Below are 244593 nucleotides of genomic sequence, written 5' to 3'. Positions count from 1 at the left end.
CAAATATTTCTTGAGTAGTGGTGTCCAAGACAAGACAGGGTTTTTCCAGTAGTGTCCTGACCAAAACGATTTAATGCAAGCACTCGCAAGAAATCATGATGTGTGTGTGTGTGTGCGTGCGCGTGGGGGGGTATAGGCAATTTTAAGATGTATTTAGTTAACTATTTTGAGTTGTCAAATTAATAAAATAATGCCCTTTGTTTAGTTAATGCAATCTCGTGTAAAGAAAATGTGCCCACGATTAAGAATATGCTGAGCAGCCATCTGCTATGCTCACGGCTCACTTTACATATGTGTTCATAATTTTATCTATAAAATCTTTGGTCCTCAATATAAGCACTGTATCTGATTAAGATGGATTTCCTCCAATGTCCGTGAGGGGGAAAAAATACACTTTTGTGACTTTAAAAAGGGACAACTCAATTATTATGTTAATAGTATAATATTTATGTATTTTACATTAGCCTTAAATGAGTGTATTTACAGCCAAACATAAATTTCAACATAACACATTGTTCTTACATCAAACTGTCAGACAGTGGTGCTGGATTTAATACTGCTCCGTGCTCGAGATCACAATAGAAATTGGCTTAAATCCAATGACAGAATCACACATAACTGAGACACATCTCACATTTTGGCAAGCTTCACCCTACAGGTGCAAATACCACACAACTGTCTGCATAGTGATGTGCAAAATGTTCTGTATTAAATCCTCCCTACATGCACATAACTCTGAATACTGCGCTTGGTGAATAATCTAGTGAAAAATATCAGCATGGTAGTTGAATAAGTGTGTGATTCCTAAATATATGTATATAACAATATAATAAAATTATTTTAAAGGTAGTAAATATAAGAATTAAACAGGTATAAGAATTGTCATTTCTAAACCTACCCTAATTATTATAAAATCTCACTGGAGTGGATAAAGCATTTTTGTCAGTAACAAGGTATTCAGGATTCTCATGTCCTAATGGAAAATTTTCATTATGTTGTTAATGGTCCTTGCCAATCACGCTTTCTATCATCAGCAGTGGTTTTGGTATTGGAACCCGACTGCCTTAAGAAAGGAAGCAGAAGCAGATGTTTCCCATGTAAACATTGAGTGCGGAACAAGCTGAGAATTCTTTGTCTGACTTCCCTTATCTCAGAAGGAATGAGTGCAATTCACATTATCTTTGCTTATACACGAGCGAGAACATGGGATGCGGAGATTGATTCCAGATAATGGATCTGTCTCAAGGTCCCCTCACAAGGCACCAGGTCCACAATTAAATTAAATTGTGTAATAGCAGCTATAAAAACAATCATATCTATTCCACTTCAAGGCAGTTCACATTCACTGATGTCAATAGTTTGTAAACTGTGTGTATTGTTCCCTGTATTGGAAAGTTGTACTTGAAAAAGCTTTTGGTCTATTGGTGTATGCACATATCATAGAAGATGAGCATTGAGTTGTATATTGGTGTTTGGGGGAAAAATGGAGTACATCTCCGCAAGAATTTCACTATTAAAGAGATCTGCTAGGTAAAGCCATTAAACTGCTCACTGTTTTTTTTTTTAAACAGACATTCACAGTCTAATTCCATCCTTTGTACGGTAGCTGAAGACAGCAACTAATGTTTGAGATTTAGGTTGATCTCCCCAGAAATTCTACCATGTATCTGTGCAAGACAATGTGCAGTACATATTGAATTATAAAATTATATATGTAGTATTATTCTTTTAAACCACCAACCATTCTTTTAAACCACTTCACAGCTTGTCACCAGAAAGGAGGACTGTTCTGCTTATGTAATAATATTAAGATTCCATTGACAGTTAGTGCTTGTCTCCATGCTTCTTTAACGTATAAATCATGTTATGTACGAGTCATTATGGTATACAGGTGATATTATTCAAGAGAAGTGTCCAAATTTGGGATTATATCGGGCAGCAGGTGTGCACACAGAGCTTGACAGACAAGAATATGACAGCAAGAAAAGAGCTAGAAGGTAACACAGATATACAGTCACCCTGGGACATAAAGCGGCCCACCACTACACTGTCAACACACCTGGGTGATCATCTCAGACTGCTGGAGGGGAAGCAGGGGGGGCTGGTTGGTTGGGATGACATCTTTTTGTTTAGTAAATGACTAGTAAAGCCATTTTTCTGTACCAAGATCAAATGTTATTAATGTAATTTTTTTAATTTAAATAAGATTTTTTTTAAAGGGTTTCCAAACCTAGAGTTCAAAAAGTATTAAAAGATACTTAAAGATATAGATAAAATGGGACTACTAAGAACAACTAGAAGACCACCAAGACTGCCACCATCAGATAAACAATACTGAAAGCTATAATCTTTGAGAATGGAAAGAATGGAAGCTGTAATAAAGACAAACACATTAAACACTGAAAAAAATCCTACACACCCCTGTTAAAAATGCAGGCTAAAGGATAAATTATGTTAGATCTTTTTCAACCTTTAATGTGATATAGCAACCAACAATATTCAAGAAAAACAAAGAGAAATTTTAGGGGGGGGGGGGGGGGACTTTTATAATGGGGCATGACTGTGCTCAGAATTATTACATTCAAGCTCATTTTCAAATGTAAATATCATGCACCTGTCCTGAGCCTTTGAGACTTTTTGTGAAGGTAGAGCAGACAGTTGAGAAGATGGTGACCCAATAGCAAGGCTGGATTATCCATACATATATATAGTATATAACGCAATGAAAGGAAAAACCTGGCCTACTCCTCTTTAGACTGTGCATGAAAACACTAAATTAAAAATAAAAATCAGAAATGAATAAGAAATATGAAATAAATATATGTACAGGAATGTGCAAAAATGGATGTATGCAGTATGTGCGTGTAGTAAAAATACAATACAAAGTGCAGTGTGCGGAGTTTCGGTGCAGTGCAAAGTGAACTGTAGAGTCCTTATAGAGTCCTAAAGGATCTTTATGGATGACATATCTGTGTTGAGGAGTCTGATGGCCTGAGGGAAGAAGCTCCTCCTGAGCCTCTCAGTTTTATCCATTACACTATGGAAGTTCTTGCCTGATTGAAGCAGGCTGAACAGACCGTTTTCAGTGTGGGTGGAGTCTCTGATGATTTTAGCAGCTCTTGTACTGCAATGCTTGGTGTAAATGTTGTGCAGAGAGTGGAGAGCAGACCCAGAGATGTGCTCAGCTAAGTGCACCACTTTCTGCAGGGCTTTGCAATCCTGGTCACAGTCATGTGTGTAGAGAGAGTAGAGGGCTCAGGACACGACTGAGGGGCTCCGGTGCTCTAGGTGATGGTGTTAGAGGTAAACTGGCGCACTCTCATTACCTGGGGTCTGCCTGTGAGGAAATCAATGACCCAGTCACAGAGGGGAGCATTAAGGCCAAGGTCTCTGAGCTTGGAGGCCAGCCTGTGTGAGACTATAGTGTTAAAGGCTGAGCTATAGTGTATAAACAGCAGCCTCACATAGTCCACGGCTGGAAATGCCTTCAGGGCCGGCCATTTTCCTGATGTCCACATGCTTTGGAGCCCTCCGAACCTCATCCTCTGAGATGGTGATCATGCTCTCATCACTAACAGAGCTGCTTTCTTTTATAGCACTAGTCAGCAGGCTAGTGCTAGCAGCCTCGAAGCATGCATAGAAAGTATTCAGCTCATCGGCCAGAGAAGAATCAGCTCTCACTGTGGCCGTGGAATTGCCTCTGAAGGTGCTGATTGTCCTCAGTCCCTGCCACATGCATTGTGAGTCAATGAGCTGGAAATCAGCCTCCACCTGCTCCGTGTACCGCAGTTTAACAGCTTTCACTGTGTGTTGGAGAGTGTAGCACACCGTTTGTGTACTCTTTTCATATTCCCTGACATGAGCTCTGAGGATAATGGTGGCATGGTCCAATTTACCAAAAGCTAGCAGCAAGTTAGCTTTGTAGCCATTCCTAAACTGATACACAGTATTCAGGAGCAGTGGTCCAGTGTGTTTACACCTCTAGTTGGACAGGAGACGTGTTGATAAAACATGGCCTGCCTGAGGTCAGTTTTATTAAAGTCCCCAGCCTCAATGTAGGCAGCATTCGGATGTTTCTTTTGGTTAACACTGAGCACATCATGAAGCTTAGACAGAGCCATGCTTGTGTCCGCCTGAGGGGGGATGTACACAGCAGTGGCAATGACTGATGTAAACTCACGGGGCAGGTAGAATGGATGGCACGTCATAGTCAGATGTTCCAGGTGAGGCGAGCAGGAACATGATAGAGTGGTAATGTTCCTGGAGTCACACCATTTGTTGTTCACTATGAAACAAATGCTTCCACCTCTGGATTTACTGGCCTCCGCAGTTCTGTCCATCCGTGGTATGGAGAAGTTAATAGACAGTGTTACAGCCTGGTCCACTACCGAGGGGGTATTCCATGTTTCAGACAGACAGAGTATGTTACAGTTTCTGATGTCCTGTTGGAATCTTATCCTGGCTCTGAGATTTTCCATCACTCTCGTGAGACTGGAAATTACGGAGCAGAATACTAGGCAGGGGAGGACTGTTTGTCTTTTTCCCCGGTCTGTTTGAAAACAGCATGTTTTCCTCTGTGTTTCTTCCTCTGGGGAGCTTTCTCGTGCCCTCTGTGCTGCATAGTATCTTGGATGGCTACGATCTTATCCTGGCTGTGAGATCATATATCATTCTCGAGAGACTGGACATTAGTGAGCAGAATACTGGCAGGGGAGGACTGTGTGCATTGTACCTCAACCCGTTGCAAAAGTACTGAACGCATCAACATATTTTTCAGTAAATATATTTCCAATTAAGTTTTGACATGAAATTTTCACCAGACTTTGGTATTAACTCAGGAAATCCACACATATAAAGAAATCCAAACATTAAAGTCCATAAATTAAGTTAAGTGTAATAAAGCAGAATGAAGGGAAAAAGTCATGAACATGCTAACTGAAATTTATTTAATACTTAGTGGAGAAGCCTTTGTTTGTAATGACAGCTTCAAGACGCTTCCTGTATGAAGAAATTAATCGGCCACAGAATTCAGGTTTGATTTTGGCCCATTCTTCTAAACATAATGTCTTTAAATCTTGTTCAGTTGGATTCAAATCAGGTGATTGACTGGGCCATCCTAACACCTTGATTTTTTTCTCTGAATCCAGTTGAGAGTTTTCTTTGCTGTATGATTTTGGATCGTTGTCCTGCTTGAAGGTCCACCCACATCCCATCTTCATCATCCTGGTGGATGGCAGCAGATTCTTCTCAAGAATCTCCTTGTAAAAGGCTCCATTCATCGCTCCTTCAATTATATGAAATCTGCCAGTACCATGCAATGAAAAACAGCCCCACACCATGACGTTTCCACCTCCAAACTTCAATGTTGGTATAGTGTTTTAAGGGTGATGTGCAGTGCCATTTCTTCTCCAAACATGGTGTGTAGTATGACAGCCAAAAAGTTAAATGTTGCTCTTGTCTGACCAGACTACACTCTCCCAGTATTTTATAGACTTGTCCAAATGAGTTGTAGCAAACTTTAAATGAGCTTCGACATGTCTTTTCTTTAATAATGGAGTCTTGTGGGGTGAGAATGCATAGAGGCCATGGCAGTGGAGTGCATTGCTTATTGTTTTCTCTGTGATGATGGTACCTGCTGCCTCCAAGTGTTTCTGGAGCTCTTTCCGAGTGGTCCTTGGCTCTTGGGCTACTCTTTTGACTATTGTTCTAACGCCTTGGTCAGAAATCTTACGAGGAGCTCCTGTGCGTGGCCATTTGATGATGGAGTGATGTTGCTTTCACTTGCGGATAATGGCCCCAGTGGTGCTTATTGGAAGATTCAGATGTTTTGAAATATGTCTGTATCCGATTCCATCAATATATTTCTCAATAAGGTTACAAAGGTCTTGGGAGAGCTCTTTGCTTTTACCCATCATGAGATGTTTCTTGTGTGATGCCTTGGTAATGAAAAGCCTTTTTATAGACAATCAATTTACTAAACCAGCTGATATTAATTTGCACAGATAGGTGGTATAATTACTTTCTAACTGCTTACAGATTTCAGTGTGTTCAATACTTTTTTCCTGTGTCATTCCACTTTATTACACATAACTTTATTTATGGACTTGAATGACGTGAATGTTGTGAATTGTGGATTTCTTGAGTTTATACTGATGTCTGATGAAAATTTAATGGGAATAACGTCATTGGAAATAAATTTTTGAAGACAATGTTGATGTGTTCAATACTTATTTCCCCCACTATACACACACACACACACACACACACACACACACACACACACACATACATACATATATATATATATATATATATATATATATATATGTGTGTGTGTGTGTGTGTGTGTGTGTGTGTGTGTGTGTGTGTGCAAATATATAAACAGTACATATATTCAAATATATACAAACATTTTAAAGGTCTACTCATTATCTTAATTATTTCCCTTGTGTGTCCTATCCTATGTACAGTATTTGTGTATGTGACAAATACAATCTTGATTCTTGAATCTCTCAGAAATTCAGCTCACCAGCACTGTATAGTGAAGGAGTAAATAAGGGGGACAGGGGCATTAGCTGGACTATTACTCATCCTTGGCTGAGTCCAGATCCTTTCTTCTCCTTCAAAAAAGTTTTTAAATCCTACATCTAAACAGACTGTTTCTATGCATTTTTTTTTCTTGCATGTGAGGCTAATTGTTTAAAAATGTGAAAATTGGACAAAATGTTATCACTGTTTGTTGGACTACCAGACAGATAAAATATCAAACTTTTTGGCTATCTAACACGAGACGAGGCTAGTTTGGTGATTATCATTGTATGGGTTTAGCTGCTACAGTGCCATGCAAAGAATATTAGCTGTCCTCATGCTCATATCATGTTCATGTAACTTGGAACTCGTATGGACATATACATACCTTGTTTTCTATGCACTGTAGGGAGTGTTCGGTCACCAGGGTGAAGTGTTGGCCTGCCAGTTAATACTTATAAAATAAAAAATAATAGTTCCTCTGTTGCCCACTTTATTGCGAGGGCTTCTCATTTCACGGCGGCATACTTCTGTTCAGCTGGGGTCAGTTGTCGGCTGATGTACAGGACTGGGCGTTTTTCACCGTTGAAGGTTTGGGACAGGACAGCCCTCAGTCCTGTCTCAAAAGCATCTGTATGCATGGTGAAGGGTAGCGAGAAGTCAGGGTTCTGGAGGACAGGTGAGCGGGTGAGGGCTTGTTTGAGGGCCTGGAATGCCTTTCTTAAGTCTGAGAGGGGGGAACCTACAGTGGAGAAGTTAAGGATGAACCTTCTATAGTACCCAGCCAGCCCCAGAAAGGCACATACCTGCTTCATTGATGTGGGCCGGGGGTACCCTCTCATTGCCTCCAGCTTCTTTTCTTGTGGTTTCAGTAGGCTCCAGCCGATGCCAGGTACTGTGCCTCTGTCAACCCTAGGTGGCACTTCTTCAGATATGCGCCTTGAGATATGTGATGCGACTGGCTGGCCTGCATTATCATCCAGACAGAACGCCTCTTCAACCCCTGTCCTTAATAGGAGACAGCCTTGGACAGCTGCTAAATGGAGAGTTAACAATAAACCTTCCCAACAACTGTCTGTGCAACTGGAGAACAGATTTGCACCACTGCTACAGGACCCTGGATCTTCGTCTGTTCCCACGCTCACACGGCAGGGTAAGGACTGAGAGTAAATCAGAAAGTAAAAGGCTACAGGGAAAGCTAACGACTGGGCCTCAAACTCTGATTGTGGGTGACTTTGCTATAAGTGATGTAAGAAACATGTGGGATAAGAAAATCAAAATACTCTGCTTCCTGAAGGGAAGTCTCTGACTTAGCAGAAAGAATCTTGCATATCGTGGCTGCACATCTAACTGTGAAAAATATCATTCTGCACATAGGGACAGATGACATTGTGAAGCAACAGTCTGAAGTATTGAAAAAGGACTTTAGTGATCTGTTGAACACAGTGAGCTCTCTGAAGGCTAAGGTTTTTTTAGTGGTCCTGTAACACCCGTTGGAAGAGGAAGTGAGAGATTCAGCGAATTCCTGTCTTGATAGGTAAGAGAAAAAGAACAGTGAATCTGCTGAGAAAGAGAAAGCGCTCCACAGATTCTGCAAATTTACCATCAATTCCTCGTCAGCCACTGATCTTGCTCTCTCTGATCCTTCCTGTGTTTTCTTTGAGAGTGCTATCTCTGTGCATACTAAAGTTTGAACAGAGGTAATCAGAAAATGGCAAATCACTGAGAAATAGAAATGAGAGAGTGTCGGAAAGCTGAACGCAGGTGGCGAAAAACAAATCTCCAGATTCACTATGATATCTTTAAAGAGAGACTTCACATTTATAATTTGGAACTGAGAAATGCAAGGTGGTCCTTTTTCTCTGACATCATCTCCAAAAACAACAATAATGCACATCTTGTTTGCTACTGTCGACAGGCTAACCAACCCTCCTATGTCAGTAGCCTCTGACCTTCTATCCACCAGGGCCTGCAATTACTTTGTCTCTTTCTTTTCTGACAAAATTCAAAGAATTAGACAAGCAATCAGTGTTTCCATGTCAGGTACAGTATATGTGTTGTCCCTGTGTCCACCTAAAAACAATTCAATTAACATGATACAATTTCATCCTATCAATCATAAAAACCTGGGGGACATTATACAACACCTGAAATCCTCCTCCTGCTGCCTGGATATTCTGCCAACAGGCATTTACAAAAAGGTTTCTAATTCCTCAGAAATTCTAGAAATTGTCAACACATCTCTTCTCTCAGGTGCCTTCCCACAGGCCCTCAAAACTGCAGTCATCAAGCCACTCCTAAAAAAGAACAATCTAGACACGTCACAAATGAACAATTATAGGTCCATATCAAACCTCCCGTTCTGAAGTAAAATTATGGAAAAAGGTGTTTTTCAACAGCTGAACAATTACTTAGAACTAAACGACTGTTTTGATGTCTTCCAGTCAGGGTTCTGATCAAATCACAGCACTGAGACTGCTCAGTTAAAGTCTTCAATGACATCCATTTAAACACAGACAGTGGCAGAATTTCAGTCTTAGTATTTTTGGATCTCAGTGCTGCATTCGACACGGTCGACCACAACATATTACTAGACCAACTGAAAAACTGGATGGGACTTTCTGGCACTGTACTAAACTGGTTTGAATCCTACTCAAAGGACAGGGAGTACTTCGTGTCTATTGGCATTTATACATCTGACATGACAAAAATGACTTGTGGAGTTCCCCAAGGCTCCATTTTGGGGCGTCTTTTGTTTGACATCTACATGCTTCCACTGGCTCAAATTATGAAAAACAACAAAATATGTTACCATAGTTATGCAGGTGACACACAGATTTACCAAACCATTTCGCCAGGGAAAAATGATCCCATACAGGCACTGAGGAACTGCATTGACCATATCATTGAATGGATGTGCCAAAATTTTCTCCAATTAAACAAAGAGAAAACTGATGTTATTGTTTCAGACACCAGCAGAGCCCCAGGGGATGGTCCCTCCGCTCACTACTGCTGATGCTCAGTGTGCTGCATTCGAGGGCTTTCACCATCTCCCTTGGGCCCCTGGCATTCCTCATCCCCACTGCTTTCCACTCTTTGGGCGGCAGAGCTTGCAGGAAGCAATCCATCATGATCTTCTCCACTACTTAGCTGGCATTGTGTCGTTCAGGTTGGAGTCACCTACTGGTGATGCAGAGCAGGGTCCATTTGGGTCTGTGGGGTGGCACTGGGTTGGTAGGACCAGCTGTGGAAATCCGCCGCGTTAATTGGGGATAAGCTGCAGTGGCTCAGGATCTTCACCTTTAGCACTGGATAAAGGACGGGTTGGTCAGGTGGAAGGGCAGTGTGTGCCTGCTGAGCCTCATCCAACAGTAAAGGAAAGTCTCTAAAAGGTGCTGCAACATGGGTTCCTGTGCTCCAATACCCGCATTCACCACCAGTGTGGCCACTCAGGGCTGGGATGGCAGAACACAGACACTTGAAGAGCAGAAGTGGTGCAAAATAAGGGATGTTTATTTAGGCTTAGGTGAAAAAGTGCAGGTGGGGAAGTGCGACGCGTGGACGTGTGGGTCACTGTGTTCCTAGAGCGGGGCACAACGAATGGGCTGGAGCTGCCGTGAGGCGGGACCCATGAAGCCTGGTGAAGATTGAGGGAGCAGGCGAGAGGTGCTACAAAGCCAGAGAGTTTCCCTTTGGAGATCTTTGTCGTAGTCATTGTCTGCGTCTGCAAAGAGAGAGTGAGAGGGATAAATTACTGCCTTTGCACATGGAGAATGAACTCACCATGCCGTCTCTGTTGTGCCCTTTTATAGCTGCTCCTCTTCTCTCAGGTGGTGAGAAGAAGCTGCTCCAATTATCCGGTGCCAGCCATGTGCACTCTTGCTGTCCAAAACAACCAGGGTGATGAAAGAGCACTGTCCAGCATCAGCAAAAGACTATATCTGCCTAGTGCCAGCAATCTTATTCACACTAGCGAAAGGAATGAGTACAATTGAACTGCAGTCTTCAGATGGGAGACTTGTGATTTGGTGAATGCCTCTCCATCAAGAGTCTTGATGCATGCCTTCCTTGTACCCTGAGAGATGGTGGGACCAGTTGACCAGTGCTAGAGGATTAGAGAGAGTGTGCAGTGTTGGTTATGATAAGTGCTTTAAGGTAGGTGGGTGCTGGTCCATTTTTGGCTTTGTAGGCAAGCATCAGTGTTTTAAATCTGATGTGGGCAGCTACAGGAAGCCACTGGAGGTAGCATAGCAATGGGGTGGTAAAGGAGAGCTTAAGAAGATTGAAAACAAGTCATGAACCTGCATTCTGGATCAGTTGCAGATGCTGCCAGGACTGAGTTGCAGTACTCCAGTATTGAAATGACAAGGGACTGAACAAGCACCTGAGTGGCCTGTGTGGATAAATCTTTCTGATGTTGTAAAGAAGAAATCGGCATGAGCTTGTCAGATTAGCAACGTGAGAGGAAAATGACAGTTGATTGTCCATGATTACTCCAAGGTTGCATGCAGAAGGTGAGATCTGAGAGCAGTCTTCCTGGGAGATCACAAGATCCTTATATGGGAATGAATCACCTTGGATGTATAGCAATTCAGTTTTGCTGGGATAAAGTTTCAGCTGATAAGCTGCCATCCATGATGAGATGTCTGCCAGATATTCTGAGATCTGAGCAGAAACATGAGTGTCTGAGGGAGGAAAGGAGAGGATAAGTTGAGTGTCATCCACATAGCAGTGGTATGAAAACCCATGTGAGGATATGACCTCACCAAGCAATCAAATATAGAGGGAGAACAGAAGAGGGCCAAGTACTGATCCTTGTGGGACACCAATGGAGAGTCTGCATGAAGCAGATGTGGATCCCCTCCATGTCACCTGATATGACCAATCCTCCAGACAGGAAGCAAATCATAGTAATGCTGAGCCACGAATTCCAAGACTCATTGTGATCTCAATTGATTCACAGTATCAAATGTTGCTGAAAGATCGAGGAGGATGAGGACTGACGACAGCTTGGCTGATGTAGCGGCATGGAGCTTCTCACCCAGCCAACACACCCATGTGGGGACCAAAGGATTTGCATCTATGCTGATATTTTGGGCCCACCTGGGCTACCCAACTGGGGCCCAGCCAATTTTGTCCTCAGTTTCCATGAAGGTCCCACATGAGTTAGCCCAGATGGGTTGATGATGGGCTGTTGATGGGCTCTATATAGGGCCTATATGGGTAACCCAGGTTTCTCCCATTTGGACCCTACAGGAGTCTGCCTACATGGGATGATCTAGTGTTTTTATGTGCCATAACAGGTATGTATATGGGCTACCATATATATCTGCTTGCGTTACCTTATTTTACAGTAAACCCTTAAATGCACATATTACATTTAACCCACTAAAATGTAAAATATATTGCTTCAATAAAGAGAGAACAGTAGTTCATGCTTTACTTTATTACACAAGGTTTTAGTAGGAATAATGTGTACATAACTATAATAACTTGTAAATAACCTTTGAAAACTTGTACAGTATTCCGAAAAAAGAAAAATGCAGTGAAGCTTCTGCCAGAGTTTAACTTGTACTGTTAATATCGGCATATCTGAAAACTCTAAAATTAAGTATTCCAAAAACAAAACAAAGCATGTTCGCCTCACACCTCCAGGGTCCCTGGGATAGGCTCCAGGTTCCCCGTGACCCTGAAAAGGAGTAAGCAGTAGAAGATGGATGGATGGATGGATGGAAAAACAAAACAAAAAAATGCAGTGCAGCTCCTCTCTCCCAATGGCCCTTTAAAAAGAGAAAATAAATTAATCAACCATTTTCCCACTCTTTTTTATTCCCTTTTTCACAGTAAAAACAGATGCATTAATGACAAAGAACTGTACAGATGCAGATGTCATGACAATCTATCAGTAAATTCTCATGTGTAAAATATAGCATCTGTGGATGAGAGGGGAGTTGACTGCTGCAAGCCAAAGACGTCGTATATAAGTTTATGTTCTGCTTGTTACAGTTGTTTGATAAATTGTTATTAAACACATTCAGGCAGATTTGAATTGCTAGTTTTATTCTCAGTTTTTATAATTTTGGTTATGGGGCGCCATATATTCAGGAAAATGGTATACTGTCTTCTAAAGAAGCCAAATTAATGTTTTGGTTAACATTATGTTATGAAAACAATGTATTTCTAATACATTTCAGTTTTTATACAATAATGTAATTCTTACCTTGGGTACACTGATTGACAGTAAAGTCACCTCTGGACAATTGACAGCACAATTGCAGTGACGCGAATGGAAAAGTCAGGGGTGGGGAATGGGGATTTCTGTGCGAGATCCTGAGAGATCCCGCAAGAGCATACAATTGGGGAAAAATTGCATGAATGTTGGCATTTTTAGATTTTGATTAGATTGGATTAGATTAGATTGATTAGAAGTAGCTTAACTTACCAATTATAACATTTGAGCAAAAGTCCAAATGTCAATACAATAACAACAACAATATATATAAAAAAAATACTGTGGATATTTGTGTTCTATCTTGGACCCATGTAATCAGCCTATATGGGATTGATTGTCTAACCCATTTGATAAACCAAAATGGGCCCCATTTGTGTTGCCCATTTTGGTTTATCAAATGGGTTAGACAATCAATCCCATATAGGCTGATTACATGGGTCCAAGATAACCCAATCTAACTCATTTGATAAACCAAAATGGGCCCCATTTGTGTTGCCCATTTTGAGCCCATGCACTCATTTCCCATCAGTAACCCACCTAGGAGCCACATAGGGAGCCCACCAAGGTTCGCCCATGTGGGACCTACTTAGTTGACCCAAGTGAGCCCCAGATAAGATGCCTATTTTGGGCCCATGCCCAATTGGTACCCCTGTAGCCCAAGTGTAACCCAAATAACACAACACACTACAACTAATATCTTAACTGTAACATAATCATCCTACATTACATAGATCGCTAACACAAATAAAGATATCAATGAGATTACTACAGAGAAACAGAGCACTTCTTACCTTCCCAAAGGAAATACAAATTTGTTGCCTAGCAACAGCTTCAGCACTCTAATGAAGGGCTCAGTATGAACAATGAGGAACAAAAACTACAGCTCCCCCTAGTGGGTGGAGGCCTTATAACATCCCTACATCCTTCACTTATTTAAATTACGGCATCCCAGTCATCAGGCAGTTCCAGACTGCAACACTGTCTTATGCCAGCACTTTATCCACCATCTATGGTCCTTAAGTCCTCTTATTCTCCATTAGAAGCAATAGATTCTACTTCACAATTTTCTTCCACATCAGGCTCCTCGAGGGTATGCTGTGTTGTATATGAAAAACACAAGAAATAAACACGAGGGAGACCAAGGATAAGTAGTAAGTAACTTTATTGGGAATTTACAGGGCTGACTTTATTGAGAATTCACTGGGCTCGTGGGTAGGTAATCCAAGAGCGGGAGAGAGCGGTAGGGAGAAAACGGATGGCAGAATGGGGTGCACCCAGGGGATGTGAGATAGCCAGCTGAGGTGTACGGGGGAGAGTACTCAGGACTGGCAGGTGAGAAGGGGGGAGAGTGATCAGAGCCCGGGTCGGAGAAGGCAACGTCATCATCAGTCTGGTAGCTGGAGGAAGGTTCAGGCAGAGGGTCTGTCTGTGTAAAGGCGTCAATACACACATTCGTGGGGCGGATTCTGTATCTGAGAGGTGCGGGGAACCCTGCATGTCCAGAGGGGGTGCGAAGAACATCGAGTAGCATAGTGATGTCAGCAGTGAGATGTGCGAGCTGATAGCGAGTGTTCAGATCTATATCCAGCCCCTCCAGTAAAGGAGATAAGGAAAAGTGACGGACACCTAGGACACATAGAAGAGAATGAACTGTATTAGGCGGTGATATTGATGAGTTGGACTCACACTTTAAGATTAACATTATGATTTATTATTCACAGAGAAATCTAGGAGCTGGGGAGTGCAGGCAGAGAGATACACACACACATATACACAGACAAGGTCAGGCATGCATACACACACACACACACGGATACAGAAGCACACACACACACAGAGAGGCCTATGCAGCAACGCACACACACACAGAAGGAATGAAGAATATTATAAGGATAATGAAAGGAGAATAAGGATATTATAAGGATAATAAAAGGAGTATAAGGATTATAAGGATATTATAAGGATATTATGAGGTATGGAGTACAGTGAAGGGGGTAAAATACTTGCAAGCATTATAAAATAGAAATGTAGAACAAATATATAAGAAAAAGCATTATAAAACAGAAATGCAGAACAAATATGAAAGAAACTTACCCATAATGCGCGTGAAGGTGTGGAGAATCCTCTTCTCACAAGAAACAAGTCAGGGGTGACACAGACGAAGGCCTTAATTTTTAAGAGAGAATCAAGACGGGCCGTTTATAATATATTTGAGCCGTGCTAGAGCGGCGAGATAACGGTTGATGGGAATGGCTAGTGCAGCAGATAACGGTCGATGGGAACGGCTAGGGCGGCAGATAACGGTCGATGGGAACGGCTAGAGCCGCACAATAACTGTCGATGGGAACGGCTAGAGCCACAAGATAACTGTCTATGGGAACAGCGGACCCCGTGAGTACAAGGTCTCTCAAAAATGTTGAGTCGTGTACGTAATGGTATTATGGGAAAGCTTTTTCTAAACATATTGGTGTTTGGGTTTAGAAAACTGTATAAATAAGGGCGCTTCAGCTCCGGATGTTAGATCACTTTTGAGACTCTCAACGGTGTGGATCTCGTGTGGTGGAACGGAAGGAATAAACTTGGACCCTTGCTTCTTCTCACTCACGGCTGGTGTCTTATTTTTCTTTCTCTAATTGAATATGTGAGTATCTGTTTCTATGTTAAATATAAAGTGTCTTCGGGTAATAGGCAAAATTTGAGCCTGCAGCTGCTTGCATTGAACAGGTAAAAACATACATTGTGACAGAAGATTGTGGTGGACAAATCTCTCTTGTACACCATCTTCTGAGCAGACCACGTACACTGGAATTCCTGGCTGCTTCATGTATGGATGTGGCTCCCACGAATCAGCCAGCTTCTGTTTTCCTTCAACATGGCACACTTTCAGCATCAACCTGTCACCAGGCTGGAATGTGTGACATTTTGTTTTCTGGTCATAGTGCTTTTTACTTGAAATCTTTAGCATACCTTGACATTCTATTCGTATGATCATAAGCACAGGTCGAGCAGAGTCCGGACATATTCACTATACTCACATGGTTCCTCGGTAGTGGACAAGCCAAAGATGGGCTTCGCAGGGAGTCTGGGGTGTCTGCCATACATCAGGAAGTATGGAGAGTAACCAGTGGAATCATGTTGAGTAAAATTATAAACAATGATTGGGATTCAGAGTGCCCAGTGTATTCATCAGAGTTTTGTTGAATATCTCTGTGGTCCCTTTGCCCTGTGGGTGGTAGCAGCTGAGATGGATCCTGGTGATTCCAGCTAGCTTGCACAGCTCTTTCATGACTGCACTCTCGAAATTGCAGCCCTAGTTGGCATGATCTGGCTGGGAAACCAAATCCACAGAAGAAATTCTTCCACAGTACATTTGCCACAGTGACAGCCCTCTTTCACTTGTCTATACAGGATTCCATCCTTGACCACTAATCTACTCCATTCTTTTAAGAGAAGGTTTACATGTTTCCCTTTCTCCAATCTTTCACCTTATCTGGGCTTGATGTTGAGCATCTTATAGTGAAGAACTGGCCCAATGACACAGTACTCTTTTTGACTTTTTCTGATCTCTTGTCACTGCAGGGAGAGCATTGGTGCTTGTCACACAGTTTCAGAGATTCTCCATCTTGACCTGCAACAGGTCTCTCTACAGGATGACTAACTTCAGGTTCCTGTCTCGCAGATTAATTTTCACTAGACTGGTCTCACTGAGGGGAGGAGGTCCACTGTGGGAATGACTGAAGGGCTTGTGTCACTTCTTGTCTAGACATTCTTGACAGTGCATCAGCATTAGAATTAATTTTTTCTTGCCTATACCCAATCTCAAAGTCAAACACTGCAAGCTGTGATAGCTTCCGCTGGCCTGTACCATCCAATTTGGCTGTGCTCATCACATACTTCTGTGGATTGCCATCAGTCAGAACAGAGAATTTGTGGCCATAATGGTGGTCCTATAATTTCTTGGTAACAGCCCACTTCAGAGTCCTGAACTTTAAGTTCCGTTTCAGGTGGACCCAGACTCCGACTTGCATAGACAATCACTCATTCAAAACAATCTTGAGTTTGGGCAAGGACAGCATCAGGACTCTCCCTGGACACATTAATTTGCAACATAAATGGAATGCTGTAGTTGGGGTAACCAAATATTGGAGCACTTATGAGGCTCTCTTTCAGGGTTTCAAATGTTGTCTCACATTCATCTAACTACACAAATGGTTTTGCAGGACCAGATGTTCCTTTTACTCCAATTTTTTTCTCCTAGTATCTCCAGAGGTTGGTCTGTACAGGGGTGCAGCCAATGTTGCATATCCTTCAATGAATCATCAGTAGTACCAAAAGAAGCCAAGAAACTTTAGCACCTTTGCATTTAATGGCCGTTTCCAGCCTTTGACTTTGCTTTTATTTTATCTGGATTGGTCTGGGTCTGTATACCCTCTGACAATACCACAGGGCCCAGGTATTGCAATTCTTTTCTCAGTAGACTGCACTTTTGATGTTTTAGCTTCAAGTCATGTTGGCGGAGCTGATCGAACACCAATTGCAGCTGCTCAAGGTGCTCATCAAAGGTCTCATAGAAGATAATTATGTTATCAAGGTAGATCAGGAGTGTCTCAAGTTCAGGTCCCCAAACCAACAGGTCATCAATCTTTGGCAGGTTGAGGGGGCATTTTTCAACTCAAAGGGCATCCTATTAGCCTCATATAGCTCCATTGGAGAGATGAAAGCAGTTTTATGCTTGTCTTGTTCAGCCATCTCAAATTCTATGGTCAAGTATCTTACTGTAAGGGAGGTGGATAGATCTAGGGCAGGGGTGGGCAGTCTTATCCGGAAAGGGCCGGTGTGGGTGCAGGTTTTCATTCCAACCAAGCAGAAGCCACACCTGAATCATAAAAAAAAAAAAAAAAAAAAAATTGCACTTACACCTCTACTCTGTGCACTTTGCTTCTCCTGGAACTCAATTAATGGATCTTGTATGGTAGCACTACTTGTATTGTTCTCTGCTTGATATATCGCTTTGCTTGTATTTTTCTTATTTGTAAGTTGCTTTGGATAAAAGCGTCTGCTAAGTGAATAAATGTAATGTAATGTAAATGTAAACTATTGAAAGCCAAGATCAACTGATTAAATAGGTGGAATCAGGTGCGCCTTGGTTGGAATGAAAACCTGCACCCACACCAGCCCTTTCCGGATAATCTTGCCCATCCTGATCTAGGGTATACCAGAGGTATCATGTAGCACAATGGTGGTATGTCCATAGTCCAGGGAGTGCTGGAAGAAGACGTCAGCATTTCTCCTTATTAAATCCTTGAGTAGTGAAAGCTTCTCCTCACATTCCACTGTTGCAGCACTGTGATCCACTCCACATGTTATATCACTTTAAGCTGAAATGCTAGTAACATGTTAACTTTGGCATGATCCAGACACTGTGCTTTCTCCAAACTCCAAACACTGGGCAATTGGCATTCACCTCCCTTTATAACAACACTCTATATTAGAAAAGCATCAGTAAGGTAGGTTCTTGGCTTGACAACAACCTATTTTTCAGAGGAATTCAACAGATAAACAGGAAGACACCCCTTTTTCACATTAGCAAGCAACCTAGCAACCACAAGGTCCTCTGGAATCCTTTTGGGGAATTGGATCTCCACAAGTACTGTGCAAAGTGTTGGCTTTGGCCCACCCATGACCCTGCAGGTAGCATCCAGCTCTTTACCAGCTGGTACTCTTATTCTGTGGCTAGCATATTGTACATGACCCACTTTGCCCGCAACCCCAACAGGTTCATTTTTGCTTATTTCCAGCAGGGCAAAATGGCACTCTGGATTAGTCAGCTTAATTGTGGCAAGATATTGTCTGCCATATGAAGCTTGGAGGTGGTTTCTCAATGAACAGTGGAATACTGGAATAATACTCTTATAGGGACAATAAAGACAGCAACATTTGTATACACCCCTCCCAAAAACTTGAGTTTGGTATAGCGCACACCAACTTGAGATACAGTTTGGCCAGTGCTACCTTCAATGGGCATGTCAGAAGGCTGTGGTTTCTGGGAGCATAGGACAGAGTCTCTGTGCCAGAAATCATCAGTAATTGTGGTTACATTAGTGCCAGAATCAAAGATAGCCTTACACACATCTCCATTTACTTTGAACACACCTTCATTACAAGGACCTACCTGGGGTGTATCAGCTGGTTTGGACTTGCTTGTTTTGTGTTGCTGGGGATCCTGTTGTATGGGGCAACCACATGCCTCAAGCATTTAAAGATGGCCCTGTCTCTCCTCTACTTTCAGCATTTGCTGCATCATCTGCCTGAACCCTGTCCTGCAGAGATGAGCAATATGCCAAGGCTTACCAAAGCAATAGTACACTACACCTCGGACAGCATTTTTAAAACATCAGTAGTTTGCTATCTCTGTCTGGAAAAGGTTGGCCTCCATACTGGGACTCTTCTTCTGAATGTAAAGTGGCTTCCAGAGCTATGTATATGAACATATTGACTCACCAGGAGTCACTATACTCACTATATTCAGATCGCAGTTCCTCAAAAGCTCTTCCTGGATTCTGCTCATGAGAAGGTAGATAAATTCCCAGTTCTAATAATCTTTTCTCTCCCTCTCATCTTCTGCCGAGCCACACACGATTTTGTGAAGATACTAGAGATCCTGATCCTTTCTGATCTCCGGACCCGCCTGATCTCCGGATCCTGCCTCTAGATGGAGCTCTAATCTACTCCAATTCCGACTGCTGGGACTACGGCTGCTTCTAAGGCCATACAGACTTCATATAAGTCAATAATGAACTTTTTCACAATATCCGTTGTTACCCAGATGAGGATGGGTTCCCTTCTGAGTCTGGTTCCTCTCAAGATTTCTTCCTCTTAAAACATCTTAGGGAGTATTTCCTTGCTACTGTCGCCACTCAGTGGCTTGCTCAGTTGGGATAAATTCGCACCTTTAATATCTGTATACCGTGTTGATATTTCTGTAAAGCTGCTTTGAGACAATATCAATTGTAAAAAAGCGCTATACAAATAAAATTGAATTGAATTGAATTGAAGTACCAGCTTTCTGGCTCCACCACTCAAGTGTTGCAATACTGTTGCAAAACACAGATTTGTGTTCATCCCACCAGCATCCAGGAGATACTGCATATCCCTTATCCAGTCACCAATAAGTACCTTACAGTCTGGACCACTATTGAAGACTTGTACATTTCTTCCTTGATGTGTCTGTGTAAAGCTGGTTTGTGGCATGTTTGGCCAAACAGCTGCATGCAAAGGTACAGATTGAGGGTGTTGCACAGGTGGAGGCCTGTTCAGCATACATATGTGGACCAGGCAGTGTTGGGGAGTAGATAACTAAAAGTAGTGATGTTACTAACTTCAGTACATTTTTCAGTAGCGTGACAGTAGCTCCGCTACATTAAAAATAGTGTAGCTTTTCCAGTAACAACTTATTTTTTTTAAGCGAGTAGCAATGTAGCATGACCAATCGTTACTTTTTTTGTCCAGTTATAATTGTGCACTTTGTTGCATATCTGTGGTGCCCACTTGCTTAACGGGAATTAAGAGCCTCATTGTAGCTCAAATAGACAGAAAGAGACTGTCTGATAGTCATGTAAAATGACCAGCCATAGTTTTTATGTGATGTATGGGGCAAGTAAATAATTATACCATAATAAATTAATACTGGCATTTATTCTCTGATACAGAGAATATTACTGGCACTTTGTTGTTAGTAGGCAACAACAAAGGCACAATGTCACAATGTTTACATTTATTTATAAATAAAATAAAATAAAATAATTCAATAAGTGTATTAGTGCATGTGTCACGAAATGGAGGCTGAGATGGAAGCAAGTGCAGGTATGGCAGTTTAATCAAACAAAGTCCAAAGAGTAGGCAGAAATCAATAGTCAAAGACATGCAGAGGTCAGGCAATCAGGCAAACAAGCAAAACTAGGTAGGGAAGAAGATCGAGGTCAACAGAGTAAACAAAGGTCAAAGATCAGATAAGCAAACACGAAACAAGGCTTGGAAATACAACAGAGACTAGGCAGCTGAACGTAATACTTCACAAAGTCCTGGTGTTTGAACGGTCTTTTATATACTGTGGTTGTGCGTGTGTGTGTGTGAGATTGGATGCAGGTGTGTGTGACTAGAACTCCAGAGAAGGCGAACAGGTGTGTGTGCGGGAAGTGTAGTCGTCTTCGGCCATGTTTGTAGTTCGTGGTGCTTCCTGGGAAATGGAGTTGCTGGTTTGCTGTTAAATGACAGCATGCCAAGGGATTTATTTTATTTTCTGACTACAACAGTCAGATTGTATTGCTCAGTATCTTGTTTAAGGAAGCAGCAAGAGAAAAAGTTCCTAACTTAACTAAGTTAATATTTATTATTATTTATATAATTAATTAATTAATCAGTGGTTAAAAAATAACAATAATGTATTGTTGCATGTATTATTATTGGCCCATTGGCAGTATTGATTATTCAAGTTCGACCTTCTCATTCTTATTATCCATGATGGAGCGAGAGATGGCGACTGATTCCAATAATGAGAAAACCAAATACCTGTGGCCTTATTTGTTGACGTTCATGTGCCTTAAGAAATCAAACATAAAATCTTACACCTTTATATTTAATCTTTGCAAACCAATGATTAAAATACTGCCAACGTCCAAGAGTTCAAGTATAAATTTAAGGATGCATAGAGGTGAGTGCAATTGTCATTTTAAATTTATAAGTAGCTTATAATGTGCAACTTATTTAAAATTAGTAGTCTATATTTCTGGATTTAATTACATTATGTTGTTATTATTGTTATTACTAGTAGTATTATTAATATTATTCATATTGGATTATTATTATTATTATTATTATTATTGTCATGTTATTCACATAATGGAGGTTAGGACAGATGCAAGTGCAGATAAGAGCTTTTATTAAAGAGAGGCAGGCAGACAAATCCAAATCATGAGACAATAGTGTGGTCAAAAAACAGGCAATGGGTCAGGCGATTGGCAAACAGGCACAAACTAGGCAAAACAGGAATTGAGAACAAGGGCGAAAACAATAACACATGAACTGAGAAACAAACGCTTGGTATACGGAAACTCACGTAATACTTCGCAAGGTGCAAAGAGACACGAGGGGTTTAAATGACAAATGTAATCAGGGGTGAAACACAAGACAGCTGAGAACAATGATGCCACACATACGGGAAGCAACCAATGAAAATACAGGGGAGGAGACAGGACATAAACCATGACAAATGCATGGGTAGACAGTAAACAAAGTCAGTGTCACTGAAAACCCAAAAGCGTGCGCTCACACTTTGAACTTACGCTTCGAGCTCATGTTTCGAACTCGTGCGTCGGTTTTCTGAGCAGACTGCGTGCTACTGTGCTAGCTTGAGGGGAAATCGTGACAATTATTAATATACAGTTTGAGTATTAATTGTATCTTTGAATGGTCTATAAATAAAACAAGACCCTATAAATTCATAATTGTTCTATATTATCTTTTGTGACTTTTGTATTTGTTATTCTTTTTCTGTATTATGTGTACTTGCAGTAGCAAATAGATACTATGTAAGGTCATGCCATGTAGATTAGCACAGAATGTTTCTTGTCTCTCTTCTGAGGGAGACAAACATGTTTTTGTCTTGAGTGTCTGCACATCAGCTAAGACCTTGAAACCACCAAACCGGTTCAAACCACCCAGAACTCCCTTTTCGAGACTCGCAGATGTCCAGCATTCTTTATCTTAATCTTATATAGTGCATGTGAGAGACAAGTGCTTCAGAGAGCTCTCATCTTCTATTCTGTATTCATTGCTCTGTAATAGTTGGTCCACTGTCTTTATTTGTTGATGTCTCTGCTCTAGAGACTCAAAGTAAGATGAGGAACCATGGAGTAATTTTTGATACCAGCCTTACATTTCATTCTTTTGTTCAGAGCACTGTTAAAGCATCCCTTTTTCACCTTAGAAATATAGCAAGACTGCACCCTATGCTAAAAATTCTCTGTAGCTGAAAAGCTGATTAACTCATTTGTCTTCACTCGGCTAGATTACTGTAACGCCATTTTAGCCGGAGTGTCTAAATCCACAATCAGTAACCTGCAATATGTGCAAAACTCTGCTGCCAGGATCCTGACTGGGACCAGGAAATGCAATCATATTACTCCTGTTCTGGAGTCCTTGCACTGGCTCCCGGTCAGGTTCCGTGTCGATTTTAAAATTATGATGCTGACATACAAACCATTACATGGCTTGGCTCCTCATTACATACTGTATATGCTTTATTAATTCCTTACACCCCAAATCGCAGACTGCGCTCCTCACAGTGTAATCTGTTAACTGTTCCACAAACCCGTTTTAAATCTATGGGTGACAGGGCTTTTTCTGTCTATGCTCCTTCCCTTTGGAACTCTCTTCCTCTTGAACTTAGGGAAGCTCAGACCTTTGGCATTTTTAAAGCGCAACTCAAGACATACTTTTTTAAACTTGTATTTGACTGTTGATGTCTGTCACGAGTCGTGGTCGAGCCAGAAGCAGGTGCAGATAATGACTTTTATTGAAGCAAACATACTAAGAAACTAAGACAACTTGAAACAACACTGTGGCATGAAACAAAACATTGAGACATAAACAACATGAGTCTAAGACAACTTAACATAATACTGTGGCAAAACTAAACATAAACTAACAAGATCAAGAAACATGGAACACAGCGGTCTAAGACAACAAAAGACAAACACATAGTGCAGACCAGGACTATATATACACATGAGTGCTCATTAACCAAAACGTGAATCAGGTGCAGGTGGTCATGTGACAACTAGAGCAGTGCAGTGGCTGATGGGAAGTGGAGTCCAGAGTTTCTTGATACGTGACAATGTCTACTTTTATTATTATTATTATTATTATTATTATTATTATTATTAACTTTTATTTAAAAAAATCTGTGTACTGCTTAATTTGTGTACAGTGCTTTGAGAAGCTGCTTTTAAAGGCACTTTATAAAATAAAGTTTATTATTATTATTATAAACCTTCTTCACCTGAGAAGACGAGTCTACGAGTGTTGTTTTATTTTCATGACAATTTGGCGTCCCTTGGGTCGGCCTCACGCGTCTTCTAGTTTCTTCTGATCATCAAAGCAAATCGGAGGACGCCCGTAAATTTATTTCACCCCAAGCACACCACTCACTGGTGGGAATCATCAAGAAACAGCCTTAATGCAAATTAGAATTTTATAAAGTCATTGTGTATTTCTGTCTTTATGGAAGGGAATCAATGAAATAAGAAATGCGTGTATTCCATTGAGTGATTTCTTATAAGAAGTTCCAGGAACTTCACCCTCTGCGACGGTCGAGGTATTGGTGTTGCTTAGTTGTATAGATAATAACGGTAGAGATATTTGCTGGTGGTGAAAAAAAGTCAGTTATGAGCAGCAAACACAGAAGGTCTTTGTTACAGAGCGCACGAGGAGCAGTATCTTTGCGATGTGTTTTTATCAGAGAAAGTGGCATGTCTCATTGACTCAATCCATCATATAAGCAGTACATGATAAATTTGCCAAATTTAATGTACAAGTAAAGTTTGCTAGATAAATTGAAAAAGGGAAGAGAAACTGTAAGTCCTACCAAATTGCTGTATGTGGACTTGGCCTCACAGGTAAATTCCTCTCACATTCTTAAGATTTATTCTCTTGATTTTATATTTTGTATGATTGAATGTCTGGAGTACCTGAATTTTACCCATTCACAACCAGAGTGTTTTATTTTAATAAAGTTTTTTTTTAATGGTCATCATTCTGTCAATCATTTTGGGGAACTGTGTATGTTTGAATACAGGTGAGGGTGTGTGCATGAGAGCACATATTCATTGGCTTTTTCTAGTGTATTAAATTGATTAAAATTCTAAAGTTATAGAAAGTGTAAAAATGGGTAAAGCAAGTAGCAAGGAACATCCTGTACTGCATGCTATGGTATGTACGGGTTGTTCATATGTTAGTCCAAATATCACGTTTATGGGAGTAAAAAAGTGTGGCTTAAAGAATGTAATTTTCCAGAAAAAGGGAGTTTCAGCCTCAGACAGTTAGAACAATTAAAACTTAACCTGGAACCAAAGGAGAGAGAGATCCCTAAAACAAAGAAAGAAGCTAAATTTTTTAGCAGACTGGAAGGCATTTGGCGAATGGCACGCTGAGGCACACAAAAGAGAGAAAAAATGTCAGGCAAGACAAGACAATTGCAGTCTCCTCACCGGTGGCATCGCGCACGAGGTCCCACATGAAGGTGCCACTAGTACTGCAGCCAGAGAGGTTCAGCCCAACAAAGGCAGATGGAAAAGGAACAGTGCACGCTGTGATAAGTGCCCCAATAGAAGTGGCTGGTGAGGGAGACTCAATGCTAGTACACAGACCGTGGACATTGGAGGACATTTGCAGCAGCATGACACATCTGCCAATGCTTCGCAATGTAGGAAGATGAAAATTTGGGGATGAACTTCTAATCTTTTGCAGAGAGTTCAGACCCACCACTCATGAACTGCGCTGCCTGCTCATGTCAAAATTAGGGGTAGACTGGCCCAAGATTTCATGTGGGTTCCCTGAAGGTGATGTCCGCCTGGTTAACCCGCAGTGGGATGATGCAGTTAGGCATTCTAGCAGAGGCTGATGGACACTTTCCTTGTGCATATGGACATGACAAAAATAGCGATGTGTAAACAACAAGACTCAGAGACTGTGTCACAGTATCTGTCCAGACTCACCGAACTCCATGATGCAAACTCAGGCCTGGTAGATGGACAGGCAGCCATCACAGCATGGGAAGCACACCTCAGAAACAGCTTTATGACCAGCTTTATAACTTGGGACACTGGAAATCTCACACAAGTCGAGAGGTATGCGATTCATGCAGCGAAGCTCCTATGAGCCACAAAAGACAGAAAGGCCAAGAAAAGGGGAAAAGACCTCCACACAGCCACTCTCACCATGATGCAAGCTGTCAATATGCAGCCTCAGCAGACACAACAACCAGGAGGCAGAGGAACCGGAGTGGCCTGGAGAGGATAACCGAAAGGCCGTGGGCAAGGAAGACCTGGCAGTCAGGGCTGTGGACTTGGTTTCATATACTACAACTATGGAAACCCTGGACATTTTGCAAGAAACTGTCCAGAGCAGAGCCACGATGCAGAAGCCAACTGACAGGTGAAGGACAGGGAAGTAGAGGTGTTTGAGAGCAGAGGAGGTAACACATGACACCCAAAGTATCAGTTAGCTCACAGAGAACAGGCATTCATACATACATCTACATCCAACATTAGTCAGACTGACGATTTACAAATGCCTGAGCCAGTCATAACTCTTAACCTCTTAGAGTATAATGCCTCCTCTTTTACACAATTACCATGCATATCTCTTATAATTAATGCATATCTCTTATAATTAATTAATATTTAATAATTAATTAAATAATTAAAGTGTTACATTTCTAGTAGACTCTGGAGCAACATATTCGGTGATAAAGCACGATGAATTAAAAGAGTCCCCAAAAATGAGTTTACGGTTACTGTGCTCCATGGGTGTAATGGGGCATTCAGTACTAGAGCGGTTCTCTGAACCGCTAGCTTGTGAAAGTGAAAATGGGAAAAATGTAACCCATCAATTTTTAATCTTGTCTTCATGCCCAGTCAATCTACTGGGGCGAGACTTAATGTGTGCCTTACACCTAAATTTGTTCTCCTCACCCCAAGGCATGATAGTGACTGATGAATCATAAGTGGGAACTACATTTATTAAGAATGAAGAATTCTGTGTTTACCAAAGGTCCATGTGCAATGAAGCTAGTATCTGTGTCCGGATGTTGATGTCAGCTCAGGATAAAATGATGAATACAACTGCTGATTTTATGCTATTCTCTGACCTCCATGGCAAGGTGCGTGTGCATGAAGGAAGAGACTTTGATTTTGAGAAGGAATGGTTTGTAGATGTCCCAGAAGGTGAAGAGCTGTACCTAAAAGAATTATATTGGTGTGACAAATTCTGTACTCAGTTAAATTAAGTCATTTGCAGTTGCGTGCATTCTCTGTCCCAGAATCAGTGCCCCACATCTCCCTAGCTAAGCCAAAGAACAAAAATTGGGAAGACATAGGTCCGTGGGTCAGATCATTTGGCAGTGGAAAAATCAGAATTTGGAATCAGAAACCCACCTCTAACATATGGCCCAATGCTAGGAGTCTATAAACAATTCTTTCAAGAAACATGCAAGGTTATCCGGGAGGTGATGTGTCATGACAAAGAAATGTTTCTGGGCCTTGGGACAAGCCCCACACCTCTGGAGACACACCCAAGACAGAGGGAAGTACCTCAGCTGTGGGCCCGAGGGAAACACAATGTAGGCTTAATTAAAAGCATGCAGCCAGTTGTGATCACACCATAATCTGACTTTAGGCCCAAACAATCTCAATATCCTCTCAAACCTGAAGCCATTAAGGTCATTAGACCAGTATTCAATTCATTACTGAAGTCCGGGGTTATTGTCCCCTGCCCCTGCGCACCCCAATATTTCTGGTAAAAACGGCAAGAAAGCCCACACATCCTGATGATTGGAGATTTGTACAAGATTTGCAAGCAGTTAATGCAGCAGTAAAGCAAAGAGCTACAGATGTGCCAAATCCTTACACTATATTAATTCAACCTCCAGCAAATAGTGAATGGTTTTCAGTAGTAGATCTAGCCAGTGCATTCTTCAGTATTCTTCTGGACAAAGATAGCCAGTTTTGGTTTGCATTCATGTTTGACGGTCATCCTTACACCTTCACCTGTCTATGTCAAGGGTATTGTGAGTCACCAATGATTTAAAACCAAGTGTTAAAGGATAGATTAGTACCTTTAGTGCTGTGGTAATAAATTTAAGACACAGGAAAACACAAGGGTAACAGAGTATGTAGTTTATTCAGAATCACTATCATACACATCATACACTGGGGAGGGAACAGGAATTGTTGGAGAATAATCAGTAGGTGATGGGTAATAATATGGTGTGTTTGTAGCAAAGTTACTATCATCATCAGAGGAAAGAATAAACGGGCCCTCCACAGAGGTTATGGGAAACAGTTGAGCCTCAGTTTGAGTAGAAGCATGTGCATAGGTCACTGATGGAATGATATGATAAGCAGGAGGGTGAGGAAACCCTAGAGGTACAGATGAAGAGCAGAGACATTCCAGAAGAGCTGTAACATCCACTGCCAAATGTGCCAGCTGATGACGTATATATTCACCCAGGCCTGTGAGATTGAGAAGTTGCGAGAGAGAAGGACCAGTTGAAGGAGAGTGTTGCTCAGCTGAACAGAGATCAGGGAGAATGGACAAAAATGAGATAAAACAGTAGTGGTAATACTTAAAATATATCCACATATATACATGTACAAACACATGCAAAGAATGTAAGAAACAGGTGTCAATACACTGCATGGAAAGAGCATAAAGTTGAAAACACACACACACACACACAATCACAAAATGTGAAAGACACACACACACACACACACACACACACACACACACATTTACTCCCAGAATGTTTAAGAAGCACCAAAACAAGCTTAGGATTAGAGAAGAAATATGTGTAACAATATGCAATAATAAAAAAATATCTCACCCATAATGAAGAAGTGGTAAAATATCCAAATTTTCCAGGACAACAGTACGGTGAGAGGCACACAGCTTGGTTACTGGAAGTGGGTATGCCAGTGAGGGACTTGGAATTTTTTTTAAATACCAGAAACAAAAACATGGCGATAAGGGGATATCCAGTGACTGAAAATGGGCTTTAAAGGGATTCCAAAGTGAGAAAAGTTGATTCTAATGGTATTTAAAAATGAGAAGAGTAGAGTTTAAGGGGAAATCAAAAAAGACATTATTAAAGCATATTGGGTTTTCAAAAGAATGAGATAATTGAGCGTAACCTAAAGATAAGACTGTATAAATAGGGCATTGAGTCTGTGCTTAAATTCAGATCACTTTTGGACGTCTCACTGATTGGACCTCATGTTGTTTTTTGAACAACAAACTGGATTTTTGCTTCTCTCATCCAATGTGTTCTAGATTTTTACTTTCAATTGTGTTTTTATGATCAAGGTATGATCACTTATGGAAAAAGGTAATTAGCACCACTAGTCATTTTTGACATGACAGTGCTTTCGCCAGGTTATGGCTTGCTTCAGTACGTTGATGATCTGATGATTTGCACCCCCCACCCCCACCCCAGGGCACAGTGTGAAACTGACTCCATTAAATTACTGCAACACCTTGCTAAAAAGGGACACAAAGATAGTCTCTCAAAATTACCATTTGTACAGCGAAAAGTGAGATTCTTGGGTCATGACATTTCCGCAAAAAGAAAGAAACTCTCAGCTGACAGAGTATCTGCAATTCAGAAGATTCCCAAGTTCTGACAAAGAAACAGCTTATATCTTTTTTAGGCATGTGCTCCTACTGTAGAACTTTTATTCCAAATTACTCCATTCTTGAGGCACCCATCAGAGTTATTGTACACGCATCGGGGTTGATGGCTCACTCACAGGTAAGCTGGATGCCAGAAGCAGAGATAGCCTTTGTAGAACTAAAACAGGCTCTGCAAACAACTCCAACCTTGGGGCTTCCGGACCCCACCAAACCTTTTGTGCAGACTGTGTATGAGAAATCTGGCTGTATAACCTCAGTTTTGTTACAGAAACATGGAGATAAAATGCCTCTCCTTGTGTGTGAGCAGTTGCAGCGGCCGAGAAAGCTGTATTGGCATCCAGAGACCTGGTAGGTTACTCAGAATTGACCCTTCTCGTTGCACATGAAGTGTCATTACTCCTGCTTGAAGAGAAAACCTCACACCTGTCCACCCAGTGGGGGCTGCGCTATAACACTTTACTACTAGATATGCCAAATGTCATAATAAAACAATGTACTGTCCTTAACTCTGCTATTCTTCTTCCAACAGAGGGAGACGGGGAACCACATGACTGTGTTGTACTGACAAACGAACTCTGCTCTCCTAGAGTTGACCTGAAGGATGTTCCATTGGAGCCACTGTAGGAAAGTGCCAGAGCCGAGCACTGAGCTGGAGAAGATGGGACTTCGACAGGAGGACTAGAAAGTGATTCTCTATGAAGAGGCCTCTAGGAGGACCAACACTCACGAGCGATGACCTGCATACACACATCCGCACACGACACACTGCACTTGGGTACATATTATCACACAAGTCCCACGAGACTATACAACTGAAAATATCAGTTGGTATTTGGTAGCCTGCACTATCACTAATTTAAGTGGACAGTTAACAGGCCTCCCACTACCGCAGTGGTGGAGGGATATAAGGGAGACTAGCACGGGTTATGAGTGGGTGGTGAGGGTGTTAGAAATAACCCAGGACACCTGGTTTTCACGGAGGATGTTTATGACGGCAACATATGGTGGTTAAATGGATTAAATTTTGTCAGTGCATATTATCTAGCGACGTGGCCAGGAGAGAGGGGGCAACTTAGACGACGAGAGTTTGTTACTTCACATAGCCGACCTGAGAGCTCCCTTACTGTCTATTGTTGTAGATTAGACACAAATCAATAAACCTTGGCACATGCCCAGATATTGGCTGCCTCTTAAATAATTCTGCGTTGCCTTTGGTCATGAGAATCTTTGGCAACGGTGTTTTCCTAATAACATGATGCACCCACCATTGAACAAACCCATAATGGTTATTCTACACTGTCTAACCATCCTCGCACTGCTTCAGGTGGGCACGGGAATTCACCTATATTCTCATAACACCTTTTGGCAGTAAGCTAACCTCACTGCCTGGTAGCATAACGTCTCGAGACACTGTTATGTATGCATTATTCTACCGTCCTCAGTAGAGAACCCCTTCTCCCTTGGGCCTCTCAAACACGTGATTAATACGACCCTCACTCAGATGGCATGTGTCAACCTCAATAGGTGGAGACCAGGGCATTTTGAAAATAACTGTGGCTTGTCAGCCAACCACTCATCATTCTTCATCATGCCACTGGAATATACCGATAATATCGAAGAATCGCGTTCCCGTTACTTTGGATGCCCTTTAGCCTATATTACAGTAAGCAAACCACAAAAACTCTACCCAATCTGTTTCAATTGCACAGGGATAACGCTCTTGGGAGCTCTCCCTGACTCATCATGTCGAACCATATTTAATGAATATAACCGTAACTGCTCATGCTATTCACCACCCTGCTCCTTCCTTCACCCCAGAAGGCTGGGGACATGATTTATGCCTGACTGGTATTGGATATGTGGGTCACAAGCCTATTTCTACCTTCCTTCTAATTGGAACCCCTCACCTTGGTGCATGCCACACAGGTGACGTGAAGCAGGTGCTCGTTGAAATCTGAGGAAAGTTTCCCACCCCCAGAACATCAGCTAAAAGACAAATGGGCTAAGTTCTGGGATGCGTTCTTTCCTCAGTATGGCATCACTCAACTTTGGAATCAAATTGAAGTGACCCGCTATAGCCTGGCTACATTCGCCAATGCCACTACATTGGCCATCAGCGGCATCAAGGAAGAACTAACAGCCATTCGTCTCGCCACTGTACAGAACCGTATGGCTCTAGATATACTTCTAGCTAAAGAAGGAGGTGTTTGCACTATGGTAGGAGATCAGTGTTGCACCTACGTTCCACAAATGATGAGGCTTTTGGTAATATCTCTATGGCTCTAGACCAAATGAAACAGGTTATCCATCAGTTATACACCAATGAGCTTAGAAGAGGGTCATGGGGTCCACTATATAACCTGCTGGCCTTGTATGCGACCATGGTGGTGGCAGTGATAGTAGTCTTATTACTTCTGTTCATGTGTTTCCCAGGTGTTCTTTCTCTGCTCCAACACTATCTTGCCCGATCGGTAAGAGCAGTGACTCATAACCAAATGCTGACGCTTGTTAAACCGCTATGGTGCTGAAAAGACAGCTCCGTTACAGCACCACCAATGTTTAGGACAGCCGGAGAGCACGTGGCTGCGCGTCAAGGCTGCCGACACACACACTGCTGGCGGCTCATAATCAGCGCAGCCGCTCTCCATTGTCTAGCAGCCGCCAGGAGAGTATAAAAGAGCCATCCTCCGCTAACCAAGGGAGAGAGGGTTCCCGAGGTATGTGTAATAATTTGTTGTATGTTTCTTTCAGAAGATTTGGACACGACAGAGGATTTCGCCCCCTGGCTGCACCCACGGAGGTCCCTGACTGCGGAACGGGATCTCAGCCACTCTGGAAGCCCCCAGCATGCCCTCTGCAGTCCTGCAGACGACACCAACGCATGAGCACTTCATGCACTGCACCTCTTTTGCACCCTCACACTCACAGAACTAAAAAATAAACTCTCCACGTTTGCCATGTAAACGGCCCCTTGAGTGTCTGTGCTCAGCTCACAGTTGTCTAAGCTAGCTACAAACCATAAAATGATTCTGAACTTCTGATATTTATGCAGCATGATAATTTCTTTCCTTATTTTGTTATCATTTTAATATGATGAAAGAGGGGAAATGTGAGAGAATTTGTTATTCTTTCTCTGTATTATGTGTAGTTGCAGTAGCAGATATATATTATGTAAGGTCATGCCATGTAGATTAGCACAGAATGTTTCTCGTCTCTCTTCTGTGGGAGACAAACATGTTTTTGTCTTTGAGTGTCTGCACATCGGCTAAGACCTTGAAACCACCAAACCGGTTCAAACCACCTAGAACCACCTTTTTGAGACTTGCAGATGTCCAGCACTCCTCATCTTAATCTGACATAGTGCATGTGAGAGACAAGTGCTTCAGAGTGCTCTCGTCTTCTATCCTGTATTCATCTCTCTGTAATAAACCTTCTTCACCTGAGAGGACAAGTCTGCGAGTGTTGTCTAATTTCCATGACACTTTAAATTGTGTTTAATTTCTTTACACACAATTATGCACAATTATTCATAAGCTGATTTAAAATCATGACATGTTGCCTATTTAAGTAGCTTCAATGTTGTTTGTAGTAGCTTGTAGTAGCTAACTACTTTTTTAAAAGGGTAGCTTGAATGTAGCTTAACTACTTCAAATTATAAATAGCTTGTAGCTTGAAAAGCTACAGTTTCAAAGTAGCTTCCCCAACTCTGGGACCAGGATACATTGCCATATAAGCATATGCAGAAGTTGATAAAGAAACATGGTTTGAATGGTTGGGTGTTGTCAATTATTAATTGAGACAGGTGGAGCTTGGATGTGGTTTTGAGGGGGTCTGTGAGCAATTTTGGTATCAGATGACACAGTGGATAATGGAGGCAGGTGTGTGCCAGGTACAGTGGTGCACTGGGATAGCATAGGAGGAGGAGCTTGAATGGCTGCTGGATGATTAGGAAGGCTGTTATGGGGTGAAACAGCAGAAGGGTGGGGAGTAGATGGAGATGCATTCATGGCAGTTGGTAACCCATCAAAGAAGGTTAGTAGTGGGGCACGAATTGGGGCTGAATAAATAGGTAGGTAGCTTTTGCAAGATACAGTGGCTGCTGACGGTGGGTGTGAGTCAGCATGAGTGGCGTACATGTCAGTTGGCAGTCCACTGACAAAGGCTGGCAAAAGGCTGAGATGAAACTGTCAATACATTAGGTGTGTGTCGGCTCGGCAGAGAGGGGTGTATGACAGTTGGTAGCCTGTAGGGGGGATTTATTAATGCTTATCCATGGGGTGAGGGCTGATGTTGCATGGGAGGGGTGGGGGTGGTGCCCATTTGGTGGCAACTCACTACTGAGCGTGGCGCAGACTGTCTATCTGTCATTAGCTGGATGAACTTTGGCCAACAGACTGTTGTAGAGGTAGCTTGTGATCGGGCTTCGTCACAGATTCTTTATTCAGGTCAGCAGTAATGCTTACTTCATACTATGGAAGTTTGGCATGGTCTGATGGTAACCATGGAGTGGCCTGGAAAGGCTGCCTTAGAAGGGATGGGGCAGAGTAGAGTTGGTTGATGAGGAGTGTCTTTATGAGAGCACTGTATTTTTCCACTTCTTTTATTATTCTTCTTGCCTGTGCAACACACAATATTTCAGTAGTGTACTTTGTAATGGCTATGGTTGCTAGCTTGATTTTTCTTTTGCTACTGCAAACTGCTAAGTGGTGCTATAGAATTTCTATAGGTGGGAGCTGAACGCATCAAAGCCTATTCTGTAAGTGGCAGTTTGATTTAAAGAGGTTGTTTTACCTAAACAATGTCAGAAAATGCCCTCTGTAAGCAAGTACTGAATGTTCCACTGAAGTTAATATACCTCTCATTATACTGCACAACATGGCCCGTAACAACCCATGAATTGGCAATTAACTTATTTATTGTACAATTAAATAACTAATAAATAAACTGGGTGTATGGTGTTTGAAAGGTATTTATATTTGTGCATGTATTATTTATCTTAGAAATTATGCATTTTAATATTTATTAATATGAAATTTGTTTATGCAAATTACTATGAACCTCCTCTTAATGAATTATGTACACAGGATAGATTTATGCCATCTTTTGTGGTTATCTACACTCCCAACAATCATGTTTTAATGAATGAGTATAACAAAATGAATCCAACATGATTCCTCAACTTCAATGACCAGCAGAGCATAACAAATATGTAACATAATGTACACCTTTAATCCAACAAGTTGGTTGGAGTCAAACACTGAAAGTTAATAATTGTATTACAAGCTTTTGTATAGGGCACTCAATTATTGAAGGTTTTGTGTGGCTTCCTTGTTCTTTTGCAGGTTTGTGGTCTGCCAATCGCACCTTTACATGACGAACTAAACCATCACTTTCCTTTATCACCTCAACTACTCATCCTAGCTGCCATTAATTTATTGGAAGAGTGTCTTCCTTGACTATGACTATGTAATCTATCTTGCGTTTGTGTCTAGGTTTGTGCCATTTTTGCCTAATTACAATGTTTAGGAGATCTTCCCTTTTCCAGCAATCCCAAAACTGTTCAATAAGGTACTTTTTGTAGCATACATATCTTCCCTTACAGTGAGGGAAAGAAGTATTTGATCCCCTGCTGATTTTGTACGTTTGCCCACTGACAAAGAAATGATCAGTCTATAATTTTAATGGTAGGTTTATTTGAACAGTGAGAGACAGAATAACAACAAGAAAATCCAGAAAAACGCATGTCAAAAATGTTATAAATGGATTTGCATTTTAATGAGGGAAATAAGTATTTGACCCCCTCTCAATCAGAAAGATTTCTGGCTCCCAGGTGTCTTTTATACAGGTAACGAGCTGAGATTAGGAGCACACTCTTAAAGGGAGTGCTCCTAATCTCAGCTTGTTACCTGTATAAAAGACACCTGTCCACAGAAGCAATCAATCAATCAGATTCCAAACTCTCCACCATGGCCAAGACCAAAGAGCTCTCCAAGGATGTCAGGGACAAGACTGTAGACCTACACAAGTCTGGAATGGGCTACAAGACCATTGCCAAGCAGCTTGGTGAGAAGGTGACAACAGTTGGTGCGATTATTCGCAAATGGAAGAAACACAAAAGAACTGTCAATCTCCCTCGGCCTGGGGCTCCATGCAAGATCTCACCTCGTGGAGTTGCAATGATCATGAGAACAGTGAGGAATCAGCCCAGAACTACACGGGAGGATCTTGTCAATGATCTCAAGGCAGCTGGGACCATAGTCACCAAGAAAACAATTGGTAACACACTACGCTGTGAAGGACTGAAATCCTGCAGTCCCCCTGCTCAAGAAAGCACATATACATGCCCGTCTGAAGTTTGCCAATGAACATCTGAATGATTCAGAGGACAACTGGGTGAAAGTGTTGTGGTCAGATGAGACTAAAATGGAGCTCTTTGGCATCAACTCAACTCGCCGTGTTTGGAGGAGGAGGAATGCTGCCTATGACCCCAAGAACACCATCCCCACCGTCAAACATGGAGGTGGAAACATTATGCTTTGGGGGTGTTTTTCTGCTAAGGGGACAGGACAACTTCACCGCATCAAAGGGACGATGGACGGGGCCATGTACCGTCAAATCTTGGGTGAGAACCTCCTTCCCTCAGCCAGGGCATTGAAAATGGGTCGTGGATGGGTATTCCAGCATGACAATGACCCAAAACACACGGCCAAGGCAACAAAGGAGTGGCTCAAGAAGAAGCACATTAAGGTCCTGGAGTGGCCTAGCCAGTCTCCAGACCTTAATCCCATAGAAAATCTGTGGAGGGAGCTGAAGGTTCGAGTTGCCAAACGTCAGCCTCGAAACCTTAATGACTTGGAGAAGATCTGCAAAGAGGAGTGGGACAAAATCCCTCCTGAGATGTGTGCAAACCTGGTGGCCAACTACAACAAACGTCTGACCTCTGTGATTGCCAACAAGGGTTTTGCCACCAAGTACTAAGTCATGTTTTGCAGAGGGGTCAAATACATATTTCCCTCATTAAAATGCAAATCAATTTATAACATTTTTGACATGCGTTTTTCTGTTGTTTTTATTTGTTGTTATTCTGTCTCTCACTGTTCAAATAAATCTACCATTAAAATTATAGAATGATCATTTCTTTGTCAGTGGGCAAACGTACAAAATCAGCAGGGGATCAAATACTTTTTTCCCTCACTGTATGAACCTTTCTAAAAGTGGGAGCACTACCTTAGATTTCATCAAGATAAGATGGTTTGGGGTCAAGGCTTCTACTGTATTAGGGTTACTGATTCGATCCACTGTTAGTGGTCTGCTATTAACATTGGCCATGTCTTCATAAAACAATGTACAAAGGGAAGTATCATCAAGCCGGCTAGGGAACTGGGCTAGTGTGGCATTCAGCACATTACAAATGGTACATATTTGATGTTCCTACACACAAACCAGCATGGCTTGCAGAAGGGGCATTGAAGAGGAATTCACACTGGTTTTCAGCTTGAAAGACTTTAAGGGACTTGACAACATTGCTTGAACTCATTTCTGGCTCCCATAAAGGTTGAACATTTGTTGTAGTATAGCTGGTGAACAGTTCCTCTGATGCTGATGAAGCACCTCAAAGCATTGATGAATGCATCGGTAGATAAGTCTTTAAGCATATCAATATGGTCAGCTCTTGGAGAAAAGGCAGATTAGTAGGAGACCATATCTTTTGTATTCTTTGCTACCTGTTTTGATTAGGAAGGGACCAAAACTATCCATACTGCAGTATGAAAATGGTGGTGAAACCTCAAGGTGTTCTTTAGGGAATTCAGCCATTTATTGCTTTTCTGCTGGCCATCTTCTGCATTGCACATAGATATGACTTAATTTAGCAACAGATTTTCTTCCTCCAATTATCCAGAACTCATTTGCTCTCAGCTCCATTTGAGTTTAACATTGGACTTGGTGGTGAATCTTTGCATGGTAGTGGGACAAGATCAGCTTGATGATGTAGGAATTTTTTGGCAGAATGACTGGATGTTTCACTTCTTGACTGAGAAAGGAGTTTCTCAGACTTCCACTAACATGAAGAAGACCATTCTTCAAAATGGGGTTCAAGATGAAGAGAGTACTTCAATTTGGGAGACAGTTTAATCTCTTCAGAAAAGGTTTGCTGCTGAATAAATTTAATTACAAGTTCAGTAGCTCTTTGGTATTCAATGATGGTCTTTGACCCTTGCCTTAAGCCCAAAGTATACTTCATTTTATGCGCCCAGTTGTACACATTGCCTTTCAGAGTATATTCCATTTGACATGTATGTGCACACAGGCGGTCGACGCATGCGCATTACGACAACTTGCACTACCCCTCCTGGCCTACAGGAGTCAGTACAGGGCAATAAATTAGGTCTTCTGGGGTGAAGGACGATAACAAAGAAGAAACACAACAACATGACCAATGGAAGAGAAAGACATGCTCCTTCACTTGTTACTAAAGGAAGACTAAGTTTTTTTTTTTAAAAAGAGAAAGAGAATATGGTGTGTGACCACTCAACCAGAAAAGAGTGAGGAATGGCAAATTCAGTCTGAATTCAGTCTCCTGTTTATTCTGTGTTTTTCTTCAACTACCTTGAGAATCAAGGCCCTGGGTCACTGTTGCCACCTTGTGTAACAACTAAATAGTGCAAAATAATTAAATGCACATGTGCAACCTGCGCATACGTAGTACTTGTGGTTACAAAAATCTAGCGGCGCATGTATAGTACACGCGTACTCTGCTGATGACAAAATTTGCATCCCGCGTACGGTATGCTGTTCCTAGCATATGCGTAAAAAATGAAGTATACGCTGGGCTTTAAGATTCTTGCTACTACTGTGATAAACACTATCTAGGAGGAAAATCTTTTCAAGCGATCAAGGATATCTGCAGGTCCACTTGTTCTAATAGTGAATACCTGGGATGATTTAACTTCAGGGTCACCAATGAGCAACTTTGTTGTAAGATTAGGAACGGGACAAACTTCCTGCTGCCACAGAAATTTGGGTACTTTTAGCCAATTTGAACAAAGGATGTCCATTGGATGAAGGCCTCTTGAGGCATAGTAAGTGGGATTATCTGCAGTGTCAATATAATCTCCTAATTGTCATCACTGTTAATTAGTTAAAATTACCAAATCTAAGAAGAAATAACCCATGAACTTTTATACAAAATATTTCTTGGATTGAAAATTGCATGAAGGCAAGAGCAACTGTGTGAGTGTTAATGAATGACAGGGCACTGTGTTTGTGTGTGTCCCTGTCTGTGCCTCTGTCTATGTTTGTGTATGCCTGTGTTTGTTTTTATTACATTGTGGGGACCATAATACAACATTACCTTACACTCATGCTGGGGACCACAATTTTGGCCCCCACATTTGAATTTGCTAATTTTAGCTCAGGAGATGATGCTGATATGTGTGGTGTAAAAATTTATATGGCCTCTACCATCCACATAAACCTTACATCTGTGTGTCCATGTGTGTCTCACATTTGCTCACTAACCCCACATAGCCTGGAACTGGTATAACACCATGGATGGGAGAACACACACACACGACACTCACTTAACATGACGAGATGGCCTCCCTAGCCATGTTCATGCCAGAGGCCAGCAATGTAGCCTCCGAAACCTGTTTCTGCCTAAGAGCCCTAGCAATCATGTCACAGCCCAGCCATTTCACCCCAGCGAATTTGTTGCCTGTGTGGCGATATCCCAATATGAAGGGAAAACGTCTACCCTGCCGACCACACCAGAATGTGGCAATATTCCCAATTGGAGGGAGAGATTTATCCCAAATTCAGTGAATCCAACTACACCACCCTGGGGGAGAACCAGGGAAGTACTCCCAAACAAAAGGCACACAGATAAGTTTCACCAATTGGGGCAAGGAACATAAGTACAAATATAAAAAATTATATTTTATTATGACACTTCAGCATCATTTAAAACTTTACATGAAAATATAAAATCGTTTTCCCATGAAGCACAATAAGGGTTTTAAAACTAAGGACTTCTCCAGGCCCAAGCTTGGCAGGGACAAGGCAGGCCAGCTACAACTCGGGAGGTCATCCAAACCCACTGCAAGTCACACCAAAAGTCACACTACCTGCACCATAAGGAAGTTGTGTTGGCACACTGAGCACGCTGTGAAGCACACCACTGACTAAATGCAGCTAGCCTCCCCTGTCCCACCAAGACTCACTGGCTCCTGGAGAGAAAGAAGACACCAGTTAACCCAAAATTATACAAACACTAAACAACAAGACACAGAAAAACAAATATTACAAACACTGTGGTATGGTAGCTATAACACACAGGCCCACTGACACCATCACAAGAAATGGAGGCAGTTGACAACACCCAAGCAGAACCAGAATTATGGCAAACAGTACAAATGACAATTATGGCCACTATAGCATGGAGACAGTAAGGCTCAACATACACCCTCTCAGTAGTAAAGTGGTTAGATGGAATAACAAACCCGAAACAGGTTTGAGGCTAGGAAACACTAATTTTACCACTCTCAGACTGCTCACTCTTACTATGTGGTTACAAGACAAACCAGACATACATCCCAAACTAAAGTAAAACAAGATACATAAAACCATGAAGCAAAAACAATACATAAAGCAATATAAAGCATAAATACAATAAATCAAACGGAGAACATGACTGTTAAACAAAAACCAGGTAAAGCAAAACAATTGCTGAAGCAAAACAACCCACTAAGCAAAACAGTTATTGAAGCAATAAAGCAAAACAGTTGTTGATGCACTAAAGCAAAACAGCAGCGACGTCACATGTAGCGTCTTCGGCTAGGGGTTTGTCTTAGAGAAGACTTAGCTCAACTTCCCACTCTCACCTTAACACAAAGATCAGAGTATCAACCTAAATCTACCAAGCCCCAATGTGAAAAAGGGAGAGGTACGATTACCCTTAGATTGAACAAACACCAGACACGAAGTTGTATAATTACTCACAGGCACCGCGGCTCGACATACATATTCATCATTCAGCCACCGGCGCGTGCATTGTGGCGAATTGGGGCCAGAGATCGTGTAAAGTGATCGCAACATTTAGCCGGTGGCTTCAATGTTATTGAAGAATTGGGTACAGGTAACACTGTACAATCACCAGTTCTTACTTACAGTCTAAGGTACCTTAGGGGTTATATATATCAGTCAGGGTTTATTCAGGTTTAGTCAGGGTGAATTTCAACTGACACTTTCTCTTAAAAAAGACCTAATGTCAGGTCTTACTCAAACACATCTCTTGTAATACCGTGGGGACCACGCCTGGGTAATACTAATTACTAAATTAATGGGTACAGGTAACAATGTACGATCACCTGAAGTGTTGTGTTAGTCAGAGTTCAAGCTGACCCTTTCTCTTAAAAAGGTCATAACATACCCTACTTATACACACGTGTATTGTAACATTGTGGGTACCACACATGGATAATAATACTTAATAAAGTGTGGACATGGGTAACTGTGTAGAATATCCAGTTCGTAACTACAGCCTAAGATACCTTAGGGGTCATACCAGTCAAGATTTAATCTGAATTTCAACTGATATTTGCGCTTTAAAAAATAAAAAAATAAAATAAAAAATAAAACATTGACAGGTTCATTGTGGCTACCATGTTGGGTCATATTGTACATTATCCTGTTGTACAGTAATCTATTTTAGTGGATTCAACTCAACTTCTCAGTAATAGTGAAATCAGACAAGGACACGTAAAGGTTGGATAGTACCTTAATTGCCTAGTTGGGTTCTAGACAGAAGGCAGTGAAAAACAAAACAAAACCCCTTTGAGTCATTTGAGCATCACTGGACACATGACTCTATTTTCCCCTAGTGTTATTCACTGTCACTTTCATTAAAAAAAATATTGTGATTAAAATCATAAGAAAATTACAATTACTTTTGTTAAAGGATATTATTAGAAAATATGAATACAAACAATTTTATATTTGGCTTATACAATACATTTTTGCTCAGGTAATCGGCATAGACCTTGTATGATTACATTTAGTTGCTGCTATACTTTACTGTACAACATTTTGTCAACGTTTTGTGTTGGGTTTAATCTTTGTATGATGTGTCCCTCAGTGTATTTCCCTTTATCTGCAATCTTAGATCATCACTCCCCATGTAGTTTGATCTCACTAAACCACAAAACAAGTGCACGTATGAGGGAATGAAGTATAGATTAGTTTGGCTAGACAACTGATAATGCACCCCACTTAATACACTATATGTCCAGTACTGAGATTATTCTCCCTCCTTCATATTAAAGTGCACTATATTACACAGGGTAAAGACTCCTCTGTGCTGCGTAGTGCACTACACCACACCTATTAAATCATATTTTCTATACCTGCGTATGGACTGTATATATCTAATGTAGAAAAATAAAATTAGAGATTAAAGTGTAGTGAAATTATGCACCCTATACCCTAATTAGTGCACTATAATCTGAGGTATATATCACACACTGTGTACTGCACTAGATGTCTAAAAGGGAGTGTGTGTGTGTGTGTGTGTGTGTGTGTGTGTGAATAAGGATAAGTGTTTGAGCTGTCAGTATTTATGTTTATATTTACATTTCCTCGTGCTGCCATAAAAGTGTTGGTTTAACATGTTTATTTCTTTTAGCATAGTTTTGTGTTTAAACTGCATTATGATCAAATGACTGTTAATGTATTAATAAGAAACTGAAAATACTGTAGAATATGAGCAGAGGTAAATGATGTTTGTAAGTAAAAAAGGTAAAACAAAAAAAAAATACAGTCTGGAAACCAACTAAACCTCATCAGAGTGTATTTATTACACTGTACACCCGCTTTTATATTTTAAATCAATAAAATATTGATTTAAAAATATTGATTTTTTTGGGTTCGTTCTTTTTCCTACTAAGCTGCGTGTGGGCGGGGCTTAGGAACTCAGGACATGCCCATTCAGGAAGTGTCCAGGTTGCTAAGCAATGCACAGGCTGAGTTAGTCTGTTGTATCTTCAATATCAATCAAACTACTACATATGCGCTCCTCACAGTGTAATCTGTTAACTGTTCCACAAACACACCTAAAATCTATGGGTGACAGGGCTTTTTCTGTCTATGCTCCTTCACTCTGGAACTCTCTTCCTCCTGAACTCAGGGAAGCCCAGACTTTTGGCATTTTTAAAGCTCTTCTCAAGACTCACTTTTTTAAACTTGCATTCGACTCCTGATGTCTTTTTAGATTGTTTTATAATTATTTTTATTATTAATGTTGTTGTTTTTGTTCTTATTAACTTTTATTTGTTTTATTTTTCTGTGGACTGTGATTCTATGTACAGCGCTTTGAGAAGCTGCTTTAAAGGTGCTTTATAAAATAAAGTTTATTATTATTATTATTATTATTATTATTATTATTATTATAAGTTGAGTTGAAGTTGACACTTTACTTTCTGTTTGCAGACATCACAGCAACAGACATCAGCACAACATGCCTCCTGCATGGGACATCATCTTTCCAGGTGAGAACTCAACTCTTGAAATACCAACAACGACAGCTAGTGGTTACTCCAGGATACTACATCCCTTCCTTCTTAAGCTATCAATTGGTTTGCCTTTTTCTTTACTTAGGTGTCTTTTTCACTTTTTTTTTTGTTTGTTTGTTATTATTATTACATAACCAAAATCGACAATTTGTCGATGCTGGGGAAATGTGAGAGCTAGGTTGGATTAATGCACTCTCCTCGCATACAGTTGACAAAAGTCCTTTATTTTCTTGGCAGTAACAAAATGATGAATGAAAACTTATTCAGAATTAAACCTTGCTATTAAATTTAACGTAAAATTACTTGTTCTGAGTTGGCCTGCATGAGCATGGTCAAAAAAGGTGTGCATCCCAGCTCTCCATTTCCGTCCACCCTGTCGGAAGGTTAACCTACGTTATATATACTCCTCCCTCACCACACGTGACCCATGACCCAGGAGCAAACACACCACCAAAGCTCACAAAATGTAACACAATCCCAAATAACAGATTACGCTAGCTCGCTGCCACACCAAACAACCCCAATTTCCAACTCTACAATAAAAATGGCAAAATGGCAGTAACAACTAAATACCAATAAAATTACTTACGGTGTATAACACTGTATATCAACATCACTTTTTTTTTTTTTTTGCAGAGAACTCAACATCTATATCAATTATATTACATTGATTGTCTCTTACTGACTCAACTTATGCAACATAATCTTTCAAGTGAGCCGGAGAATGTCTCTCTCGTAGGCCTTCTCAGGTTTGTAGGTTGTTTTATCTCTTTTTCAATAACAGTCAATTCTAGTGATTGTCCTTTCTTGGTAAAGCAGAAGTGTCACCATACTGTTCCTTCTCGAAAATCCCATCTGTTCTGCAAGCTATTATTTGGTCCACATGTCTTTTCACAGTTTGTCCATGCCCTACAGTGGTCTTGTATGAAAAAGGTCCTGTACAACTTTCCACTACTGCAGGAATCCATTTGGGTCTGCCACTGTAGTTCCTCATGTACACTGAATCTCCAACTTCAAAACTTCTCAATGAAAGTAAATCCCACACACTGCTTTCCTTTCTTCCAGAAGTGCATGTCAAAATATCAGGCTTCTGGGGAAAACCATGCATAAGCCGTATTTATAACCTCACGATGTCGGATTATTCGGCCAATGGTGAAGGTGCTGAAGGTGGAGGAAGCGCTTGTGAGCTACCTCTCTCCATCGATGGCAGGTAATTTAGGGGGGCCAGCTTTACCATCCAAGCCACCGTGGAAGGCCTCCGTGGCATTGGTGAGCAAGGCCTATGCAGTAGTAGTCTTGCTTGTGGGTCACTGCAGATAATGACAGTGTTGCAGGCCTACCAAGCAGACCTGCTGAGTGAGCTCGACATATGGTGGCATTCAGCCAGTTCCTTCCCTGTAGTGTCGAGTTCAGCGCTAGTGCACGGGAGACACTGAAGGCAAGTATGGCAGCCCGCTAACCCCCACAGACAGCCAGGAGAACCGGGTGGCCACAGTCACGACCTGCTATTAGTCCTGATCTGAGAATGGTTTTAAAGGCCAAGCAGAGAAAGAAGAGCGGTAATGAGGGGCCGTGGATAGATGTATCAGGGGACATGAGATTGTTAGGGTAGTTAGCCCCCAGTGCTACTGTAGGGCCTCCCCTAGCCAAGGTTGTCCCAAGTTTTCAGTGTTCTCTGGTCAGCGAGCTGTCACAGGGCAACAGAAATCTGATGCTGTCCCTCCAATAGAATGTGGAATAGTTAATGTCACTAAAAGACCGTCTGGCAGTGTGGAAACTACTGCCAAATGTGTCTCCATGGGTTCTGTCTACCATAGAAAAGGGTTACTGGGTACAGTTTAGAGCTCAACCCCCCCGGTTCAGAGGTGTGCTCATCACAGTAGTCAGCACAGACCAGAGCCCAACGTTAGTGCAGGAAGTAAGATCCCTCTTGGACAAAGGGGCCATAGAACATGTACCCCATTCACTGAGGGAGGGAGGTTTTTTACAGCTGTTATTTCCTGGTCTGCAAAAAATAGAGGAGTATGTGAGCAATTTTAGATCTGCATCATCTGAACTGTACTCTTCGGACATACAGGTTCAAGATACTGACACCCAAACTTATTGTTCCACAGATTCAGTTTGAGGACTGGTTTGTGACAATAGATCTAAAAGGAGCATATTTCCACATAGCCAAGATCAGGTTCTTCCCTTCAGGCTAGCTTTATCCCCTCACACCTTCACAAAGTGCATGGATGTCATTCTGGCTCCATTGTGACTCCAGGGCATCCATGTACTAAACCACCTGGATGACTGATTAATTCTAGCACGATCCAAGGAACTGGTGGTTCAACATCGAGATGTTGTTGTCACCCACATGAAGAGCTTGGGGCTCAGGTTGAACCTCTGAAAAGTATGCTTTCTCCAGTGCAGTGGACAACTTTTTTAGGGGTTATAAGGATTCTACTATAATGAGGGTGTTTCTATCCCCAACATGCATAGGGTCAATCCTATCAACATTGAGCAAGATAAAGCTGAATCTTGGCATCCCCTCCAGTCTCTTTGGGAGACTATTGGAGCTTATGGCAGCAGCAGCCAACGTCAATTGAGAGGTCACCATGTGTTTACAGAGAAACACAGCGGTGGTCTAATATATTGACCACCAGGGAGGATTATGTCCGTGCCCCCTGTTCAGGCAGGCGCATCTAATTCTTCTCTGGGCAGATGGAAAGTTTTGGTGGTGAGTGCAATGTACATTCTGGGCAACTGTAATGTGGGGGCAGACATCCTGTTGTCCCAGGGATTGGTCGCTCCATACACAAGTGGTGGTGTCCATATGGCGGAGGTTTGGCCAAGCGGGACTGCATGTGTTCGCCTCCGAGGAGACAACACACTGCCCGCTGTGGTTTGCCCTCATTCCTCCTGCACAGTTAGGGCTGGACGCCATGGTGCACATGTGGCCGAGGTCACATCTGTATGCTTTCCCCCAATCGCTCTGCTCCCATAAGTTCCAGCGAGAGTTTGCCAAGACAGTCTGTGTCTGCTGCTAGTAGCACCTTATTGGCCAGCTCGAATATGGTTCTCAGAGATAATATCCCTGCTAGATGGCACTCCTTGGGAGATTCCCATCCGCAGGGATCTACTGTCTCAAGCCGGAGGGCTGATTTATCACCCTTGGCTGGAAATATGGAAACTGTGGGTCTGGCCGTTGAGGGGCACCAGCTCAAAGATTCTGGTCTCACAACTAAGGTTGTAGAGACCATGTTAACCCTAGAGCACCATCCACGAGGAAATTGTACACGCTCAAATGGCAGCTTTTTGTCTTGTGGTGTGAGGTACGCCAGCTAGACCCAGTGAACTGCGTAATAGCTACAGTCCTCGAGTTCTTACAAGGATGTTTCTCAGTGGGGTGGGCTCATTCTACAATCAGGGTTTACGTGGTCGCCATTTCGGCCAGCCACACTCCTGTTGATGGAGCCTCTGTGGGGCAACATCCTCTAACTTCGAGGTGTATGCGTGGTGTCAGGTGGCTGAGGCCCATCTGCAGGTCGCACATACCTTTCTGAGACCTTTCTGAGGTCTTGAAAGGTCTGTCAGGTGCCTGAACCACTCTCTCAATATCTTGATCCATACCAGGCCACCACATGTATGATTGGGCATTCTTGACATCCAGAATGGGAATGATGTAACTTTTCAATACAGAAGCTAGACCTTGTGATGGTATGATGATTCTCACTCCCCAAGTCACACATCCATCTTTGACACTCTGTCCAGTTATGGCTCTACTTTCTTAGGCCAACCCTTTAATATGTACTCATGTACCTTGGAGAGTGTTATGTTGTGTGATGTCCACTTCCACATTTGTGCTGCAGTTACAGGTGAGTATATCCATTAACTCCATCATCAGCACTTGATAATTAGTGTCATCAGGTTCTCCCTCACCATGCACTGGGAGTCTACTCAGCACATTTTGGTGGTATTTTCCTGGCTTGTACACAACTTTGTACTGATACACTTGTAACATCACAGCCCACCTTTGCACTCTGGGTGATCCCATTTGAGGAACTGCCTTAGTTTTACTGAACAAATTGATCAAGGGCTTACGATCAGTGCAAATTGTGAATGCATGACCATACAAGTACTTGTGAAATCTTTTGATGCGAAAAATCACAGCTAAGCCTTCTTTGTGCAACTGTGAATAACGCTTCTCTGAAGGCATTAGAGTTCTTGTCATGAACCCAAGGGGTTTCTCCACATTCTCTCCTTTTCTGTGCGGCAAGAGCACTGCACCAACCCCATAGGGTGAGGCATTACAAGGAAGAACCAGTTGTGAATCTGATTAATAATGCACTAGCACATCTGCTGATCTTAGTAAGGCTTTAGATTCCCTAAAAGATTCTTCTTGTGGCTTTTTCCAAATCCACTGAACATCTTTTCTCAGCTGCAGATGTAGGGGGTTAGTAGTATTGCCTGGTTAGGAAGGAACTTATTACAATAGTTCAGCAACCCCAGGTATGCTTTAAGCTCTGTGACAATCCTTGATTAAGGTGCTTCTCCAACGGCCTTCAATTTAGTTCCCGTAGGATGTAAACCCTGTGCATCTACTATGTGGCCTAAATATTCCACCTCTTCTGCCAGGAACATGTATTTTCCCCGTTTCAGCCGCAAACCAGCTTCTTTCAATTTTGATAACACATCATCAAGTGTCTTCAAGTGACTTTCCTGGTTTACTCCAGTCAGTAATATATCATCCAGATAAACAACTACTCCAGGAATACCTTGCAACGATCCCGCCTTTGTTCTCTGGAAGATGGCAGGGGCTGAAGCAATTCCGAAGGGCAGACTGTATTCAACATCAAGTATTTCTTGGAGTTCTCATCCATGATTATTTGTTGGTATGCGTGTCCAGTTTTGTGAACTGCTTTCCTCCATCCAAAAGAGCAAAATGATCTTCCACTCTTGGTATCAGATTCTGTTCCAATGTTGACACTCTGTTGACTGAATTTGTAGTCACTACATAATGTGATACTGCCATCTGGTTTCAAGATAGGAATAACAGGAACTCCACCTTTGTTTTCAGGGCATACAGTGCATCCAGAAAGTATTCACAGCGCTTCACTTTTTCCACATTTTGTTATGTTACAGCCTTATTCCAATATGGATTAAACTCATTATTTTCCTCAAAATTCTACAAACAATACCCCATGATGACAACATGAAAGAAGTTTGTTTGAAATCTTTGCAAATTTATTAAAAATAAAAAACAAAAAAAGCACATGTACATAAGTATTCACAGCCTTTGCCATGACACGCAAAATTGAGCTCAGGTGCATCCTGTTTTCACTGATCATCCTTGAGATGTTTCTACAACTTGATTGGAGTCCACCTGTGGTAAATGCAGTTGATTGGACATGATTTGGAAAGGCACACACCTGTCTATATAAGGTCCCTGGCTGCTACTGAAATAACTGATATGTGCATATTTGGTATAAGCTTATCTGTTGAATACTAAGTCATAGTATATTATGTTTACATTTACACCATTTTAAAATTATATTGTTACTCTTTGGCACCTATTTGTTGCTCTAGCTACTTGTTTTATTGGACACTTCCACACTAAATCTGTGTGCTGGTCAGTGCTACACTGTCACTTACTGTGCCTATTGTCCTGTTTTAGCAGTAACGTACTGTCTTGTGTTGTTAGTACACGTTTACATGTGCACTTTATGTAGAATGTGTAGGTCTTATTCAATTCTGTGTCATCTCATGTGGTTAGTGTGTTGTTTTATGTAGCACCATTCTCCTGGAGGAATGTTGTTTCATTTCACTGTGTACTGTACCTGCTGTATATGGTTGAAATGACAATAAAGCCACTTGACACTTGATAAGAGCAAAGGAGACAGAACACATCCCTGAGGAGCACCAGTGCTGACAGTGAGGGTCCCAGATGTGAGACTCACTCGCTGTTGTCTGTCTGTGAGGAAGCTGGTGATCCACTGACAGATAGGGTTGGACACAGAGAGTTGGGTGAGTTTGGTTGAGAGCAGTTCAGGCATGATGGTGTTGAAAGCCGAACTGAAGTCCACAAATAGGATCCTTGAAAAGGTATTGTCGAGGTCTGTCGAGGTATTGCAGGATATAATGCAGTCCCATGTTGACTGTATCATCCACAGACCTGTTTTCTCTGTAAGCAAACTGAAAGGGGTCAAGTGATGTCCTTCAGGTGGGCCCATACCTGTCTTTCAAATGATTTCATGACCACAGACATGAGGGAGACAGGTCTGTAGTCATTCAGACCAGTGATTTTTTTTTTTTCCCTGAACGGCAGGTCTGTAGGGGTGGTGAGGGGGGGTAACCCTATCGAGTGTATCAGCTGGTCAATCTGGCTCCTTTGTGTCTGGGGGTGTTGTGGAGAGGTGTGGTGGGGAATAGCCCCCCTCCCAACAAAAGGTGTTTATGTTAATGAGTTTGGTTTTTGGTGGGGTGAAATACGTCTGAAAAGAAATAATATTTTTAATATGGGGATATGTTTGTGTTACTGTGTGGCGTTATTTCGTTTGTGTAAACACATTGTTAGAAAAGCATGTTGTTTGAATGTGTACATATATGAGTAGAATATTTGTTTTGTGAAATAAATGAAAACAATTGTTGATTATGTTTTTAGGGATCCCGGTTTACCTTTGAATAAAAAGTTTAGGAGTTAAAGCGTTTTTTTTTAAAAAAAAGAATCTGTTTAAAAGAATCGTTTGCATTACATACATTCTAAACACAAACGTTTAGGATGTAAAAATGATTAAAAGAGCTGTTTAAAAAGAATCCGTATTACTAGGCTTCCAAAAACACAAAAACTTTAGGAGGTAAAAATGGTTAAAAGAGCTGTTTAAAAAGAATAGCGCATATTACATGACTTCTAAACAAAGATCCTTACGAGGTAAAAATGTTATAGTGCTGGTTAAAAGAATCGCCGTAATGTTTAAACTAGGATACAAGTTTTTTCCAGAGATGTCTTCCATTCGCTGTGTTAAGCATTAATGAAGTTAAACTGAAACGCCTCACTCTCGCTAAACCCCGCCCACACATACATGTTTTCAGACACGCCTCTCTCTCTCTCTCCCTCTCTCTCTCTCTCTCTCTAAACACACCTATACACGTGTTTTCATCGTAGCCAGTACGTTCTGTCAAAATGTCAATCATGGCGGTAGAACTAGAGGGCTAATTTATGGCCTCGTCCTTGTCAGGCCTGCGTTTCTCTAGGAGTGCTTAATTTATGGCCCTTTGTTTGTTCCTGACCAAGAGTTTTTATGACCAGGGGGGTCGTGGTGTGATCCTACAGATTGTTTATGATAATGAGTGTCTGTGGGAGTGTTAATGGCTTTACGACACACCCTACAATAGGTATGCTTTAGTTTAAAAGTAGGGTCAGTTACGCAGAAGTCTCTAAGATCTCGGCTGTATATCAGAGCGCTGTGTAATTTTAGGCGAATCGTCGATTCTCGTTTTAACTCACTGCTAAAGCTTTATATTTTATTTTGAAGAATACTTCAAAGAGGAGATGGCCATCTATCGTAACAGTAAGTGTTTTGGTTTATTTTATTATTATTATTATTATTATTACACATTGTTAAGAATGTTTTTATTTATAAACGAATTTATGGATTTATTGTGGTGGATAAAACAGGTATCTAACGCTACAGGTGATGCTGACATTGTGTCTATCCCGGACATCGTAGACAAAATACATTTTCTGAACAAGGCAAGCGGTACGTACGTTGTTATTCTTTATAAGTATATGATCCTATGTATGATGTATTGTGTATGTGTTTAATGATTTTACTTTATTTTACACAAAGGGTCGAACACAGAAGTCCCGCGAGTCAGGTTAGAAAACCCTGTGTTGGGTAAGATCTGTAATAATGAGATATTTAGCTGTTATGTTTAAAAGCAGTTTAAGATGTTTTCTTATGTATTGTGTCCGTTTGTTTATTGTTCAAGGCTTGTCAAATCTTGTAAACAAGATCGCTGCACCCGAGTTCAAAAATAGTGCAGCGGTTTCTACTGAACGCTGTATACCAACGAGCTCTGGAAAGGCCAAGTGTAAAACAGTCGCTCAGGTCCACAGCGTGGGTGTCGCGACGTCTAAACGTAAACGATCAAGATCTCCCCCACGTTCGACAGACAGTATGTAGCATGTATTTATTATTATTATTTTATTATTTTATTTTTTTTTAAAAAAAGAGTGTTTCATCATCCTAATTCGTGCCGGTATCCTAAGCAATGTTTTGTGTTTTTTTTTTTTCCAACAGAGTCATTTGATTTAAAAAAAGAGCTCGCCATGTACGGCAAGAACGATGTCGTTTTGCTCAATGAGGCATGCATGAAGTACCATGACGAATTCATACAATGTACCAAACTCACCCATTCAGATACACCACTTTAACAGCGTGCTGCATGGCCGTGTATAAAACCCACTACCTACCAAAAGACACACTAGCTCTGACCCATAACAATGCATACACAAATCAGAACAAGACATACTCAGCCGTTTCCATCGAATGGCTTGAATATGTCAAAACAACACGCGGCGTGAACATTCAGCACGCTTTAAATCATGGAGAGATGGTGATTGGAAAATATCATTTCGATGGTTATTATGAAAAGGATAGTGTCAAATACGGTTTCGAATTCAACGGATGCATGTTTCATGGGCTTGAATGTCGTTATAACCCAAACCATTTACATCCGTTATCAAAAGTGCCTTACGGTTTGCTCAGAAGACAGTTTGATGATAAGGTCGAAATTTTGGAGAAGGCATATGGTCTCGATGTTGAGGTGATGTGGGAATGTGATTGGAATAACGCTAAACAGAACGATGTCGCTGTAATGGCTTTTATGTCCACTTACACACATCCTGAATGATTGAAACCGCGCAACGCACTATTTGGTGGTCGTACTAACGCGTACAAATTGTATCACAAAGCCGACAATAGTGAAAAAATACGATATGTCGACTTTACAAGTTTGTACCCCTTTTGACAGGCCAAAAAATGTTACCCCATAGGACATCCACAAATAATTTTCAAGGATTTTGAACCTCTTGAAAATTATTATGGGTTTGTCAAGGCTACAGTACTGCCACCACGAAAACTGTTCCACCCCGTCCTTCCCTATAGGACCGGGGGTAAGCTTATGTTTCCACTTTGTCGTACATGCGCCGAACATCAGAATCAGACAGACCCGCGTGGTCATACTGATGAGGAAAGAGCTATTTCAGGATGTTGGGTCAGCATAGAGCTGTTGAAAGGTGTGGAAAAGGGTTATATTGTGACGAACTTGGACGAGGTGTGGCATTTTCCAAAACGGTCAGAAACTTTGTTTTGTGATTATGTTAAAACATTTTTACAATATAAACAAGAGGCCAGCGGTTTCCCCGCACACGTTATGACAGATGCAGACAAGGAATCCTACATCTCAGACTACTTTGAGAAAGAGGGGATTAAGATGGACGCCGGTAAGATAAGTTGCAACCCAGCACGGCGTTCTATTAACAAACTTCTGCTGAACTCACTTTGGGGTCGTTTCTCCATGCGTGAAAACTTGCCGTGTACAGAGTTAATTTCGGACCTGGAACAATTTACACAGCACATATTCAGTGACGGTTATGATGTTAAACACTTTTCCTTCATTTCAGACAGCGTGGCTCTAATTCAGTGGTGTTATGCAGATGGGAAAGGGGGGCAGACTCGCGACATCAACATCTTTCTTGGGGCTTTCACAACAGCTCATGCCCGTCTAGAACTTTACGAATTAATGGACAAATTGGGTGGCAGGCTGTTTTACAGTGACACAGACAGTGTGATCTTTACATCTAGAGAGGGCGACTGGGAACCTCCATTGGGCCCCTATCTCGGTAATTTAACTGACGAGGTTGGAACTGGTGATCATATTGTAGAATTTTGTTCAGGCGGACCAAAAACATACGGCTACCGCACTGCAAAGGGTAAGGTATGCATGAAAGCCAAAGGTGTCACGCTCAACGCAGTAAATTCAGAAGCCATTAGATTAGACACCCTGATTGGACTTGTCGATCACTACGTCATGGGGGCGGATAATAGTTGTCATATACTGGCATACACAGATACCATTGTACGTAATAAAAAACAATTCACACTACACAACAGGTCAGTTGTTAAAAAGTTTAAGGTTGTGTACAACAAACGTGTACTGCTCCCAGATTTCACAACTCCCATATGGCTTCTGACAATCTTTTTGGACATGGGGTGTGCGAGACACACAGTGGTTTGATTTCAGAGTACATCACCCTTTTTTCATGTATGATAAGCGGACCTTCAAATTCGGGGAAGTCATATTTTGTAAAAATTTTGTTGCAAAATGCTGTACATTTGATTTCTAAAAAAGTTGAAAATATTGTGTATATTTATGATTGTTGGCAACCGTTGTATGATGAATTGTTGAAAATGTACAAAATAAAATTTGTTGAAGGATTACCACAGACTCTGAATGATGATGCTCTGTTTCTGGCCAACACGGTTAATTTGTTAATCCTCGATGATCTGATGAAAGAGGCCAGCAGGAGCAACGGTGGAGAAGGTCTTTACTCAATATGTACATCATAGAAATCTTAGCGCTATTTATATTGTACTGAATTTATTTTGCCAAGGGAAAGCCAGTAGGACCATCAGTTTAAACACAGATTATCTAATGTTTAAAAATCCCCGAGATGCTAATCAAGTCAGTGTTCTAGGAAAACAAATGTATCCCGGCAACACAAATTTTTTTATGGAATGTTATCAAGACGCAACCAGCAAGCCTTTCGGGTATCTGCTGATTGATTATAAAACAAAAACTCCCGAACACTATCGGCTCAGAACAGATTTACTTGTGCCAAACCCTGTGGTATATCTCCAGAAAAGGAGATAGCGAAATGTCTGCCAGACTTTGTAGAAACCTGCCACTTTTAAAAATATTATTAAAAGCATCACCCAAAGAAAGACAGATTATTTTACAAACTGCCACAGATGAGCTCATTGCAACATTGTGTGAAGTAGCTCTTAATGTTCTCTATGGCGATATACCTCTCACATCTCAACAATACCAGAAACTCAGAAAAAGGAAAAGCGTAATCAAATTTGTAGCGGATAAGACTGTTGGTGTTAAAAGAAAGAGATGTGTAATAAATCAACAGGGTGGCTTTCTTCTACCGCTCTTAAGCGTGGCTATTCCTTTCATCTCCAGCCTGATTGCATCTAGATAACATATAAATGGAGTATGCAGAGAAAATGTTTTTAGTCCCGCAGCACCAGTTGGACAAACTAAAGACCGGGACAGCACGCGAATCTATTCAGCAAATTGTGGAGAATGTTTTGGACATAGCTATAAGAAATATCTTGCACCGCTCTAACTTGGACAGTTATGAAAAAGCGAAGCTGTTCACAAACGTTTTACAGCGCTTTTTAACAGTTGCTAAACAAGGGGACTGTGAAAACAGTACATTAACACTGACACCTATGCAGACTGAGCATCCTGAAAAAAGAAAAGCCATCTGCGCCGCCCGGCGTAAACAACCACAACGGTATTCCGCAGAGGAGTGTAAAAAACGCTCACTACATTTTAGATAAAATGTCTAAAATGAAAGATGTCACATCTTGGGACGATTCAGGAGAGTTTGTGTTTAATGGTAGAACTATTCCTGGTTCACATATGCTCGATTTAGTTAAAGGCATCACGGCTCCGCAAAAGATTTCTGATGCCCGAAGACCTGTCGGCTGGCTCGAATTTCTGGAGGCTTTTGCCACTTTAAACATACCATACTCAACGGTGCCAAACCATTATGTCAGACACGCAATTAACTCTTTCAAAACCAGATCGACTTCGCCTATAACCAACTCGTCTAAGAAGTGTAAAAAACAGAAAATACTTCCGAGCACACCATCAGCACAATCAAATTATTCAGATGGCCCTGTATTCAAATCACCCACTCTTGACACGAGTCAGTGGCTACAAGTTTTCTATTGTTTATAATCTTGTTATTATCTGTATTGCTGTATGTGGTGTATGTATAACAATAATAATATTAATGTTAATAATAATAAAGAGTCAAAAGAAGAAGAAATCTCTTTGTTTTTATTGAAAAAATCTAGTGTTAGACATAAACATTTCACCTGTCTGAACACAATGAATACATTTGAAAACATTTTCATTACAAAGACCTTTTTTTAGTTTTAGTTTTTTCATAAATGCTGACACCATCTTGTCATTTTTAATAAAATCGCTGGTATACATCTTCAACACAAGGTCATAATCATGCCCCTTTACCATGTGATAGAGAAAAAACACACAATGCTGCCCGCAGGTCTCTGCCGAAAAATCTTGGACTTGTACTGCTGAATGTTGAATCACTCTAGAATTGCGGTTTAGAAAGTTTTTGATATTCAGTGGAAAACAATTGTCATCTGGTTTATTACCAGTGCTGTCAAAAAAACAACCCACGCCGACCTCGTTCATGTAGCTGGCTAGCCAGTGTTCACCCGGGAGTCCTGAAGGATGCGTGTTGATTATCACCACTGATTGTAATTTTCTTAAGGGGGCTTTTGGTAGGTAGTCACACGGTAGTATGCCGAGAAAATGGGTATTAAACGAGATCTTATCCATTATAGCCATAAGCTGGATGGTGTCCATTTTGCCTATTAATAGTAATCAACCAGGATCTGTCTGCGATTTGACACTTCGATGATGCTGTCAAATATGGCATAAACAATTAAGTTGATCGTTCGGGGTAGAGGTTGTCTAAAACGTGCTTCTAGCCTAATGTTCCCAGACTTGATAAGCGACACGTGTTGACTGCAGTCTTCGTCCAGCGTGAGATTAAACGCATAAAGGGTATACCCATGCAGAAAAATCTCCCTATCAAAAGCTAGAGGTTGATTTTTAAGATGCTTTCCAGAAGCCAGCGCTAATTGGTAAAATTCGTGTACTGCAGAGCCACTTCCATATTCAGGCTGTAGAGGTTTAGCGGGGTGCTGTTGGCTGTCCAGATAAACTGCCAAAAATTCTAGGTCATAGTTTTTAAACGGATTTTTATTATACGAGCCAGTAAACGTGTCATTATCAACCATAGCCAGAACAACGGATTTTGGTAGAGTTCCTAAGAACAAGTTTTCTTGATTACAAACACGTGAGCCTACAGGGATTAAGAAGTTTTTCACACATACCCTGTCGATGGGGTATTTGGCTGGCGTCGAAAGCAATGCTTGTGCGTGCCCCAATCTCACACCTGGTGATACCGACACTTTTTTCACAAACAGTGAAGCTGACATGATGTTTAGTTTATAAGCCACAGCGTCGCTCCTCATCAAACAGAATTCATCTTTTGCCCTCGTCATGCGAATTTTAATGTCCACATCGTTAAGCATTAGTTTTTCTTGAAAGAATATGTCACTGTAAATGGGGGCCAGTAGTTCAACAACGTTGCTGGCGTTGGTAAATGCAGCTCGTTTGGTCAAACCTCTATTACCGCCAGCGGGGTCCGTTACGTCCATGTGACCGGCAGTGTCTTTGTAAAAGAGCCCCGCTGAGAACAGCATTTCAAGAGCGTTTTTACCATAATTGGTGAGACACTCTATTATGCATCGATAAGGATATGTGTTGGAACTTTGTGATATGAGACGGTCTCCAAGCGACACGTCCACTTGTGAAAATATTGTAGATCCGGCATAGTTAATAAGTTCCACGGGGGCTCCGTCTGCTATGTCTGTGCCGTCTGCATTAGTGATTTTGAGATGCAAAAAAACAAGGGTGTTGTTTAGGTCCACATAATCCTCTCCAGTCCACGCTATAAAAAACTCCAGAGGCGATGTTTCTGATATTGCTGACAACGGTGGTACTTCTATATATGTATTTTTTTCAATAACGGTTTGTGTTAATGGTACTGTGAATAGGTCCAGTTCGGTTTTTAAGCATTCTTCTGACATATTGTGTAGTAAAGACATGGTCTAAAATATTGTTTTAACACAGGTCTTTGGTCTTTTTGCTGTAGAGCTGGTTGGTGTCTTCTTGTGCTTGCGTTTTACAACTGACGTTTTCTTGGTGTTATGTTTTCTTTTCTTCATCGTTTGGCCACTCCTCCGAGCCCCTGGTGGTTTAGATGCTCTTCTGCAAGCCATCACCATTAGTCCGGATCCATCTTGAGTGTTATCATTGTTGTTATTATTAAACGTATGCGATAATGTATTGCTAACAACATCGCTTAGTATGTTTTTTGCTGCTGATTTAAGATGTGGTTTGGCTATGCTAAAACCGCGTTTTAGCAAAGGAATGGCCATTCTGAAAGAGACCTCTAAACACACCCCCTAACCCGGCTCCATACATAACTCCGCCCCCTGCATAACCGGGAAGCCCATTCCCCGCTTGATTCTGGTAATATTGGACATAACGCAGAGGGTCTGTGTGGTGATTGTTGAAATATCACATTATTATTATTATTATTTTTTAAACAAATTGTTTCACAGGCCTAAAATGCAGCTTGGCACACACCTTCCCGTAACTGAAGCGCACGTCTCGATTTTGATCGTCTTTCACCTGTATGGTTATCTCACTGACGGACGATTTATTAACCGATACGTAGTGTGGGGTGTCGTATCTAACACTAACATTCTTGTGGTTCTCCCCCTCTATATGTACACATCTCAGTAGCGGCACGTAGAAATCCCCCACGGTCTGGTATTCTATGATATCGGTATAAATATGCATACTGTAAAACCCCGCATTAATGTCAGCCTGAAAAGGCGCATAAGTCATGCCAGATCTTTCAAGAGCATTGTCTGTACTTTCAATAGCAACCCCCGGTTTTAATCCTAAAATATTGGCCACCTTTCCATAAAATGTCAGCGTTGTCTTCTGAGGGCCTTTGAGAAAATTTTTATTTTTAACATGGTCATAGCCGAGACTCGCACGTTGTGTCAGGGACGCGTTGATCTCCTTGATCAAAAAAAGGACGTTGTCATAATATCCAGTCTTTAACCTGTAAGATGCGTTTGATATACTGCCTTCAATATTATATTCGGTGACCCGATTCTCAGTCTTCGTTGTTTCACCATAGTTGAAAATGAACGTAGCATCTTCCTCATTAAATGTGTACCACGACAGCGGATATTCAAATTCGATTAACCCGACTTGCCATTCTCCTTTTAGATTGATAGTTTTCGATAATCGAGTTGTGTAACACGAGATACTATTTTCCGGATAAACAGTCCTTGAGACATTACAGGGAAGCGTTACATAAAAACCACCCGCAGTCATGGTTGGTTTTTTACATGAATGTGTGCCATCTACGAGGTTTCGTCTGTTTTTATGGGGTTCTGTACATCGACCAATTCTTTCTGGTCGATCCACGATGCGAATTTTGAGGGCCATCCGAGCCATCTAACCAAAACCATTGTTTTTCGACCTTGTTTCTTCTTGTCTAAAATTTTTTCCACTTTAAATGCTTTGTTTTTGTTCACAAATATTTTTTGTAATTCCTCTTCATAAAAAACACCATCGATAACATCGCCGTCATAATCACACAATCTATAGACGGGACGTTCGCGTGATATGCATTCTGTTATAGTGAAAAACTCGTGCGTATAGGTTTCTTTATAACCTTTTCTGAATGGACCTCTTACTTTAGAAATTCTAACAATGTCGCCAGCTTTATATTTAAATTTAGGGGTTACGCCGGGCCGTCTTTAGATCCATATAGGTTTTTATACACGGCAGATTCATTTTCTTTGGACACATCAATAGGTCTCATCTTAATGCTCCTGTGATAGCTGGCATTGTATCCATCCGTGATGTCTTGTAGAATATCGATATAGTGTTTGGAGTTTGTAGCAGTTAAGTATCTCCATATCCGCCCTTTTAAGGTTCTATTAAACCGCTCGACGATGCATGCTTTTAAATCGATGGCTGTTGCAAAATGTTGTATGTTGTACTTTTTTGTCATGCTTTGAAAATGTTTATTAAAAAATTCTTTCCCATTATCTGTCTGTAGTTTACGGGGCACCCTGCCCTCAACCAGTATAGATTGGAATGCTTTAGACACCTCGACGCCGGATTTATTTTTTAAAAACCGAGTCCATGCGTATTTACTAAACATGTCTATACATGTCAACAGAAAATGAACGTTGTCGTTTTCCTTGGCATATGCAGACATATCGACCAGATCTGCCTGAAACTGTATAGCAATACCATAAACAAAAACACGATTTCTTTTGTATTTTAACGGAGCAGTTCTGTGTTGCGTGTAAGCATCCTCGCCGGCGAGCCAATCCGAAACTTGTTTATGTGTTAAACAAACCCCTGTTTCTTTTAAATGCCGTCTTTTAAACGTTTTTTTTTTTTACCACCAAAAGACCCCGCATTTGAAGGAGTGTAATAGACTTTTTTCAGGTCTGCTGTCATGTCTCCTGACATGTCGACACTTTAACAATCACAAAAGAATAACACAGATGGTCTTAAACGTCTTGGTATTTATTTCAGTAAAAGATCATAAACATTATCATACATCATCATTGAGGGAGTGTAGGAATTTTATACACATCACAGTGTTTTTGTCAACCACATACACTATAAATGCGTCGACTATTTCACAGACATCTGTCTGGTCATTTCTGGACAGCAGAATTTCACACACATCATACACATATGTACACATACATAAAATGTCTGCAATTCTAATACGTCTGCCACATTCAGTCACAAGATCTAGTATTTTTGTGATAGAAACCAAAATCGGTTTGCATGCGTTAATACACATATGTACCAAAGCAGTCCAATCACACACCGTACCTCGCACAAGACACATCTGATTCACGAGATCTGTTAGACATCTCGGGTCAACATCGTATCCGTTTACAGCTACGGATACACCAACACAGTCCGTAAGGCATTTGTACAACAGGCTGGACATCTCGCACCTAATACGGCATTTAAGCAGACTCTTAGCTAATCCTGTAGCGCTACACACATTCCCCAACTCAAACGGCTGGTGTGATCCCCTTCCAGCTGTCCACGGCGTCATAGACGATCTGCTCGCTGCTGACATCCACAAGTTTCTCTCTGACCTCGTTAAGCCTTTGCACGATGTACACTTCGTCCCGCAGCTCGTGTAGAACGGCATCCACCGATTCTTGAATTCTCTGAAGGTTAACCCTCAAACCAAACCGACTCAAGGCTTGAGCGCTGAAATGTTTAAGTCCAGGTTTGAGCAGATCACGCGATAGCTCCTCAAAGTATTTGTCAAAGAAATACGCATCAGGTTCGAACAGACAGGAGTGTCTAAGCTGACTCGGATGATCCACTTCGCAACCCAAACAGAGATCTTTCAGTTTTTTATTGATAACATGCTCCAGAAGGACCACGACTGTCGCTTTTATAATCTTGAACGCAACAGATCGAATACAGCCGTCTGTGTCATCAACACCGATGTAGGCAGAGGCGCCAGTTAAAGAGCCGCTGATTCCGTACGGAGCTGTGAGGAAACTTAGGTTGTGATATCCTAATTCCTTGCAGAAATTATCCAACCACTTGTTGTCGTATGTTTGCGGCGGGGATTCTAGCGTTGTCGCGTTGTCGTCAGGCAGAGCCGGCGCTGTCTCCGGGGTGTTGCTGTAGCAGGCGTATGTAGAATCTTGAGACATCTTCATAATATGTGTTTCACTGTGACACAGGCCACCCCATTTTTAATCATCACAGCATGAGGGCGGTCTTAAGAGAGGATCTCCGGAGTTGGTAACGCCCTGCTCGGGGTTAAACAACAGCTCCTTTACAAGCTCATCACCCACACGAAGAATTTTTGACAAACTTATACATTGTTGTTTTTTTCTTGGAGCAAAAGTTAACTCCTCAATCTTTTCATCAGAGCCTCTTATAGGCGTGATGCATAATCGTCTTCTAGAGATATTAGGAGTTCTCGGTGTAGCCATTGTAGCAGTTAGTTGCAGACTGTCTTCTGTGTTTAACCATAATGTCTTAACAAGCTATTTAGACTTCTGCGTAACTGACCCTACTTTTAAACATAAAGCATACCTATTGTAGGGTGTGTCGTAAAGCCATTAACACCCCCACAGACACTCATTATCATAAACAATCTGTAGGATCACACCATGACCCCCCCGTCATAAAAACTCTTGGTCAGGAAGAAACAAAGGGCCACAAATTAAGCACTCCTAGAGAAACGCAGGCCTGACAAGGACGAGGCCATAAATTAGCCCTCTAATTCTACCGCCATGATTGACATTTTGACAGAACGTACTGGCTACGATGAAAACACGTGTATGGGTGTGTATAGAGAGAGAGAGAGAGAGAGAGAGAGAGAGAGAACGAGAGAGGCGTGTCTGAAAACACGTATGTGTGGGCGGGGTTTAGCGAGAGAGAGAGGTGTTTTAGTTTAACTTCATTAATGCTTAACACAGTGAATGGAAAACATCACTGGAAAAAAAACTTATCTCCTAGTTTAAACATTACGGCGATTCTTTTAACCAGCACTTTAACATTTTTACCTCATAAGGATCTTTGTTTAGAAGTCATGAAATAGGCGTTATTCTTTTTAAACAGCTCTTTTAACCATTTTTACCTCCTAAAGTTTTTATGTGTTTTTTGGAAGCCTAGTAATACGGATTCTTTTTAAACAGCTCTTTTAATCATTTTTACATCCTAAACGTTTGTGTTTAGAATGTATGTAATACAAACGATTCTTTTAAACAGATTCTTTTTTTAAAAAGACGCCTTGCCTCCTAAACTTTTTATTCAAAGGTAAACCGGGATCCCTAAAAACATAATCAACAATTGTTTTCATTTATTTCACAAAACAAATATTCTACTCATATATGTACACATTCAAACATCATGCTTTTCTAACAATGTGTTTACACAAACGAAATAACGCCACACAGTAACACAAACATATCCCCATATTAAAAACATTATTTCTTTTCAGACGTATTTCACCCCACCAAAAACCAAACCCATTAACATAAACACCTTTTGTTGGGAGGGGGGGGCTATTCCCCCCACACACACCTCTCCACAACACCCCCAGACACAAAGGAGCCAGAATGACCAGCTGATACACTCGATAGGGTTACCCCCCTCACCACCCCTACAGACCTGCCAGTCAGGGAAGCACAGAGGGTCATAAATTATCAAACACACTACTTTGATTGACAGTTTGACAGAAAGTGTATGATATAACTACTTGCATCCTTTACTGTGGTGTAGCAGTCATCCAGTATATTTGTTACGATTCCTTGGTGGAGACAAACACGGACTGGCAATCTGGAGTATGTGGGGCAGACGACAGACGGAACACGGAACGAAATCAAGGTCAGAATAATCGGGCAATCGAGTTACACGGGGTGTAGGCAGAAGTGTAATCAAAAGACAAGTGAATATCGAAACCAGGTAAACGGATATGAAATTAAGGCTTGGTGCACGAACAGAGATGAGGCTGCTGAGCCCCCCTCCAAAGGGCTCACTCCGGGAGCCAAATCCCTCTGAGGCCTCCCTCTCCTCCGGGGACCTGGTTTGTCTGGATGAGCCGCATGGAAGTCTCTACATAGATTTGTGTCCAGAATGTCTTGGGCTGGGACCCAGCACTGCTCCTCTGGTCCATACCCCTCCCAGTCTACCAGATACTCTAGTCTTCCTCTTCTACATATGGAGTTCAGAATGTCGTGGACGCAGTAGGCTGGGCGGCCTTCAATCTCCAACAGTTCCGGTGGGGAGTCTTCCGGCACTGCTGTGGTATAGGGGCCCGGTATCACAGGTTTGAGGAGCGAGACATGGAAAGACGGGGTGATGTGACTGTGTTTTGGTAGGTTCAGGCGATACGTGACCTCGTTAATCTGTCTCAGGACTCGGAAGGGCCTGATATATTTAGGTTGAAGCTTTTTGCCTTGGCCGGGTGACTTTAAATCTCTTGTGGAGAGCCACACCCTGTCCCCGGGTCGATAAATGGGGTGATCCCTCCGACGCCAGTCGGCCTTTCGCTTGGAGGTGTGGGACGCCTGCACCAGCTGTTGATGGGTGGGTTCCCAGACACTGTTCGCTCCGGCGGAACCACTCATCTACTGCTGGTGAGTCCATGTGGGAGGCGTTCCAGGGGAACAATGGTGGCTGGTAACCCAAGACACACTGAAATGGGGTGAGCTGGGTGGCGGAATGCCGTAGCGAGTTCTGAGCATATTCCGCCCACGGTAGGAAGTGGCTCCAGTCCCCTGGGTTGGTGGAACAGAAGGTCTGAAGGAACCATATGACCTCTTGGTTGGCCCATTCTGCCTGTCCATTGGCCTGGGGGTGGTACCCGGAAGTGAGGTTAATGGTGACCCCCATCTTCTCCATGAAGCTGGCCCAAACACGAGATGTGAACTGTGGACCCCTGTCAGTCACAATCTCCTTGGGGATGGCGAAGTACCGAAACACATGTTTGAAAAGGAGTTCCGCCGTGGTAAAGGTGGATGGGATGGCCGGTAGAGGAATTAGGCGCAGAGATTTCGAAAACCGATCGACGACCACCAATATCACGGTAGTTCCTTGCGACTGCGGCAAGTCCGTTATGAAATCTAGGGCCAGGTGGGACCACGGGCGTTCAGGTATGGGTAGAGGCACCAACCTCCCGGCAGGTAGAGCACGTGGTCCCTTCGACTGAGCGCAAGTGGAAAATGAGGATACGATGCGCTGAACCTCCCTAGGCATGTTGGGCCACCAGTATTTTTCGGCCAGCTGTTGGTACGTAGGGCAGGCTCCAGAGTGACCCATCGCCAATGTCGTGTGGGCCCAGGTGATGAGTTCTAGACGATACCGTTTCAGTACAAACTGTTTACCGGGAGGACATGCTGCCGGGATTCGTGACCTGGGGATACGGGCTAAGGTTTGGTCTAGGGAACACTCCAAGGCACCCACTATGCAGGAGGGAGGCACGATATAACTTTCCTGGTCCGCCTGACCCTCTGGGAAGTGGATACGAGACAGTGCATCGGCTTTTGTGTTCTTTGAGTGGGGCCTATAGAACAGGGTGAATTGGAACCTGGAAAAGAATAGGGACCAGCGAGCCTGGCGAGGCTTGAGGCATTTGGAGGTTCTCAGATACTCCAAGTTCTTGTAGTCCATGTAAATAACAAATGGGTGTGCGGCTCCTTCCAGCCAGTGTCTCCACTCCTCTAGGGCTAGCTTAACAGCCAGGAGTTCTTGGTTCCCCACATCATAGTTGCATTCCGCTGGCGACAACTTCCGGGAAAAGAACGCCACGGGGTGCGACTTGGGTCTATCTCCAAATCTTTGAGACAGGATAGCCCCCACTCCTGCTTCAGAAGCATCAACTTCCACAATAAATGGCCTGGAGGGATCTGGGTGTCTGAGGATGGGGGTTATGGTAAAGGCCCGTTTAAGCTTCTCCAGAGCCTCCTGGGCGATTGGGGTCCAAAGGAGTTGCCGGGGCTTACCTTTCAGGAGGGATGTCAGGGGTTGCGCCACCTTACTAAAGTCTTGAATGAATCGCCGATAGAAGTTGGCGAAACCAAAGAAACGCTGCAACTCCCTGATGTTTCGAGGAGCGGGCCATTCCACGACCGCTTGAATCTTGCGCTGGTCCATGGCGACTCCCCTTGGGCTAATGACATACCCTAGGAATGAGATCTTGTGGTGGTGGAACTCGCATTTCTCTGCCTTTACGTAAAGCTGATATCGCAACAGGCAAAGCAATACTTGCCGGACATGCACAATGTGCTCCTCTAGGGATGTCGAATATACCAAAATATCGTCGATGTAGGCGACGATGTACCTCCCCAGCATGTCCCTCAGGGCGTCATTGATTAGGTTCTGGAACACTGAGGGGGCGTTAGCGAGCCCATACGGCATAACCAAGTACTCATAGTGTCCTGAGGTAGTGCTGAAGGCCATTTTCCACTCATCCCCCTCCCTAATGCGATCAAGTTATATGCGCTGTGTAGGTCAAGCTTTGTAAAGATGGTTGCGGACCCTAGCTGTTCCAGGGCTGAGGGAACGAGAGGCAGGGGATACCGGTACTTTACGGTTACTTGGTTGAGGCCTCGATAATCAATGCCTGGCCGGAGGCCCCCTCCTTTCTTCTCTACAAAGAAGAAACCGGCAGACGCAGGGGACGTGGAGGGTCGAATATACCCCTGCTGGAGAGCTTCCTGGATGTACTCCTCCATGGCCCGCTGTTCAGCTTGGGAGAGCGGGTACACATGGCTCTGAGGTGGGCTGGCCCCGGGTAGGAGGTTGATGGCACAGTCATAGGGTCTGTGAGTTGGTAGACTACTTGCTCTCTCCTTGCTGAACACCTCGTGGAGGTCACGGTATTCTGGGGGGATCTTGATCGAGACATGGGACAGGGGACTTTCCATAGTCATGGTGGCCAAAGGGACTGCGGGACCCCTCAGACAATTTTGCAAACAATACAAGGACCATTGGGTGAGTTGTTTGTCCGTCCAGGAGAGTTGGGGATTGTGCCGTTCTAGCCAGGGTAGTCCGAGTATGACGGGATGTCTGGTGGAGACCGTGATGTATAGGACCATGGACTCATGGTGGAGGGCACTAACTTGAATAGCGTATCTCTCTGGTGTAGGCAGAGGCGGGTTGTGTGCAGCCGGCGTGGTCGGAATGTGCGCAGCAAGCATTGGCTGAACATACTCTGAGGTGGCTGGTGGTGGATGCATCGTGAGGGCCGAGGGCGTTGCAGTCGGAGACGCGGAAGCACTGAAACGTGAGACCTCCGCGCGTAACGCAGATATTTTGTCCCAATACATCACTAGCGTGCGGTTCTGGTCCAGGATGTAGCGTTGCCACTCCGGGGTGTCCGCTGCCTCCATTGCGCGGCGAAGTAATCTGTTACAATTCCTTGGCGGAGACAAACGCGGACAGGCAATCTAGAGAACGTGGGGCAGACGACAGACGGAACACAGAACAAAATCAAGGTCAGAATAATCGGGCAATCGAGTTATACGAGGCGTAGGCAGAAGCATAATCAAAAGACAAGCGAATATCGAAACCAGGTAAACGGATATGAAATTAAAGCTTGGTGCATGAACAGAGATGAAGCTGCTGAGCGTAACAATATTACTGTCTCAAGTGGGACATGTAACATGCTGTCTGTATTTTGACAGCTCACGGGAGAGATTTGCTTCATTAAAATCCAAAATAATAATTATAACAGAATCCAGGTGTTGTTGCTCTGTGTCTGTGATCTGATCAACCAGCTGTTGCAGCATTATGTTCACACACGCATTTGGAGGGATGTAAACATTCACTAGAATGAATGGGGAAAACTCCCATGGCGAGTAGAAAGGCATACAGTTTATGAAGAGCACCTCTAAATTATGACAGCACATCTTCAGGGTTGTTATTTCTGTACACCACCTTTTGTTTATGTAAAAGCATAATCCACCACCTTTCGTTTACCCCGTTAACTCTGTAATGGAGTCCGCTGTGAACAACTGAAAGCCTGGCAGATGTAATGCATTGGCTGGAATAGCTTCACTTAGCCAGGTTTCAGTGAAACACAATGCAGCAGAGTTTAAAAAGTCCTTGTTTGTGCAGGTGAGGAGAGGAAGTGTATCCATTTTGTTAGGAAGGTATCAGAGATTCGATAATGGAGATTTGCTAGATTTATACGATTTCCCCCCTGTCCCAAATGGCACACTTCATGTGGACTTGCGGTCTTCTGAGCTCTTGCGAGTGCCCCTTATGCGCCCTCGCTGCAGTCTTCATCGAAGCCCGCACTGCTGCAGGCTCACGACAGTCTGATACCCAACAGTCCTTGCGACAGACCAATCAGAAATCAGAGGAGGAGTTTCGATTGCAGGTTTTAGCCAACATGACAGAGAAAATGATTTTTAAGTGTACATTTTTGTTTATATAATTAATGTGAACTCAGAGGATGGCCATTTGGAACAGGGGGTTTGAAGCCGGGTTCATTTAACCAGTGTACGGGCTTCCCTCATTTGCGTCTGAGTGCGTATTTGAACAGCACCGCTGCTCCTCTGACTAGAATGTCTAACATTTTCAGAGTAGTCAAAATCGGGAAAATGTTGTCTGGTGTGTGTTCAGAAGTTCGTCTCTAGTAAAACTCATAGGGAAATAAATACTAAACACAGAACAAACAAACAAAAACAGTAAAAGAATTGGAGTGCTACACACCAAGGCGGCCATCCCGCGGCACCATCTTGTTTCTTATAGACAACCTATATATAAGTATATATATAAGTATATAAGGTGTAAAATAAACTTCTGTGTATATTACACTGTAGGTCCGTTAATGCTCACTACATCCCTCATAGTTCACTTTATCTCCATCCGCATCCGCATCCGCATTCAAATAAGATAAAACTTTTATTAATCTCTCATGTGGAAAGCAGTGAGAATATAAGATGTGAAATGGTAGATAAATATAAATATAAAAATAAATAGCGTCAATGTGACAAGAATATATACTGTAGTGCAGTAAACAGCTCTAACACAACAGTGTACAAAATACCGAAGCATCGATGAAGTGTATCACAGCAACACAATTACATAAAAACAGATCTGTGTGTGGGTGTGTGAGTGTGAGTGTGTGTGTGTGTGTGTGTGTGTGTGTGTGTGTGTGTGTGTGTGTAAGGTGCTGAAGCACCTTTTGTTCTGTTGAGAGCAACCAGACCAGGCCTGCTGACTGACGGGGTCGCCACAGTAACACACACACACACACACACACACACACACACACACACACACACACATACACGATGGTAATGTGTTCAGTAATGATGCTCCTCGTCCACAGAATTAAGGTCACTCATTTTGCCCTGCCCCCTGTCAATCATCACACCCCGTCATGCCCCGCCCCTATGTACTGTCATTATCTTGTCAGTAAAAATGCATTTGCTTGTTGGTGTGTATATTTGGGGTGAATGTGGTGTGTGTGTGTGTGTGTGTGTTTGTGTGTTGAGCAGAACCTGTGTGTGTTGGAGAACCGGTTAGTAAAAGCACAACTGAAATGTCAGGAGGCCGAACACATCATGAAGAGCTACCAAAAACTAAAGCACAAACACACACACACACATGCGCGCGCACACACACACACACACACACACACACACACACACACACACACTCACACACATGTAAAGACATACCATATGGTGTGTGTGTGTTAGGAGTAGAGTATGACATTCCAGTCTCAGTTAGATGAGTTAGAGAGTGAGATTATTTGACAGAAACAGGAGCTCAGAGATCTGCAGCTAAGGTACACACACACACACACACACACACACACACACACACACACACACAGTGTATGTACTCTGCTGTTTTCAGGAATGTTGGTGTATAATGGGTGATTTAAACAGTGCCTCTTCCTAGTCATGACTTATTGTGTGTGTGTGTGTGTGTGTGTGTGTGTGTGTGTGTGTGTGTGTGTGGGTGGGTGGAGCTACAGCATCAAGATTTGATTGTGTACAGTGAGAGGAGCGAGACCTCACTTGCCCTGAACCGTTACAAAAAACACACAGAAGAACAAAAAGCACAAACTGACTGGGGGAACACAGAGTGAGTCACAACTACACACAACTAAACACAACTATGCACAACTAAACTACATACCAAAACTACATATATCTTAGAATAAACAGAACGATACTGTGCGTTTGTGTGGACACTAATATAGTTATTGCTATAGTTATCTTTATAATTATCATTCTTGGTGTGAACGGGCCTTTACAAAGGCAGTGTTATTCATAAATTACTTACAGCCAAAGCCTAGTGCAAGTCAAGGTGCAAAAGAACAAGAACCAGATCATAGAGGAAGAAATCCACTGTTTTTGTCCATTTCTTCTCTGCTGTATGGCCTGCAAAATATCCATCAAAACTAAGAAATTTTGGGAAGGAAAATGTGCTCAAACAGGAGACTTTAAGGCTTTCCTGCAGATAGTTGCTCCTCTTCATTAGCAGAGACAAATGGAAGTTGATAACCTTGAGAACATAAGAGTAAAATATATACTTTTATTTTTATCTTTCATTTTATTTATTCATATTCATGTGATTCATATTCATGTGATTCATTTACTGATTTGCTTCTCTTTAAATCCAGTTTTAGACTGTGATATTTCAAAGGTCTTTCCAGATTATTACTTGTCACACTGTATGAGATAACCCCAGTAAAATTGCCTGAATTCTATAATATAATTTGTTCACCATATTAGGTTTAAATCCTCTAAAAACAGATTTGCAATTGATTAACATTACTCCATTCCAGTTCACATCCTTCAAAGCATTGGCATGTTTTGTTTACTCTCATAATCCCCCAAACACACACAGAGTAAAATATATACTTGATACATAATATATCCATGACAGCCAATATTAGAGTTTTTTAAAATGATCAGATTAATTATAGATTATTATAGATATAATGATAGATCACTTATACAAATATTTAAAGAAATCAGAGATTATTTTGTCCAATTCAGCTGTTCACAGTACATCAACTTAATTTTTACTGTACAGTGCATCTGGAAAGTATTCACAGCGCTTCACTTTTTCCACATTTTGTTATGTTACAGCCTTATTCCAATATGGATTAAATTCATTATTTTCCTCAAAATTCTACAAACAATACCCCATAATGACAACATGAAAGAAGTTTGTTTGAAATCTTTGCAAATTTATTAAAAATAAAAAACAAAAAAAGCACATGTACATAAGTATTCACAGCCTTTGCCATTACACTCAAAATTGAGCTCAGGTGCATCCTGTTTCCACTGATCATCCTTGAGATGTTTCTACAACTTGATTGGAGTCCACCTGTGGTAAATTCATTTGATTGGACATGATTTGGAAAGGTGCACACCTGTTTATATAAGGTCCCACAGTTAATAATGCATGTCAGAGCACAAACCAAGCCATGAAGTCCAAGGAATTGTCTGTAGACCTCCGAGACAGGATTGTATCGAGGCACAGATCTGGGGAAGGGTACAGAAACATTTTTGCAGCATTGAAGGTTCCAATGAGCACAGTGGCCTCCATCATCCGTAAATGGAAGAAGTTTGGAACCACCAGTACTCTTCCTAGAGCTGGCCACACGGCCAAACTGAGTGATCGGGGGAGAAGGGCCTTAGTCAGGGAGGTGACCAAAAACCTGATGGTCACCTTGACAGAGCTCCAGCGTGTCTCTGTGGAGAGAGGAGAACCTTCCAGAAGAACAACCATCTCTGCAGCACTCCACCAATCAGGTCTGTATGGTAGATTGGCCAGACAGATGCCACTCCTCAGTAAAAGGCACATGACAGCCTGCCTGGAGGACTCTCAGACCATGAGAAACAAAATTCTCTGGTCTGATGAAACAAAAATTTAACTCTTTGGCCTGAATGGCAAGCATCACGGCAGGAACTGGGAGACTAGTCAGGATCAAGGGAAAGATGAATGCAGCAATGTACAAAGACATCCTTGATAAAAACCTGCTACAGAGCGCTCTGGACCTCAGACTGGGGCAAAGGTTCATCTTCCAACAGGACAATGACCCTAAGCACACAGCCAAGATAACAAAGGAGTGGCTACAGGACAACTCTGTGAATGTCCCTGAGTGGCCCAGCCAGAGCCCAGACTTGAACCCGATTGAACATCTCTGGAGAGATCTGAAAATGGCTGTGCACTGACGCTTCCCATCCAACCTAATGGAGCTTGAGAGGTCTTGCAAAGAAGAATGGGAGAAACTGCCCAAAAATAGGTGTGCCAAGCTTGTAGCATCATACTCAAAAAGACTTGAGGCAGTAATTGGTGCCAAAGGTGCTTCAACAAAGTATTGAGCAAAGGCTGTGAATACTTATGTACATGTGCTTTTTTGTTTTTTATTTTTAATAAATTTGCAAAGACTTCAAACAAACTTCTTTCAAGTTGTCATTATGGGGTATTGTTTGTAGAATTTTGAGGAAAATAATGAATTTAATCCATTTTGGAATAAGGCTGTAACATAACAAAATGTGGAGAAAGTGAAGCACTGTGAATACTTTCCGGTGCACTGTACCTTTAGAGTCAGAACCTTCTCTGAGGCTGACTCTAAGGGCTCAAATGGGGCACCTGACAGACCTTCCAGGACCACAGAAAAGTCCCAGGAAGGTATGAGTGGTCTGCAGATGGCCCTCAGCTGCCTGACACCATGCATAAACCCGATGTTAGAGGATGTTGCCCCACAGAGGCTCCATCAATAAAGGCGTGGCTGGCCAAAATTGAAGCCATATAGACCCTGACTGTAGAAGGAGCCAACCCTGCTAAGAAATGTCCTTGTAAGAACTCCAGGACTGTAGCTATTGCACAGTTTACTGGGTCTAGCTGACATTCCTCACAACATGGGTCAAAAAAGTCACCACTTGAGTGCATACCTCATGGATGGTCCTCTAGCATTCAACATGGTCTATCTACAACCTCAGTTGCGAGACAACCTCCTTGATGGTTATCTACAATTTAAGTTGTGTGTCCAGAATCTATGAGTTGGTGCACCTCAGGGGCCAGAACCACAGTTTCTATAGTTCCGGCCAAAGGTGATAAATTAGCCCTATGGCTTGAGACAGTAGATAACTGCGGACAGGAATCTTCCAAGGAGTGCCATCCAGCTGGGATATTATCTCTGAGAACCATATTCGAGCTGGCCTAGATTTTGTTTTTCAACTGCCTTAGTAATCACTTCAAGCAGCTCTTTATATGCTTGAGAGCTGCTCTCAATTTTTGATGCAATGGAACCCCCTTGTGGCTCCTTGGCAAGCCGGACACGGAAGACAGAGCAATACGTAGAGCAGAATTTGTCTCTGGCTCCTCTTCCAGATCCATCCAAGATCCCCAGGACCTGAGATTTGCGAGGCTCTGAAACCGAACTCTCTTCAGCCGGTAAGAGAGCGAGCCGCGAGCAGAGCTCCCTAATTGTAAAGCATTCAAAATGCACACAGTCAGACCTCTCGAGGGCTTTCCACTGCAAAGATGATCAGCTCTCCTTCCTGTCTCCCTGTAGCACTGTCTTAGGTGTCATACAAACATTGCAGTTTATTGCTCTGGCCATATTTGTAGTCCTCATGCCTCCCTGCAGGAAGCCTATGGCATGTTCATGCAGGTGAGAAGGCACCCTAGGCATCTTTCTTCTGGTGGTTTTCAGAGTTAGTAGAAAGGCCTCTTTGGTGTTCTATGTTATTGTAACTGTGACCTTAATTGCCTGCCACCTGTAAACTGTTAGTGGCTTAAGGACTGTTCCACAGGTGCATGTGCAATAATTGTTTATGGTTCATTGAACAAGCATTAAAAACATTGTTTAACCTCTTTCCAATTAAGATCTGTAAAGCTTATTTGGATTTTACAAAATTATCTTTAAAATACAGTCTCCTGAAAAGGGACATTTCTTTTTTTGCTGAGTATATATACATACATACATGGTTTTCCCAAGTGTTTTTTTTTTATTATTATTTATTTATTTTATTTTTTTTTTTTGAGCACCTTAAGACAAATAAAAGTAAAAAAGGAATTTAGGTGACATATCAGAACGAATGTAAAATGTGAGAGTTTAATGCACTAACAAGAAAAAATGGAGAGGTTGCTTCATCTCAAACGGAAAAGTAAGCTGGCAACAGGAATGAGTGATCAGTGTTTGGATGTGTGTTTGTGTGATTGGTGTGTGACAGATGCTCATTGGCAAACTTTTCAAACAGCTGATGGGATAGACTCTGTATGGTCACCTTGGGATGATAGTTACAGCCATCGACTTGGATAGGTAAGTTGCAACCCATCATTAAGGTAAACCTCAACAAAGAATAAATGAAGCGTAAACATTTTTGTTAGGGAGTAATTCTTGTAGATGTGATAGCTGATATATATATATATATATATATATATATATATATATATATATATATATATATATATATATATATATATATATAGCAGATGTTATAATATAACTAAGGAAATTCATGTACTGAATTAAGTTACATTAGCCAGCGAAGCTAGTTAGTTGATGTTAGATAAATATACCTCGACTGAACTAATCTTAGTATCTAATGTGGTTTGGTAGTTAAACAAAGTTAGGCTGTGTTCATACGTAGCATCTTTTTCTGATGAAAACCGCTGGTCAAAGTGTTAAAAAAACACTAGGATAAATATTTTAATGGGTCCACATATATTGTGCACCTAAGCTGTCTGAAACCCTAGGGAAAACCCTGTATTGTGGAGTTGTGGGTGTCACTAATGCAAATCAGCTGTACCATTAAGCTTATGTATAACATACAGGGCTCCAAGGGAGAGCTCAGATCCATGTGCAAAAAATTTTAATACAGATCTCAGCTAATTGAGTTGACACAATTCAAAATCAAGGTTAACAAGCAGGCAAGGGTCAGAAACACTGTTGATAGCACGAACTAAGCCAAAGGATACTCCAAAGATTAAATCAAAATGATATATGGTAAGGCACTCAGAAATAATCAAGGCTTGGAACTTCACAATAAATAAAATGAGCAGCTAAAACAGAAGTGCTAACCATTGCTATCAGTAGAAGTGATGGCAGAGGTTGGCAGGGAGCAGAAATATAGCTTTAATGAGCTTATTTACAATGCCAACACATAGCATGACATATTGTGTTTACTTAATACTGCTGGTTGCTTGAGCCCATATTTCACTATAAATATTTGCTTAAGCCTAAGGTTCGAATCATGCATAATTGAGACTGCGTTTTCAAATCCTGCATCTCTCTGAGTCTAAATTCTGAAACTTAGAATCCTCAGATCATTTATTAAAGTCTGGATATTATATGGCCAATTTTATGTCCCACAAATAATATAGAATAATTTTAATAATCCATTTAGATAATTTGCTTGTAATGCTAATAAGAAATCAGCCTATTTTTTTTAAACTTTCTTTTATTGTTTTATTGTCCTAAATGATAACATTGACTTTTTCCTGTATGTTAGTGCCCTCATCTGCATGTTTAGCCTGATTAAATGATTTTTTTTATTTATTATTTTTTTTAAGCTGGCAGAAATATTAAATCAAAGGGCATGTTATAAAATCTGAAGAATAAAATGGAGTGTGTATTATAACAGTACTGTATGATAACGTCTACATGATTTTAGATGGATTTAAATACATGGATTATTTTTTAAAAAAAACTTTAAATAAAATAAGTGAAGGACAAAATGGCTCAAATTAATCAGGAAGAAAAAAAATGAAAGACATAAAAGGAAAATCTATGCACATTAATACTGATTAACCAAGGACAGAGTTTCAAATAAGGAAGTATAATATGGGGAGGGCAAAGGTTGAAAACCTTGGATATTCCCAGCAGCATTAAAAAGATAAGTGCCATGAAAACAAGATATGATAAGTCATTGAGTCCTGGGCGGGAGAGAAAGGGTGTGTGCCCACAAAAAGAAACCAACAACAAGCTTGGAAGTAGTTTTCTATTAATCAAGCACAATAACTGTTGTGCTAAAACTGAAGCAGAAGGTGACTGTTAGACTGTAGTGTTTCAGCAGAGAGTCCCATTAAGCTTTCTGCACTGTTTGAGGTGGTTTCATCATGGGACGAATTGTGGTGTTGCTGTCTCTGTGTCACTTGGTGGCTCTTGTGTGGGTAAGTCAGTCTTGGTTTGCACTGGACAGAGATATAAAAATGTATGATTATGCACAAAGAAATTTAGATAACATTTACATCTCATATACTAGAGTATATGTTTTCGTTGTACAGTTTAAGAGGAAAAACAACTTTCATATCCTCTCAAGAGTAATGCCAGTTAACTGTTAGACTCAGTTAATTTTCTTTTTCGTTCATCATAATCATCAAGGAAATTACCCTGAACTATAGACCTTTTTATGGCATATATTGTAGAAAACCATAAACAGCAGCTTGGCTGTTTACATAGTTTCAAACCTTTAAATATATATATATATATATATATATATATATATATATATATATATATATATATATGCGCATGCAGAAAATCTAATTCAAAATGATATAATTCCATCACAATTCCAAGTTCTGTAGTGAATTGTGAGAGTTGAATTCAGCCATTGTTTGGTGTTACGGTTTGCTTAGGCTTTGTAAACTAATTTATTTTAAAAATTTTTTACAATATAAGAATATTTTTGTTTCTGTTGAATAATGATGAAATATAAATGTTTGTAGTGTTTAGTAATAATACATTTATGGATATTATATTGTTTAGTTCCTGAGGTGACAGCCATTTAGAGTGATCCACACTGAAAATACTAATATATACTAAATTCAGACCTAGCATATTAAATTATTATATCACATTAACATGAATCATTATCTATGATCTGATCTATGCCTAAATCATTTGCATGTTTCAGCATGCCGAATATGTAAAACCCGACTGCAGCCCTGGGTTTAAAGCCTATGGATTCTGAATGATATGAGTAGTGCAAAGATAGCCTGATCAAATGTGATTAGATGTTAAAAATAAAATTCCACTTTGATTAATTACATATACACTTAAATGTCAGAGATAATCTAACAACCATTCTGGTAATTTTAACCATATTGCTCTTTAAATGTTTTAAGCCACTTTTCCTATGCAAAAAAATCTAAATAAAGAATCAACTAATTTTATTTTCCAGTATGAATCATGTATTTGTGTCGCTTATATCCCAGAGAGTGTACACAAGATGCAGATATATACAGTGAATCATGAAACTTGGCCTATACAATGCAGGCAGACTAATGAGGAAACAGCAATATAAAGTTGGATTACTGGAAGATAATAGTATAATTTTATATATTTGCCATAATAAAAAGACAACCATTCTCTGCCAAACTGCAAAGCTTGGTGGTCATTGTGTTTGTTGACGTTAATGATGATGTTTATTCTTTGGCTCCTACCTCAATACTCTACTCAATCATTTCAGCACAAGATGTATTTTCTACACCCTCTAGGTGCCATGGAAGTAGATAAACTTATTAATCCTCTGCATTGATAAATGAATTATGAAGTAATTATATCCTTGTGAACAAATACATCTGGATCTTTATTTAGCCATCTACAGTTAAGACCAAAATACACCTCAGCTAAAGACATTCACACTCAATTTTCACAACTCTATAGATTTTTAATGTTTCCATACATTTCTTATGGCTAGTCAGTTAGGGCATGTGCTTTGTTCATATCAGAAGTACAGTCCCCTCTGAAACTATTTGAATGGCAAGGCCAATTCATTTCATTCTGCTATAAACCAAAGACATTTGGGTTTGAGATCAAAAGATGGATATGAGACTAGATTTTAGGATTTCAGCTTTTATTTCATGGTATTTACATGTAGTTAAACAATTAAAAAAAAAAAAAAAAAACCTTTTGTATTAGACCACCTAAATTTTAGGTGAGCAAAACTACAGGAGCTTCAGTAGGTGCAAATGTATGGCCAACTGGATTAAGGTCTAGTAATTGACTTGGTCAGTCTAAAAGCACCCACTTTTTCTTTGTCCTTTGTTGAGTTGGCAGTGTGTTTTGGATCATTGTCTTGCTGCATTATAAAACCTCCCAATTATTTTGGATGCATTTATATGTAAATTGTCAGACAGTTCCTGTAACCTTCTGAATTCATTCTGCTGCTATCATCATGAGTTACATCATCAATAAAGATTAATGAGCCTGTTTGTCACGATCTTGCTGGCAGAGGTCGCTGTGGAAACAACGTGCACGAGCATCGGGAAAGCGCATGCACGTGCTCGAAGTGCGCATGGACACTAAGACTGTTTCCTATGGACACGTGCCTTTTGTTTTGGTATGGTTCTCTTCCAGTTCAGGTATTGGTTGATATTCAAGGGTGTGTCATGATTGGTCCCAGCTGTCTGTATTCAGGGGTAATTGTGACTGGTTATTTAAACCCCTCGCGTTGCTGCGTATGTGGTGCAGTATTAGAGCAGAGACCAATACATTTACATTTACATTTATTCACTTAGCAGACGCTTTTATCCAAAGTGACTTACAAATGAGAAAAATACAAGCAAAGCGATATATCAAGCAGAGAACAATACAAGTAGTGCTACCATACAAGATCCATTAATTGAGTTCCAGAAGAAGCAAAGTGCACAGAGTAGAGGTGTAAGTGCAAATTTTTAAAAAAATTTTTTTTTATGAGTTGGTTAGGTGTTCACGGAAGAGGTGGGTCTTTAGCTGTTTTTTGAAGATGGTGAGAGATTCTGCGATCCGGATTGAGATTGGAAGTTCATTCCACCACTGAGGAACAGTTAGCATGAAGGTTCTGGAAAGGGACCTTGCGCCATGCTGAGTGGGAACTACTAAACGTCGGTCGCTAATCGATCGCAGATTGCGAGAGGGAACGTAGGCCTTCAGGAGAGAGTTGAGGTAGGAGGGTGCTGTTCCTGACAAGGTCTTGTAGGTGAGTATCAAGGCCTTGAATTTGATGCAGGCAGCTACAGGAAGCCAGTGGAGGGAGATGAAGAGGGGTGTGACATGGGTTCTCTTGGGCTGGTTGAAGACGAGGTGCACTGCAGCATTCTGAATCATCTGAAATGGTTTGATGGAGCTGGCTGGGAGGCCTGAAAGCAGTGAGTTGTAGTAGTCCAGTTTAAAGATAACAAGAGCCTGGACTACTATCTGTGTAGCCTGTTCGGTGAGGTAGGGTCGGAATTTCTTGATGTTGTACAGGATGAACCAACCATGAACCTTGCAGTTGCTGAGATATGGTCTGTAAAAGTCAAGCTGTCATCAAGAATCACCCCAAGGTTCCTGGCCATCCTGGTTGGCATAAGTGTGAGTGAGCTGAGCTGTACAGTGAGGTTATGGTTGATTGAGGGAGAGGCTGGGATGACGAGAAGCTCAGAATTTGCCAGGTTAAGCTTAAGATGGTGTTCCCTCATCCAGACCGAGATGTCTGACAAGCAAGCAAAGATCCGTGCAGAGACGGATGGATCATCAGGCTGGAAGGACAAATAGAGCTGGGTGTCATCAGCATCTCATATGAGATTGAGTCTCATATGAGAAGCCATGAGACTCAATCACCTGCCCTAGAGATGTAGTGTAGATAGAAAAGAGGAGTGGACCCAGAACTGACCCCTGTGGAACGCCAGTTGTGAGTTGCTGAGTTTCAGAAATACCTCCCCTCCATGATACCTTGAAGGATCTGTCAGAGAGATAGGATTCCACCCAGCGCAAAACCGTTCCAGTGATGCCCAGGCTATAGAGAATTGACAGGAGGATCTGATGGTTCATAGTGTCGAAAGCAGCAGAGAGGTCAAGTAGGATGAGGACAGACGATCTAGAGGTTGCTCTTGCTAGTTGTAAGGCTTCAGTGACGGAAAGCAGAGCAGTCTCCGTGGAGTGGTTGCTCTTGAAGCCAGACTGCTTGGTGTCCAGGAGGTTGTTCTGTGTGAGAAAATTGGAGAGTTGATTAAAAACGTCTCTTTCAAGAGTTTTGGAAAGAAAAAGGGAGGAGGGAAACAGATCTGTAGTTGTCAACTACAGCAGGGTTAAGTGATGTTTTTTTTAAGCAGTGGGGTAACCCGGGCTTGCTTAAATGAGGTAGGGTATGTGCCAGTAGAGAGGGATGTGTCAAAGATATGTGTGAGTGCAGGTAATAGTGTGGGAGAGATGGACTGAAGAAGGTGAGAAGGGATAGGGTCAAGAGGACAGGTTGTGGGACGGCTAGAGAGGAGGAGTTTAGAGACATCAGTCTCTGAGAGGGGAGAGAAGGAAGTCAGTTGGGAGTTACATGGAGGAGGAGCCGGTCTATGCATGTCTGGGGTTGAGAACTGGTTCCTGATTGATGTAATCTTGTTGGAAAAGAAAGTGGTAAAGTCATCTGCAGTGAGAGAGGTAGGGGAAGGGGGAGGAGCGGGACAGAGAAGAGAGGAAAAGGTTTTGAAGAGAATGCGGGTGTTGGGAGAACTACCAATCTTCTCTTGGTAGTATGTGGCTTTAGCAATGGAAATGCTATTGGAAAAAGAGGAGAGAAGTGTCTGGTAATTGGTTAGGTCATTTGGGTTGTTTGATTTGCGCCATTTCCTTTCAGATGCTCTTAGTTTGGCCCGGTTGTTACACAGAGCTTCTGAGAGCCAAGGGCTAGAGGGTGATGTGTGAGCAGGTCTGGAGGTTAGGGGGCATATGCTGTCAAGAGAAGATGTTAGGGTGGAACATAGCATATCTGTTGCAGTGTTTAAGTCAAGTGAGGAAAGGTGGCTATCGGAGGGAAGTAAGGTTGTGACAACGGAGGAGAAATGTGAGGGGGATAGGGAGTGAAGATTGTGACAAAAAGAGATAGAGGGAGGAGACAGTGAAGGGGGTGAAGGGAGAGAAATAGAGAACTGGATAAAGAAATGATCAGAGGTGTGGAGAGGAGTAATGAGAAGATTATGTGTGGTGCAATTACGTGTGAGGATGAGGTCAAGCTGTCTGCCGTCTTTGTGGGTTGCTGGTGTGGTGAACTGCTTGAGGTCAAATGTGGGAAGGAGAGCAAGAAAGTCAGCTGCATGTGGCTTGTCTAGATGAATGTTGAAATCACCAAGGACCAGAAGAGGAGTTCCATCATCTGGGATGGTGGACAGTAGCATGTCAAATTCATCGATGAACTTCCCCAGTTGACCTGGAGGACGGTAAACAACAAGAAAGTGCATTTTGGCAGGGTCAGTAACTGTAACAGCATGAAATTCAAAGGAATTGTATGAGCAAGAGGGAGAAAGACAGGTAAATTTCCATGTTTTGGAGAGAAGCAAACCTGTACCACCCCCTCGTCTATTGGGGCGTGAGGTATGGGAGAAGTTGAAGTTGGAGGCCAGGGCAGCAGGTGTGGCAGTGTTAGCATGGATCCAGGTCTCAGTCAGAGCCAGCACACTGAGGTTGGAGTGGGTTGCAAAGGCAAGAATGAAATCTGCCTTGTTGACAGCAGATTGGCAGTTCCAAAGTCCGATTGAGAATGAGAGGGAACCTGCAGAGGCCACATTCAGAGAGCGTAGGTTGTCCAAGTTGCGTATGTTTCTGGGAGAATGCCATGGTCTGCGCCTGTGGCAAATAACAGGGATAAACTGATGACACATGTTAGTGTGTGTAAACAGGTAACAGCAAGAGGAATAAAGGGAGAAAAGCAGCACGTGTGGTGTCTTGTCGGTGTCCTTGCTTGGTGGACTCGCGCAGGTAGACTCGCAGGTCTTTACACGAGCTCGGTCTTCACACGACAAGGGCTGACGCTTCCGCCTCCGCCTCAGCGTTTCTTAATTAATAAATACTGATGTGTTTCAGCTGAGCATACCTCAATAATTAGCAAAACAAAGAGTAGTCGCATGAATGAGCGACTCCCGACCGAAACCGAATCTGAACACCGGAATTTGCTTTAACCTCTGGGCCACTGTCTGAGGTCAACTTGGCGATCTCAGAGCTCCAGCTAGCGACCTGCGGGGAGGTCTCAGCGCCGACGCTCCAGCCCGAGGTCAACTTGGCAACCTCAAAGCTCCAGCCAGAGACCCACACGGAGGTCTCTGCCACCGAGAAAGCTGTCCCGCTGTCCAGCTCCGCTGAGGACGTCTCCCAGTGTCCAGCCACGCTGAGGACGTCGCCCTGCGTTCCAGTCCCGCTGAGGACGTCGCCCCAAGCTCCAGCCCCACGGTGGATGGCGCCCAATGCCCCAGCCCTGCTGGGGGCGGTGCTCCGCCTGTCTGCTGCCCGGCGGAGACCGCCCTGTTTTCTGATACATCAAAGGACAGATTACACAGGGGCCCAGGACCACCTTTGGAGGGGGGTTCTGTGACGATCTCACCGGCAGAGGTCGCTGTGGAGACAATGTGCACGAGCACCGCAAAAGCGGGTACACGTGCTCGAAGTGTGCATGGACGCTAAGACTGTTTCCTACGGATACGTGCCTTTTGTTTTGGTATGGTTCTCTTCCAGTTCAGGTTTTGGCTGATATTCGACGGTGTGTCATGATTAGTCCCAGCTGTCTGTATTCAGGGGTAATTGTGACTGGTTATTTAAACCCCCCGCATTGCTGCGCAAGTGGCGCAGTATTAGAGCAGAGACCAATAGAAACTGATGGGTGTAATGGCACCATGCGGTAATATTCCATGTCCTGTCTTGTTCCTTAGTTCATGCCATGGTTAAATGAGAGTTTGATGCCATAATTAAATGAGAGTTTAATGCTCTAGTTAGATGAGTGTTTCCTGCCATCGTTAGATGAGTGTTTCCTGCCATGTTTAGAGGAGTGTTTCCAGCCATAGTTAGAGGAGTGTTTCCTGCCTAAGTTAAATGAGTGTTCATGCCTGAGTTAAATGAATGTTTCATGCCTTAGTTGAACGAGTGTATCAAGTCATAGTCTGGTTCTAAGTTTTGTGCTTCATGCTTCAGTTCTAGTTTTATGTTTAGACCTTGTTTCCCACCTCCTCAGGTGTTGCTTTAAGTCTAAATAAAGACATTACTCCTGCGCTTACTTCCTGTCCAAGTCTCGTTTCGTAACAGTTACAGAAGCAGCGATGCAAGCCCAAGCCATGACACTCCTTCCACCATGTTTCACAAATAAGCTTGTTTGTTTTGGATCATGAGCAGATCCTTTCTTTCTCCATGCTTTGGCCTTTCCATCACTTTGGTAGAGCATAATCTTGGTTCCAGGACATTTGTGGCTCATCTTTATATTTCTTTGCAAATTCCAGTCTTGTTTTCCAATTCTTAATGCTGATGAGAGGTTTGTGTCTTGTTGTATGGCCTCTATATTGCTGCTTTTTTTGAAGACTTCTTCAAATGGGGAACCTTCACCCTGCCCTGTGGAGGATGTTGGTGATGTCACTGACTGTTTTTTGGGGGGGGTTTTCTTCATAGCTCTCACAATGTTTCTGTCATCAGCCTTTGTTGTTTTCCTTGGGTGACCCATTCAGTGTTTGTTACTCAGTACACCAGTGGTTTCTTTCTTTTTTGAGGACTTTCCAAATTGTTGTATTGGCCAATGTTTTGTAATGCCTCTGATTGATTTTCCCTCTTTTCTCAGCTTCACAATGGCTTGCTTTTGAAGTACAATCCTCATTAGTGAAACTGAAGACTAAAGCCAATAGTAAATCTTCAGAGCTATTTATTGTTTGAACAATCTAACAGGAGACACCTGGGCAACAAGAAACACCTATCAGTCACATGTTCCAATATTTCTGCTTGCCTAAAAACTGGGTGGTCTGATACAAAATGTGCTATAGTCTATGACATTTAACACATCTACATATAAATACAGGAAATAAAAGCTGAAATTGTAAACTCTCTTCTCATATTCATCTTTTGATCTCCAACCCAAATATTTTCATTCTACAGCAAAAAAAAAATTTAATTGGCCTTGCATTTCCAATACTTTCGGAGGGGACTGTAATTTTAAAACAACTGATTAGACTGTCAGGACGTAGAACAACTGTCATGACGTAGGTTTCAGGCATGAGCATAACTTGATTGGTTGTGACGTTGTTTTCAGGTATAAGAAGAACTTGGTTGGTCGTGTCAACTGACTCTGGCATGAGCAGAACCTGGTTGGTCATGACGTCGGTTTCAAGCATGAACAGAACCTGGTTGGTCGTGACGTCGGTTTTAGGCATGTGGAGTACTTGGTTGGTCGTGTCAACAGACTCAGGCGTGAGCATAACTCATGACGTCGTGACGTCGGTTTCAGGCATTAGGAGAACTTGGTTGATTGTGTCAACAGACTCGGGTGTGAGCAGAACGTGGTTGTCCGTGTCAGCAGACTCGGGTGTGATCAGAACTTGGTTGTTCGTGACGTTGGCTTCAGGCGTGAGTAGAACCTGGTTGGTCGTGATGTCGGCTTCAGGCGTGAGCAGAGTCTGGTTGATCATGACATTGGTTTCAGAGTAGAACTTGGCATGGAAGGTCATATCGTCGATTTCAGATTGGATGTTTGAGTGGAAGGTCACATCATCGACCTTTAGCTGGAACTTGGCGTGGGAGGTCGCCTCGTCGACCTTTAGCTGGAATTTGGTGTGGGGGGTCACCTCGTTGACCTCAGACAGGAACATGGCTTGGGAGGTCGTCTCTTCAACCTCGTACAGAAACTTGGCTTGAGAGGCCCTCTTTTCGACCTCAGACAGGAACTTGGCTTGAGAGGTCGTCTCTTCAACCTCAGACAGGAATATGGCATGGGAGGTCACCTTATTGACCTCGTATGGGCATTTTTGTATATGTATAGCTAATAAACCAAAGTACTACATTTCAACAATTGTCACGTATATACATGTAATGAAGGTTAGGACGGATGCGTAAATAAAGAGTTTATTTAGAGAGAGACAGGCAAAGAATTCCAAAACAGAAGACAATGGCGAGGTCAAGAAACGCAATGGGTCAGGCAATTGGCAATCAGACATAAACTATGCAAGGCTAGAATCAAGAACGAGAAACGAGAAACAAGGTCAAAGAACATGAAACTAAACGAGGAACAGAGTACTAATGCTTGGTACGGTGAATAACACTCAATACTACACAAAGTCATGGTGTTCAAAACGTCTCTTTTATAGCGTGGAGTGAGGATTGGGTTTAGCAACAAAGAAATTATTTGTGTTTTTGAAGAGGATGAATCCTGCACCTTTTTAAGCGGTTATTTATTGATGCGTGGATCTCCCCTTCCCCCCAACTATTATCACCTCTCAGCAGCACTTCTCTTTGAGTAAAATGATTTTTGCCTCCACTGCGATGTCATAGACTGCAAATACGTACAAATAACTTGACCTGGATAGAATTTATATGACTCTCCAAGTTTTATGCTTCTGCTCCTCCCATTCAATTTGATGATCACAAGATGATAAGATTAATAAGCAATTGTCATCTTCAAGTAATCACCCAGGACATTTGCATGTGAATCCAAAGCTATTCAAGCTACAGTGAGCATATGCATTTTACTCCCTGGATTGCCTACAATACAATGCCACGTTAATTTAAATACTATAGTTATTGTACCTGGGATACGAGATTCGATCATGCTCACTTTATATATTACATAATCCTGTAATTAGAAATTTATTTAAATTAGGTTTATCATAAGTTTTGATGAGTAACGTAATATTTTTGCATAACATATGCATTTTTATTGTACTGCGTTCAACTACAATACTTTGCTCCATGTACCACCTGGTGGTTATTGTGTGAAGCAAAACAAATGAATTTAAATTCTTAGAATTGTGCCTGCAGTATACACGTGACGAATCGTGTGATACAGTGTGAAAAAACACGCATTCTTAAAGGCCACATCTGTATTTTAAAGATAATTTTGTAAAATCCAAATAAGCTCTACAGATCTTTATTGGAAAGGGTTTAAACAATGTTTTTCATGCTTGTTCAATGAACCATTAACAATTATTACACATGCACCTGTGGAACAGTCTTTAAGACACTAACAGTTTACATGCAATAGGCAATTATGGTCACAGTTACAATGACTTAGGACACTAAAGAGACGTGATTGAAAACGTGATTGACGTGCAAATGCCTTGGTGGAAGAGTGGGGTATCATCTCACAGCAAGAACTGACAAATCTGGTGCAGTCCATGAGGATGAGATGCACTGTAATACTTAAAGCAGCTGGTGGACACACCAGATACTGACTGTTACTTTTGATAGTGACCCCCCTTTTTTCATGGACTCATTATTCCATTTATGTTTGTCAAATGTCTGTGAAACTTGTTCAGTTTATGTCTAAGTTGTTGACTGTCTTTATGTTAATACAAATATTTACACTTTAAGAAATTTGCTGGAAATTAAAGCAGTTGAATGTGAGACGACGTTTCTTTTTTTTTGCTGAGTATATATACATGATTTTGTGTTTATTGTTAATTTACTTATTTATATTTTATATTTATTTTAAAAATTTGAAATTGCATTAACATTGGATGAAAGGGTAGAGATAGTGCTTCCTGGAACTTCTTGGTACTCTCACTGGTTCCTGACTTTTCAGACACCCTGTAGATTCATACACCCACAGGGACGCTCCAATAGTGGTGTGTGTGCAGTATAACGTAGCAATTACTCTGGAAAACCCTAACAGGTTACAGATTGATTATTAAACAGATAACAGATTAACAAACACCAGTCCCTTAAGTCAGCTATCTGCTATTTAATATAAAAACTATGAAAATAAAAATAAACTACACAAACTGTATAATAATTGGAAAATTCCAACAGATTCTTTCTCCTCTAAAAAACAAACCGTAGCCATCCTTTCATGATATGAGCCCAGAGCTCTTTAGGAAATTAATAAAATGGTTTCTTGTTCTTGGTAAATTGTTTTAACTAACACACCACTTTCTTAATTTTAAGAAATATTTTTCATTTTAGCGTGTTTGGCTTCAGAGTTTAATTTTGCAAACTACACACAATAGATAATTCAGCAAAATCTGATTCTGTATATATCGCTTATTACAAAACCCTTCATTTATTTGATTCTGGATTTGATTTGAGCAATTTTTGTCACACAGCCTTGTACCAGCTTTGACTAGTTTTCAGATTAGCATTTTAAACATATTGGAGCTTTTTTGTAAACTCTGATTTAAGTCCAGTATGTTAGAGAAACTAAAATACTAAATCATTGGGCATTGTAGGGGCAATTTAGGGCCAGGATTGAGGCAGGACTACTGTTAAAGCCAGGGATCACTCTACTTGTCAGCTGCAAAACTCACTACTCACTAGCTCGTAGCCCTTCTAAGGTGTCATGGGCTCATATCAATGAAAAATCAGAGAGAAACGATGTCCATTTGAAAACCTGAAGAAGCCACAAAGGTCTGATGTGTAGATAGGTTTGTGTGCTGTTAGGAGAAATCCATACGGAACCAGTGTCATTAAGCATGCATTAATGGTGCCAGTGGGGCTTGCTACAGCCATAGTCACTCTGGAGGCTTGTATGGTTTTGCTTGTTTTGGATGGATATGTTTGTGATGGGCTTAAATTGGTGAAATACTGGTGAGGAAGGGTGCAAATTGAAAATCAGAACAAGCCAAAGGCCAGATGTACAACGCTCCATGGAAGGGAATGCCAGGAGAGAGAAAGTGGAGCAATCATAGTGCCAACTGGTTCACAGAAGTTATATCTTATTTACACTCTGAAATACAGCTGCAGTGAACATTAGGAATGCAATCTCTAGGTGATTTCATGTATAGAATAGAAAATGCACTTGTGGGGGGTCCTGTGATGCTCTCATGGTGAGTGGCACATTTTCGCGGAGCTCGCGCTACCATTCTTCAATTTTTTGAGTTTTACCAAACTAAGTGGACTCCTAACTTCTAACTCTAACCTTACCTGTAAACTCCTGACAATGTCTGGTACTGGGCATGCGGCATCCCAGCAAAGAGGGGTCAGGCATTGGTGAAAGGACATTCAGCTGCTAATCAAGGTAGCAAAGACAGCTACACATAATATACATAATACATAATATACACTTACATAATACATAATATATACTCTGAAATACAGCTGCAGTGAACATTAGGAATGCGATCTCTAGGTGATTTCATGTATTGAATAGAAAATGCACTTGTGGGGGGTCATGTGATGCTCTCATGGTGAGTGGCACATTTTTGTGGAGCTCCCGCTACCATTCTACAAGTTTTTGAGTTTTACCAAACTAAGTGGACTTCTGACTTCTAACTCTAACCTTACCTGTAAACTTCTGACAATGTCTGGTGCTGGGCATGTGGCATCCCAGCAAAGAGGGGTCAGGCATTGGTGAAAGGACAATCAGCTGCTAATCAAGGTAGCAAAGACAGCTACACATAAACTGAGCAGGCTAGCATAGCACAGATTAGCATAGCACAGATTGTCACTGATAATTTAAGTGCTTCATTAGAAATTTGCATACTTTGAGACGACCCTGGACTTCATTTCAACTAGACTTGAGAATATACAAAACGCATCACTGAGACGGAGAACCTTGTTTCAAAGACAGAGGGCAAAATGGTGGACCTCAATGACAGGATAATGATGCTCAAAATAATTGTGCCGTCCCTGACCAAGAGAGCTGAGGACATTAAAAACCGTAGCCAGAGGGATAACATTTGGGTCCTCTGAAGGCGTGGAGGGTCGCCAATCTGTTAAATTCTTTCAGACATGGCTGCATACTTCACGGGGCCTGAAAACCAAACATGGCACAATAAAACTCGACTGAGCACACAGGATACTTGGCCTGCCCAGGGGCAATTGTCTGTAGTCTGTGTTAATCAAGCTCCATAACTGTGGAGAAAATCGCAAAATCTTCATGTCATCTGCTAAAGAAAAGGGCCTTATCTACAAGGGATGTGCCATCTCCATCATGCAAGATCTCTTGGTCAAGGTCAATTCCAATAAAGTCCCATTTTGCTTGTATTTCTACTTGCTAACATGTATTATAAGGTGTTTAGTCTACATATATTAACGTTATCTACCTAACAAGCTTGGATGTTAGCTAAGTCATGTCGGGTGTAACTGACTACATCAGGTTCTGTAAGGAGAACATTGTCCCCACCAAGAAGATCCGCTGCTTCCCCAACAACAAGCCTTGAATCAACAGGGACGTCAAAGCCCTACTAAACAGGAAGAAGAGAGCCTTCATGACAGGTGATAATGATGATACCAAGAAGGGAATACAGAAGGAGCTGAGGAGGGCTAATAACTGCTATAAGAACATGAATGAGGGGAAGCTGCAACAGAACAATCCAAGAGATGTGTGGGGGGGAGTGATGAGCATTACTGGCATGACAAGGCCAGAATAAACAGTTCAGGGGACAAAGGGTCACCCCAATGGGTGAAATTAGTTTTTCAACAGGTTTGCCTCACCAATGCAGGCCGAAATTCCCTCCACTTGGGGATTGGGGCACGATAGCCACAGCCCAACTCTTCTCACCATCAGACAATGTAAAGACAGAGAATGACATCCCCACTCCCACCATATCCCCAACCACTCCAGTCGTTATGATCACGGCCAACCAGGTGAGATGAAAGCTCAATAAGACCCGGATTAACAAGGCCAGAGGACATGACAGTATCAACCCGAGGGTGCTTAAAGTGTGTGCGAAGCAGCTGGCAGAAGTGTTTTGGCATCTTCTTTACCTGTCCCTGAGGCTGAAAAAGGTGCCTAAGGTCTGGAAGACATCCTGCATAGTCCCTTTGCCCAAGAAAGGATTTCCCAGTGCTCAGACCCATTTAATGTGAATGCCTGGATCTGCTGCAGTTTGTGTACCAGGCTAACATTGGTGTGGAGGATGCCAACATCTACCTGCTTCACAAAGCTTACACACCTGGAGAGGCCACAAAGTACTATGTTCTTTGATTTCTCTAGTGCTTTTAACATGGTCCAGCGACTCCAGCTGGCTGAGAAGCTCTCTGTGAAGCAGGTGGACCAGGACCTCATGGCTGGGATTACCTCACTGACAGGCCGCAGTATGTCAGGCTGCAAGGATGCTTGTCAGACTTTGTGACTAGTTTTGTGGAATCTTCTTCAAGTCTCTCGGTTTTGGTGCCAGAAAGTAGACTTTACTGCCAAAGCAATAGAGCCGAGATGTCTGCAGAGAATCTGACTCCAAGACTCCATCTTGATACATTATTTTATAAACTTTCAAAGACCCTCTATAGCTCACATCTCTGTTATGTCATAAGAGCATGCTAAGGAATAACAAAAACCAAGCTAGCATAAAGATACAGAGGACAAGCTCAATTGTATTAAAAACTACAAACTAGGAGTGAGAAATGTGTGTTCAAGTGATTTCCCACAAGCTAGAGTTACAACCCCAATTCCAAAAAAGTTGGGATGCTGTGTAAAATGTAAATAAAACTAAATAAAAACAGAATGCAATGATTTGCAAATCTCATAAACTCATATGTTATTCACAATAGAACATAGAAAACATATCAAATGTTTAAACTGAGTAAATGAACCATTTTAAGAAAAAAAATAAGGTAATTTTGAATTTGACGGCCACAAAATCTCAAAAAAAGTTAAAAGGCAATAAAAGGCTGGAATATTAAGTGTTACTAAAAAGAAACAGCTGGAGGTTAATTGGCAACAGGTCAGTAACATGAGAATCTTGTATCTTAGAGAGGCAGAGGCTCTCAGAAGTAAAGATGGGCAGAGGTTCACCATGATTAGGTTAACCTAATTTGTTGCAATTAGTTAATTAGTTACAAAGTGTTCCTCCAGCTGTTTCTTTTTAGTAACACTCTCCTTTCCAGCCTTTTGTTGCCCCGTCCCAACTTTTTTGAGACAGGTTGTGACCATCAAATTCAAAATTAACTTTTTTTCCCGTTAAAATGTTACATTTCCTCATCTTAAATATTTGATATGTTTTCTGTGTTCTATTGTGAATAGCATATGGGTTTATGATATTTGCAACTTTTTTGGTACATCAATTTCTCCTAGTTTCCTTGATCAACATGCATGAATACTCTCTCATATTTTATACATTGATTATAGATGATTATATTTTTATTGCTTAAGACTGATTAAAATATTCCATATTTTATCCCCTTGGAACTAAGTCCCACCTACGCCAAGAGAACAATCTCACAATTCAGTCCCTTCAGTTTATACTAGCTAGTGATCAATCCTGATCACTTAGTCTTTTTATCAATGACCAAATCCTGAAACCACGCTCTTGCGGAGTAGTAACATGGAGTCTCTCATCATTGTCACAATGATGTTATTCTTCAACCCAGACACTTTGCATATCGTAGAGAGTCACTCCTGCGGAGAGGTTAGGCTCACACTTGCAGCCAGGGCATGGCTCATCAAGCTTCTTCTTCATCCTCATTTGAGGAGCTGGTATCCTCTTCTTCTGATGAATCAGAGGCCCAGTTCAATCTGGAAAACATATGGGTCCAGTTTAAATTCAATCTGCAACACTGACTATGTTAACATGGACAGCAGTAATCTAATTATTGACCTTAATCTGAGTAAGATAATAATGTGATTAAGGTGTTTACATGAGTCACTTTTAGAATACTCCTGTCATGTTCCCGTTTTACATGTTTTAGAACACAATTAGATTAACAGCCCGTGTCATTACGTCACCGTGCCACGCCGTCCGACGTCCCTCCAGAATTTCACGTATCAACATACAATTCGTCTTCGTTATGGTACCGTACACAGTTTTGGGTGTTTTTATTTATTTTTTTAAAGAAAGCTTTAAGTGCAGTTAATTATTTGTCATGCTATACGTGCTAATAGACAACTAGATGAAGCAGTGGGTGTGTCCCAAATCGCGTAGTTACTGTCTATATAGTAGCCGAGATACATGTATTTTTCCCCACTACAGGCCTATAGTAGGAAAGTATGCGATTTGGGACACAGCCGAACTCTCTTGTTCGCCGTAAAACTGCCGTGTGTGATCGTGTCCTGTCGCAAAATGCGGTGAAAGCTCCCACACGACGTTCATAATGTGATTAAGGGGTTTACATGTCACTACTACACGTCCATAATGCGACTAATACAGGAGTACTCCACCTGTCTTAATTAGATTATTGCTTACTTCGATTATGATCTTAATTAGATTAAGGTAAGTAAAAATTGCTGTTTACATGGTAGTTTCTTAATTAGAGTATAGTCTTAATCGGATTAAGAGTGGATTATTGTTGTCCATGTAAACGCAGCTACTGACTCATTACCCTTGGATATTCCATATTGCAGTAACATTTGTTTAACTGTTGCATGAATCACAAGCAATCTGAAGATCTCTATCTGCATTTTCTGTAACCTCTTGCCTTAAGTTCTTTAGTTTATTCATGGCTTCAGTGAAAGTTCCATCAGGTGCAGTTTGTTAGGGATATAAGTGCCACACTGATCTACAAATAAGACACACACACATCTCATTTTTCTCCAAATAAGCAATTTAGAGCCTGACTGATTTGCCATGTCATTTTACTTGTAGTATCTACCTGTTCTCCTAATACAGACAAAGGATCATCAGTATAATTAATAAACCTCTGCTGATTATAGTAAATCTAATTAATCCATTCCACATTTTTGTTGGGTGTTAATCCAGATCAGTATAGACTCAAATCCTGAATTCACCTCATATCTAGCTTTGTATTCATTAGGCATACCTCTTTGTTGTCCTAGTGAGTCTATATATACCTTAGGGTCTGGTAACCTTTTTCACTCTATGATTCCCCTTTGAGCTTTGCTTATGAGGCTGTCCTTAATTCCAGCTCACCACTGTTATCTCACTGGATCATTCGCACCCTAGTATGTATTCCAATCTAGCCTCTTGGTAATATGGCCTACAAACGCTTTCCTACACAAAACCATAAAAAATCTGCCACTGCTACCATTTGACCTTCATATGGGAATATGAACATAAATGCCAAAGTGTGGTTTGCGCATTCCTTTATTTCTTTATGTCCAGTACTGTCACTGTTGCATAAATTACGGTCAAGGGAACATCCTGAATCTCAGGATGTCTTTATCAAGAGATATACTGAAAAAACACATTAGCTAAATCTACGACTGAAAACCATTCGCTATTTGCTGGAACCTGGCTTAATATAGTGTAAGAATTTGGCACGTCTGGAGCTCTCTGTTTGACTGCTGCATTAACCGCTTGCAAATCTTGTACAAATCTCCATTCATCAGGTTGCAGGTTATTTTTTTGTTTGTTTGTTTTTTTTGCTTCTCTCACTGGAACTATTGGAGTGCGCACTGACGAATCAGGACAGGGAACAATGACCCCTGCCTTCAATAATGAATTGAAATCTGGTCCAATGCCTTCAATAGCTTCTGCTTTAAGAGGGTATTGAGATTGTCTGGGCCTAAAGTCAGATTTGGGCATGATCACGACTGGTGGTGCACTTCTAATCAGGCCTCTGTCATCTTTCCCTTGGGCCCACAACCCGAGAGGCACCTTCTTCAATTGTGATTGTATCTCTAGGGGTGTGGGGCTTGTCCCAAATTTCAGAAACATTCCCTTGTCATGACAAATAACATCCCGGTTAACCTTACACATTTCCAGAAAGAAATTTTTATAAACTCCCAGTGTCGGGCTGTACGACATGTTGGAGAATGGTTTCTGTTCCCAATCTGTAATTTTCCCACTCTCACATAATCTGACCCACAGTCTTTCTACTGTTTGTTCTTTATTTTGGTTAATGAGACATGGGGCACTGATTCTGGGACAAAAATACATGCAACTGTGTGTCACTCAATTTGACTGAACATGCACAAAATTTGTCACACCAATATAGGTTTGCTTGTATTTTCTCATTTGTTAGTTGCTTTGGATAAAAGCGTCTGCTAAATGAATAAATGTAACTGTAAATGTACGTACAGCTCTTCACTTTCTGGGATATCCATAAACAATTCTTTCTCAAAATTAAATTCTCTTCCTTCATGCACTTGCGGTGTGCAATGAAGGGCAGAAGACAGCATGAAATCAACATAGTTGTCCTTCATCTTATCATGTGCCAATGTCAACAAACGAGCACAGGCTCTAGGCTTGCTATGCATGGACCATTGATAAACACAGAGCTCTGTTTCTTTAACAAATGGTGTTCCCAAAGATGAGTCATCAGTTATTGTTACTCCCTGACGTGAGGACATAAAATTTAAGTGTAAAACACACATTAAGTCCCTGCCCAGTAGATTGACTGGACATGAAGACGAAATTAGGCACATTCACAAACTAACGGTTCAGAGAAACGTTCTAATACTGAATGTCCTACCCATGGAATGCAGTGACCGTGAACTCATTTTTGGGGATTCTTTTAATTCGCAGTGTGTTATTACTGAATACGTTGCTCCTGTATCTACTAAAAATGTGACACTTTGCCCATTAATTACAAGAGGTATACATGGTAACCGTGTAAAAGGAGAGGCATTATACTTTAAAATGTTAAGGGTCATGACTGGTTCAGACATTTGTGAATTATCAGTCTGACTAATGTTGGATGTGGGTGTGTGCATATATTCCTGTTCTTTGTGAGCTAACTGATAATTTGGGTGTCTGATGTCACCTCTTCTGTTCCCAGGTGCCTCACCCTTCCATTAGCTCCGCCCGTCAGTTTACATCAGCTTTGGACAGTCTCTTGCAAAATGTCCAACTTTTCCGCAGTTTAATCCTGGTCCACAGCCCTGATGGCTGGGTCTTCCTCATCTGTGTGCTTTTGGTCTTCCTCTCCTCTCCATCTTTCTTTCCTTTGCCTCTTGTAGGAGCTTCTCCGCATGGATTGCATACCTTTCCACTTGTGTGAGGTTTCTGGGCGTCCCAGGTGATACATTGTTGTTTGACTATAGCGACAATTTGTGGTTTAATGCCATTTATAAAGCTGTTTCTGAGATGTGCCTCCCATGCTGTGACGGCTGCCTGCCCATCTGCCAGAGCATTGGGTTTCTCCAAGCCTGATTTTGCGTCATGGATCTTAGTGAGCCTGGACAGGTACTGTGATACAGTCTCTGAGTCTTATTGTTTACACTTTTATATTTTTGTCATGTCCAGTCGCACAAGAAAGATGTTCATCAGCCTCTGCTGGAGCGCCGTGATTTGTGCTGTGTACCTTGCTTTGACTTCATCATCCTACTGTGGGTTGATCAAGCAGACATCATCCTCTGGAAATTCACGTGAAACCTTGACCCAGTCCGTGTCAAGTTTTGCCATGAGCAGTCGTCGTAGTTCATGAGTGGTGGGTCTGAATTCTCTGCAGAATATCTGAAATTCATCCCCAAACTTTTGTCCTCCTACTTCGCGGAGAGCCGGCAGATACATCATGCTGCTCCTGATGTCTTCCAATGTCCAGGGTCTGTGAATTAGCATAGGGCCTCCTTCTCCGGCCACTTCTAGCATTGGGGCATTTAATACGATGTGCACTGTCCCTTCTCTGTCCGATTTTGTTGGTCTGAAGCCCTCAGGCAGCAACGTTGTTGGTCCCTTCACTTGGGATCTCGTGTGTAACGCCACTGGTGAGGATAGGACGGCTGGAGTGTAGTTCGGTGGGGGTTGGTGGCTCAGTTCTGACAGGTTCAGATAGAGTGGCGGAGTCCAGGTCGGGATCGGCTTTCTGCAATTTAGCACACTGAGAAACAAGTGAGGGCCCTGCCAGACATTTTTTCTCTCTTTTATGTGCCTCACTCTGCCATTCAGCAAATGCCTTCCAGTCAGCCAAAAACTGCACTTCGCTCTTTGTTTTAGAGGTCTCTCTCTCCTTTGTCTCTAAATTAAGTTTCAGTTGTTCTAACTGTCTGAGGCTAAAACTACCTTTTTCAGGAAAAGCACATTCTTTAACCCATACATCATATTGATTCAAACATCGTTCCCCATAATTCACACGTATAAATGTGATATTAGGATCAACATATGGTTGCTCTCTGGCCGTCCAAAACATTTGGTGGCGCTGAAGCGGAACTGTCTCTTCTGCACCACTGTGGCAGTCACGGGAGGAGCGACCTTTGTTTCCTGTGTGCCGGCTACCGGCCTGTCACCACAGTTCCCCCCCCTCAGCTCTGAGCCTACTGCCGCCGTGTGTCGGGCCCACAGGGTGTCTCGTCTTGAGAGGCCATCTGCATTTCCATGTTGGGTCCCTGCCCGGTGCTGAACCTGGAATGAGAAATCTTGTAGGGAGAGGAACCACCGAGTCACCCGGGCGTTAGTGTCCTTGGCCTTGGGGCGTGGTCTGTCACCAGGACGAAGTTCCGCCCAGCCAGGTAGTACCGTAATTCCTCGATGGCCCACTTTATTGCTAGGCCCTCCCTCTCCACGGCCACATACTTCCTCTCTGCTGGGGACAACTTTCAGCTAATGTAGAGGACCGGGTGCTCCTCCTCGTCAAAGGTCTGTGAGAGGACCATGCCCAGCCCGGTTTCTGACACATCTGTGTGCACGGTGAACGGGAGGGCTAAGTCCGGGTTATGTAGTACGGGGGCGCTGGTGAGGGCTTCCTTCAGGTCCTGGAATGCCTGCTCTGCGTCTGTAGACCATTTCACCCGGTCCGGCTGGCCCTTCTTTGTGAGATCTGAGAGGGGAGAGGCTAGAGAGGAGAAGTTAGGTACAAACCTTCGGTAGTACCCCGCCAACACCAAGAAGGCTCGTACCTGTTTTTTTGTCGAAGGTCGGGGATAACCCTTTACTGCCTCAATTTTCTTTGCCTGTGGCTTGAGTAAGCCCCGGCCAATACGGTACCCGAGGTACTGTGCCTCGGTCAGCCCCAGGTGGCACTTTTTGGGGTTGGCTGTCAGCCCGGCCTTCCGGAACTCCTTCAGGACTTCCCCCAGGTGGAACAGATGGTCCGACATGGTGGAGGAGTGAATGACCACATCGTCCAGGTAGGCGGCTGCGAAGGCACGATGGGGTCGCAGGACAATGTCCATAAGCCTCTGGAACATCGCGGGAGCTCCATGTAGCCCAAAGGGGAGGACCCGGTATTGCCAGTGGCCATTCGCCGTGCCGAAGGCCATCTGCGGTTTCGCCTCTGGGGCCAGAGCCACTTGCCAGTACCCCTTTGTTAAGTCCAGGATGGAGATGAAACGAGCCCTCCCCAATCGCTCCACTAGGTCGTCCACCCGGGGAAGGGGATAGCTGTCAAACTCCGAGACCTGGTTTAGCTTCCGAAAGTCATTGCAGAGGCGCATACTTCCATCGGGCTTTGGTACGACTACGATAGGGCTGGACCAGGGGCTGTTGGACTCCTCTATGCAGCATCCGGCTGACCTCCTCCTCGATAGCCCTACGGCGGGCCTCTGGGACCCAATAGGGCCACTGCCGCACCACCACTTCCGGCTGAGTCTTGATTTCATACTGTATCAACTGCGCCATGCCTGAGGAGGTAGAAAAAACATCGGTATATTGCCCCACTAACTCTGTCAGCTCTTGCTTCTGGGCGGGGGTGAGTTCTTCGCCCAGTTGGACTAAGGTGTCCTGGTCGTGATCTATGTCTAGGGCTGCAAACGCAGACAGTACCGGTTCTGGCTCTATCCACCTTTTCAGCAGGTTTATGTGGTATGTTTGTGTGTCTGCTCGCTTACCGGGCTGCTGCAGGCGATAGTTCACGGGACCTCTCCTCTCGAGGACTGTATATGGGCCCTGCCACCGAGCTAGGAATTTGCAGGAGCTGCTGGGCACTAGCAGGAGTACCCAATCACCAGGTTGGAACTCGCAGGGCTGTGCTGGGCGGTTGTACACTCGTTTCTGTTCCTCCTGGGTGGCTTTCATATGTTCCTGGACGATCGGGGCCACTCAGTCGATCTTCTCCTGCATCTCCTGTACATACTCGATGACCGAGCGGAACGGGGAAGGCTGTTCAATTCAATTCAATTCAATTTTATTTGTATAGCGCTTTTTACAATAGACAGTGTCTCAAAGCAGCTTTACAGAAATATCAACATGGTATACAGATATTAAAGGTGCGAATTTATCCCAACTGAGCGAGCCACTGAGTGTTCTTCCCAGGCTTCCCGTGCCACGTCCAGCAGTCCACGCGGCCGCCGTCCGAAGAGGAGCTCAAAGGGAGTGAAGCCTGTGGATGCCTGGGGGCACTCTCGGACGGCGAAGAGGACGTATGGCAGGAGGAGGTCCCAGTTCCTCCCTTCCTCGTCTACCACCCGGCGCAACATCTGCTTTAAGGTCCGGTTGAACCGTTCGACCAGCCCATCCGTTTGTGGGTGGTAGACCAATGCCTTTAGGTGTTTCACCTGCAACAGCTGACACAGATCAGACATAAGCTTTGACACAAACGGGGTACCTTGGTCAGTTAGGATGTCTTTTGGGATCCCCACACGGCTGAACAGGAGCACCAGTTCTTTGGCGATGTTCTGGGAGGTGGCTTTACACAGTGGTACCGCCTTGGGGTATCTGGTGGCATTGTCCACGATTACCAATATGTACTCGTGCCCTCGGGCGGATCTTGGGAGCGGCCCGACAAAGTCCATGCCGATCCTCTCAAACGGGATGCCTATGATGGGAAGCGGGATGAGTGGTGCTGGCGGGGCTTCCTTGGGGCCATGCGTTGGCACTGGGGGCATTGTTGGCAGAAGTGCCGGACCTCTGCGTCCATGCCTGGCAGACAAAATGGTCCTTTAGCATCTCCAGGGTGTTTCTCGCCCCCAGGTGGCCCCCGAGCGGATGGGCATGGGCCAGATGCATCAGGGCCTGTGTTCTGGCTTTGGGCACGACCAAGAGGTCCACGGTGTCCCCTCGGCGGTTGGTCCGGTGGTACAGTAAGCCTCCTTTGACCAGAAAGTAAGAGAAGGGGAGTCTCTGGTTCGGGCTCTGGTCGAGCCCTTCGATCTGGCACACCTGGGCCCAGCAATACTTCAGGTGGCTGTCCTCTTTCTGCTCTTGGCCAAAGTTCCCCTGCTGGTTTACCTGCTAGAACACAGACGAGAGAGGGTTAGAATGTATGTGCAGCTTACCTTCTGTCCTGGCGTCCACCTCGCCTCGGGCCAGGTAGGCCTGTTGCACTCGTGCTTCCTTTGCTCGCTGGGGCGGTTTTGGCAGATCCAGCATGGGGAGGACACGTCCTGCCAGCCAGGTTTTCTGGGTCTTCTTCGGTGTCCCATGGTCTGGCTCAGTCGGGCTGGGCTCATCCTTGGGCGTCCCGTAGTCCGGGCGGCCTTGCTGGTGCTGTCCCTCTTTGCCGAGTGCCAGAGTGGTCAGGGTGTGTTCCAGGGCAGTCAATAGTTCCCTGGATGTCCCAGGGGCTCGCATCCCCATGGCCTGGCGTTCTGTGGGTGGCAAGGTCCTCAGGAACCGGTCCACAGCCACCCTCTCTACAACCTCAGTGGCAGAGTGCATGTCAGGCTGGAGCCACCTCTTGGTGAGGCGCAGTAGGGTGTCCATCTGTCCACGTGGCTTGGCTCCCGGCCTGTAGCGCCACCGGTGGAACTCCACCGTTGCCTGGAGCAGGTTTCGCCCACACCACGCCAGGATCTCACTCTTTACCTCTCCATAGTCAGCTGCTTCTTCTGGAGAGAGTGAGTAATAGGCCGTGCGCGCCTCCCCGGAAAGCAGCGGGCGGAGGATGCGTGGCCACTCAATGCGGTCCCACTCTTCGCGGCGGGTGACGCCATCAAAGGTCTCGAGGTAGGCCTCGATGTCATCTTCGGGGTTTAGAGGGGGAAGCAGGCGTCGGACCTCACGGCCAGGATCAGGGAGGGGCGTAGCAGCTGCGGGAGTCGCTGTCCTCAGGGTCACTAGTTCTTGTGTCACAGCTTGTAGGCTATGGGCAAGCTGTTGTGTCACCGTTCGCTGCTGAATACTGGCCTCCAGAAGGTGCTGCAGCGTGGGATCCATGTTTATGAACAACCCCCAAGGAGGAGAGGGAAAATGGGGGGGGGGGGGGACAACCCTTTTTTTTTTTTTTTTTTTAGATGAGTGGGTCTGTGCTCATGCCAGCATCCTCCACCAGCGTAGGGATTTTAGCCAGCGGTGGGCGGAGCACAGATACACAGGAGGCTGTTTCAGTGTTATGGGAGATTTATTCAAGACCATCGGTGAGCGGGGGGGTGTGTGTGTGTGTGTGTGGGTTGAAGGGCGATCGGGCAGTGAGGGTCTCAGCCATCGGCGGTTACAGCCAAGGGGGCAGGGCAGAGCCGTCACTCGCGTCGGAGTCACCTGAAGCCCAGAAAAAACACACAACTGCGATTAGCAGACATGCACGCGTCGGCAAAACTGCATAAAACACGCCAGAGATTCGTGCACTCTTTCGGAGATACTTCTCTCTCTCTCTACGAGTGGAATATCGCCCTTTTATACTCTCCCCTCGCTGATGGATGGTGGAATTCTTCCGCACGGTGCACCATTCATGAGCCGTGGGTGTGTCGGCGGCCCCGCCCCGCCGCCACGTGCTCTCTGGCCGTCCAAAACATTTGGTGGCGCTGAAGAGGAACTGTCTCTTCTTTGCCACTGCGGCAGTCACGGGAGGAGCGATCTTTGTTTCCTGTGCTCCGGCTACTGGCCTGTCGCCACACTAAGAAACACCAATATCTCTGCCGTCGCAGAGGTGAAGTTCCTCAAACTTCTTATAAGAAATCTCAATGTAATACACGCATTTCTTATATCATTGACTCCCTTCCATACAGACAGCAATACACAATGACTTTATAAAATTAAAATTTACCTTTAGGCTGTTTTTTTTGATGGTTTCTACCATGGTTAGTGGTAAGACTGCGTCGGTCTTTCGCTCTGCAGAACAAAGGGCAAACTGCCTGTATCAACATGGGCTTTAGGGTGAAAACTTTTCCACGGGCGTCCTCCGGTTTGCTTGTTGTCCAGAAAAGCTGAAAAGACTCATACAGCCCAGCCAGGAGATGCCAAATGGTCGTGTTAATTAGACAACACTCACAGACTCGTCCTCTGAAGGTAAAAAGGTTTGTTACAGAAAGATGGTTCATACAGGATAGAATAAAGCAGGATAGAATAATGAGAGCGCTCTGAAGCCCTTGTACTAAACCACTACTATATATGTGAAACACAGAGCATGACATAATTCTGTGTACCAATAAGAAGCAGTTTGAGGCAGTTCAAACAGGCTTTGTTTTAGGATCTTGGAAAATGTTCAGACAAACCTTGAACAGAAGAACATGTTTGTGGCTCTGTAAGCAGATAAACATTCTGCACTGATCTCAGTGACATGACATGGCCTTCTTAGGCGTTATCCTCACATGAGAATGAAACCGAACAAGAACAAACTTATTACAAAGTAAAAATGAGTAATTTCCCTCTCAGGAACTTGGCTTGAGAGGCCGAGTCTTCGACCTCAGACAGGAACATGGCTAGGGAGGTCACCTCATTGACCTCTAGCAGGAACTTGACTTTATGCTGGAGCTCTGAGAATGAGACCGCCATGTTGACCTCGGCTGGAGCTCGGCAGGGGAGACCACCTCGTGAGTCTGAGGTTGGGGCTCTGGGGAGGAGGTCATCTTGTAATAGGTGGTGAACGGCCTTGCATGTTCATTCATGAGCCTGTCCCTCCCCAAAAACTCATCCAGGTTGGGGGTGACTCTGGACTTCCAAACTCCTTTATCAGTAGTCCCACAAACCGAGTTACATTATGAAGACCCATGGATTCTGGATGGCCCAGACGCTCTGCCCACTGGCGTGCTTGGCCCATGAGCCGGGACAGTAGGAACCCCAGCCACTGCCTCTGGTCACGCTTGGGGTGCGCCAGGCTCAAAAAATGTAATTGGCAGTCGAAAAAAAAAATACTCAGGGTAGACGAATAATCCATCATATGGCTCTAGGGGATCTGTGGCAACACATTGAGGAAACTTGACAGAGTAGTCTTGGTAGGGTGTTCCTTATTACCTTGGCATGATGTCTCCTCCTTTTTCCTGCTGCATCCATGATGAGGCATAGCATTCTGTCTAGTGATGGTTAGGACGGATACAAGTGCAGATAAGAGCTTTTAATAAAGAGAGACATGTAGACGAATCCAAATCATAAGACAATAGCGTGGTCAAAAACAGACAATGGGTCATGCGATCAGTAAACAGGCATAAACGAGGCAATGCAAGAATTGAGAACGAGAAACCAGAAACAAGTTCAAAGAACATGAATCAAAACGAGGAACACGTTTCAAACGCTTGGTATGGTGATAACACTCAATACTACGCAAAGTCATTGTGTTCAAACAGTCTCTTTATACTGTGGTTGTGAGGGCATGTGAGATGCAGGTGTACGTGATTAGAATGAATGAGTGTTCTAGGAATTGCAGTCTATGGCGGCCATGTTTTTAGGCCGCAGTGCAGGATGGGAAAGGTAGTCACTGGTTTGCTGTAACATGACAACAAGACTTTTTTAATTTTCTTGAAATAGTTTTTTTTTGCATTCAATTCTGTATTCTGTGTATTCAGTTCTCAGCATATACCACAACACCAGATGACTTTGGTCAAAAGTAGTGACATCCAAATCTGTAGAACCTACAGCTCTTGGTAGGCATGCCATCATGAAGATCTCTTAAATCATTGCTCAGCCCATAATCTTAGTGAGGAGTCCCTGAATGTCTCCTATATTGAGCAGCTTGCCCATAGTTTCGTCTTCGAACACCTTTATCCATTTCCCAGGCCCCTCATGAATGTCAGGGAGGTGAGTGACCAGCCCATCAAGATGCTGTATGGCCCAGGGCACATATTGTCCTTGCTTTCCTTTAATTAAAATAGGAAGCTCTGTAACCAGTTGCCTAATCCTTCCATTTTCTCTTTCAATTTCACATGACAAATTATACAACCCATCGTCTATTTCCATGTCTGTCTCTTTCTTGCCTTCTCTCCAGCAGCGTATTCCTTTGACTTACCAACTTATCTGTGCCATCCTTTCATCTATATCTGTATCTAGCTTTCACACTTTTTATCTCAATAATCATCTTCCCCATCTATTTAATCTAGTACAACCCATTCCTGGCTTCCTTTTCGATACTCATATTAGTGTTTCTCGCACATGTTTATAGCAATCTAATGATGAGCCATCTAGCTTCTCCTTATCTTGCTCTCTGTGTTTCTTTACCTTTGTTTCTTCCCTACATTCTCCTAGCCTTTCAGTTTCTATGATCTCCAAGTCTCCCTTCATTCCATTTCATTCACCAGAGCAATGTGTGGTGCTGACTGCTGGACAGACCACAGGCGACTGATATCCAAGATGAACCTTAGAATTCAACCTCCCAGATGCCCACAGGGAATTAGAGTCCCAAAACGCCTCAACGTCTCCAGGCTGAAAGACTGCAACATTGAGCAAGCTCTGTCTGACGCTCTGACAAGCAAGCTAGAAACTACATATTCTGATACCAATGACATAGAGCAATGTTGGACTGCCTTTAAACAGCTGGTGTATTCTACTGCATCTGAAACTATTGGCGTCACTGCGCGAAAGCACCAAGACTGGTTTGATGAGAACTGTGAAGAAATACAGTCCATGCTAGAGGACAAGCACCATCTGCAGTGTGCGGTCAGCATCGACCCCAAGTCCGCAGCAAAGAAAGATGCTTTCAGCAGAGTCGGCCAAGCGGTGCAGAAAAAACTGCGCGAGATGCAGGACACATGTCTGAGCCGAAAGGCTGATGATATACAGTCTGCTGCCGACAGACATGATAAGAAACATTTCTATAGTGCTCTTCGTGATGTCTATGGCCCAGTAACATCAGGCATTGCCGCACACTTGAGCTCTGACGGCAGCACTCTCATAACGGATAAGGAGAAGATACTGGAGCGCTGGGCTGAACACTTTGTCGGTGTCCTAAACAGACCCTCTTCCATCAATGATGAAGCTATCAACAGCCTACCCAAGGTGGAGATAAACGAGAGATTGGCTGACCTTCCGTCAGTGCTGGAAACTCACAAGGCCATTGAGCTCCTGTCTAGTGGGAAAGCTCTGGGAGCAGACTCCATTCCAGGGGAAATCTACAAGTGTGGTGGGCCTAAGCTAGTGGAAAGACTAATAGAGATGTTTTGTGGGATGTGGAAGCAGAAACGTATACCCCAGGAATTCAAAGATGCATCTATCATCCACATTTACAAACGCAAAGGAAATCGCCAATCCTGCGACAACCATAGAGGAATCTCTCTACTATGTATCGCAGGAAAGGTCCTTGCCAGGATTCTGCTGAATAGACTCACAGAGCACCTTGATCATGGCCTACTGCCAGAAAGTCAGTGTGGTTTCAGAAAGAAGAGAAGCACCATTGACATGATCTTTGCTGCCAGGCAGATGCAAGAAAAGTGTCAGGAACAAAATGTCCAGCTATACATCACCTTCGTAGACCTAACAAAGGCGTTCGACACCGTCAGCCGGGAAGGCCTTTGGAAAATCATGGCCAAATTTGGATGTCCGGAAGTCTTCATTGAAATGGTGAAACAATTTCATGATGGCATGCTTGCTAGAGTCCAGGACCAGGGTAACTATTCCATACCCTTTGAGGTTACGAATGGTGTGAAACAAGGATGCGTCTTAGCCCCCACCCTCTTCAGCCTCATGTTCTCTGCCATGCTTATGGACGCTTTCAAGGACAGTGATGTGGGAGTCGGTCTCCGATACCGTCTGGATGGGAAGTTGTTTAACCTGAGGAGGCTTCAAGCCAAGACCAAAGTCCAAGTTGAATACATTCGGGACTTTTTGTTTGCAGATGACTGTGCCCTCAACTCCAGTACAGAGGCAGGCATGCAATATAGCTTGGACCTCTTTTCCACAGCGTGCACCAACTTCGGACTAACCATCTCCACCAACAAGACCAAGGTTCTGCATCAGCCAGCTCCAGGAAAAGACTATCTGGAACCATCCATCACTGTCAGTGGCCAAAAGCTCAAAAATGTGGACAGATTCACATACCTTGGCAGCACCCTATCACAAGCCGTCCACATAGACGATGAGGTCAACTCCAGGATTGCTAAAGCCAGTGTAGCATTTGGCAAACTCCGCTCAAATGTTTGGGATAGGAGAGGCATTAAGCTTGCTACCAAACTCAAAGTCTACTCAGCGGTAGTTCTACCCACCCTTCTCTATGCTTGTGAGACATGGACTGTGTATAGCCGCCATGTTAAAAAACTCAACCACTTCCACATGAGCTCCCTGAGAAAACTGCTGAAGATCAGTTGGCAGGACAAGGTACCGAACACAGTGGTGCTCAGTCAGGCTTGCATGACAAGCATCCACACCATGCTGTGCAAGGCACAGCCCCGATGGGCTGGCCATGTTGTCCACATGCCGGAAGAACGCCTACCCAAGAAGATGTTCTATGGAGAGCTACAGCAAGGCAAGAGATCTCATGGTGGTCAATATAAGAGGTTCAAGGACACCCTTAAGGCCTCACAGAAGAAATTTGGCATTGACCCTGGCAGTTGGGAGAGTGTCGCTGCTGATAGATCTGCTTGGCACAGTCAAATCAATGCTCAGTGCGGCAGCCTTCGAGCAGAAAAGGCTGGCAGACGCAGCTGAAAAATGTGCTCTGCGCAAATTCAGGAATAGCAGTTACACATCTCCCAGTCAGCAACCTGCTTATCCTTGTCCTCACTGCAACAGACTCTTCCGGGCCCGGATTGGACTGATCAGCAATCTCCGGACCCACCTCCCAAGTGAATAGATGACATAAATGGTCCTCATCGACACCGATGGACGAACATCATCATTCCATTTCTCCTTTTACGTCCAAAACCCCTTTTACCACTGGGAACTGATCACCTGGGGTCACATAAGGAGGCAGATTGGCAAGCACCTTATTCATTTTTATCTTGGTTTTCTTATCATCATTCTTTAGTATATTCCTACTCTGTTTCATGCTTTTCCACAAATCATCTCCTTTCTTTTTAAACATTAACAGCAGCTCTCGTTCCTTTTCTCTTTTTACTTCCCTCTTTTTCTCTTATCTTTGACTTTGTAGTTTTTTATTAGTGTTTCTATTTCTTCACACAACGCTACATCAAATTTCCCTCCTTCAGGCCATTTTGTGTTCATGTCTTTTGTATTGTTTTTTTTCCTCCCCCATTTCTTTGAGAGCTTATCTATAAATTCTCTGAATAGTGGGTGTCTGGACTCCAACAGTTCTACAGGAGTGGATGTCATGATTGCTACTTGTATTCAGGGATCCTTAAAGCTGGCCTGAGCAACACCTGATACTCGTCTCTATTTGGTATAACAGTCAACACTAATCCTCTTAAGGTGGTGTGTTCCTCTACGGGCTTTCATTTAATATGTTTCTCTTGTCCAAGGAATAACACCTCTCATGAATGTGATTCTCAGTTTACCAAAATGAGCTCTAGCCTGATGTCCGCAAAAATATAACTTCAGGTGGAAAAGATACATTTTCCCCCCTTTCTGAATCACTTTTCTTAATCTCCTTGTTGCGAAAGGAAAAAATTCCTCTACTCTAGGATTATTTGTAGTGTACACTAACCTAATGGGACTAAATCCCAGTGGTACTAAATCGTGATAATTCCAGTAATGCGGAACTGAAAAATAGAGTATATGGGGTTGGAACCTAGACATACTGTATATTTACAGTTCCTTATTCTCTTTCCTGAAATTACACTCAGTTAACTCTGCTTCCTGAAGTTTACTTTCATCTGCCTGACATTAATTCAAAATGGCTTACCATACTTATGGTCTCATTGCTTGTCCAAATAATGTAGTCTCCCAAATGAAATTCAATTATTTTAAATTATTTGGTAACCAATTTCTGCTTTCAATCTTCTGCTATCACATGTGCTTTAGATCGAATTACTATTATTACGCATAGATGTGCAGACTCCCTATAAAAAGTTAAATGGAGGTGTATTTTAAAATCTGGACTAGGTATGCAAAAAATATTATATAGAGACGTCAACTACTCTTTTCTAGTTGATCTAGTTGATCTACATTTTTGTTTCATTTTATTTCATTTAAAACCCCAAAATCGAACTATTTTTCAACCCGTCTAGATCAGACACTCATTCAAGTGAAAGGATGATGAATATTTAATTTAGGGGATAAAAGTGTGCACGTCGTACTCCTTTTATTCTAATGCCTGTTAATAGTTTTTGATATGTTATGCAAATATGCCTGTATTCAGTATCTCTATGCCTGCTTGGAGTGACAGATATTGCAACACACCCAGGATGTCTTTTGAGCATTTTTGTCTTTCTCAGCATATGTATCGGTAAGTGATTCAATGAGTCCGGTCTCAATCATTATTGGGCGCTTAAAAACTGGTCCAAACAAACTTTTTCCATTTACTACATACAATTTATTGGGCACTACAACAAGAGTTGTGTCTGTCTGTTTAGATCACAATGACTACAATTAGGAGAATGTCCAAAAAGTCTACAAAACCAATGTTTCAGGATGTTTGTAGTACCAACCATGGTATCTTGTCCCTTCATAGAGTTCTAAAAGCTCAAAGACCTATTCTATTCACACACTCATGCACACCTACACAATACACACAAACCAGCATCTCTCTCTCTCTCTCACACACACACAGACACACACACACACAAGTAGGACCCGTTATTCACTCTCATACACTCACACAGTCGCTCATGTTTTCATGCAACATTCAAACAAACTCACAACAAGCACATCACAGTGACAAACGCAAGGCCTTTAATGCCGGCAATATGAATTCTGACCACTCAGTGAAACCCATATACAGCCTTTCCTGGAGCAAACATCTACCTTCTAAAAAAAGAAAAGAGAACAAGAAAGTAAACAGTGCCCTCTACTGGGCCTGCTGTAACATCACTGAGCAGGAAATACAGAGCTCTGTTCACACCAGGATATTTTCTAAATGCTTCTCCTACCCAGCTTTCAGCACAATGTTTAGTATAGGGTGCAATACTCTGCATCTCACCTAATATCAGGAGGGTAAAAATAGGTCTAAATGGGCATCCACTCCTATATACAGCATACAGGTTCATGGATTGCTCAACAAGGATTGGATATGACAATTAGAAGAATGACCAAACAATCTGCAAATCCAATATCTTGGAATGTTTTTAGTTAAAATATGACTCACATGAATAACACTTTTCCAACTTTCCATAAATAATTTTCACTTTTATCTAAAAGGCATGGACATATTTTAATTGCTCATTCATGCACATACACACAGATACACACACAGACACCTAGCCACAGGAATACACACATGTACATTCCCACTGTCCCTTTATTGGCTGGAGAGACAACCGTGTGCCTCAATCTAATCCTAGGGCTCATATACCACACATTCACTTATTTTTCTTCAACACACACAAATTTTTCTTTAACACACACTTATTTTTCTTCTGTGAAAGTTAGTTATGTACGCCAATGTAGCACTCCAGGCATGTTGCCCCCACCCACATGGAACCTGTCAAGCAAGGACAACTCACCGGTGCACTCCCACTTATCCAACTGGGAAGACCCCAACCCACCATACACTGCAATACCAAGCATCACGAGAATGAAATCTTTAACACAAAAGGACAACACTCAAGATGGACAAAAGGACAAAAGGACAACACTCAAGCCAGTGCCCAACGAGTGGCACACTGACCCCGCAAATTGGAGAGTCCAATTTCTGGATCAATGTGGTGCTTCGATACACTGAGCTGGCGATAGGTACAGATACAGATACAGAGATACAGAGTACCTCAAAGCAGGCATCGTGAGCAATTTGGGGTCAGGTAGGCCAAGCCACCAGGAAAGAAACGACCATCCCACAGCCCCAAAACTAGGGACAACAGCAAGGAAATGAAGGGAAAATAATAAAGTAGAGACAATCTTTAAAGAAGCAAACAGAATAGACTTATTTGAACACAGTCTCACAGACTTACACTCACACACCTTTGCTACAGTGCCAACCTTTTGCAGTTTCACAGACTTACACACAGTCACACTCCTTTGGCACAGTGCCAACTGCTCGCTTCTGTCTAGCTGATCCCCCTTTGCGCTAATAAAGCAGGATGCAGGCTAACTGTTTACCAAAATACACAAACACTTATTTTTCTACTCTATTCTTCTCCTGAGTGAACTTGACAATTCAGCCGTTCCCCAACACGGTCAAAAGCTGTATCCACAGGATTTTCGTATACCCATTGAGCCCTCTGCTGATTCACATCCTAGACACAACAGAGCAGTACCCGCAGGACTTATCACTTATTCCCTATCTTTTTTTTATCTGTATAATTTACTGCTATCCATCAAGGCCCACTTAACAGCAAAAACAGATCATTGCATGCTATTATTTCTTTACTGAGATCAAAACCCCTTCTTCTTAATTTGGAGAAAACTTTTAAAAGTGTTCTCACAGCCCCAGACTGACCTTTAGCGAACCACATAAACAAAATTGTTTACCTTTTTCAGTGGCCATGGTTTGTGCGGCTCGCTTCTGCCAGCCTGACACGACTTCTACTTTCCAATCCTGTCGACTATGCCAGTTTGTATGTCATGGAATCTTCTTCAACAAAAATAAAAACTTATGAGTCTCTGGGTGTTGATGACAGAAAGTAGATTTTACTGCCAAAGCAATAAAGCTGAGATGTCTGCAGAGCATCTGACAGATTCAATCTTGATACACTCTTTTACAAAACATTACAAAAAACTCTTTTATAAAATATTACTCCTGTTTTGGAGTCCTTGCACTGGCTACTGGTCAAGTTCTGTGTCGATTTTAAAATTATGATGCTAACATACAAAGCATTACATGACTTGGCTCCTCATTACATATCTGCTTTATTAATTCCTTACACCCCAAATCGCAGACTGCACTCCTCACAGTGTAATCTCTTAACTGTTCCACAAACATGCTTAAAATCTATGGGTGACAGGGCTTTTTCTGTCTATGGTCCTTCCCTTTGGAACTCTCTTCCTATCGAACTTCGGGAAGCTCAGACCTTTGGAATGATTAAAGCTCAACTCAAGACATATTTTTTTAAACTTGCATTTGACTGTTGATGTCTACTTTTATTATTATTATTATTATTATTATTATTATTATTATTGTTGTTGTTGTTATTCTTATTAACTTTTATTAAAAAAAATTCTGTGTACAGTGCTTTGAGAAGCTGCTTTTAAAAGTGCTTAATAAAATAAAGTTTAATATTATTATTATTATTATTATTATTATTATTATTATTATTATTATTATTATTATTATTATTATAAACTTTCAAAACAAAGACTCTCTAAAGCTCATCTCTCTGTTATGCAACAAGAGTATAAAGGAAGTCTATTAGCAAGCTAACATACACACATGTCCTTGAACATTGGTGCTTCTCTTCTAATGAGCACCTTGCTGCACAGTTGGCCTTATCAGTCCTTTGTGTACATACATATTTTGTGGGGGTTTTTTAGCTTCTGCAGTTCAAACAATAAAACACTCATAAGTCTTGGCAATAATAGTGGATACATGCTAAGGAATAACAGATTCCAAGCTAGCAAAAAGATACAAACTAGGAGTAAGAAATGTGCTCAGTGATTTCCCCCAAGCTAGAGTGACATTAATTGTTTCCTTGATCAACAAGCATGAATACTCTCTCATATCTCATGCATTGATTATACATGATTGGATTATACTTTCATTGATTAAGACTGATTAACTGATTGATTAAAAATTTTCATACTAGCAACACTAGTGCACCCCAGGGAACTGTACTTTCTGCTTCAATTCGGGAACGTGCCACCTACAGAAGTTCTCAGATGACTCCTTCAAGAATTGTTGGCTGTAATAGAGATGATAAGGAGGAGGAGTACAGAGACCTTATCGAAAGCTTCCTTAGATGATGCAACAACAACTACCTCCAGCTCAACATCTGGAAAACCAAGGAGCTGATTGTGGACTTCCAGCATAGCAAGAGGCCCCCCACCCTTGTTCTCATAAGGGGGAGCGAATGGAGCTAGTGGACAGGTACAAGTTCTTAGGGGTGCAGCTAAATAACACACTGGACTGGTCAGAAACACTGAGGCACTCTATAAAAAAGGACAGTGGAGGATGTACTTTCTGAGGAGGCTTTAATGTGTGCACTAGGCTGCTGCAGGTGTTTTACTAGTCTGTAGCGGCCAGTGCTATCTTCTTTGCTGTGGTGTGCTGGGGAGGTGGCATTAGGACTTGAGTGAGCAACAAAATGAGCAAGCTAGTGAGGAAGGCCATCTCTCTTTTGGGGATGGAACTGGACAGTGTGGAGGAAGTGACTAAGAAGAGGGTGATAGGGAAGCTGAAAGCTATTATGAACAATCCTTCTAATCCTCTTTATGCTTAGCTGAGCCTGCTCAGGAGCTTATTCAGCCACAGATTCATTCAGCCTCGTACGTCAATATGTGTGTGTGTGTGTGGGGGGGGGCTCCTTCATGCCATCAGCCATCAGACTCCACAGTGCAATACCCAGTACCTCCTACTCCACTGAGTCTCACAGGATCACACACTCTACGGTTAATTGTCATTTCACAGATATTGCACATGTACATATATAATATAGTTCTCTAACATATGTACATATACACAGATCTATTTTATTGTTTCTTTTATTTCTATTGTATAGGTATTTATGGAAATTCTTTTCTTTCTTTGATGTTACTCCTCCTACTTGTACTGCTGTGTCAATTTGAATTTCCCCTACAGGGGATTAATAAAGGTATATCTTATCTTATTGATTAAAAGTATATACCTTATTAGAGATTTTGGAAAATATAAAGTAAATTATGCATACCCAAATGGTTTCCAGGTCCTCGAAGTATGGACACTGCACACTGTCTGAGCCACTTCTTCTGTTGTGTTTAATGCACTTTCTGTATTTTCTTTTTAGGTAGTCGATTCATTCTTGACATTTAGTCCAGTCACCAAATGCCACTTTGACAGAGGGACATTTATCACAAACTTCCTGAAAATTCTCCTCCCAACCTGAATGATTATGCACTATTTGTTCAAATAGTGTTTGATAACGTCAGTCTCCTCAAACTGAAATTAAACATAAATTTTCAGCTCTAAGCCAGTTGTGGCTTTCTTTTTTCTTGTTCCATGTTACATTATCAAACAATGAGGTGTAGCACCATACTGCGTATGACACTGGTGCTGTGATGGGCCATCAGCATGTAAATGATGAAGGTGTGCCCATTTCAGCAATTTCAACAGAATCCCATACGAATTAACGATAAATATCACAGACATCTGCAGTAACAATTACGTTACAGACATATGTCCTGAAAAATAATCCCATCCAAATAGGGCTTTACGCTGCTGACCACGCTGCTGTTTGTAGCTGCCTCTCTCAGGTTAAGTTTATTATCATTATTACCTATTTTACTTATTTATTTATTTATTTATTTATTTATCTATCCCTGCATTGAGTAAGGGAGTTTGCATTTAACACAGCTACATCATATGGTCATATAAGTTTATAGTCATCTACTTTTTTTTGTTTGTATTTAGCAAAGGTGTGCACATTGAACCAGTAGTGAAGTCCTAAAAAAAGGTGTTATTACCCAGTTAACCTCCCCCATCCCTCACACCCCCAAACAGCAGGAGAACATTGACAGAAGATAAGTCGGTGTTTGATTGGTCTAACTATGTATCATTAGCCTGACTAATGTCTTGAAAAGCATTTATGATATAATTTGTCATCTTTTTCATCTCTGTCAGTGCTTGAAGTTGGAAAAAAATAGGTGTCGCATGTTGCCAATGTATAGCCTAAATATATTAGGGCCGGGTATTGTTGTCTACCTCATATACTGTATGTATTATGATATCACATTATAGCACAAAACATCATATTCTTTTCACATATTACATCAAGATTGTTATTGCTCAATACAAATTCTGAAAGTTTTACTTATGATGATGATGATGATGATGAATATTATTATTATTATTATTATTATTATTATTATTATTATTATTATTATTATTATTATTATTATATTAAGTAAACAATTAATTAATTCTATTAACAGGGAAACTCAACTTCAATGAAATTGGTTTCAACATCTATCACTACCACAAAAACCACAGGACTACCCACTCCACGATGTAAGGTTTTTTCTTCTCCATCTACTTCTTCGTTTTCTTTATGTTCTTTTTATTATTATTATTATTATTATTATTATTATTATTATTATTAATATTATTATATGGGTTAGTAAAGGATGACCTCATATCTTTGGCCATGTAAGACACCTTGCTAACTAGCTGTCAGAGTAAAGTTAAAAAAGTTATACAGTTTGAAAGTATCGGCACAGCCACTTCTTTTATTTTTGCTATGCAGAAGACATTTGGATTTGAGATCAAAAGATGAATGTGATTCTATAGCCCACTAACATCATCAAACTTTAGCATTTTTCTTTTCCAGGTTTGCACTGCAGCTTCTTTCAGTTGTTGTTCGCTTTGAGGGGTTTCTCAGTCTCTTCACCATGTGAAATACATGCTCAATTGGGTTAAGGTCTGGTAATTGACTTGGCCAGTCTAAAACCTTCCACTTCTTTCCCATGATGAAGTCCTTTATTGTGTTGACAGTATGTTTTGGGTCATTGCATGATGAAGTTCCTCCCAATTAAGTTTATTTATTTTACTTCATTCATATTTCTGGATTTGTTGCATTTAAGGATTAGAATGGGTGAGTGGTAAGTATAGGATGTAACAGACAGGACAGTCAATGAGACAAAACAATAGACTAGACAAGAGAAGATAGCATGGACATGGGCATGGCAATTATTAGGATGGTAGGTTGGGGGGTATGGGGGAAGGTATGGGGGTGTGCGAACCGTAATAGTTGGAATGTGGATTGAGTTCATTAATATGTATAACATCAATTTTGGTTGCATGTGTTTGTGAGCATTATGTTTGAGATGTGTGGTATGGCTTTGATTATGTGGTTTGTCTGTAGGTACTGTATTGTCTGCTATTGTGAAGTGATTCCCTGGTTTATGTAAGTGTTGAGTGGTGTCCAAATATAGTTAAATTTGGTAGTTTTATTTTTGATTAAGGCAGAAAGTTTTCCCATTGTTATGTAGTCAAATATTAGGTTATTGCAATGTGTGATATTAAAGTTATTCGTTGATTTCCACTTATGGTGGAAGTATGAGTGTAATTGATTGTTGTCTGTGTTGTGTTTTCTTTTAACCAAATAAACTAGACGGATGGCAACTGGGTCAACTCTTTATTTACTCTCTGACAAAGAGATAACACTCATTCATTGTGTCTTTTCGCCCTCAACATTTCTCTCCCATGCAAACACAGTACGGAAAGGGGGAAGAGAGGAGGTGCAAAGGAATAAAATCAATAAAATAAAGATTTAACATAAATGACAAAAAACATACCTGACAAAGCGATAACACAATCTCATACAGTGTGTGCGTTAACCCTCAACATTTCTGTAAAATAAATTTCAAGTTCACTGCAATTAACACATGCTTCAAGATCACGGATGATGCAAAAAAAACCTAATCATAACCTTAATTAAAGTGAAAACATGAAAATAATAAATCATACATGGGAAATAATATCATAAATACAATTTAAAAAAAGAATGCTAGTTTAAAAGTGATTTTTAAGGCAAAGATGAAATTGGATTAATCAGAACTTAAAATCCTAATTAAAATCCTACCTCTCCCATGCAAACACAGTGCGGAAAACGAAGAGGAGGTGCAAAGACAGGAAGCTAACATTTACACGCTGCAGTCAGAAAATTAAAGGGGAAGATGCACACATACAGACAGTCACTTCAGGTATACATTTTTTTTGTAATTCTATATATTAAATGTATAGAATACTTTCCATACCCATTACATTTAGGACATCATCCCATTTTTTGCATGGTATGGTAATTGAGCTGGATTTGGATGGTATTTTATATATTTTGGAAAGGACTTTAGTTGGTATTGCGTATAGTTCTGACACTAATAGGGTCTAATATGTTGTTGTTTAGGTTGAATTTTGAGCATATTATGTCTCTGAGTTGTAGAAATTCAAAGAAATGTTTATTTTCTAGTCCACGCTTCTCAACTAGATATAGTAGTGATGTAAAGGTGTTGTTTTGACATACTGTATGTGTTTAAGGTATGTAATGCCTTTTTCTACCCATGTGGAGATGTTTGTTATCTTCACGGTGTTTGTGAATTCGGGGTTGTGTCATATGGGAGTTTGTTTGGTTAGTTGGGGTGGTAAATTTATAGTTTCTCAAATTTGCATCAAACATCAAACTGTTAAAACCGCTGTAATTGTTGGGCTATTGAAGCAGGGGTGGCATTTGATAGCTGTGCTGATGAATGGTAGATTTACGCTAAGATTCCGATTTCTTTGCTTAGTGCTTGTTCAGTATCTAGCCATATCTCATTTGTCTGACTGGGTTTTATCCATTTGATTATATATTGGAGTTAGTTAGTGAAGCAATATTGTTCAAAGTTTGGGGCATTGATTCCTCTATGCTATGGGTCTGCGTAAGGTAGTTAATTTGATTTTGGGAGGTTTGTTTTTTCAATAAAATTTAGTTCAATTCAATTCAATTCAATTCAATTTTATTTGTATAGCGCTTTTTACAATAGACATTGTCTTGAAAATTGTTTAGTGATGCAGGAATTGAGTGATTTGAACCAGGAAGGGGGAGGTTGAGCAGGGATCACTGAAAATAAGTAATTTAGTTTTGGTAGTATCATCATTTTTATGGATGCTCTTCTACATCCATAAAAGTTGCGAGAGAGGGGAAAGTTTATCCAGTATTGGAGCTCATTATTTATGCTGTTCAGTAATAGGTTAAAATTGAGTTTATGCAAGTCTGACAACTTGGCACCAAAATACTGTAAGTAATGTCATCTGTGCTTATGGGGATAAGTAGAGATTGTACTGTAGTATCGGGGTGTTTAATGTTGAGAGCAAGCATAGTGGACTTAGTCCAGTTAATTGAGAAATTGGAAAGTTGGGAATATTCTTTTATTGTGTGGATAGTCTGGCCTTCTGATTCTTACTGCTGATGAGTGGTTTACATCTTGTGGTATGGCCACTATATTTCTGCTTTGAAACAGTAGATTGTGATACCTTCACCCCTGCACTGTGGAGGTTATTGTTGATGTCAATGACTATTGTTTTTGGATTTTTCTTCACAGCTCTCACTATGTTTCTATCATCAATTGTGACTGTTTTCATTGGGCAAACTGGTTGTTAATACACTAGTGGCTTCTTTCTTTTTCAGGACATTCCAAATTGTTGCACTGGCTATGCCCAGTCCTTATGCAATGGCTCTGAATGATATTCATTCTTTTCTCAGCTTCAAAATGGCTTAGACAGATCTCTGACCTTCCTGTTGGCTTATACTTTTTAACAAATGCAGGCTTTACAGGCAAAATCCTGGGCTCAAACTAAGAGTAGACATTTATAGCTATTAATTGTTTAAACTATCAATGTAACAGGGCACACCTGGGTAACAAGAAACACCTGTCAGTTAAATGTTCCCATATTTTTGATCACTTGAAAAATGGGTGGGTTCAAACAAATAATATAAGGAAATGAAAATGTAAGGAAATAAATATAAGGAAATGAAAGCTGAAATTCTGATCTATTTTCTCATGTTCATATTTTCATCTCAAACCCAAATGTATTCAGTGTACAGCAAATTGGCCTTGCCATTCCAATACTTTTGGAACGGGCTGCATTAGCTGCCTTGTATAGATGGAGTTGTTAACTACATTTAAAAAATGGTTTTATGAACACTTGACTGCATATATTACTTTCTTGCCTTCATTGTTACAGCATAGTTTCAAGGACTCAAATTGTGCCACATTTAGAATGCTCAATTGCACACTACATGGCAAAAGTATGTGGACATCTTACCATTACAGCCATATGTGTTTGTTGATTAACCCGTTACAAAAGCATGGGTATTATTATAGAGTTGATCCCCTCTTTCTTGCTATAACAACCTCCAATCTGCTGGGAAGGCTTACCACTACATTTTGAAACATGAGGATTAGTGTTCATTTAGCCACAAAAGCATTAGTGAGGTTTGGCACTTATGTCAGCTGAGAATGCCTGGCACAAAGCTAATGTTCCAATTCCTCCCAAAGGTGTTCAGTGGGGGTTGGCCTCTGTGCAGGCCACTCAGGTTCTTCCAATCCAACTTTGGCAAATCATATCTTTATGCAGCTCATTATGTGCCCAGGACGGTGGCTTAGTGGTTAGCACGTTCGCCTCACACCTGGGGAAGGGTCTGGGGTTCGATTCCCGCTGGGGCCATGTGTGTGCGTGGAGTTTGCATGTTCTCCCCGTGCTGCGGGGGTTTCCTCTGGGTGCTCCGGTTTCCTCCCCCAGTCCAAAGACATGCATGGTAGGCTGATTGGCGTGTCTAAAGTGTCCGTAGTGTATGAATGGGTGTGTGAGTGTGTATGTGATGGACTGGCACCCTGTCCAGGGTGTACCCTGCCTTGTGCCAGATGCTTCCTGGGATAGGCTCCAGGTTCCCCCGTGACCCTGAAAAGGAGTAAGCGGTTGAAAATGGATGGATTATGTGTCCAGGGGCATTGTCATGGTGGAACAGGTTTGGACCCTTGGATCCCACGAAGGGAAAACTTATCACCATGTTCATGTTTTAATAAACAGTACTATGCAAAACTCTTATGTACTTGGGTACATAGTCTCATAGTCCAAACATTGCATGCTACCATACTTTTTTGCAAGTGAATTAGGGCATCTACTTTGTCCAAAATCAGGAGTAATTATAAAACAATCAATTAAGAGAGATTTATTTCACTTTAATTCACTATATCAGAATTCGACTGTGTCATATCACAGCAAATCAGTGACTACAATTCCCATCCTGCACTGCGGCCTACAAACATGGCATGGACTGCAATTCCCAGATCACTCACCATCATTCTAATCATGCACACCTGCATCGAATTCACAGCACAATCACAACCACAGTTTAAAAGGACCTTCTATGCATTCACTCTTTATGAAGTAAATGCTCAGTTGCCTTCTGTTTCTGTCATTACAAGCCTTGAGACCATGTTTGTTTATTCTGGTTTTGACCTTGTTCGTGTTTATGACCTTGTCTCTTTGACTTGCCCAGTTTGGACTGTTTGCCTGATCAATTGACCCTTGCCTGACTATGTACCTTGATTTCTGCCTGATCCATTTAACGTATTAGACTTGTTTTTGTTTCATTAAACTGCCATACCTGCATTTGCTTCTGTCTGTGCCTCCATTATGCGACTGAATACTTCGCCAATAACATGGAAGCAGCAGGAAGGCAAAGGAGACCTCATGCCAAGGTAATAAGGAACACCCTACCGAGACTCAACTCTATCAAGCTTCCTCAATGGGTTGCCATGGATCTCCCAGAGCCATACGATGGATTTTTCGGCTACCCTGAATATTTTTTGTTCAACTGCCAATTACATTTTTTGAGCCTGGCGCACCCCAAGCCTGACCAGAGGACGTGGCTGGGTTCATACTGTACCGGCTTGTGGGCCAAGCACACCAGTGGGCGGAGCGTCTGGCCTGTACAGATTCAAAGGGTCTTCATAATGTAACTCAGTTTGTGGGACTATTGATAAAGGAGTTTGGAGGTCCAGAATACATCCACAACCTGGATGAGTTTTTGGGGAGGGCCAGTCTCATGAATGAACCCCCGAGGCTGTTCACGACCTACTACAAGGTGCCCTCCTCCCCAGAGCTCCAACCTGGGACCCACAAGGTTGTCTCACCTGCCAAGCTCCAGCTGGAGGTCAACATGGCGACCTCCTCTCCAAAGCCCCAGCCGGAGGTCAATGTGGTGACCTCTGCTCCAGAGCTACAGCCTGAGATCCATGAGGTGGTTTCCACTGCAGAGCCCCAGTTGGAGGTCAACATGGCGACCTCCTCCTCAGAGCTTCAGCACAAGACCCATGAGGTTGTCTCATTTCCAGAGCTCCAGCATAAAGTCAAGTTCCTGCTAGAGGTGAACTAGGCGAACTCCCAAGCCAAGTTCCTGCTAGAGGTGAACTAGGCGAACTCCCAAGCCACGTTCCTGTCCGAGGTTTACGAGGCGGACTCCCAAGCCGTGTTCCTGTCCGAGGTCGAAGAGCTGGCTTCCCACGATGCATTCCTGACCGAGGTTGACGAGGCGGCCTCCCGAGACGGGTTCGCGTTCCTGAGCGAGACTGACGACACGGCCAACGGAGTTCTGCTCACGCCCGAGATTGACGACGCGGCCAACCGAGTTCTGCTTTGTGAAGTAAATGCTCAGTCGCCTTCCGTTTCTGTCATTACCACGCCTTGATACCATGTTTGTTTATTATGGTTTTGACCATGTTCATGTTTATGACCTTGTCTTGCCTAGTTTGGACTGTTTGCCTGAACAATTGACCCTTGCCTGCCTATGTACCTTGAGTTCTACCTGATCTTTTGAACTTATTGGATTTGTTGCTGTTTCATTAAACTGCCATACCTGCATTTGCTTCTGTCTGTGCCTCCATTACATGACACACTGGGTCAATTGTTTATATACACCAAGTTTACTGTCTCTGTATGAATACAGAAATGGATTTAATGACTTTTAGATGCTTTTGATTGTCCAATTTTTATAATTAAGAGTTAATTGGGAGTGCACCGATGCTGTATTTGAGGACCTACCTTTAGGTGCTTTTTGCCCTTGATACTACTGGAAAATACAAGCAACTCAGCCAAGACCTCAGAAGAATAACTATGGACTATCACAAGTTCTGTCCTCCTTAGAAGCAATTTCCAAATATCTGGTACCACGAGCATCTCTGTATGCAAATATAAAAATCTTGGGACCACACAAACACTGCATCATTCAGGGAGAAGGCACAAATGAACTCCCAGGGATGAGCAAACTTTGGTACAGAAGGTTCAGTTGAAGGACAAGTTTCTCTTGTCCACAAGACAAGAGCAAAGGAACCAAAGTATGCACAGCCACCATAAAGAGAACCCTACATCACTGTGTCCTGAAAAGGCTGTCATGGAAAAAAAAAGCCCATACTCCAACATCGACATAAAAAAGAAAGACTGAAGTTTGCCAGTGATCACCAAAACTGGCTTTTTTATATATATTGGAGTGGTACTTTCAAAGCAGTTACCTGAATCCCACTGAAAATTGTGAAGTGATATAACATGTCTGAGAGAGGAGGCCCACATGTTCTTTGTGAAGTAAACACTCAGTTCGTACATCGTCTGATCCAGGCCTGTGTTTTGACCTTGTTTTTTGCCTGATGTTTTGGATTACTCTGCTTTACCCTCATTAAAGTGTAATGAAATAAAATGCAATTGGATCCATCTCTACTCATCATTTGAGACAGTGGGTTGTGAAAATTGAGTTTGAATGACTTTAGCCTAGGTGTATGTAAGCTTTTGGCCTCAACTGTATTTGTGATAGTCACACTCAAATATACATAGTTTTTACCATTTTTTGACCATAATTCTTCAAATTCTTTCTCTCTGTTAGCTCTTAGTGATGTTGACAGCATCTCTGTAATAAATCGCACTGAGACAACACTAACATTGCAATGGAATAAAGTAAACAACAACAGCAATTACAATTACACACTGAGCTACAATAGTCAGAACATCAGCATCAGTGGCTCAGAAGAAGGTTCTGCAGTGACATACACAGTCCTAGATCTTACTGCTGGAACTGAGTACAACTTCATTCTCTACACTGTATCTGAAGGAATTCAGAGCACTGGATTCAACTGTCATGCTGTCACTAGTAAGTGTGATCTCTCTTCAGTTAAACTTAAGTTTAAATAACTTTAAATTAAATGTTGCAGTACAAACAGGATAACGTTTTTTTAAATTGATTTCTTTTAATATTTCCGAAAAAGAAGGAACAAAATTCTACATATTTAAAAAATAATTCATATATTTAAATTAAAAAAACAATAATATGAAAGAATAGTTCATTGATGTAGCTACCGATTAGAAATGGGTTTTAAATTTAAATTCATCCTGTGTCATGTCTGTAGACTTCTCTAACTAATCTATTCTGTTGTACTTTTACGTAACCATAATTCTCATGTAAAATGTCTTTTCAAGAACAGTTTGACATTTGTCTATTTAAAATTGTTCTTAAGATATGCTTTCCTGAATTAAACAAATATCCAATTAGGTAGCAATATTTGTCAAATTATAAGGATAGTGAAATGTCTTATGCTGCAGTTTTGAATAGATGATTTATCTATAGTCCTTAATATTGTCTCGACTTTCTAAAAAAGAAACTGGGTCACTGCAGTGTGTCATGACATTTGTATTTCACAATACTTTTGATTTAATAGGATTTGGAAAATATTTTAACCTATTTTAGATTGTGAACTTTGTAGAAGCATGGAAAATGATTATACAGTTGTTGATTAATTATGCTGCTTTATTTTCTGTTTTTGACTATTTGCATTTCAGAATGATTGTCACATGCCAAAAGCAATGACCAAGTTCTCATTCTGAATTTTACAACTCTTTGTTTCTCACAGCTCCCTATGGCGTTGGCAACATTACTATAAAGAATCGCAATGAGACTACATTAATATTGGAATGGAATAAAGTAAACAACAACAGCAATTACAATTACACACTGAGCTACAATAGTCAGAACACCAGCATCAGTGGCTCAGAAGAAGGTTATGCAGTGACATACACAGTCCTAGATCTTATTGCTGGGACTGAATATATCTTCATTCTCTACACAGTTTTTAAAGGAGTTCAGAGTGTGGGGCACAGTTTAACCACTGTCACTAGTAAGTGTGAACTCTCTTAGTAAAACTTACATTTAAATAACATTAAATGAAACTGTTGCAGTACAAACAGTTCTTTCAATAATTTCTTTTAATATTTTATGGAAAAAGGAACAAAATTCTTCATTTAAAAAAATATATCTCATATATTTAAATTAAAGATCAATTAAAAAAACTAGTAGTAAATGTGTTTGTACAGTTGTTGATTAATTATGCTGGTTTATTTTCTGTTTTTTGAATATTTGGAGATCAGAATGATTAAGTGACACAGGACAATAGCAATTACCAAGTTCTCATTCTGAATTTTACAACTCTTTGTTTCTCACAGCTCCCTATGGCGTTGGCAACATTACTATAAAGAATCGCAATGAGACTACATTAATATTGGAATGGGATAAAGTAAATAACAACAGCAATTACAATTACACACTGAGCTACAATAGTCAGAACACCAGCATCAGTGGCTCAGAAGAAGGTTCTGCAGTGACGTACACAGTCCAAGATCTTACTGCTGGGACTGAATACATCTTCATTCTCTACACTGTATTTAAAGGAGTTCAGAGTGTGGGGCACAGTTTAACCACTGTCACTAGTAAGTGTGAACTCTCTTCAGTAAAACTTACATTTAAATAACTGTAAACGAAACTTTTGCATAACAAACAGTTCTTTTAATAATTTCTTTTAATACTTTAGGGGAAAAAAGGAACAAAATTCTTCACATTTAAAAATAGAATTAATATATTTAAATTAAAGATCAATAGAGAAAGAACAAGTAGTTCATGTGTGTGTGCAGTTATTGATGAATTTGCTGCTTTATTTTTTGTTTTTTTGTTTTTTTTGTGTGTGTTTTTTTTTGTTTGTTTGTTTGTTTGTTTTTTAAATATTTGGAGATCAGAATGATTACGTGACACAGGGAAATAGCCATGACCAAGTTCTCATACTGAATTTTACAACTCTTTGTTTCTCACAGCTCCCTATGGCGTTGGCAACATTACTATAAAGAATCGCAATGAGACTGCATTAATATTGGAATGGAATAAAGTAAACAACAACAGCAATTACAATTACACACTGAGCTACAATAGTCAGAACACCAGCATCAGTGGCTCAGAAGAAGGTTCTTCAGTGACATACGCAGTCCTAGATCTTACTGCTGGGACTGAATACATCTTCATTCTCTACACTGTATTTAAAGGAGTTCAGAGTGTGGGGCACAGTTTAACCACTGTCACTAGTAAGTGTGAACTCTCTTCAGTAAAACTTACATTTAAATAACTGTAAACGAAACTTTTGCATAACAAACAGTTCTTTTAATAATTTCTTTTAATACTTTAGGGGAAAAAAGGAACAAAATTCTTCACATTTAAAAATAGAATTAATATATTTAAATTAAAGATCAATAGAGAAAGAACAAGTAGTTCATGTGTGTGTGCAGTTATTGATGAATTTGCTGCTTTATTTTTTGTTTTTTTGTTTTTTTTTGTGTGTGTTTTTTTTTGTTTGTTTGTTTGTTTGTTTTTTAAATATTTGGAGATCAGAATGATTACGTGACACAGGGAAATAGCCATGACCAAGTTCTCATACTGAATTTTACAACTCTTTGTTTCTCACAGCTCCCTATGGCGTTGGCAACATTACTATAAAGAATCGCAATGAGACTGCATTAATATTGGAATGGAATAAAGTAAACAACAACAGCAATTACAATTACACACTGAGCTACAATAGTCAGAACACCAGCATCAGTGGCTCAGAAGAAGGTTCTGCAGTGACATACGCAGTCCTAGATCTTACTGCTGGGACTGAATACATCTTCATTCTCTACACTGTATTTAAAGGAGTTCAGAGTGTGGGGCACAGTTTAACCACTGTCACTAGTAAGTGTGAACTCTCTTCAGTAAAACTTACATTTAAGTAACTGTAAATGAAACTTTTGCAGTACAAACAATTCTTTTAATCATTTTTTTTTATATTTTAATAAAAAAGGAACAAAATTCTTCATATTTAAAAATATAATTAATATATTTACATTAAAGATCAATCAAATGAATGAATAGGTCATGTAGTTCATGTATTTGTACAGTTGTTGATGAATTGTGCTGTTTTATTTACTGTTTTTTTTTTTTTTTTTTTTTTTTTTTTAAATATTTGGAGATCAGAATGATTAAGTGACACAGGGAAATAACCCTGACCAAGTTCTCATTCTGAATTTTACAACTCTTTGTTTCTCACAGCTCCCTATGGCGTTGGCAACATTATTATAAAGAATCGCAATGAATCTGCATTAATATTGGAATGGAATAAAGTAAATAACGACAGCAATTACAATTACACACTGAGCTACAATAGTCAGAACACCAGCATCAGTGGATCAGAAGAAGGTTCTGCAGTGACATACACAGTCCAAGATCTTACTGCTGGGACTGAATACATCTTCATTCTCTACACAGTTTTTAAAGGAGTTCAGAGTGTGGGGCACAGTTTAACCACTGTCACTAGTAAGTGTGAACTCTCTTCAGTAAAACTTACATTTAAATAACTGTAAATGAAACTTTTGCAGTACAAACAGTTCTTTTAATCATTTCTTTTAATATTTTAGGGAAAAAGGAACAAAATTCTTCATTTTTAAAAATATAATTCGTATATTTAAATTAAAGATCAATCAAATGAACGAATAGGTCATGTAGTTCATGTATTTGTACAGTTGTTTATTGTTGAGATGCTGCTTTATTTTCTGTTTTTTGACTATTTGGAGATCAGAATGATTAAGTGACACAGGACAATAGCAATTACCAAGTTCACATTCTGAATTTTCAACTCTTTGTTTCTCACAGCTCCCTATGGCGTTGGCAACATTACTATAAAGAATCGCAATGAGACTACATTAATATTGGAATGGGATAAAGTAAATAACAACAGCAATTACAATTACACACTGAGCTACAATAGTCAGAACACCAGCATCAGTGGCTCAGAAGAAGGTTCTGCAGTGACATACACAGTCCAAGATCTTACTGCTGGGACTGAATACATCTTCATTCTCTACACTGTATTTAAAGGAGTTCAGAGTGTGGGGCACAGTTTAACTACTGTCACTAGTAAGTGTGAACTCTCTTTTTTTACTTCTCCTGTACAAATAGGGGGGGGGGGGGAAACGTTTTTAAAATGAAGTTTCTCTAAAATTATATATATATATATATATATATATATATATATATATATATATATATATATATATATATATATATATATATAAATTTAGAAAAAGAAGAAACCAAAATTCTTCACATTTAAAAATATAATTAATATATTTAAATTAAAAAGCAATCAAATGAAAGAATAGTTAATAGTGATACTACCAATTAGAAATATTTTGAAAACACATGGTGCTTCCAAGTTCATTTCATCATGTGCCCTGTTTGTAGGCTCCTCTAATTAATCTATTCTGTTGCACATTTACTTAACTGTGATTTTGATGTACCCTGTTTTGTGGAGAACAAGAAGTGGTCTGTGTAAAGAGGATGTACTATGAAGTTTGATAATTGAGTTATTAGAGAAGATGATGTCAAGGGTGTGGTTTGCTTTGTACGTTGGTGGTGAGTGCATTGATTCAGATTGAAGGATATTAGATTGTGCATAATGATTACCTGCTAGTTTGGAGATTTAATTTTCAAAGCAGGACCAAAGGGGTGCCATCCTCTGGAAATACAGAAAGAAGAGAATTAATCTATTGCTAAGAGGTTGCCAAGAGGACCAGGAGGACAACAGACCTTAATGATATGAAGTTTGCAGTTTCCAAATAGTAACAATGTAAAATTCTGTGGGTTGATGTAGCAGCCATTTCACAATGTTGCAGTTATCCTTTTTATTATTAATTAATTGGTGTATATAAATTAACAATGTGGAAGAAATATGTTAATAATGAACATGATGAGTACTTATTACAATTCTTATTTGGATTAATTTTGTTTAAAATATTAATTGGTAATTAACACTTCCACATTGCCTTGCCCATTTTAAATTAATGACAAGAAGGGGCTTCATCAGGGCCGGACTTAGGGAGATGGGGGCGACTAGACTTTAGTCATTTTCGGGCCCCACCTCCTCTTCAAATGACTTTAACACAAACACATAGAACAACATGCATCTGTTGTCCCCCTATCTATATAGAGGAGAAATAAGCCACAAACATGACGGTCGGTGTTACTTCCACGAGGGCTTTACTCGAATGGAAAAAAAAAAAACGCATTTTCCTCCAGGTATGTGGGCGGAGACTAAAGTAATCCATCCCAGAGTGCAGGGATGAGACCATCCTAATGGATGACTGATCAGCGTTATACTTGCTTGAATAAATGCATCAATACATCAAAATGGAACAACAGCAAAAAATAAATACTCTTAACTCTCTTTTTAACACTGAACTATTTAACTTGTTACACATCATACATAAGCCCAGTCAAAAACGGAATCATTTATTTATATGACAACTGATTGAAGCTTGAAAAACCTTTTTCAATAAATAAATAAATGGAGGAATAAGTGAATAAATAAAAGTTCAAAGTGATCATGACTTTTGTGCATTGCAATAAACAACTGTTTATTGGGCAGAATAATGAAAAAAATAATTGACATAAAAAATATTGAAAGACACTAAGACCTTTTAGGTAAGGTTGCAGTCATAACAAAGAATTTCTATAACATATAAACAGCAAAGTCTATACGGAGTGCACGGATCTTTAAAAATAACTGTTCTTGATAAGTACTGACATTTTTTAGATTGTATACAAAGTGTTAGGCTGACTCACACCAATATATGACTACATCCCATCACATGCAATTTTTGAGTATAATCTATAACAGAAAAGTAAATGACCACTTCCTCTCTCATTATCATGGCATTTTAAAGATCATTAGTGTTGGTACCTACAGCTGTTTGTTTACTCTAGCAAACGAATTTTTTTTTATATGTAACATGCCTATCTTAGTTAACATTTTATGGTTAATATTAGATTATTTAGCTTATTAGAAATTATAATACAATATAATACAGGAAGTGCTCTCAGTTGCAAGAAGATATCAAAATAACACACTGAAAAAAAGTGCAAGATAAAGAATGAGAGTGATTGGGTGTGTGTGTGTGTGTGTGTGTGTGTGTGTGTGTGTGTGTGTGTGTGTAAGGATACAGAGGCTGATCATTTCAAACAACAACATGCTAAAGAGAAATAGGTAATCAAGTTTTGACTTCATGTATGTACTGTCTGTCATCTCATCATGTGGCATACTTGTTAGAAGTGGCGTTTTCTGGATTTCTTTGCAGGATATCTTTGATAAAATCAGTAAAATTCACTTTTCATAGAATGTCACTCTCAATTGACATCAGAGTGAGATGATTTATTTGTACTGCACTGTTATGGATCTCAGTTTATTTTTTACTAGTCCCATTTTGGAGAAACTGTGCTCCCTACTTGCATTCATGACTGGTAATGTCAGGTAAAGTCTGAGAGCAACATCCACATTTTGGAAGATGGTCTGTAGTTTTCTTTTTCTAATGCAAAATAAAAGTTCCCTTGTAGATGATGGCTATTCATATCAGATGAAGTCTTTAAACTAGATGATTTCTTCACAAAATTTCTTCACAGGTCAGTGTGGTATCTCCTTTGTAGATATGCATATTTTTACACAGATGTTCTGCAGAGAGGGTAGATATGTTGTTTAGGAAACTAAATGCTGAAAATGCTGTTGAGGTCATCATAGGACTGAAAATGGTAATCATCACAACCAGAAACACACCAGATGAGAACTTTTCTCTTCCTGACAAGTCAACATCAGGTGTTGCAGACTCACCCACATGAGTCTTGTGTTTGCTTTGTCATTGTGGGTCTTGTTTGTATGTTGCTGAAACTCTGGGAGACATTGTTTTTGGGCCTCAAACACATCAAATTAATCACTCAAACCAACAATATATTCCTATATTCCTGCAGTGACCTCACCAAATTGGCAGCATTGCACAGGTCCAGCTCCACAGCTTGTCATGTAACACTTGTCCCCTGAAAGCAATTGAGAACTTGATTCCACATAGTGCAAAGAAAAGCAGGCTCAAGTTTGTCCATTTTTTTAATGCAGTGACCTTACATCATTTTGTGATGTCAGGTTCTGTTGTCTTCTGCAATGTTCATCATTGATTCTTGAATATTGTCATCATTTCTGCAGAGTGCCTTGGTGGCCTGTGCATGTGCAGCCCACCTGGTGTCAGAGAGAAATTTAAATGCGGTGGTTTTCATTAGACTGCAATCCTGCTGTTACCACCTTCCATCTAGCTGTGGATTTGGAGCAGAAGTTAAACAAAGTTTGTATGATGTAAAAAAAAATTCTGCAGTGTCTGCGCAGCAGTTTACACTATTAATTCCAACCAGATTCAGTGTGTGCACGGCACACAGCACCCATACTACTAATGGATTAATGTCTTTGATGTGAGCTTGCAGTCCGTTGTACGCTCCTGATATGTTTGCAGCTTTATCCTAGCACTATACAAGGCAGTTACTGATGCTTATGTCTATCTTATGTAAAACTGTGAGCACTGCATCACACAGTGCCTTCCCTGTGTGGCTAGCTATAGGGAGGAATTTTAAGAATCGCTCTTCAACAAGGCCCTCGGGTGAAATATACCTTATGTTAAATGTAAGCTGGTCGATGTGCGTCATGCCGGGAGTTGAATCAATGATAATAGAAAAGTACTTTGCCACTTTCACTTTGGCAGTGATTTCAGAAAGCACTCTATCACCCATTACCTTGATAAATTGTTGTAACTAACATTGCCTTTCGATGACTATCACTATTCCTGTGCTTGGCAAAGCGTCTGATTCAGTCATTAAAAAGTGATTGACCATCACCCTCGGCGAAAAGGCAGCGAGCAAAACAAAATTCACAATCGGTGGAAGGTGAGTATAGCAGCCATTCTCTGCCAAGTATTCACCATTCAAATGCTTGCGTTTGAAATGAGTTTGGGAAAACAATCTCTGATGTTTGTAGTGATGTAATTCCAGACTGCTGGGACTACGGCTGCTCCTAAGGCCATACAGACTTAATATAAATCCATAATGAACTTTTTCACACTATCTGCTGTTACCCAGATGAGGATGGGTTCCCTTCGGTGTCGGGTTCCTTTCAAGGTTTCTTCCTCTTAAAACATCTTAGGGAGTTTTTCCTTGCCACCGTCACCACTCAGTGGCTTGCTCAGTTGGGATAAATTCACACTTTTAATATCTGTATATCATGTTGATATTTCTGTAAAGCTGCTTTGAGACAATGTCTATTGTAAAAAGCGCTATACAAATAAAATTGAAATTGAAATTGAAATGTTCAGAGGCTTTGACATTCGCATCATTATTTTTTACAGGACTCTGGATATTTCCGCACCCAGTAAGCTCACACACTCATCAATTTTACCCCAGCAAGCTGGGTTGGTTGCTAAAGAATCTGTAGGAGTTGTAGGCCTATCTGGTTCAGTCACTGAAAAAGTTGTCATTTCTTCCAATGAGCTAACGGCTTCTGACTGAAGAGATGATGATCCATAAATGGACTGTCCTGCTTGTGAAGTCAAATCAGCTCCAGCGGTTTCTTCCAGCAGGTTGTTTTCTGCTTGCACATCAGGCTGTGGTGTCACAGATGTGAAAAATCCAGTGATCATTTACATTTTACTGAGTGCTTCCTTTTCGCCTTTTTGTCTCTCATTTTTTAGATTTCTTTTAAGCGCGCCACTTTGATACTACTTGTCCGCTATTATAACAGTGACTAATACAGACAGATTTCAACAGCAATGCATCGTCGTCACCACAAATAACCAATCAGCACACATCAAGATGGCTGACGTATAAGTTAACTAATTAAATGCCATCATTCCTTACACAGGCCAGGGCTCGGCAACCATGCTAAACCAGTCAACAAACTTTAAAAGTACGTTTACACGACAACGATGTACTAAAAACTCAAAAGTTTTTCCTTTGCATTTTTGAAAAGTTTTGCGTATAAATGAAAATTTTGTCAAAAAGATCCCCGTTCACACAGATCCTCAAAAAACAACTAAATATGCTGCATGCCAGGCCAGTAGTTGGCGATGTCACTTTGTAAAGAAACACTATTTTTGAGAGATTTTCTATAACCTCTTTGCACAAGGGGTGTCTAGTCCCCGACAACGCTACAGGTGTGGATGTCATGATTGGCCCTTTTTATTCTAGGGCTTCCTTCTCCTAACCTTCTAGGAGATGGCTCGTTGTCACAATCATGAATAAAAGTCACTAAAATCCTGTTCAATGTCAGTCCTATTATGTCTGGTCTTTTTGGTCTTTTCACCGGATGCCAATACCACTGAGACTTCAATTTCAGGATTATTTAACTGTTTTCCAGTTACTCCTTTACCACTCTCAAATCCTTGTTGCGCTCCCAAATCTAGGTAAATATCTACCAATAAGCCTACTGGTACTACTACCCAATGTAATTGATCTTACTCTGCTAGTTCCACAATTGTCACCCAGAATGGATGCCTTCCAGTTTCTACCCACTATTCCTTCCCAGTTTATGTATGGCCACTCCTCTCTTACTTTCTCTAAATTTGTAAGCTGTGTTATGCTTCTTAACAGTGCATTTATCATTTCCTCAGTTAGGGAATGCCTTCTCCCTAATAAATCTTCATACCAGGTTTTTCTTCCAGAAATGTGTTCTTATCCCTTTTGTTTCTTGTAATATGCATACTCGTCTTTGTTCCCTGTTTTCTTCCTGAATTTCCATTCAATTTTCAGGGTAAAAATGTATGCAACTCACACCCCTTAATTTATTCTCCCCAAATCCTAGGACTGTTTAATGCTGTCCAAAGCAACCCCTTATACTTGTCACTTTTTGGTATAATAGTTACTACTAGTCTTCTTATGGTGATGTTCTCCTCCAATGTTAATTCTCCTTCTGCCGTTCTCTTTTGCCTTATCCTTACCTTTTTAATGCTGGAGATACTTCAGTCTCAGGACTGCTTATAACTTTGCCTGTTTCTCCTCTTCCTTGCTCATAACCTCTTTCTTCACCTATTCTTAGATAAGGTGCGACCAGCCGATCAATAGGCAGACTAACAGACTAATAGGCAGACTAACTTTTACATATGACCACTTGTTTTCCACATCTCTTATGTTTAATATTCTGGTTAACCATACCAAATACTCTTTCTATTTCTGCTCTGTCAGTGGATGCTTTATTCTCCTTCTATCTACACAAGACCTCTCTTTCCAAAAATGGAAATATTACTTGATTCATTCTCTTATTCTTTAACTTTTGTTCTTAATTTAATGTGCTTCTGTAATCAAAGGAATTACACCTCATAGACTTGTTTTATTCTATACTCATATATGCTCAGTTATCCAAAATGGGCTCTAGCCTGATGTCTGCAAAAATAAAACTTCAGGCAGTAAAAATGAATCTTTCCTCCTTTCTGAATTGTTTTTCTTATTATCCTTGTTTTGAAAGAAGAGAATTCCTCTACTCTAGGACTTTCTATAGTGTATGCTAATCTAAACCCGTCAAATTCTAGCAGTATTACTGAATGATCCCAATAATGTGGAACTGAAGAATAGAGTATATGAGGTTAAGATCTAGACTAGACTTGTATTCATTCACAGATGTATTCATTCACAACAAGGATCGGGTCTCTTCATCAGGGTCACAATGACACCAGTTAGGAGAATGTCCAAACAATCTACAAAAACAATTTCTAGATTTTTAGTTCTAATTACACACTAAGAATCAACAATCTCCTGAATATTTTGAGCCTTAGCAAAACTCACACACACATACACAAACTTGCACACTCCCAGGCTTACCCACAGACACAAGGCCACACACCCAATCATGCATACCTTTAGTAGGATAAGTCTACAAAACAATTATTTAGAATGTCTCAATAGCACATAAAAATTAAGTCCCTCTTTTTAAATAGCTCTTTCTTATTCTCATTTAGTCTTTATTTTCTGTTTTCTTTTACTCTGTAGTCTTCACTGTGCCCTTTTTATATTTCACTGTTATACATCAAGGCCCTGTTAACAGCAAAATATATTCTGCATGCAGTTTACACTTTTTTGAGATTGAGACCCCTCTCTCAATTTACGTCTTTAATTTGGAGAAGCCTATGAATGTTCTTACTGCCCCAGGATGACCCACAGCAGATCACACAAACAACTTAATTAAAAGCAAAATTGCTTACCTTCTTTAGCCGGCTTGTTTGTCTGGTCAGCCCAATGCGACCTCCCCCTCCTCTTTGGCTCCATTCCAATCCAATTTTATATGGTGGATAATCTCCTTAACCAACACCCCCCCCCCCCATCCCGCCCCAAAAAAAATTCTCAAAGTCAAGGAGATGCCAAAAATCAGACTGTATTGAACAATAAAAAGCAGAGATGTCTGCCAAATTCAATCAAGGCTCATGCTTTTATATAATACCAAAACAATGAACATATTAGGTGGGGTTTTCCCATTTTATTATTTTAATCACACTTCTGACTTCTTGCCACAATTGTTAGTTTCTTCATACCTTATCTATAATTGTGGCGTGAATTCAGCCAGCATAAAAAAAAAAAAAAAAAGTTTTTAATTTACTGATTAACCTAATAGATTTCAACAGTACATCTTAAAAAATCACCAACATCAGATTGGCAAAAAGATACAGACTTAAAAAATATACAGAGAACAGACTCAATGTGTCATAACAGGTACAAGGGGTTTTTAAAGAGGGTTTTTACAGAGTTTTTACTGAGTAATAACAGAGCAAGCCTAGAAGAAAAGGATATACTGCATAAGTGAGGAATGTGTATTCAGTGATTTTTCACAATTTAGAGTCACATTAGTTTGTCTTTCTTTGATTTTAGTTTCTTTATTTAATGTACTGATTACTCTCATATCTTATACATTGGTTATACATGATTGGATCTCACCTTGATTACTTTACCATTTACTTAAAAATATACCATAGCATCTGTAAACAATACATAGGATATGAAATTTAGTAGTGCACACAGGGAAACAACCTAACACTTTTTTTTTTCTCAAGTTTGTGGAAAAGTACTTAGGGTTCAAAGCCTTTTTCTTTTTTTACATTAATTTTACGAATGTCTGGTACAAATATTTGGTCTTGCGTTATGAATAAAACTTTTTTCATTATTTAACTGGAAAGAAGAGAAGTGAAATGTTAGAACGTGCTCCATAGGTGGGGCACATTGTAAAATGTGAGGGATACGTTGTAACATGACCATATGACAGTTTAAAATCCCCCTCTAAGAATTTAATCTGATTGAATTAAAAAACATCCAAGATAAACTATGATATTATGTCAGTAAAAACATTTCTTAACTTATAAAATCATGGTCATATGAAATTTTCAATTTACATACAACAAATGTTAATGTTTGTTGAACAAAGAACAAAGACAAAGCAAAAGCTACACACACACACACACACACACACACACACACACACACACACACACAGGTACACCCAAGTCTATCTTCCTTGGCCTGTTTCTCATGCTGCAGTAAATAAAATCATAAAAGGGAATTTACATGGCTAACTGCATGGACTCCCAAGAACAATTCAGTGGGCCTAAGCATGTATGTTACAGTGACCGTTCAATGACAGTGACTCACGCTTTGAATGACAAGATTAATCCCGTTCCATAGTAGTTTGTTCTAATGTTTTCTTATAGCTTAATTATTGTTGATGGTTATTGGCTAGTCATCAACAGTCATTTGTTATTCTCATTGTTGATATTAGGTGACATTAGGTAAGCACAGTGTATTATCCATTTCACCTCCTGTTTACCAGACCAATACTGATTTTTATTTATCTTGTGTTAGAAATTTCTTTTCAGCTTTGCAGCCTAGGCTAGGTCTACTGGTGAAAGCTGCATGTGAGTTATTGTGGACCAGACATTATGAATTTGTCAGGATAGATGGCTGATGTTCACATTTTGTTGCATATCTGTGGCAAAATGGTTGACAGTGTAATTATACAATCCCTGCTTGGTTGAAATGAAAACCTGCACCCACACTGGCCCTTTGCAGATAAGATTGGACACCCCTGGCCTAGAACAAGGCACCTTTTGTCTGAACCCAACAATTTTTCAAGTTATCTACTGGAACAAGTAACTGACAGGAGTTTCTTGTTGCCCTGTTTCATTGACTGTTAAAAAATTAATAGCTCTGAATGTCTACTCTAGGTTTGTGCCTTGGGTTTCACCTGTGAATACTGCATTTGTTCTTAAAAAGGATAAACTAACATGGAGACCATAGATCTAGCTATGGGAGCAAAGCAAGTCATTATGAAGCTGAGAAAAGAGGGAATATCAATCAGAGCCACTGCACAAGCATTGAGCAGAGCCAATTTGGAATGTCCTGAAAAAGAAACAGACCAATGGTGTACTAACAACCAGACATCATTACAGGTCAGCCAAGGAAAACAACAGCAGTTGATGACATATATTGTGAGAGCTGTGAAGAAAAACCAAAAAAGAAGTCATTGCCATCACCAAGAGCCTCCATAGGGCAAGGCTGAAGGTATAACAATTGGAAGACAACTTCAAGAGCAGAAATACAGAGGCCATACCACAAGATGCAAACCATTCATCAACAGTAATAATCTGCTTCTGGAACAGGTTCACTAACTATTATTGATGATGTAACTCATGATGATAACAGCAGAAAGAATTCAGAAGTCTACTGAAACATTCTGTCTGCCAATTTACAGAAAAATGCATCCAATCTAATTGGGAAAAACTTCATCATGCAGCATGACAATGACCCAAAACACACTGCCAACACAATGAAGGACTTCATCAGGAGAAAAAAGGTGAAGGTTTTAGACTGGACAAGTCAATCGCCATACCATAACCCAATTGTAAATGCATTTCACCTCCTGAAGAAGAGAGTGAAGGGAGAAACACCCTAAAATCAAACAACAACTGAAAGAAGCTGCAGTACAAGCCTGGAAAAGCAAGATAAAAGAGAAATGCAACAGGTGATGTCAGTTATTGTAAGCAAGGGATATGGAACCAAATATTAAGATTAATTACATGGGTAGATGTTGAGCTGCTATGGCATTACTGCTTCTCACACCTCCACCAGTGCCCATAGGATTCCCGTTCTTCCTTCAGCTTTCTCAACCTTTTGTAACCAAAACCATATAGGCCCCACTGGCATCATTAATGCATGCTCAGTACCACTGGTTCCATGTGGCACAGGTCAGCTGCAGGGTTGTCAGCCGGTACCACCACTCAACAACATTTCGCTCTTTTAAACCTGGAATGTCTCTTGGTGGAGAAGCAGTTGCATGGACTTCTCCCTGCCACCCCTTGCAAGTAGACCTCTGGTTCTCCTTTCCCCTCACACAGAGCCAAAAGCTGCTATTCTCTGACTCTTCAGCCAGGTCTTTCAGGGCCTTCCACTGGTTTACTCCAGTTACTCCCATATCCCTCAGGAGGCAAACAGCTGATATTCTAACAAAGCCAAGACATCCTACTTATACTAGATGGTTCTCCAGCCAGCCTCCTTACACTCAACAGTAAGATTTTTGTAATTCCTCTCAAAGCAGCTTCTCTTCCTTCCTCCCATGGGACAGTTGGCTTGATGAGGAGCATGGTCTTGGCACCACTGTACCACATCTCTATATAAGGGTGGAGACTTGTGTTGGTGATCTCACTAGGAAGCTGGAGCTTCCTGCCAAGATCAACTCTCATTCTTTAGTCCTAGGTGAAATCCTTGATGGAACTCTTGGCATGACACGTGTGTTTCCCCCACCTTCTCTGACATATTGGATGTGCTGACACACTGGCGGACGATGACCTCTACTTATGACCTGTCTATGACCCTTCAAGCCCTTTGCCAATCTGCTCAGGACTTGATCATTTTACCACCTGTACCACTCTTGGGAGAGCTCAACCTTGCAACTTGACAAGATGTGCTGGAGACTTGCATTTGGACTGCTACAGAGGAGGCAGCATTCTTCCGGGCCAATCCTGATAAGGATCCTGTTATTATCTATTCTAATACTTTTGCTCACTTAAAAATTGGGTGGTCTGCCACCAAAGGTGCCATGCTCTAAGTTGTTTAACACTTCTAGATGTACATATGAAAATAAAATGAAAACTGAAATTTCTGTAAAGCTGCTTTGGGACAATGTCCATTGTTATGCGCTATACAAACACAACTGAATTGAATTGAAATTCTGCTCAATAGTCTCATTCATCTTTTGATCTCAAACCCAAATGTTGTCAGTGTATAGCAAAAACAAAAGTATTGGCTTTGCCTTGTTTATTTACCTGATTTTTCACTAAGTTTGTTTGTTTTGAATTGTACTTATTCTCTTATTTAAAAGAGTGGAAAGTAGAGGTTACAACATTCAAAGTGTCACTAGTCAGTATGTCTTCTGTTGCTTAAAAAAATGCTATACTATACTGTATATTGCAATCAGTTGGTGAAATACCCCATGGTAATCAGGGCATCCCTGTGTGTGCTGAACACTTAAGTACAGTATTTCTCTGATATCTTGAAATATAAATTAACAGTTTTGGATACTACCAATTATGAATACATAACATACTGTTCTGTATGGGTACTAGACGAATCGCATCATGCACAAATAGGCTACACATCCTGCAAAAATAAATAAATAAATAAATAAAATAAATAAATAAACCATGTACCCGTATACATCTGACCAGCAAAATTCCTAACAGCTATTGTTCATGACACTTGCGATACAGTGTGCAATTTAATACTTATTTAACCCATTTGAATTTTTTTTTTTTTAATGTGAACCCAAAATGTCCTCAATGAGAGCTTTCATTTTTCCATTTTGGAAGAGGTGCTAAAGCCATGTGTAGCAAGAAATTGTTATTCATTATAAACAATGGTAGAAAAAAACAGCATAATTGACCAGTTCAATACAGTGCCACCCTGTGACAGAACAGTGCTGGGTTTTAAGGGTAATTTGGGCTAAAATAAAACACCATAAGAACCTTTTTTAATTCACATTTTGACATTTATTATTATTATTGTTTACTAATATTTTCATGAATATTCATTAAAAAATTCATGAAAATTCATTGACTAATACCATAACATGTTCTAAGGTTGTTAGGGACTCCCTTCTAAACCAATTTTTGATTTTCTGGGCTCAAACAGGTTAATTAGGCCAGTATTTTACACACTGATTGCAATATTTATTTATTTTTTATTAATTTTGTATGGACTCTGTATTTACTGTGACTCTTTCTTACCTAGTTCCAAATAGTGTTACTGGATTACACTGTCGATATTCATCAGGAGGCTATGGACTAACTCTTGTTTGGGATCGTCCAAATGGAGGTAGGACGGCTGTACAGGTCAACATGAGCAGCAAAACTTTTAGTCACACAGGGGAAAGACTGTATATCGATGGACTGCTGCCTGCCCAGTGGTACACCCTTACTGTGTCTGCACTCTCTGGGCCTATGCAGAGTGTCCCAGTTTCAATTACCTGTCAGACTGACCCAAGAGGTAAGAGAGACTGAGCATGTGGGTGTTTTATACAAAAATCCTAAAGAAACATAAAGACAGGTGACACATTAAAGGAAAAACAGTGGTTCTGTGCCTACACTACAATCATTAAAAGAACAATTTTGGGAATATCTTTTGGAAGAATTGTGTACAGTAAATCTCTCCAGTACAGTTCCAGAGACTTGTAAAATATATTCTATGGCATTTAAGCTGTACTGATGAGTCATGTTGGCGCAACATGTAATGGTGACTTGTCCTTTAATTTGTCACCTATTTGTAACTCCAAACTATTTATAGCTAACTGTAAACACATATTTTACAGGAGTCATAGCAGGTGTTCTAACATCCCTTCTGCTGGCCATTCTCATCCTCTGTATTGGTATCTTTATATGGCATCACAAGCCAGAGCTATCCAGGTGGGTGTTACTATTGGTTTTAAGAGAGAATCTGTGGTCTCAATTGCCACACATGGTAACAATTAATAGGTTTTCCAACATGATTCATTTCAGTGCATTTTCATTTACTGAAACAGCATTAATGGCATTTAAGTAAGGAATAAAACAAAATGGTGTTTGCTGTTATAGGAAAATAATCCCTGTTGAGATGTTGTGATATGGCCTGGGGCATGCTATTTCCTATAACACACATGATCCAAAGTATACCACAGTGATTTACCAATGATTGCAGTGTTTCATTTATTGATTAACACACACACACACACACACACACACACACACACACACACACACACACACACACACACACACACATATATATAATTGTTAATGGTTCATTGAACAAGCATGAAAAACATCATTTAAATCCTTTTTGATATTTGGATTGCTAAATTATCTTTAAAATACAGTCTCCTGAAAAAGGTATGTTTATTTTTTTTTCTGATATATATATATATATATATATATATATATATATATATATATATATATATATATATATATGTTCAAAGTCACCTACATCACAACATGTTGTTTGGAAGGGTTTCAAGAAAAAAGCCTCTACTCCAGCATCTTCAGTTTGCCAGACACTACTGGAATGTCAAGTGGGATCCGGTTCTATGGTCCGATTAAATCAAAATAGAGCTTTTTGGCAATAAACACCAGAAGTGGTTTTGGCACACACAGACAGGAATCCATATGGAAAAGTACCTCATGCCCACGGTTAAATATGGTGGTGGCTCTTTAATCATTTGGAGCTGTTTTTTTTCTGACAGAGGACCTGGACATTGTTAGGATTCATGACATCATGGACTCAGATATCAACAGATATTAAATGAAAACCTTTTATCTCCCTCCTCTGGCTTCCTGTAGCTGCCTGCATCAAATTCAAGGCCTTGATGCTCACATACATGACTTTGTCTGGAACAGCACCTCCCTACCTCACCACGCTCCGTGAGGTTTATGTTCCCTTGGAACAAGGTCCTTTTCCAGAACCTTCAAATTCACCGTCCCTCAATGGTGGAATGAACTTCCCACATCAATCCGGACACGATCTTCCAAAAAACGGCTAAAGACCCACCTCTTCTGTGAATACTTATCTCACTCCTAAGTTGCCCCCCCCTCCCCCCCCCCCCCCCAAATATATATAGCTTAGAATGGGCCATGATAGCTTAAAATAGATAAGCTTAAGATAGCTTAAAATGGGCCATGGTTGGATCTTCTAGCAGGACAGTAATCCAAAACATACAGTAAAATCAACACAAAAATGTTTACTGCCCTGGCCATCCCAGTCCCCTGACTTGAAACCCATAGAAAACCTGTCGGGTGAACTGAAAAGTGTCCATCAGCGTGGACCTCAAAATTTAGAGGATCAGGAGAGATTCTATTCTGTATGGAGGAATGGTCTCAGATCCCTTTCTATGTATTTTCCAACCTCATAAGGCATTATAGGACACGACTCAGAGCTGTTATTTTGGCAAAGTGAGGTAGCACAAAGTATTGACCAAAAGGGTGCCAATAATTGTTACACACCTATATTTAAGAAAGATATTTTTTGATAAACCTGTGCTTTGTTTGCAATTGTTTGATATCCATGAGAGCAAAGTATTTTTGTGATTTTTTTTTTATTTAACAGAAGATCAAAAGGTTAAACAATAAAGACAATTTTTCACAGAATTCTTTGCTCATACACACACACAATGCAATAATTGTTTATGGTTCACTGAACAAGCATGAAAAACATTCTTTAAACCCTTTCCAATAAAAATCTGTAAAACTTATTTGGATTTTACAAAATTGTCTGTAAAATACAGTCTCCTGAAAATGGGAAATTTCTTTTTTTGCTGATTGTGTGTGTGTATGTGTGTCTATGTGTGTGTGCGTACACACTGATCAGTCATAACATTAAAACCACTGACAAGTAAAATGAATGGCACCTTTCAAGGTGTGGGATATATTAGACAGCAAGTAAACAGTCAATTCTCTAACGATGTGTTCTTGAGTAAAAATTGCCAAGCGTAAGGATCTGAGCAACTTTGACAAGGGCCAAATTGTGATGGCTAGATGACTGGCTCAAAGCATATCTGTGACAGAGCTCTGTCACGATTGTGGCAGCACTACACTTACACACACATATAATCCACTATCCACCCGTTTTCCAGTTTTCCCTACCATTGGGTGCGCTCTAGGGCAGATTAACGCACCAGTTGCATACATAATGACACCACCTATGACGAGGCATGATGGAAAAATGGTCCCACACAAGAAAATTGATGGCAAGGCCGCAATAGCACTTTTGTGCAAAGGTGTTTTATTGACAGTGATCCTATTTACAGTCCACCAAATGTACATATTTTTGTGCACATTTGGTGGACTGTAAATAAGAGCACTGTCAATAAAACACCTATGCACAAAAGTGCCTCGTCACAATATCCCAATCATATACAGTATGCACACACACACCATCCACTTTAATAACAACACCTGTACACCTGCACATTCATGTAGTTATCTAATCAGCCAATCATGTGGCAATGTAGCAGCACAATGCATAAAATTGTTGTGCATAATATCAAAAGAGCTTTAGTTAGTGTTCACAGCAAACATCAGAATGAAGAAGAGTGTGATCTCTGTGACTTTGATCGTGGCATAGATGTTGATATCAAAAGGACTGGTTTGAGTATTTCATAAACTGCTGGGATCTCCACATACAGAGTTTACAAGAGTTTACACAAACTGGTGCAAAAAACAGGCTGAAACAACTTGTTGATGAGAGATCAGAGGACAATGACCAGACTGGTCTGAGGTGACAGGAAGTCTATAAATAAATAAGCACGCTGAGGCTCAGAAACCTGAGGCTATCATGGGTACAGACTGACCAAAACTGCACAGTTGAAGACTGGAAAAAGACAGGGTGTTTTTTCTTCTAATCTTCAACTGTCCAGTTTCTGTCAGCCTGTGCCGATGATAGCCTCAGATTCTTGTTCTTGGCTGACAGGAGTGGTGAAGCTGTGTGTATTTGGTCCTCTGCTTTTGTAGCCCAGACACCTCATGGTGTGATATTTTGTGCATGCTGAGATGCTTTTCTGCTCCCCACTGGTGTAAAGAGTGATTGAGTTACTATAACCTTCCTGGCAGCACAAACCAATCTGGCCATTTTCCTCTGACATCTTTTATTAACAAGGTGTTTACACCCACAGAACTGTCACTTACCTATGTTTTATTTTTTGTTTTTCACACCGTTCTGTGTAAGCTGTACAGATTGTTGAGTGTGAAAGTCCCAGGAGATCAGCAGTTTTTGAAATGCAGCCTGTCTGGCACCAACAACCATGCCATGATCAAAGTCACAGAGATCACACTTTATCGCCATTTTGATGTTTGTTGTGAATATTAAGTGAAGCTCTTGATCTGTACTGCATCTGCATGAATGAGTAGGTGTACAGGTCTTCCTTTTAAAGTGACTGGTAAGTGTATATTGCTAGTAAAATGATTCAATTAAAATAAATGCATTAGGATCACCTGTCCATTACACTGTTGGTAGACTTTCTATATACAATTTGTTCAACATTGCCTAAATCAGATTTTTCCCATTTGCTTTATTCGTGTTTTTAGCAAGTTTAAATCCTCTGAGACCAAACTATCCAGTAATAAGTACAAGTAAGTAGGATTCACTACATATTTTATATTTACACATATTATATTAATGTGGAAGGTCTGCTTACTGAGATTTTTAACCCCCCCCCCAGATCAATTGCCCTGAAGATGTTTCCAATGCACTTTAGCTCCATGAGTTGTGATCAGAACCGTGGTTTCTGTGAGGAATATGAGGTACAGAAACACAGCTTTTCTGTATATTCCTGTTCATTCTAAAGTGTCTCGGTTTAATGTGCTCATTAAGATCTGTAATTGTTAAGCACTAAATGAGCTTGGATAAATAATGTAATCTTTTTCACATGATGTTTACAGGATTTAAGTACAGTGGGTACAGATCAGAGTTGTACAGTTGCTACACTTCCTGAAAACAAGAGCAAGAACCGATATACCAATGTTCTAGCCTGTGAGTATTAAGCACAAATAAACAGACTTGCAACATTTAGTGAAAACCTGTGTCTCATTGACTTTGTGTTTATTTTATGGTTTGTGGTTATTCAATTAAAGGTTGTTAAAATATTCGTATTATTTTTACTCTCCAGATGATTCATCTCGTGTGACGCTTGCTGCACAGACTGGCTCTGATTCGGACTACATCAATGCTAATTACATTCATGTAAGTCTTTCAGCAACACACAGTGTAGGACACATCTGGTAATATAGCCAGGCAATAAAAGAACTTATGCTAAAATGTAACTGACATATTAGCAGTACTGTTAAGGACATCATAGAAGTTAAATTATTAAATTGACTAAATCTAAGAGAACAATGTTTTATGGTGAGTGTCTGTCTGTTAGGGTTATGGCAAGAAAAACAAGCAATACATTGCTGCTCAGGGTCCTCTCCCCTCCACTGTCAATGACTTCTGGAGAATGGTGTGGGAGCAGAAGTCCTCAGCCATTGTCATGCTGACCAACTGTACTGAGGGAGGAAGGGTATGCTTGTGAGAATGTTGAACAAAATTTCCACCTAAATACAATTTTTAAATGTTCCCCAGGGAATTAATAATACCTTTATATGGTAGTGATGAGACCTGTTTTTCAGGCTTTTGTCCATTCTGAAGTGATTATGACTATGAACTGCATTTTATGAAGGCTTCCTACTACAGTCACAAACCTGAAATGTCTTATTCTGTAGGGGAACCATTTGGAACTTGCTAGAACTTGCTACATGAGTCAGATAATTTTTCAAACTGGAGCGAGTGCTCTATCATCACACAATTAGTTATAAATTTAGAGATGCAAATAAATACAAATACACAGCCTATGGGCTATTACTTTAGGTAGTGATAAAACATATCAAAAACATTAGTTGCCACGGCAAAACTTTCAGATGATTTGTTACTTTTAGTTGCTTAATGTAAAACAGTTTGAACCTTTGAAGTGCTCTATATAGGTTTCATCAATTCAGAATGGATTGCACCGTCAGATTCACTGGCCCCTCATTTTTCTTTCTCTGCAGATTAAATGTGAGCATTATTGGCCAATGGACAACATGCCCTGCCTCTATGGAAACTTGCGGGTCTCTGTCCAGTCAGAGCAGAAAGAGAGTAACTGGACTCGACGAGAATTTGTTGTCAAAAATGTGAGCCCTATGATCAAACTAAAAACACAGCATAAGCTTTTACGCTAAGGAGTATGAGACAGTCCCCTCTGGAACTATGGGAGATAGACATATTCCATTGCTAAACTCTTTAGATTTTAATAACCCTGTTATAGATCATGCTTCACTGTTGCCAATACAATTGTATGTCAATCATAAAAATAATTACCGTAAAATACTGTTAATTTTTTTTTGTTATGCTTATATTATATATGATCATTTCTCAAAATGCATAAATAAAGTAGACTTTTCCCCAGATTTCTACTAATCTTAGCTCTGTAACCAGTGGAATCTCAAACTCAATTTTTTTTTACAGCAGAATGCTACTATAGAGGAGTTATTTCTGTGAAAAATTTCAGGTTTGTATCTGATCCCCCACCAGAGATATTCAGCCTGAAAGGACTTTGACTTGGCCATTCCAAAACATAAATGAATTCTTCTTTAACCATTCTTTAGTAGAACAACTGCTTAATGTCGTTGTCTTGCACTTTCTCTTGAGATTCAGTTTACAGACAGATGTCCTGACATTTTACTTTAGAATTTGATAGTATAATTCAGAATTAATTGTTCCATCAATGAAGGCAAGCCATCTTGGCCCAGATGCAGCAAAACAGGCCCGACCCATGATACTAACACCACCATGTTTCACAGATGGGATAAGGTTCTTGTGCTGAAATGCTTTCCTTTCTCCAAACATAACGCTTCTCATTTAAACCAAAAATTCTATTTTAGTTTCAACCATAGCCTTCTGGCTTTTCCACATTATTGTTAGCAAACTGCATAGGGCAGCAATGTTCTTTTTGGAGAGTAGTGGCTTTCTCCTTGCAACCCTGCCATGCACACCATTTTTGTTCAGTGTTCTCCTAACGGTCTACTCATGAACTCATTATCTTAGAAGTTAACCTGAGTTCCTTTGTGACCTCGTGGACTATTGCTCTTGGAGTGATCTTTGTTGGTCGACCACTCCTGCCGAGGGTGACAATGGTCTTGAATTTCCTCCATGGCAGTCGTGGCATGACGGTTAAGGCTCTGGGTTACTGATCGGAAGGTCGGGTGTTCAAGCCTCAGCACTGCCAAGTTGCCACTGTTGGGCCCTTGAGCAAGGCCCTTAATGCTCTCTGCTCCAGGGGTGCTGTATCATGGCTGACCCCAGCTTCCTGACATGCTGGTGTATGTGAAGAAAAGAATTTATTGTCAATCAAGAATTAATTGATATGTGATCAATAAAGACTCATTATCATTTATACATTTTTCTGATAATTGATTGGTGGAGTCCAAACTCTTTAGAGATAGTTTTGTGACCTTTTCCATGCTGATGAGCATCAACAACTTTTTTTCTGTGGTGCCATGATACACTTCCACAAACATGTGCTGTGAAGATCAGACTCTGATAGATCTCTGTTATTTAAATAAAAATACCTGAGTCTAATTTCACCTTCAAATTAACTGCTAATCCTAGAGGTTTACATACATTTGCAACTCACAGATATGTAATCTTTAATCATTTTAATAAATAAATGGCCAAGACTCATTTGAAAATCTGAAAGTTTGAAAGTCGTATTTATGCACATAGATGGAAAATTCTAAAGGGCTCACAAACTTCCAAGCACCACTGTTAATTTTATGTTCCCATCTTTTGATCTCAAACCTTTTGGTGTATAGCAGGAGGGGACTGTGTATATATGTGTGTATGTGTGTGTATATACATATATATATATATATATATATATATATATATATATATATATATATATATATATATATATACACACACACACACACACACACACACACACACACACAAAGAACACGTTGTATATACTATATACTTTCTCTCTCTTTCTGGTATGTGTGTAGGAGTCTGCCTCCGAGGAGCATGCAGTAACACACTTCCATTTCACAGCATGGCCTGATCATGGAGTTCCTCTAGGAACAGACGAGTTGATTCAATTTCGTTGGATTGTTCGTCAGCACATTGAGACCTTCCCGTTTAGTGGACCTACAGTGGTACACTGCAGGTAAACAAATCACTTGATATGTACACTGCATGTATGCACTTCATCACCACAGTTCAATTCTGCTAAACACATCACAACTCCAGTCAGTCAGGAATAAAAACATGCATTTTTTTTTTCCACAATCTACTAAAACACTTCCTAAAGTTTTACTTAGTTTTGTACATGTCTCTCTGCAGTGCTGGAGTGGGTAGGACAGGTACTCTAATCGCCCTTGATTTGTTACTACAGCAAGTGGACAAAGAGGAAGTGGTCAGCATTGCTGATTGTGTACGTCTCATGAGGCTTAACCGGCCTCTCATGGTACAGACTCAGGTAGGGCTCATTATAAGGACTGCACAATAAGGATAATTATCAGTATTCTCGTGGGCCTGGGAAACTTTTAATACTGTTCAAGAAAGCTTAACTCCTGGTCAATTTATAATTGCCTGATGAATTTAATTAAGTGTGTTAGGTGTGTGTGTGAATTGTGAATTATGTGTAAGCAGAGAAACACAAACATTAAAGGGGCAGTGTTAATGGGTTGTTATCACATCAGAACCCCATTCATGTTTGACTTGCCACATTATGAATTACACCAGATCAAAAACCACGGTGAGTTATCAGTTGTAGCACAATGCTATCATTATTCATTTAATATACTATTTGACGTTGTAAACAATATTATTTCACTAATAGACTTTATTGTTTTCTTCTTTATTTATTTATTGTGCACATATAAGGAGTTATATAATTAAAATTCTGTTGTAAAGGTGTTGTTAAAGATTCTTTATTTGTTAAAGATAAAGTTCAACATGTCACTTATACTGTAAATAAGACTTTTTCAAGGCTATATTAAAGAAATGTACATATAGTGATGATACTAGTTAAACATTGCAAAACTCCATTTTTTGCTATGTCAAAAATTTGTAGTCCTGAAGCCAGGACATGACCTCTGCTCTAAAGATAAACTCCATCTGACAAATTATGTCACAGTGCATTAAACCAATGACTGTAAATGTGGACATCATAACGGGTTCAAAAGTGAGACCATAACGTCGCTGAAACCCTCTAGTAGCTGGTTGCAGTACAATTTTTAACCCTGCCCATTGTCATGTTAGTGAATCGGAAATGACTCAAACTTACATTTTAATCTTCACGAATTACTTTTGTGAATAGTGTTCTGTCATTCTGTCCTTTTTAAACAAACTCCACCAATAGAATGACCAAAGCATAAAAAATGTTTATAGCAATTTTTGATGAATTACTTTTATGCAGACAAAAATGCACACTGTTTTGCACTGTTTAGTTTATAATTCAGAAATAAAAAGGACTCTTTTCAAATTTTGTTCAAAATATTCAGAATAATGTATCTGCGATACACACGCCGCTCATCCAGAGTATTCCTGAACAGTCACTGCTCAATTCCTGGAACGATCCCATGCATCTGGTCTAACAACAGGGCCCAGCATAAGTCCAAGTCCCCATCTACTGACTGCAGCACGCGCCAATCGCTGATATCTTAACTGCGATGTACAGTGGTATAACTCACCGATCAACCCCAATGCTTCACACAGTCATTTTGCTCTTCATAACTGCTGTTCCATTTCTGACAAGTACCTCAACTAAATATTCACGGGCAAAACCGTCTATGTTACTGTTCGTTGAAGCCTGACAAGTATCCAGTGATTACTTGCAACTCAACCTACTTCCACAAGATGGATATAGACACCTATCCAGACCATGGCTACATGGCAAAGGGGTTGAACTTGCTGTCATCTTTTGAAATGATTTGCGTCTTGCCCAACTTGATTTTCACAACACTAATACATTCAAAGATATGGTACTGAAGGCTGATTTTCTTTGTCCCCTCACAATTATTCTACTATATCATCCTCCTAAGGCTCCATCTGACTTTTTTCCAAACTCAGTGAACTGCTAACTCTGCGCTTCGTCATCACATGTCCTCCTGCTTGGTGACTTTAATATTCATGTGGATACAGTGTGCTCTAACTCATCCTACTGTTGTGACTCATCCCACTCAACATGTGACTTTTTCTACTCATACCCATGGTCATACTCTTGATTTAATCTGTACATCTGGGTTTTATATTGATTCAGTCTCCTCTTTTGACACCTGCATCTCTGATCATAAAATCATTGAATTTAGTCTCAGTCTACCTGCTCAAAAGAAATCCAGTAACATAATGATATCCTATCGGGACCTTAAATCTGTTGATGTCACATTACTCTCTGCAGTGGTGGGGGGCAGTGGTGGCTTGGTGGTTAAGGCTCTGGGTTACTGATCGGAAGGTTGGGGGTTCAAGCCCCAGTACTGCTAAGCTGCCACTGTTGGGCCCTTGAGGAAGGCCCTTAACCCTCTCTGCTCCAGGCTGGAACAGGTGCTGATCATGGCTGACCCTGCGCTCTGACACCAGCTTCCTACTAGCTTGGGGTATTCAAAAGAAAGAATTTCACTGTGCATATCTATATGTGATCAATAAAGACTCATTATCATTATCACCTCAACACATACAAAACTGCTCTGAATTCTGGGTGATCAATAAAGCAAGTAATAGGCCTAAGGTTTTTTTTTGACACAATCAATAAGCTCACCCAACCCCCAGCTCATGATGTTCACACATCAGGAGAGTTCTGTTGCTCTTTTCTAAATTATTACTAGGAAAAGTTGAATGCTGTCTGCCAGTGCTTTATAGGCAAGGCCTCAGAATTTATTTTTCTGCCTGACCACTCTTATCAACAATTGTCTAGCTTTACTCCTACGAACCCCTGTTCTATCTTGCCACCTTGATCCTGCTCCAACATTTCTCCTCAAACACTGCCATTCTGCCCTCTCTGCACCTGAGAAATAGGTGTAATAAACAGATCTTTAGCTTCTGCGTCTCTCCTGCTACCACTTAAAGCAGTGACTCCAGTTCTTAAAAAACCTAACTTGGACCATACTGTTCTTTCTAATTTTTGCCCTATCTCTAACTTACGATACTGGAAAGTACTGTTGCCTCCCAGCTCCAATCTTTCATTGCTCAAAATAATCTCTTTGACCCCTTTCAATCTGGCTTTTGTCCTCTTCATAGTACCAAAACTGCCCTCGTAAGGGTTGTCAGTGACTCCGCTTCTCTTTCTATTCTCCTATTACTCAACCTTAGTTCCACTTTTGATACTGTCTGTCATGACTTACTTCTCTCCGCTTCTCAGATATTGGGGTCACGGGTGCTGCTCTTTCCTGGCTTACTTCTTATCTCACAGACAGTTTTACATCTCCAAACAGGATTATAAGTCACCTACTGTACCTTTTAAAAATAGGTGTCCCTTAGGGATTGGTTCTTGGACCTCTACTTACTACTCAGTATACAGTGGGGGAAATAAGTATTGAACATGTCTACATTTTTTTCAGTAAATATATTTCCAATGAGGCTAATGAGGCTATCACTTCATGGTTTGGCACCGTTCTATCTTAGTGAACTGCTTCTCCCCTACAACCCGACCTGCTCTCTCAGGTCGTCTAGGCTCGGACTTCTCTTTTCTCTCTACCATGGGTGGCAGGTCTTTCAGTGTAGCTGCACCCAGATTCTGGAATTCACTCCCTCTGACTCTTCGCAGCATCACATCCATCTCCGAGTTCAAATCCCTAATTAAAAACATATGTTTTCTCAATGTTATCTGTCTTAATCTGTTGCTATGCATTTGTCGTGGAAATTAGACAACACTCGCAGACTCGTCCTCTGAAGGTAAAAAGGTTTATTACAGAAAGATGGTTAATACAGGATGGAATAAAGCAGGATAGAATAATGAGAGCGCTCTGAAGCCCTTGTACTAAACCACTACTATATATATATGAAACGCAGAGCATGACATAATTCTGTGTACCGATAAGAAGCAGTTCAAACAGGCTTTGTTTTAGGAACCTGGAAGATGTTTAGACGAGCCTTGAACAGAACATGTTTCTGTCTCTGTAAGCAGATAAACATTCTGTACTGATCTCAGTGACATGACATGGCCTTCTTAGGCGTTATCCTCTGATGAGAAAGAAATAGAACAAGAACAAAACTATTACAAAGTAAAAATGAGTAATTTCCCCTCACATTTCCCCCATTTTTATCATTACAAAATATGATAACTAAGATTAACAGAGAAGTTACTATGCAGTGAATACATCAGAACTTCAGAATCCTTTCACAGTTCAACTGAATTCAACATGATACAGACATAATGAAGGCGCTAAGGCTGTTTTTGCGGATATAAAGTATCCTGTTGTCAAGCAAGCTTATTTTAGGGTGAAATGAGAATCATCATGGTCAAAGAAATATTTACAATAGGTGTGAAATGGATGTCAATCGATCGTCATCGTCAGTGTTGCTGGGAGAATCTGATACCCAGTCAGGTTTCGGATACAAGTCAGGTTGGTCATCATAGGGATAGTAATCAGTCTTTGTCAACATCAGCGTTTGGTCATTAGTGATTTCAACGAGCATGAGCGACTGCTCCGAACGAGAAAAACAATACAAGGCAAAATGAGCAAGAGAAGAAGAATTATTGAACCTATTGGTAGACAGACGGTTAACATCCATGAGCCCCATCCCCCGAGTACTGAGTTCAGCCAAACAAACCCCATCTTGCTAGTCTGTGGAGGGTTGCATATCGCAGACCGCATATGTTCAATGATTATTCTATCATTATGTGTCTGCATGACAAGGGGACGTGTGATGTTGTGTGGGTAGCACTGTTGGCAATGATTCTTATGATGAAAGGCGGTACAGAATGGTTTACAGAGGCGGCCAATATCTTGGCATATGGGCTTATAACTACTAATTGTCATCCAATCTGCAGCAATAGTCTACTAAAGAACTTTGTGGGCTTATGTGGGACCTATAGAAATCACGTCGCCTTAGGCACTTAGTCCCGTCACCACGATCAGCTAAATACCAAATTTGTGTAAAAGTGTGTGCGTCGTGCCCTCTTTCTGCTGCAACAATGTGATTGGCGTGATTGATCAATAAGTCTTCCACCCAATAAACTTCAATATCACGCTTTGGTTTATCTTTTCAGCTTAAGGGTCTACCCCCGGACCCCCAGTGTTGTCGGGAAAGGTCCCAGTGATTTGTGAGTTTATTTCTATGATAGGGCTTACTAACATATACCACCTATACCAGGAGATGGATGCACGATTGGGAATAGGTTTGTATGTATGAGCGGATGTGCAGGTCGACATCTAATGATTTGTGTCTAGTCTGCAACAGTAGTCTGTGGTCAGGGAGCTTTGGGGCGTAAGAGGTGCGTCACGTCGTCTAACCTCTGTCCTGGTCACGTGGCTATATAGTATGCACTAATGAAGTTCAGTCCTCCTAAGAGTACAGTTTCCGTCGTCAACATATTCTCCAATAAGTACATGTCTGATTTCGCAGGCTACTAGATACCACTTAAGACCGTCTATCGTGGAGTCACGTGGGATTGGTGTGTTGATGTGTCGGGGTGTAGTGCGTCATGTGTGTGGGTGTGTATATGCAGATCATTGCTCGTGAGCGTAGGTCCTCTAGGAGGCCTCTTGATAGAGAATTACGGTCTAGTTCTCCTATTGCAGTCTGTCTTCTCCAGCTCAGTGCTCGGCTCTGGCACACTCCTGCAGTGGCTCGCATGCATCCACATGGCTCTCTGGCTGGCCTTTACCATGGGGTGAGTGATGAAAAGGATCTAGAATGGCCCAGACCACCGTGGCTTGTTCCACCTGGTCCTGCGGAAGTCCATGATCACGATCCACACTCAGATCATGCAGCGGAACCGTGGCTAGAGCTGGAAATGCTGCCTTTACCTGCTTCTGGATAGAGTGCAGAGCAGAGGACAGGGTTGCACAGTAATTTAACATTGCATCACCACATGCTGCAGCTTCGGGAAGAGGAGCTGTCACAGGTCCAATTCCTGTGTGTGGAGGTCTCCCAAACAGTCTGTTTTTTAGTGTCCCATTTTCTCTCTCTACCACCCCACCACTAGCTGGATGATATGCACAGTGCTGCTTTAAGTCAATACCTAAATATTCACCCACCTACTAAAGGGCATGGCTCACAAAAGGTGTGCCATTATCACCGGAGATTATCATTATCACTACCGCGTCTGAGTCTTGTTTGGATGTAGGGACGTGGCCTTCTCTACCTTCAAACCTCAACCCATGTTATGAGTTGCGCAAACAGTGTAAACAAAATTATTATTTTTTTTTTTTTTTCAGAGTAATTAGAGAAACCAGTGCTTTATCACAGATATCCTCCCCCCTTTTTGACGCATGGTCCCTGCCATCTGTTAGTGTGTGCATGACATTTGCATACTGCAATAGTTTCGGGGAGTAGGATTGCATCCAGCAGCTCAGAGACTAGTTTGTGGTGGGCTATGTGTGTTCCTGAACTTGTCAGGAAGTTCCTGTGTTTCCAAATTGTCCCCAAATCATGTACCACCTCAAAGGCATATCTACTGTCAGTGTAGATATTTACTGACTGTCCCTCAGCATGTCTTCATGCCTGTATGAGGGCATATAGTTCAGCCACTTGTGCTGAAAGGTTTGAGGGGAGACTTCCTGACAGACCGTCTCGTGTGCGGTCACTACTGCATAGCCCACTCGATTTTTACCTGTCTCTGGGTCACGTGACGCTGACCCATCCACAAAGAGGATCAGATCTGAGTTTTCCAATAGAACATCTTTCAGGTCGACTCTAGGAGAGCAGAGTTCGTTAATCAGTACAACACAATCAGGTGGTTCCCCGTCTCCCTCTGTTGGAAGAAGAGTAGCAGGGTTAAGGACAGTACATTGTTTTATAGTGACATTCGGCATAGTAGTATAGTGTTATGGTGCAGCCCCATTGGGTGGACAGGTGTGAGGTTTTCTGTTCAAGTAGGAGTAACAACACCTCATGTGGAACCAAGAGGATCAATTCTGAGTAACCTACCAGGTCTCTGGATGCCGCCACAGCTTTCTCAGCTGCTGCTACTGCACATACACACGGGAAACTCTGCAGCGACTGGATCCAACTTACCTGAGAATGAGCTGTCCAACCTGTTGCATATGCCATCTCTCTGAGTGGTGCTTCTAGTTTAGAATGAAAGATCTTCGATACGAACACATACCTAGGATAGAGAGAACTTGTTTCTTCATCAGAGGCTTGGGAATCTTCTGGATTGCAGATACTCTTTCAGCAGAGAGTTTCTTTCCCTTTGCAGAAATGTCATGACCCAAAAAAATCTCACTTCTTGTTGTACATACTGTAATTTGGAGAGACTGGCTTTGTGTCCCTCTTTGGCAAGATGCTGCAACAATTTAATGGTGTCAGTTTCACACTGTGCCCTGGAGAAAGTGGTAGAGGTGCTAAGCTATATCCCTAATATCCCTAACACAAGTGAGTGAAAGTGTAAGGACATCCGTCAAATATGAATGCAAACCAAAACTGATCGTCTTTATCAAGAGATATACTGAAAAAACGCATTAGCTAAATCTATGACTGAAAACCATTCGCTATTTGCTGGAACCTGGCTTAATATAGTGCAAGAATTTGGCACGTCTGGAGCTCCCTGTTTGACTGCTGCATTAACCGCTTGAAAATCATGTACAAATCACCATTCATCAGGTTGCAGGTTTTTTTTTGCGCTGTGCAATGAAGGGCAGAGGACAGCATAAAATCAACATAGTTGTCCTTCATCTTATCATGTGCCAATGTCAACAAACGAGCACAGGCTCTAGGCTTGTTATGCATGGACCATTGATAAACACAGAGCTCTGTTTCTCTAACAAGCGGAGTTCCCAAAGATGAGTCATCAGTTAGTGTTACTCCCTGAGGTGAGGACATAAAATTTAAGTGTAAAACACACATTAAGTCCCTGCCCAGTAGATTGACTGATTGAAGATGAAATTAGGAATCGGTGGGTTACTCTTTTCCCATTTTCACATTCACAGACTAACAGTTCAGAGAAACGTTCTAATACTGAAAGTCGTTCCCATGGAGTGCACCGTGAACTCATTTTTGGGGATTCTTTTAATTTGCATTGTTTTATTACTGTATACATTGATCCTTGATCTACCAAAAATGTGATACTTTGTAAATTAACTACAAGAGATATACATGGTAACTGTGTAAAAGGAGAGGCATTATACTTTAAAAGGTTAAGGGTCATGACTGGTTCAGACATTTGTGAATTGTCAGTCTGACTAATGTTGGATGTGGGTGTGTGCATATATTCCTGTTCTTTGTGAGCTAACTGATAGTTTGGGTGTCTGATGTCACCTCTTCTGTTCCCAGGTGCCTCACCCTTCCCTTAGCTCTGCCAGTCAGTTCGCTTCTGCTCTGGACCGTCTCTTGCAAAATGTCCAACTTTTCCACAGTTGTAACAGTTTAATCCTGGTCCATAGCCCTGACAGCCGGGTCTTCCTCGTCTGCATGCTTTTGGTCTTCCTCTCCTCTCCATCTTTCTTTCCTTTGTCTCTCGTAGGAGCTTCTCCGCATGGATTGCATACCATTCCACTTGTGTGAGGTTTCTGGTGTCCCAGGTGATACATTGTTGTTTGACTATAGTGGCAATTTGTGGTTTAATGCCATTCATAAAACTGTTTCTGAGATGTGCCTCCCATGCTGTGACGGCCGGCTGCCCATCTGCTAGAACGTCGGGTTTCTCCAAGCCTGAGTTTGCATCATGGATCTCAGTTAGCCTGGACAGGTACTGTGATACAGTCTCTGAATCTGATACATTTTGCTATTTTTGTCATGTCCAGTCGCACAGGAAAGGTGTTCGTCAGCTTCTGCTGGAGCGCCGCAATTTGTGCTCTGTACCTTGCATTGACTCCATCATCCCACTGTGGGTTGATCAGGCGGACATCGTCCTCTGGGAATTCACATAAAACCTTGACCCAGTCCGTAACAAGTTTTGCCATGAGCAGTCGTCATAGTTCATGAGTGGTGGGTCTGAATTCTCTGCAGAATATCTGAAGTTCATCCCAAAACGTTCGTCCTCCTACTTCGCGGAGAGCCGGCAGATGCGTCATGCTGCTCTTGATGTCTTCCAATGTCCAGGGTCTGTGAACTAGCATAGAGCCTCCTTCTCTGGCCACTTCTAGCAATGGGGCATTTACCACGGTGTGCACTGTCCCTTCTCTGTCCAATTTTGTTGGTCTGAAGCCCTCAGCAGCAATGTTGTTGGTCCCTTCACTTGGGATCTCATGTGTAATGCCACCGGTGAGGATAGGACGGTTGGAGCATAGTTCGGTGGGGGTTGGTGGCTCAGTTCTGACAGGTTCGGATAGAGTGGCGTAGGCTGGGCGGCTTCATCGTGAGGAGGTGCCTCTGAAACTGCAGGTTCCTCCCTCCTTACTGGCTGTGGGCGTCGCGGTGGGGCAGAGTCCAGGTCGGGATCGGCTTTCTGTAATTTAGCACACTGAGAAACAGGTGAGGGCCCTGCCTGACATTTTTTCTCTCTTTTATGTTCCTCGCTCTGCCATTCAGCAAATGCCTTCCAGTCAGCCAAAAACTGTACTTCGCTCTTTGTTTTAGGGGTCTCTCTCTCCTTTGTCTCTAAATTAAGTTTCAGTTGTTCTAACTGTCTGAGGCTAAAACTACCTTTTTCAGGAAAAGCACATTCTTTAACCCATACATCATATTGGTTCAAACATCCTTCCCCATAATTCACATGCATAAATGTGATATTAGGACCAACATATGAGCACCCTGTACATACCATAGCATGTGTCACAGGATGTGCTTTGCTACATGTTTTTACATATATTTTTTTTCTTTTTACACCTTCTATAACTTTCAAAGTTTTAATCAATTTAACATGCTATGAAAATCAAGTGAATATGCATCCTCATGCACAGACAGAAAAGGTTCAAAATGTGTGCCAAATCTCTAGACATTCAATTATTCATATAACTTATAGGTTTAATAGAGCAAACCTTAAGAATGTAAAAGAGTTTACCTGTGAGGACGAGCCCACATACAGCAAATTGGTAGGACACAGTTTTCTCTTCCCTTTTTTTATCTCAGTAAAATTTACTTGTGCGTTAAATTTGCCAAATGTATCATGTACTGCTGATATGATGGAATGAGTCAATGGGGTATGCCAATTGATAATAATCCGCCGTAAAAATACTGTACCTCTTGCGCTTCTTAATAAGTACTCTCTTTTACTTATTTATTCCTCGAAACGGACTCTTTGTTTATTTTTCCGTTATTACCTTTCTCTCTCTATCTTTCTATCTATCTTAAAAAATTGTATGTCAGTATATATCTTAGTTTTGAAGCTGTGATCTAAGAAACACCAATCTCTCTGCCGTCGCAGAGGCGAAGTTCCTCAAACTCCTTATAAGAAATCGCCTCCATGTAATACTTCTCTCAATGTAATATGTGCATTTCTTATATCATTGACTCGCTTCCATACACACAGCAATACACAATGACTTTATAATATCGTTAAATTTACCTTTAGGCTGTTTTTTTTATGATTTCTACCGTTCAGTGGTAAGGCTGCGCTGGTCTTTCGCTTTGCACAACAAAGGGCAAACCACCTGTATCAACATGGACTTCAGGGTGAAAACTTTTCCACGGGCGTCCTCCAGTTTGCTTGTTGTCCAGAAAAGCTGAAAAGACTCGCGCAGCCCAGCCAGGAGATGCCAAATTGTCATGGAAATTAGACAACACTCGCAAACTTGTCCTCTGAAGGTAAAAAGGTTTATTACAGAAAGATGGTTAATACAGGATGGAATAAAGCAAGATAAAATAATGAGAGCGCTCTGAAGCCCTTGTACTAAACCACTACTATATATATATGAAACGCAGAGCATGGCATTATTCTGTGTACCGATAAGAAGCAGTTTGAGGCAGTTCAAACAGGCTTTGTTTTAGGAACCTGGAAGATGTTTAGACGAGCCTTGAACAGAAGTACATGTTTCTGTCTCTGTAAGCAGATAAACATTCTGTACTGATCTCAGTGACATGACATGGCCTTCTTAGGCGTTATCCTCTGATGAGAAAGAAATGGAACAAGAACAAAACTATTACAAAGTAAAAATGAGTAATTTCCCTCACACATTTTTCTCAGTGATTGTAGTGTGTGTTTCATTTTCTGTGTTTGATTGCTCATTGCTTTTCACATTTTGTGTTTGTCCATGATTGTTCATTTACAATTAATATTGTAAAGGGTCCTTGAGCTCTGCAAAGGAGCTATATAAATGAAACATTAATAATAATAATAATAATAATAAAATTCTTATTAAATAGCCTTGTCTATGCTCAATTCACTCTCAAACCTAGGTCGGCAGTCCTTGTACACGCTGTACTGTTTAACCATCACACTGTACTTACCTTGTGAATGCAAAAGAGTCTAGTGGTTTTCCTTATTTGAAGGCTGCCAGGTCAACCATTCAACCGGTCAGTGGGTGATATAACCTGAGGCACGAACCCCAGATTTGACCACAGGCATGTTCCCACATAATCTTTCTACCAGTGTATGCAGGGTGGACAGCGAAAAGATACAGAACTGCTACTCTTCTTGCTGAAGTGACTGCCAACAAGAATGCAGTGTTCAATTAAACATTTCAGCTCAACATGGTATTAGATAATACATAGTGTAACATAATACATAGTATTACATAGTACTGCCATGTGTAGCAAAGCTGCTACATGCATATTCAGTGTAGATTGAGATCTGCCCTTGTCTGGCAATTTCTGCAGAAATGTTTGGCACTTTCAGCAATGGACAGTGCAATGGATCTGTATGAAGGCATGCATACCATTTGCAGATAAGTTTCCACTTGATACCATGAAAGGTCTGGATGCTAGGGGCTCTTGTGTTTACTAACTTTCTGCATTTCTGGATGACATCCTCATCTAGCAGACTGTCCTGCTCTGTCTCTGAAAAAAAAAAAAAACAATGAACAATGACACTGCAGCATTGGCAAAGAGGTCTACGAGGGTGCTGCCAAACATCTGGGACACCAGCTCTGGATGTAGATACTCCCTCCCCTGGACTTAATAGTGTATCTGCTACACTACTGTGCCTGCCTGTCAAATGGGTTACTCTCAATGAGACTAATCATGCATGAACCCACTTGAGTAAATTTTTGTACCAAGGAAAGTGTGCCATTCGACCTTGTGCCACCCTAGAAGTTGAGACATATGACCATCACAACATTACCCAAATGGACTAGAATGTGATTGAAAACTGTTAAGACAAAATTGAGGACTGCACTCAGTTCCACATTATTGACGTGTTTCCTCCTCACATTGGAGTTCCATATGCCTTTCTGTGACACCATACTGCTCCCCAGCCAGTGTGTGAAGCATTCATGGTGATTAATTCTCTAACAGCAACCCTTCAGAATTTTTTATATTTCTGTATACATATGGTCTAAAACATCATCAGTTTTTCAGAGAACCATATTAAACAAATGAGACAAAAATATACTTGGTCATTTATTTATTGAGGAAAATGATCCAATATTTCATAAATGAGAGTGGCAAAAGTAAGTGAACCTTTGCTTTCAGTATCTACTGTGACCAATAACTGCAACTAAACGTTTCCGGTAACTGTTGATCAGTCCTGCATGTCAGCTTGGATGAATTTTAGCCCATTTCTCAGTATAGAACAGCTTCAACTCTGGGATATTGGTGGTTTTTCCTCACATGAACTGCTTGTTTCAGGTCCATCCACAACATTTCTATTGGATTAAGTTCAGGACTTTGACATGGCCATTCCAAAACATTAACTTCATTCTTCTTTAACCATTCTTTGGTAGAATGACTTGTGTGTTTGGGGTTGTTGACTTGCTACATGACCCATTTTCTCTTGAGATTCAGTTTACAGACAGATGTCCTGAAATTGTCCCTTAGAATTGGCCAGTATAATTCAGAATTAATTTTTCCATCAATGATGGCAAGCCATCCTGGCCCAGATGCAGCAAAACAGGTCCAAACCATGATACTACCACCACCATGTTTCACAGATGGGATAGGGATCTTATGTTGGAATGCAGTGTTTTCCTTTCTCCAAACATAACCCTTCTCATTTAAACCAAAAATTATATTTTGGTCTCATCTGTCCACAAAACATTTTTTCCAATAGTCTTCTGGCTTGTCCATGCAATCTTTAGCAAAATGCAAATGGGTAGCAATGTTCTTTTTTTGGAGAGCAGTGGCTTTCTCTGTGCAAGCTTGCCATGCACACCACTGTTGTTCAGTGTTCTTCTGATGGTGGACTCATGAACATTAACATTAGTCAATGTGAAAGAAGCCTTTAGTTACTTAGAAGTTACCCTGGGTTCCTTTGTGAGCTCGCAGACTATTACACGTCTTGCTCTTGGACTGATCTTTGTTGGTTGACTACTCCTAGGGAGGGTAATAATGGTCTTGAACTTCCTCAGTTTGTACACAATCTGTCTGACTGTGGATTAGTGGTTTCCAAACTCTTTAGAGATGGTTTTGTAACCTTTTACAGCCTGATGAGCTTGATCTTTTTCTGATCTTTTTTGATCCTCAGAAATCTTCTTTTGTTTGTCATGCAACACTTCCACAAACATGCTGTGAAGATCAGACTTTGATAGATCCCTGTTCTTTAAATAAAACAGGGTTCTCACTCACACCTGATTATCATCCCATTGATTGAAAACACCTCACTCTAATTTCATATTCAAATTAACTACTAATCCTAGAGGTTCAGTTACTTTTGCCACTCACATATGTAATATTGGATAATTTCTCAATAAATAAATGCCCAAGTATAATATTTGTCAATTTTTATTAATTAGGTTCTCTTTGTTTTCTTTTACAACTTGTGAAAATCTGATGATGTTTTAGGTCATATTTACGCAGATGTATAGAAAATTCAAACTTTCCAGCAACACTAAATTTATTTAAAGAAAACTACAATGATATAGTATGCAAATACAAAGTATGAATCATTAAACTGGCTTTAACTGCCATTATAAAGGACAATTTAATGAGCATGCAAGATCAGAATCTTTACTGGTTTACTCTCTCCCTTCTTCTAACAGATTTAGTAACATAATGGGGGTCATTTGTAAATCAGTTAGTAAAGTTGTGTATAAATATTTGTACAAGCGAAAACTAACTAAAATTTCAGAAATGCTGATTTTCTTCATACTCGCATATGTATGTTGGATCACTTGTGAAGTGCAAATTATGTTTCCCAAACAACTAATTTGCATTTATTGATGCCCACAAAAGTCCATAGAAGTTCAAATGCCCAGACGGCTGGGGGCACAAAATAAAGGATGGGAGTTAAGGCTGAAATTCAGAAGTGGGAGAATCTTTGACTTACATCTATACTAATAAAATTATTTTGTAATATATAGTATTAATAATAGTGATTAATAAATCTAACTAAATCTTCCATCAGCTAAGCCATTTGTTTATGACTTGTGGCTATGCATAAACAGAACAGCCTATCCTCTGCTTATTCAGCAGCATTTCTTTTGTCATAATTGAATGATTAGTTTTATTTCTCTTAATTTATGGGTTTGTGTTGGTTCACCTTCTTTTTTCATATTATTTAATTAATGCCAATAATAGAAAATTACAAAATATTCTCAGTGGTATTCTTTGTCCATGACTTAGTGAACTAGCATGAGGATGTGTTTTTGATAGACTACAAAGCACTTCTAAAAGTTGCAGTGGATAAGGGCATCTGCTGAATGCTGTAAATGTAATGGAAACAAGTTATTTAAACTCGATTGTATATTCCATATATAAACATGCCGTAATCCATGCAAATTATATGATTTGAAGTTGATCAAGTCAAAGTTTACATGAGTTTTCTTATCCATACATTTATACCCACTCAGGAACATGATTAGGATATGAATGTATTTCCAAAATTTCACTTTTGGTGTATGCTGACCTGGTGTCTCTTTGATCAAGATATTTTTGTTAAGCTACTCACCATGACCATGTTAACTGCACAAACAAATGTATTGAACGCAAACTTCTAAAAATGCTAGTCCATGCAGTCTCAAGCATGGTCTCTCAGGCACAAAGAGTATAAGTGACCAGTCACTTCAGTTTCTGTTGCTGCATAAATATGGTAGCTGACATATTCCTAAATTAAAACAAATACATGGACCCCTATTTACTGAAGCAGAATTCTCTCTCTTTCTCTCCCACAGTCTCAGTATGTGTTCCTGCACCAGTGCATCATGAATTATCTGCAGCCCAAAGAGGACTCCATTCCTGAGCCCATATATGAAAATTCTGATATGATCTACGCTAATGCACTGGTTCTAAGAGAGTATAAGGCAGCCAACCCAGGAGTCTGAACACACACATGCTCCCCCCCCCCCCCCCATTGTCTGCCAAAACTGTACAACAATACCACATCACTGCTCTTGTAATAATAACATTATAATATGATTGTAATCTGATAATCATAATCAAAAAAAGACACCCAAAGAAAATCGGGCCAAAACTACCCAGTTCTGCAACATTTGTTGGGATTACAGCCCCAGTGCACACTGTAGTCTTGGGTTCTTTGCCAGTCCACTCCAAAAATACATATTGATCTTAATTTTTCTAAAATATTACTATATTTTCATTCAAATGAAAATGGATATTAAGTCACATATGCTGTATTTTCATTCAAATGTAATTTCACTTAATGGAGAATTATAGATTTTTAGTATGCATAATTATGTTGGCTTGACTGAGCCAACATACTGTTCTCCATGGTCATATTATTCTGTAAAAAAATTGTACCACTGCAATTTTTGATGTAGAAACAAAATTCAGCACAGAATTAGATCACAAATAGGAACGGGGTGCTTGTGAGAAATATCGGAATTACAGTAGCTGCATAGCAATTGAAATAGATTGTTTGTCCATAGAGAAGACTTTGTGCAGGCCAAACCATAGGAGCAACAGACATGAAACTTGATCATTAATGTAGCACATGGGAAAAATCAGGCAACACACCAACAACCATGTGGAATATCATAGAAACACCAGAACAACCGACTGGAATATCAAAGTAACAACCTACAACACCCTTGCAACCACCTTTTATATCAAAACAGACATAGCAACGCCGTATGAAATAACTGGGATATCATAGCAACCACCTAGCATCACCCAACTGAGTTAGCATAGCAATCACCTAGCAACATCCCAGCAACCACCTGGGATATCGAGCAACCAAGGGTTGCTGGGCTAGCATAGCAATGTTTTAACAATTTAGCATTTTAAAATGTTAATGCTTTAATCTTTAAACATGTTTTGACCTTTTAATGTTTGAAATTTTAACCATGTTTCAAACTTCACTTTAAACCTCGCTTAATTGTTAAAACTTTTTACAGTGACAAAACTGTAATGACATTTTACTCTTAGCATGTTTAGCAGGCTCTGTCAAGCTACAATAAGAGCTTTAACTTTAACTTTCAAGTTTCTGATTTATGCTTAATCTGAAATATATAGATCTGATTTACAGCTGAATAACTAGCATCACAATGTGGCATTAACAACTGGAAGGATACATTTATCCAAATTTAGCAAGTCAAACTACGACACCCTGGGGGAGAACCAGGGAAATACTCCCAAATAAAAAGGCACACAGAAGTTTTACCTATCGAGGCGAGTACGAATATGTAGATTACGTTTTATTATGACACTCCTGCAAACCCATTCAAATATAAAATCACTCTCCCATAAAGCACAATAAGGATTTTAAAACTAAGCACTTCTCCAGGCCCAGGCTTGGCAGGAACAAGGCAGTCCAGCTACAGCTTGGGAGGTCATCCAAACCCACCTCAAGTCACACCAAAAATCAATCAAACACTACCTACACCATAAGGAAGTTATTGTGTTGGCACATTGAGCACGCTGTGAAGCACACCACCGAGTAAATGCAGCTAGCCTCCCCTGTCCCACACCAAGACTCACTGGCACCTGGAGAGAAAGAAGACACCGGTTAACCCAAAATTACACAAGCACTAAACAAATATTATAGACATCATTGTGTGGTGGCTATAAGACTCAGGCCCACTGACACCACCACATAAAATAGAGGCAGTTAACAGCACCTAAGCAGAACTATGGTAAACAGTACAAATTGAAGATATAGCCACTATAGCATGGAGATAATAAAGCATAACATACACCCCATCAATGATAAGGTGGTTAGGTGGAAAAACAAACCTGAAAGAACAGGTTGGAGGCTGGAAAACAATAGTTTACCGCTTAGCCTCTCACACTACATGTGGTTGCAGAACATAATCCAAAACATACATCTGAAACTAAACTTAGAAGAAAAAAAAAAAACGAAAAATAATAGAAAAAGAAAGAACACCGAAAAACTGATTACAAAAATTCATTATAAAATTACACCAGCAGGAAAATAAAGCTGATATGCAGCACAGCGGAGGCAAGGCAAACAAACAGACAGCCCAAGCATGCCGCTAAACCCAGCAAAAGCAAAGCCCGTAAGCAAACCAGCCCAGCAAAACACAGTAGTAGTTAGCACAGTAGTTAAGCAAAACTATACAGTAAAGTAAAACAAAAATTAAACAAAGAAAATGACCGTAAAGCAAAATAATAAGTAAAACAAGGAAGAATAACGGTAGAGTAAAACAGCAGCGGCGTCACATGTAACGTCTTTGGCTAGGGATTTGTCTTAGAGAAGATTTAGATGGTCAATTCTCCACTCTTATCATTGGGTTGAACAAACACCAGATGCGAAGTTGTAGGATTATTCACAGGTACCGCGGCTCGACATACATATACATATCATTCAGCCACCAGCTAATGGTGCGATCTCCGCCACCAACTCGCCACAGTGCATACGCCACCAGCGCCGCTCTAAGACTGACAGGAAATGGAAACCTGAAAAGCCAGGGCATGAGGAACTCACACACATAACACCTACCAAATTAAGGGTCCTTAATAATTGGGTAGCTCCCACCTTATTGGTCTGCCGAAGCCATACCCCGAGCAGAGCAAATAGGATAGTTAAATCACTTATCCTGCCACAATAATAAAGTGTCCCACAGACTTTAGCACTAGATATTAGCACATGATATTTGACCTTTTTTATTCAATGAAAATAAATGCAGTTATGAGGTAAAAGCTGTTCCTGTCTACAGTGGTGTTTGAAGGTTTGTGAAGTCTTTAGAATTTTCTATATTTCTGAATAAATATAACTGAAAACACAATATTTTTTCTAAAAGTAGACAAAGAGAACCCAATTTAAAAATTAAGCAAAAATATTTTTCTTGGTCATTTATTTACTATGGAAAATGATCCAATATTACATATCTGAGAGTAGCAAAAGTATGGGAACCTATAGGACTAGCAGTTAATTTGAATGTGAAATTATAGTCAGGTGATTTCAATCAATGTGATGACAATCAGGTGTGAGTGAGCTTCCTGCTTTATTTAAAGAACAGGGCTCTATCAAAGTCTGATCTTTACAAAAAGGTTATTACCATTAAGGAAAACTATGATAGTTTTAATCAGTAAAAAACATTTTTGTGAACTGAAATAAAAAAGTGAGTTTCCAAATAAACAAAAACTAAATGCAACTATACCATCCAACTGCAATACGAACAAAAACTAAATAGAATTGCCTCGCAAAACAATGCTTTATTAGTGCTGTTTGACTGGGAGAGCACAAGTATCTTTGAAGTTGAAGAGAAGTGCTGCCTAGCAGACTATTTTCATTGCCCGTATGGGATATTTTGATCAACCAATAACCATCAAAGTATATTCACTCATGTATAACCAATGTATAAGATATTAAATAGTATTAATGTATGAATAATCAAAATAAACAAGTGATAATCAGTAGAAAAAGTAAAAATAAATGAATCCACTACAGCTTATGGTTAAAAGTATATTCAAGTTTAAAAAGGTATATTCCAATGCTATTCAGTGCCTATGTTATTTTGTTATTCTATGTTAGTCTGAATCTGCCTGTGAGGAAATGTGAATGGAATGGAATTTATTTTAAAAAGAATAGACTGGTGGTACCAAGCCATCATTATACAGAAGTTGAAGTTCTGTAGGCTTTTTAATTAATGGTGGCGTGAAGCCAAGGTATGGCCAACCAAAAAAAGGAAGGATCCGGTCAATGAGATCAGTGTTTATGTTGTGTCATGGCAAACCAGCAACTCTATTTCCCAGAATGCACCATGAACTACAAATATGCCCGAAGACAACTACAACTCCCAAGCACACTCATAGACACATTCACCATCTCCAGAGTTCCAATTAGACCTCTGCTACCAATTACACTCCTAATCACGCAACACTACTTAAAAGACTCTCTCATCTCAAGTATATGGGGGCAGTAGTGGCTTGGCGGTTAAGGCTCTGGATTACTGATCGGAAGGTTGGGGGCTCAAGCCTCAGCACTGCCAAGCTGCTACTGTTGGGCAAGGGGCAGAGAGGCAACACTTAAGCCTCTCTGCTCCAGGGGTGCTGTACCATGGCTGACCCTGCGCTCTGACCCCATCCTCCTGACATACTGGGGTATGCAAAGAAAAGGATTTCACTGTGCTGTAATGTATATATGACCAATAAAGGCTCATTAAAAATTTCTATCATTACCAAGCCTTTATCTCGTGTTGTTACTCTGGTTTTTGACTTTGTCATTCCCTTGACTGTGATTCTCTGCCTTGCCTAGTTTGGATTGTTTGCATCATTGTTTGACCCTTGCCTGTCCATGTTTATTGATTCCTGTGGATTTGTCTTCTGATTAAATAACCATACCTGCACTTGCTTTCATCTGTGTCTCCATTATATGATAGTTTAGTGTTTAGCGGTAAAAGAGATCAGTGTTTGCTGGCCAATGAGATTAGTGTTTTAGAAATGTATACAGATTGAACCAAAGACTCGGCTTTGTTGATTAATAAAAATCTGCCTTTTGACATCAAGACCCCAAGCCTCAGAAGAGTCATTCTTTTGGATGGATGGATGGGTAGATAGATAGAAAGATAGCTAAGCAGAGGGAAATGATGTAATGACACTGCAGATATAACAAAGCTGATTTATTTTCCAATTTAATAAATTATTTTTTTTATTTAATTAAAAAAGGGCACACGGTGGCTTAGTGGTTAGCACGTTTGCCTCACACCTCCAGGGTCCAGGGTTTGAGTTCCACCGGGGCCATGTGCGTGCGGAGTTTGCATGTTCTCCCTGTGATGCGGGGGTTTCCTCCGGGTACTCCGGTTTCCTCCCCCAGTCCAAAGACATGCAAGGTAGGCTGATTGGCGTGTCTAAAAGTGTCCGTAGTGTGTGAATGTGTATGTGATTGTGCCCTGCGACGGACTGGCACCCTGTCCAGGGTGTACCCCGCCTTGTGCCTGATGCTCCCTGGGATAGGCTCCCCGTGACCCTGAAAAGGAATAAGCAGTAGAAGATGGATGGATGGATGGATAATTTAATTAATATATATATATATATATATATATATCAGGAAACATACCCATTAACAATTAAATTCCCCCTGACTCATGACTACCATGATATTAAAACTGCTAAACCACGATACTAAAAGTAATGATTTTCAAAAGACAAAAATTAAATCAAAACTATAATAACCCTGCTTCACAACATATGTTTGTGGAAGTGTATCATGGCACAAACGAAGGAGATTTCTGAGGATCTCAGAAAAAGACTTGTTGATGCTCATCAGGCTGGAAAAGGTTGCAAAACCATCTCCATAGCCACTGTTACCCTACCCAGGACTGGCCGACCAACAAAGATCACTCCAAAAGCAAGATGTGTAATAGTCTGTGAGGTTGCAAAGGAACCCAGGGTAACATCTAAACAACTAAAGGCATCTCTCACATGGGCTAATGTTAATGTTCATGAGTCCACCATCAGAAAAACACAGAACAACAGTGGTGTGCATGGCAGAAGTTGCAAGGAGAAAGCCACTGCTCTCCACAAAGAACATTGCTGCCCATTTTCAGTATGCTAACAATCACACGGACAAGCCAGAAGGCTACTGGAAAAATGTTTTGTGGGCGGATGAGACCAAAATGGAAATTTTGGTTTAAATGAGAAACGTTATGTTTGGAGAAAGGAAAACCTTATCCCATCTGTGAAACATGGTGGTGGTTATGTCATGGTTTAGGCTTGTTTTGCTTCATCTGGGCCTGGACGGCTTGCCATCATTGATGAAACAATGAATTCTGAATTATACCGTCAAATTCCAAAGGAAAATGTCAGGACATATATCTGTGATATGAATCTCAAGAGAAACTGGGTCATGCAGCAAGACAACTACACTAAGCACACAAGTTGTTCTTCCACAGAATAGTTAAAGAAGAATGAAGTTAAGGTTGTGGAATGGCCAAGTCAAAGACCAGACCTTAATCCAATAGAAATGTTGTGGAAGTACCTGATGCAAGCAGTTCATGTGAGGAAACCCACCAACATCCCAGAGTTGAAGCTGTTCTGTACAGAGAAATGGGCTAAAATCCATCAAAGCTGATGAGTAGGACTGATCAACGCATACTGGAAATGTTTAGCTGCAGTTATTGCTGCACAAGGGGGTCACACCAGATACTGAAAGAAAAGGTTCACATACCTTTGCAAATCACATATATGTAATATTGGTTCATTTTCCTCACTAAGTAAATTACCAAGTATAATATGTTTGTCACATTAGTTTATTGTGTTCTCTTTATCTACTTGTAGGGACTTGATGATGATGTTTTAGGTCATATTTATGCAAATATAGAAAATTCTAAACAGTTCACAAACTTTAACCACCACTGTAAATGTGTTCCACTAAAGCTAAGACTAGGCTAACACAGATAAGCCTGTGTTAGCAGATTTGTAAGCAACATTCACCAGTGTCCTGAGTTCCAGTCAGGTCAGGAGTTCCAGTGATGAACTCTGCTGTTCTCACCAGTCTCTGAAGGGTCAGAGGAAGGAAGAGGAAGAACAGCTTACAAACCGCAGCTGCATACCAGACAGTGATGCAGCTGGTCAGAATGCTCTCTATGGTGCAGCAGTAGAAGTTTGACATGATGTCAGATGAAATGCCAAACCTCTTAAGCCTCCTCAGAAAGTAGAGACCTTGACAGGCTGCTCTCACTACTGTGTCTGTGTGGAGACTCCAGAAGAGATCCTTAGAGATAGGGACACCAAAGACACCAAGGAACCTGTAGCAGACCAGTGGACACCAAGGAACCTGTAACAAACTATTGCATTTGTCAGGAGATCTTGGATCATTTAGATAGATTTAAAGTTGTAGCACTCAGGATTGCAGTACGAATCTGCATGCATTTCGTGCCTGCCCAGACTTGATTAATTGCACTTCACTTTTGCTTGCCATTCAGGCCAAATAGTTCAATCTTTGTTCAAACTTTATTAAGCTTTATTTATTTATTAAGCTTTATTTATAAACTTTATTTATTTATTAAGGCTATAACATAACAAAATGTGGAAAAAGGGAAGTGCTGTGAATACTTTCCGGATGAACTGTATATCTACTATCATTGCTACAGTCTATAAACCACCTAAGACACATGCAGCTTTTATGTCAGAGTTTGCTGACTTACTGTCAATGTTGAGTATGAAGTTTGACACAATTATAGTTGTGGGAGACTTTAACATTCATGTGGACTGGAGTGACTTTGTGGCGGCTAAGGAATTTCTGTCGCTACTTGATTGTTTTAACTTCACGCGCTTTGTAACTGACCCGACTCATAACAAAGGCCATAGCCTGGATCTCGTGATTGCAAATGGCTTGTTTGTATCGCAGTTTTCATCTGTTGACATTGGACTGTCAGATTATTCAGCTGTCTTCTTTAACCTGGAACTATATCATCCAAGTGAGCCTACCATCCAAACAGTAACCTTCCGGAAGTGGAAGTCTATTGATCAGACAGTTTTCTCCAATTCTCTTGTTTCCACCTTAAGCAATCTGCATCCCTTATCGCTGGAGGAGAAAGTTCTACAGTTAAATTCTGCTGTTGCTACTAATCTTGACTCTTTTGCTCCCCTAAGGTCACGTAAGGTTACATTCGCCCGCTCTGCTTCCTGGTAGAATGACAATCTGCGCACTAGAAAGGCTGCTTGTTGGAAAATGGCGTCTTCTTAGAGAAGCCTAGTCTTTATAAATATATATTGTGACTACAGGCCGGCAGCCCACACACAAAAGAGGAAAAGCGCTCGTTCCACAACTGCTGCCATGATACTGAAAGAGCAGCTCCACTTCAGCACCACTAATGTTTTGGACAGCCCGAGAGCAAGTGGCTGCAAGGTGGGGCCAAAGAAACACACATGACTGGCAGCTAATAATCAGCGCGGCAGCTCTCCATCACCCAGCAGCTGACCAGAGCATGCAAAAGGGCCTTCCTCCTCTAACAAGGGGAGGGACCGTCTCCAAGGAAGACATTGCTCCCTGGCTGCCTCCCCCAGCCCAGAGCTCCAGAAAAGGCCTCAACCCCCCTGGGAGACCACACCACACCCTCCACACAGATGAGGAAGACACCAACCCCCGAGCACCTCACTCCACCTCCCCTTTTCCCACCTTCACACACGGTTTTGAATAAAACGCTCCAAGTTCTGCACCTAAGTGGCCTCCTTTATGTATATATATATATATATATATATATATATATATATATATGTGTGTGTGTGTGTGTGTGTGTGTGAATAACATTGATTATCTTGTTACAATGGCATTTGTCAAGTTCAAGTGGCTTTATTGTCATTTCAACCATATACAGCTGGTACAGTACACAGTGAAATGAAACAATGTTCCTCCAGGACCATGGTGCTACATAAAACAAGACGCTAACCACATGAGATGACACAGAACTAAATAAGATCTACACATTTTTACATAAATTGCACATATAAACATATGCCGTGTCGTGCTAAATGACTCGTAAACGACCTTATTCTGGGCCGGAATGTTGTGAGTGGCAGAGTAGCTACATCGCTGCGATCCATTGAAAGTCAGCCCTCGATCCAATCTTTTGTCTGAGAGCCCTGGCTACGCGGCTAGCCCTCCACTGCCACAGCCCTCTGCATGTTCCAGGGGGACACGTCAGAAAAAAAACCCATCACCAGAGGTGCGCCGGGGGCCAAGCATCGAGACGTGAAACCCCGGTATAATCTCAGCTATAGGCCCGCTGGGTGAAACACGAGCATGGGACTTTAAAAATATCCAAAGTCCCACATCATGAGTCATACAGTGGGCTTACACTGTTTAAAAAATTATCTAAGTCCCAGTTATAACATCGGCTGAGCCCTGGTATAACTGTGAAATGTTACAAAAAAGTCCCAGTTGTACCATGGGCTGACCCCACCCCATGGGGCGGCTGTGGCTCAGTTGGTAGAGCGGGTTGTCCACTAATCGTAGGGTTGGTGGTTCGATTCCAGGCCCACATGCCAAAGTTTCCTTGGGCAAGACACTGAACCCCAAGTTGCTCCCGATGGCAAGTTAGCGCCTTGCACGGCAGCTCTGCTACCATTGGTGTGTGAATGGGTGCAATGAGACACAGTGTAAACTGCTTTGGATAAAAGCGCTATATAAGTGCACCATTTACCATTTAACTGTGAAAAGTTACAAAAAAAATTCTAAGTCAAAGTTATACCATGGGCTGACCCATGGGATAACTAGGAAAACTTAAAAAAAAAAAAAAAAAATTCTAAGTCCCTGTATAAGGCTGTACTTAACTTTTCCCGTATAAGGCTGTACTTTAAGTTTTACGAAGTGCGAAATTTTTCTAAGTCCAACCAGTTATCCCATGGGTTCTTAAGGCTATACTTAAACTTTTCCCATATAAACTTTTTTGAAGTGAGAAATTTTTCTAAGTCCAACCAGTTATCCCATGGGTCTGAGCACGATTTTGGTATCCCAGGGACCCAGAGGATTTGCGGTGCATGCTGAGTTTAATAAGCCGGGGGGGGGGGGGGGGGGGAGTGCTTAAGTGTGGGTGCCTGGTAATGGACCCCCAATGGGGTTGTGAAGTGCCCCAGGCTGAAGTGCACTATTTTCTGGAAAAATGGATGAGTTCCAGACAGATTTCCCTGGAGATAAGAAACAGGCGGCTTTCCGGGCTGGGCTTCCCCAGGTGAAGTACACTATTTTCGAGAAAAATGGATGAGTTCCAGATGGATTTCCCCGGAACTGAGCACCAGGCAGCTTTCCGGGCTGGGCTTCCCCGGGTGAAGTGAATCTTTTTCGGGCAAAATCAGTGAGTTCCAGACGGATTTCCCCAGAGATGAGCACCAAGCGGCTTTCTAGTCTGTGTTTCCCTGGGTGAAGTGAATCTTTTTCAGGTAAAATGGATGAGTTCCAGAAGGATCTCCCTGTAAATAAGCACCAGGAGGCTTTCCAGGCTGTGTTTCTCCGGGTGAAGTGACTGTTTTCTGGGTAAAATGAGCGAGTTCCAGCCGGATCTCCGCTGTTGTTATAATTTCAGGGACTTTTCCGGATTTTTTCCCCGTTTTAAGTGATCTGTTGGTGTGATATGACTGGGCCTCTATTTTTCTGGGACTTTTCTGGAAAACATGCCTATTCTAAGTGATCTGTTGATGGGCATGCATGTGATATGACCTGGCCTCTATTTTTCTGGGACTTTTCCAGAAAACTTGCCCATTTTAAGGGATCTCCTCGTGGGTAGAGATGTCATGTAGGGCTGGGTGTAATTTAGGGCAGTTTTCTGATTTTTGCTGCCCAGATAAAGTGAACTGCTACTGGGCAGAGATGTCATGTAGGCCTGGGTATAATTTTGTGCCGTTTTCTGATTTTTTCTGCCCAGCTAAAGTGCCTGTTTCCTGGGTAAGCTTTCATGTAGGCCTGGGTGTAATTGTGTATTGTGTGCGCATGTGAGGCTCGATTGGCAATGTCTGGCTTTAATTAGTGGGAATAAGTTACATCTGAATTTCACTGATGGAACACACTCAGCCCTAGATTGACCTGTTACACTAAGCAAGGCCATTTCAAATAAGCTCTGATTTTAATAGCCTGTTTAGTGCCTGTTTGGTGTTGTTTCCTCAACTGTCAGTGCAAAACATAAGAAAAAAAAATTAAAAGTTGTATTTTGTGCTGCAAATATTTTATCTTATTTCTTCATTACATGCAACTGTTATATGCTATTACTACAGCTAGTAAAGACATATAAATGCATATGCTCTTTTTATACAAATACTCTCACTGGCTAGTTTATTCAGAACAGCTGCACACCTGCTTATTCATGCAAATATACAATCAGCCAACCATGTCAGATGCATTAGAATGGGGAAACAGTTGAACAGTTAACAACTGAAGAAACACTGCATGGTATTTTTCCAGTGTGTCCAGTTCTGTTGAGTCTGTGCCCACTGTAGCCTCATATTCATCTTCTTGTCTGACAGTAGCCCATCTGCCTCAAGGTTTGACATTTTCTGTATTCTGAGTTTCTTTTCTGCACACCATGTTTTAAAGAGTGGTTATTTGAGTTGCCGTCACCTTCCTGTGAGTCTGGTCATTCTTCTCTGACCTATCTGACCAAAACATAAGCAACATCTGATAGTTTCACATATGTAAGGGGCTGGCTTTAATAATCAGACAAGGCCCACTGTACTGCTAATGAACTAAGAACTAAAAAGTATGTGACCCTCTGCTCACTCTTTGAATGCGTCTTTGTAAAAGACGTAACAAATTTCTTGGAACAGTTGGTTCCAAGAATTCCCACTTGGTTGGGAATTGGCCAGGTTGAAATCTCAGTCTGTTATTTTTATGAGAATTTTTTTTTCCTGTTTACCAACTGCCATAAGCAAAGAAGAGGATGCTTAGCCACATGGCTATGGAACTGATCTGAATGGTGGGAGATTTACTCTGGCCCATGAGTGCATATTAGCACCACTTTGGAAACTCAGTGGTGTAGAACCCATTATGAGGAGGTAAAACCACTGAACCTTGCTATCAGGAGATGTCACAGGCCTGATGTTCATCAGACGATGGGCGATGCAAAGAATACTCGACCAAGGGAAATGTCTCAGCTGAGAAAAAGTAGGAAGTGTAGAGAGCTTGGCTCCAAACTCAGTCTGCTGCTAGTAATCCAGTTAATGAATTAGTTTAGTTATGAGTTGTTTGGTGTCATAGCTGTTGACATGGTATGTTATTGCAGTGTGACCATGTGTCTTTGTAGTAAGGTCACAGCATGTATGTACATGCAAACAAGAAGTTTTCCAGGAGTTATGACACTACTCCTGGTGGTAAAGAACCATATAGAACCATATTTAAAAAAAAATATCTATATACCAGAACTGGCACCAGTGGAGTACTGAAGAGGGGGTGTTTGAATAACTGAAAGGGGTTGATAACATATTGCAAAGTATTCCCAGATACAAAAACACATTTTTTTCTGGGCCGTAAACAAACATGTTGCTACTATAAGATGAAAATAAAAGCTGCAGAGCAGCATACAGATGGCAGCACATTGAATAATCTTACTACCTAAAATAAAAAGCAAAACAGCCTAGACCTAGTCGAAAACACGACTCACGATTGCTATGATAGGTATACATCTTAGACCACCAGCATCTTAGTTACCATGGCACCACCACCATCACCAAAAGCAATTAATTGTGCCTGCTTTACTATAACACACACTCATTGCAACCCATTTAACAGATGCGTAATTTTAAGGTAGGATTGAACAGCCTGAACTGTTCCTGGTGACAAACAATAACAATAAAGTGAAATAACAAAATAAATACAACCAATTATCTAGCCCTCTAAACAATGAAAAAATATTTCATCATACCTTTAGCCTACTCAGTAGAGCTTCAGTCTTCTCTTAGATGAGTGTAACCCCCTCAGCAGTAACTCCTTCCATTCTTCCTTGAATCTTCTATTTAGGTCATTCTCAAATGCCAGCTGGATCAGATGGGATTTCAATCTATGCAGCATGCTCTGTGTGCTCAGAAAATACATTCTTCAATGTTGAGAGTTACGTTCTCACACATAGCAGCTGAGGCCCTATGTTAGTGCGTGTTTAAAGGCGATCAGTACCACTCACAGACATACATAGACGCAACATTGGTCGCTTTGGCCCATTGCTATGATTTGCCAATGCGTCTGCCATATTGATCTGGGCAAGACTTCCCTATAAACAAATCCGTAAGGGACTGAATAAGGTTTAAATGCAACTGTATTTTACAGACAGCTATAAAGAGGGCAGGAGGAAAGCCAAAGAGGGCAGGACCTGTTCAGACCTCCAGTCAGACACATGGAAGGTGTAAAACATATAGATATTTGTCCAGCACATCACTATTACTATTCTTTGATGCTTTGAGGTCATATTTAAAGTTGTATTTTTCATGAAACATTGTAGAATTTGGCAATCTAGTCAATATTTTATAAGTGTACATTTAGTTTTGATCAATTAAATTTTTTATTAGGAGGAGTGTCCGGATTGGCCCCCCTGGAGGTCAGGAGCATTGTTTGTTCGACTCAGAGAATGTGTGCCACACCACCCAAACACATTCTTCCATCTGCCCCCACTGTTAACTTCCCCACAGTCACCCCAAACACCACTTTCACCCCTGTTCCCACCACCACTTTACCAGCAGCACCACCACCAGCAGCACATAGCTTGTTCACAGAGAACTGGCAGCCGATGGATGATATGCCATGTGAGTGTATTCTTCTGCTTTCTGACTGACTTTCTTTTGTAGGTATTAATTTTGTAGAACATTTTCCTCACTTCCCTTAACACAGTGTTCTCTTGTAGTGCAGCCAGGCTGTTAGACTTTACGAGGGGCCCCCCAGCAATCATCAGAACCAGGTAGGCCCAACTGTGATTTCCACTCAGCCATATTACTGGAATTTGTATAGGTTAGGAATAAGACTAAGGATGGAGTTGTATAGTTTTGTAGTGTGTATCATTTTTAAATATTGTTAACTTCTTTATCATAGCCATGCTGAGGGAGGTGCTGACTAAATTAGAGATGGTGCTGGACCACTCCACTACAAACCACACCACAAACCACTGAGATTGCTTCAACTACAGGAGGTCCAGGTGCAGCCTTTGGATATTGAGGAATTTTTACTGCAAGACCTTCGTCAACTGCGTAGTCTGGAGCAAAGGATACAACAGAGCCCAGATTACAAGTAAAAACTGGTGAGAATTTTTTTATTTTTTTGTTAACAATTGCTTGTACAATTACACAGCTACTGAAAGCATTTCTTTTTTCTCAAAATGACACACTCGTAGTCAAAGCACAACATCCAACACCACTTTGATAAGACGGAAGAGTTATGACCTAATCTTTGGTAGAGGAGGAAAACATGGAAAACACGCAGGGCAGGGTAATGGCCGGAGTAGTGAGAAGCACTGACACAGTTGACAAGGCAATACATACTTATTAATTATTACTTTTTATATTATTTTATATTATATTGTTTTTTAAAAAATCGGTTTCAGGTAAACTGGTTGGCGTTTATTGACGGGGTGGATGTGCACGACTGCACCTGGCGCATATTGAAGAGGGTGATTGCTAACTCCCTGGTAAAGAACCTCGATTGGAGGGGAGTCTATAGAAAGACTTCACTGGCAACTCTCCAACTCAGAGAGGACGTGATTGATAAGTATATTTAGCCCACTAGAAAATGTATACAAATGAATATTTTAAAACCGCATGTAAAACAATATAGATTCATTAAAAATAAATCAGAATGTAAACCACTATACTTTCAAATACGCTATTTGAACCAGTTAAAATGTTTCATGTAGATAATTTCGACCAATTAACACCATTTTACACGTAGATCCTGCCTTGATTGACAGGCGGGATCTAAGCCTAAATTATAATTATATATTATAATTAACTGTTTGAAAGAGCGAAACCAAAAGTCGAAACAATACTACTGCCAGTTGGAGTGCTGAGGAACTTCAGTTTGTAGTTTTATCCGACGTAAAACTTGGTGAGTTAAGTTTAGAATTAATTAGGTGCTGAGTGCTCTGCTAAGCTAATACAGCTATGATGCAGCATGTTGCATTTCTTGGTTATTTTCTTCTCTTTCATTTAACCATGTTAATAATGTCAATTCGAATTTAATTCCAAAAGTGTTTTGAGTCACATTACTTCTGAGTTATTAAATTGTTAAATTGCATTGTATAAATGTGAGTTATATTCAGTTATGTCAAGTGTTAGTTGTTACGTGTTTCAATGCACATAGCTTTTGCTCCATTTTGTTTGAATTGTATAAAAAGGATACTGGCTGTAATTTATAATTTAAAATACTTAAACCGTGGTGTGTAATATGTATATTGTTGTGGATAAAAATGACATGAAATAAACATGAGGGAGACCTAGTATGAATAATATGTCATTTTACTGATAATTCACAGGACTGGTGGGTGCGTAATCTTGAGGAGAGCGGTAGGGGGAAGAAAATGGGGTGTGTCCTGGGGACATGGGATAGTCAGCAAAGGTGAAATAAGGAGACCTCTGAGAGTAGGGCGGACTGACAGGTGAGAAGAGGGAAGAATGGTCAGAGCCCAGATCAGAGAAGGTGACATCATCCTCAGACTGAAAGCTGGAGGGAGGGTCTGTCTGTGTAGAGGCATCAATACACACATTCACGGGATGGATTCTGTATCGGGGGGAGAAGAGAAGGAAAAATGACGACGGGCACCTAGACACACAGAAGCGGTATTAGGCGGATATTGACGAATTGGATTCACACTTTAAGATCTTTTAAGAGTAACACACTAAGGTTTATTAGTCAAAAAGAAGTATAAGAGCTGAGGAGTGCAAACACACACACACACACTCTCGTACAGTCAAGGGCAGGCATGTAGACATAACACACACACACACACACACACTCTCTGTCTCTCTCTCTCTCACATACACATAACATTATAACTTTATAAGAATAATAAAAAGGAGTATAAAGATATTATAAGGGTAATATCTTATAATAATAAAATATATACTCTTTATAAAATACTCTTTATAAAAATAAAGAGTAGTAGGATAGTAGAAGGGTAATATAATGATATTATGAAGTAGGAAGTACAGTAAACCATTTTGCAAGCAGTATAACTATATATAAAATAGAGATATAGAGCAAATATGAAAATAAATTATAAACCAGAAATACAGAAAAATGTAACTTACTCATAATTCAGATGGTGAAGATTCTTGTCTTGCAAGGAAGGCCTTAATTTTAAGAGAAAACCATGAGGAGCCATTTATAAGGGTAGCTGAGTCAAGCTGACCCCGCGAGATAAGAGTGAGACCAAGGTCTCTCTAAATTGTTTTGTCTCTCTCCACTTTCGAACCTAATGGTAAATTGGAAAGGCCTTTTTCAAAACATAATGGTAAATTGGAAAGGCCTCTTTCAAAACATAATGGTAATGTAGATGAGCTCTTTTTTAACCCTATTGGTATTGATATCATAGTCTTTCGGAAATGTATTGGTTATCTACTGTGTAAATACAGTATAAATACTGGAGCTTGATTCTGACACTGTTTATACAGGTCAGGTTTTTTGATTCCATGGGAAGAAGTTTACAACAATTTTTCAACAGTTTGATGGCGAGCCACCCAACCAGAACCACCGTGTCTTGAAGGACAGTATTTTTATTTTATATTATTTTGGGGTTTTTTTTCTGCAAAGGACTACAAATGAAAATACTCTAGAGGAGTGCCTTCATTCAGAGTAAAAGAAATTGCAGAGACATTGAAAAAGACATTTTAATTCTGGATGTGATTATATTTTATTTAAGTTTTGTTATATTCTGTGTGTGTGTGTGTGTGTGTGTGTGTGTGTGTGTGTATATATATATATATATATATATATATATATATATATAAAATCTTAGGCTTAACTTAGAGGGTGCACCCTAGGATATTATATATATATTGTACATGTTTAATTTCTCTCACTCTAAGTTGTATATAAATCATTCTATATTTACCTTATCAGTTGTGCTGTCGCTCTTATTGTTTCTATCCACTACCTCCTACGTACCCTTTAGTCTTCTGAAATCTGGTCTACACATTATATCCATAGTACATATTTAATATATGCTACATATATCTGTTTACATACAGAATTAGCTGTCTCTCTCTCTGATGATATGTAAGGGGTAACCCACAGCTAGGTGTGCATTAAACGATTTTAATGCATGATGTGGAGGCAAAGAACCACTTGTTCAAATCGTTTAATGCACACTTAGCCATGGATTACCCCGCTTATACCATGGTCTTTCCACAATTAATAACGTTAAAGCTGTCATTGATTTAGAAGCGCAAACTTTGATTAGAAGTTTAAAATAACCGTTAATTTCCATTAGTTAGGTCGTTGGATCTGAAATTTTGCCCAGTATAAATCAGACACAGAGATAGTGTGAAAAGATTTAGATTTAGAAATTATAACGGTGATCAAACTGACTGGAACTACCTGTGCAATAAACAGTTATAATTCACACATTCCTGCCAATCAGTATCCAGTATTCACACTGACTTAAGAGTTATAATGACCTTACAATATGTATTGCTTTATTCCAAAGCCGCAGTGCAAAGAAACCTCTTCACGGCTAATGCTACTGAGATGGAGGTCGAGGGGACCATGAAAAGGTGGCATCAGACCGAGAGTGTGGGCACAAAAGGAAGGTATCTAGGGTGGTTTAACTGTGGTGTGTGTTTTGGTTTTTTTTTTTGCGCTATTTGTTAATTTGTTAAAAGGTTCATATTGTAGTATATTTTTAATTGTTTTTAAAAGTTCTTACTGTTTTTAAGTGGTTGAATTTGTGTGTGTGTGTGTGTTGGTAGCTGGGTGGGTATACAGTTGTGGTCGAAAGTTTATATACCCCTTGCAGAACCTACAAAATCTTAATAAACTTAACAAAATAAGATTGATCATAAAAATCCCATGTTGTTGTTTATTTAGTCCTGTCCTGAATAAACTATTTCACATAACAGATGTTTACATATAGTCCACAAGATAATAGATGAGTTTATAAAAATTACCCCGTTCAAAAGTTTACACACGCTTGATTCTTGTGTGTCACCGTGTGTCGTTACCTGGTTGAACCACGACTGTGTTTATGTTTTGTGATAGTTTTTCATGACTCCCTTGTTTGTCCTGAGCAGTTAAACTGCCCATTGTTCTTCAGAAAACTCCTCCAGGTCCTGCAAATTCTTTGCTTTTCCAGCATCTTCTGCATGTTTGAGCTCTTTCCAACAACGGTTATATGATGTTGAGATCCATCTTTTCACAGTGAGGACAACTGAGGGACTCGTACACAACTATTACATAAGGTGCAAATATTCACTGATTCAATGAATCACTTGTTAATACAGTGATTTGTCACCATCTACTGGCGGATTTAGTTTCATATATAAAATTGTCATTTCATTGTTTTCCCAACTTTTATTTCTATTTTCAGAATATGTAATTTATAGATAAAATTGAAAACATTATTCTCATAACATTATTTATGTAATTTCAGTTTAAATGCGTTCATGCCACCTCTGAGCTGTATTAAATAGTCTGTGTAAATACTTCTAAATGCCGATTCAGATGCAGCTTCAGTGCCACTGCAGTGAAAAGATCTATTTTGTTGATACTGATTTCCCTATAGTGTCCTATTATTATGTTAAGTTCTTTGTCCGATACCAGTCACAGAACCAGAATTTGGACGCTGCACTGGCTGATTTCCTCTCGTCCGAGCTCGGGAAGAAGTCAGACTGACACCATCGTTCAGTGAAAGGTTCTTAGTTTAATGATACAGAAAGCATAGTATATATACACACATAAATATTGATCAAGAATTATATTAGAATTGATCAAATCAAAACATCTATTACGTATGTTTGAGTGATATAAGATCTACAAGACGTGTAGTCTACCAGATAATAAGAGAAGTAGAAGAACCGAGAGAGTGAGTGAGGACGAAAGGCGGGGTGATTAGGAATGCTCATAACAGCACATACCAAGAACACAAAACAATTTAGTTCTGGTACATCATGACACAAACAGAGACCTTCAGAATTGAGACAGAGATCATGCCTGAAACTTATCATATTATAAATGCATTTATTGATTAAATTGAATAATTTGACATGAAAGATGATGCATACATTTAATAAGGCTAGAAAAAAATTGCTCTTATAAAGGTAAAAAAAAAAATGCCCCTTGAAATAAATTTAAGGGGACAGATATCATCCCTTAATGGAAAAGTTTATTTCTGTCACTGATACACAACATTGATTGTATGTGCATATGTAGAAATAGTGAATACTAAAGACCATTGTCTTTGTGAATTGGCTATTTTATAGAAATCTATTGCGTATTAAATATCTGCATGAGTATTAAAATAAATAAATATGTAAGCAATTAATAGATGTTCTACAATATGTAACTAAGTTTTTATAAATAATTGAGAGGGGTGCCCTTTTTCTCCCCACTTGAGCATCTGCCCCCCCAATATGCAAGGCCCTGCTAAACATGTTTGAAGTGAAATCAGATCAAGTAAAGAAGTCTGAGTTGCATAAATATTCATTAATGTATGTTTTACTCAACATGGATGTATGTTAAATCATTGTTGACTAATTTATTTTTGTTAGCTTTTTTTATACGCAATGGGGAACGAATGGAGCAGTGCTAGTTGAGGTAAGTTATATTGTAAGATATATTGATATAAGATATATTGTATTATAGTTTGTCTATTAATTGCCTATTTATTCAGTGCATAATTAATGTCAGATATCTTTAGTGAATGTAACTGTCCATAGTTGTTCTATGAACTGAATTTTGTCTTTTTTCCTGTATTTTTCAAAAGAATTTCAAAACTGATTTGAGGTAAATTATGTTAATCTTGGCTTTTTGGCACTGTGAAAATATAGGCAATACAAGGAAGACATTGTGCTAACGTTGTGAATACATTATTTTACAGCCTGAGTGTTAATTGAAAACTTATTGATGGGTAGTGTATACAAATAGAAAGCATATTGTTGTATCTAATGAAGCTTATATTTAGTACATGCAGTTATCAGTACAGTATTTGATTAGTTAAGATAGGCTTTGTTTTTGTTGTTGTTGTTGTTGTTGTTCTTTGAATGGATGATACACAAGTTTAAATCTATGTAAAATGCCATATTTTTGTAACTTGTTAAAAAAAACAGTTCAGGTTCATTTAATTTAGGTATATTTGATTAGGGTTAGATCTACGCTGTGCCGTAGAGTAGATCACCAGGAGTAGGATCAAGCACCCCTGATTTAAATGATTTAGTTATCAGTGCATTTAAAAAAAGTGTAATATATGTATTATATTAGTAATATGTATGTGCCATTATTTTCATCTCATGTCTTTATAAGTCAGCTGTATTGATTTTTAGTGTCCTTGGAGAGGGGGAAGAAGCGAGCAATAGCAGGAATTATCCACACCCAACCCCAAGTACAAGTGCAAATGGCCCATAACCCTAGGCCCACACAAACCCAAAGTGTGGAGGCCATTAAACTGAACTACCCAAAATATATTTCAAATGAAACTGCACGAAAAGTTTACAAAAACAAGAGACTTACAGAAAATCTAGAGACTCTACTTGCAGACCTCCATAAGGTTGGCAGCACCAGCAACCTGATTTTTTACATGAATAAACCCCATGCATGGCACAGGGCCATAATTTCAAATTTTCCCTCTGCTGAAAGAAAAGGCATCTGTGGGGGGTTCCAGCTAAAAAATAAAAAAAATGAGGAAGGCACAACAACTGTCAGCATCAACATATAAAAGATGTGTAAACTGTAAATAAAAACAGAATGCAATGATTTTCAAATCTCATAAACCCATATTTTATTCACAAGAGAACATATCAACTGTTTACACTGAGAAAATGTACCATTTGTAATGGGAAAATAAGGTAATTTTGAATTTGACGGCAGCAACATGTCTCAAAAAAGATTGGTGAACCTCTGCCCATCTTTACTTCTGAGAGACTCTGCTTCTCTAAGATACACTTTTTATACCCAAAAATTATACCATGTATACAAGTTGTGGGACCCTTGCTGCAGAAAGGATAAAGGCAAAGAAAAAAATAATAATGCATGGCCACTTAGGACTTCCATAGGATTGGGTTCAGCAACAAAAAATTCTTTGTGTTTTTGAAGAGGATGAATCCTGCAACTTGTTCGCCAGTTACTTATTGACCCGTGGATCTCCCCTTCCACCCAACTATTATCACCTCTCAGAAGTGCTTCTCATTGAGTAAAATGCTTTTGCCTCCACTGCGATGTCATAGACTGCAAATATGTACAAATAACTTGACCTGGAAAGAATTTATATGACTCTCCAAGTTTTATGCTTCTGCTCTTCCCCTTCAAGTTGATGAGGCAAAAGAAAGATTACTTAAAGATGATAATTGCTTATTAATCACCCAGTACATTTGCATGTGAAAGCTATTGAAGCTGCAGTAAGTGAGCATATGCATTTTACTCCCTGGATTGCCCAATTAAACAAACTGCATTCCTTTTCTTAAAAAAAAAGTTTTTTTTTTTTAAAAAAGTTAGTGGTACTTTCACTAACTTAAAAAAAAAAAAAAAATTTGGTCACAATTGTAACTGGTGGGACAGTGAAATAGGTCAGTAAGAAATGATCAGTTGCCAATTATCAGACCTATTATAAAATTGCAAACAATATAGTAAAATTTTTTCCTCTAGAATGAACAATATTCGTTCAATGTTCTGAAGATCGAAAAAGTCAAACTGCATTTGGAATAGGCAGTGATTTGAGTCAATGTAAAATAATGTTACAAAGCATTCCTTTATTTTTTCATCTACAGTTAAATAAAAGTTAAACTGGAAAATTAAATGGTAGGCTATAAAAATGCACCTATTTATGGGAATTGCTTGATCTAAATATTCTACACAACGAATAAAAATCACAAACATGACACTTGTGAATGAAACAATTTTATATATTAAATTTAAAATATATAATATAGTTGTCTTGAATATCTCTGCAAGTCATCAAAAATATAAATGGGGTGTGCATCAACTGAAAGCATGCTGTCAGAATTAAAATTGAAAGTAGCATTTTTGTATTTAGTTACTCCTGTTTCTGAATAAATAAGCATTATATCATCAAATCACAAGTTTGTTATGAAAAACATAATAATTGTTGGAATTATACGAATGAATAACAATAACTTGCTAATAGTCCATCACCTGAATCTTTCTAATTGGCATGGGCCTCCAGTCAGTGTTGTTCAGCCAGAATTCATTCAATTCATTCATTTATACCTTGATGAACTTTCTACAGTGGGAAAAAAAAACCCATCTCATTTTTTTTTTTTTTTTTTTTTTTTTAAAAACAGTTAGTTGAGCTGAGGCTCAAACCCCAGTCACTTGGCACAGTAAGCCTGCATGTTACAGCCGCACTAACAAGCACACATACAACATCATGTTAATTTAAATACTATAGTTATTACCCCTGTACTCAATGAAGCTCACTTTACAATTGAAATAATCTTGTAATTTAAAAACTTGTTTAAATTAGGTTTATTATAAATTTTGATTAGAAACGTAATATTTTTATGTGAACCATTCGACCAAGCATTCCATTTTTATTGTACTGTGTTCAGCTACGGTATGTTGCTCCATGCGCCACCTGATGGTTATTGTGTGAAGCACAACAAATGAATTAAAATTCTTAGAACCGTGCCTGCAAAATACCACATGATCACACATGACAAACCGCGTGATGCTGCGTGAAAAAACACGCATTCTTAAAGGCCACATCTGTAGGTCCACAAAGTTTCGTTCCGATAGGTCATTGTTTACTTTGTGTAATAGCTGCTGAAATTGGATTGGCCGATGGCGGCCATGTTTTTCAACATGCGTGAATGTCCATATAGACAATGATGGCAGCTGAGACAAAGACAATGTATGCAAATGTCATACATTTTGAAAAGAGAAATGTATGAAACGATTTCCTAGTCACAGCCAATTTCATGTTTTTTGGTATTATAGTGTCAACATGTGGCAAAACCGCACCAACTTTTCAGACCAACCAAAGATTCACCAGTTACATAAGCATGCCAAGCTTGGTGCAGATATCTCATTTTGTTCAAGAGTTATATTTATTTACATAAAATTTGCCATGCCTACTTATGACGTTTTCATATACCGTAGTTGCAAGTTCAAACATTTTTTGATAACTTTTGATATTGAGACTCCATAGAATCGCTTGGCAACCTAGCCAAAACCTAGGACTAATTTGCAAAAGTAGGTTTTATGAAAAATCCAAGATAGCAGAATATTTTTATAGGTGGAAATGAAATTGAAGGTATACGTTTTGTTTGGTTTGAGCCAAGGATTACCAAAGTAGTATAAAGTAGTATAAAGCCCTTGACTCTACGACAAATGGTCTAGGAGTTATGAGCAGTTTGGGGTTTTTGATCGCTGTAGCACCCCCTATTGACCAATTTGGCAGAGTCCATGGTTCTGAGAAGCGAGCAATACTATTACCATATGACCAAGTTTCAAGTCTCTAGGCCTTAGGGTTTGATCTGCCCGATCAGTTTTATGGCGGAATAATAATAAAAATCATAACAATTACAATAGGGTTTCAGCGCTAAGCGCTTGAACCCCTAATAATAATAATAATAACACTAACAAATACAATAGGTGCCTATGCACCTTCGGTACTTGGCCCCTAATAATAAGCCACAATTTGATGACAAGCCATTAAATCATTATAGCCTATCGATACACCTACTGTTTGGAGATGAGTGGGGAAATTGAAGGCGATGGGATGGTTTAGCGCCATCTTTAATCCTGACAGTCTGACATGTCCTGTCAAAGTCCTCCAGCTTGAAGTGCTCACTGCACAGTACAGGGGACTCACTTGCGGAAACATCTTCCCTTCTTACAGCTCCTTCCCACTGCCTCAACTGTTTATCTTTTGGAAACTGTCGTGACGAACCGACAGCCGGCGTACAAGATACTAAAATCGCTCCTCCCCTGACTGCCACACTGGCGTTGAAGAGACGGCCCCGCTTCAATGTTTTGGACAGTCGGAAAGCACATGGTGACATTGACATATGATCCTGCGGTCAATGCGGCATCTGGGTATGTCTATGGTACCACTAGCATGGCTTGGAAAACATGAGTAATTTGAAACAAGTTGGCCCAAAGCCATTTTCTTGTCCTGGCTTATGCATCATGTTTGCAAAAACCGATATGCAACAGTGAATTGTGACTCCAGCATTTCAGTGCTCATTAAATCCAGTAGTGCTGTCACTTTCCTTGCATCCAAAAAAGGTCTCATTGCCAGGGTCCAATACATCCAAAGCTGTCATGTATTTGCTATTACATTTGCACAACCATTTCTCAGAGAATAGAGTCAATAATGTTAAAAAAACAGACACTTCGTTCACTTTGCACTGACCAAGACTCTCATTCACGTTACACAACGATTTGCTAAAAGCGGAAATGTTTCGATAGACTTGGAAAATTGTACTTGTCATAAGGAATTGGGAAAACTTACGCTTGTCAAGCATAGATTTGATTAGACTTATTTTTCTTGGTTAATAAATGCCGAGACATCCCAAATATAATTTAATGCACAGTGCATCCGGAAAGTATTCACAGCGCTTCACTTTTTCCACATTTTGTTATGTTACAGTCTTATTCCAATATGGATTAAATTCATTATTTTCCTCAAAATTCTACAAACAATACCCCATAATGACAACGTGAAAGAAGTTTGTTTGAAATCTTTGCAAATTTATGAGTATGATGCTACAAGCTTGGCACACCTATTTTTGGGCAGTTTCTCCCATTCTTCTTTGCAGGACCTCTCAAGTTCCATCAGGTTGGATGGGGAGCATCAGTGCACAGCCATTTTCAGATCTCTCCAGAGATGTTCAATCGGGTTCAAGTCTGGGCTCTGGCTGGGCCACTCAAGGACATTCATAGAGTTCTCCTGTAGCCACTCCTTTGTTATCTTGGCTGTGTGCTTAGGGTCGTTGTCCTGTTGGAAGATGAACCTTCACCCCATTCTGAGGTCCAGAGCGCTCTGGAGCAGGTTTTCATCAAGGATGTCTCTGTACATTGCTGTATTCATCTTTTGCCTCGATCCTGACAAGTCTCCCAGTTCCTGCTGCTGAAAAACATCCCCACAGCACGATGCTGCCACCACCATGCTTCACTGTAGGGAATTGGTCAGGTGATGAGTGGTGCCTGGTTTCCTCCAGACATGATGCTTGCCATTCAGGCCAAAGAGTTCAATCTTTGTCTTGGTCTTGGTCTGAGAGTACTCCAAGCAGGATGTCATGTGCCTTTTACTGAGGAGTGGCTTCTGTCTGGCCACTCTACCATACAGGCCTGATTGGTGGAGTGCTGCAGAGATGGTTGTTCTTCTGGAAGGTTCTCCTCTCTCCACAGAGACACGCTGGAGCTCTGTCAGAGTGACCATCGGGTTTTTGGTCACCTCCCTGACTAAGGCCTTTCTCCCCCGATCGCTCAGTTTGGCCAGGCAGCCAGCTCTTGGAAGAGTCCTGGTGGTTCTAAACTTCTTCCATTTACGGATGATGGAGGCCACTGTGCTCATTGGGACCTTCAATGCTGCAGAAATGTTTCTGTACCCCTCCCCAGATCTGTGCCTTGATACAATCCTGTCTCGGAGGTCTACAGACAATTCCTTGGACTTCATGGCTTGGTTTGTGCTCTGACATGCATTGTTAACTGTGGGACCTTATATAGACAGGTGTGTGCCTTTCCATATCATGTCCAATCAACTGAATTTACCACAGGTGGACTCCAATTAAGTTGTAGAAACATCTCAAGGATGATCAGTGGAAACAGGAGGCACCTGAGCTCAATTTTGAGTGTCATGAGAAAGGCTGTGAATACTTATGTACATGTGCTTTTTTTTGTTTTTTATTTTTAATAAATTTGCAAAGATTTCAAACAAACTTCTTTCACATTGTCATTATGGGGTATTGTTTGTAGAATTTTGAGGAAAATAATGAATTTAATCCATTTTGGAATAAGGCTGTAACATAACAAAATGTGGAAAAAGTGAAGCGCTGTGAATGCTTTCCGGATTCACTGTACATGAAATGTGTATAAAGTTTTTTTTAATTGTGGAGATGAATTTTTCTGTTTTCAACCCCATCTCTTAGCCTTTCTTGTGCTCGAGGTCAAAAATCTGTTACCAAAGCTCATTTTTAAATACTGAAACGGCCAGGCGCACTTCGTGCACTAACTGTGCGTGTGACAAATCATGTGTAACATTCTGCATTTTAATTTCCATTCTACATTTAATGCGTGTATTTTAATAACATAGACAAAATAAAGGCAAAATGTAGAATTTGTACAGTAACAATATCATATGGAGCAGGGTCTAATGACAACCTTCACAGCTATATTAGAGTTGTACATCCAACAGTGCAGTGAGTGTGATTTGTTTGGAATGGTTTGAGTTTTGGATAGTTCACTATAAATTAAACGCTCAATACACATGGGTAATAATGTTTGATATTTTTACATTATTTAAGGTTTTATGCCAAGCATAATCCAAAATGATGTGCAGTTAAAGGCTTAGTATAATTACATTGAATAATTGAAATTATATATGTGCACACAGACTAAGGTCTAAATATTACTAAATTTGGCTGAATTATAAAAGCCAGAAGTCGTACTAAATTAAGAGCCGTTTGGGAGCCAAAACCTATGGAGTTAAATTTATGCCAAAACTAAACAAATAAATATACCATTTCCTTTGCTTTGCAAAGGAAAAATCGACTCTCAAACAAACAGAAAGCGATTTTCTCCAAATGCGTCGGCTCGATTTTCTCATAAACACAGCTAAGCAACTTCCTCTTCCAAACCAACAGATGCCGCTATCGGTCAATTTGCACTAGTCTCCTGGGAGAAGCATTACAACAAACATTACATTACACCACAATAGAGGGCAGTAAATAAATGTTTTAATTTTTAATTTATATTTTTATTTAAATTTTTATGCAAAGAAATAACAATAGCGCGTAGAAACAGCTTTCAATCATACACACACAATATACAGGCTATAATTCCAAGCAATTGTATACACAAACAGTAACAGTAGCTACTGCCAAGTATATACACACACACACACACACACACATATATATACATTATATATATATATATATATATTTATATATACACACACACACACACACACACACACAGTCACGATTTCCCCTCAAGCTAGCGCTGTAGCATGCAGCATGCTCGGAAACCTTTCTGTGACACTGACTTTGTTTACTTTTGACATTTGTTATGGTTTATGTCCTGTCTCCGCCCATCTATTGCCATTGGGGGTTAGCGCCATTAGTCTCAGCTGTTTTGTGTTTCACCTCGATTACGTTTGTTATTTAAACCCCTCATGTATCTTGTACGTCGCAAAGTATTACATGAGATTTCCGTATACCAAGCGTTTGTTTCTCGGTTCAAGTGTTATTGTTTTGATCTTGATCTCATTTTCGATTTCTGTTTTTCCTCGTTTATGCCTCTTTGCCGATCGCCTGACCAATTGCCTGTTTTTTGACCACGCTATTGTCTCATGATTTGGGTTTGTCTGCCTGCCTCTCTATAATAAAAGCTCTTATCTGCACTTGCATCTGTCCTAACCTCCAATACGTTCAGTTACATCACACACACACACACACACACAAACACAGTGGGGGAATGTATTGAACATGTCAACATTTTTTTTTCAGTAAATTTATTTCCAATGAGGCTATTCACATTTTCACCAGACTTTGGTATTAGCTCAAGAAGTACGGAAAAATAAAGAATTCACAACATTAAAGTCCATAAATAAAGTTATACATAATAAAGTGGAATGACAAAGGAAAAAAGTATTGAACACGCTAAGAAAAAGCAGTTCTCCAAGGCAAGGTAAGGCAAGGAACCAGCTGAAATCAGTAAGTAATTATACCTCCTATCTATGCAAATTAATATCAGAGGGGTTAGTAAATTGATGGTCTATTAAAAGGCTTTTTGTTACCTAGGGGTGTTCGAGCCCAGAAGGGAAGGGCCATACAAGGTTGGCCCCCTAAGCCAGATTAGATCTACAGCAGGATGAAACAGATTCTAGTTCCTCAAGTGAGGCCGAAGGTGTTTGATGAGCCATGCCCTGGGTGTAAGTGTTGGCCTAACCTCTCCCCAAGGGTGGCCCCCTGTGATATGCAAAGTATCTGGGTTGAAGAGAAACATTGCTAAGACATCCACTGAGAAAGGAAGTGATGGGCATTTCTATTTTTCTAATTTTTCTATTGAAATGTAATCAGTTGTGTGCCATTTTTCTGTTGAAATGTAATCAAGTGTGTGATTAGAGATAGGGTGATCACTGTGTGACTTATCATTGTAATCAAACTGAGAAAATTATTTTTTATTAATGTTTACCTATACCTGTATCAACTATATGGGCTTAATCAACTTTGCACTCTACATAACAGTGACAAACACAGGCAAGCACTGAACCAAATTCATGCTCACATTTACGAAAACTGTTTTGAATTTTGTGGTTAGGGAAAGGGAGACAGAATATTGTACTCTTTTCTAGCCAATGGTGTAGGCTTCAGGCCTATTACCTGAAGACACTTAACATAGAAACAGATACTCACATATTCAATTGGAGAAAGAAAAATAAGACACCAGCCGTGAGTGAGAAGAAGCAAGGGTCCAGGTTTATTCGTTCCGTTCCACCACACGAGATCCCCACAGTTTGAGACGCCCCAAAATGCGATCTAAAAAACCAGAGCTGAAGCTCTTCTATTTATACAGTTTTCTTAGGGTCAAGATGACCCAGACATCAATATGTTTATAGTTAGCTATCCCGGAACACCATTATGTACATCAATTCCCACTGTTGAGCGACCCTTATCACGCAGGTGCAGTTCCGGTTCCAAAATATATTTTGTCTTGTTTCACTCTTTAAAAATAACTTGACCTTGTCTGTGTCGCTTCCTGACTGGATTTTCGTCGAGAACGGTCACTTTCAAACACACCATCTCTACATTATGAGTAAATTTTATGTTTGTTCTACATTTCTTTTTTTGTTTACAGTGCTTGCATGTACATTACCCTATAATAGTTTTTCATGAAACAGAATATGAAACAGATTAATTTCTGTTTTCTGTGTGTGTGTGTCTCTTAGTTGACCTTCTGCCTGCGTGCAGACGTACTCCACCTACGCTCTGAGACCTGCCGCACTTAATCAAATACATGTATTGTTATCCCCCTGCGCCTTGCTTATCTGTGTGTTGTGTCTTAGGTGAACATCCGTTCATACAGTCCTTCAGCCCAGTGAATTCTCAATAAGATTACATATTACTCATACTACGTCTCCCTCATGTTTATTTCATGTATATTTTATATACAACAATGGTGAAAGGACAGGTTTGTTTCTGGAATCCATGAGAGGGAGGTTTCAGGATTTGGTCATTGGTAGATGGCTGACGTGATCATACATTGATCACTAGTTAGTGTAAATGAAGTGACTGATAAAGTGTAATCAATATGTATAACCAACATTTATAATCATTACATAGAAGCATAATCTAATAATCAATTTTAGTTAACAAGCTTAATCTGTATGTATAATCAATATTTAGAAGCATAATCAAAAACAGTAGAACACTTTTTAATCAAGTTATATTCTAGTTGTGTATCGAGTTAGATGTATTCTGTGTTTTACTGTACAGTAATTGTTTTTCTGTATCATCCTTCACCTTTCTGCACAGCAATAAATTTGCATTAGACATTCGCTGAATATGGTTTTTTTAAGTAAACAACCTTGAGGTCCAATACCAATTAACGAGTTAGGATAGGGCCTCAGGAAGGGAAGCAGATATCAGCTAGGACGGCATATAGAAGCAGACAGAAGCTCATTGAGAGATAAGAAGGGAGTTTTGGTCAGAGAAAAACAAAAATCAACGAGTCTGTCTGAGTGAAACCTTTTTTTTTTTTTTTTTTGTTACATTTTTTTAACAGAGACCTTGTCCTCAAAACAACTAACAACTAACTGTGCATGCTCCACAAATGTAAGATGATATATAGACATGAATAATTAACTGTGGTGAAGAAAATTGGACTGCTTTTAATGAGAAAAGGTAAAACCCCGCCTAATATGAGTTCGCTGTGGAGAAAGGTATAATAAAGGCTGTGTATGTTTGCATAATTTAGATTTTCACTTTATTGTTTCAACAAAGTTTGATTACTTTTTTGGCATCTACAAGCTCTCTGTCTCTGAAGTTTTTTGACTTAGGCTGGAAAGATTTTTTTCCATGACACCAGGTGTAATTACAAACAATTTCAACTTCAATGTTAAGGAACGAAAAGTTTATGAAATGTTTGGGTTTTATTTATTGCAAAAATAATAAAAGCAACCATTTTCATTGGCTATACTGACTATCATATTTTCCATGTACCTAGGTTATAGTTATAACAAAACTGAGAGTTTCCTGAAGATATCTAGTATCCACTAACAAGGTACTCAGAAATGCATTTTCATGAATAGCCTTTTCAGCTGTAGTTTTTACATCTGTGTCCATGTATCTGAACATGCAAGATTGTTCTGCACAAGTATTTGCACAAACCTCTTCATACTTGCATATAAGGTGTCCACTAGCCAACAAACATGCACCTAATGCTCATGTTAACTACCCCAACACTTTAGTTAACTTATTAATAAGAACTGATATTTTTTAGCTTTATTTCATATTTATTTATAATCATATTACTCTGTGTATACAAGGGATGTCATGATACCAAAAATCTAGTAGTCGGTACCGATACCACCAAAAGTACACGATACTTGATACCAAAGTCGATACCACGGTGTGGTATAAAAATAAAATTAAAAAAGTAAAATAAAAAACTCTCCTGGAGGACATCCTCCTCTGGCTGACACTGGCAAAAGGGGGGGGGGGGTATTTTAGTTATCAAACACTGTCTGATAATAAGTGGACGTGCACTCCTAAACGCGTGCGTGCGTGCATGTGTGTGTGTGTGCGCGCGCGTTTAGGAGTGCATGTGTGTGTGAACCACGGCATTCACAATGTGAAGCAGGCGGAGGCTGCTCTCAATAGGATCATAATTCAGAGCGTGAGACAGAAGGGCGGTGCAGCGCTGCAGGGCTCTACGGTAACAATTTCTTTTAAGAGCACTTGTGCTCCCAATTACAAAAATTTAGGGGCACAGTCAAAAACTTAGGAGCATGGTTGAAGTTTAGTTTAGTTTTGTTTTGTTTTTTTAGAGATGGTGATGTTAATGAGAAAACTTGAACTTGTTAATTATGACAGAATTTAGGAACATAGTTTGAGCCATGACAAATTAATTTACCTTCTGATAAACTAAATTTTATATTTTTAGTTAATTTTACAGGCTGTATGCACAAAACAACAACCGTTAACCTGTTCCACCTTGTAAACAAATACAAAAAACCACAATGTTCAGTCTTTGAAATCTGCTCCTCTTAAATATATTTAAAGCTACACTATTAGCCATTTTCCACTGTCATGGTTCTGGGCTGGAGCCAGTTCTCAAACTGCTCTGTGTATATTTTGTATATAGCTGAATAATCTTATATTTCAGGAGCATATGGAACCAAAATGGTCGCAATTTCGAGCCTTAGTGCAGTGGTCCTCTAACTGGGGGCCACCAGATATGCCAGGGGGGCCGCACAGAAATTCTAGAACATTATTTTTAACAAAATTAATTTTATCTGTATGTAAGTTGGGATTGTCAACCATTGAACTATGAACTTTGAACAATTAAATAAATTATAAACAGCACACTAAGACACACACCAAACAGAGACATACGTTCATATAATAATAATAATAATAATAATAATAATAATAATAATAATAATAATGAGTCTTTATTGGTCACATATACATTAGAGCACAGTGAAATTCTTTTCTTCGCATATTCCAGCATGTTAGGAGGTTGGGGTCAGAGCGCAGGGTCAGCCATGATACAGCGCCCCTGGAGCAGAGAGGTTTAAGGGCCTTGCTCAAGGGCCCAACAGTGGCAGCTTGGCAGTGCTGGGGCTAGAACCCCCGACCTTCCGATCCTTCACTGCTAAGCCACCACTGCCCCTATATACTAGTGTACTGTTAGCCACACACTGGTAAAACCTAAGACTATTTAAAATGGATAAGTTTTTAGATAGAGGACATAGTCTTTTAGCTGAGAAAGATAATATAGAAGAGCCTAGTGTGAAAAAAGGAAATTGTGAAATTTGACGACTCTAGGGGGCTACAAAGAGATACACCCTACATAAGGGGGGCCTCATACTGAAAATTTTAAGAACCACTGCATTAGAGTACACTGCCACACTATCACTAAAAATACTCAAAATGACCAATCATCCTTTTCTCCCCAATAAAACCAATAGATAAGCCAATAGATATATGAATCTAGAACGACTGACAATTGTATATGTGTTTTGAACTCTGTAATATTAACGGACCTCCTGAATGCCCTGCCCCCTTCTCTAATCTCACATTAAGTAATCTATTGTCTCCTCTCGATTTTCCCACTTGAAAGATGTGGCCTTCTCACTTTCTGTCAAGGTAAATGGGGGATGCATTGAGTTCATGAATGTGAAATAAACTCAATGAATGTATGTTTGACTTAGCTAGCATTAGACTATAGTGAACATCAGTTAACTTTATAAGATATTTTTGATAATTTTCTTTTATTAACCAAAATTAACTTTTTTGGAAAACTGCACTTTTATGGTCAAAAGTATAAAATGTGTGTCTGGGGGGTAAGGGTTTACAAATAATTTTAATGGTAATAACAATAAACAAAAACATTTCTACTTTCCTGCATGTAAACATTTCTAGTGTTTACATCCAACTTTTCTAGTGTCTTAACTAAAACAGAAACTGGTGGCTACTCTATAACCCTGTACACACCCACAACAATTTTTATTTTAGACAAGTTAATCTGTGAAAGGACTATATCGGCAGAACTATATATTATTGCTCCTCAGGTTGGCATTCTGAACTCGGGCTGATCAGTGGGAGTCAGACTACAGTTCCCATGTGCAATATCCTTCAAGATTCAAAAAAACTTCTTGTGTGAATTGTGATCATTTTGTTTGTGCCTCTTCTGAATGTCCTCAATGGTTTTCATTTCTTCTTGCTCCTCTTCATCCCCAGAATTCCCAAAACACATCTCTATCATGTCTTCTATTGCCTCTTCTGTGTCAACAAAGTTCTCCTGTTCCCCTTGCTTCATCTCTGGATCTGGGTGTAAATGCTCTAGAACCAGTTTGCCGGGTAATGGCACTGAAAATTTTTTTGAGATGTTGTGGAGAACACAGCAAGCAGTGATCGTGCGAGCTACGGGCTTGAGATTATCAACCAGAACAGCTCCAAGATTGTGCAAGCACCGGAAGCGGGTTTTCAAACAGCCTAAGACAAGTTGAGTTGATTTCCAAACCTGAGAATGAGCTGTGTTGAAACGTCTGGCTGCATCGGTCTTGATCCGGGAACTTTCCACAGGGCTCAGCACATGTTTAGCTTTACACAGACCTTTACCACCTGTGGATATAAGGATAAGGGTTGGGTCAGAAATATAGAGCGCACACACACACATGTATGCACACAGGCACACACACCCCCACCCCACCCCCCCACCCACCCACATTTTATACTCTGAATGCAAGCATTAGTTTAAATTCACTGATATGGTGGCAGACCAAACAGATTTATTAAAAGCATGAACATTTGAATAATTATTAGTGACATTAGGCTACATTTAGCTGACAGGACACGGGCTGAATGGCGATGCATGGTGGCCCATTCGGAGGTAGTTTATAACATCGCAATGCTTTAGCGTTGTGAACAAATAACTGGCTATCGCAAACATTACATGGAGCATAACGTTAGCTGGTTTCACGGACACAATGCCAGCTGCCTCAAACAAATATAATATAGGACCGTCTTTCAGGTGCTTCACCAAATTCCAGGCGTTTCCTCGCTTTGTTTGAAATGAACGATAGCATCGGTTGCACACCGGAAACCGATACTAGCTTTCTTCTCTTTTCCTCTCAACAAGTCGGGGCGGAGCTAAACTTAAAGCTAAGCTAATCTTTTGTAGTTTTTCCCATGTGCTTGTAGGCGTTCTTCTTCTTCCTCTTCTTCACCACTTGTGGACCGACTAAAACACTTGCGCATATTTGCTGCCCCCATCAGGTCTGGAAGAATCACAACCTCTGTATTTTCATTACAATCGGTACCAATGGAAATGCAGAAAAACAAGTACCGTCAAGTTTTAAGAATGTTGGTACTGACTTGGTACCGAAGTATCGGTTCTCGTGACATCCCTAATCTGTGGTGTTGCCTGCCCTGGGCTTTCAAGTAGTTAATTTTGTCAGTTATTTTTTTATTTAGTCTTATTCCTGTGTCAAATGTCCTTAATAAGTTTGATTAAATATGGTAAATTCTATGATTTTAAGTCAAATTTTAGTTGACTAAAAGTCTGGACATTTTGGTCTTATTTTAGTCTAGGTTTAGTTAATGAAAACTGGTGACATGTATAGCCATACAATTATTATTGATTAACATTTCAATCAATCTAGTCTAGCCAGTGGTGGAAATGGATGAGACATACTGTGGGGACTGTAGTTGCCCAACTATGCCTAACTGACTGTCTCTCTCTGCTCCAAACTCTTCTCTCTCTTTCTTGCCTTTTTTGACTATCAGCAAAAATAAGAGTGACAGCCTGTGTCAGTGTAATGAAAAAAATGACAGTGGTACAGTAATTTTCGTTAACGGAATTAACAGCCCTAAAAAAATGTTTTCTGTTTAATAAGCTAGCTAAGTTAGTTATCATTCATTCAATAATTCCTCTTTAACCACGTCTTGAAATTCATACGCATATTTAAAAATGTTGTGTCATGATGTACTGTTGATTAAGTAGTTAGGACTATGAAGACATGAAGTCATTAAAGAAACCGCCTGTCCCCCACATTCAGAGGACAGCGTGTAAGTGACCGAAGTGGAAAGAGCTAGAATGTCAGACTAGAAGGAGGGGTGTGGGGGTGTGGGGCAGTTAACATTCAACTAGTCAGTCATGTTAATAATAATAATAATTATAAACTTTATTTTATAAAGCGCCTTTAAAGCAGCTTCTCAAAGCGCTGTACATAAAATCACAAAGTGTTGATGTATGGTTGGGCAGTGACATTTTATTATATAGCTCATTGAGGGCTAAATGACTATAATCATGCCAAGATCTATAGAGTTCTGTAAGGCCTACATAAAAAAAGGGTTGTGGATGCCTATGAGTCTGGCAAGTTTTTTTTTAAAAAGGTCTCCAAATTATTTGAAATGCATCATTCCACTGTAGGGAAAATCATCTACAAGTGGCACAGATATCAAACGACTGTCCAGGACCGGCCATCCCAGCAAATTCAGCCCAAGAGCAGATCATCTGATGCTAAAAGAAGTCTCAAAATTTAAAGGACCCCAAAATTGAATCACAGGATCTGCTAGTAACTGTTGGTGTCAAACTACATGCTTCTACAATCAGAAAGAGTTTTCACAAATTTAACCTGCATAGGAAGTGTGCCAGAAAATAGACTTTGCAAGACTACAATTTGCAAATGAGCATACAGGCAAAGACCAGGCCTTTTGGAATAATGTACTCTGGACAGATGAACTGTTTAAAATGGCCAATACATGCAAGAAAACCCTCAAACATCTTGCAACTGAAAGAATATTGCTTGGAAGCGTGGTCAAAAATTTTAGCAAGCCTGGTGGAAAAGTATGCAAAATGCATTATTTCTGTTATTTCTGCTAAAGAGGGCAATACTAGCTTCTGACGCCAAGGGTATACTTACTTTTTCCACAGGAGAATATTACATCTATTGATATTTCTGTTGAATAAATTATTGAAAAAGAAATTTTTTCCTTGTGGTTTTGTTCAAGTATATCAACTTCATTAATAGGCACTGTTTCAGTAGATGATCAAATGTTTGCTTATCCAAATATGTCATGAAAAGCCAACAATTTCCATGGGGTGTACTTATTTTTCACATGAATATGTGTGTGTGTGTGTGTGTGTGTATATATATATATATATATATATATATATATATATATATATATATATATATATATATATATATATATATATACACACACATACATATATATACACATACACACACACACACACTTTCACATTTAAATAAACAGACTACTGCTTTCACCTCCATGTTGTGGTACATTCCTGCTAATGTACAAATCTTTGCATCAAATTAGACTGATCCTTAAAGTGCATCATCTGGTAGAAGCAAAATATAAATAAAATTGTACCCAAAATATAGGATAAGTAAAAATAAAAATGCCATCAACCAAATGAAAATATCCAACCAAATATAACAATATTCAACCAAATGAAAACAATTCAGGCCTATGCAGAAAAGGCAATAACAGTGACTATGTTTACATGGACAGCAGTAATCTAATTATTGACCTTACTCTGAGTAAGATAATAATGTGATTAAGGTGTTTACATGAGTCGCTTTTAGAATACTCCTGTCATGTTCCCGTTTTACATGTTTTAGAACATAATTAGATTAACAACCCGCATCATTACGTCATCGCGCCACGCCGTCCCTCCAGAATTTCACGTATCAACATACAGTTCGTCTTCGTTATGGTACCGTATATGGTGTTTTTATTTAATTTTTTTTTACGAACACTTTAAGTGCAGTTAATTATTTGTCATGCTATATGTGCTAATAGACAACTGCTTGAAGCCGTGGGCTGCGTCCCAAATCGCGTACTTACCGTCCATATAGTAGCCGAGATACATGTATTTTTCCCACTACAGGCCTATAGTAGGCAAGTATTTTTTTGCCGTAAAACATAAAACTGCCGTGTGTGATCGTGTCCTGTCGCAAAATGTGGTGAAAACTCTCACACGATGTTAATAATGTAATTAAGGTGTTTACATGTCTGTAATACACGTCGATAATGCGACTAAAACAGGAGTACTCCAGTTTTAGTCGCAAGGAGTACTTGTGTTTACTTCGAGTATGACCTTAATCGGATTAAGGTAATTAAAAATTGCTGTTTACATGGTAGTTTCTTAATCAGAGTATTGTCTTAATCGGATTAATAGTGGATTATTGTTGTCCATGTAAACGCACTGACTGTTGCATTAAGGGAACAGCCCTCTCCTCGCTCAGGTCTCATTTGACCGATATTTATCAGTTTGTAGATGTAAATGGTGACTTCTCCATGTATACCGAGGTAAAGTTTGGTGCTCCACAAGGTTCTGTTTTAGGCCCACTGCTTTTTTCTTTATATATGCTAACTCTGGGTCAAATTATTCGTAAACATGGAATTAGCTTCCACTGTTATGCTGATGATGCACAGTTATATGTATCAGCAAAGCCAGACAATAGCTTAATAAAGTTGAGGAATGTGTAAAGGACATTGGATGCTTATTTACTTCCTTCTACTTAATTTTGACAATACAGAAGTACTTGTACAAGGACCACATGCAGCTAGAAGTAAGCTTTCTGATTACATAGTAACTCTGGACAGCCTTTCTGTTTAATCATGTGCAGCAGTAAAAGACCTTGGTATGATTATTGACCCCAGTCTTTCATTTGACGCTCATGTACATAACACTGCTGGGATAGCCTTGTTTCATCTCAGAAATATTCCTAAAACAAGAAATATAAAGTCACTACATGATGCAGAAAAAATAGTTCATGCTTTCATCACCTCTAGGCTAGATTATTGTAATGCCTTACTGTCTGAATGTTCCAGTAGGAGCATAAACAAGCTCCAGTTAGTCCAGAATGCAGCTGTAAGAGTCCTTATGAGAACCAGAAAGTATGACCACATCACCCCTATCTTATCTTAGCATGGAAGCAACATGGAGGCAGACTCAAACACCGAGTCAACTGAGCAACAGGAGCAGCTTGTACCAAAGAAAAACACTGTCTCCCTCATTTGTACACATTTTAGCTTCAGTAAAGAAGACACCGAACAAAATGACGTTAAATGTAAACACTGCAGAAAAACCATTTCAGCAACCAAAGGTAATACCACCAATCTGTTTCAACACTCGGAACAGAATCACGTTACTGAATATGAACAGTGCATGGCTCAGAAAAAGAGAGACTGACAAGCGCCCAGCAACAAGTGCCTCCACAAAGCAGGTGTCGATAACACAAGCATCTAAAAAAATTGCTATACAGTATGAAAAGGATTCAAGAAGATAACTGACACCATTTGTTACTACATTGTGAAAGATATAGCTCCCATAGCTACAGTGGAGCGCAGTGGGTTTGAACACCTCGGTAAAACTCTCCACAGAACATACACTACCATGCCATTGCAACCATATTTTTCCCCAAATTGCGCTGGCCAACATGTACAAAACGTCGTAAAAAGGTAGCTGCTGAACTGAAGTCTGCACTTTGCAGCCACATCTGATCTCTGACCAAGTAGGATGATAGTTTATATAGTTTGTGTTTCCTTCAATTATTTTATAATAAGATAAGAAATGCATGCTTAGAAAAAAAATTAGATTAGGAAAAAAAATCCCACCTTTAATAGTTGAGCATATTTACAGTACAAACCTTGTCAGTAAACTATGAGGGCAAAAAAAAACAAAAAAACCCAAAAGCAAAATAATCGTTAATTAATCGTAATCGAGGTAAAATGTTCAATTCATCGAAATTTTGATTTTAGGTCATATCGTCCAACCCTAATCAAAAGTAAACAAGTAAAATAATATGTCTAAAGACAGTGAGTAACAGAAACCACAAGGTGCAGTGAAAATGAGTTTTTATTATTAATTTAGGACTGTAGTTCTTTTTCAGAATTCAGTTCTTTTTGTGCATCCATAAAAAAATGTGCATAAATACTATTAAAATTATACATATACACACATTATATATAAATATATATATATATAGAGAGAGAGAGAGAGAGAGAGAGAGAGAGCGAGAGAGAGAGAGAGAGAGAGAGAGAGAATCTCACAAAAGTGAGTACACCCCTCACATTTTTGTAAATATGATTAAATCTTTTAATGTGACAACACTGAAGAAATGACACTTTGGTACAATGTAAAGTAGTGAGTGTACAGTTTTTGTAACAGTGTAAATTTGCTGTCCCCTCAAAATAACTCAACACACAGCCGTTAATGTCTAAACCGCTGGCAACAAAAGTGAGTACACCCCTAAGTGAAAATGTCCAAATTGGGCCCAAAGTGTCAATATTTTCTGTGGCCACCATTATTGTCCAGCACTACTTTAACCCTCTTGGGCATGGAGTTCACAAGAGCTTCATAGGTTGCCACTAGAGTCCTCTTCCACTCCTCCATGACAACATCAAGGATGTCAACTTCACCTTCCGTTTGAGGATGCCCCACAGATGCTCAAGAGGGTTTAGGTCTGGAGACATATTTGGCCAGTCCATCACCTTCACCTTCAGCTTCTTTAGCAAGGCAGTGGTTGTCTTGGAGGTGTGTTTGGGGTCGCTATCCTGCTGGAATACTGCCCTGCAGCCGAGTCTCCGAAGGGAGGGGATTATGCTCTGCTTCAGTATGTCACAGTACATGCTGGCATTCATGGTTCCCTCAATGAACTGTAGCTCCCCAGTGCCGGCAGCACTCATGCAGCCCCAGATCATGACACTCCCACCACCATGCTTGACTGTAGGCAAGACACACTTGTCTTTGTACTCCTCACCTGGTTGCCGCCACACACGCTTGACACCATCTGAACCAAATAAGTTTATCTTGGGCTCATCAGACCACAGGACATGGTTCCAGAAATCCATGGCCTTAGTCTACTTGTCTTCAGCAAACTGTTTGCGGGCTTTCTTATGCATAATCTTTAGAAGAGGCTTCCTTCTGGGACGACAGCCATGCAGACCAATTTGATGCAGTGTGCGGCGTATGGTCTGAGCACTGACAGGCTGACCCCCCACCCCTTCAACCTCTGCAGCAATGCTGGCAGCACTCATACATCTATTTACCAAAGACAACCTCTGGATATGACGCCGAGCACGTGCACTCAACTTCTTTGGTTGACCATGGCGAGGCCTGTTCTGAGTGGAACCTGTCTTGTTAAACCGCTTTATGGTCTTGGCCACCGTGCTGCAGCTCAGTGTCAGGGTCTTGGCAATCTTCTTATAGCCTAGGCCATCTTTATGTAGAGCAGCAATTCTTTTTTTCAGATCCTCAGAGAGTTCTTTGCCATGAGGTGCCATGTTGAACTTCCAGTGACCAGTATGAGGGAGTGTGAGAGAGATGAGACCAAATTTAACACACCTGCTCCCCATTCACACCGGAGACCTTGTTATCACTAATATGTCACATGACACCAGGGAGGGAAAATGGCTAATTGGGCCCAATTTGGACATTTTCACTTAGGGGTGTACTCACTTTTGTTGCCAGCGGCTTAGACATTAATGGCTGTGTGTTGAGTTATTTTGAGGGGACAACAAATTTACACTGCTATACAAGCTGTACACTCACTACTTTACATTGTAGGAAAGCGTCATTTCTTCAGTGTTGTCACATGAAAAGATATAATCAAATATTTACAAAAATGTGAGGGGTGTACTCACTTTTGTGAGATACAGTATACACATACATTATTTATATATATATATATATATATATATATATACACACACACACACACACATATATATACATTATACACATATATATAATGTAGATGTATGTGTATATATATATATATATATATATATATATATATATATATATATATATATATATACACACATAAAAGAGAGAAATAGTTTGTATATAATGTAACCATAGTTTTGACAGGTATAGGTCAAAGGTCAAAAAGGTACATATTCTCACTCTCTATATCTAGATCACAGGTCATGATCATAAAAATATTTATAGTTATGTTAAATCGGGATCACATACATTCCTGACACAAACGTTACCATACCTGGTACGGCCATGTGTATTCCAGACACCCACACACGTTGCACACATGTTTTTTCTTTTCACATAGAATATGAAACTCTCTGAGGTAGGTCATAAAAATATATATAGTTATGTTAAATCTGGATCACATACATTCCTGACACAAACGTTACCATACCTGGTACGGCCATGTGTATTCCACCCACACATGTTGCACACACATGTTCTTTCTAACACTCTGAGGTAGGTCATAAAAATATATATATTCATGTTAAATCTGGATCACATACATTCCTGACACAAACGTTACCATACCTGGTACGGCCATATGTGTTCCACACACACACGTTGCACACATGTTCTTTCTAACACTCTGTGGTAGGTCATAAAAATATATATAGTTATGTTAAATCTGGATCACATACATTCCTGACACAAACGTTACCATACCTGGTACGGCCATGTGTATTCCACCCACACACGTTGCACACATGTTCTTTCTAACACTCTGTGGTAGGTCATAAAATATATTTATAGTCATGTTAAATCTGGATCACATACATTCCTAACACAAACGTTACCATACCTGGTACGGCCATATGTGTTCCACCCACACACGTTGCACACATGTTCTTTCTAACACTCTGTGGTAGGTCATAAAAATATAAATAGTTATGTTAAATCTGGATCACATACATTCCTGACACAAACGTTACCATACCTGGTATGGCCATATGTTTTCCACCCACACAAGTTGCACACACGTTCTTTCTAACACTCTGAGGTAGGTCATAAAAATATATATATTCATGTTAAATCTGGATCACATCCATTCCTGACACAAATGTTACCATACATGGTATGGCCATGTGTATTACACATCCAAACAAAAATATGACACACACACACACACACACACACACACACGCGCGCACGCACAAACACACACGTGCACGTACAGACAAACGTATGCATACGAACCTGTTTATAAAAGTCGAGCATCCCTCTAGGTTTTATAATACTCTGTACTTAGAACAACGTGTGTGAGCTTACAACATGGCTGATGTTTGTCCTAACGCGCCGAAAAAAGCTCACCCTTTTTTGGGAAGAATAGAAAAAATGTTAGAACATGAAAAGATTCAATATTGGGTAATGTCAAACGGATGTACAGGCGGGTTTTTTTTTCGATGCAAAAAAAGGAACCATTTTGCTTTTCAAGTTCTTGGTCCCGGGACACATCCACTGGAGCCGTGCTACAGAGAACGTAACTTTTAACAAAGGTGACTGGAAAAAGTTCAGAAAATGGTGCAAGGATTTTGACTACATTGTTAGAATGGACTTCTTTTCCCCGGATGCGTACAGACGTAAATGGAACAGTACATCTCTTCAATGCAAATACCGCATCAGAGCAACAAATTTCTCCAAGAACCAGGTTTCACTGCACTGTGCTGCTGTATTAACCGGTGACAACGCCCCTGATAACAAAGAGAATTGTGAAGTACGGTATGACCGAACCAGCTGGCACGATCTGCAATGCTACTTCCATCAAATCGATGAATTATTCCAAAAAACTGGAAGAGACAAAGAAATTATGCAAATAAATGTAAGGCTAGAAGATGTCTTCTTCTGAGATCGTCAATATACTACTCTTGATCAGAAACTCCACCTCCCCCAAGACTCCTCCCACACGCTATATCAATGAGTCTGAACACATATCGAGTCAAAGTATTCTGAGCATCAACCAGCAATATGTCTTGTGAATTCAACCCCGTTTTCTACAACTCTGATGCAACCCTGTATAATGATGATGATGATGATGATGATGATGATGTGACCAGTTCGGGTTTTGAAGACGGTGAAAACCTAGGAAAAAGAAATCTGACCTATCTGACAACGAACGATGAAGCCGACGGGTGTATAACCAACACTGTGCTAACCATCATACGTGCTGTTATGGGAGAACTGCTGGACAGAGTTATCCAACAAGATCTGAAGGACAACTGCCACGGCTGTGCGATCGATCACCCGAGTCAACTCCAACACGCGTGTTTGTTCGAACCTGAAGAGTACTATCTACACCTAAACACCTACAGATTGCTGAAAAAACTGTTTAAACCGTGGTTCAAATACACATTGGCAAGAGGTCTGAAACTGTGTGGAATCAAACACACTCCTTCCCTGGAAAAAATTCAAGGTATCGCTGAAGCCACCGTGTGTGAATGGCAAGACGAGCCTCACATCAAAACCGTGCTGAATGAGGTCAAGGAGAAAACCAAAGACGTTTTCAACGAGCAAGTGTGCGAAGACGTTGTGGACTACTGGACCTTTCACTCATCTCTGGAACCCGCTGAACCGTCGCATACATGGGAAACTTCAAAACAAGCCACGTCTATTCTGACTGCGAGAAAAGCCTGAAGCCAATTAAAACAAAAATGTTGAAGACATTCGTAAATAGCGTGTGTCCTTAACACATCGGTGTGTATCAAGTTTTTTATATGTATTGCTGAAACATTTGAATGTAAAACTAAGCATGTATCTAAACCTGCGTGTGACATAAATTGTTTAGAATGGAAAATGTTACTTTGATTGAATATGTAATACCTAGCTCACGTGTTCTGAGATAAATGCTTAATCTACACCGGTGTTTGATCATTCTTGTCTTGACACTCGAAATGACTGAACGATTGATGAAGAATATATATTATACACCGTCAGAACCTGGTTCGTACGGTGGTGTTGAGAGTTTGCAAAGAGCTATTGTTGAGAAAATAGGTAAAACAGCTAATGATACTGAAATAAAAAACTGGTTAGCAGAGCAGGATGCATACAGTCTACATAAACCAGTATCTACAAAGTTTAAAAGAAACAAGGTTTTTGTGAAGAACATCGATGAACAATGGCAAGCTGATTTAGTCAATATGAGCAACTTGTCAGAGAGTAACGACAACGCGAAATTTATGATCACGTGTATAGATATTTTATCCAAATATGCCTGGGTACGTGTGTTACGAAACAAGACCAGACTCGAGGTAACTAAAGCTTTTGATTCCATTCTAAATGAAGGTAGAGTCCCCAAAAAACTACAAACTGATCAAGGGAAGGAGTTTTTTAACAAAAATTTTCAAACAGTAATGAAAAAACATGACATTATTCACTTTGCTACGGGTACAGGGCAAAAAGCATCGGTGTGTGAAAGGTTCAACAGAACGCTAAAGACCAGGATGTGGAGATATTTTACCGCTTTTAACACAAGAAAATACATCGACATAGTTCAGGATTTGATTCAAGCGTACAATCACAATTACCATTCCAGCATCAAAATGAAACCCGCCGAGGTCAACGAAGCCAATTCCTTCAGAGTATTTAAAACCCTCTACGGACTGTTATCACCTAAATTAAAGAAACTAAATTTCAAGTTTAAAGTCAGTGATATCGTTAGAATTTCTCGTTTAAAAAGACAGTTTGAGAAAGGATACGAGCAAAACTTTACGGATGAATATTTTACAATCTCCGAACGGATACCGAGAGATCCCCCAGTATATAAATTACAAGACTATGATGGTGAAAAAACTGAGGGAACATTTTATGAACCCGAGTTACAAAAGATCATTATCGGTAAGGACAAGACGTTTAAAATTGAGAAAATCTTGTCTGAAAAGACCCGAAACCAGAAAAAAGTCTGCCTGGTGAAATGGGTGGGTTGGCCCGATAAATTTAATTCCTGGGTTCCGGTCGAAGACGTAGTTAACATAACAAAAGGATCGCCATGAACAAAACTGAAAACTATATTCATTAAACCATGGAAGAGTGTGGATTCTTTGTGACCCTTCCAAGCAATGCGTCTTTGGATATCTACCCTAATAATAAGATCGCGCACTACACTACTAAATTCGCCAAACCAATCGATTTGAACGGAATATGGGAAGTCTCGCTCGTAGAGGTTCAATATATCCAGAGTTGGTACTCGTTAACGGAGGAAGACAGTATGTGTCATATTATTCAGAGGGATGGAAAGAGAACACAAAACAGTAACTTTAATATCACTCCAGGATATTATAAAAATATCGATGAAGTGGTTAGTGAAATCAACAACAACATAAAGAAATTGGAACTCGGAATAGGGCTATTCTATAACCCTATGAAAAATAAAATACGCATCGTATCCCAAAAACATTTTGCGTTCAAAGCTAATGGAAAATTAGCATATATGCTCGGTATGAACCCCGGAGTTCCGATAACAGCCTGAGAACCAGACGCGCCTAACCCCGCTGATATTCACGCAGGCTTTTACACGATGTATGTATATACAGACGTTATCAAGTATCAACGAGTTGGTGACAGTTTTGCCCCGTTACTGAGATGCGTACATATAACGGGTGAAAACAACAAAGTCGTCACAATTACTTATGATAAGCTGCATTACGTACCTCTCACCAAGAACCACATTACCGATATAGTAATCGAAGTCAAAACGGATCAGAACAAGCCTATACCTTTTAGTTACGGGAAATTTATTGCTAAACTACACTTTAGACCCGCTAAACATTCGTTCCGTATGTAAAATGATGGATAGGGGCTACGTTAATCCGCAGACCTACGTGGGTTATTACGTCCACCAGGCTGGAAATGGTCTTCCTGGGTTTCAAGGCGCCCCCACCATGTATGGGTTGGGGCTAGGAGGACTGTTCAAGGGTCTTTTTAGAATGGCAGTTCCGTTCCTCAAAAGGGGTTTTGCTATTGCAAAGCCTCATTTAAAAACAGCTGCTAAAGGGTTCGTAAGCGACGTATTCAGCAACATTATGAGCAAGACACAAGCTCAGAATCAAGACGGATCGGGGCTTACGTTGATTGCACGTAAAAAATCTAAAAGGCTCCCAGGGCGTCGACACGTGGTTCCTAATAAAAGACGTAAGGTTACTAAAATCAAGACCAGTGTGAAAAAGACCGAGCAGAGAGGCAACAGGCACCCTCACAAGAGAAATCGGCTGAACATTTTCTAACATCATGGCGTTCTTACACAGTCTATCCTCAGAGTGTACCAAGACAGAACTGGATATTTTCACATTACCTTATACCCAAACGAGTATCGAAAAGTACACTTATGTCGAAATACCTCCACTTTCCGCTCTTACGGACAACGGGCCCCTGGAGTTCTACGTGGCTGGAAACGGGGAGGATTACCTCGACTTGAACGACACTTTTTTACATCTGACCTGTAAAATCGTGAACCCCGACGGTTCCAATATAGCTAACGATGCAAAGGTTGGGGTCGTTAACTACCCCGTAGCCTCACTTTTTTCACAAGTGGATGTCATGCTCGGGGATCGTCTTATTTCTCAATCTAGCAGTACATACCCATACCATGCTACCTTTGAAAGTCTTATCAACTATGGAAAAGATACACTGGAAACACAATTTTGCACCGGGCTATTCTACAAAGACACAGCGGGGCATATGGACGCCACAGACCCGGACGGACGAAACAAAGGTCTCAAAAAAAAAAGGGCCAGTTTCAGTGCTGAAAGCAACACCTTCGACCTGATTGGACACATTCACTCGGATATATTTTTTCAGGATAAACTTTTACTGAACGGTATCGATTTGAGGATTAAAATGGTCCACAGCAAAGCTGAATTCTGCTTGATAAAGGAAGGAAATTCAAATTTCAATCTGAAAATACTCAACGCTTCTCTTTTTGTGAAGAAAGTAACCGTCTCACCGTCTGTAAAAATCGGTCACGGACAAGCACTTCTCAGCGCCACAGCCAAGTATCCGATCGAAAGAGTCTGTTTGAAGACCTTCAGTCTAGCTGCAGGGAGCCGCATTTGTTCACAAGAGAACCTTTTCCTCGGCCCCTTACCTAAAACCATTATCTTTGGGATGGTAGACAACGATGCCTTCAGCGGGTCGTACAATAAAAACCCTTTTAATTTTAAACATTACGATGCAGAGTTTATCGCGCTGTACGTAGATGGTACGCAATATCCTGCAAAGCCGTTTCAGCCTGTTTTTCAGTCCGATAACGTGGTCCATGAATTCCATTCTTTAATTTTAGCATCAGGAAAGCAGCTGAAAGATCAGGCTTTGTCGATAAACAGAGAAGAGTACCTGAACGGATATACTTTATTCGCATTCAACCTGAATCCCGATGACGATTGTGGGCAGCATTTGTCATTAATAAAATCGGGCAATATGCGATTGGAACTCAGATTTCGTCAACCACTTCCGAGCACGGTGAATCTAATCGTGTACGCCAGTTTTGACAGCATTCTAGAAATAAACAATCGAAGAAACGTGCTCATCGATTACCAGTAACTCATGGATACCAGAGAACTAACGGAGGTTATGAGAAGTTGTCCTGAAATAGATAAAATATTTCATGGCATGATGGCCTGTGACGAGCTACCTACAAGTACTCTGAGAAAGTTTCCAGCTTTATTCATCGTAAACACACATCCGAGACACATGCCGGGTGAGCACTGGCTAGCGTTATGCCTTAATGACGAAAACACAGGAGAATTTTTTGACGCGTACGGAAACCCTCCAGACTACGAACTCTTTCCTCGATCGATTCATTATTTTTTGACAAAGAACTGTTGCAAAATAAAATATAACCCTGTACAAGTTCAAAACTTTACGTCGGTTTGCTGCGGGCAACACTGTGTGTTTTTTCTGTGTCACAAAGCTAAAGGTTATTCATTTAACCATATTATGTCTATGTATAGCAAATATTTAAATAGAAATGATAACACTGTTGTGTCATTTGTTAAAAAAATGTACCCTAGAGTAAATAAAAAGCATTCAATTACATGTGTACAATGTGTTAACTCTCTAGATATGTTTCATTTGCTTATGTAGTGGAATGTTAAATGACGATGCTTCACAAGAAAAATGTTAAACAAAAGTTATTTTATTGAAATAAAGGGTAACATAACATAACATTCTTTGTCCCTTGTCATTTCAAAAACCAAACCAGTCAGAACGGTTAAAAACGGGGGATTTGAAAACTGGTTCGGGTTCATAGTCTTTGCTTTTAGGTGGGGAAACAAGATGAGAGATATCTTTAGATCTTTTTATGTCAGATATTTTGCGTCGAACACCACCATTAGGTATTGCTGAAAAGGGTATATTTAGGTTGGCTACTGTCTGTAAGAACTCTTTCCAACCTAAAGGCCTCCGTTCGTCGGATACTCGATGAGGGGCCATGAGATTTTTAAGCAAATCCACCATGTGAGATCCTTTGATAGTGTTTCCCTTAAAAATAAATTCACCGCTATCGTTCCACGCAGCACCGGCTTTTAAAAGTTTTTCCATAACGTACGAAGCGTTTTTGTTTCTAGCAGAAATGTTAGCGAGGACCTCTTGCACGATCTCGTCTTTGGGTGGTTCGGTCACCGCTGCTTCCGTTTTGCTTTCCGATATTTTAGGTAGAGACAGGGTCAATTGAGCGGTTTCCTGCTCTCCTACATTAACCAAGTTTAAACAATTTTGCAGCACAGACGCGTAGTTTCGCCTTATCGTATTCGTTCAGATCAGTCCTTGATAAAATACCTCGTATTGCATCGTCCAAGTTGTTTTCAACAGTCTTTCTTATGGTTTCCTTCTCTGCGGCGATGTTTCTAAGTTTATCGATCTGATGTTGAGGGGCTAAATACATTTTCTCTGCAGTCTCCATGTTAATTGTTGCGGGATGCGATTAAGCTGCTTATAAAAGGAATGGCTACACTGAGTAAAGGCAGAAGAAATCCTCCGGATTGATTAATAACTTTCCTTTTTCTTTCTACGGACGCTCTTTTATCAGCAAATAGTTTGATCCATTTTTTTTGTTTTTTTTAAAACCCGATACTGTTTTGTCGTCAGTGGTATGTTTCCCCTGAGCACGTTTAAAGCTAGTTCACATATGCTGAGGATGAGATCTGTGGGTGCATCACGTAATATATCCTTTCTCCTTCGGGATGGAGACCTGTGTAATGAATACAGCAATGGGAGGGTTTTTTTCAATCGCTCAGACATTTGTTGTCGATACTTTAAAGTTTTTTCTTCTTCTTCGGAACATACACAACCGGCTTCTCCCCCGGAAACAACCCTGACCAGAGACGAAGTTCTTCTGGCGTTTGTGCTTTCAGGTCAACAAATAAATACCCGTAAGGTCTAGAGACGGCATCGAGAAAGCATTCTAAAAAATACTTGCTGTTACCCGGATACATTTGACGAGCCAGTATGCTGATCTGTAATTTATCTCTAGGGTTTTTAAAAAGAACCATGTAGTTGGTGTTCAGGTTGATTGTTCTACTGGTCTTGCCTTGAAAAAACAAGTTTTGAACGAGGTAGATGACGCTCAGATTTCTGTGATGTGTGTATTTTGTAAAAGCCTTTTCTACTTCGTCGTTTTTACTGGCGGATTCCATCAAGTCATCGATTACCAACAAGTTTTTTTTATTTGGAGGAAATAGTTCGTCATCACACAAAGAATCAGGGATTCCTTGAAGAAAATTTATTTTTATTCTGGTCAATAATTCATCATACAGAGGCTGCCAACACGTATAACACCAGACAATGTTTTCCGGAACAACCGACATTGCCTCTTTACAGTTTTCCAACAACATTTTGATAAAATAAGATTTTCCACTATTACTCGGTCCACATACGATACATGAAAAGGGAAGTTGCATCCTAGCGTCAAAAGCAGTCACGTTCATATTTTCCTTTACAAAACACATCAACAGAAACTATATACACATATATACAAGAATAGTCTTAATATCCGTAAGGGAGAGTTGTAAAATCAGATAATAAAACACGCTTATCGTACACAACCCTGAACCTTTTCAACTGTGATTTGTTTCTCAAATGAAACCCCTTTTTATCTCTCACGATTTGGTTATGCGTGGTTACGAGATGACCGGTATGATCCGGATTTTTCACTCGCTCGTCCACCAGTTCTGTTAGTGATTTCAAATTGACAATTTCAGAATTGATACAATTTAAAGTAATGCCTTTAGCTTTCATGGTTGTTTTTCCTTTTATGGTTTTGTAACCGTAGGTTTTAGGACCTGCGCTTACAAATTCCACGATTTGATCGCCATCATCTAGTTCGTTGGTAAGACCACCCAAGTAATCGCTTAAGGGCGGCATCCAGTCACCTTCCTTACTTTTAAAAATGACGCTATCGGTGTCTGTGTACAAGCAACGCTGATCCAATCGATCCATCAAATTGTACAGCTCAAGTCTAGCGTACGCTGTAGTGAAAATGCCGATGAATACATTAGCATTTAGCGGTTTAATCAATTTCTCGTCTGCGTAACGCCACTGTACCATCGCCACCTTCTCATTCAAAAAAGACAACTGACTCACATTATAAATATCGGAGAACATGAACTGTAAAAACTCGGCAGGATCGCGAATTAAGGTCGTGTTTGATCTGTCTGGTCTTTGACACATCTTACCCCACAACGAATTTAGTGCGAGTTTAGCCACTGATCCTTTGGCAGGATTAACAGTGATAAATTTCGGATCCAACATAATCCCTTCGTTCTCCTTATATTTGCGAATGTACTCACGTTTAGATGATTCATCAAAGACCCAGGACGGATAACCTGAACTTTCCTGTTTGGTCTTGAGGAACATTTTAATATATCTCGTAAAAAGCTTATCAGACCTTTTAGGAAAGTGCCACACTTCAAACACTTTTAGAATTTTGTAACCTTTTTCGACGGCTTTCTCAATTTCGATAGATGCCCATGTTCCGGTAAGAGCTCTCTCCTGAGCCGTATGATTGCATTGTTTTAGCTGATGTTTGGCACACGTTCTACATAGAGGAAAGAGGAGTTTGCTTTTTACAATGGTAGAACAGGTGCCCACAGACCCCTAGGTGGTAATACCTTTGCTCTAATGATACCGAAGTAATATTTCAGAGGTCGAAAGTCACGATAAATGATGATAGGGTGATCGATCGGGTATGTCTTTGTCTTATTTACGAATGGGTAAAGAGAGGTAAAGACGAAATAATCGATTCTCTCACCGGGTTGAGCTAGATAATGCAAATTTAACGCGTTTGTTCGACCGCCGTAAAGAGCATCTCGCGGGTTTAAACGCTCAGGAAAGTCAAAGTCTTTTAGAAAATTTAGCACGAGATTGTCGTTTTTCTTCATTTCATTCCACTCGTGTTCCCACATCAGAGTGACTTGCAAATTGAGAATTAATTCTTAATTCTCTCCATCGATTTTTGACGGATATCTCCGAAGGTTGCGTTTGATTTGGTAAGAGGATGCGGGGTCATTGAGGGAAAACACTTTTCACAGCCGTGATAAAAACATCCAAGAAACTCAAAAACCTTACGGTTTTCCTCACAGTAACCATCTACGTAATAGGTACCAAACCTGACTTCACCTTCGTTCAACGCGTGGCGAATGGGTAGGTTTTGCGTTTTTGAAACATATTCGAGCCATTGTATGGAAGGTGTTGAGAAAGATTTCTGAGTGGTGATGTAGTTATCAAGCGGCGGAATAGCTAAAGTGTCTTTACGCAGGAACTTGGTTCTAAAGATTTTCATGCACACAGATGCGATCGTTATGCATTTAAAAGGATCGACCTTTGTACTATCCAGAATTTCTTGTCTGAAAGCTATACAACCCTTTCTCAAAATTTCTACGTCGTTCACACAGTATTCCGCCATCTCTTTCTTGAAATCAAAGACTTTGTCAGAAACCGTTCTGTACCACTTAAAGAATTCTTCTCTATCCTTAGGCATCATGCCATCTACACCGTAAAACTTAGGGTCAGGATACGGCCCTACGTAATCCTGATGTTCTACGGTGTTCCAGAAATGAGGAAAATAGCCTTTCTTGCTTTCCGAAAAACCCATGGCTTTTCGGATGCTACTCAATTTCATGGGTAAGAACGATAGACTATCAATGTAGGACTGACGAAACGCGGTATCGATGAAGCACAAAATTTTACCGCCTTGCACTATGATTTCGGGTGTGATTCCTTCTTTCACTAAATGGTTTAACAAAAGGTATGAATCGAACCCTCTAGCGTTATGAGCGATAAACTTGTAACTGTGGTATGTATTACACCGAAACTTTTTAAAGAAGGCACTGACGCAATCATCCCCTTCAGCCACCCACTCCTCTCCCTTAAAATCAATACAGAATATGAAATTAGCTACATGTGTTCCTGTTTCCTGCCTAGTCTCGAAATCGTAAAACACATAATCCGTATTATCGCTTTCTTTCCTAGCCCTCTGTATAAAACATCTATGCTCGATATCCTCATCGAGTTTTTGGCCACAGAGTATGCATTTCGAATGGGCACATACGTGATTCTCAAGATTAGAAGGTTTATCCCGTATCACACGTTTACATTTACCGCAGTAGAATCCCGTTTCACACATAGAATATTCGCCTTTGCGCGATTGAATCTTTGCTTTATGCCTCTCGAAACAGTAATGTGAGCTACACAGTCTCTGACACTCGGTCATTTAGTAACATTCTTAGGGTGTTTGTAACAATCGGGGTCGTGACAAACGTTGCAGCTATAAGCGCATTTATGTTTCCATAAAACGTCAAACCCGGAATGGCAGAAATGACAAACATGACTCGTTCCTAAAAGTCCGGTGATACTTTTAACCCCATAATAGTGGTTGTCATGTAAAAACAAGTAAACTGTTTTTTCGTGGGGAGTCTTGCTAGTTTGAAAGAAAGAGTATCCGGCTTTGCTAGCAGAACAGTGTACGAATACGATTTCACAATTCAAATGTCTCTCAAATCTCGATACGTCAGCAAAGCTGACCGCGGTGTTTACGGATAATCCCACATCGTGTTGTAAGTTTCTAGAGATTTGTTCAGTTTCAAAATCATTTTTTTCACGATTCAAAAGTTGGCTAACACACAAGGCGAAGCACATGTTGTCTCTGTTGTGAAAAATGTATAGATGCTGCATTTTCTTCTGCATGGTTTCTGATTTGAATATATGGCCTATTTTCCTTCTAATTCCACCGCCCCGAGGTGGTCGGACGATTTGGACGACTATTTCAAGGGTATTATCGGTAAAAATTTCACGTTTACTCTGAATTGCATTTTCGAGCATGGTCAGAAAAGAACATAAATCGATGACACCATTGTCTAATTGAACGCGCGATGAAACATTGATCGTATCACCTCTAATTTCAACGGTGACTACATCCTTAGCAGAAATTAAATTGTTAGCGATTTCAATCACACTGTTTAAAATCTCTAAAACATAATTATAAAAATCTGCAAAGCTGTCAACGTTCGCGATAGAAGAAAAATTCACTCTTCTCCTAATCTCAGTGTTGTTGAATCTTTCCCGATTAATTATTCTAATATTAGGATCTAATCCATCACCCTCTTGCTCTACTTGGATATCAGGCGAGTACATGTTTTCCATTTGAGAATCTTGGATATTGGGCGAGTGCATGTTTTCCAATTGAGAATCTTGGGTATCGGGCGAATGTGTGTTTTCCATTTGGGAATCTTGGGTATTAGGCGAGTGTATGTTTTCCATTGGACGGTTGTACTCATTATCGTTTTCCGAATTTTGTGCAATATTGGCAGGGTTTTCGATTAAGTTAACCAGACTGTCATTTATCCTCATAAGACTTTGATTAAGTTCGTGTATCATATCATGAGAAGATAACGGTCTAGGTTCCTGAGCGTTTTCTGGAGTTGAGACGATATTCTGAACGGGAGATAATGACATATTTTCATTGATTTGATTCACCACGTCTATTAAACATGGATTTATCTGCATAGATTCTCTTTGTTCGATTAGGTTATTTTGTAGCTCTAGCAGACATTGATTTAATTCGAAAAATATGTCGTGCGACGTCACCGGCGTACTTGATACAGTTTGACTGGAATTTCGGCTGGGGTTTTCATTTTGAGTATTGCTCTGCTCTGACGATCTTAAATTTTCATTCAACTGATTGACTGCATCGATTAGATCAGGGTTTAATTGTACTGAATGACCGTGTTCATTTAGGTTATCATGTAACTCTAACAGACATTGATTTAATTCAGAAAATATATCGTTTGGCGTCACCGATGTGTTTGATACGTCGTAATTTGGACTCTGATTAGGTCTCTCACTAACGACTTGGTGTGACGGAATTAAACTTTCGTTCAGCCGGTTGATCGCTTCAGTTAAACATGGGTTCAGGAGTGTGTACGAATCATGATATAATGGACCATTTGAAAAACTCTGGTTTCCGTCATAAAAGAAATCATGCGATAATGGAGAATTTTCGGTTCTCTTTTTTTTTTTAGTCTCTATATCCGAACTGCATTTCAGTCGTTTCTGCGCCATATCTATCATACAATTTTCTAATCAACTTTATGTTCACTGAGAGACATCTATTCACATTTTCAAGCGTGCTGTACAGTAAAGGGATAAAATCTGTACCTCGACCAGATTCAAGTGTATAATCAATCTGTCCAAAGTTTTCCAATAAATCAGTCTTTGCTTCGAAGAATTCACGCCACACTGCACATATCTGTTGTAGTTCGATGTCTTGTTGAATGTCGGTTTCCGAGATGATTTCCTCTTGGTCTTCTATTGCATCACTCGTATCTATAAGTCACAGAACATGTGAAAGAGCTTTTATTTATTTATTTTTTGTGCTGGGTAAATAGAAGGTAAAATATACATCAACTCACCTGAAATATCTCCGTCGTAAGCACTGTTAGTCACGTTTCCCTCAACTTCTGAATATGATACAAACAATGTTATATTCACGTATGAAAGACTTTACAGCATGAAACATTTATAATTTTATGTTATGACTTGCGTGTGGAGCTCAGATTCAAAAGGTCATGAGCGGTTGTTTCGGGAATCTCATCATCAGAAATAAATCACCAAGCTGTCTATAAAACAGTAAAACATACTTTTAATAACTTAACATTTCCATTTTAGATCATTACATAGATCTAAGAGACAAATTTTAATTACCTATACACTAGAATCAGATGAGCTTAACTCGGTCTTGCACTGTAATATAAATGTAATGAATATTTTAATCTTAGATAAAGTATCGTACCAGATTACATAATGACCAGATAAGGATGATGATTTTTGTACTCAGAAAGATTAGTTCTAAGTTTATATCAATATCATTGCCAATTGGATAATTACATAAACATTGTATTTCAATTTATATTTAACTATTAATTGATTAAAATACATATTTTTACCTGCTGAGAAATCCATGGTGTCTGGAAGTAGTGAAGGATAGACTCTGGAAATTCGGTCGAACCTTTGCCGATGTTAAAACTTTCGAAGTGCTCGACTTTTATAAACAGGTTCGTATGCATACTAGTGTGTGTGGGGTGTGTGTGTGTGTGGGAATGCATCAGAACGGGGTTTTACGGTGTTGACCTTTGACCTAGGCCTGACTCAGAGTGCTTCATATTCTACGTGAAAGGAAAGATCGTGTGTCCCGGGACCGAGAACTTGAAAAGCAAAACGGTTCCTTTTTCTGCATCGAAAAAAAAACCCGGCTGTACATCCGTTTGACATTACCCAATATTGAATCTTTTCATGTTCTAACATTTTTTCTATTCTTCCCAAAAAAGGGTGAGCTTTTTTCGGCACGTTAGGACAAACATCAGCCATGTTGTAAGCTCGCACACGTTGTTCTAAGTACAGAGTATTATAAAACCTAGAGGGATGCTCGACTTTTATAAACAGGTTCATATGCATGCGTTTGTCTGTACGTGCACGTGTGTGTGTGTGTGTGTGTGTGTGTGTCATATTTTTGTTTGGATGTGTAATACACATGGCCATACCATGTATGGTAACATTTGTGTCAGGAATGGATGTGATCCAGATTTAACATAACTATATATATTTTTATGACCTACCTCAGAGTGTTAGAAAGAACATGTGTGTGCAACTTGTGTGGGTGGAAAACATATGGCCGTACCAGGTATGGTAACGTTTGTGTCAGGAATGTATGTGATCCAGATTTAACATAACTATATATATTTTTATGACCTACCTCAGAGTGTTAGAAAGAACATGTGTGTGCAACTTGTGTGGGTGGAAAACATATGGCCGTACCAGGTATGGTAACGTTTGTGTCAGGAATGTATGTGATCCAGATTTAACATAACTATATATATTTTTATGACTTACCTCAGAGAGTTTCATATTCTATGTGAAAAGAAAGAACATGTGTGCAACGTGTGTGGGTGTCTGGAATACACATGGCCGTACCATGTATGGTAACGTTTGTGTCAGGAATGTACGTGATCCCGATTTAACATAACTATAAATATTTTTATGATCATGACCTTTGATCTAGATATAGAGAGTGAGAATATATATATATATATATATATATATATATATATATATATATATATATATATATATGTGTGTATATATATATATATATATATATATATATATATATATATATGTGTGTGTGTGTGTATATATATATATATATATATATATATATATATATATATATATATATATATATATATATATATATATGTGTGTATATATATATATATATATATATATATATATATATATATATATATATATATATATATATATATATATATATATGTGTGTGTGTGTATATATATATATATATATATATATATATATATGTGTGTATATATATATATATATATATATATATATATATATATATGTATATGTATATATATATATAATGTGTGTATATATATATATATATATATACACATACATGTGTGTGTCTGTGTGTATTGAGTTCTTTTCAGTCGTATATAATTGGACAAACAGCGTCTCTCCGCCCTCACACTCCGCACGTAACCCCGCCCCCACTCACTTGCTCCCGTTTTCTGTCGCAGCATTGAGGACGACACGACCACAAGGTAAGATAGCAAAAGTGAGCTGGTTTGTAAGAAGAAAAACAATAGCTCAATCATTTGGAGATGGTCCGGGTTTAAAAATCGGATGAGCATCAGAGCAAGGTAATATGTAGCATGCGCAATAAACATGTCACAACATGTGCTGGAAGCACTACAAACCTCTTTCACCATTTACAACAGCGACATAAACTACAGTACAAAGAATGTATTAAACTTTGTGGAGGTTGTGCTGTTTCAAGCCAGACTAGAAAGCCTTCTGCCCCAAAACAAACCTCTTCACAAGCTTCTTTTACTCAGGGTGTGCCCTAAGAAAAGAAAGGTGCCAAGTGGCAAGATATAACAGAGGCAGTAGCCTACTACATTGCTGAATTATGTTAAATAATGGAAGAAGTATTCTCAGAGATGTGCATATTTTTCATTTAACATATTTTATAAAGATTTTTTTAGCGCCTAGTGACTTTTTGGACAAACCTTAGCAACTTTCCAAATGTCGCCAGTGCTGTTCTGCAAGCGCAAGGTCTTGCTTTCCCGCTGCACTCACACCTCTCTCTGCATCTGCTCTGTTCATTGAGAGGCTGAGAGCCAGAGCAGCACATTCCACTGATCACACGGCAGCGGTCATAGATGTGAATGTAAAAAAGAAGCAAGCGCACATGTCCCACTTATTGCTTTAACAACATCATGGCTAAGGAGACGCGCCCTTTGTCCCGATTTACATAATTCATATGCGAAAGTTTTTAGAATGCAAGGCGAATGGAATGCAACATGTTTTACACGTAGAATAGTACACGTTATTACAGCCTAGTTCTCTTGTTCAAAGTAATTAGTGTTCAGAAACATTTTTGATAATTCATGTTCCATACCTGTCCTTTATATATTTTTATAAAGGTCATAAAAGTTATGAAAAGTAATTTTAAAAAGTACAAAAACACAAAAGCAAAAAAAAAATCTATCTATCTATCTATCTATCAAACAACAGATTATAGATTAAGTTATATACAGATCGATTTTATATAGAATAGATAATCATTATACCTGGTCTCCTCCAATGGGGGTGGGGGGGGGCTGGCATGCCACATGATAGGGGAGGCTTGGGAGGGGATTTAGTTACAAAAGGTTGAGAACCTCTGTTTTAGATCACTGTTTGTGTTTCTGAGGCTCTCAAGACTGCATGCAGCTGTCACTTGTAGCCAAAAACAATGGTGAATGATACTAAATATATATCGTCACTGATATCGTTATCACAATAAATACCAGAAAAATATTGTGATATAGTTTTAAGTCCATATTGCCCATCCCTAGAATCAAGGAAAGGATAACCTGTATGTTTACTTTTTCCAGTCTGTCTGTTATTGTGTTAACAACTGAAGGTTCGATAGGCTCCAGGTTCCCCGTGACCCTGAAAAGGAGTAAGCGGTAGAAGATGGATGGATGGATGGATGAATGGAATACTGCCAGAGATGTGACTATTTTTGTTTTATATATTTATGTAATTTTTTATTTACATTTTGATATTTACACAGCTGTGTGTATTCTCAAACAGGAAGAGGAACCCTGTATTTGCACTTTATTTGGATCAATGTCTTATGAGGTGTCACAAACACCTTTATCTATATGTAGTTGGCTTACAACTGAGCATTTAACCCACATAAACAATATCGAGATAAATATAATATTGCCATTCAGGCCAAAAATATCGAGATACTTTTGGTCCATATCGTCAAGGCCTAATACAAATTTATATATAAAGAAAATTGGTCCATGACAAGGCTCCATCCTTCAAGGATGATTTGTCAACCATTATTCGAGAAAATTGGAACCAGCTTGACGGAAAATATTGTTTTCCATTAGTGAAGTCCATGCCTCAAAGAATTCAGGCCATCATAAAAGCCTGAGGAGCAACAAAGTACTAATTGTGATTTTTTTGTTGTTGTTGTTTATGAATCCATAATTTTTTCATCTACTTGATCTGGAAAAAATATGGCATGAATTAAAACAATTTAAAGTAATTTGTTTCAGGTATGTTTCACGAAGTCAGAATGTTCACATATTAAACAAAAATTATTTTTGTCTCATATCTGTCTGTGATTTGTTTATTTCTTACGAAGTAAAAAAGCTGGGTGACCATCCTCTAAGTGTAGCGATTCCATAATTTTTGCCGGGGAGGATAGATAAACAAACCATCCATCCAACTTCAACCGCTTACTCCTTTTCAGGGTCGCGGGGGAGCCTGGAGCCTATCCCAGGGAGCATCGGGCACAAGGCGGGGTACACCCTGGACAGGGTGCCAGTCCATCGCAGGGCATACAATCACACACACATTCACACACTCATTCATACACTACGGACACTTTAGACACGCCAATCAGCCTACCATGCATGTCTTTGGACCGGGGGAGGAAACCGGAGTACCCAGAGGAAACCCCTGCAGCACGGGGAGAACATGCAAATCAAACCCCGACCCTGGTGGTGTGAGGCGAACGTGCTAACCACTAAGCCACCGTGTGCACCATAAACAAACCAACAAATAAATAAAAAGACAAACAGACAGATTTATATCATATGTGTGTGTATGTATATATATCTCACACACACACACACACACACACACACACACAAACACACACACACACAAACACACACAAACACACACAGAAAGCCTGTCCCCAAAGTACTGTGTGCAGCTTTACCAGATCAGGCAACACCCCTGCACGTCCAATTTGTGTATTAAATTGATCTACTCACCCAGGACCCAGGTCTGACCATGCTGAAGTCTGTTAAACTCCTGACAAATATCTGAGCTTTCCCAAACGGCCTGTTCCTGCGTCCCCCCAGGACAACACTGCTCCACACTCAGTAGATTTCCATCCACGTCACTTATGATCTGCACCATTACTGAATGGTAACCCCTGGTGTTAAGGAAAAGACTCTCTTCAGCCGGTGAAGGGTTCACATGGACATGTAACCAACCCAAAACACCCACCACGTTTGGAATGCCACTTATATATTTAAACCCCTGTGCAACGCCCGTGCGATCGTCGTAAGTGCCGGGGAAAGTGATGAAGTCCGTGCACATGTCTTCCAACACCTTAGACACGGTGTTGACGGCGTCGCTTGCACTTGCGTGCTCCAATCCCAATGCGGCTGTGATTTTCCTGGGGAGGAAACCGTGCGCGTAGAAATATAGTGCCGCAAGTGTCATTGCTTCAATCGAATTGGCGTCGCTACTGGGTCTAAACACGTCTTTTTTCATGCGCGCTTTAATGCAGTCCACAATAAAAGTTAGACACTGGCGAGTGAAGTGAAAACACTGTGACAAAAAGTAATCATCGAAAATGTCCAGGCGGCTTATTGACTCGTGGCTGAGCTTGTCTGTTGCGCGGGGTTCCATGCTATTGCTACTGCTACTGCTGTCGCTGTTAAAAATTTTAGGAGTCGGTTCGCTACACACACCTCTGTATAAGTCCTCCTGAACAGCAAGCCACACTGCCCCGGCGTAAGACATGCTGACAGGTTATATGTAACGTGACCTGAACCACGAGATAGATCAAAACACCAGCCAGTTAATACGCTAAAACAGAAACGTAAAACAGATTTGAGATATTTTCAGCACTAAACAGCTTCTGCCAGAGGTTGAATAAAATTACTGTTCGTAAACCCTCGTTTCTGTTTCAGTCGTAACCTAATGATTAATCAAAACAGAAACAACTGTTTCGTGAGCAACAGATTAGACCATTTTCCTTCCGGGTGGAATTTGATAGGATTTTGTCAAAATAAAAGTCTCATATTGTGAATAATAATCGGAACACGATGACGACAAATACCGCTGAAAACAAAAATAAATAGCTAAAGCTTGAGGAACATAAAATAATAAGCAACAAAAAGAAAAGATATATAAGTGGTAGAAGATAGAGGAATTTATTATGCCATATTTCAGCCTCTGCTTCTTTAACAAAGGAAATACACTGTACTATGGCTGAATATAATAAATTGTCACAATACATTTTTCTGAGAAAATGCATTTTTATAAATCACAATACATATTGTATTTTAGAATTGAATTTGGGAATCATGATCTTTTATGATCAAAGTACCCAGTGGGGTAAAGCCAAAGGAAGGTGTGCATGGAGCTCCAACGTAAACTGCAAGTGTGGACAGGGGCAACTGGAAGCCTGAATGCTGCCAGCTTTGTTGGCTCATTGGAGATTGTAAGACAAGGAAAAAATTTTACTGATGGAGGATAATGTAAAGTCATGCATGTTGAGTATGGCAACTGAACTGTCTGTGGATTTCCCAAACAAGGAGAAAATCATTCAGAAAATAAAAGACATGCCCCTGTTAGTCTGAACAGTGCAAGACTGCGCTGTCATAATGGCACGTGAGATAGAGAGGGAAAAGAGCATGGATATAGGCCTAACTTGGGCAGATTTTTGTCTCTTGTGCTGGATGAGTCAACACACACACAAGGTTTTTGCAATGGCTCATTCGAAAAAATAAAATAAAATGCATTAACCAAAAATTGAGAAAAATGTCTCTTTGGTGAAAAAAGGTTCCCAACCCCTGCTCTATGAAAATCTATCACCACATATTTCAGCCTCTGTTTTTTAACAAAGGATATTTACTCAATAAAAGTAGGCTAGTGTCATGAACTACCTATATCTTGGTGTGTGGCTCACTTCTTGACAGCAAGCGTTACTTTCCTGTTAAGCTTTGTGTTCATCAAGTAGTTTTGTTTTGACACCTGCCTTTGTTGTGATTCTAGTCCTGTCTCCGCCCCTGTCCTGTCATAGGTGTTTTTCCTCTTTGTGTGTTCAGCATTAAAGGGATAGTTAACCCAAAAATTAAAATTCTGTCATCAGTTACACACCCTCGTGTCGTGCCAAACTGTTACAAAATGAGACTAGAAGCAGAAGTAATCACAGATCAAAGTCTTTATTCGCAAACGGAAGTCAATAAACAGGAAACGCGGTCTAGACTGGGAGAGATAATCAAGGTTACACATAAAACTGGATTCGAGGCATGGAACAATAACAGGACACAAAAACAAGACCGCTTAGCATACTTAACACATTCACCACTACGTTCGTTCATTCAGTTAATACTGCACAAAGTGCACAGCAACACGAGGGCTTTAAATAGCAAACATAATTGAACATAGACAGCTGGGACCAATAATGACACACCCTCGAACATCAACCAATGCCTGAACAGAAAGAGCACAAAACCAAAACAAAGGCATGTGTCCATCGGAAACAGTTCTCACTCCGTGATCTCGTGCACACGTTTGCTCTGCAGCCATCCGTGCACGTCGACGCAGCAGCTCCATCTGCCGGCGAGATCGTGACACAAACCCATAAGATTTTTGTTCATCTTCAGAACACAAATGAAGACTTTTTAATGAAACCTAGGAGATTTTATGTGGTGGAATATCTCTTCCAAGTAAAAACTTCCAAAGTCAAGGGGTTTAAGATGCCAAAAATCAGACTTTATTGAATACACAAAAAAGCAGAGACATCTGCAGATTGTATGAATGAATACAATCAAAGCACAGGCTTCTGTACCAGCCTGAAACAGTGATTTCATTTAGGTGGGGTTTTACCCCATTTCTCATTTAGTTCTTATTCCTTTTCGTAATTGTGTCAAGAGCTCAGTCAGCTTATTTTTAAAAAATAACTATTTATTTTTACAACGTTATCACAGTTTAAATGCTGATTTGTCATCGAGTCACTCTTAGTCTCCTACATTGTCAGTACTGTCTTCTACATTGTCAGCAATCCAGCAATAACATTTGCATGATTAAAGCACATTCAAAGTTATTTTTAGGTGTGAAATATTTTTCTTATTTTCCATGATTATGATTCTACTGGGTTTCCTGATGTTCTTTGTCACCCTCCTGTTAATTTATGTCATGTTTCGCTGTTGCTGCCTGTGTGTCTCTAAGAGCATGACCCAGGCCCAAGTAGCAGAAGCCACAATTTTCCTAACTCCTGTTGATAGGCCTATTCCCTACATTTAATCTGATTTTATGTTTAATCTGACATTCTTAGTACGCAGATAAATGGGTGTAACCTATCCTTCTTTTAGGATATGTAGATGGATAATCACCTGGCCAGTGGTTATAGAATGTAGAATAGTATAGAAGGGTTAAGCTTGCTTTAATGGATGATTTTAGGGTAATCCAAAGTGGGGGAGTGATTGTGAAATATTTTTCTTATTTTCCATGATAATGATTCAATCATTTAAGATCCGTTCAATGTGCTTTGTTGCTTACTCATGGTCTCATGATGTTTTGGGGTTTCTGTCCTTGATTATGTTTTTGTCAAGGTGTTTTGTCTTTTATATATAATGAACCATCTCTTTGACTTTACCCTGGCTCTTGGTCTCCTGATTCTTCAAGCATCTTACTTCTGGTGAAGCTGCAACATTTTGATCATCCAGAAAAGATTTACATCAAGGCCTCTGACATATACAAAACATTTCTTGTTGATTAATTCACATTGTTGATTGAACTTAATGGATTATACAATAATCATTCTCACATCAACTCAAATCAAACTCTTATAAAGAAAAATACTCTCTCTCTCTCTCTCTCTCTCTCTCTCTCTCTATCGATAAAATCGATAATAATCAGTTATGAAAATCGTTGTCAATGAATCTCATTATCGATTAGTTGGTCTGCACGCAGTACGTTTACTCATTACTTTACTTCTGTTCTGAAAACACGCTTTGGAGAGTAAATACTAAAGTTGTGGCCCAAATGAAGTACTGTACACTTACACTATGCACTGTGTACTCTACAGTCTAGTGTGTGAATTTTAGAAAGGTAATATAATCTCAAATATATCACTAGCATTTTTTTTACTAACTGGAAGTATAAGCCGCTTCCTAGTTGATGGCGCATGACGTCATACGCACGCTAGCATTAGCAGACACCCAGAGTCACTGACAATGACTTCTTCAGTTTACTGTTTCTGTCAGCGTTGCCTTTTATTCCCAACATGACCTCAGTCACCATCAGATGGAGGCGAAATCATCATGTGACTGAAGAAGAAAGTCCTCTAAGGCAAGGTGCATTTTATATTAAACACCACGGAGATCAAACAGTGCTGCATGAGCACAAAGTTATGTTTATATCCAAAATGCTCCACTGTGTGCAAGGCGGAGGGGAAACTGGTGCAAGCTGCTTAAAAGGTTTAGTTTAATTCCAGTTTATTGTCATTATATGCTGTATTTGCACACTTGCAATGTAACTTCTGCCGTTTATTATAATGGAAGTGATCTATTAGTAACAAGGCCGTGTTGCTGATCAGTGTAGACACGCTGATACACAGTGGGAGAGCAAGTAAGAACTGTAATGTCTAATTAAAACACTATGATCAAAAGTAAACACAAGTAAAATAATATTCCTAAAGGCAGTGAGTAACAGAAACCACAAGGTGCAGTGAAAGGGAGTTTTTATTATTAATTTAGGACTGTAGTTTAATTCAGTGCTTTTTGTGCATCCATTAAAAGTAATGCATAAATACTATAAAATAAATTATATATATATATATATATATATATATATATATATATATATATATATATATATATATATATATCCATCCATCATCTAACGCTTATGTCACGTATCGTGACGGAGCAGAGATAGGACGGATGCAAGTGCAGTATGAACAGTGTTTATTTTAAAAGAGAGACAGGCAGACAAATCCAAAACGTGATCCAAAAACGTAATCCAAAACAGGCCAGGCGATCGGCAAACAGGCATACACAGGTATTAGAACATGCAAGCTCCGCACACACAGCCCCAGCAGGGATCGAACCCCAAACCCTGGAGGTGTGAGGCAAACATGCTAACCGCTAAGCCACTGTGCACCCCATACAAGAAACTAACTAAATAAGATAAATATACATATATATATAGATAGATAGATAGATAGCATTATTTTTTATGGATGCACAAAAAGCACTGAATTAAACTAAATTAAAAATTAAATAATAATTAATAATAATTTAATAATAAAAACTCACTTTCACTGCACCTTGTGGTTTCTGTTACTCGCTGCCTTTAGACATATTATTTTACTTTGATCATAGTGTTTTAAATAGAACTTATAGATCTTACTCGCGCTCGCACTCTATGACCGCATCTGCATTGCGTGAGGAGCAAAGCGGCCTCGTTACTAACACTTCACTTCCGTTATAATAAACTACAGAAGTTACACTGCAAACGCGCAAATACAACATATAATGACAATAAACTGAAATTAAATGAAACCTTTTAAGCAACTCGCGACCGCATCACTGTGATGCTTCCGTGCTCCACAAACTCCGCTTTATAAAGTTTATAAATCTTCTCAGTGGTGTTTAATATAAAATGCGCCCCTGCCTTAGAGGACTTAGACATGTTCTTCCTCAGTCACATGATGATTTTGCCTCCGTCTGATGAGGACTGAGGTCATGTTGGGAATAAAAGATTAGTTATGTGCTAAAGCTAGTGGTGTCACAAGCGTGTGACGTCAAGCGCTGTTGACTAGGAAGTGGCTTATAGTTCCGGTTAGTAAAAACCCGCTAGTGTTCCATTTGAGATGATATTACCTTTCTAAAATTCACACACTAGATGGTAGAATACTCAGTGCCCAGTGTAAGTGTACAGTACGTCATTTGGGACAGAATTTTAGTATTTACTCTCCGAAGCGTGTTTTCTGAACAGAAGTAACGTAATGAGTAAATCTCCCCCGTGCCGTGCGCAGACCAACTAATCGATATTGAGATTCGTTGACAACGATTTTCATAATCCATTATTATTTTTATCAATTAGTTGTTGCAGCTCTAATTGTATGTAAGTATTTATGCATTATTTTTTTATGGATGCACAAAAAGCACCGAATTAAAATACAGTGCTAAATTAATAATATATATTCTGGTGTGTGTGTGTCTGTGTGTGTCTGTGTGTGTCTGTGTGTCTGTGTGTGTGTGTGTGTGCTGGGGGTTTAATAATAATCGGCCAATTAATCGGTTATGAAAATAATCATTAGTTGCAACCCTAATATATATATGTCCCCCGTTTGGGACTTACTAAGTACCACCTTTCTTATGAGAGTAGCCTCACAGTTCAAAGACCAATCTTAAAACCACTCTCTTGTGCTTGTGGAGTACAAGACCAAACATCTCCTTTCACACTTGAGTAGGAAGGAGTAAAATATGCTGTCTCCCTAATTCCTGTCCCCCAAAATCAAGCATTGTGTGTGTGTAAGCATGAGCATGTATTCAGTTCAGCATTTGCCTGTGGTTGTCATGGTTATGTAGAGTACAATAGTGATTAAACAGTATCAACTTATACAGTTGTTATGGTTGTAGATCAATCATTAAAATATAATAAATTTTAGAATCAGAAAATAAATTTTTCAAATTTGATTACAATAATAATTGAGCATCAATCAAATAACAACAATTAAGCAAATCAATATGTGTAACGACACAGGATTATATGCAGGAAGTAAGCGCAGGAGCAATGTCTTTATTAACACACAAGCAGACAAAACACAGGGAGCGCGGCCTATACTGAACAAGATTAACTAGATCAAACGTAAGGCTAAAGTCTAGGCATTGCACAAGAACAGGTCGCGGAAATAAGACCGCTTCGCGAACGTAATGCATTCACCAGGCAAACACTCAGTTAACATAAATACTGCGTGAAGTTCGCAGCCACACGAGGGGGTTTAAATAACAACCACAATCAAACTATATCATAGACACCTGGAGTAAATCAAGACACACCCTCGAACATGAACCAATGCTTAAACAAGGGGAAAACCAAAACAAACCAAGGCGCGTGTCCATATACAAAAGTCTCGTGCACGCACGCTCTCTAAAGCGCGTGCATGTCAACACCGCAGTGCCATCTGCTGGCGGGAACAGAAGTAAAAAGTATAAAAACTTTTTTTTCTTTTTTTTTTTTTTTGATGGCGGAAGTCCCTGCAGTGAAATTATGTTATTCTTCAACCCAGATACTTTACGTATCACAGGGGGTTGCCCATGGGGAGAGGTTAGGCTAGCACTTACACTCAGGGCATGGCTCATCACTCTGGAATGAGGAACTGGAATCTGTTTCACCAGGTTGTTGTTCTGGGATCCAATATGACTTAAGGGACCAATCTGGCATGGGGACAAAAGGTTCTTTTACCAGTTCATTGTCTTTACACAGGTCATTGTAAATAATTGTTCCAGGCATAAGAGACATTTGCTTAACAGTAGCTTGAACCAGAATGGATTTCATTATGGGCACAACACAGCAAAACAACAATCCTACAACAATAACCACTAATAACCACAGCCAATACTATTCCCATTTTGACAGCTAAGTTCCCCAACTTCCAAACATGGACTCAAACCAATCCCAAATATGCTTGTTTCATCTCACATTTTCAGTAACCTGTCTTAGCGTTTTCAGTTTCAGTTTTTCATGGCTTTGGTAAATGTTCCATTAGGTGCAGTATTTTTTTAGATAAATATGCAACACTGATCTCAAAACATCACACAAACCCCTCCTTTTTCTGCTAGCAACCAGTCTAAGGTCTGTTGGTTTTGCCATGCCATCTTATTTATGGCAATTTATTTTTCTCCTAATGCTGATAAGGCATTATCTGTATAGTTAATTAACCTCTGTTGATTATAATAAATTCAGTATTTTTGTTGGTTGTTATCCATACTTAGTATGGACTCAAATCGTGATGCCACCTCATCTCTAGCCTTAAATTCATGAGGTATACCACGTGATTGTCCTATTGCATCTATGCATACATTTGGGTCTGGAGTGTAAGCCCTTTTTACTCTGTGATTTCTCTTTGCTGTTTCAAAAGACTGCTTTGGCCTCCAGCTAACCATTGTTATTTCCTGAATCATTCGTATTCTAGTGCACAGTCCTGTCCATCTTTTTGGTAATGTGGCCATTGAACGCTGTGGTCTGCAAACCCAGAAAAAAACTGCTACTGGCACTGTCTGGTCCCAGTTGACATTGGGACTATAATTTGGCAAAAAGTCAGTTAAATTTTTTTTAGTATTAGGCTTCTGTAGGATCAAACCAGGAAGCAGCGATGATAATAAGAGAAGATAAGAGATTCCATTTAAACAGCCCTCGACCACTCTAACCATAGTTCAAAGAAGCTGTCGGGACTGGTGCCAACAAGTCTGGGGTGGACAGACAAACCCACCATTAGTAAACACTAGCGGCCTTTCAGAGTGGCCACCTGGCTGAATGTTGCATTAAAACCATAACTCAACCCACCAGAATGCCACAAGTGGGTTGAGAAACCAGCCCTTCTCTTGGACTCACCAAAACCTAATGGCTTATCAACCAGATAAAATTCATGGATCCTCACCCATAAAGTGATTATTCAGTAAGAAAAGAGGGGAGAACTCCCCCTTGGAATGTAGCCTTTGGCTCCCTCATGAAAGAGTCTACACTAACTAAGCAATGACTGTAAATCTCTGAATATATCTTTAAAACCACTGCAATCACCTATTTTCGGCAATGTTTCCTTCCATTTCCTTCATGTGTATAACCATTAAGTTACCACTAATTTTACCTACTCTTCTTACACTAGGAATGTGCCAAGTAACCAAGCAATTACCCTTAAACTTCCCTAAGTACTCCCTTACTTTTGTTAAAGCATTCATATCCCAGTTCCTGACTTATCTCATAATGATGTGGAAACTCTACTTTTGTTGGCCTGATTGTTATATCTACATGTTTGCAATAGTTCCCCCAGCTGCTGTGATTTTGCTGAAAATCTGAATTACCCACATAAGTCAAGCACTTTGCTGGGCAACCAGGCCTTTTACTCTCATTTATGTAACTATTATTTCCACTGAATTCTGCACATTGGTGGTAGTCATATGGATTGGGCATGACTACTACCTTTTTTAAAGGCAAAGGTGTGTACATGAGAGAATTGTCCTTTCTTAAGCTACTAGCAGTATATTCTGCCCACTTGTACCATTCGTTATGCTGTGGTATTTCTAAGTTTTCTCTTTTCTCACTACACTACTGCCTTTAGTTCTGGAATTTTTTCTTTCCTTGTGCAGTTTTTGTCTAGTGAGAGCTGGCTTTGAGTAGTTCTGGAGCTGTATTAGGCCATACTCCTTGCCCTATTGATTGTCTCATTCAGTTTTTGTTTTGTAAGTGTTCTAGAGACCATCCAAGGGCTGTGAAATCAAGTGTGGAAATGTCTGCTTGGAAGGGATGAATGCTCAGGCCTGAGTCAGTGGGAAAGTCTGCAAAAGGTAGATTAATATCTTGCTCAGCACCAGGATCATCCTCACCCTCCTGCTCAGGGATTGGCAACGGTTCATCCCATTCCCAGCAGGATAGGCAATTGTTCATCTCTTTCCCCCTCAGGAGGTACACCAGATATGTCAGAACCACACACAGCAACAGGATCATCCTCTCTCTCCTGTTCTGTTTGGGCAGGTCCTGGCACATCTCCTTCATGAGTTGGGCCTGCCACTGGTTCTCCTTCAACTTCATCTAAGCCCTCACCTGCATGTTCCTGACTTTCCTCTGAGGTTTCAGTCCCTAGACCTTCCTCCTCCTCAGCAACCTGATCTTCTTGTGTCCTAGGTCTTAGTCTATGTACTGTAGTGCAATGATTCAAATGATACCAAGTGGTGCTACTTTCTACCTGCATTACTGTTGTGGTTGCACTTACCACCTTGTGTGGTCCTTCCCTTCTAGACTCGTTCCACTTTGAACTTTTGTTCCACTCCTGACTACCCTTAGATACACTTGAGCTCCAGGAACCACTGGACAGGGAGCTTCTGCCTCTTCTCTCGGTCCCCTGTTCTTTTCCTGTGAAGAAATAGCTTCATGTTTAGCAGTTCGTTGTTGCAAATATGCTCTCAGTTCTATTTGCAATTGCTCTAGATGCGGTCCTTTATAGGGACCTCTCAGTTATGGCACAGGCATGGGTCGAGCCGTAAGCATTTCATGTAGTGTTAGATGTGTATTTCTGTCGGCATTCATGCGATAGCTCATTAGCACAAGAAATATACCATCTACCCAGTTAAGTTTGGTGTCAGCACAAATCTTGTTAAGCTTAACCTTGAGAGTACCATTCACCCTTTCCACCATTCCCTGTGTTGAGGGTGATAAACACATCCCCCTCTCTGATATAATCTCTGTTCTTGCAACACTGTTTTAACTGTTCTCTGAACAAAAGCTGAGCCATTGTCAGTGCTAATCTGAGATGGTATGCCAAATCTAGGAATTACTTCTCTTGTCAAGAATTTAATCACTGTTCCTGCAGCCTGGTCTTCTGATGGTGTCACTTCCACCCATCTGTTAAATCTGTCTATTATCACTAGCATGTATCTTTTATCCCTCACACTTCTTATCATGTCCACATAGTCTATTACCAGGTGCTTTAATTGTCCTTCTGTTACTGGTATGTGCCCTATTGGTGCTGATGTTCCTTTTCTAACATTGTTTGGAATGCAGACTTCACACTCAGATATAAAATTATCCACCACTGACCAGTGTCCTTGTTCTCATCTGAAATGAATACAGTGAGAAGTGTAGTGGGTGCAATCATATGTCCTTCATGTGAGCGCCATATGCCATTTGCATCTCTAGTAGCACCTCTTTGTTGCCACACTGAATGTTCATAAGCATCTGCCTGATGCTGTATACAAGCAATGTCATCCATGTTTGGTTGAGGCTGAATAAGAACCATCAGTGCTATCACTGCTACCTGGCAACCTGAGTCCATTTTGGCCTACAAATCTGCAGCATTATTGCCCTTAATAACAAAATCATTGACCTTTTTGTGTTCCTGATATTTCATGATTGCTAATCGTTTTGGATGCATCATAGCAGAGGTCAACTGAACTATTTGCTCAGCATGTTGGATGGACGTCCCATAAGTACAAGGCAAATAAAAGCTAACAAGTCTGCTACACAGTCATGTGATTGCCCTTCACATTCCAGGGGAATCATGTCAGCCAGATTTACCATAGTACAACAATAATGATGGTGACATCAGGATAAGTCAACAGAGTTGAGTAAGCTAGAAACCTAACCAGAGTCAGGACAAATATTTCCTGTTCTATAAGCTCCGCAACTTTATGATGAGTGTAAATAATTACCTGGTAACCCATAGTCAGAGTTAATGCTTTTTTATATGCATAGTATAGAGCAGCAAGTGCCTGTTGATGATGGTAGCCTTGTGCTACACTATCTAACTTGTAGTGCTGTAGTAAGCAATGCGCTGCTTTCCCCTACCACTACAGGTTTCTTGCATTGATATTACAGATACATAGCCATTTGTCCTATTATCCACATACAAGTGAAACGATTTGGTGTAATCTGGGATAGCTAGTGCTGGTGCAACCTGAAGTTCCCTTTTTAGTTACTCAAGGCTAGTAAGCATCATTGTTCCATAGTAACAGTGCATGCAAGTTTTGATGTCCTGCTTGTTTCATGAGTGCTCTTAATGGAGCAGTCTTAATTGTGTAATCCGCTATCCAGTCTGAACAAAAACCCGTCATACCTAAGAATGTCATTATATATCTGACTGTCTGTGGTAATGGTGCTTTACTTACAGTTGCAAGGAAAATTATTCAACCCCCATTGCAAATCAGATTCACTGCCAAAATTTACAGACCTTCAGCTGCTTGCAATGAACAAATCCAACAAAAGTAATTGAAATAGTTCAACGAAACGAGTGCTTCAACTGAAAATGCAACTTATAATGACTTCTGTAGTTTCAAAATTATTCAACCCCTTCATGGCAAGCATCATTAGTACTTAGTAGAGCACCCTTTTGCTGTTATGACCTTCTGAAAACGAGATGCATAGCCAGACATCAGCTTCTGGCAGCATTCCTGAGGAATCTTAGCCCATTCCTCATGAGCAAAGGCCTCTAGTTCAGTAATATTCTTGGGTTTGCGTGCTGCAACCACCTTCTTCAAATCCCATCAGAGGTTTTCTATGGGGTTCAAGTCAGGTGACTGTGATGGTCCTGTAGAATCTTCCAGGATGACTTCTGGAACCAAGCCTTGCTGGAATTTGAGTTATGCTTGCGATCATTGTCCTGTTGGAAAGTCCAATGACTCCAAAGCTTCAGCTTCCTCACAGACTGCATGATGTTTTCTTCTAGGATTTCCTTATACTTCAATCAATCGGTCTTGCCTTCCACATGCTGCAGGTTTCCAGTTTTAGAGGATACAAAGCAATGCTAGAGCCACCACCATGCTTGACTGTGGACAGAATGCTCTTTCTTCATTCTTCTTTCTCCAGACATACCGCTGATCCATTGTGCTGAAAAATTTCAGTTTTGTTTCATCGCTCCACAGAACAGAATCCTGACGATCTGGGTCAGTAGTGGTGTACGTTTTGGAGTTCTGCCATGGAATCCTTCTGCTTTTAGTACACGCAATAGTGTGCTCACTGAAACCTCAGTGCCTGTTTCCACCATGTCTTGCTGCAGGTCTTTTGCAGTCATTCAGGGGTTTTTCAATAACTGCCTTTTCAGAAATCTGGTTGCAGCCATCGATAGCTTCCTTTTTCTGCCCTGTCCAGGTATGTCATGTATTTTCTGCCCTAGCCAGGTCAGCTATTTCAAGTGTTTCAGCTCAAGCACACCTGGTGCAACTAATGAAGCCCTTGATTAGTTGCATCAGGTGTGCTTGAGACGACACCTGTTTTGCATATTTGTGCTGTTGTGAGGGATTCTGTTCAGGGGGATGAATAATTTTGAAACTGGAGAGGTCATTATAAGTTGCATTTTTAGTTGACTTTAGGGAAACCACTTGAAACATGCGTTGTGTTGAACTATTTCAATTGCTTTTGTTTGATTTGTTCATTGCAAACAGCTGAAAGTCTGTAAATTTTTTAAATAAACCTGATTTGCAATGGGGTTTGAATAAATTTTTATTGCAACTGTATGCCTTCTAGTTGGGCCAATGCTATAGCCTTAGTTTTATGTGCAATTAACCTGCCCAAGTACTCAACCTATAGTTGGCAATACTGCAATACTACAACTGTTTTGGAGCCTTTGTGTCCTCCATGACCTAGTGTGGTTAGTATCTTGATAGAGTCTATCTGGCATTGTTCGAATGAAGAGGAACAAATTAGAAGGTCATCAACATACTGCAACAATGTGCTTTCCAAAATGAGTTCTTCAGGGTCAACCTTGAGAACCTGGTTAAACACATGTGGCCTTGTGGCATCCTGGTGTATGTGTATTGTTTAGCAGCATAGGCCAAGGCAATCAAGTGCCTGCTCTCCTCAGCCAGAGGGACACTAAAAAAGGCAGAACAAAGATCAATCACAGCAAACAAGCTCCTACAAGTCCTATCCTGACTAGGTTAGCAGATTTTATTAAGCCCACATCAGTGTCATGGACCATAATTCAATTGGCACTTGTTTTTCCATTTCTCTTAGGCTAAGTTCACACTACATGACTTTCATCATTGGCAGATTGCTGTGCTGTTCACACTACACAACTTCCTATCTTATCAGGAGTCATGAAGTCATTGTGGTGTTCACACTATGTGATTGCTCGGTGACATGGGGTCACACACTACACAATCTGACAATGACTCTGTCACCCAACGACTCTATCTGGAATCCAAACTACATTTTGTCACGAAAACACAAATAAGGTGGCCAATAAGGCCAATAAGGTGCTACTAGCAGCAGACGTAGACGGTCTTGGCGAACTCTTGCTAGAACTTGTGGGAGCAGAGCGATCGGGGGGAAAGTAAATAGCCGTGACCTCAGCCACATGTGCACCATGGCGTCCAGCCCCAATGGTGCGGGAGGAGTGAGGGCGAACCACAGCGGGCAGTGTATTGTATCCTCGGAGGTGAACACATCCACTTTCGCTTGTCCGAACCTCCGCCATATGGACTCCACCCCTTGAGGATGGAGCCTCCAACCTCCGGGCCTCAGCCCCTGCCTCGACAGGATGTCTGCCCCTACATTCCGGCTGCCCGGATTGTACGTTGCACTCACTGACAAGAACTTTCCCTCTGCCCAGAGAAGGATTAGTTGTGCCTGCCTGAACAGGGGGCGTGAACGTAACCCTCCCTGGTGGTTGATATATAAGACCACCGCTGTGTTGTCTGACACAACTAGCACATGGTGACCTCTCAACTGAGGAAGAAAGAATTTCAGTGCTAGGAATACAGCCCGCATTTCTAGGCGATTTATATGCCACTCCAGATGAGGGCCGTTCCAAAGACCGTGAGCTGGACAGCCATTTAAGACTGCACCCCAGCCCATGAGGGACGCGTCTGTCATTACCGTCTTGCAATAAGGAGACGCCCCTAAAGTGTGACCCGAGGCTAGAAACTGCGGGCACCTCCAAATACTCAGAGCATGTAGGCATCGCCGCATGACACTGATTACTCTCAGAGGTTTTCATCCTCGGATGAAACCCCTGACTTTTCAGCCACCACTGAAACAGTCTCATGTGCAATAGGCCCAATGGTATGACATTGGCTGCTGCTGCCATAAGGCCCAACAGTCTCTTGTAGAGACTGGAGGGGATGCCCAGACCTAGCTTTATCTTGCTCAAAGTTGATAGGATCAATCCTACGCGTGTTGGGGATAGAAACACCCTCATCATAATAAAATCCCATAAAACACCTAGAAAAGTTGTCTTCTGCACTGGAGAAAGAATACTTTTCTTGAGGTTCAACCTGAGCCCCAAGCTCCTCTTGTGGGCAAGAACAACATCTCGATGTTGAACTGCCTGTTCCCTGGATTGTGCTAGAATTAACCAGTCGTCCAGGTAGTTCAGTACACGGATGCCCTGGAGTCGCAAGGGAGCCAGAGCAGCATCCATGCACTTTGTGAAGGTGTGAGGGGATAAAGCTAGCCCAAAGGGAAGAACCCAAAATTCGTATGTGTTGTCTCCAAACGCAAACCTCAGGAACTTCCTGTGACTGGGCGATATTCCTATGTGGAAATATGCATCTTTCAGATCTATCGTCACAAACCAGTCCCCAAACTGAATCTGTGGCACGATAAGTTTGAGCGTCAGCATCTTGAACCTGTATGTCCGAAGAGTACGGTTCAGATGATGCAGATCTAAAATTGGTTGCATACTCCCATCTTTTTTGCGGACCAGGAAATAACGGCTGTAAAAACCTCCCTCCCTTAGGGAACGGGGTACAAATTCTATGGCCCCTTTGTCCAAAAGGGAACTTACTTCCTGCGCTAACATTGGGCTCTACTCTGTGCTGACAACTGTGGTGAGCACACCACTGTACTGGGGGGGTCAAGCTCTGAATTGGACCCGGTAACCCTTTTCTATGTTAAACAGAACCCATGGAGACACATTTGGCAGTAGTTTCCACGCTGCCAAATGGTCTTTCAGTGATGTTAGCTTTTCCACATTTCGTTGGAGGGAAAGCATCAAATTTCCATCTCCTTGTGACAGCTCGCTACAGGCCCTACAGTAGCACTGGGGGCTAACTGCCCTAACAACCTCATGTCCCCTGATACGTACCTCGGTGGCCCATCAGGACCGTTCCTTCCTAGCCTGCTTTGCTTTTATGATCATTCTTAAATCAGGCCTCTTAGCAGGCTGTGGCTGTGGCCGCCCGGTCCCCCTGGCTTTCTGCGGGCTGCCACACTCGCCTTCTGTGCCTCCCTCGCACTAGCACTGGCCTGGGCTTCACTCATGGAGGCCCGGGCAAACTCAACACGACAGGGAAGGAACTGGCTGAAACCACCGTTTGCTGTTTTGCCTCGCGAAACCTGTCGGCGATGGCATTAACCACGCCGCCAAACAGGCCAGAAGGTTTAACAGGGGCGTTCAGCAAGGAGACCTTATCTTTGTCCCCCATCCCTGAGAGGTTGAGCCATAGGTGCCTCTCCGCCACAACCAGGCTACCCATTGAATGGCCGATATCACGGGCAGTTTGTTTGGTTGCCTGGAGAGATAAATCTGTGGCGTGGTGCAGCTCTGCCACTGCCTCGGGGCCAATTCCCTCCCCAGTATCGAGCTCCCTCAGCAGGTCTGCTTGGTAGGCCTGCAACACTGTCATTGTATGCAGTGACCCACAAGCAAGATCCACTGCCGCATAGGCTTTACCCACCAACACCGAGGTGGCCTTATGTGGCTTAGAAGGTAAAGTTGGCCTCCCTAAATTACCTGCCATTGATGGAGAGAGGTGGCTCGCAAGTGCCTCCTCCACCTTCGGCATCGCTACATTGCCGTGTTGCTCACTCCCCATGACGGCTGAGTAATCAGACGTCACGGGGTTATAAACACGGCTAGTGTATGGTGTTCTCCAGAAGCGTTGATATCTCATCATGCACTTCCGGAAAAAAGGGAAGTTTTCTGCGCTGTGATGGAGATTTATATTTATTTTCACTGGAGAGGAAGCGCTCATCCAGCCTGCTACGAGCCACTTCCTCCTCCCCGGGCCAGTCTATATTCAACTTTTCAACCGCCCTAGTGATCACCTCAAGCAGCTCTTTATACGCTTGAGAGCTGCTGTCGGTTGCTGTCGGCAATGTCACCCTCTACCGACTCCTCGGAGTCAGCGAGGGTGTTTTGGCTTTCCATAGGGGAAGGAGGAGTCGCGACACGAGCTCCAAAGTCAGGCGGAGAGCCAGACCCAGAAGACAGGGCAAGAGATAGAGCAGCGCTCGTCTCCGGCTCCTCTTCCAAATCCATACGAGAACCCCACGACCTTAGCCGGCTGGCTGCCTTGGCAGCGGCCGGCCCAGATCCGCGAGGCTCTGAAACCCAACTCCCTTCAGACGAGAAAAGAGCGAGCCGAGAGCGTAGTTGCCTAATTGTGAAATGTTCACAATGCTGACAGTCAGACCCCTCGAGGGCTGCTGTAGCATGCTCTACGCCCAAACACTTCACACAGAAAGCATGTCCGTCTCCTCCCGTGATGAAACGGGAGCAAGGTGTAACACACTTTCTGAAATCTTTCTCGCTCATTATTTCCCTCTCTTTTCTTTTCTTTTTTCTAAAAAAGGGATAGAAAAGTTTAGAGATTTTGAGAAAATATAGAGTCGAAATGAAGCGTTTTTTGTCACAAAACAACAGACATGCAGTCTCGCTGAAGATAAGGCTGGCGGCGTGGTTCACAGGTGCCATATATATAAATATATATATATATATATATATATATATATATATATATATATATATATATATCATGCGACGCGCTTAATTGCCACATCACCTGATCATGGCAGGCCTATAAGTAGAGACATGATTTTACACAAGCTTCAGATACTGGTCACGCGCGCAAGGTGCTCCCATACTGTTATGCTAAATGCAACGTCTCCTTCCCTTTGAAAGGGATCAAGCTTTTCTCATTCTGAAATCCCCTTAAAACACATTTTCAGCCATTGGATATCCCCTTATCTTCATGTTTTTCTTTGGGTATTTTAAACATTTTCCAAGGCCCTTACTCCCACTTCCAGTAATCGAGCTGTGTGCATCTCATCGTCGTTGTCCTGAAAAATTTGGATATTTTCATCACTTCTTCATTATGGGTAAGATATATTTTTATTATTGCTAAATGTTACACATATTTCTTCTCTAATTATAAGTATGTTTATGTTTTTTGGTGCCTCTTAGACATACTGTGAGTATATGTGTGTGTGTGTGTGTGTTTTTCTCTTGAACATTTTTGTGAGTGTGTGGGTGTGTTTTTCAATTTTATGCTTTTTCCATGTCCTGTATTGATACCTGTTTCCTACATTCTTTGCATGTGCTTGTACATGTATTTATGTGAATATATTTTAAGTGTTACCACTACTGTTTTATCTAATTTTTTTGTCCTTTCTCTCTGATCTCCGTCCAGCTGATCAATGCCCTCCTGCAGCTGGACTTTCTCTCTCTTGGCTGCTCAATCTCACAGGCCTGGGTGAATATATACGGCATCAACTGGCTTATTTGTCTGTCGATGTTACAGCTCTGCTGGAACGTCTCTGCTCTTCACCTGTACACACAGAGTTTCCTTATTCTCCCGCTTATCGTATCATTCCATCGGTGACCTATGTTCATGCTTCCACTCAAACTGAAGCTCAGCTTCTTCCCATAACTTCTGTGGAGGGCCCGTTTATTCTTTCCTCTGATGATGATATTAGCTTTGCTACAAACATCATATGACCTTTCACCTACAAATTATTCTCCTACAAGACCTATTCCCTCCCCAGAATATGTGTATGACAGTGATTCTCAATAAACTACATACTCTGTTACCCTCGTGTTTTCCTGTGTCTTAAATTTATTCCCACACTCGTCACCGCAGTCACTGCCAGTGACAACACTTTTCACACGACAGGATGTGGAGTCGTCTGACAGCTCCAGATATTTAGCATGTCAAATATCTGCCTGCCATCGACAATGCCTCGATGAGCCTCTTTGATGCGTCATTGAGTAGTTCACACATAACTATCGACTGCAGATTGGTGAGCGCCGATTGCTCGCTAAGTTGCCTCCGATTAAAGGGCTTTTTTCGGCGAGCTCGGCAACATGTAAATCAGGCTTAAAATCATGTAGTGTGAACTAGGCTTTAGTAGCTCAGTTGTTTTAGTTTCTACTGCAAGTGTTCTATCACTTGCAGTAGAGTTTTCTTATTGATCACTATTTCTTGTGGGACTCCTGTCATGACAGTAGTACATAGAATCTTAATTTATGATTTGTTGGCTGAGTGGTAAATTAAAGGATGCTTTGTATCTCTTTCCACTTCACGTAAAAAGTCACATGTGGCATTGAATTGAGAACCTGAAATCAACTGTCAATGTCAACTCACAATCAACAATTTGCATTGCTTCTCCCTTTTTCCCTATCACTATCAGTGTTGAGTAAATCAATCAAAAAAAGTAATCCACTACTGATTACTAATTACTACTTTAAAATTGCAATTTGATTACATTACTGATTACTGAATGTAAAAAGTAATCAGATACTAATAACTTTACTTTCAAGGTACTATCAAACATACAAAAATACACTACAAAATGAAACTCAGTTCTTTCAGTAATTTTAGTGCGTGTCAATGTATGATATGATCAGAAAAGTTTGGATTTATCATAAAACTTGCCTCAGGTGTTGTCACTGTTTGTAGGACTACCAGACCATTAAAATATAAAACTTTTCTAACTAGGCTAGTTTGATGTCTCTAGCCAAGTGGAGGCACAACTAAGCTGTGGGGTTAGCTCCTACAGTGCCATGCAAAGCACATTATCTTTCCTTATGCTCTGCTCATAGCATATTCACGTAAACTGGAACTCGTATAGGCATCTACACACTTGTTTTCCTGCTCAGCATGAGAGTTACTGTTTCAGTTTCAACCCCTTTACTGGTTTAATAAAATCGGCATATATCCATTTTTCCTCGCACTAACTGTGTGAGCTAGCATTTGGCAGAATTGAGAGCTGTCAGCCAATAAGACACGAGTGTTTCCACATATTTTCTTGTAAATCCTGTCTTATTGGTCTCGCCTCCATTCAATGAAGATATAAAATTACAACGCTACCATCTTCTTTTACTGGCATTCAGTTACGTTTTGACAAACCACTCCAAGTGGTGAACCCCAGGAGTGTGCTACCACCCCTTCATCTTTGTCTTTGTCGCCCACTGGAACTTGGGTCTTTTTCTTGTTTCTGTTTGTTAGCTCCTCAAGTTGCAACTGTGCCAGCTTTCTCTGCGATACTTTTTCTTGATTTTTCAGCTTTTATTAATTCTTTCTGTACTGTTCAACAGCATGAGTCACATGGTCACAAAACTCCTTGTGTGTTTTGGAATTTAGACTGACCACAACTTCCAGTTTGTTCTTTACAGCTTGTGGCATTGCATCCACTATTGCATCTCTGAACAATGTGGTCATTACAGGATATCCTTCCTGGTCCTTTTCTGTTTCTTGCTTCCATCTCTTTAATTGTCTTTGAACATAAGCGGTGGGGTACTCTGTTCCCCCAATTGTTCTCCCTTTAGAGACCTGGGGTCTACTTGGGACAACATATACCAAGTTAGGACGGTGTGGGTCAAAAGCAGTTCCAGCCCTTTGTGCAATACCTACAGCCCCTCGAAAGGCAGCCATTGTGGGACCTCACTCCTCTTTGCTCCACCCAGAACCTTAGCCAGGAGTGCTTTCAGGTTTCCTATTGCAGCAGCTTGCCCATTGTTTCTTCTTCAAACACCGTGCAATCAGCCCGTCGAGATCCTGTGTGGCTCAAGGCACATACTGGGCCTGTGTACCCTTAACTATAATAGGGAATACTTTTCCCACCTTAGCTGGTCCTTTTGAGCTTTCTCTTGGTCTAAGTCACCTATCTACCTCTCCTCGTTTCCAAATAGGTAACTTCCAAATAGGTAAAAATAGGAGTCACTTCTTCTGGTTTAAGTAGTTCCCTTGATGCAGTTATTTGTCCTTCTTCAACATCTTCAAGATACAGATCGCCACTTCTAATTTGTTTATGCTCTATCTTTCACTCTCTTACCACTGGTTGCACTAGGCTCTTTAATGTTTTGGGGCTGTTTTTCTGCCAGAGGACCTGGACTTTTTGTTAGGATATATGGCATCATGGACTCTATCAAATATCAACAGATATTAAATGAAATGAAAATTTAATACTCTGTCAATAGTTGTCTTTTTCCCGAGGTATCCTGATAAAATTGCTCTTTCCAGAAATAATTACTAACTCCATGTGTTTCCCACAATAATTGGTCTAATTCTCCATCCATGCAACCCTTTAGTACTCAGTTTGATGTGCTTCTATAGCTAAAGAAATAAGTCCTTTTGTGTATGCCCTTCCCTCTAAATTCGTATATGCTCAATGTACCAAAATGAATTATACCTGCGAAAGTGAAATTTTAGGCGGCAAATTTTAATTATTCTCTCTCTCTCTGAATTGCTTTCCTTAGTATCCTTTCCATGTAGGGAAAGAATTCTTTTACTCTGTGGCATACACAAATCTAAATTATTCCAATCCTAGTGATACCAGCGAATGATAATGCCAATAAAGTGGATCTGAAAAATAGAGTTTATGAGGCAGAGGTCTAACCCCCCTAATCATTCTTCAGAGATTACCTCTTCCTAATTTGTAAGACAAGGATGTTTATGGTGCACTCTTTTTATTTCACCTGTGTTATTTGACTCTACTGGTCGCACGGGTGTGTCCCTTTGGAAGTATCAATTCGAATTGGTTTATCGAACTTATCGCCTCATTATTTGTCCAAATGATGTGATCCCCAAATGGAATTCAATTATTTTAATATTTCCTGTGAATCAATTTCCCCTATCTTCTACAACTCCATGAACCTTAGCTCTAATCACTACTATTCCACAAGTGTGTGCAAACTCTCTGTATGATGTCAGGTGAATATGTACTCTACAGTCTGGGCTAACACCACCTTGTGAATTAATATTATACATTGATGATAACTAATCCTGCTTAGTCGATCTTGGCCTTTTTTTCTTTTTATTACGATGCTTTCATGGCATAAAAAATTAACCATAAAGTCTCACAAGCAAACGGATGACAAATAATCAGTTCAGGGGATAAAAATGTAAGCGACTTACTCTTTCTACCCTGTTTCTTTTTACCAATTTAAATGCTGTATTAGTCTCATCCACCCATGCCAGTTATCTGTTCTTTGGGGTGCCCTAATACATGTGACTACACACCCAAGATGGTTTTTTAAATGCCTGTCTTATTGGACTGTCAGAGGAAATGTGGGAGAGTGAAAAGAGGTTTAAATGGATGTTCTCCCCAATATACTACATATAAATTTATGAACTGCTTAACACAATAAAAATTGGGGTCACTATTGGGGTCATAGCAATTAGGCAATTACCTCTCATAAACTATTATTGCTCTCCCAAATCTAGCTAAATATCTACCAATACTCCCACTGGTATTATTACCCAATGCAGTTTATTTAACTCTGCTAGCTCCAAAAAGTGTGTCACCCACAACTGATGTTCTCCAGTTTCTTCGCACAATATATATATAAAAAAAATGATTATCGTGGAAAAATTTTTTTCCCATAATTTAATTCAAAAAGTGGAATTATAATATATTCTATATTCATTACACATAAAGTGAAATATTTCAAGCCTTTTTTTGTTTTAATCTTGAAGATTATGGTTTACAACTCATGGAAATCAAAAATCCAGTATCTCAAAATATTTGAATAAAGAATTTATATAGAAATGTCAACTTGAGAAGAGCTCTAATCAGCTAATTAACTCAAAACACATGCAAAGGTTTCCTAAGCCTTTAATCTCTAAGTCTGGTTCTGTAAACACAACCACAATCTTGGGGAAGATGAAAGTAAATTTTGCATTTCATTTGGAAATCATTCTGCTATTCTGCTCCTATACTATTGCTCGCCTAAAAATTGGGTGGACCGATGTAAATACCAGGAAATAAAAGCTGAAATCCTACATTCTCATCTCATATCTATCTTTTGATCTTAAACACAAATGTCTTTGGTGTATAGCACAAACAAATGACTTGGCCTTGCCGTTCCAATAATTTTGGAAGGGACTGTAATTAGGGATTAATTTGGAGTCTACTTTTATAGACAGTGCCTTTTTTGCCCTTGATACCCTGTCACCACAATTGTGGCCCTCTATAAGTCCGGTTCCTACATTGGAGCAATATCCAAACAACTGATGGTACCATGAGCATCTGTACAAACAATTGTATGCATGTAGAAACATTTTGGGACGATAGGGAAACTGCTATTTTAGCTGTTTTAAGCAGCTGATGGGGCAGGCCAAGATGGCAGCCAAGGCATATGTGTTTTCTATGCTTAGGAAGTAATTTTCTTTTTTTCACGCCAACATTAACAACATTAATGCTTCGAATTTTCTTCTGTATTTGATATATTTGTTTGTACAATGGTGGAGAATATACCTGCAAAGAGCAAAGATAAGTTAGTCCCTGGGCGTGCAATAGACTCTACGGGCATGCATTCATATGTGTGTAAAAGTGAGAGTACATGTCTCATACCACTGCCCAAATCTGAACCCAGCACTCAAGATTCTAAGAGAAGTTGGTCTGAGCCCACACTTGGTGAGGTACAAGATAATATCATTAAGATACTATTGGAGAAGATGAGCCAGAATACAGATGATCTCAATCAAGAAATAAAACAAAACCAATAGTGTGTTAATTCTTTGAAGGAGGCTACGGAATTTATTTTTCAAAAATTGAATGATGTAAAAACAGACATTGCTAATATCAAAACAGTGGGTGAAGAGCACAAGAAAAGTATAACAGAACTTGAGGACAACTTGAATGAAGCTGAAAGATACCAAAAACGATGGAACTTAAGGTTGTATGGACTGACAGAACAGGAAGGCGAAAATGTCAAAACCCGGGTTGTTATTGCCGCTCTGTCATTTCAGAGGCTGCAGAGGCTTGTCAGAATCACATTTCAGCCACAGAGTTGGTAGGAAGAATGCAGAGAAGATTCCATCAGTTGCGTAGCATGGTTAACTAAAAATCTCAGTTTTAAAAGGATCAGAATATTGTTTGGGGAAGATCTTACGACAAAAGATAAGGAAGCTCGTAACAAACTGTAGCCCCAAATCGATGCTCCATTTAAAGTAGGGAAAAGAGCATTTTATGTCCGAGCCAAAGCAATAATTGATGAAGGAGAAGTCTAGAGTAGACAGCAATAACTGTCAGTCATATATCTGTTATACACACATTATCCTTGTTTGAGATGATGTTCAGACTTGGAGCTTATCATAGTGATCAACATTGGATCTGTTTTCTCCAAGTCCACGCCTCCCCCAAGCCCTTATTATATTATGTTGCTTTATTTATGAGAGTTTTGGACTTAAAGGTAAATGTAATTTATTATGTCTCACATTTCTTCGGTAGATTGCTTTCAGTGTGCATAGAAGATTATTAAATGGAGCATATTATTGGATTAATTATGTTGTTCTATGGTGTTTGATATTTGTTTTTTCTCACCATTTGTTTTTTTGTGTGCAATGTCACTATGTTTATATTCTTTCAATATAGGGGGTATTCATGATATGTTAAAAATAAAAGCAATTTTCTTTTATGTCTCAAAAGGTTAAAGGCTGACTTTTACCTTTTGCAAGGGACTCATGCCTTAGGATCTGATTATAACTTTTGGATAAATCAATTGGGAGATGATCTTTGGTTGTCCTATGGAAGCAGTAATTCTGCAGTGTTACAATTTTTAGGGGGAGGTTTAAGGGGAAAATATTGAAAAGTAATGTATACCCGTCTGGAAGATGGATAGTTTTGGTTGTTGGAATAAAAGATAATATTGTTATCTTAGGAAATATTTATGGTTATAATAACAAAGTTGCAAATCAAAGCTTTGTTGCAGAGTTTTGAAGAGGAGATTTCTGGAATGTTATTAATATTTTCTAACGCTAATTTCGTTTTGGGTGGAGACTCGAAAACTATGCTCCTTTTTTGGATTGTCTGCCTCCATGACATGTACAGTATAACAAGATTGTCTCTCTGATATTAATGATTTATGTTTGCATCATAATTGTCTTGATGAATGGAGGAATAAGAATCCTCATAAAATTGAGTTTACATGTAGTAATAAGGATGGTTCAAAACAATCCCAAATTGATTTTTGGTTTCTTCCTAAAGATTTAGGACACAAAGCAAAAAAAAAAGTTTATATAATACCTTTCATACTTACTGACCATAAAATGATCTATGTTGTGATTCATTTTGATAGTTTGGTTGAGAGAACGTTTGGGTTTAATTATTGGAAATTAATAACACTCTAATTGGAGATGGAAATGGAAAAAGCAAAAAAAAAAAAAATCCATCACATCCTTTCTCAGGGGATGTCCTAGCAGTATTTGTCTTCGACCCAGATACTTTGCGTATCGCAGGGGGCCACCCTTGGGGAGAGTTCAAGCTAGTACTTACACCCAGGACATGGTTCATCAAACTTCTTCTTCGTCCTCACTTGAGGAACTGGAATCTGTTCCATCCTGTTGCAGCCAATCAGAGATCCAATCTGGCTCACTGATTGTCTCATTGTCTCTAGGTACACCTGTTCTCCAGTAGTCACTGGACAAGGAACTTCTGTCTCCTCTCTCGGTCCCCAGTTCTGTTCCTGTGAATAGATAGCTTCATACATAGCAGTTAGTTATCGCATATATGCTCTCCATCTGCAATTACTCCAGTGGCAGTCCTTCATAAGGACCTCTCAGATATGGCACAGACATGGGTCGACCCATAAGCATTTCATGTGGTGTTAGCTGCATATTTCTGTTAGTCTGCATGTGATAGGTCATTAGTGCAAGAGGTAGAGCATCTACCAAAATGAGTTCAGTGTCAGCACAATTTTGTTAAGCTTAGCCTTAAAGGTACCACTTACCTTTTACACTATTCCCTGTGACTGAGGGTGATAAACACATCAAAATTTTTATTTATTCACAGTTACTGTAACACTGTTTTTTAAACAAATGCTGAGCCATTGTCAGAGCTAATCTGAGATGGTATGCCAAATCTAGGAATTACCCCTCTGGTCAAAATTCGAATCACTATTCCTGCAGTTTAATCTGCTGATGGCATTGCCTCCCTCCATCTCCTAAACCTGTCTATCAACAAGTACTTAAACGGCCCTTCTGGCATTAATATGTGACCCATTGGTACTGATTTTCCCTTTCTGACATTGTTTTGAGCATAAATTTCACATCCAGATAAAAAAAAATTATCCACCATTGCCTGTAAGTACAGACACCAGTCCTCTTGTTGTTTGATCTTTCCCATAACTTCCCCCTCACACACTGGTTAAAACCATGCACATCTGAAATTCATATAGTGAGAAGTGCGGTAGGTACAATCAGAAATCAATTAAACTATTTGTTCGGTATGCTAAAGTGACGTTCCAATACTTTTTTAAAAACCTCATTGCATTCAAACAGCTTCAAACAGATGACACAATCGATGGCAGTTCTACCCTTAACCAGTTTGCACTCTGTAGTGATAGCTTTTAATTCAGCCAACTGGGCAGAGCAGGGGTGCTCATAATGTTTGTGAAATTTCAGACACAAAATCTTTCAGATGGAACGTCTAAAAAGTTCAAACTTAGGCTCGAGGAGATATGAATTTCGGCTAGGCAATCGTGAGTGTTCTCAGTGACAGGCTCCACAGAATTAATTAAGCAATACAACACTACAGTTGGTGTATTAGGCACACTACTAGGTTTAATAGTTACATTTTGGGCAGCACATAGAATAACCTCATATCCTGTTTTTTGTTGAGCTGTCATGTGTTGCATGCGGATATAATTCAAAATAGAAGTGACCTGGTGTGATGAGTGTAAGATCAATGTGTGAGAGAGGAATTTTCCCAGTGATCTGCACTAAGAGAGCGGCTCTAGCCATGGCACGCAAACGTGCTAGCAATCCTTGTGCCACCATATCCAATGTTTTCGATAAATAAGCTAAAGACCTGCAAGCGCCCCCATACTCCTGAGCCGGGACCCCTGCAGTGGTGCCCCCTCTCTCAGTCACATATAAGAGAAAGTCTTTGTTGTAGTTTGCCAGCCATAGTACAGGT

General features: G+C 40.5%; 2 protein-coding genes and 1 long non-coding RNA gene across 7 annotated transcripts; 1 reads left to right on the top strand and 2 right to left on the bottom strand.

Moving 5' to 3' along the window:
• Positions 1-73595: 73595 nt before the first annotated feature.
• Positions 73596-158595, top strand: ptprh (protein tyrosine phosphatase receptor type H). Its single transcript, XM_053611264.1, has 20 exons — positions 73596-74427; positions 111136-111211; positions 118617-118880; positions 119638-119901; positions 120227-120490; positions 120869-121132; positions 121512-121775; positions 122133-122396; positions 122733-122996; positions 135207-135461; positions 135784-135877; positions 139529-139573; positions 139663-139744; positions 139883-139973; positions 140110-140183; positions 140365-140502; positions 141029-141151; positions 143027-143187; positions 143364-143499; positions 158330-158595. Exons 1-20 carry the CDS (start codon positions 74374-74376, stop codon positions 158477-158479), a joined length of 3327 nt encoding a protein of 1108 aa, XP_053467239.1. The 5' UTR covers positions 73596-74373; the 3' UTR covers positions 158480-158595.
• si:dkey-197c15.6 (putative nuclease HARBI1) lies at positions 153988-218756 on the bottom strand. 3 transcript variants are annotated; one of them, XM_053611273.1, is made up of 3 exons: positions 217767-218756; positions 191632-191732; positions 153988-155060 (listed from the first exon to the last, which is right to left on the bottom strand). In XM_053611273.1, the coding sequence occupies exons 1-3, from the start codon at positions 218524-218526 to the stop codon at positions 155037-155039; spliced, it is 885 nt and encodes a 294-aa protein (XP_053467248.1). In that variant the 5' UTR covers positions 218527-218756; the 3' UTR covers positions 153988-155036. The 3 variants fall into 3 exon arrangements, with proteins under 3 accessions (XP_053467248.1, XP_053467246.1, XP_053467245.1); XM_053611271.1 differs by lacking the exon at positions 153988-155060 and adding an exon at positions 173078-173763; XM_053611270.1 differs by lacking the exon at positions 153988-155060 and having other exon boundaries at positions 190042-191732.
• Positions 212432-214467, bottom strand: LOC128599558 (uncharacterized). 3 transcript variants are annotated; one of them, XR_008384433.1, is made up of 4 exons: positions 213345-214467; positions 213103-213141; positions 212811-213017; positions 212432-212724 (listed from the first exon to the last, which is right to left on the bottom strand). It is a non-coding gene; the product is annotated as an uncharacterized LOC128599558 (long non-coding RNA). The 3 variants fall into 3 exon arrangements; XR_008384432.1 differs by having other exon boundaries at positions 213103-214467; XR_008384434.1 differs by lacking the exon at positions 213103-213141.
• Positions 218757-244593: the final 25837 nt, after the last annotated feature.

Source organism: Ictalurus furcatus, chromosome 23 (assembly GCF_023375685.1).
Source record: "Ictalurus furcatus strain D&B chromosome 23, Billie_1.0, whole genome shotgun sequence".
NCBI lineage: Eukaryota > Metazoa > Chordata > Actinopteri > Siluriformes > Ictaluridae > Ictalurus > Ictalurus furcatus.
Note: the sequence above shows the minus strand (reverse complement) of the source record. Positions and strands in the feature narration are given on the sequence as shown.

What these genes read in the sequence shown, in the direction of transcription:
- si:dkey-197c15.6 (XM_053611270.1), bottom strand. Translation starts at nt 218,526, where the DNA reads ATGTCTTACGCCGGGGCAGTGTGGCTTGCTGTTCAGGAGGACTTATAC. An exon ending in TGGTCAGACCTGGGTCCTGG is followed by an intron (nt 191,733 to 217,766) that starts GTGAGTAGATCA and finishes TTATATCCACAG; the next exon opens with GTGGTAAAGGTCTGTGTAAA.
- ptprh (XM_053611264.1), top strand. Translation starts at nt 74,374, where the DNA reads ATGGGACGAATTGTGGTGTTGCTGTCTCTGTGTCACTTGGTGGCTCTT. An exon ending in CAACTGTCATGCTGTCACTA is followed by an intron (nt 118,881 to 119,637) that starts GTAAGTGTGATC and finishes TGTTTCTCACAG; the next exon opens with CTCCCTATGGCGTTGGCAAC. An exon ending in CACAAGCCAGAGCTATCCAG is followed by an intron (nt 135,878 to 139,528) that starts GTGGGTGTTACT and finishes TCGTGTTTTTAG; the next exon opens with CAAGTTTAAATCCTCTGAGA.